Source organism: Tenrec ecaudatus, chromosome 12, assembly GCF_050624435.1.
Source record: "Tenrec ecaudatus isolate mTenEca1 chromosome 12, mTenEca1.hap1, whole genome shotgun sequence".
Lineage (NCBI taxonomy): Eukaryota > Metazoa > Chordata > Mammalia > Afrosoricida > Tenrecidae > Tenrec > Tenrec ecaudatus.
In genome coordinates, this window is record NC_134541.1 from 81,140,606 (window position 1) to 81,428,963 (window position 288,358).

The window sequence follows — 288,358 nt, forward strand, 5'->3', positions numbered from 1 at the left end:
GTACACTCAGCACAGCAGGAATAGAAGAACATACACTTATCTCACAGTAGACGGGTGGAAACATAAGTAGTTGGGAGGAAGTCAGACCAAACCCAGAGAGGTACATATGAGTCCATCATAAAGAAAGGGAAGGGGAATGAGAATGGAGAATGAGGGAGGCCAGAGTAACTGAGATGATGATATTGGGGGAACAGGGCACAAACCCAACCAGGGGGAGAATGTTGGTTGCGTCTCCATAGAAGTGGAATGAGCATACATACCCCACCACGACACGCCAAACCAGGAGGGCAACGTAATACATGGGGGAGTCCATAAAATGAATGGACTATAGGGCTGGCCCCAACCAGAACCAGCCTGAGACCCACCTTGGAAGTGTGTGTCACAGAGAACAACACTAGACCTTCTGGTGGGGGAAAGGAACTGACCTACCATACCCAGATGGAAGCGGAACCAAATGAAGTGGGAGGAAGGGAGTGGAGGACACCCTGGCCCACCAATCCCTGAGCACAATAGCTCAGCTCAGAACAGCCAGTGCATGAGAGGACCATATGGCACTATGAGATGCAACATCCCACACTGACTCATAGCCCTACAGGGTACAACACTGCAGACACAGTGTGGGATTTGTGCCCACCACACCAAGGCTGAACACTAAAGGCGTGCAACAGAACAGCAAGGGGAGCAGAGCAAGGAAGTCTTGAGGGAGTATTAAAAATAGACTTTGGGGCCAGGGTGTCGCACTCCTTCACACTGGACTGGAAAACACTCCTAAAGGTCAACAAACAGACCTTGAACTATTTCCAGATTTTACTTTTTGTTGTTGTTGCTGTAGTTGTTTTCTTTTCCTGTGTCACTTTGGTGCTGTCTTGTTTTTATGTGCATATTATTTTCTTGGCAGGACTATCTAGATAAGATAGGCTGGATAAACAATGGGGAGAAGAAAACAATGGGATCAATGGTTCCAGGGGGACTTGGGACATGGAGAGGTTGGGGAAAGAAAGTGGTGTAAACCCACCCAGACATAATGGAACAACAAGTGATTCAAAACCAGTGGCAAAGCGAGTGTATGTGGCCTGATAGGTAGTGGTCAAGGGCAATGTAACTGAGAGGAATTTCTGAAACCCAAATGAAGGCTAAGCATGATAGTGGGACAAGAGGAAAGTAAAAGGAAATAGAGGAAAGAACTAGAGGCAAAGGACATTTATAGAGGCCTAAATACAGGCATGTACATATGTAAATATATTTATATGTGATGATGGGGAAATAGATCTATGTGCATATATTTATAGGTTTAGTATTATGGTAGGAGATGGACATTGGGCCTCCATTCAAGTACTCCCCCAATGAAAGAACACTTTGTTCTATTAAACTGGCATTCCATGATGCTCACCTTCCCTACACGGTAACTGAAGACAAATGTGTGCATAAGCAAGTGTGGCAATGAAAGTTGATGGTGCTTCACTATCAAAGAAAGAGTATCTGGGGTCTGAAAGACTTGAAGGCAAACAAGTGGCCATCTAGCTCAGAAACAAAAAAACCCACAAGGAAGAAGCACACCAGTCAATGTCCTCACGAGGTTTTTAAGTGATCAGGTATCAGACATCAAAGAATAAAAAATCATATCATTGTGTTCTCACCTTCCCCCTTATGAATGTTGAGGACATCGTGTGCATAAGCAAGTGTTGTGAAGAAGGCTGATGGTGCCTGACTATTGAGAGATAGAACGTCTGGGGTCTTAAAGGCTAGAAGGTAAACAAGCAGCCATCTAGCTCAGAAGCAACAAAGCTCACATGGAAGAAGTACACCTGCCTGTGTGATCACGAGGTGCTGCAGGGATCAGGTATCAGGCATCAAAGAACAAAAAAATCATATTATTGTGAATGAGCATGAGTGCAGATTGGGGACCCAAGGCTCATCTCCAGGCAAGTGGGTGTCCCTTTGCAGAGGGGTCACAGGGAGGAGATGAGCCAATAAGGGTGCAGTGTAACATTGGTAAACACACAACTTTCCTCTAGTTCTTAAATGCTTTCTCCCCATGCCCCCATGCCCACTATCATGATCCCAATTCTACCTTAAAAATCTGGCCAGATCAGAGGATGTGCACTGATACAGATAGGAATTGGAGACACAGGAAATCCAGGACAGATGATCCCTTCAGGACAAGTGGTGAGAATGGTGATACCGGGAAGATGGAAGGAAGGTGGAGTAGAAAGGGGAAACTCATTACAAGGACCTACACACAACCTCCTCCCTGAGGGATGGGCAACAGAAAAGTGAGTGAAGGGAGATGTTGGGCAGTGTAAGATATGATATAATAATAATAATTTATAAATTATCAAGGGTTCATGAGGGTGGGGATTATGGGGACGGAGGGGAAAATGAGGAGCTCAAGGGCTCAAGTAGAAAGAAAATGTTTCTAAAATGTTTTGAGAATGATGAGAGCAACAAATGTACAAATGTGCTTGACACAGTGGATGTACATATGGATTGTGATAAGAGTTGTGTGAACCCCCAATAAAATGATTTTTTAAAAACACTAAACCAGAGAACATCACATGGCATGAATGGACCTGGAAACCATTCTGCTGAGTGAAGTTAGTCAATCACAAAAGAACAAAGTATGCAATCACTGTAATAAAGAAAACAAAACCAAACAAATAAAACATGAAACAAAGACTTCAATAACAAAGGGAATAGATTTTGGCAGTTTACCAAGGGGAAAGGGCAAGTGAGGGAATATAAAGCAACTGACTCCAGAGTTGACAGGGTTTAACTTGGATGACAAGAAAGATAGTAATCCACACGAGGGAGATGAGAAATCAGAGGGTTGGGGTCAGGAAGCTCTTGGGAGGCTGAAGAGGCAATTTAAATTGTTAAATATAAAATAGATTACATGAAATGCAAATCCCCACCTAATTCACAGTAAAAAAATGTTGAATTTCTTAAATATATGTTTTTAAGGAAATGGTTCAGCAAATTCTGTTAAGAATGAATGGACTGTGGCAACTGGAAGGGAGTCTGTGAAGTAGTAGTGGAGGCATCTCTTCTAGGACAGCTGATATACCTCATGCCTGTCCAAGATCTTTAATTTACAGAGAACTTCATATGTGACATCTTTGTCCTTTGTATTCATATTCATCCCAGGAGACTAATCAGATTCATCCCAGGATCTCCTGCTTCTACTACATGGTCTATGTCCCAGATCCATCAAATTGCTAATTGTTGTGTCCCTGTCATATGAGTGATGAATGAGCACACACACACACACACACACACACAGGTGGGGGTGGGAGAGAGAGTGATTTTCGTCCCTATGCCTACCTTGGTATATTGAAGTTGCTGGGATACAACCGGTTAACTCCCTCAGATGATCACAAGTGCTTTGGGAGGAAGGTCTGGTGACCTAGCCTCTGAAAATCATGCTTTAAAAATCCTATGGAGCATGGTTCACTCTGGTGCACAGACTGTCCTGAGTCAGGACTGACTCAATGGCCACTTTCCCACATTCCCACATGGTTTCCAACGACCCTTCCTTGCTCTCTCTCTTACCCATCCTCTACAATGTCCTCACTTCTAGTGTCACCTCCTCCAGAAACTGCTACCGATTCCTCCCAAACTGGCCATCCCTCTCCCATGTATTCCTCTGTCCTGTGACTTCCAGTTTATGCAATTGCTCATGAGCATTGGGTTATGAACTCTGTTATGTGGATAAAAACTCTAAGGGTCGCAGAAGCCAAAGAAGAGGAATCTGAGATGAAACTGGATGAAACCCTAGTTTGTGGAACTCCTAGCGACTGAGTGTGTGCAGCCATGCAGCTGGGTAATTGTTCAGGATTTTATCTTAGAAGCAGAATTGTCTGAGTTCAGAAATAATGTTATTTCAGCCATGTGATGTAGTGCCATCCTGGTCAGCCGGCCGTGGCGTGTGGGCATGTTTGGAAGAGAGGGGTTAAGAGGGCAAAGGGATCTTGGTCTAGGAGCCTCCACTTTATCTGACCCCACTTGATTTTAGAGTGAAGTTATTAATCAGGCTCAGGAGGAAACCCCTAACTGAAGGAATAAAGTTAGTTCGCCTTCTCTAATTGTGTATGTTTATAGAGTTCATTTTCCGTGTCTTATTATTAAAACAAGATTGAGAGGAGAGTCAGACTTCTGAAAGAGATAGAATCAAAAGAAGATATTGAAAAAGGAATTGAATAATGTAGTAAGAACTGTCTGGGGGTAATGAAAGGAAATCCAGGAGAATGAGAAAACAATTCACCTGAGTATTTGACTCCTAACTGCCGGAGGTTTTAACAAGTGGTGGTCAGCTGCGCAACTGTCCCCTTCCTGCTCGGTATCTTACATAGACCAAGGGACTCATTCCTGAAACGCCCTGTGCCTGAATACCCATTTTGTGCATGTCCTTCAGGACAAAAATCCTCATATAGCTGCAAGAAAACGACCGTCAACGTAGTCTCTACACAGTGGGAGCGCAGAAGGAGTCGAAGAGTACTGAGACAGGATGAATGTGGAGGGTAGAAGGAGGGTAGAAATTGCTTACAGGCAAAGCGATTGCAGAAAGAGGGAGTATATCCCAGACTGGCATGAGTGAGTGGAAAAAGTGCCCATCTGCAGGTAGTTTGTTATTACTGGACAGTGGATCTGGAGAAGTGGTGATGGTATTCATTTCTGTTTATTGAATGTCAATATGTACATGGTACTAGGCTAATTGCACCCACATATTAACTGATGTAATGTGCTTTGTGGTAGGCATGTAATCACCCCGTGTTAGGGATGAGGAAATTGAGTCACAGAGGTTGCGTAATTTGCCCAAAGATCACAAGGTTGGTATGATTCAGACCCAAGTCTGACCAGCTGTTAGCCAATTCACTCCACCTCATGTCAAGCCCGTTATTGGCAGTAGGGACTCTGCACCATAGAGTTGTAAGTGACGGCTTTTTCAGAAGCAGTTGGATGGACTCGAGCTTTTGATCTTTTGGTTAGCAGCTGAATCTGTAAATCATTTGCACCACCCAGAGACCCCTGACTCAGGTCTAGCTGTAAACTCCTGTTCGTATTGGTCACATGTCTTCATTGGTGTATTAGTTAATGATTGCTGTGTAGCTATCTCCAGTTAGACAAAAAATGACAATCACTGCTTATCATCTCATCGTTTCTAAGGGCCAGAAAGCCTGGGAATAGCTTAACATGGGTGATACTGGATCAACGTTTTCTCATTAAGTTTTAGTCAAGATGTTGGCCAGGACTTGGGGTAAAAGGGAGCTATCAAGGAGTCCATGTAGAGAAAGAATTCCTGGAAATTGATTGTGGTAGCAATTGTACAGTTCTATTTGCCATGACTAAACTGTGGAATGAAGTCATATGTGTATTAAATTCCAATGAATAATTTTTAAAAAGTACGACTGGAATGGAGGATCTACCTTCAGGCTAACTCAGGAGGGTGTTGGCAGCAGGCTTGTGTTCATTATTTGGGTCTGTCCATTGCACTACTCATGGCATGATAGGCACTTTCCCCAGAGGAAATGGAGAAAGAGAGAGAGAGAGAGAGAGAGAGAGAAGGAAAAGAGGAGGGGAGGGGAGGGAAGAGGAAGGGAAAAAGGAGAGAGTATATGACCAAGGCATAATTACCAAAAGATTCAAACCAAGTTAAATGCCATCGCGTTTATTACAATTATGGTGACCCCTTATATTCAAAGTAAAATTTCTCCACCGGGTTTTCTTGGCTGTATTTTTTTTATTGAAGCAAATTAACAGACTTTTTTTTCTCACATTTCTGCTGGGTGGATTTGAACTAGTACTTTTTAAGCTAATACTTGAACATCAATCCTTTAAGTTAGTAGTTAAACCAGCTAAGGGTGTTAAGACATGAATTGCAATGGCTTTTATGATCTAACATTGAAGATGATACAACACTTTGGCTGAATTTCATTGATCACACAGACCAATCCTAGTATGCGATAGGAGGGGCCTAGACATAGATGTGAAGGCCAGGTGGTGGGAATCCTAGGGGACCATCTTAGAGACTGCCTACGACATATGATAACCTGAATCATTTGGACATGTTATTATTTTCCAGCAATAAATGGGTAAAAGGCATAGAGATGAGGGTTTCAGGGACATAATTTATTATAAAATCCAGTATGACCTTCAGTGATTCATCCAGTCCTCCTTTCCAACCACCATGAGCTGCACAGTGGCCCCCCTCTCTCTGAAACACTGGCACCTAAAATCACCCAGAAACACAATGGGAGAAAGGTCTACCCAAAAGTGCCCTCGAAGGTACTATCTCAATTCCAATCTTTGGTCCTTGCCTGATCAATATTTTTAAGTACTTTGTGAAACTACATCCTGACTCCTACTCTTTCCCCTTTGGAATCAACCCATCTACTCTCCTAAGGAAGGCTATGAAGACCCACAAGACGATGTTGTTGTTATCAGATATCATCATGTATGACTCATCGTGACCCTATGTAAAACAGAACGAACCACTTCTGAACCTCCATCCTCACGATTCTTCTCATGTGTGAGCCCATGGTTGCAACCACTGAGTCAATCCATCTTGTCATGGTTCTTCCTATTTTTTGCTGCCCCTGTACTGTACCAAACACCATATCCTTTTCCAGGGACTAGTCTCTCTTGATAACATGGCCAAAGGACTAAAGATGATGTCTCACCATCCTTGCTTCTTAGGAGAATTCTGGCTGTACTTTCTCTAAGACAGATACCTTTGTTCTTTCATCAGCCCATGGTACTTGCAATAGTCAGCACCAGAATTCAAATGTATCAAATATACTTTGGTTTTCCTACTCAGTATTCCAACATGCACATGATGCAATATGAAAATACTTTGATTTGGCACACCTTAGCCCTCACAGTAACATCTTTAAAGAAGTCTTGTACAGCATATTTAACACACATTTTGGTGCCTCAAACGTGAGACTTGTTTCTGGGTATACTTGATCTGTTGACTCAAAAAATGACACCAGTTTTCCTCTATTAGCTCTGACTTTTGAGATACAGAACATATGTCATATACCCTTCTTGTCCATAAAAAAGTCAGGATTTCTTGTTTGTTTGTTTGTTGAAATAAACAACTTGTATGTTGTTAAAGAATCTAAGTCTGCTTCAGTTTTACTTCTTCTCCTTTTATATCCACTCAGACCAATGTTTAGATCAAAATCAGGATATTCTAATGTTATTTTAGCTAGTCTGAGATAGAAGAAGTACACACAGTCTTTATTTGAAGATGTTTGTGTTGTAATGAGCATTTAAGTCAACTTATACTCACATGCATATGAGGCGATTGAAAATACCATGTTCAGGCGCACCAGAATCCTCAAATTAACACTCTTGCTTTTCAACACGTTAAATAGATCTTGTGGAGCAATTTACCTAATATAATAGATTGTTTTGTCTCTTGAGCACTGCTTCAATGAGCATTGATTGTGAATCTAAACAAGATAAAATCGGTGACAAGTTCAATATTTTCTCTGTTTATCATAGTGCTACCTATTGATGATATAGCTGTGAGGATTTTGGTTTTCTGTACATTGAGTTGTAAACCATATTGAAGGCTGAAATCCTTCATTAGCAAGTGCTTCAAGACCTCTTCACTTTTAACAAGCAAGGCTGTGCCACCTGCATATCCCAGGTAGTTAATAAGTCTTCTTCCAAACCTGATTCCACATTCCTATTCATATGCTCCAGCTTCTCTGGTTATTTGCTCCACATAGAGATTGAATTAGTATGATGAGAGGATATTTCCCTCACACACACATTTCCTGATTTTATATTTACTATTATATTACAATATAAAGTGTGTATATTTCCTCATTCTGTTCACTCAATGGCATCTTGATTCATGTACAACTTCTGCATGAATGTAATGATCTATTCTGGAATTCCCAATCTTCTCAAGACTATCCATAGTTTGCTATGATCCAATCAGTTCAATGCTTTGGTATAGGCAAGAAAAGACAATAAACTCTTTCTGTTATTCTCCTCTTTGAGTCAAGATCCATCTGACATCATCAGTTGATAACCCTTGGTCCATGTCAGGCCTTTTCTGAAAATGGCCTGACTATGGCAGCTCCCTTTCAATATACTGCACAACCATTGTTGAATGATCATCAGTAAATTTTTACTTGCATGTTATAGTAATTCTATTGGTCTTTATTTGTGCATTCTGTTGGATCACTATTCTTTGGATGGGGTAACATATGAATCTTTTTCTCTCATTTGGTCATATACCTGTCTTCCAAATTTTATAACATAGATGAGTGAGTCCTTCCAGTGCTTCGCCAGCTTGTTGAAACATTTCCACTGGTATCCCATATATTTCTAGAGCCTTGTTCATGGCCAATGCCTTCAGTGCAATTTGAACCTCTTCTTGGTTGAATGTCGACTAGTTATTTTAGGTACGGTGACTCTGTATTCTTTCTATTTTCTTTGGATGCATAATTCTATGTTTCCCCATAGTATCTGCCAATCTTTCAACTTGAGGCTTGAACTTTCTCTGGAGTTCTTTCGGTTTAAGATATTCTGAGCATGTCCTTCCTTTTTAGTTTTTGAACTCTAGGTCTTCAGATATTTCATTATAATATCTTACTCTGTCTTCCTCACTTTCCCTTTGAAATTTTCTATTCAGCTCTTTAACGTCACCATTTTTTATTTGCCTTAGGCATTCTATGATTCTCTTCTCGCATCCACTTTGATCCTTTCTTTCTTTTCTGTCTTTTTAATGAACTTTTATTTTCTTCGTGTGTGATGTTATTGATATCATTCCACAGCTCATTAGATCTTCCGTCAATAGTGTTTACCATGTTAAATCTGTTCTGAGATGTTCTTGAAGTTTGGATGGGATATGTTCAAGGTCTATTTGATTTTCTCGTGGATTTATTTTCATCCTTCTCTGCTTTAATCTGAATTTACATATGAGCAATTGATGGCCTATTCCACAGTTGGCCCATGGCCTGGTTTTATCTGCTGATATTGAGCTCTACCATTGACTCTTCCCACAGTATTCTGGGTGGGAATAAATAGGCCCTCCTGAAGGCTTAGCTTTCCTTCCTTAGAGTTTTATTATCCTACAAAAATAAACAAGGTTACTAGGCCTTTGACATCTGAAAGTTGTCTTTTAATTACCAATCCTTTCTGAGAAAATAGGCTAACCCTGTTCCTGGTAAGCACCACACTCACATCCACACCAGCAGAGCTGCACTTGGGGTTGGGGGACAGAGCTTCTGAGATGGGACTTGTGGTGAACATTCCATTAGAGAGACACCTTTTCTGCCCAGAATCAAAGCCCCAAGGAAACTAAGGGAAGCAGGAGAGAAGTGACCATTAGTGCTATCTATAGCTCAACTCTATCCCGAAACAATAAACAAACAAACAAAAAATAAACTCACTGACATTGAGTTGATTCTAAATCATAATGTCCCTACATGACAGAGTAGAACTGCACTGTGGATTTTTGAGACTGTAAATCTGTATGGGAACAGAAAGCCTTATCTTTCTTCCTGAGGGACTGGTGGATTTAAACCACAGGCGTTGCAGTTAGCAGTCCAACACATGATCCATTACACAAGCAGAGTCTTCAGAGGTAAGACAGAGACATGCGACCATGATGCAAAGAAGCAATTAACCATTCCTGAGGAGAAGTCTGGCCAATGGCTTGGGGAGTTTTCTCTGAGAACAGTGATTAGAAAAGCTTCATGTCTGCAGAGAAACATAATTGGGGTCTTGAAGGTGTGGTGCTGATGTGGAGTAGCACGAACTCAGCACAACACTTTACCACAATGGTGTGAGTCCCTGTGCTCTGGTCATGGAGCTCAGCTGCTCGGCTGAGGCAGTGGCAGGGGTGGGAGGGCAGGAACAGTCAGCTACTCGTGGGTGGCAATGACATGCTCTACATTTTTACTTTTTTTTTGGCAAGGATCTGAGGAGGCCTGTTTATAACAACCCCTCCCCCCCCACTGTGGTGGTCTCTGCTGGTTAATATGTCTTGTGAAAATGATGCTCAGTGGGATGTATGCACATGTGTAATCAAAGGCAGCACTGTTGTTTTTCTTGGTTGTGTGTGGGGGTGGGGAGTGGTAATATGTTCCTGCTAATTTCTCAGTCATGGGAAGGGCAATAGCAGGAAAGTCCAAAACATTCCTGGAATGAGTTCCCTAACAGCACATAGGTCGTGCTGTCTACTTACAACATATGTGGATTCTTTCCCATTACGATGAGAGGGAAAACAGAGGCCCAGAGAAGATAAGCAAGAGAGGCAAGCTGGGCTATCCTCCATTTCTCCTGATTGCATGTGGAAGCTTTTTATCGACCTCTAACAATAGAAAGAAGTGATAAATCTAGAAATTCCCAGACCTCAGCTGGTTTTCCCTAAGAGGTGGGCAGTTAGCCACAAGAAATAGCTCATAGGGAGCCACTGGGTAAAACTCACAGAGAAATCCTTCCCAGTAACTGAGCTCCAGTCTGAGGCTTCCAGGAGCACAGCCTCAGATGGAATGAAGGCAGGCTACAATGTGAGCCAAGTCTTTGAAACTGAACCTGTGGTTGAAGTCAGGTCAACACATTCACAGGCATCCTGGACCCTATTGACGTCTGTGGTGGGAAAGCCACTTGAAAGCTGTTGAAATGCAGGCCCAGCACTGGTGTGGCAGAACAGTGGCTCTTTGAGAGGAAGGTGTTCGAGAATTAAGTTACCCCAGTGTTCCCAGGACTCCAACTTAAAGCCAAGACGGCCTGGGCTCCCAGTGCCTGATGCAGTTGCTGATAGGTCTCTGTTGGCTACAGGTGATGACATTGGCAAGAAACTGATCTTTCTGGGTAGCAGAAACTGCAGAGCACTCATGTGCCGAAAACAAGGCAAGTTGTGTTACGTGTCACAAAGCCCCAGCATTCATGCCTAGGAGAGCAGGGGAGGAGAGAGGCCACTGGAGATCAGGTATCAGGAGTCCAGACCAGACTCCAAAGAAGAAACTGATGGAGTGAGACTGTTCCATCCCCTTCCTCTCTCTGTTTCATAGCAGGCAGCTATGAGAGATGCAGCAGCAGCATTGGAAAAGTCAGCGAAGAGATTCAGAACCAAGTATCCAGGTGGCAGGACCAGGGCTCCGTGGACGGGGAAAGATAATACACAGCAGAGTCGCCAACCCTTTGTTGCCACGCACAGGCCGCACTCAAAGAATGCCTGTATTTGACCTTCTTCACACTCTGTTGTGAGACTGCTGAAAGTCCTTAGCGATTGTAAACTGATGCTTGCGCATGTGTGGCCAAAGCAGATTTCAGTCATTGGGTGATATTTGCTTAATGCCAAATTTGGGTTGTAAGAAGAAGATCCTGCTTAGCTGGCTCCCTGTGCAGACCAGCCACCCCCTGTGCCTGCTAATCAAAGCTTAGTTGAATTGGTGAACCCAGCGAAATCTAATGTGAGTGGCACATGTGAGAATTCTGGTGGGGCAGCTGCTGATCAACTCCAGCATTTGGGTCTTAAAGCCAGGCTAGTTCTAGCAGATTTGGTATAGTTATAGAACATAAAGTGGCATTCCTGAAGTGTAATCCTCTGTGAGTAGGCTCTTATGTTGGCAGAAGTTGCTGAAATTTCAGGGAACATTGTATGCATAATATTTGTGTCTCAAAATAGGGTGTTTTGATTACTCACTAGTTTACGAGGTCATAATGCAGTTGTCTCAGGGATTGGTCACATTGCACGCCCATCTCACCCCCTACCCCTGTCTCCATCTGCACATTCTCTGAGCGGTTCCTGGGCCCAGAAAGCCCACTCGAAACTAGAACCTACTTTTCTTTCTTGGACACATGCTCGCAGTCTCGGTCATGGCCAGGCGATTCTTCCTATTGAAAATGCTGTCATTCTTGATGTCTCTTCTTGTGATGTCTGTGTTCTTTCTATAGGACGTGGCATTCCTTTGTGCCGTGGCAATAGGGATAAGGGACTGCAGTTGAAATATGTATGGGGTGGAGTGTATTTCAGAGAGGAAATTTAAACTTTCATTGGTACAAAGAAGTCTTTGTTATTGAAGCTCAATTTGCAAAGATATTCCCTCATTGGGGGACTATCAGAATACTTCCTATGTAATATACATAAACATTCCCTGGAAACTATGGCTTATCGGTACCCCAAAATGACCCAAATCACAGGTGTGCCTGAGCTTACACAGAAAGCGGTGGGAGTAGTAACATCTTAACTTCTTTCTAAGACTGTCAATTAATAAAGAACTACACATTTTAGATTAAAATTATAATAAACTTGGAATCATTGAACACCATATCTCAAAAGAACTTAGCTCTCTCAACTAGAACATAAATCATTGATGAGATGATCCATCCATGACTTGAAAGGTGACAGGACTTACAGAAGTGTAGTAGGAACACACTACCTTTGATCCCCAGTTCAGTATTCCTTCGATAAGCCTTAGAGCTTCTCCTTGAGAATTGCATTTCGTCTTGTTGGGATGTCACACTTGGGGATAGTAAAGCATGGAATCAAACACATAATTAAAATAGGAAAGTCTTTCATTTTCTTGGATTTGTTTTGCTGTTGTTTCATCAATTTCTTAGAACATCTCCAAATGCAACTCCCCTGAATAAATGTCAATGACCAGAATAAAGCTTTTTTTCTTTTTTCTTTTTGTAAAGAACCTTTGGAGTCCTAAAGGATCGTCCCATGGAATTATCTTAAGGTTCACCCAGTCAAAACTCCCCATTTTGTAGCCAGGTTTCTGAGATCCAGAGAAGAGAAGACATTCAGGCAGATGAGCTGTGCCCATTAGATTCTCTCTCAGAAACCAACATGCGGGGCATGTTTATACCCATCAGGGGCTTAAAAACTGTATAGTTTGGGGGTCTTGAGAGATACAATTTTTGTTTGGTTTGAGTGGGATGAGTAAACTGATGAAAAAATCAGGCTTCAGGAGTTTAGCTGCAAAGAAAGTTGGAAGAGCTGTGGTTTCCTGCCTTGGCTTCCCTGATATCCTGCCATTTTGAAGTCCATGGTGCAGTGAATTAAGCATTGGGCTGCCAAACACAAGGTTTGTAGTTCAAAGCCACCAGCCACTCTCAGGAGAATGTCTCAGAAACCCTAAATAGAAGTCTACTCAGTCTTATAAGGTCAGTATGAATATTAATCAACTCAATGGTGGTAGGGTATTTTGGTTTGGAAATTGGAAGGTTACTGACCAGATCAAAAGGGATTTGAGACACCTTTACCTGAAAAAATCAGTTGCCAATGAATTCATTCCCACTCATGGTGACTCAAGTGTATCATAGGGTTTTAATAACATATTACTTACAAATAACCAGGCCTTTCTTCCAAAGAATGTCACATTTTCAACCTTTCAGTTATCACTTATGTGAGTTCACCATTTGCACTATCCAGGTCCTCCAAATCAATGGCTGTCATGACCCCAGGTGTGTCCGAGTAGAGCTAAAGTTCCAGTAGCTGATTGTTCAACAGTAGATTGCCAACCCTTTTTTCTCAGGTGTCTCTCGGTGGATTCAAACCTTTTGGTTAGCAATTGAACACATTAACCATTAGGAACTCCCTTTACCCAGAGCTCCTTTGCTTTAATAATTTAAAGGTTCCTTGCACTTTCTGAGTTAATGAAACATAGATAAGAAATATTCTGCCAACCAGGTCCTCCAATAGTGAAGGAAATTTCTATCACAAGCTCCTTGAACTACTCACTGCTCAAAATGTGGTCCTGGATCAATTGACTTGGCATTACCTAGGAGTCATTAGGGATACAGATTCTCAGATTCTATCCCAGACTGCCTGAATCAGATTCTGCATTTTCACAAACTCTGCAATGATTCTTTGGGTTTGAGAAGTATCAAGGTAAGGAACAGGGATTTGTCTTGGTCTTATTTTTTAGGGAAAAATAATATAGTGGAGAAAACACCGAGAGAGCGTTGAGGATCTACTGTGAATACTTCATTCAGAACAAACTCACTGAATGCTCTTGGGAAAACCATGGCCCTTTTCAGAATGGCTGTTCTCTCATCTGCAAACACGGAGGTCAAACTGGATGAACTTTATTCTTATGATGAGGCCCTCTTAGGAGCTGAGGGCTTCTTGCTGTGTAAAACACACCCGAATCAGCCTTATGTTAAGTCCCCAAGCCCCACTGACACAATGACAAGTGCCAGGAGTGGACCTTGTCAGGTTGTGAATAAAGTTCAGGCAGCTTGGTTAATTACCCCGACACTGACTAGAGTTAACTACCTAACAGCTCAGGAACTCGCCTCATGATGAAGAACATGCATGCCGCTTCGGGCACAGCTACCACCTTTGCATTATGCCTGCATTCACAGCATCAAGTTCAAGCAGAAGGTTCCCAGGGACATCACAGAGCCACAGAGGAATCTGGAGGCTACCTGACTCATTTCAACATGAGTTAAGTTTGTTTTATGATTATGCCATTAGAATTCTTAGTATCCATAAGAGACCATTCCTTTTGTTTCTCTCATGCTTCTGCTTGGAATCTGCCCAGGATGCATGATGGCTATGGAGAAAAAAAAAAGGCCAGATGGATATACCCCTCCTAGTCCTCCAGTCATCTCTCCATTAATCTTTTTCTAGAACCCTCTAGTCTGACTCCAAGGGACTGTGCCTGGCTACCTGCATGAATCATGCATGCTTTTTCTTTTATTCCGTCTATTCATTCTTTCTTCCATTCTGCCTGGAACACTCTCCTCTTCTCTTGACTGCAATCTTTGTTCTTCATTCTGATCTTGGTGTTTCTACTTTTCCCCTAGAAAAGTCTCATTGCCCCCTTGTCCAAGCTTGGTGGCTTTGCTTCTTTCAAGCCCTATCATACGTACCTCAAGCATATTAAATACCACGCTTGATTTTAGAACAACACAGTGAGCTTAGGGTTCTTAGGGACAATGTCTGATTTACTTAACATATAAGCTCAATGTAGCACAAATTATTAACACACTCATCTGCTAAGCAAAAGACTGGAGTTTTGCATCCACCGAGAGTTTCCTGGAAAGAAATGGCTGGCCATCTACTTCTGACATGTCACCATTGAGAACGTGATGCAACACAGTTCTATTCTGGCACATGTGGGGTTGTAGTCATCTCAATAGCAATGAGTTTAATTTATCATCTCAAGGAATACAGGGATTGTTAACTATGCTATTAATAGTTGTCTCTATAGTGCTAGTACATCCCCTGCCACGAAGAATTTTCATTGCTTAACACAGCGATTGGTGAAGTTAGGCAATTCATTGTTACTTTGGCTGAATGAGTGGTCTTGATGTTTCATCATAAAGTCTGCACAGGGAAAGCGCATTAGCAGGGATAGCTGGGCAGGTGCAAGCACAAAGTCTTGTGGGTTCTGCAGACATCTGGTACCACCTGAGGAAGTAAGGCTTTTCTTGCGACTATGAGGCCTAGGATGAGAAGTGCCGAGAAGACACATGGTTAAAGGATTCTTTTGACTGGATGACCCATGGGGACATTTGAGGTGCCAATCTCACAGCCCAGAGAACACACCCAGCCCCTCTCTCTGATGGAGCACCCGAAGGGCTAGATGGTGTGTCCAGGTCAAGCCTCTCAGTTGGACAGATAGGGAAGAGGGTTTTTGGGGTGTTTGTTCTTTTAACTAGGCAGGGCCTTGAGAGAGGGAGAATGTTCTCTGTCCCTAAACATCGTAGCTGGAAGTCATTTTTGCGTGGACCTTGATCCCATACCTCTTTCCATGCATCATACTTGGCTGGGGGAGGGGAAGCTTGGAATTTTTATTTTGTTTAAATAAAACTAATTTTGAATTATCTTTTCTTCTTTTTTTTAACATATGGTGGCAACAGTGGGATAAAAGTTTAGTATCCACAGCAAAAAATCCAGGTAATAGTCTCCTCTTGTCTAAGCCATTTTAGTTCAGGTTGTTTAGCTTCTTCTCTGGACTCAGGATTTTCAAGTCAATTCCCTCTCCTTTCTCTTTCCAAACTCCCATAAGCATTACCAAGCAACTTCTAAGGGAGTTCTGTGAGATTGTCTCATCTCAAGTGACCAGTAGCATAGAGGACAAGAGGCAAGAAAGGATAAGGACTAAGCACTCAGTTCTGGAAGTCCAACACACCTGATATTAAATCAGCATTGCCATTTGTGGACTCAGTCTTTGCTGACTGACTTCATTTCTGAGTCTCCCTTTCCTTATCTGTAAAGTGAGGATATATATAGTAACAATAACTCAGGAATTCTGACCTACTGAGATAAATAGAAGCAAGGTATTTAACACAAATCCTATGTTCAAATACAACAAATAGAAAGTTCTTAAAATTGAAATATTTTAAATATAAATTAATCAATATCTTTTTTTTAACCCCTACATCCTCCTCTTTTCATGTGGCTCTACCTCTCTGCAGATCCAAACAACTCTCAGGTAAACAAAAAACACCCACCCAAATTAGTTTCTTTTCTTCTAAGTTCAAGATCAGCAGCACAGCCTGACTCCACCACTGACCAGCAACCTGAGCTGCTCATAGCACACTCCTACCCTGAAGAGCAGAGCCATACAAAACCCTGTCCCAAGCTAAGCCAAGCCCCTCACCTCACTGGCCTCTGGGAGTCCTGGGTGGAGGGCAGATGATGTGTATAGGAATCATGGTGCAGGTTTTCTCACAATCCAAGCAACATGCAATGTCATTTTGTTCATTTCTCTTAGTTTCCTTCAATGTTGTCTTCTTCAGTGCCCGCCCCCGCCCCCTACACATCTTTCCCTATCCCACCTGCTGGATGAGTCAATATGCCATCACAGTCAAAGAAGTAGCAATTCCCACCCTAGTCATGGGCTTATTTTTACTTTCAGAATTTAAATTCTCCTTTTACTTCAATTCAGTTTACATTCCCTTTTTAACGATCACATCTTCTTTCTCAGGGTTAGTTCCCTCCCAACACCCCTCACTCCTCCAAAAGCAAAAACACTTCTCAGGGTGACGCAAGCAAAACCTAGCTCCTGAGAGCACAGACCCTCCCATGTTCTCTCTGTCACAGAGCTCCTTAATCACACCCAAATGAGCCACTGTTTTATTTTTTCTTTTTATAATTTTCTCCTCCTACTTTGGTCACCCTTCATACTTCTTTGTCCCCTCACTCTTTATTTCTTTTTCTCTTCCCTGCTTCAAGTATACTTCTTCATATATATCTATTTAGAAGAATATATCTCTTCTTCTTCTCTTGGATATATTATCTGCTCACACTTACAGAAATATGCTTCCACATGAACTGTTAGGTCATATTATGCCTCTTTAAACATGTTTTCTTTCACTTTACAATCTATTTTTACTCTACAAAAATTGTACTTTAATGGACAATCTATCCAGAAGACCCTTATTATTTCTACAATAATTTACAGCTTATACCCCCTCTTCTGATCCTCCCACAAACCTCAGTTATCCATATCTCCCCTTTTCTTATTTGCCAACTGTATGATTTCCAGCTGCAATAAGCCCCTCTTCCATAATGCAAAAGAGCCAACTACTCCCACACAACTCAAAAGTCCTCACACCACTAACAACTGCAAAATGATGTTGTGGACACAATAATTGAATACAGTAAAAGCCAAACTAAAAAAAAAAAGCAAACAACTGAAAATCACCCAAACTCAATAGATTACTCTGAAAAAGGACTACCAGAAATAGAGTAACAAATCATGGGTTTTGATTCCTTCAAGAGCTATGGGTAACATCATGAAAACAATGAAAGAAATTGAAAAAAATAAAAATCTCACACAAAAAGGAATCACAAAAGATAATGAGATAACAGAGTTGGACAACACAGTAAAAGACCTGAGGAATAGAATATGAGGTAAAAAGGAAGAGTGAAAGAATATTTAATCAGTAAATTTAAAGACACTCCCTCCAGCTACAGCTAACAAGAGAAACAACCAACAGAAAAGTAAAGAAGATCAAAGAATCAATCTAGAAAACTGTTAAGAGAAACAACTTATATCTCACTGGACCCTGAAGCTAAGAAAAATCTAAATAGAAAACAGTATGAGAATTCATGGAGGAACATTTCCCCAACATCACAAAGGAGGATAAAATTCAAGAAACCGAGAAAACCTCAAACAGAGGTTCTACAGAATAAAAATATCAAGACATATATAATAGTCAAACTGTCTTACTAAAAGGAAAAGGAGAGGATCTTGAAGGAAGCAAGGGAAAAAAAAGAACAGTCATCTACAAAGGAAACTCAATCAGGATAAGTTCGGAAGACTCACTATACAGGGAGTAAGACAATGGAGCAAAATATACCAAACTTTAAAGGCTAAAAACAGCCAAACAAAATTCTATATCTGGGAAAATTATCCCTTAACTATTAAGGCAAAATAAAAATATTTCCCAAAAGGGTGAACTAAAGGAACTGGTAAAAACATGACCAGGATTACAAATAAATATTGACTGGATCACTGTGGTGAGATAATCAACAACTGTGGACAAACCTGAGAGCTTCATATAATATAATACAACACAACCTAGAAACCAACTCAATGGAAGCAGAACCACACACAACAGAGAGCTGGAGGTAAACCAAAGACATCAGTAAATTTTACAAAGGAGAGGGCAAAGAGAAACCAAACACAAAAACTGCAACAAATCTGCATATGTCTCTCATAGAAGTGAATGTCAACAGACTAAATGCACCAATCAAAAGGTAGAGAGTAAGAGACTATATTAGAAAACAAGACCAATCTATATGCTACCAGCAAGAGACAACAAGAAATCAAAGATAAACATAGATAAAAAGTCAAAGGATAGTCAAAATTCTACCAAGCCAATAGAAACTATAAACAGGCAGGGATGGTATTATTGTTTTATAACAAAAGAGATGTCAAGGAAAATAGCATAATGAGACCAGAATGGCCACTACATAATGACTACTGGGACAAGAGACAAGGAGTTTGTAGCCACAATGAACAGATTTCCTCCCAATGAAAGACCCTCGAGATACATCAAATAGATTTCAGAGGATTGAAGAGAGAAATCAAAAGCTTTAGAGCAGTGGTTCTCAATCTTCCTAATGCTGCAACACTTTAATATTGTGGTGACCCCCAACCATAAAATTATTGTAATTGCTATTACCTAACTGTAATTTTGCTACTGTTATGAATTGGGCCACCCTGTGAAGGGGTCTTTCGGCCCCCAAAGGGGCCATGGCCTACAGGTTGAGAACCGCTGCTTTAGACTAACAGTGGGAGGTGTCAATACACCATTCTCAAGGCACAAGAGATCAGCAGCAAAGAAGCTCAATAAAGAAACAGAAAAGCTAAGCAATGAAGTAACCAGCTTTCCCTTCTAGATATTCACAGAGCACTCTAACAACTATACAGTGTATTTTCTTCTCCAGTGCACATGCTACATACTCTACAGTACATCACACGCTAGATCACAAATCATGCTTTAATAAATTCAAAACCAAAGTGATCCTATAATCCATTTTCTCAGATCACAATATTACCAAAGTGGAATCCAACACCTCCAGGGACATGAAGATAAATACATGTAGGCTGAACAACACACTACTGAGTAATAAATCAAGTACGAGGAAAAAAATTAATTCCTTGAAATAAATGAGAACAATAATACAACAGTGGTAGTTACATAACCTGGTGTCAGTCTGAGGATTGAGAGGGTAGTGGTGGAATCTGGTCTGTCAATCGGGATATAGCCAACAAGCCTCTGTGTAGGAATGGCCTTTTCCTGAGGATTCTGGGAACTCTGGTATTTCCTCCTTGAAGGTGGGAGACATTCTTTCTCTGCTAACTCCCTGTGAGACATTTCTGACAAGAAGCCACATGAAGCTATCCTGAGGCAGTCAGAGTTTCAAAGATGAAGGAACCACGTGGAAACCCCTGCCAGTGCTGAGATGTTTACAATGCCACTGTATCCACAAGACCCCCTGGCCTGTGATCCTCCTGCATTTGGCATTACTGCATGTGTTTTGTGAGTCTGAAGAGGACTTTATAGACTGGTATCAGACATATGGGTTAATATCAGACTTATGGACTTGATCTGGACTGGACTGGGATATGTTCTTAATATTCAATGGCTCTTGTATATAAACCGCTTTATTACACACATATGAGTGCCTATGGATTTGTTTCTCTAGTCTACTCAGATTAACTCGACAACATAGTAAAAACATAGAGCAAAAGCAGTTATCCGAGAATAATTTACAGCAGTCAATGTACACATGAAAAAAGAGGAGAGATTCAAAATCAATACATTAACGCAACAACTCTGTCAACTAGAACAAAGGCAACACCATAAAACCTATAGTTACAGAAGAAAATAAAGATTTAAGAATAAATAAATTAACTAGGGGGTTAGAGGAAATAAAAATATAAGTAAGACAAAGAAGTTGGTTTTGAAAGAATCAAAAATTTGACAAACCAATGACAAAGCTAACAAAGGAAATAAAAGAGATATAAATATCTAGAATTCAAGATTGAGAAGGTAACTTCATGACAGATTCAAACAAAATTTAATAAAATAATAGCACAATACTACTAAAGGCTGTATTACAACAAGTTTGAGAACTTAGAAAAATTCAACAATTACCTATAAATACACTATCTCCCCAAATTAAAGGAGATGGAAGAAGAAAACCTCAACAGATGCACAACAAAAGAAGATTAGATGGCCAAATGATTAAACCAAGATTGAGACCCTCTCCAAGAACCAGGTGAGCACCCCCCCCCCCCCAGCATGTGAAATCCACACACTTTGCCTCCAGGTTGCCCACACACCCAACTTATCCTTCAGCAGGTGGGTGCCACTGGGTAGGTGAAATCACATGCATGTGTGCACCTCTGATCTAAACCCCCTTGGCTAACAAGAGTCCTGGCTGTTTAGCTCCCTGCGGCATAGCACCCCACTGGCAGTGAATGTGTGCGCGCAAGCTAGAGCAAAAGTCATAAGTGACAGGGACAGGACAAGGGGTTCTGCCCTGCCTGCTAAGGGAATGAACAAAGGGCTCTGGGAAACAAGCTGTGAACAAAAGACTCAGTGAGAACTGGCTTGGTAAACACCTTAACCTTGAAGCCAGGCCTTAGTGAAAATCCTGACACAAGACTATACTAGGGGATAATCCTGAAACATTCTGAGACCTGTTGGCCCAGAGCCACAACTCAAATAAGTTTGAAAGAAATGATGTATGAGACCTAGGGATGAATGGGGCTAACTAATTGTAAAGTAGCTTAACTATCTGCAGAGCGGCAACCCTCCCCTTTGAAAATGCCATTTAAAAAACTGGAAAACTTTCCTTCCCAACTCTGGAGGGGACCCGCGTCACTCCCACAGTGAAGTGTATCTTATCTATACATAAGGTGTCCTTCTCACCACACAAAGAGGAACTCATTTCATTTCTTTTGAAGTGACTCTATGTTTTCATAAAAATGTAGCTTAACTTTCTGCTGCTGCTGGTGTGTGTGTGTGTGTGTGTGTGTGTGTGTGTGCCATGTGTGTGTGTATGTGTGTGTGCTTTCTCTAAATCCTAACAAATCACACAGGGATAGTTCCCCAGTGGTCCTGACAGCCCAGGAACCAAATTTCATACTAAGCTTGAAAAGATCAAGCAACTGCTGCATACTCCATCTGTAATATTAGTTAAATTGAGTACCCGCCTGGATTGAGGCCACCCAAGCTGATGAGGGGTGTGGCTGGTGAAACCTGCCCCCACCACCATCCGAGTCTTCTGCCTCTCTGGCAATGAGTATGTATATCCTTGTGAGTCAAAGGCCCTAAACTAAAAACGTTCAAACAAGAGCTGCACATCCTGTTGAAATACTAAATTGAGCACCCACCACCACTCAGCCATATGTGTGCCCCTGGACTGAGACCATTAGCTGAAGAGGGATCTGGTTGGTGAACCTCATGCAGCATAGCATCCCTCTGCCCCTCTGGCAGCAAATATGTTCACATCCAAGATCCAAAAGCCCTAAGTTCACAAGGCACAAGCAACTGCTGCGATTGTGGCTGAAGTACCAACTAAACTGAGCACTCTGCTGCCAGCTCCCTGACTAGCCCTCTCCCTGTCTGCACACTAATTTGTCCATTCCATGCTGTCCAGAGAAACAGGCTACCCTCTGAAAAAGTTCTTGTTCCTCCTGCCCACCTAGGCCACCTAAGAAGGGGCCAGATATAGGCCTCTTTCCCCCATGCCCTCTTGAAGACCATCATCATCTGAAAAGTGTGAACTCAGCCCCCTGCACCTGATTCATCTAAGGTCTATTCCTTTAAGACAGACAGCTACAATTAGCTTCAATCTACTAGGACTGGGTCTCAGCTACCTCAGCTACCCATAGCCCCAAATCCCTAGGCTAGAGCACACATCTGCCCTGCTATTATAAATACCCCCAAAAGGCAGAATCACTCACTCTCAGGCACTGCCTCCAATTGCTCAAAAAATCTCTGCCCTGCGCAGTCTTCAACTGTCCCAGGACAGAATTTAGAGCCCAGCTGTTTATTTTTTCCTTGTTCGGGTTTCCCTTTCTTTTTCCTCCTATTCTTTGAAACAAAGTTTTGCGCTATTTTTGTAATACCTTATTAATCAGTACTCTCCCACATGTTGATCTTCATATACATATATATACACATATACATACATGGGAATACATATATTGCATTTATACATATTATATATAGTATCTATTACATATACACACCTATATATATTATTTTCCTCACCATGTCTACAATCCTTAAATTAGCAATATCCCACCTCTCAGCTGACACCTCATTTAACCCATTTAACCCACCTTAAGAGGTTCAGAGCTATAACCTGGTCCTGGGGCTGCTCATCTTCCACCTGACCCCTCACCCCTAGCCATACCAATAAAAGCCACACTGCTATTCCCTCCTCATTCCTTTTCAGAGAACCCCCTCCCCAACCCTTGGAAGGTGTGAGTCTCACCTCCCTTGCACTCATTCAGCCCAGGACCAACCTGAGAAACATCTCCATAGCCTGCTCTTCCACTCAACACTCTCTTTTACAGGCCACTTCAGAACATAAAACAAATTCTAGCTACCCCAAGTACCCAACAAGGGGAACCACTCACCCACAAACACTGATTATAACTATTCAAATGTTCCTTGCCTTTTTGTGCTTCTAGCATAGGTCCTGAATCCACGCGAGTCCCCACCTCCTCCTCGAAACACACCTCTTTAGTTCTCCCACACCAGCAATAAATACTCTAGTGAAAGCTTAGGTCCTAAACAAACAAGCATACACTGTAAGTTCTTCCTTTTCCTTCTTTTGTGTGTGTGTGTGTTTCTTCCTTCAATTTTAAGTTTTTAAAAATTTCTATTAAAACTTTTTAAAAAGTCAGATAATCAGGCAAGGCACACCATAAAGACACAAAACAGCTCTACAACACAATCAACAAACTCGACCTCCTATACCTGTGCATAATACTCCATCCAACAATAAAACAATATACATTCTCCAAAACATATAGATAATTCTCATGAATAGACCACATACTAGGCCACCGAGCATGCCTTAACAAATTCAAATAAGTTGTTTTTCCATGACATCTTTTCACAGGTTGCAATGCTATAAAACTAGAAATGCACTATAGAAGGAACAGAAACATAAATACAAACACATAGAGATTGAGCAAGAAACTAAAATGACTAGGAAATAAATCTAAAACGACTAGGAAATAAATAAAATAAAAGATGAAATTAAAATTTATTTGAATAAAATAAGAATGAGAACACAACATAACAAAACTGTTGGTACAAAGCAAAAGCTTAATTTATACCAATTCAGGCTCAATTTATAGCCATCAGCACACACGTGAAAAAAGAGGAGAAATCCCAAAGCAACACCTTAATGTAGCACACAACAACAGAAACAAGGGCAATGACATAAACCCTCCAACAACAGAAGAAAAGAAATTCTAAGGCTCCAAGCATAAATAAATGAACTGGGGGAAAGTGGGGGAAATTAACAAGACAAGAAATTTGTTCTTGGAAATGATTAACAAAATCAAAAGACCTCTGGAAAACTTAACAAAGAATTAAAGAAAGGTGAAAATACCTAGAAGAAGAGATGAAAAGAGGTGGCATCACAAAGAATCAAAATAACAAATAAATGAGCAATTCAAAAGAATGATACCACACTACTGTGAAACACTATACTTCAACAAATTCAATAATCTAGAGTAGACAAATACTTAGAAGTACATCATTCACTCCACTAATGCATGCACGTTGAAAATCTCAATCGACCAATAAGAAAAGAAGAAATAGAGGTTTTTAAGAAATGTCCAACTAAAAAACATGCAGGATCAGATGATTTCACCAGAGAATTATATTGTGTTCAGACAAGAGCTGTCACCAATTCTATACAGACTATTCCAGAATATAGAAAAAGACAACAAATTTCAAAACACATTCTATGAAGCAGGCATAACCTTGATACCAAAACTACACAAAGGCCACACAGAGATAGGAACACAGATGTGAAAATTCTCATTTTCTGGCCAAGAAAATCCAATATTATATCAAAAATAATTCACCATGACCAAGTGAGATTCAGACCAGTGATGCAGGTATGGTTCAACATTTGAAAAACAATCAGTGAAATCCACCACATAAACAAAACAGAGCAACAGCCACATGCTTATATCAGTAGATTCAGAAAAGGCATTTTATAATATCCAACACACATTTCTGATGAAAGCACTTAACAAAATAGGAATAGAAGTGAAATTCTTCAATGTAATAAAGGCCATATATGAAAAAAAAAAACAGTCAATTTCATGCTCAATTGAGATAACCTAGAAACATTTTCCCTGAAAATAGTGAGCAGACACTGCACTGTCTTAGCCAGTGCCATCAGACAACAAAAATAAATCAAGAGAATATAAGTAGGCAGAGAAGTGAAATTCTTGCTATTTGTAGAAGGTATGATTCTATAGAGAGATAACCCAAAAGAATCCACAAAAGACCGTTGGAAACAATCGAGGAATTAGAAAAGTAGCAAGATACAAAATTAAAAAGCAGAAATAAATTGTATTCCTGTATACCAATAAAGAGAACTCTAAAAAATATATTAAGAAATAATACCATCCACAATAACCAACAAAAATAAAATACTTAGGGTAAAACCAAACCAAAGAAACAAAAGCTTTCTACAGAGAAAACTGCAGAATTCTATTACAAGAAACCAAGAAATACCTATATAAATGGAAGAATATCCTGTGTTCATGGATAGGCAGACTTCATATTGTAAATATGTCAATACTACCTACCTAAAGCAATCCACAGATACAATGGAATTCCAATTCAAATCCCTAATACATTCTTTAAAGAAATGGAAAAGCTAATCACCAGCTTCATGTAGAGAGGGAAGAGACCCAGGATAAGCAAAGAATGTCTTTAAAAGAAGAACCAGGAAGGAGGCTTTGTATTACTTGACCTAAAAACCTACTACATGGTCACAGTAGTCAAAACAGCATGGTACTAGTATAACTAGTACAACATAGACCCATGAAACAGAACAGAAAACCCAGAAGTTTATGCATCCACCTGCAACCAATTGATCTTCAACAAAGGACCAAAAAGTATCAAATGGGATAAAGACAGCCTCTTCAACAAATAGTGCTAGATTAATTAGATCTTCATATGCTGAAGAATGAAACAGGGTCCATATCTCTCCTGAAGCACAAATAGAAACTCAAGATGGATTACAGACCAAAATATAAACTGCTGAGCTACAGGATCATCAATGATAAAATTGGATAAAACTTAAGAGCCCTATTGCAGGTCATACATAGGCTACTACATATAAAAAAGTAAGCACTAGAGGAAAGTTATATTTTTCATCGTTGCTACATCTCACCTTGACTGGCTCGTCTCCTCGCCTAGACATCTATGCAAGGGGATCTCCAGTGGCCGACAAATGGGCTTTAGGTCTCCACTCTGCACCTTCATTCACTATGGTAATATTTTTTTGTTCTGATGATGCCTTATACCTGATCCCTTCGACACCTCGTGATTGCGCAGGGTGCTGTGCTTCTTCCATGTGGGCTTTGTTGCTTCTTAGCTAGATGGCTGCTTGTTTACCTTCAAGCCTTTAAGACCCCAGTCGCTATACCTTTTGATAGCCGGGCATCATCAGCTTTCTTTGCCACATTTGCTTACGCACCCATTTGTCTTCAGTGATCATATCATGGAAGTGTGCACCCAATGATAATAATCTTTTGTTCTTTGATGCCTGATAACTGATCCCTCAGGCACATCATGATCACACAGGCTGGTGTATTCTTCCATGTAGGCTCCCCCCTCCACCCCCCCCCTCCACTATCATGAACCAAATTCTAGCTTGCAAGTCTGGCAGATAGGAACTGGAAGCACAGGGAATCCAGGGTGGATTATCCCTTTAGGACCAGTGGTGCGAGTGGCGATACAGGGAGGATAGAGGGAGAGTGGGTTGGAAAGAGGGAACCAATGACAAGGATCTACATGTGACCTCCTCTCTAGGGGATGGACAACAGAAAAGTGGGTGAAGGGAGACGTTGGACAGGGAAAAATATGAAAAAGTGATCATTTTTAAATTATCAAGGGCTCATGAGGTAGGGGGCAACAGGGAGGGAGGAGAAGAAATGAGGACCTGATGCCAGGGGCTTAAGTGGAGAGCAAATGTTTTGAGAATTATGAGGGCAATGAATGTACTGATGTGCTTTACACAAGTGATGTATGGATTGTGATAAGAGTTGTATGAGCCCCTAATAAAATGATTAATAAACAAACAAACAAACAAATAAATAAAGATTTTAACCACAAGGTAAAAAAAATCAATTGATGTATGGATCGTGTAAGAGCTGTAAGAGCCCTAATAAAAATGATTTCTATTAAAAAAAAGTAAGCACACACAGTGGAAGACAAAATATATGACTGGAACCTACTAAAATTAATCACTTATGCACATCAAAAAACTTCATCAAGAGTGAAACAAGAGCCTACAGATTGGTGACTTTTTTTAACTAATGACACAACAGACAAGGAACTAATTACCAAAATCTATACAACTCTACCATACTTCAGTAAGATAAATTAGACAATTAAAAAGTGGGCAAAACCATCTGTAGACAACGGAACATCCCACCACATAGAGTTTCAGGGAAGGGAGGAGAGAATCAGGGTGCAGTCGAGTACTGAAGGATCATGCAGTGCACCTCTGTCTCCTTGAGGCTTCCTCATCCCCCACTGCCATTACCCCAGCACTGCTCCCCACTCTGGACTGGACCAGAGCATGTACATAGACAAGAGATAAAGCTCACAAAACATGTAATCCAGGAACAGGAATGGGAAGAGCAATACCAAAATTGTAGAGAGAAGGGGGGATGAGGAAAGGAAGGGAGAACTGATCACAATGAATGGCACATAACCACACACACCCCTCCAGGGGGAAGAAGAACAGAAACCAGAGGGAAAGGAGACAACAGTAGGTGTGAAATATGAAAATAATAACAATTTATAATGTATCAAGGACCAGGAGGGTGAGGGGAGGGGGAAGAAAAGAGAAGCTGATCCCAAGGGCTCAAAGGAAAGTAAATGTCGAAAAAAGAACGATGGTCCTATATGTACTAATATGCTTAATACAATTGATGTAAGGATGCAAGAGCCCACAATAAAATGATCTTAAAAAAAAAAAGCGGGCAAGACATGAACACACAGTTGAACCAAAAATCACACTCAAGTGGCTACCAAACACATGAAAACATGCTCACAATTACTAGACATCTGGGAGCTAAAAATTAAAACTATAATACAACACCCTTAGAACCAGAATGATACACCAATTTAAAGTAAAAAACAAACAGAAAAAAAACAAGTGCTGGAGAGAATGTAGAGAAACTGACAATTGTATAAACTCCTGGTGAACTTGTAAACATACATAGCCAGTATGGAAATCCATTTGATGCTACTGAAAACAAATGGGAATAGAAATCTCATATGATCCAGCAATACCACTGCTGGGCATATACCCTAAAGAAATGAGACAGAACACAAACATAAGTGTGCTCGCCTGTGTTTGTTGCAGCACAGTTCACAAAAGCAAGAATCTGGAAACAGCCCAAGTGCCCAACAGTAGAAGAATGGCTAAAGAAACTGTGGTACATACACACAATGGAATAATACACGTCCCTCAAAAATAGTAATGCAAGAATGAAACACTTCATGACATGGAAGGATGTAGAAACCATTATTCTGAGTGAAGTCAATCAATCTATCACAAACGGACAAATATTGTGTGAGTCACTATTATAAAGATAAACACCAAGACATAGGTAGGTTTCTGCCCTCAAGTCATGCCAACATCTAATTCAGTCCCCCAAACAAAGACGTAGAAACTTGCCTAGTATCCGTAAATCATACATTACCCCCTTGTATGTACCTATTAAAAACCACTTCAACAGCGAAGACCTCTTCTTAGCTGGGGCCATTCCTTCAGGAACGGGAGAAAAGGAGAAGACCATTCATTAAACGGTCATGCAACCCATACAATGTCACGATGAGGCCATGCCAACTCAATAGACAAGAGTGGTAAGGGAGCCTTATTGGAAAGTCAAATCAAGATGGGTGAGAGGAGCACCTGTGTTTCAGAAGAGGCATCTCCATTTTTGTTGGTGGGTAAATGGGAGGAGCAACTTCCCATAGGGAAAAAAGCTTAACAGCACTTAGACACTTTTGGCCTAGCTTCTATCCAGCTCTTGCTGACCCAGTTGTGTGTTATAAACTAATGTGATTTTTAGACTCTATTCTTTCAATGAGCACAACATCCTTCGTAGACAACATCAGAAGGACTCATTGTGGAAACCCCACTAAATGAAGTGGGCTTTACCTCAAATTCAGATGTAGCCCTGAGACTTCAGACTGAAACTCAGCGGTGTGAGAGAAATAGACCAGTGCCGCCCCAAGGCTGAAGCCATGGTTGTTAGACTTTTGGGCTCAGATTCCTGACTTTGGCACAGATGCCAATGAAAGGAGTTCCAGCACTATCCTATAGGTACTATTTTAATGCTCTCATTGCCTTACCATTGCATGTACTGATCCGATAGACATGGCTCGACCCTTGTGAATAAAAATTCATGGAAATTTGGCCCTCTCACCAACCCCCACTGTCAATGTAAATGGTGCTCAATCATTTAAGAATTATCTGTACAAATCAACAATTCATGGAGCCAGTCTATATTTGTATAACTTCCTTTTCAAACCAGTGAGTTAAACACTATCCCATTAGATAATTCCATGACACTATCAATAAGATTGACTTAGACCCCAGGGGGATGATTGAGAATAGTCTCTGGTGTAAAATGGGAGTGAGGCCTCCAAAGTGAAGCAGAACCATTAATAAATAATAGGTATCTGAATGGATTTGGGGCTCATACTTGATTCTAACCCCAATCTAGTAATGGCTGGTTCTTGTGACAGGACCCTCACGATGCTTGATGCTTACCCTCATGAAGAGACCACTAAAGACAAGTGTGATATAGCAAAGTGTAGTGAAGAAACCAGATGATGCCCAGCTGTCAGAAGAAATAGCATCTGGGGTCTTAAAAACTTGTTTCCAAACAAGCAGTCATTTAAGTGAGGCATCAACTAAATCTGCCTGAAAGAAGCACTCCCGCCTGTGTGATCCAAGGATGATAAATAATAAAATCCAAAGGGGTAAAGGAATCAGAACTTAAATTGTGAGCACCCTATTTGAAGAAGGCAATAGATGACAATGGGAACCTAAAATTAATTTGCAGTGTCCATATGTGGATTAAGCCCCTAATGAATCCCCTTGACCATCATTGAGGGATGCAAATAGCCTTGCTGTCAGGCAGAGAATATTGTAGACACAATTATGACAGAAGCAATTATGTTAAAATGTATGATCTTATCATCTGATCTCCCTTTTAACCTTTTAATACTCCCTGCTCTTTTCTCAATTCCCCTGTCCTCCACACCCTGGTCTATGGTCTATTTTGTTATTATTATTAGTCTCTCTCTGCCCCCCCGCTGGTATGTTTTCCAGCATATGAAGACCTGGATGGGTGAAACTGTAGATATAGTAACTGGATTAGGTACTCATTGCAGGGATGGGGGATGGGAGGTTGTTTGGAGGAAAAGGGGAGCTAATAATGAATGCAAAGGGGAAGAACATTTTCAGTACCTGATACTAGAGATGATTGCACAACTCTTTTTAATATGAATGAGCTATAAAAGTGTATAATATGTGAACCATTTGACAATAAAACTGTATTAACTAAGAAGAAGAAATAAAGATCATCAAGAAACTCCCAACCAAGAAAATCCCAGGACCGGATGACTTCACAAGGGAATGCTAACAACCTTTCAGTGAGGAACTTTCACCAATTCTGAACAAACTCTTTCAGAATATGGAGATAACACACTCATAAACTCATTCTACAGTGTGAGCATAGCTATATACATAAACCAAAGAGCCCACGAAGACCAAAAAAACCCCACCAAAAATCTAGACCAATAGCCCTCATGAATGTATATGCAAAAATTCCCAGCAAAATTCTGGAAAATAGAATCCAAAAACAGTTTTAAAAAAATTCACCATGACCATATAGATTTCTCACCAGGGATGCAAGGAAGGCTCACATCAAAAAATAATAAATTTGATACACACATAAAGAAGAGATAGAATAAGAACTATGTGATTGTATCAGGAGATGTAGAAAAGACATTCAGCAATATCTAACACCCATTTCTGATTAAAACACTAAGTAGGAATAGAAGGGCAATTTCACAACCTAAAAAAGCCATATGAAAAATCCAATGGTCACTATCATGTTCAATCAGGAAAACCTGAAAACATTTCATCTGAGAATGGGTACTAGATTATGATGTTCCCTATCACCACTCTTACTCAACAATATGGTGAAATTCTTAATCAAACCATTCGACAACAGAAAGCAATGAAGGGAATACAACTGGTCAAAGAAAAAGTGAAACTGATTATTTGAAGGCAACATAATTTTATATAGAGAGAGCCACCAAAGCATTTACCTACAGGCAACTGATTTTTGACAAATGAAAAAAATATTACATAGGAAAGAGACATCATCTTCAACAATTAGTGCTGGAAAAAATATCACATCTCTATCTGTGGTAGAATGAAACCGAACCCATACTTTGCTCTATTCACCAAAACAAACTCAAGGAGGATTCTAGACCTAAATGTAAATGTAAGGATTATTAAGGAGGAAATTGAGACAATTTTTAGGGCCCGACTGCAGGGCATACACAGAGTACCAAATACAACACAGGAAACACAATAGATGACATGGGAAAAAGCCTTTAACCATGACATAACAGAAAAGTCACTAAAATCTATATCATTCTGCAACACCTCAATAAGACAAAAAACAACAGCAACCCAATTAAAAGGTGAACAAAGCACACGAACAGAGAATTAACCAGAGAAGGTACTCGAAGAGCTAACAATCATTTGAGGAAATGTTAGCAATCACTAGTCATCTGGGAGATGGAAATCAAAACAACAATGAGATATCACCTTACACCCAAAGTGACAGCCCAATTTAAAAAAACAAACAAACAGAGAACAACAAATTCTGGAAAGACTGTGAAGAGATTAGAATCCTCATGCACTGCTCAGGGGCTTGTAAGCATGTGTAACCATTGCAGCAAGCAATGTGGCACTTCCTGAAACAACTGGAAATATTAAGACTATACAATCCAGCGATACCTCTGCTGGGCAAAGAAGCAAGAGATGGAACACAGACATATGCTGTCCCATATTCATTGTAACATAGTTCACTAAAAATAGCCCAAATGCACATCAAATGAAGTGATGAAGAGTGATCTGCATAGGGCATCCCACCAGTGAGAAAATCATTTAACATTATTTACATAAACCCCACAGGGGAAATACTGTTATGCCCACTATTATGATTCTAATTGGGAGCTTTTGATTTAGTTTCTATCCAGCCTTTGGTGACCCAGGCAACTTACTACAGAAAATTGGGGCATTAGACTCTTATCTCTTTTCATAGATCACTCCAGAGCTGACATTGGAAACCTCAGTAAGTGAACTGGCCTTTACTTCAAACTCACTTGTAGCAGATCTAAGGAACTGAAATACTCCCTTGAATGTAAAACTGAGATGCCCCAGTGGGAGAAGATATGAACATTGTCCTAAGGTTAAGGAGTTGATGGACTTCAGATTTTTCCTAGGTTTGGACCTACTGCTTTGAGTTCCTAATGAAAGGTGACCTGGGTTCAGCATATGCTTGTTGTTTTCATGATCTCTCTAATATTTTGTATTATGTGTCAGCCTACCAGGCGTGGTTCTGTAAACAGGTGTTACAGAACGTATTACTTTATCTCCAACCCTCATAGTTTGTGTAAATAGTGTCCAGATACCTAAAATTTGAAGCTATACAAATTAAGAATGCATATTCTGTAGTCTAAGAAGACATCCTATACATGTATACATTCATTTCTCAACAGTGATTTAAAATTCTGTAACATTAATTAAAATAATGATACTACTAATAGAATTATAATATGCTTTATATGGTAATTACCAATAATTTATGGTTTAATCCAATAAAATAACAATTATGTCTATAAAGTGAAGCAGAAACATACATAAACTCTATATATGAGTGTATTTTGAACTCTCTTTTGATCATAGCTCATATAAGAGCAATTAGCTCTTGTGACCTAGTCCTGCTCATTGCTCACCTTCATAAGATCATTGAAGAGATGGTGCTTGAGCAAAATGTGGTGAAAAAATCAGATGGTGCTCAGCTATAAGAAAGTTAGTATCCTGTGTCTTGGTGGTTTGTCTCAAAACAAGCAGCCATCTAACAGAGCCTAAATTCTAAACATTTGGTTTTCAGAACATTATGGATTTTGAAGCCCAAAAATCTATTTGCTGAGTCCCTATATCGATTAAGTCTCCAGTGAATCCCCACTGGCCATAGTCTAGGAATGTGAATAGACATAATATTAGAGAAAGAGTATTGTCAATGAGATTTTAGGGTAACTATAGTTAGGCTGGATTGTAGCACCTTGTTATTAGATCGCCCTTTTGATCCATTTCAAGTTTATTCTGGTTGTTAATATTTTCTGCTTTCTCAGATTTATTTGGTCAACATTGCTGCTATTTTTTGCTGTTCTGTATGAAAACAGCAACTATGCACAGAAATGGAGATTGGGAGGAAATGGGGAGTTAAGAACAATGTACAAGAAGGAAGAAAAAGTTGACTGTGATGATACTTGTACAATTCTTTTTTAATATCATTGAACTATTGAATTGTTCTATTTGTTGTTAGACGCTATCGAGTCCATTTAACCCACAGTGATTCCATGCACAACAGAAGAAAACTTTGCGACACCCGTAGCCCGCCTCACAATGGTTCCTGTGCTCCAGCCCACTGCTGCAGACACTGTGCCAGTCCAGCTCCTTGAGGGCTTCTCTCTCTCACTGCCCTTCTATTTTACCACACATGATGTGCTTCTCCAGGGACTATTCTCTCCTAGCAATATATCCAAAGTACATCAGACTAATTCTCATCATTCTTGCCTCTAAGGAGCACTCTGGACATATTTTTTCCAAGACAGATGTGTTTATTCTTTTGGTAATACATGGTGCTTTCAATATTGTTTCTATACCATAATTCAAATGTATCTATTCTTCTTCAGTCTTCCTTATTCAATACCCAATTTTCACATACATATGAGCAAATGAAAATACCTGACTAGGGTAAGGTAGACCTTAGTCCTCAAAGTAACATCCTTGCTTTTCAATAGTCTGTGATCTTGTATCAGATTTACCTAATGCAACATGTCATTTGATCTCTTGACTGCTGCTTCCATGAGAATTGATTGTGAATCCAAGCAAGAAAAAATCTGTGACAATTCATCCTTTCTCCATTTAACATGGTCTTATCAGCATCCCAGCAACACACAGGCTACTTCCCTATAAGCATGGAATTAGCTTGGGCAACCTTCAAGGTTTTCAGCACAAATTTACCTCAAGTCCTAGATGATTCCCTTTGGCAGCCTAGATGCCTTAATTTGGCCATTTGTTCTTCTAGCAATTGTTTCATTCATACAACAAATAGCTACTCTGGGTCGACTAGTTCTGCTTGATTCTGAAAGTTAATGTTTAAAGTACCCAATTAATAACTTACAACTCGATTGTACCAATTCTACTCATGATAAGACATCTTTAACAATGGAGATGCTATTGTGGAGCTGTATGCATGCATGCACATATACCCCAAGCTCTCCTCCTATAGTTTGAAAGTATAGAATCTTTATGGGAAGGAGCCTTGGCAGTACAGTGGTTAAACACTAAGAGAGTAGTGGTTTGAACCTACACGATGCTCCTAAGACAGAAAGCTGTGGCAGGCTAATTCTGTACGGATCACAGCCTCAGAAAGCATACTGGCAGTTCTCTGCCATCCTGTAAATTTGAGTGTTCGGACAGGTTCTCTAGTGAGGCAAAATCAGGGATTCTTATATGTATACATACAGGAAATACTTTATATCAATAAAGTGGCTCACACAGATGTGAAAGTAATGAAGTCCAGACTGAGGCCAGCCTTGAAGCATTTTCTGACTCAAGTTAACAAACCAGGAAGCCAAAAGACAGATCTGAAAGCAGGGAGGCTACAGAGTGGAGGAGTCAATGGCAGATGAATCTAAGGTCAGCAGGTTGGACTGTGGCTACAAAGTCAAATCAATACAAGGTCAGCTGGCAATACAAGGCAGGCTGCTGATAGCTCCTAGTGTTGGCAGGCAATATGGTGGGCTGTTAGCCCAAATCCAAAGAAACAGAAGTCAATGACACACACGCAGGATCCAGGCCAGCAAGAAAGGACCCATCTTTCCACAGAATTGGCTTAAATAGGAGTAAGTCATCCCCTCAATGAAAGTTCCTTACAATTGTATTAGGGCTATCACCTGATTAAGTTGGTAATACCTCCACCCTGATTTTTCTACAACTGCTTGGCTGGTCACAGCAGATCGCATCACGGAGTTTATTACATTGTTAGATCACATCATAGAAGAGGCCTCAGCTGGAAAGCTGACAAAAAACCTAACTACCACAAGTCACTATGGACCAGAATGGATTCAATAACAAAAACAGGTTTAATCTTTATGGATACAAATTTCCAGGCCTTTCTTCCAGGCACTGCTGAGTGATTTTGAATAGTCAACCTTTAGGTTAGTAATAGAGTACAAGGTATGGATGTAGATGGGTCAGAGAGGAGTCAACCTAGGAAAACAAAATTAAACCTCGCAGAACAAAATGCAGTGCTGCTTTCAACATGGAATCAGACCTTTGAAGAGCTCCTTGTATCTCAGAGGCCTGCGATAGCCTGGCCTGACTGGCTTTCCCCAAAGGAGAATTCTGCCCTGATGAGGTCCTTGTCCACTGGGCCTTGCTGTTTCCTTTCTCATCCTTCCCCTACTCACTTTCCCACACCCCAGCAATTCCCCTCTTTTTTTGAATTTCCAAATCAATCATCCCCAGCATCATATTTGTCCTCTGACAGACTGGGAGCCAGGGCTAAGGAAATGTTCACAGCAGTACCTAAAGGGATGTCTTGAGTCCCGAGAAAACAGCGGTCCCTCCCCCACCCCAGGCATGGGTCAGGCCATCTGGAAATGCTGCATGTGTGTCCCAACTTTCAGCCCAAGACCTGCTTTCTGGGCTCTCAGAGGTATTTCTAGCTCAGAATGTTCAATGCATACCTTACCACTGGGGTGGGCAGTGGGCTGGGGAAGAGGGACTGGTAAAGGAGACAGAAAGTACAGATGCCTGATCTCATAATTATTCAGAGTATTACTCCTCTACTCTTTCTTCTCAGGAGACTACATGTTCTCAGGATAGGCAAGCTCCTGTCTTGCCATTTGCACTTGTAGAGTGCTGCGTACAAGGACTATGTGTGGATTTTGTTGAGATTAAGCAGAAGGGAGCAAAGACATTCTCTTCTGACTCATGACATGTGAGAACATTCTCTTGACAGCAGCAGCTCCCAGTAATAGTAAGAGCTCCCAGGTCTTTGACAAGTTGAGCCCATCACATCCAGCATCCTGCCACGTGAAATAGCATCCCTACTGCAAAAAGGGGAGAGGGCCAGGGGCTGAGCTGCCTGAGGAGGGAAGTGAAAGACACATGGAGGGAGATCAGACAGATGCCTAGAGCAGCAGAGCCAGGTAGCTGCCTAGAGAATAAAGACAAAGGCAGAAAGTGAGAGAGACATAAAAACGAAGTCAGAAGATACAAGGACAAGGCACAGAAACTCAGAAAATTGGAAAGCACATGTCAGAAGTAGCACTGAAGACAGAGACTGGAGAAGGTGGACACTCAGGCTGATTGCACATGGAAATACAATTTTGCCCTGCCTGTCCCTTCCCTCCACCTGCACACCCTGCACCCTCCATGTCCTCTTTAAATTAACTCAGCTGGTAAGGATGGAGAGAAGGGTTCTATTACAGATTGAGCTGTATCCCCGGATTGTGTGTTGGAATCCTAATCCAGGAAGCATGAATGTAGCCTTATTTGGAAATAGGGTTTTCTGTGACATACTATTGAGAACATTTTAGTATATGAGGTTTCCTAACCCTATCACCTCTGAGTTATAAAAGGAAAGCTTAGACACAGAAACAGTCAAAATCAGGGAAAGGTGGAGGCCATGTGAGGATCTGAGAGGAACTGAGGCACAGTTGAATGAAGGAAACTGAGACAAGGCTCATCCCCCAGCCTCCAGAGAGAGAACCTTCAGCTCAATCAGAGTTCCTAAATTTGCCCTTTCAGCTCCTTGAATGTAAGAAAATAAAGATATGTTCTTTAAGGCCACTCATTTGTGTGTTTATTACAGTAATAATAAGAAATTAAGACAGCATCACATATCAGGCCCCCTGTAACCAAATATTTCAAAATCTCTGGAAAAAACTGGTAGGGCACATGGCTTGTGCTTGACTACTGTCTAAATAGTGGCTGTTTGAACTACAAAAGCAATGCCTGGTTGTCCACTGCTGCAAGGGAAGAGCCTTGAAAACTTTATGGAGCACATTAATTCATTGTACAGGCAGTCCTGGATAACAAAGGAGTTCTTTTCCTGAATATATCTTTAAGCTGAATGTGTCTATAAATCACAACACTTAAGCATGGTTCATAACTAAAATCGTTGAGATAAATGCTTGTCTTAAAAATATAGAAACCCAGGGTTAGGGTTAGGGCTAGGGTTAGGGAAGAAAAACAAAAACAAAAAAACAAACAAACAAACTAACTAAAAAATATATATAGAAGCTCTAGTAGTTACGTGTTGGGCTGTGATTATCATGGTCAGCAGTTCAAAACCACCAGCAGCTCTGTTGGAGAAAGATTGGGCTTTCTACTCCTGTCAACAGTTATAGCCTTGGAAACCCACAGAGGGTTGCTATGAGCCAGAGTTGACTTGATGGCCATGTTTTTGGTTTGGTTATTATATGCATAAAGAACACTGAAGAGGCACTTTCAGATACACTAAAATATCATTAAAATATCACAATCATGTTAATAATAGTAATAATAATGTTTTGATGCACATCACAAAGTAGCTTCCATCTGTTCTGAATTATGGTATATACCTTAGAATTTTAATATAATAGAATTTATAGAGGGTTGGCTTGTAAATATAAGTTGTGTGTAAATCAAACAATCCTAACCCAGGGACTGCCTGTACATGGAGTCACAGTGAATTATAATTGACTCCATGGAAACTTGATTTGGGGAGCTTACAGTAGGGTCAGGACTTGAGACTCCTTAGTTCACAGATCTGTGAAGATAGCTCTTACCTGCTGTCAAGATTTTGGGACTCATGGTGGTGCCAATTATTTCAAAATCCAAAACCAAATCAGACTCACCGCTACTAAGTCAACACTGACACTATGGTGGTTCCTGAGACTTCAACTGTTTATGGAAATAGAAAGCCCAGTCTTTCTTCTGTGGTTTCTAACTGCTGACCAGATGGCTCACAGCCCAACATATAACCACTACATAATCAGAAATCCTATTTCAAAAATTGTACCTTTAAAAACTGTTGGGTTTTCTTTAAGAAATAACCTTTTCTCACTCCAACTACTTCATTATGAAAACAAAACAAGCTTGTTATAGGGAACTTATGACATGAAAATGATACAAATGAGACAAAACATGATTTGTAAATTACATCCTCTAATGATAACAACTATTAGCAATTTGATGAGTATTAACTATGCACAGAGGTATCTATTTAGTAAAAATTATCACCAAAATTTTATCAAAACTTATATGACATCATCATTCTAGTCATAGCTATGTTCTAATATATGGTTAAGGCATTCTTTATTGAGCTAATCTATAGTTGGTGAAGTTACTGGGCTGTTGCTGAAGTAACATGAGGTTAACACATTAGAATCAACTAAATAGTTATTGGATATAGTTGAATATTTAAGTTGCATTTAACTTTGCTACTGTGAATAGTACTTTAATGAATATTTTTCTGCATACATCTTTGCCTGCATTTCCATTTCTTCAGACTCATTGTTTCAAAGGACATACACATTTTAAGGATTGAGATAGATACAGAGATACATAGATAGATAGATGCTAGATAGATAGATAGAGAGATAGATAGATAGAGTAGCTGGTAGATAAAATCTACTGCTATAGAGTTTGTTCTGATTCATAGCTATCCTATAAGGTTTGTGAGGCTGTAAATATAGTAGCAGATAGCCTTATTAGACAGATACTGATAGGTAAATGATATAGAGAGAGATAGAGCTATGTAGATATGGCTAACTTATCCCCAAGAACAAGCTTTACAATTGTATTTCTAGTCTACTTTAGACCCAGCTGTCCACAGATCATAATTTGATACTGAACGGCAGTCTTTTGTAGTCTGTTAAGTTAGTTCACTTAGGTGGAAGGTAAATGTAATCATTTCCAGTTTTCAAAGGAAGAAACTAGGGCTCAAAAAGTTAAGTGACGTACCCCCCAGATTGTGTGTGTGTGTGTGATAGCTATCATAGTGGGCAGCAGAGGTATACAACATAAAAGAGAAAGACAATTTTGTGTGCATGTGAATTAAGTGAAGTTTTACAGAGAAAATTAGTTTTCAATAAAACGAATCCATGCACATTTTATTTTGTACCTTTGACTGCAAGCCCCACAATATAATATAACTTATTCCACTTCCTCCAAGTGCTTCCAACCTCCATTCCTCTTTACCTCCTACCCCTTCTTGCCTCCTGAACTCTGTCCTTGGACAAATGCTCCCTTCTTGATCTCGAAAGGTTGATTATTCTGAGAAACGTGTGGCTCCCTTGTGCTACTGCTCGCCATATAGACTTCTCTATTGCTGGCTGAAAATGGAGATACAGGCGAGAGTTCATGTGAAACATTTTCACCATTGCAGAAAGTTCTCCTGGGCAGCAGTTCAAGCAGGTTTATCACTGATGTTCCCACATGTCATCTGTATCCTCCCGACCACTAACTCTTACTCATCCTATGCACTAAGATTGAATCAAACATCCTGAAAACATAGACTTTTATTTTTGCCTTGATCTCACTCCCTTACTTCCTTCCTGCTTTATTTTTCTTCATAACAGTTGTCATTGTCAGTATTTCATAATAACGTTACACTTTTTATTTAACTGCTGTTGGCTCCACTATATTTAAGCTTCAAGAACACCAACTTCCTCTCTTTTGTCTGTAACACAGATCCTGGTACAGTTTCTGACACTAAATAGGTTATAGGTAGATTATGATAGATAGATAGATAGATAGATAGATAGACAGATAGACAGATAGATAATAGATAGATAGAGATCCAAATAGAGAGGGAGAGGAAGGGAGAGAAAGAGCATGCACACGCCAGGATATTAAACTTCTCATTCTTTCTGATGGGCATGAAAAAATTCATTGAAAAAATACTCAACCTCAGAAGTTTGTATCTCAAGGCAATAAGGCTTAAAATCTAACCTTGTGATACCCAAATCCCAACTTTACACATTCATGCTAATATCCATAGTATGTCCCTATGCTAATGGGATATAGAAAAATATAAGATTAACTTTATGGTAACTATTTGGTGACCAAAAATAATTTACAATGGAAACTACTACTTATTGGGCACTGACTTCCAGTGGCCCTATCTAGGGTTTCTGAAGCCATAAATCTTTACAGCAGCAGATAACCTTGATAGATGATAGATCAGATAGCTAGACTGATGATAGATTGATAGATACATAGATAGATAGGCAGATAGATAGATTAGATAGAGCTATATAGATATGGCCAACTTGTCTCTAAGGAGGAAAATTCAAAGAGAAGATTCATCAAACATCAGGGAAAACAGACATGAAATCAATAACTTTCTGTCCTATTCTGCACATTTACTTATGGGATACTTTGGACCAACAGTGAGCATTGTTTGCTTAGGTAGATTTCAGTCCTGGTCTGTTCACTTAGGGCAGTAATGAAGCAGAGGGTGAAATGATCACTTAAAAGGAGGGAAAATGGTTTATCAGACATGTGGGGCATGGTGGAGGGTGGGGAAGATGAGGGAAGTTGAGGAGCAAACAATGAATGTGGGAAGGGCGAGTTATCCTTAGTACTGATTGTGATAATGTATATACAACTCTTTTAAAAAGTGATTTAGCTATGGAAGTATATGATATGTGGATATTATATCAAGAAAAGTATCACAAAAAAACCCACACAAACAAAAAGAAACCAAACTTGATCCATGATTACAATGGCTGAAGGAGGAAGAGTATTTGCTTAGGGGACATTGAGTTCATGTTAACAGTGGTGGAATGATTTGGAAAAGAATATCAATAATGGTTATACAACCTCAAGAGTATAATCAATGTCATTGAATTAGACATGTAGAAATTGGAGACTGTTTTGCCGTGCGTACTTTTGTCACAATTGAAAAAATAATTACATGAGTACAAGGAAGAAAAGATGTCCTAAATTTTATTTTGGTGATGATTGTACAACTCTTCTTGATATTGTTGAATTATTGAGTTGTAAAAATTAAGGACAAAGATAGAAAGTTATTAATGGCCGTGCCATTATAATAAAATTTCATGTAATGAAATAGGCCTGCACTTTAGAAGGAATCAAACAACCTGGTATATTTATTCCTGATAAATGTGATTAGTGCCCACTGTTAATTTTTAACAATCTCAAAAATTGTTTACTTACACTATTTCACTTAAATACAGTTTATATCCTCACAGCTGGTTTTGTTGGTTTGTTTGTTTGAGATCATTTTATATCTTACATTTCTTAAAACAATCCATACATTAATTTTATCAAGCATATTTGTGCATATGTTGCCATCATTATTTTCTAAACATTTATATTCTATTTGAGCCATTGATTTCAGCTTCTCTTTTTACCCTCTTTCCCTGTCTCCCAACCTTGTGACCCCTTGATAAATAATACATAATTATTGTTATACCTTACACCAACCTTTGTCTTCCTTACCCCACAGTTGCCGTTTCTTCCCCTCTCCTTCCCCCACCTTTCCCCTATCCTCCTGGTATCACTACTCCCATTTCTGTTCCTGAGTGGTTTATCTGACCTGGATTCCATGTGTCCTGCGCTCTTAACTGTACCTATGTACACACTATGGCCTAACTCACAGTGAAAGGCAGGATTGAAGTCATGATTGTGGGGGGTGAGGAAGCCTCAAGGAACCAGAGGAATAGTGTGTGTTTCATCAGTGCTATACTTCACCCTGTTGACCCATCCCTTCCTAGAGACCATTCTGTGAAGCAATGTCATTGTCTACAGATGGGTATTAGGTCTCTGCTCTGACACCCCCCGCCCCTGTTCTCAAAAATATGCTTGTTTGTTTGTTTGCGGTCTTCTGATTCCTATTATCTGATCCCATTGATATCTCATGATCACACAGGTTGGTGTGCTTCTTCCATGTGGGCTTTTTGCTTCTCTGCTAGATAGTCGTTTGTTTAACTTCAATCCTTTAAGGCCCCAGATATCTGTGTCTTTTGATTGCTGGGCACTATCAGCTTTCTTCACCACATTTACTTGAGCAAACATCTTGTCTTCAGCAATTGTGCTGGAAGGGTGAACATCACAGAATGACAGTTTGTTAGAACAAAGTGTTCTTGCATTGAGGGAGGGCTTGAGCAGAAGAAGTCTATCCACTTCCTCAATTTATCATTATATAAATACATATACACATTTCAATACTTCTATTTTTATGAATTACTATATTTACTTAAGTGCACACCTATGTTTATATCTCTATTGATAGGTTTGCTTTGTTTACAGATTCTTTTTAAGTAGCTCTTTGGATTTTTGAACTTTGAACGAGTGGTTTTTGTCAGAACCTGAAAAAGATCTGGAACCATGAAGGAAACTCCTCTCTGCATTGAACACAAAGGGAGCCTGTGAACAGGCTGAAATTCTTGCTAGGCGACCACCTGGGTCCACTTGTTGAGTGGAAGTGAAAGAAAGAAGTGCAGCAATAAAGAGACTAGACAAGAAGACAAGAGCAGGTTGACTGGTCTGAAGTTCATGACCTAGCCCAACCTAGCTAGAGTTGTTGAAATTTATGATGGGGTCCATGGTCTAAAGGCAGGGAGCCAATTGGCACCCTGGTGAGGCTAAGTGAGTCAGCCAACATTTAGTTGACCGGAACCCACCAAGATGAAGAGAAGATATTTGAACCTGTGAGCTGGCTGGCTTTATGGGTGGTGTGTCCTGATTTGACTCTGTTTATGGATGCGGACATCACAAGGTTCCAATTGGGATAAAAATTCTTCACTTCAAAGAATGTGATTGTCTCCTCAGAGCACTGGGTTGACGTAAGAGGGCAGTATAGAAATTGGATAACAAAAATGGGGTGAGAAAGGCATGATGTAGCTGGCTTACAAACTTCCATAGGTGGGAAAATACATTCATGGGTTTATAGACTTGAAGTGTAGGTGTCTCTTAACTGCAATTGTTCGGCATGGAATATTTTTGTTCTGTTCACTTGCATAATGTTATGTTTAAATGAGCTTGATATATTTTTAATTGTATGCTTTTTAGTTTCATCCTATTAGGCACATATATGGTTTTATTACTGTTCGGTTAAAAATTATGTATGGCTAAAAAGTTGTATAAAATTGTCAAGTTCTTCAACCCAGTGCTCCAAGATGTGAATGCAACATACCGGCATGAAGCAGGGAACCAGTAGAGAGGTCTGAAGGGTCAGCACCAATCCCAACTACATGGAAATCAGCCCCACCCCCCAGAAGAATTTACTTCAGAGGACAGCACTGAAGCTACAGGTCAGGGAGAGGGACATGGGAGCAAATGAAAGGGGAGGAAGAGAGAGTGGAGCACATATTGGCCCACAAAGCCTTGAAGACGATAACCCTGCTCAGAGCAGCTAGTGCACAGAGAGGACCAGAGGGCCAGCCCCACTACGAGCCACGACATCACTCACTGACCCATAGCCCGACAGGAGACAACACTAGTGACACTGTGGGAATTGCACCCAATCAGACCCCACCACACCAAGGCAAAACACTAAGGAAGTGCAACAGAAGAGCAAAGGGAGCACCTCAAAGAAGTCCCGAGGGAGTACCAAAAATGACTTTGGGGCCAGGGAATGGTACCCCATCAGACTCAGCCAGGAAACACTCCAAAAGGTCAACAAACAGACCTTGAAATATTTGCAGGCTTTTCTTTTTTTGTCATTGGTTTGTTGTGTTGTTTTGTTTTGCTCTGTCTTGTTTCTGTGTATATTATTATCTCTGCAGGTCTATCTAGATAAGATAAGCTCGACAAACTATTTTGAGGAGAAAACAACAGGACTGATGGTTCCAGAGGGACATGGGAGTGGGAGAGGTAGGGGGAAAGAAGTGGGGAGACAGGAACACTCAACCACTGCTGGTGGACCTGTAAGTATGTACAGACACTATGGAAATCTATCTGGCGATATCTAAAACAGATGGAAATCGAGTTACCATACGATCCAGCAATCCCCCTACTGGGCGTAGACCCAGAAGAGGCAAGAAACAAACCAAGGCCAGACATCTGTGCTCCAATGTTCATTGAGGCACAGTTCACAATTGCAAGGAGTTAGAAACAACCCAAATTTCCATCAACTGACAATTGGATTAAAAGGCTGTTGTATATACATACAATGGAGTACTATGCATCACTAAAAAGCATTGAAGAACATATGAAGCAGATCGCTTCATGGAAAGAACTGGTGGAAATTATGTAAGTAAGTCAAAGCACAAAAGGACAAGTACAACATGAGACTGCTGAGGTAAGCTTTAAAAAAAATGCAAGAGGGGCATAGAGAAAAAGCTACTGTATACAAATATTCCTGGGGTAAGGACCAGGTAATATGACAGGGACCAGACCAAACACAGAGATACATGTGGTAGAAAACTAAAAAGGAGTCGGGAAAGAAAAAATAAATAATAAAAGAGAAATGGGTAGTGGGGGCAAAGGGAACTTACCCACCCACTTCGAGGGTATTGTTTATATCTTCACAGGGTAAGAGGAACCGGACTTCAGCCCAGTGCTCCAAAGTGTGAATGCAACATGCCGGCGTGGAGTAGGCAACCAGTGGAGAGGTCTGGGGGGTCGGCCCCAATCCCAACTACTTTGTGGACACCTGCCTCTCCCCCAGAAGAATTTATTTCAAAGGACGACATTGAATCTGCAGCTCTGGGAGAGGGACATATCTGATCAGAGCACATGGGAGCAGATGAAGGGGGATGAGGAGTGAATTGAGCACATCCTGGCCCAACAGGCCATGAATACGATGTTCTTAATTAGAGCAGCCAGTCCACAGAGAGAACCACATGGCTGGCCCCACTATGAGACATGATGCTGCTCACTGACCCATAGCCTTACAGGGAACAACACCAGAGACACAGTGTGGGAATTGCGCCTGATCTGATCCCGCCACACCAAGGCAAACACTAAGGGGGTGCAACAGTTCAGCAAGGGAATGGAGCGGTGAGGTCTCCAGGGAATGTTGAAGGTGGATTTGGGGCCAGGGCATGGTGCCCCAACAGAATGGACTGGAGAACACTCCTAAAGGCCAACAAACAATCCTTGAACTAACTGCAAGCTTTCCTTTCTTGATGTGTTTTGTTTTGGGATATTTTTTGTCATTGGATTGTTGTTGTTGTTTTGTTGTATAATGTTGCTTGATTTTACTCTGTCTTGCTTTTGTGCATGTTATTATCTACACAGGTCTGTCTAGATAAGATAGGCTGCATGAAAAATCTAGAGGAGAAAACAATGGGACTGACAGTTCCAGGGGGACATGGGAGAGGGGGAGGTGGGGGAAAGTAGTGGTGTTAACAAACCCAGGGACAAGGGAATAACAAGTGATCCAAATCGATGGTTAGGAGGGTGTGTGAGGCCTGGTAGGGCATTATGAAGGGTAATGTAACCAAGAAGAATTGCTGAAACCCAGGTGTGGACAGACCATGATAGTGGGACAGGAGGAAAGTCAAGGAAAATAGAGGAAAGAGCTAGGAGGGAAAGGGCATTTATAGAGGTCTCGATAAAGACATGTACATATGCAAATATATTTATATATGTGGATGTGGAAATAGATCTATGTGCATATATTTATAGATTTAGTATTAAGGTAGCAGAAGGACATTGAGCCTCCACTCAAGTACTCCCTCAATGCAAGAATATTTTCTTCTATTAAATTGGCATTCTATGATGCTCATCTTCCCGACACAACCGCTGAAGACAAATGGGTGCATAAGCAAATGTTGTGAAGAAAGCTGATGATGCCCAGCTTTCAAAAGATATAGTGTCTGGGGTCTTAAAGACTTGGAGGTATATAAGAGGCCATCTAGCTCAGAAGCAACAAACCCACATGGAAGAAGCACACCAGCCTGTGCAACCATGAGGTGTCGAAGAGATCAGGTATCAAACATCATCAGAACAAAAAATTTTATCATAGTGAATGAGTGGGCGAGTGCAGGATGGAGACCCAAAGCCCATTTGTAGGCCACTGGGCATCCCCTTACAGAAGGGTATCAGGGAGGAGATGAGCCAGTCAGAGTGTGCTGTAGCAATGATGAAAAATACAACTTATCTCTATCTCCTAAATGCTCCCCCCTCCCCCCACTATCATGATCCCAATTCTACCTTGCAAATCTGGCTAGTACACCAGAGGATGTACACTGGTAAGATAGGAACTGGAAATACGGGGAATCCAGGGTGGATGATCCCTTCAGGACCATTAGTGTGAGTGGCGATACTCGGAGAGTAGAGGGAGTGTGGGTTGGAAAGGGGAAACTGATTACAAGGATCTACATGTGATCTCCTCCCTGGGAGATGGACAACATAAAAGTGGGTGAAGGGAGATGTCAGACCGGGCAAGATATGAAAAAATAATAACATAAATTATCAAGGGTTCATGAGGGAGAAGGGATTGGGGTGGGAGGGAAAAATGAGGAGCTGATGCCAGGGGAGAGCAAATATTTTCTGAATGATGAGGGCAATGAAAGTACAAATGTGCCTTACACAATTGATGTATGTATGGATTGTAATAAGAGTTGTATGAGCCCCTAATAAAATGATTTAAAAAAAGAAATAGGGAACAGATTACAAGGATCTACACAAACCCCCTCCCTAGAGGATGGATAACAAAAGACTTTGCACCCACTGGCCTGTGATCATCATGCATCCGGCATCGTCGCATGAATTTTGAGTCTGAAGAGACCTTTATAGATTGATATTGAACATATTGACTAATATTGAATTTATGGACTTGATGTGAACTGGGCTCTGATGCTTTCTCAATATTCAACTGCTATGGTATATAAACCTTTTTCATATATATATGAATTTGTTTCTCTAGTCTACCCAGACTAACACAGGAGGTATCTCTGATTGTTTTAATCTGCATTTATCTGATGGCTAATGAATGGGAGCATTTTCTCATGTTTATTGGCTATTCGGGTCTCCTCTTAGTGAAACTCATGTTCAGATCTTTTGCCCAATTCCTCATGGGGTTAACTGTTTCCTTCTTTTTTCAGGTAGGAGGGTATTGTGCATTTTAGTAATAAGCCCTTTTCTGTTGTGTTATTGCTAAAAATCCTGTCCCAGTCTGTGAGTTCTTTTGTTACCCTTTTGGTTAGGTGTTTAGACACACACAGGTGCTTTATCCTTAGTATATCCCACTTGTTGATTTCAGGTTCACCTGTGTGCATAACCTTCCCTATTACAGTTAGCCTGTGTATTCCCTGAACCAAGGTTCTTAGGTTTGTCTGTTTCCTTTGTTGATGGTCCTGATAGTTTTGGGTTTTACTTATAGGTCTGTGGTCCACCTTTAGTTTTATTTTTTTCTTGTGCATAGGGTGAGGTAAGCATCTTGTTTCATTTTTCTACAGGTGGATATCCATTGTTTCCAGCACCACTTGTTAAGGATAAACACCCCAACTTGATGATTTGGGAGCCCTTGTCAAAAATCAGTTGTCTATTTAGGGATGGTTTTATTTCTGATTTTTCTGTTCTTTTCCATTGCTCTGAGTACCAGTAATTATACCAGTACCATGTTTTTTTGACCACTGTGGCTGTGTAGTAGGTTTTAAAGTCAGATAAAATGAGCCCTCTTTCTTCTTGAGGAGTTCTCTGCTAATTCTAGGCTTTTTCCCTCTCCATTTAAAATTGGTGGTCAATTTTTCCAATTCTTTGAAGAAGGTTGTTAGTATTTGAATCTGGATAGTGTTAAAATTATATAGTTCTTTGGGTAAAATTGACATCTTTACTATATTGAGTCTTCTAATCCACAAGCATGGGATATTCTTCCATTTGTAGAGGTCGAATTTGATTTCCTTTAGTAGGGTCCTATAATTTTGCTTGTGTAAGTCTTTTGTTTTGGGGTTTAAATATATGCCTAGATATTTCCATTTGTTCTTGCCTACGATGAAGGGTACTGCCTTCTTGATATCCTCTTCCATGGTCTTTTCTGATGTATATAGCAAACCAATAGACTTCCTCTTGTTGATTTTGTATCCTGCCACTCTTTCATATTCCTCTATTGCCATCAGTGCTCCTGTTATGGGGATTTGGGGGGTTTTCAATGTATAGAATTGTGTTGTCTGCAAGTAGCAATCATTCCACCAACTACTCTTCCTGCTGGATACTTTTAAAGTCCTCCCTCTGTTTTATGTTGTTGGATAGGTCCTCCAGTACAATGTTGAATAGAAGTGGGGACAAGGGGCATCCTTGTCTGGTCCCCTTTTCAGTGAGATGGTTTTCGTCTTTTCTCTATTGACTATGATGTTGGCTTTTTTGTAGATCGCTTGTATTAACTTGAGGAATTTCCCTCCCACTTACATCTTCTTGAATGTCTTAAACAGAAATGGGTGTTGGATGTTGTTGAATGCTTTTTCTGTGTCTATCGATATTATCTTGTGATTCTTATCCTTTTTCTTATCAATATGGTGAACAATATTGATGGATTTTCAGATGTTAAACCATCCCTTCTTCCCTGGAATGAATCTCACCTGATCATGGTGGATGATGTTTTATATACTTTTGTATTCTATTGGGCAGTATTTTGTTAAGGATTTTTTCATCTATGTTCATTAGAGATATTGGGCTGTAGTTCTCTATCCATCTGGGATCCTTGCCCTGTTTGAGTGTCAATGTTATACTGGCTTTGTAGAATGTGTTTGGGACTTTTCCAGCCTTTGCTATGCTCTGGGATAATTTGTAGAAGATCTGTATCAGATCTTCCCTAAATGCCTGGTATAACTCTCCTGTGAAGCTGCCTTGTCTGGGAGCTTTTTTGTTGGTAATTTCTTTATAGCTGTATCGATTTCTTATTTTGCTATGGGTCCGTTGATGTTCTTGATCTCTATCTGGGATAATGTAGGAAGGGATTGCTTTTCTAAGTATTTGTCCATATCTTGCACATTGTTGAATTCATTAGAATATGGACTTTCATAGTACTTTGACATTCAGAGTTATTATCACCATCTGTGGTTTCATCACTGTCACCTTGTACCTTTTTGTTGGGTGTTTTCTGGGTGGAGTTTCACTATATGGCTGTCTTTTGCTTTTGCTGGGTGGATGTTGGTCTTCTGGCGATATTGAGTTGGCAAGGTTTTTCTGAAGTTTAGGTGTCTTATAGTGTATTCTTTGAGTTTTTCCTTGTCCTAGAAGACCCTTACCTCACTGTCTATCTGAATAGATAATTTGGCAGGGTAGAGGATTCTGATTAGCGGGGCTTCTCTTCAGCTTTCAGAAGATGTCACTCCACTCTCTCCTTCACATGGTATCTGCTGATATGTCTGCGCATATTCTTACCTGATCACCATTGTATGTGACAGCCTTTTTTTCCCACCCTTGCTGGTCTTCAAATTTTCTTTCTTCCAAGTTGGATAATTTAACCATTTTGTGCCTTGGTGAGTTCTTCTGGGAGTTTTGTCTTCCAGCAGTGTCTGATTCTCATGCATTAATGTGGGGAAGTTTGCTTCCAGAAATTCCCTCACTAATTTTGCTGTTGACCTATTGTGTCTTGTTCTGGTAGACCAATTATTTGAATATTATTTCTTTTCATAGCTTTGACCTCAGGTTTTCTTCTGCCTGTTTAATTATTTTGTTTGACTGTGTTTCCCATTTGTTGGAGTCTATCTGACTGTTCCTGAGGTCGCCATGATTTTCCTCCTCTTCTTGCCTGTTGGTGAGGTCTGTGATCTTGTGTTTTGGTCTGTTACCTCATCCATTAGTTCTTGTATTTCCCTTTGGTGCATGGGTTCATCTCTTCTATCATGGACTTTATCGCCTCTATCATGGACTTTATTTCTTCTACCGTTGCATCCTTATTCTGTGTTGCTTACTGCATACCCTGTATTACTCTAAACAGCATTCTGGAGATTTTATTGTGTGGTAGATCAGCATCTGATTCTTTTATAAGCATCGTTAGGTTTACAATGTCCTCCCCTGTTGCATTTTGGTTTTCTTATTTTCTTGTTGATGGTGTTGAATGTGTTGCTGTTGGCATGTCATTTTGGAACTGGATGACATATTTCTGGAGACAAAGGGGCCCTGAGCTTTTTCTCTGTGTGACTGGTAAGAGTGTTTTTGAGAACTAACTGAGGCCTGCTATGGTGGTGGGTTCAGACTGATATGTAGGCAAGGTGCCGGGGCCACTCAGTGGAGTGGGGATGGGCTCAGAGCCTGGGCTGAGGTTGGTTTGCCACTGGCCTGGTTAGGACAGAACTACAGCATAGGCATGGGCCTTGTCTGGTCTGTCTGTTCACAAATTGCAGCCTTTGAAAAATTCTCTGTGGATCCCAGAACTGGTAGAATTAGTTTTTGGTTTGGGTCGTATCTATCAGAATCTGTTTGTGTTCCCATTTTCTTATGTTAAATTCCTAGGTTGTGCTCTGAAGATTAGAGTTATTTTAAAATTATGCTAAGGGACAAAGTTCTGTCAGCTTACATTCAAAGTTACCCAAAGCACTACAGCTTGGATTTTTTTGTTTAAAGAGAACATTTTTCCCCCTTTTAATAATGAACTTGTTCGGTGCCTTGGTATCAGAGCTGTGCCATGCTATCCCCCAGAGAAGGGGACCGAATGAGTAGAGTCAGTTTGGGGCTGATTTGAATGGAATTCTCCCCTGCTGCATTCCATTACTAGCCTGCACCGCCTGCAAGTTGTGGTCTGGGGAACTGCATTCTGTCCAAGGTAAATATCCCAGTGGCTCTTCAATTGCTGGAAATTATTATCTAATTATCTATTGTTACCCATGCTGGCAGGCATGAAGCTTAGGAGAGGGAGAAAGAGGTGGCCAATGTAGTCACTCTGTTTCTGGACTGCAGGAGTCGGGAGGACAGCAGAGAGTGGAACTCTGGTGTGAAGTCTTGTGGCTAGATCTCAGAGGCTCTCCACGGACCTAGGATTATGACCACTTTTAGACAGCAGCCTGGAGAAATTACAGCTTGTTGCAGGTCTCATATAATTGGTGCAGGAAGGGATGGGGGAGACCATCCTGGTGGACCTGGCAAGGGTTCAGTAGAGCCTGCAGACAGACACAGTGAGTTTAGAGTGTTTCACCAATTTCTCGAGTTGTTTTATGGTGAAAATCTCAGGGGGAGATCTGAATCAGACCCTAGTACCCTGAATCTATTGTTCGTACCAAACTTCCCAGTATTACCTTCCCTTGTCTCTTAATTTTCTGGTCTAACAACAGGAGCATCAGGGAGTTAATTCAACCTGCATGCCATCTTGACTCCTCCTCACAGTTGGGTTTTTAAATTGTGGTTTCCAAGATTATTCCAACCAGATCATGATTCTATGTTTCATCAGTTTTCAAAGTTTGAGAGTACAATGAAGTTACTAACTGATATATATATATATATATATATAATTTATCAATATTATCAAGACTGTATTAAAAGTTATATCAGTAAAAAAAATGACAAAAACAGTGACAGAATTGCAGAGCCTCAAATGTGGCTTCCACAACCTTTGTTCTATTTTCCTTCTAACGGTATAAAAAAATTCATTTCATTTTCTTAAACAAAATTGAAGAGTAGCTAATTTTTACTAGACAAGTTTAGTAATCTTTTGTATTGTTGTTAGGTGGCATTGAGTTGGTTCCAATCCATAGCAACCCTAAGCACAACACAAGGAAACGTTGTCCCATCCTGCTCCAATTATTCTTCTATTCAAGTCTGAGGTAGTTTATTGTGCCACCTGGTCAATAACATATGCGGGGTAAATTGAAGGACGGAGGGATAAATGGCTCAGTGAGCCTCGCCTTTTTAGTTCTTCAGTCTCTTTCTTTGTGATGGTCTCACTAAGGTGCAGCGGTCTTAGCAGTTCCCTGCTTCAGCTTGCAAGGATCACTTCCTGCAAGGCATCACCAAGGAGAAGCCACATGGACCTACCCCAATGCAGCCCTGGGTGCTGGAGCAGCTGTGTAGAGACCCCTGCCAGCGCTGAGATGCTTACACATTCACTGATTCAGCTTTCCTCCTGCAGTTAGCATCGTCTGTCTGTTTTGTGAGATGGAGGACTTTGTGGATTGGTGTTAGACATATGGGTTAATGTTGGACTCACGGGCTTGGGCAACACTGGGTTGGGATGTTTTCTTGACGTGCACTTAACCTTTATACACGAGTTTCTGTAGATTTGTTTCTCTAAAGTACCCAGGCTAATACATTATGGTCCAAGAGTGGGGTACTACAAAAACAAATCATAAAATGGAGAATAGGTATTTGTTTGACCACTTCCTTATGATAGTTTTGTTTTTCTTTGTCAAGCCAGAGATCAAATAATACCACACATTACTGGGTTGTTTTCTGGGGAAAATGGGGGAAGTAGGAAAATAGAAAGTTTGCAAGCCCACTTGCTTTCAGCCATTAAAATTTGATCTTCAGATGGGTATAGGTCATGACTACAAAGAAAGCATTGAATATATATGCCCCACCCAGTGTTTGGAGTACTCAGGAACCAGTAGTCTTTGTCAAAAGCTGGAAAAAAATCTGGAACCATGAAAGAAATTCCTGTCTAGGACTGAATGTTAAAGGGAGCCTGTAAGCAGGCTGAAATGCTTGCTAGGTGACCACCTGGATCTACTTGTTGAGTGGAAGTGGGAGAAATGCAGTCATAAAGAGAGAGGTTAAGTTTGGCCATTGACACCTGTGGACTTGGTTTACAGGAAAAATAGGAGAATAAGAGAGCAGGTTGACTTGTTTAAGGTCCATGACCTATCCCAAGAGGGCTAGGCTTGGTGAGTACTGGTGAGAGCCCATGGTCTAAAGGCAAGGCAACCAATGGGCACCCTGTGGAGGCTGAGTAAAGCAGCCCACATTGAGTGGACCAGAACCCGACGAGATGGAGATTTTTGAACCTGTGAACTGGTGCATATTGTTGTTGACTTCATGGATGGCCTGTCAGGATTTGACTTTGCTTATTGATGCAGACTTCACAAGGTTCCAACTGGAATGAAGTCTCTTCATATAGAAAAATATGATTGTTTTCTCAGAGAACTGGGTTGATGTAAGTAGGCAGTATATAAATTGGATACTCAAAATTGGGGGGATAAAGGCATGAAGTAGTTGGTGTTCAAGCTTTCATAGGTTGGGGAACATATTTACAGGATTAAGGTGTAGGTGTTACTTAATTGCAATCGTGAAGCTAAAGAATTATGTACAGATGCCCGGTTGGCAAGGGATGGACTGAGGTAGTTTATTGTGTCAACCTGGACAATAAACACATGCGGGTTTAATTGAAGGACGGAGGGATAAATGGCTCAGTGAGCCTCACCTTTTTAGTTCTTGGGTCTCTTGCTTTGTGATGGTCGCACCAGGGTGCAGCTGCCTTAGCAATTCCCTGTTTCAGCTTGCACAGTTGACTTCCTGCAAGGCATCGCCAAGGAGAAGACACACGGACCTACCCCGGTGCAGCCCTATATGCGGAGCAGCCATGTAGAGACCCCTGACAGTGCTGAGATGTTTACAAATTCACTGACTCGGCTTTCCTCCTGCAGTCAGCATCATTGCGTCTGTTTTGTGAGATGGAGGAGGACTTTGTGGACTGGCATTGGACATATGGGTTAATGGGTTAATGTTGGACTTGTGGGCTTGGGTAACACTGAGTTGGGATGTTTTCTTGATGCACACTTAACCTTTGTATCACACTCTCTCTTATACACGAGTTTCTGCGGATTTGTTTCTCTAAAGTACTCAGTTTAATACCAAGCCCATTGTAGCATTGTGTTAGTTCTTCTCCTTGTGGGTCTTTCTCATTTTTGCTGCCCCTCTACTTTATGAAGCTTGATGTGCTTCTCCAGGAATCCCTCTCTCCTGAGAGCATGTCCAAAATATGTGAACTCTTACTTTCTAGTTTCTAAGGCAATGGTCCTTAATCTTCCTAATGCCTCGACCCCCAAACATAAAGTTATTTTCTTTGCTACTTCATAACTATCATTTTGCTATTGTTTTGAATCATGATGTAAATATCTGATATGCAGGATCTATTTTCATTGTTACAAATTTAACATAAAGCACAGTGATTAATCACCAAACAATATGTAATTTTATATTGTGAAATATTTATTTCTAATGACAAATAAATGAAATTTTGTCTTGAAGCATGGTATAACATGGGTAACAGTCTTCATGCTCGTGTGCGGGCCTAACTGTATGTGGGCGGATCCACCTGGAGATGGATAGAGGAGTGGTGTCTTGGTTCCTAAGAGCATCTGAAATATGTTTTCTGATGGTCTTAGGCGACCCCTGTGAAAGGATTGTTCGATCCCCAAAGGGATCGTGACCCACAGGTTGAGAGCTGCTGCTCTATGGAGCACTCTGGCTGTACTTCTTTCAAGACAGACTTGTTTGTACTTTCAATAATTTTCTCCTGCACCAAAGTTCAAATGTATTGATATTATTTATTCAATGTCTAACTTTCACATGCATATGAGGCAAATGAAAATACTGTGGGCAGAGTGATGTGCACCTTAGTCCTCAAAGTAACGTCTTTGTTTTTCAATACTCTAAAGAGGTCTTGTGCAGCAGATTTACCAAATGCAACACATCATTGAATCGCTTGAATATTTATTATAGGGACATATTTTATAGAATGTAATTCCTTCTGGTCAACTTTGTACAATTTATTTTATTTTGTTCCTTTATGCCCTTAATTTTGACTATTTTTGTTAGTTTTCAGTTTTTGTTTCCCTTTGTATTTGTAATTGTTACTGTTTTCTACTTCATGAATGATCATCTTCTAGTTCCTTATTCTCATAATTAAACACATTCTTCCTTATTATATGAAAACAACATGCTCCTGTTTCTTCCCTCTCACTTCAATAGTGTATTTTAAATTTTCATTTCAATTTAAGAAAAGCTTTTAAGAAATATTTCACTTGTATTCTCTCTCTCATTGCTCTCTAAAATCCTGTTTCCCCCCCTAAATTCATTTTATCATTTTCTTTCATATTTCACACACGCCTCATTTAGTGGCTATGTCATATCTGGTATTTCATATTTGCTACAACTTGGGAAAGACAGATTTGTTAGTCCTTTTAGCAATCCGTGGTACTCTTGATATTCCGTTCCAGCACTAAAATTCAAATGCAAAAGAATCTCAGGCCGTGCTCGCAATGGTCTAGATCCCACAAGAGGCCACGGCCAGGTCCAGGGAGCCTTGTGCATGTCACCATGAAAGATAAACCAGAAGACTCAGTAATGACTGTGTTATGTGGGCTATGATGCCCAAACAGATGCAGGACACCTTCTCTTGCTTGGCTGTGACATCTTGGTCCAGTCATGGAAGGTGTAGGATGATGACAAGAAAATGTGAGGCTGCAGGCAGGAAGATGCAGGATGATAACAAGTGTGTATGCTGTCAATTTGTGTATTTAGAATGAAGGAATGGAGTTCAGCTTGTCAATCAGGTCACAGTTTTATGACTTCATTTGGAGGCACTAAGGAGATAAATAGCTCACTGGAGGCAGGACACAAACCGACTCCATGGAAGATGTTCCAGCTGAGAAGACACAGAGCTATGCTACTGCCCTGAGCTGGAGGAGCCACATAGAACCCCCTGCCAGTACTGAGATACTTACACTGCCACTGGATCCACAATACTTTCCATCCACTGGCTTTTGATCATTGTACATTTGGTGTATTTAATGTGTTTTATGCATAGTCTGAAGAGGACTTTATATATTGATATTAGACATATGGGCTAATAATGGACTTATGGACTTGATTTGGATGGGGCTGGGATGTTTTCTCAATATTAAATTTCTCTTGTATATAAAGTTCTTTCTTAAACATACACATCCAGACTAACACAAAAAGAAAATATAAGGCTCCAGGCAGGCAGGATGTGGTGTGTGTGTGTGTGTGTGTGTGTGTGTGTGTGTCTGGTAAGGTCCCTAAGATGCTGAAGATGCTGAAGATGCTGGTAGGGGGAGATGGGGAGGAGGAAAGAAGGCTATTATCTGTCAACTCAGTTGTGAGAATTTCAATCTTATCTATATTGAGTTGCAATCCATACTGAACACTGCAATCCTTGATTTTCATCAGAAAGTTTTTCAAGTCCTCACTTTCAGCAATCAAGGTGTGTCATCTGCATAACACAGCTTGTCAGTCATCTTTCTTCCAATCTTGATGCCACATTCCTCTGGATGTCATAGTACTTCACACTGACAGACAAGTCATACAGTTGGAGATAGATGCAATCATTACAATGGTGGAGGTTCACAGCAAATGAAACCCTAAAAGGAATTGGATAGGGTTGGTGTAGTTAATTTTGTCCCCGGGATCCTGCTCAATGGCTTCTTTCTTATGTTCGAGTCCTAGGAAATGTATTCAGATATTGAGATCTTGATTCTGTTGTTAGGTGCTGTGATAGTTACAAAATTTGGTGTCAGTTTGAGAAGGTTATGAGTGAAGGAGTGGAGTCTGGTCTGCCAATCAAGATATAATCAATGAGGCCTCTGTGGTCATGGGCTTCCCATGAGGATTCTGGGAAAACTCTAGGATTTCCTCCTTGGAGGCAGAAGACACTCTCTCTACTCACTCCCTTGGAGATGCTCTATTGACAAGACATGTGGTGCTTCACCCTGGGAGCTGGAGAAGCCAGATGGGCCCACCCTCATGCAGCCCCAGGTGCTGGAGAAGCCACATGGAGACCCCTGCCAGCACTGAGATGCTTACACCACCACTATATCCAAAAACTTTCTACCCACTAGCCTGTGAGCATCCTGTATTTGGTCACTGCATGTGTTCTGTGAGCCAGAACAGGATTTTGTAGATTGGTAACAGACACATGGGCTACTATTGGACTTACTATGGACTTGATCTGGACTGGACTGGGATGCTTTCTTAATGTACAATTTTCCTTTATATAAAACTCTCTCTTATACACATAGAGTTTCTATGGATTTGTTTCTCTAGTCTACCTGGACTAACACAGGTGCCATCAAGTTCGATCCTGCCCATCACAACCCTATGCACAACAGATGGAAACACTGCCCAGACCTGTGCCATCCTCAGAATTGTTTCTATGCTTGAGCCCATCGTTGCAGACACTGTGTCGCTCCATCTCCTTGAGGGCCTTACTCTTTTTTGCCTCCCCTCTACATTGCCAAGAATGATTAGCTTCTCCAGGAACTTGTCTCTCTTGAAAACATGACCTAAATACGTAAGACAAAGTCTTACCATCTTGTCTCTAAAAAACACTCTAGCTGTACTTCTTCCAAGACAGATGAATGTGTCCTGAAAGCAGCCCACAGACTGCACTCTGCTCCAGTACCACAATTCAAATGCATCAATCCTTCTCAGAGCGTCTTTATTTACTATCCAACTTTCACGTGCATTTGAGGCAACTGAAAATATGGATTGGGTCAGGCACACGTTAGTCCTCAAAGTAACATCTTTCTTTTTTATTACTCAAAAGAGGTGTGCTATAGCCGATTTCCCTAACGCAACTCATCTTTTGATCTCTTGACTGCTGCTTCCACAAGCATTGATTGATTGATTTCAAGTTTTACCCTAAAGCTCTTCAGACCTTAATTCTAGAGGTGAAGAAAATGAGGTTCAGAGAAGGAAAGTGACTTGCTTGAAGGGTGATGACCTCTGCTCAATGGTCTGTATGAATGGCATGAATCAAAACCTAAGCCTCATGAATTTGTAAGTGGGAAACACTCTCCAGAAAATTAAAATGCGTGTAGACAAGAGTATGTTACCCTTTATACTACATGGCTCTCTTCAGTTTGATCCAGAGAGTCATATTACAATTTCCACAGAGTTTAATTAAATATCTGTGTTAGGTAGGTTTATTGTGACAACTTGGCCAATAAGAACATGTGAGATTAATAAGGTCACAGTTGGATTGGAGGGCAAAAAGATAAATGGATAAACACAGCGCTGCCTCTCTCTCTCTTGCTCTCTGGTGACAGAGCCAGCGTGTGGCTACTTTAGCTAGTTCTCTGCCTCAACTTGTGAGCGACACAACCTGTGGATTGTGTTGCTAGAGCTTGAGGTTCCTCCAAGACCTGCTTCAACACACTGCTGTTGTATACATCGCTTGTGTTTGGGACTGTTGGATCCTGTCATCTGGCTGACTGTGGGTGAACTGCCCTGTTGTTTGCCGCCTGTGGGTGTACTGCCTGCATTGCTCTACCGAAGATTCAACTGTCTTCTTCCTTGACCTTTGACCCCGCAGCCCTCATGAGGTGAAGGACTTCCAGTAGATTAACTCTTCCACGGAAGTTATTTGAACTGAGCCCTCTGTACTGCTGTGTGGACTAATTAGCTGTTATATGCCTTTGGGCTTTATATATCTATCCTCTTATACATATATAAAATCATAGGTGCCCTAGTTTTCTTTCTCTGGAGAACCGTGTCTAACACATTATCTTTCAGTATTTAGTACTCCCTGCGATGTGCAGAGAAGACCTAAGTTGTACAAAGAGCTAATGCAGTTACCTATTAACTAAAACGTTGGCAGCTTGAGTCTACCTTAAAGTGCCTGACAAGAAAGGCCTGACAATCCACTTGTGGAAAATCAACTATTAAAACCCCTATGGAATGCAGTTCTCCTCTGACACACATGGAGTCGCCATCAGTCAGAATTCACTTGACAGCAACTAGTAAGATGATGTTCAGGTGTTAAGTCCTAATATCCATCTTATACTTCATAATATGATAATATCCTCGGGAAGGGGACACTCAGAACCTGCTCACGCACCTCTTGTGATGAGAAATCATCATCTCCGTTGTCCATCCATGCCACCTCCCTGTGACTCTGGCCTTGTTAGAAGGTTGTTCCCTGTGTGAAGCTGAAATCTCTGCCTCCCTGGAGAAACAACTCCCTTCTCGCCAGCACCAGCCTTTTAAGATCCTGGAGATGCAGGTCCCCCACTCTGTGAGTACTTGTGTTAGTGTGGGTAGACTAGAGAAACACATTCATTGACATTCAAATGTGTGTAAGAAAGAACTTTATAAACAAGAGAAATTAACTACTGAGAAATCATCCCGGTCCAGATCAAGTCCATAAGTCCAATATCAGCCCATATGTCCAATACCAGTCTATAAAGTCCTCTTCAAACTCACCCAACACATGCAATGATGCTGAATGCAGGAAGATCACAGCCCAGTGGGTAGAAAGTCTTGTGGATCCAGTGCAGTCTCAGCGCTGGCAGGGGTCTCCGTGTAGCTCCTCCAGCTCCCAGAGCTCTGGCTGCATCAGCGTAGCTCAATCAGGCTTGTCATCAGTAATGTCTCGCAGGGAGCTCTTTATCTCCTTAGTGCCTCCAAATCATCAAGCTACACAATGCTTGACAGGTCAAATTCACCGCTTCACCTGTAAGTCTCAAATTGACAACAGATTATGTAACTACCACGATACTTGAGAGGCATGAGGTGACATGAAAACATGGGATGACACCATCCTTATTACATTTCTAGGGAAATTCATGGAATGACTTCTTATTCTGTCTAAAGGCATTCCCATCTTTTAGAAAATTAAGATAGGTCTAATGCTAGCACACCCATTTTATTGATAAAAACATGAATCACTCAGAAGCTAGACAACTGAAAAATTATAGTAGCTGATAGAAGATTCAGGCAATTATCTTCAAATCTGAAGCTCTGTGGTACCTTGTCATGATCTGAATTTCAGGAGTTTTCTAGGAAACTGGGCCCATCTCATCTTTTCTGGCGAACATTTTGCCTCCTGCCTGGGTGACCTTTGTAAGAGGAGAGTGTTCACTCTTTAGAATGAGGCTAGACAGCCCAGGCTTCTGGCTTTCCTCCAGAAATTCTTGGGGCTGTTTCAAGAAGAATTGTCTGGAAACGTGTGGAGACCATGAGCAAATAGCTTCGTGGAAGTGCCTATTAAAATTTCCTCTGCCTGAGACTGAAATAGAGCCAAAGGCAGTGACCCCCACCTCTGCTCTAGTCCTCCTGGGTCTCATTCTCCCTCCACTCTAGCCAGCACTGGAAAGCCCACAGCCTTGTCTAAACACCAGCACCAAGCAGGCCCAAACACCGACCATATGTGTTTGATTATATATTATTTAAAATATGTGCTGGTCTTTTCCAAGGAAGCTTATTCCTCCCTACTCCATTAGGCTTGGCTATCTGAGTTGTATTAAATATGAACAAAATTAAGGTGTGCCATGGATGAACAAAGGCTTTGACAGTTATTAAGTTCTATCCTGTTTTCCCTTAGACATTGACTATCAATGTTCGATATCAAGCAACTCACTCAATCTGATTCTGGATTAAAGATGGTCTAGAGTACAGCTACAGCTGACCTGAGGGGATATACAACATACGTGAGAAATAAGCCTTTGTTTCTGAGAGCCTGGGGTTATTTGCTTCTGTTACGTAATTAAACTACGGTGACTGGTGCCTTGGCCATGGCAGGAGATATACGGTCCCAAAGGCCCCTCCTGATCCAATGTTCTATGACATATGGGAGGAAAGAGGAAATATCAACAGGTCAATTTCTCCATAATTCTATCAGCCATAAAGACGGTTTGGGACTTCTGATAGGGATTTTTGTGAGGCCCAGTTTTTACTCACGGATTGATTTTTATCCCCAAGAGAAAAGAGTTGCACTTTTTAAATAACAAATGAATACAACTGTAGAATTGATTCCTCTGTAATTTAATCACCCTTTGTCCAGACCTTTCAAAACTGGCTGAAATGACATCTACATATAGACTCACATACTGAATGTTCAGCAACATCCCAAAAGAAGAGGAACACGGAAAGCTTCAATGCTACCATTTCCAAGGCCCCATCTGTGTTAGGCTGGGTTTTCTAGAGAAACAAAACTTATAACCCAATGCACACAGACATACACAGATACACACACACACATACACACACATGAAATAACTATATCAATAAGTAATTTTACATAAAGAAGATATCCCAGCACAGTCTTAAGTCCATGAGTCTGATGCTAGCTGGAGCCTTTTTCAGACTGCCGTAGCAGTAGGTCGATGACTTAAAATGGTGATGAGGGGAGCGGGGAGATCACAGAACATGCGTACAAAGTTACATGGATCCAAAGATGGTGGGAGTATAACAGGGCACAGGTAGCTTGGAGTTTGGCTCTCATGGTCAGTGGTCCACAGGGGGCCACTCCTGGTGACAGACACAGAGTCCCAGGAAGGGCCAGAAAGAGAGAACAGTTCTCTCTCTCTCTTATAAAAAGGCTACACGGAGGCATCACCGGCTACTACCTGATTAACAGGTTGGACTCATGCCCTACACTTTCACACAGGTTAAAATTGACATAACCTCTAACTTCCACACCATCTCTCCTGGGAAAAGCATTGGGACATTGGGCACTGGGAGAACGACTGAGACAAGGTACCCATCTCAATAGATGAGGAACGCCAATGCTCAAAACAACAGACACCCATTATTTCCTGGAAGTGTTTGTATTCTTAAGTTTAATAAAATTCCTTTGTATTTCTTCTTTTGATTGATTACCTTACGTTTGCAAGGGGGAAAAATCACCTGACTGGAAATAAGAAGGGTCAGAGTCGTGCATCTACCCCTGGAAGTGAGACCTCAGGAAAGTTGTAAGAAACCTTGGAGTCTCGTATTTATTGATAAAAGCCTTGTTATCTCCTTCAGGCACTCATTGAGTTAGTAAGTAGATACACATCCTTGAATGCTCACCTTTTTGCAAACCCTTCCATCCAAAGCGGAGTGAGTGCAGTTAGGCATGGCCATGTGACCTTCTTTTTCTTTTTTAAGACAATAAGATACTAGGGAAGGAGATAGAAGCAGAACCTTCCAAAGCGTTCTTCATGATTACGTTCATTATCCAGCTATGTCTGGAACCATGACAACATCATGGAAAGAGCCATGGTGGCACGGTGGTTGAATGATCAGCCACACATGGAAATGTCAGTAGTTTGAGCCTATGCGACTCTCACAGGGACAGAAATGCGGTTCTCTGTTTCTGTAAAGATTGCACGCATGTAACTCCTGTGGGGTGCTTCTACTCTGCCCTGTAGGCAAAGGATTTGCTGGGTTGTTTTTTTTTTTTTTTTGAGGTGTTGTAGGATGAGATTACCATGGCCCGATTATATCGATCTCCCTTGCTGATGGTCTGCCGACCCCAAGTGTGATGCATCCCTAGACCATCCATCCACCAGGCATCCCCCCAGCTGACTTCAGATGCACGAGAGAGTCCAGCAAAGTAAGATAAACCAGCCCAGATCAGGAAAAGTAAACACCAGTTCACTCCCCAAATAATAAGCTAAATAAAAATTACTGCTGTTTTAAGTTAATGATTTTTTAGGTGATTTGTTACACAGAAAAAACTAACCAGTACTGAGCATCTTTTTTTATGACAGGTGATATATCAAGATACTTTACCTAGACAATTGTCTTACTACGTTCTGAGATTGTCAACAAAAGACACAACTCACAAATAGGCACCGAATGGAGCAATGCTTTGCTCACGTAGACATAGCGGAAGGTCAGCTTTAATAGTGGCTGCTGGTCTCCATGCCCAGATAGTCATGGAGTTTACACAGTTGATGCAAGATCATGGTTCTGCAAATATTCCTTTCATGTTACACATGAGGAATGCTGTTCTTTCCTTGACAGGGACAGGGACAGGAGTGGGGCCGGCCAAGTGTCATGTGACACTAATGCACAAACAGAACCAAGGGTTACTTCCTTGGCCATGGTGGGCATCTTTTAATATGGAAGAACCAAAAATGCAACAGAGGCAGGCTCTGTTCTATGCTTTCACTGTGAACATATGAGCCAGGCCTGAGGTATCTGATGAGAGAATCAGAAAATCTGTGGAAAACTGTCTTCCTAAGAATAATATTTGGCAAATGAGCCTCGGAGAAACTGTAGAGCTGGGATTACAATCTGAAGCTAAATGGCATCCACCCTATCCAGGGGGTTCTTGCCGAGAGAAGGGTGTTCGTAGCAGGATCTGAGTGTGATGTGCCCTTTGCGGCCTCAGGATCCTTGTCCCAGCACTTGCCCGGCTCACCTTGGTGCTTTCCTGCTGGAGCCCTCGAGCACGGTGTGCTCTTAGGCAGGGGAGGACGCTGAGGCCAGAAATTCGTTCAGAATCGAGGCTCATGGTAAAAGATATTGGGAGAAGAGTTCAAGGCAATGAAACTGAAATGCCTCATAAGACCAACTTATGGGATCCTGCTTCTAAATGATCAATTCCAATCTCATTATGACTGCAGCTGCCATTAACTCAGGAGTTAATTGCTATTAGCTTACAGAAACCCAAGGGGGTTTAGCTGCAAAAATACCATGACATGGGGCCATCACCCAGCTTAAATGGCCACATTTCTGTCATTAATTCCATTTGACTATTAGCTTATTACTGTTAAGTTATTATAACTTTGTATAAAGTCCTTGAACAGGATGCATATCCCCCATGTACATTTCATTACGGGGAGTAGTATGTACCCAGAAGTTCAATATTTTTATTTTCATTTTCCTTTAAGGTATAGGCTTATTAAAAACCATCCAAAAAGTTTTTTTAATTTGGAAGACAGCCCTGTAAGCAAAAGCCTTAACAAAAGCCAGACTTTGCTCAACATTTTGATGCAATTAAAATCTTGGCAAGTGGAGAGTGAGCCGAAACAGCAACAAAGTTGGGGACTGAAAGGACCCTTGGAGATTTTAGTCCACGTTTGTGTTGCTTTGGGGAGACTGATGGCTACAGAAGAGACAAGACTCAGATGAGACAAAATGCCATTTTAGTATTGGGCAAATGGCATTATATAAAACTGCCTGATTTCTGCTTTAAATAAATTAAAATATGCTGAAAATGCCAACACTAGACAATTTAAGCAGGGAGACCCCACTCTTCCCTGCAAAACAAAACAAAACAAATCCCTACCTGCTAAGAAATAGGTCAAGATGCAATCATTTTCTGCTTTTCAGTGGAAAGTCAGCTAGATGCAGTGATACATGACAGTGTGTGAAATCAGACATATTTAACGGGTGACGACAAGATACTCTGTCTACGTTCACAACCTTCTCTTAATGAGATCCAGTTGGTTTGTTAAGAAAATAGGATTGTGTGCAATTACCAAGTTCACCATTTGTTTTGCTTAAGTTTGCAGCTTCTTCCCAGGATGCCTTGGGCACGTCTGGGAAAATGTCAACATGTTTGCACAATCTGGTCCCTTAATGGTATCTTAGGGCCCTCTAGGCTCAAGTCCAATGGGCAGCTGAAGTGAAGGGATTTGGGAGGTAGATCAAGTTCTGACTCTAGTTTCGCCTCTAACTGGCTTGTATGACCAAGAGACTCACAGTTCTTTGTGGAATCTGAGTTTTCTGGCTTATACTGCTGAGAAAGATGGATTCGAATGTCTTTAGCCTTTTCTGCTTCTATGTGTGTCTTCCAAATATCTTTTATTGGATTTTTGTTCTTAAAGACGTAAGGAAGGAGGTAATAAGACAGGGCAAAAGACATGGGCAACTGAAGCACAGGGCTTTCTCTTGGGCCAGAGTTCAGAAAGGACCTAATTTAAGGCAAATAAGCCTGTAGTGAAGATATTTGCTGAGTTACTTGCTGACCTTGGTGGGGAGAAAGAAGGGACAGGACAGGAGCAAGGATAAAATGCGAGCGCCTATCGCTTAAGTTCTGTTGCCATCAACTGCTTTTGAGTCAGATTCCTGGTCACATTGTGTATCACAGCACAGTGTTTCCTAGTCCTGAACTGTTTATTGCAGCCATTGTGTGCAACTAGCTCGCTGAAGGTTTCTTTTGAGTTCACCAATCCTTGATTTTATTAAACATGCTGCCAGGTTTTCGAAATCTGTTTTTCCTGATGTCAAATGGGAAGTAAACTAGGAAGAAGAATTCTCACCATCCCATCAGCTAAGGAATATTCTAGTTGTATTTCTTCTAAGACTAACTTGTTTGTTTTTCTGCCAGTTCATGGTATATGAGGGGGTACCCCACCCCCAAAACATAGAATTATTTTTAAAAGCTATGTACTTAATTTTTTCCTCAAAACAACCGTATTACCTTCAATATTCTATCCATTACACTTAATGCTTTTGTCAAATCTGCAATTGCGTTCTTGGGAACGTTTTTCAAACTCATCTGTTTGGATGACTAACAGCACTTCCCCCGTGTTTTCCTTCACCTTTTCTAAATCATCAAATCTCTATACTTTCATGTCCCTCTTTTTTCTGAGAAACAAAAAGAATTTGCATGGAATGAGGTCAGGTGAGTAAGGTGCATGGGGCAAGAGAGGAATGCTGTTTTTTGCTAAAAGCTGGTGCACTGAGATAGCTGCATGAGCAGGTGCATTGACATGATGGCAAAACCAGTCCACCATCTGCCACAAATCAGGCCAATTTGTCACACACTGTTACACAACCTTTCAGAACCTCTAAATAGAAAGCTTGATTATAACAGTCTGATCTGGTGGAATGGACTCCAAGTTCCCCTTACATCAAAAAGAAGAAAAAAGAAAGAAGGAAAGAAAGCGAGCCTATTCTTGTTGTCTGATTTCACCTGTGAGCTTTGCTTTGACACAGCGATGACGGTGTTTTCCACTGGCTTGATTTATGTTTGCTTTGAAGGTCATAAGAAAAACACAATGTCTCCTCACCAGTAATGACCTTGGAAAAAAAGTCTGGGTCACTTCAGAGCTGTTCTTTCAATGTACAGCATGTTTCCATTTGACACACTTTTTCCCAGTCAGAAGCCAAGGCAGACATTTCACAGTGACCTTTCCCCCCCAAATCTTCTATTAAAATTCACTGAACCAAGATCCATGATAGTCCAGCTAACTTTCCCATCTTTTCAATGGTTCATTGTCAGTCTTTGAGCACAAGTGCATGAATTTTGCCAACATTTTTGGCAGTTCAGGAAGTTGACCAATATCCAGAATAATGTTTACCACCAATCAATATGTCATCTTTTTGAAATGAGAAAAACACTCCTACACTTGAGTTTTTCCCATAATGCTGTCCTTGTAAGCTGTGTTCAACATTACAATTTCTGTGGCATTTTTCCTGAGCAGGAAACAAAATTTGACAGCCAAAAGCTGTTCTTTTACATTTGCCATCACAAAAAACAAACAAACAAGAAAACACCCCACCAGTTTGAAGTGTAATTGCTTTTACAAAACAATTCATTATGACCAGAGAGAACCTTCCCAAGAGACGCCACTGTGTGCACCAACACAGAGTGAGTTGCTCTATGCTAGCCTAATGGGAAAAATGTCTACTATGAAATCTCTGCCCAGTGGAACTTTTTTCTTTCCTTTTCTTTTTCTTTTTTTTTGGTATCACATAGTATTTGTTGTTCTTTGCAAGTACTGAAGTTCACAATTGAGAGACAAGGTAAAATGGGAGTGTACATGGAAACATGAGGTTCTTTTTGTAATGCAGAGAAGACATTTGAGCAAGGTTTTGACCATTGATTGCTTGTATGTGATCATGTGTGAATATTTATATGCATGTATGCAGCAGGCAGTGTTTTCCATGCTTTGTGAGGTAAGCCTCAGAACATACTGGCCATGGTTAACATCCCCCCAAATTGTGATATGGTGTTAATGTTAACTACCATGTCTGTTTCCGTTCTTATTGTTGCCAGTTGCTATCATATCAGTTCTGACTCATAGTGACCATAACAGAATAAAACACTACCCGGTCTGATGCCACCCTCACAATTATTCCAATGTCTAAACTCATTGTTGCAGCCACTGTGTCACCATCTTGTTTAGAGGTTTTCTCTTTTTCACTTCCCCTCCCCCCACTTTACTGAGAATGATGCCCTTCCCTAGGGATTCATCTCTACTGACATTACGTCCAAATTTTGTGAGACAAAGCCTTGCCATCCTTGCTTCTAAAGATCATTCTGGCTCTACTTCTTCCAAGAGAAATCCTTTTGTCCTTTTTGCAATCCATGGTACTTTCAATATTCTTCTCTAGCAAGACAATCCAAACCCATTAATACTTCTTACATCTTCCTAATTCATTGTCCAACTTTCACATACATATGAGGCAATTAAAAATACCATGACCAGGATGAAGTGCAGCTTAATGTTCCAAACAAAATCCTTGCTTTTCAATACTCCTACAGTTGATTTGACCTCGTGGCTGCTGCTTCCATGAACATTGATTGTGGAGCCAATGAAGTCAGAACCATCGACAATTTCAACTTTTTCCCCATTTATCATAATGTTATGTATCAGTCAAGTTGTGAAGATTTTGGTTTTCTTGACATTGAGTCATAATCCATACTAAAGGCTGCAATCTTTGATTTTTGTCAATAAATGCTTCAGGTCCTTTTCATTTTCAGCAAGCAAGATTGTGTTTTCTTTGTATTTCAGGTTGTTAGTAAACCTTTCTCCAATCCTGATACTACATTCTTCTTCATATAATCCAGCTTCTCTAATGATTTGCTCAACATACATATTAGATGAGAATGGTGAGTAGATACAAACCTGTTACACATCTTTCCTGATTTTAAACCAGGCAGCACTCACCTGTTCTGTTTGAACAACTGCATCTTGATCCATGTACAAGTTGTCCGTGAGCACAATCTAGTGTGCTGGAATACCCATTCTTCTGAGGATGACCCATGGTTTGTTATATTCCACACACTCAAATGCCTTGGCATAGTCAATACAACACAAAAACACCTTTCTAGTATTTTCTGCATTGAGCCAAGACTCAGCTGGTATCAGCAATGATATGCCTGATTCCATGTCCTCTTCTGAATCTGTCTGAACCTCTGGCAACTCCCCATCAATCTGCTGCTGCTGCTGGTGGTGCTGCTGCAGCTGTTGTTGGATGATCTATAGCAAAATTCATGATATCATTTTATAGTTTGTGTATTATGATGAGTCACCTTTTTTGGGAATGGATATTTGACTGTAAGTTTGCCAAGTAGTTGTCTTCTAATTTCCTCATATACTACTTCCTGAAATGGTGGAATGTGAACTATTTATTTTTGATACAGTGACTCTATGTATTCTTCCCATTTTCTTTCAATATTGCAACCCAAGGCTTGACTTTTTTCCTTGAGTTTTTAAGTTTAAGATATGTAAGCATAGTCTTCCTTTTTGGTTTTCTAACTACCACACTGCATAATTCATTATAATAGTTGACATTGTCTTCTCAAGCTGCCCTTTGAAACTTTCTATTCAGCTCTTTCTTTGATTTCATCATTTCTTCAATTTGTCTTAGCTACTCTTTTAAAAAAAAAACAACAATTTATTAGGGGCTCATACAACTCTTATCACAGTCCATACATATACATACATCAATTGTATAAAGCACATCTGTACATTCTTTGCCCTAGTCATTTTCTTTTTTTTTCTCCTCTTCTTTTTTTACATTTTATTAGGGACTCATACAACTCTTATCACAATCTATACATATACATACATCAATTGTATAAAGCACATCCGCACATTCCCTGCCCCAATCATTCTCAAAGCATTTGCTCTCCACTTAAGCCCTTTGCATCAGGTCCTCTTTTAAGAGGAAGTTTCAGAGTCTCTTCTCACATCCACTTCTATCTTTTCTTTATTTCCTGCTTTTAAAATGACTTTTTGCTTTCTTCATGAATGATGTTCTTGAGGTTCTACCATAACATCAGTTTTTCTGTCAATAGTGTCCAATGCATCAACTCTGTTCTTCATATATTCTCAAAATTCATTGGGGATAAGACTCAAGCTTGTATTTTGGCTCTAGTGGATTTGTTTTAGCTTTCTTCAGCTGTAACCTGAATTTACATATGATCAATTTATGATCTATTTCAGTCAATACCTGGTCTAGTTTTAGCTCCTGATAATTTAGTTTCTCCATTGTATCTTCCCACTGATGCAGTCAATTGTATTTCTGTGTAAGCCATCTGGCAAATTCAACATGTATAATTGCCTTTTGTGTTGCTACAAAAAAGTATTTGCTATGAACAAGTGGATGGTCTTGCAAAATTCTGTCATGCAATCTCCAGCTTTGTTTCTATCACTAAATCCAGATTTTACAACTACTGCTCCCTCCTCTTTGTTTCCAACTTTTGAATTCTAATGCATCTTGATTGCATATTTGATAAATTTCAGACTAAAGTCATTGATATAATTATTCTATTTCCTCATCACTAGCTTTAGTGGTTGGTGCATATATTCAAATAATATTTATATTGATTGAATTTTCTTTGAAGTAGATAGATATAATTCTTTCACAGACAGCACTGTACTTCAATATTAATTTTGAAATGCCCTTTTTGACATTGAATGTAAAGCCATTACTCTTGATTGTGTCATTGCTAGGATAATAAATCATGATTTTCTGATTCAAAATGGCCCATACCAGTCCATTGTAGCTCACTAATGCTTAGAATATCAATCTTGATGCATTCTATTTCATTTTTGAAAACTTCCAATTTTCCTAGCCACACTTCACACATTCCAAATTCTGAATATTGGTAGATGTTTTGCAGCTGTTTCTCCTTACTCTGAATCGTGCCTTAGCTTAGGATCCTGTACACTCCACTCCCACAGGCTTACCCCACTTGTCACGTTATCTGATTCAACTCTGAGAATGCAGCTCCTCCTGAGCCATACTTAAAGTGCCCGCACACTTAAAGAGTCTGAGGCAACTCGTCTGGCATGCTCGCCAATAGCATTCTGCTTCCAGTCCTTAGACCTTAGTATCTGACAATATATAGTTTTCTTTTTCAATAAAGTCCTCTTCAGCTTTTTAAAAATAAAGTCCTCTCCAGCCTGACAGTGTTTTGAAGCATAATTTTTTTAGTTTTGACTTCCTACAAAGTGGGTAGGATTGTGGTAGTTACATAATCTGATGTCAATATGAGGATTCAGAGTGAAGGGATGGAGTGTAGGCTGTCAATCAGGTCATAGCCCATGAGGCTTCTGTGTGGAAATCGCCTTCTCCTGAGGATTCTGAGAATTTCTGTACTCCTTCTTGGAGGTGGGAGACACTCTCTGCTCACTCCCTGTGAGACATCATTGTGGAGAAAACACATGAAACTATGCGAGTGTGCTGAGCCAAGGGAGCCATATAGAGACCCCTGCCAGTGTTGAGGTGGTTACAATGCCAATGGACCCACAGGACTTCCCACCCACTGACCTGTGATATTCTTGAATTTGGCATCATTGCATGTGTTTTGTGAGTCTGAAGAGGACTTTGTAGATCGGTACTGGACATATGGGCTAATATTGGACTTATGGACTTGATCTGGATGGGGCTGGGATGTTTTCCTCAATATTCAATTGCTATTATATATAAAGCTCTTTCTTATACCTATAGGAGTGTCAATGAATTTGTTTCTCTAGTCTACTCAGACTCACACAAGGAGATTCCTTCTCCACAGTCTATTCTTAGTCTGAATGCTCTACCAAAATGTGTTCACTTTGGGTGAGCCTGCAAGCATTTGAAATAGCAGTGACATACTTACCACCATCACAGCAACACACAAGCCTTAACAGTAAGACAAACTGACAGAGTAGTGATGAATTTCCACTCTGGGTAGCAACTAATATCATAAAGTAATGGCTTTACGAAATTTCTGTAAATTCCTTCTTTTTCCTACCACTCTGGAGAGGCAGAGTTGTGCTTCACCTATAAAAATAGCTATACCCGAGGATAGACATATAAAGAGAGTGCCTTGAGATAATCTCATGCTGACTCCAGTTTCCTAGTGACTCGCCTTACAGTTGGGTGGTTTGTGGCTTGATGTTTTCTTACCTCAGGTGGCATGAATACAGGAACACTGAGAATTTGAATGAAGAAACCTGGCTCAATGGCTTTATTCTTTCTGGTTCACCTGCTTCTGGGTGTTAAGGACTTGGCCTCAAGAACTAAAAAAACCAAACAATTTTTTTTATGTTCTTTTGATGCTCAGTGGATGTTTCTCCTATGTTGCAAGCATTTCTGTGTAATAGGAAAATCTAAGCACATCTCAGGGCTGTTAAGTCCTTGTCATTCCTTAAATGGGCCTTGATTTTATTAATCCTACCCAGAGGACAGGGCCATACATTAAGAGCAAAGTGAAGAAGAAAATGTGTAGCCTGTTGCTAAAGAAAAAAAAATAAGCTGAGATGAAAATAGGGGTAATTGGGGACTTCAGGCAAGATGGCGACCAGGTAACACATACCAGAAGGACTTGACATAAATCAGCACAGGAGACCAACTGAGAGTGAAACTGATGCTGCTGGGTCACAGAGAGACACCATAAAGATAAGAAACACAGATCCCCCCTAGGTTTTGAGGAACTCTGGTCTTTTGGCTTACCACTGTGGAGGCCAGCTAAGGCTTACCCTTAACCCCACCACAGCCTTAGCCAGTGCTGAGCTTCTTTTGACTGGATCACAGTCTTTACTTCAACACAGACACCTCTTGGCAGGGTTTAAAGGCCTCCAGCCCCACAATCCAGCTCAGCTGTATCTTTCCTTTTGTTTTTCTATCTTCTCCCTTTCCCCCTCACAGCCTAGGGGGATCAGTTTTTGTGGGCTTTTCCTCTTCTCTCTCCTCTCACATGATACCTCCAGGCCACTCCCCTTCACCTAGGGCAGTTATAACCACTCTCCACCCAACCAGTGGGGCCCCGCTCTCTGAAGTATAACACACAGCTGGAAAAGCTCACACACTTTCCTCCACAGGGGAACTCACACCTAGACCCTCTAAGGCCCTTAAAGCAGTTTGGGAGAAATTCTGTCCAGCCACTCTCTCCAGATTAACACATGGCTGGAGAAATCTTGCCTACCCTGCAAGGCTGCTGGGGGATCTCCTGCCTGCCATTTGGGGTGCTTCACTTGGCTAGGTGAACCTCTGCCCATCTTCCACAGCACTCCATGTGGCTTGGGGTGTCCCTGCCTGTCCTCCACAGTCCCACGTGGAGGAGGAATCTTCCTCCCACCTACTGTAGTGCTTCACATGGCATTGGTAGCTCCACCAACACTCTCCAGTGCTCCATGCTGCTGCAGGAACCTCCTCCCAACCTACGCGAAGATCTAGCTGGCCAGCACAATTACATGCACCATGCCCAATGCTCTACACCAAAACAGGCATACTCACCTGCCTTCTGTGGCAATCTCATTGTAGCAGGCATCCTGCATGCCCTCTGCAGTGCCCCAAGACACCATGGGCCCACCACCATGATTCCTGTGAGATTATCCAGTGAAGCACCATTCCCATGGGTCCACAACCACCCTACCAGCATCCCCTGAGAGGACCATTCAACTTGCTCTCAATCCACAGGAGGATAAAGCAGTAGCCAAATGCCATAGTGAAATTAGCTGAAGGCAGTTCAAAGAAGCATTTCTACGAGTATCCCAGAGAGAACCCAGTGCTCTTTGACTCTCTGGACTATGGTGCAGGGCTCTGCTAAAATGACACAATGCAAACAACAATCACCCCCAACAACCTCAATAACAAAACAAGAGAAACAAAAGGCAATGTTGAAAGAAGTCCTGAACCTAATGACATGCATAGTAGAAGCAGACATAGATCTGCAACAGAAAGAAATCTTCAGAATGCTGATTGGAGTTATACAAGATACGAGGAAAGCAATACAGAAAAAGGATGAAATGATAGAGGAGATAAAGCTCATATACCAAAGGGAAATACAAAAGCTAAGAGATTAGATAACAAAAACCAGTAGCAAATTCACAGACTTCATAAACCGACTAGATGAGGCAGCGTACTGCACCAGTTACCTAGAGGATGGCCAAGCAAATGTAAACAAATGTGAGGGGGAAAGTCAAATAAGATCATCAGAGAAGCTGAACAAAACCCAAGAGTTATATCTGATGTTATGAAAAGGAATAACATCAGAATAATTGGATTGCTAGAGGAAGAGACACCAAAGAAGTTACCAGCAAAAATATCGAGGGAATTCTTAGAGGAAAACTTCCACAGCTTAATGAATGAAAACCAGGCAACCATTCAGGAGCCTGAAAGGACAACCAGCTGGACTGAAACCCAAGAGGAAGTCAGCAAGGCATATAATAATTAAAATATCCAAATTTGAGGAAAAGGAAAAAGTCATGAGAGCAACTAGGGAAAAACAAGCAGTCACATATGAGGTACCCAAATAAAAAATATGTCCAGACCTATCATGGACACTATGATGAAGAAGAGAGAATAACATATTCCAGAATTTCAAGAAAAATAAGGCAAATTCAAGAATATTCTATCCAGCCAATTTATCTATCAAGATAGATGGAGAACTAACAGTTCTTTCCAGACAAGGAAAAACTCAAAGAATACATTAAGAGGAATACAGCCCTATAAAAGATCTTTGCCCACCTAGTATAGGCAGAAGAGCAACACTCATCAAGCACAAATAAGAGACTGCCACATAGAACAACCCCACCCAGAGGGAAACAAAGAGAAAACAGCCACCTAGATAATGTTGGTTTAAGCGTGGAAAAAAGCCAAGAATGAAACACACACACATATACACACACACATGCACAACATACTGACAAGAAAGGGAAGCAGGAAAACACCCAACATAGAAGGTACAAGGTGACATGATGGAGTCCATAGATAGATGTAATAACCCTGAATGCAATGGACTGAACTCAGGCATTAAAAGGCAGAGGCTGGCAGACTGGCTTAGGAAACACAACCTGTCAATCTGCTGCCTTTAGGAGACACATCTCAAGACTACAGACAAGAATAGGCTGAGAATCAAAGACTGGAGAAAAATATACCAAACAACTGCAATTAAAAAAAAAGCCAGGGTTGCAGTCTTAATCTAGGAAGTTGCTCTCATGGTGCAAGTCATTCCAATACATAAGGAGGGGCGTTATTTAATGCTATTTAATTTAATATTTAATTCATGGGAAGAGTAGACCAAAAACCAGTGAGTATTATATATATATCAATGAGAGACCTGTGAAATTCATCAAACTAACACTCCAAAAGATGGGGAAAAAATTACAGGTGTCAATAATTATAGCAGGTAACTTTAATACAGCACTCTCTGAGAAAGATCACAGGGAAAGAAGTTAACAAGGAGGCTACAGATCTAAACATTACAATTAGATGATTTAATCTGATATTTTGAGGGCTCTTCACCAAAATCCAAAAAAAATAACATTCGTTTCAAACCCACATTGCGCATACTCGACGATAGACCACATGCTGGGACATAGGTTGAACCTGTGTAAATTCAAGCACATAGAAATGATACAGCCAGTTCTCCACAACCATTATGCCATAAGGCTGTAAATCATAAAAAGGATGATTAAGAAAACAAAGGCAAGCAATTGGGTTGATGAATCACTCTCTGTTGCAAAAGGAATGAGTACTGGCCCTGATCAGAGATGAAATCAGGAAGTTTCAAGAACCAATAAGAATGAGAATACAAAGTACCAAAACCTTTGCGACATAGCAAATTCAATTATCAGAAGAAGTTTGATGGCAATACCTGCACACATGGAAAAGGAAGAGAGACTTATGATGGATATGCTGAAACAAAACTTACAGTAATTAGAGCAAAGTCAACAGATCAATCCGACTAGCAAAAGAAAAGAAATAATAAAAATTAGGGCTGAAATTCACGAGAAGGAAAACAAGAAAACTATGCAAAAATTAGTGCAGTTAAAAGTTGGTTCTTTGAAAGGATTAGCAGAATCACCAATCCATTGGCAAAGCTAACCAAACAAAGGAAGGACCAAATTTCAATAGCAAGGATGAGGGATGAAACAGGGGACATTACAATGAACTCTAATGAAATCAAAAGGATAATTACACAATACTATGAAGGATTGTACTCCAAATGAATTCAACAACTTGGAAGATATGGACAAATTCTTGGAAAAGCAGGCCATCCCTAGACTATACCAGATGGACGTCAAGAATCTCAACAGACCCATAGCAATAGAAGAAATACAAAAGTTTATCAAGGGATTATCAACTAAAAATCCCATGGACCAGATGATTTCACAGGAGGATTCTACCAGGCATTCAGGGAAGAACTGACACCAATCCTACACAAACTCTTCCAAATCATAGAAAATTACGGCAAACTCCTGAAGTCTTTCTATGAAGCTACTATACTATAGACCAATATCCCTAATGAACGGTGAGATAAAAATCCTTAACAAAATACTGGTCAACAGACTACAAATATATATATAAAGCAAATATTTCTCCATGACAAAACGAATACCAGGGATGCAGGGATGGTTCAACATATGAAAGACCATTGGCGTTTTGTGGCACATGACAAGAAATGTTTTTCTGACATGAAATATTGTAAGAACCACACAATAATATTGATAGATGCAGAAAAAGCATTTGACAACATCCAACATCAATTCCTATTTAAGACACACAAGAAAATAGGAATGGAAGGAAATTTCCTCAATATAATAAAAGCTATATATGAAAAGCCAACTGTCAATGTGGTAGTCAATGGGGAAAAGACAAAAACAATCCCACTGAAAAAGGGGACCAGACAAGGAAGTTCCTTATGCCCCACTCTTATTTAACATCTCACTGGAAGTCCTAGATAACAGCATAAGGCAAAGAAAAGACATCAAAAATATTATCTTGGGGAAGGAAGAGGTGAAACTATCGTTATTCTCAGATGATATGATTTTATATATGGAAAATCCCAACTGCTCCACAAGGGAAGTGTTAGAAGCAATAGAGGAATATAGCAGAGTGGCATGATACAAGATCAACAAACAGAAGTCTATCGGACTGCTATACACATCAGATAAGATCATAGAAGAGGGCATCAGAAAGGCAGTACCCTTCACAATAGCCAAGCACAAATTGAAATATCCAGGGACATACCTGACTAAAACAACAAAAGATTTGTATGAGAGAAACTAAGAACACTATGATAAGAAACCAAGAGTTATCTCAACAAATAGAAGATTACCCCATGCTCATGCAACAGAAGACTCAGTATAATAAAGATGTCAGTTCAACCCAAGGCACTATATACATTTATTGCTATCCTGATGCAAATGCCATCATCTTTCTTCAAAGACCTGGAAAAACTGATTACCAACTTCATATGGTGAGGGGAGAAGCCCAGAATTAGCAGAGAACTCCTCAAGAAGAAGGACAGAGTGAGAGGGCTTGTTTTACCTGACTTTAGCACATATTATATAGCCACAGTGGTCAAAGCCGCATGCTATTGATATAATGACAGATACTCAGACCAAAGGAAAAGAACTGAAAACTCAGAAATAAAATTGTCAGCATACAGACAACTGATCTTTGATAAGGGCCCCAATATATCAAATGGTAAGCTGATGCCCTCTTCAATAAGTGGTACTGAAAAAATGGATATCTACCTGCAGAAAAATGAAGCAAGACCCTTACCTCACTCTGCACAAGAATAAAGTCAATGTGAATCATAGACCTTGAAGCAAAACCCCAAAGTATTAGGGCCACCAATGACAACCCTGAACTTTGGCACAGGGAATAAATAAAGAAGGACACAAATACAGATGAGTAAAAATTTGACAAGTGGGATATACTGAAGATAAAATACCTATGTACATCAAAAGAATTCACCAAGAGAGTAATAAACAAGACCACGGATTGGAAAAATATGTTTAGCAATGACACAACACACAAAGGCCTTATTACTAAAATTTCTGCTAGTCTCCAAAAATTACAAAACTAATTGGCCCCTGAGGAGGTGGGCGAAGGACCTGAACAGAAGTTTCACAAGGGCAGAAATTGGAATGAGCAATAAACATATGAAAAAATGCTTCGGTCATTAGCTATAAATGAAATGTGAATTAAAACATCTATGAGATACCACCAACAGCCTCAGAGACAGCCTAATTTAAAAAAATCAGAAAGTAACAAATGTTAGAGGGGTTGTGGTGAGATAAGAACTCTCGTCCACTGCTGGTGGACCTGTAGGTATGTACAGCCACTATGGAAATCAATTTGACAATATTTAAAACAGATAGAAATTGAGTTACCAAATGACCCAGTAATCCCCTACTGGCCATATACCCAGAAGAGGCAAGAAACAAACCACAGCCAGACATCTGTGCGCCAATGCACACCATGGCACTGTTCACAATTGCAAGGAGTTGGAAACAACCCAAATTTTCATCAATGGATGAATGGATTAAAAAACTGGTACATACATACAGTGGAGTCCTACGCATCCCTAAAAAGCAGTGATGAATGTATGAAGCACATTGCCACATGGGAAGAACTGGGGGAAATTATGCTAAGCAAAGGAAGCCAAGCATAAAAGGACAAGTACAACATGAGTCCACTGAGGTAAGCTTAAAAATGCAAAAGGAGCATAGGGGAAAAGCTACTGTATACAAACATTCCTGGGGTGAAGTCCAGGTAGCATGGCAGGGACCAGACCCAATCCGGAGATACATAGGGTAGCCAACTAAAAAGGAGGCAGGGGTTGGGGGGAGACATGGGTAGGTCACTAACCCACTTTAGGGGACAGTGGTGCTTATATCTCCACAGGAGAGGGAGAGAGTGACCAAATTTCAAACCAGTGTGCCAACACATGAATGCTACATACTTGCATGGAGCAGGGAACCAATAGAGAGGTCTGAGGGGCGGGCCCCAATCCCAACTATGTGAACAGCTCCCCTCCCCCCAGAAAAATTCACTTCAGACTAAACACTGAAGTTACAGCTCAGGAAAAGGGACACGACTGATTAGAGTACACAGCAGTGAATGAAGAGGGAAGGAGAGAGAGTGATTCCTCCTTAGGGCAGCCAATTCACAGAGTGGGCCATAGGACTGGCCTCATCAGGATATACGACATCCCTCACTGACCCACAGAGCTTCAAGGGACTACTTTGGAGGCACCTTGGGAAAATAGTGTCCCAATCTGACCCCACAACACTTGGTGAAATGGTAAAGGAGTGCCACAGAGCAGCAAGGGGAGCAAAGCAACGAAGTCCCCAAGGAACTAAAAAAAACACTTTGGGGCCAGGGCCTGGCACCCCATCAGACTTGACCAGAAAATACTCCTAAATGTTAACAAACTGACCTTGACCTATTGATAGGCTTTTCTTTTTCATTTTTTGGTCGTTTTTTTGTTTTCCTTTGTTGTTTTGTTTTGCTCTGCCTTGTTTTTGTAAATGTAACTCTCTCCATGTCTATCTAGATAAAGCAGGTGGGATAAACAATCCAGAGGGGAAAACAACCGGACCAGTGATTCCTGGGGGACATGGGAGAGGGGGAGGCTGGGGAAAGGAAGTTGGTGTTACACCAGCAACAAAAGAAAAAATTATCTGAAATCGATGGTGTGGAGGGTATAGGGTGTCTGGTAGGACTTGATCAACAGCAATGTAACAGATGAATTACTAAACTCAAATGAAGTCTGAACATGATAGTGGGACAAGAGGAAAGTAAAAGGAAATAGAGGAAAAACTAGGAGGCAAAGGGAATTTATAGAGGTCAAAATACAGGCATGTGTATATGTAAATATAGTTATAAATAAAGTTATATATATAGTTTTAGTATTAAGGTAGAAGATGAATATTGGGCCTCTATTCAAGTACTCCCACAACACAAGAACACTTTGTTCTAATAACCTGGCATTCCATGTTGCTCAGCTTCCTGACACAATCGCTGAAGACAAACAAAATGGTTGCATAAGCAAATGCAGTGAAGAAAGCTGATGGTGCCCAGCTATCAAAACATATACTGTCTGGGGTCTTAAAGGCTTGAAGATAAACCAGCAACCATCTAGCTCAGAAGCAACAAAGCCCACATGGAAGAAGCACATGAGCCTGTGGGTTCATGAAATGTCTCTAGGATCAGATATCAACCATCAAAGACCCAGAACAACAAATATATATATATATATATATATATATATATATATATATATATATATATATATATATATATATATCATTGTGAATGAAGGGGAATATGGAGTGGAGACCCAAAGCCCATCCCTGGAAAATTTGGACATCCCTTTACAGAAGGGTCACTAGAAAGAGACAAGCCAGTCAGGGTGCAGTGTAGCACAGTTGAAAATACAACTTTCCTGCAGTTATTTAATGCTTCCTCCCCACCACTATCATGACTCCAGTTCTACCTCACAAATCCAGCTAGAACAAAGCATGTATATGGGTACAGATAAGAGCTGAAAACACAGGAAACCCAGGACAGATAAACCCCTCAGGACCAATAATGAGAGTAGCGATACCAGGGAGATAAGGGGAAGGTGGGGGGAACAAGGAGGGAACGGATCACAATGATTGACATATAACCCCCTCTCAGGGGGACAGACAACAGAAAAATGGGTGAACGAAGACATAAGTCAGTATAAAACATGAAAAAATAATTATGATTTATGAATGACCAAAGGTTCATGAGAGAAGGATGATGTGGGAGGGAGAGGAAAAATGAGGAGCTAATACCAAGGGCTCAAGCAGAAAGAAATGTTGAAAATGATGATGGCAACAAGTACAAATGTGCTTGACACAATAGATGGATGGATGGATGGATGGATGGATGGATGGATGGATGGATGGATGGATGATGGATTGTGATGAGTTATATAAACCCCCAATAAATGATTTTTTAAGAAAGATTATTGGAATTGATTAAGTCATATGGGGTTTGGAAAGAGACCCACAGCTTGCCTGTGATTTCCTGTGTTATGTTGAATTTACTTTTCATTTTTAGTGCCTAAACTCTGCAGTGGTAAATGGATAAACTGGAATTCCAAGAAAAAAGTTCTGATTTGTAGCATTTGCTAATTTTTATTGTGTATGTATTCCCTTATAACCAATTCAAACTTGTTATTAGTGATGCCACTGGAGGTGGTGTTGAGAAAGAGATGAGAATTTTCACCTCTTACGTTTCCAAAAGGAACTAGTTCCAACACACTGATTGTAAACATTTCCTAACAGGCTTGCCCTTACCCTGGACCCAACCTACATCCAGAGCATTCTTCTAAAACATAGGCGGTGATAATTATGATATCTCCCTGGTTATAAACCACCAAGGACGCCCCATCATTGATAAAATGAAATTCAAAGTCCTTAACCTTGCATTCAAGCCTTTGCAATGTGACCCCACCCCTTTTTCAGCCAGCTACATGACCCAAATAATATCCAGACATCTGGATTTATATAACCCCTTTCTTTCAGTTTTTCTCCATGGATAATAAGTTCCTTATGAACAGTCTGTGTTGTTTACTTTGTATCCATAGTACATTACACATCATATAAGCTCCATGAATGTGGAGAGAAGGAATCAAGAAGGGAGGGAACTGATTACCAATGGACTGCTTGCCTTTTCCAAATAGGTCTTGCACACACATTTCTCTGTGACTTACTCTTGTCAACTCTCTCTGCCCATTTTGCACCTCCTCACGCTTTCTCCACCTGTAAAAATCAGGATTTATCTTTGATCAAGAGTCAACTGTATATGGGAATATGTTTTTCCCAGCCTTAATCCATCCATTCAACACTAGACATTATTTGAGCTTCTACTATTTTCCAGGGATTTTTTTTTTCATGTGCTGAAGATACAGCTAAAAACAAGATACATATTTCTGTCCTCTTAGGACTGGCGTGCCAGTAGGAGTCAACAATCACATGAACATATAAAAGAATTCCAGAGAGCATATAGGAAATTAAAGCAGGTAGGGAGTGACAGGGATGTCAGTGTGATGACAGCAAAGGAGCTCCGTGAAGTGAGAGACCGTCGCTTTGTCTTCCATATTAAATGTATATCCAATGTCTCTTCTGATCTTGTCACCATAGATTATTTCTTATCTGTCTTACATAGAGAATACATTTCTTATGCAGGCTTTCCCTGCCTTAACAACAACAAAAAAACTTATCCACATGTCCATCTGGTCTAAGCAAACAACCACTCCTTAAGTATTTCTCTTCAAGGCCTCTCTTTTTCTCTCTCTTTCTTCCATCATTAGTGAACACGGGTTGGCATTATGGGTCTCTATTTCCATCTCTGATGTCTCTTTGTTGATATTCACCCCCACTTCCATAGAATCCATTTTAAACCATAGTCTAGTTACTCCGCAAGGTTCAATCCAGTGTATATGATTAGTACTCACTTTTCTAGATACCTGCAGAATTTTACCTACCTAAAACTCCCTACAAATTTCCTAAAACACCATCTCCATCCTAACATTTGTCCTTCTCATTTTTCCTGACTAATCTAGCCACTTCCCGGGTTACTCTTCCATGCCTTTACCCTTAAAGTCTATTGCTTTTCTGAGGTCTTCCTTTGGTTTTCTCTTGTAACTTTGCCATGCTCCTGTGTTCAATCCCTCCACATACAAGCTCACAAACCTCCGTTCATACCTATAGCGAACTCCTTTCTCCTGAGCAACCCCTCTTAGACTTCCTCAACCAGACAGCCCATAGGGCTTCAATACTGATGGGTCCAGGAATCATCCTCTGACTGCTGACACCAGCAATTCTTCTTGAGCACCTAGCTCAGTGAATGGTTTCATTCTTCTTCCTCAACCCCCAGAAATGAATCCAGGCATCATCTTAGCAGGTGGTACTCCCCAAACAGAAATTCACTGGACGGAGAGGAGCTTTCATAGTAGGCAATTGTTTCCACTAGGCAAGCATTAAGTAACTCACTCTGAGTTAGCACACCTAGTAGCATGGCCTGGGAAGGTTCTCTCTGGTCACAGTGAATTTTTTCATGAAAGCAGTTTTGCCTGAATCTGTTTATTGTGATGGCCTATTAAAAGAACTGCATGTGGCTGTGAAATTTTGTTTCCTGCTTGAGAAAAATGCCACAGAAACTGTTGTGATATTGAACACAGATTACAAGGACAGCCTATGGGGAAAAAAATCAAGTGTAGGAGTGTTTTCCTCATTTCCATAAAGGTGAAATGTTAATTAATGACAAATCTCATTCTGGACATTCATCAACTTCCTGAGTGGAAGAGCAAGGTGGTACGCCAGCCATCCAAACAGATGAGTTTGAAAAATGTCTCCAAAGAATGGAATCACAGATGTGACACACATATTAAATATAATGAAGAGTACTTTGAAGATAAGGTTGTTTTGTTAAAAAATTTAAATACATGCCTTTGAAAAAATGTGCTTTTTTAATACCCTCTCATATGCTCTTCACTCTGGCACAGTTTGCTGGTTTAATCCAGCAATTCCTGCCATTTTTACCCTCTCTAATGTCGGTGATTTTTCTTATACTTCCCTCTTATACCCTTATTACCTTTCACCTTCCAACATGGCTGTGGCACAGGCTGGCCCCAGGTGCCTATAACACCACCAGAATAATATTCAGAAACACAAATTTGACCACACCTCTCTAATTTTGTTCTCTATCACCGTATATGGCCTAGCAGTACCTCTGTGGTCGGCACCTACTGTCTCTCTATCCCATTATCTGTACACTGCTTGGCCCCTGATATTCCTGCCTTATTTCACATCTTGTGATTCTACAAACTCAGCAGTTTTTCAGCTGCTCAGTTCCATTGCTTAATCGGGGCTTCTGCTTGGAAAATCCTAACTTTCCTTCTTGACCCGCTCACTTGACTTCATTTTGGGTTTTTCTTCTCCCAAATCAGGCATTACTTTGAAAAGAAAACCTCTTTCTGTGTGACCTGTGCATCCAAAAAAAAAAAAAAAGAAATCAACTGCCATCGAGGCAATGCCATCACTTAGTGATCTTATAGGACAGGGAAGAACTGCCCTCTGCGTTTCGCAGACTGTAACTGTTAACAGGAGTAGAAAACTCCACCTTTATCCCACAGAGCAGCTGAAGGTTTTGAATTGGTGAATTTGCAGTTACCAACTCATACCCACCCTGCAGACCGCTAAATTAAGACAGCTGTTATATACATACCTGTTTCCTTCACACACACACACACACACACACACACACACACACACACACACACACACACTGTATTGTAATAACCACTTGTGTTCAACCCTCCCTGGCTGTTCGGTCCTTGAGAGTAGTATCTAAGCCATTCATCTTTCATTCTTCACACTTTGCCTATACTATGCACTTGAGAAATCATTTGTATATCAGCTGTACCCATCTGTCAGCTTTTCATACTGTTAGGGTACATTGACCCTTTTCCAAGTGGATCCAGTGCCGCCAGCTTCTCTAAAGGAACTGTGCAGGGCAGCAACACTGAGACCAAATAGGTAAGAGGAGGCAGCACAGTAGGTTTATTGAACAGTAAAATCAGGATACACTGGGAAAAAGACCCCCAGCAGATCTACACTGGAGTTGGCAAGCACTCTGGCCCTTGAGCTCAGGGCTGAGATTTTTTTTTTTTTTTCAAAAAAGGCATTGGACCCTGTTGGCTGAGCCTCAATCATGTCCTTATATGGCAAGGTCTTGGGTGGTCAGACTCAGAGTCTCCAACTTTCTCATTTCTAATATGTGGTGACTCATGAGTTAGACCAGTCAGGTGCGTTTCCCTGTCCTTGTCATTCCCCACTCCTAGAATCACAGCGCTAATTCATTAAGGGTATTGGACACGGTTGCTTTGAGCTGGATGGGAGCATGGACCCTCTGTCGCACCATAACATTTTTCCTGTCTCTGCTGAAGTCATGTGCTGACTGGCCTACATCCTCCTGCTGGAGGGGCTGACAGGCTGGTGGATCTTGGAGGTTCGTCTGAGTTTGGGCCGTCTGCTCATTGATGATGAGAAGCCTGGAGCATATACGATCAAACAGCGTCCTCCTAACAAGGACTCCTGCAACTACAACAAGAGAAGCTAATAAGGATCCAGCAAGGCTTTTCCATCTTCCAAACCATTGCTGTAGCCAACCCGTGAGGTGATTCTCTACACCTGAGTGCTCGGCCAAATGGTGGGAGAGGGCAGTTAACACTTGCAGCACCTTCATGATGGTTCCAACCGGGGACAGCGTTGTTTGGAAGTAAGGCATAGCATTGTCCCCAGCTACCATGACACACAATCCTCCTTCTTTGGCTAAAACCATATCTAAGGCTAGCCTGTTTTCCCAAGTCATCCAGCTGGTGGTTCCCAATTCCTGAGTTACTCCTGATGCCACTTTTAGTATAATGAACAAATCACTATTTGCTATAATACATATAGTTGATCAAATCTGTGTTTTTATGAATGGTGAACCACCAGAAGATGGATTCAAACTTGACCACCATTTGGCCTCCTGCTTTGAATTCAATGAGTGTTCTCCTCGGAAATCGGATTTTTAACGTGATCTCTACTCGTAACACATTGAGTGCTTTTGCTGACACACCATCACCTAGACCTTTGGGTCAGTTTGCCTTAACTCAGGTGGGAGGGTCCCTTCTGTGCACACAGACCACACAAGCATCAGGAGCACGTAGGAGCAGGCTGGGAAAGGACCTCTGCCTCCCCTCGAGCCAGCAAATCTCAACCTAACAAGGGAGGAGCCTTCAGAATCACTAAGAATCGGTGTGAGAAGAGGACCCCTCTCCACATGCAAGGCAGGACTGGGGTGAGATACCTCTTCATGGGATGGCCATCTATCCCAACAAACATGTGATGTTTGGCAGTAAGGCAGCCTGCATAGGATCTTCATGCCGTTCAAGTAGCTCCACTGTCAGGAAGAAAAGCAATGGTCTTACCGGTAATTTCTAAAGACCCATGGCTCTTCAGCCGGGATGTCCATTTACTGTTGGTTGGTTGCCTGAGGGGAGCTGGCCCGTCACTCTCATGATTCAGGAAGACCACGGAGGGGCATTCTTTCACCATGTGTCCAAGAGTCCTGAACTTAGAGCAAGTGAGAGGGCCTTGACTCCCCTCGCTATGCCTGCTAGATCGCTACAGGGCCGGTGGCACTCCAGGCTTCAATTCCCTGCCTTCCCACATTGGAGGCAGGGTTTTCAGAGTCCACTAAGGGCAATCACTTCTGGAAACTGGGCTGATGCAGCAATGGCTGCTCCGATTATTTTAACCTTGTGATGCTGCTTCCCATCTGCCTCAACATCATGATTGTTAAAGGCTGAGGTGGCCAGGGTAAGCACTGCGTATTGATCTGACTGGGTTCCAGAGCTTTTATGGAGTTTTCGCCTGAGACCTTTTGATAACTGATGAAATGGTTGTTTAAAACTTTCCTCCCTCAGGCAGTTGGGATCTACATTTGTGAACTTGGTCATAGTCTCAACCAAGCAGTTTCAGAAAGCAGCTGGGTTTTCTTAGTGGGTCTGGGTTAACTTAGTCAGCTTTGTATAGTTCACTGGATTTATCTGAATTTCCCTCATTCAGGCAAGTCTGCATATAATCCTGAGTTGCTCGACAGGCAATGGTGGTCTAGTCGGTAATTCCATCGTGGATCATCATCGGGCCCTGCTTGGGCCCCGTGAGCCAGGGTTAACGATCTTCAGATTGTCAGCCAATGAGAAGCTGCTTCAAGTATCCTGCGTCTTTCATCCGGAGAGCAGGCATATGCCAGGAGAGCCATGAAATCACATCAAAGATGGTCCTCAAGGCCTGGAACTCCGCAAAATAGAGATCAGGATCTCCTGTGAAGGTGCCTAGCTTATCTTTGCACACTTTTAGTTCTCCCATGCTAAAGGGGGCATGAACCCAGGCCACTGGGCCATTACCCCATTTTTCTAATGGGATGAGGAAGCCCAGGAGGGTGAAAGGAGGGAGGGAGAGAGAGAAAAGGGCCGAAGTGGGGTTGGGGGCCAGGATGTCTCTATGTTACCTGGAGGATCCTGTTGTTGATTTAGTCAATCCCAAGACCTTTCCTGGATGAGCCCCCATTTATTAGGGTATGGTGACCCCTTTTCCGGGTGGATCTGGGTATTGCCGGCTTCTAGAAAGGAGCAGTGACATGACGGCAACACGGAGACTGAAAAAGCAGGTAGGAGGAGGCAGCGCGGTAGGTGTATTAAGCCAGAAAGTCAAGATATACTGGGACAGGCTCCTAGCATGTCTACGATACTGAACGAGTGAAAGTAGTGAGAAGCTGCCCAGAGCTGGCAGGTCCTTCTTGTATGTCTGGCAGGGGGAGCTGAGCTCCAGTCTGGGATTTTCAAAAAAGGGGTGTTCCCTGGTTGGCTAGGGCCCAACTATGTCCTTATTTGGCAAGGTCCTGGATGGACAGACTTGTGGCCTGCCCTTCCGGTTTCTAATATGTGGTGACTCATCTGCTAGATGGATCAGGCTGCTTTCCCTCGCCTTGTCAATAGTGAGGTGGCTTGGGTGGGGCTATACTGTAGGCATTTCAAGTACAGTCTTTCAAATACTGTAGGACAGGCAACACCGGACCTTGCAGATTAACACACACTACGAAGAAAGATCTGAAGGCATACTTCTAAAATTAGTCCCATACACTGTTAGAAAATGAGCTCCCACAAAATATATAGTGGTTGAAACAATGGACATAAGAAAACTTACACAGGACTGAGTAATCTTTGTTGCATTGTACCCAGGATCACCATGAAGTGGAGCTGACAACAGCAGGTTAAAAGAGGGGAGAGAAATGTGAATGAGGGTTCACACATGAATCAGGGTTCCTGCCTTTCCACTCTGAAGCTATGCTCCTTTGGATGAGCCTTAACCTCTGCAGCCCTGCTCCAACCCGTGATAGCAAGGCACTTGTCAGAGGAGTGTTAGCAGATTTGCTGACACACATTTGAGCAGCCAGCCAATACACAGCGGGACTGGACGTTTATATATAACTTTTCACAAACATGTCATAATTTGACGAAGGGTTTTTATCCTATTTTGCCTGTTGAAAAGACTGCTCAAAGAGGTACAGGGCTCTTCCTGGGTATCTGATCAGTCAGGGATGGCTGATCTCAGCTCCATCTTAATCTGTTAAAAGTTCAGAACTCCTGTGGTTTTCAGTGAGCTCAGTGAGGTGAGGGTGGCAATAGGCAGTTCTCACTGAGCCCAAAAGAAAAATTCCAAAAACTCAGCCAAAACTCAGCAATGGGGGAGACTGAAGAGGAACAAGCATTCACTGACCTGTGGGTAACATGCAGTATGCACACAGAAAGCATATGACCTTAATGGTCACTGAGGAGAGCTAGAGTGTTTGGGAGGATCTTTTCCTATGGGGGCATGTCTAACCACGTGTATCAAGAACTGGTCCCCTTTTCCTCACCAGCAAAACTTCTTGGGATCAGAGTGATCTGACAAGACTTCACTGTAACGTTCCTAGAATTGGGCTCCTTGGGCTGTCACCCATCTCAGTGTCATGCTCACTGTTTATTGTTGGGTAAGTTGCTTGTGTTTCCACACCTCAGCTATTTATCTATAAAATGTAGCTCATTTTCCATGGCACAGAGTTCATGTGCAGTAGAAAATGCCCACCATTTGTGGTACATATGTTCCCAAGGGAGAGCCTACTTTGTAGGTTCCTGTCCACTTAGGAATTGTCCTTGAGTAAGGCTGCCTACACAGTTCACTGCCAAGGTCAAATGAAGTGTGCATTTCTGATTTGGGAAATGTGAGCACAAGGCCTAAGGCAGGTGAGGATCAAAGGAGAAGGTGGTTGAATGGAAGGCTGCTGACATTTTATTTTCAGTTCCCAGCTTGTACACTAAGGGCCATACTCTTAGCTTTTGATCAGTCTCCATCAGGTCAGTCAGTCTCTAGTCTCATTCCACATCGTTTTCTCCTATTATCAGGATCCTTTGTTATGATGCCTTTCAAAGTGATCAGCAGTGGTAGCTGGGCCCCATCCAGTTCTTCTAATCTCAGGGTCATGGAGGTTGAGGCTCACATAATCTGTTAGTCCTTTGGACTATTTTTTCCCAAACATCTTTGATTTCTTCATTCTTCTTCACTCCAGAGGGGGAGAGACCAATAGTTGCACAGTAGATAACAGTGTTTAAGCTTTTAAAATCTCAGTAATAGTAGGTGCAGTGAATAAAATGAGGTAGACACAAACCGAGGAATGTCAGGGATGTCTAGTAGTTACTACAAGCTAGGAGAGAGGTTTGACATAATCTGTCCCTCAAAGCTTCCAGAAATAACTAGGCCTGCTCACACTTTGATTTCTGACTTCTGACCTCCAGAACTCAGAGGATAACTTTGTTTTGTTTTGCTTTAAGCTAATGTGTTAGGTTTGGTTGACTAAAGAAACAAATCTAGTGACATTCATATATGTATAAGAGAGAGCTTTATATCAAGAACTAATTATATATTGAGAAAACACTCCAGCCCAGTCCAACTCAAGTCCCTAAGTTTGATAATAGACCACAAGTCCCCCTTCAGACTCATACGATCACAAGCAATGATGCAGAATGCAAGGATATCACAGGTTGGTGGGTGCAAAATTGTGTGGATACAGTGGTGGTGGAAGCATCAGGTTGCAGAGTTGCCAGCCAGCAGGAAGGCGAGGGAAAAGAGATAATGAGTCATTCCCAGGGCCTTCTTTATGAGAAGGCCACGCCCACAAGGCGGCATCACCAGTCTATGAACAGATTAACAGGTGAAATACCACCTCTACAATTTTATATATCTTCAAGTTGACATGCAATTATGCAAGTACCATAGCAAGTACATTTGTAGAAATCAGTTGTGATAGTGCTATGAAATGGATATAGGTATCTAATTCACTTCGTAAGAGAGGTGTCTGGTCAGGTTTCTGAAAGTAGTAACATTAGAAGTGAGTCTCAGCATCTTAGTAAAAGGCAGTTTCTTCTTTCTGATAAAAATCTGCACGTGCACAGGCAGGGTAGTAGAGATCTACAATGACCCAATGGCTGGCAAGGATAAGTCAACTCATCATAGTTCAAATTTAACCATGAAGTTTAGATGATGCCAGGACTCACTAAAGGATTTCAGCAGAGATTTGATTGCTGGGGATTTGATTTGTGCTGGGGATGACCGTTAGAGACCCACGGGAAAGAAAAAAATTCGAAGCTGAGCAATAAGGTCAGGATATCGGTGTGGTAGTAGTACCAGTCTATAAGGCTAGAACATGGACCAAGCTAGAAGTGGTGCAGGAAGAGAGCACACCAGAAGGTTCTTTCATCAGTTCCTGGGGCTGCTTCCTAGGAAAGAATCTCCGAGAATGCTCCGTTAGGAATTTAGGTGATGATGTCGTTCTATTAATTGAGTGACGAGCACGAAGGTATTACAGGGGCCTATGACTAGTTTGATTTCAAGACGCCTGGCGTCTTCATAGAACTGATAAAAGAATGGGTAGATTATAACATAGGCAAAGTCACCAAGGCAGTGGCTGACTAGGAGGAACTCAAGATTTCTTAGGAGGTGGGAGAAGGAGGCCTGAGGGAGGGATATAGAACAATACTTTTTCCCACACCACGGACACTATCTGTAATACTTGGCAACAAAGAAGCATAATAAATGTCCATAGAATCAAAATGTGGGCAGGACCTGGAGCATCATGTGTAAGGTCGAAGGCACTCTGAAGTGAGGAATTAACTGGTTGATCCTTCAGCAGCCCTACAGTCACAGGGATAGAGATCAGTCCAGCTCCAGCTGTTCAAACTAGAAACCAAGGTGAACTGCGGACAAATAGTCATCAACTCAGCACTTTCTTCAGCTGGGAAGGAAGCCAGTTTGTGAGGAGGGGGTCCTAGGTCATCAGAAGATTGAGGCCCTAAATAAGAGATCTCTGATAAATAAGGCGGGCTCTCGGACCTGCTTGCTACTCTTTTTTATCACTCGCCTAGAAAATAACACCACCACCATTCCTGCATCTTTTCTGCAGGTCAATAAATATCCTTCAAGGAGCCTATATTTACATAGAGACTAAGAGGGGAGATGCCATTGTTCCCTTGGCCACCTGTCAAATAAGAACAATGTGTGTCTTTAAAGAATACTATGCAGAGAATCAATGCAAATGCAGCTACTTTTCCCAGGATGATGCTCCTGCACAGGGTTCAACCCAAGTTCAAGGATTGTACTCAGGCCTGAGTACAGTATCCTGAGGGTGAAAAAAGATTTCTGTTAACTAGGCTGCATTCTTCCTCCAAGTCTTTGCAGAAAGCTCTTGTAAGATATACCAATACGTGTAAGTCAACCACTTCAAGATATCAGAGTGCTTCACATGGATTCAAACCCGAGTAAAGTCATCACTTGTTGGTCAGTCTGTCATACTGCGGTGACTTGTATGTTACTGTGATGCTGGAAGCTTTATCACTGCTATTTCAAATACCGGCAGGGTCACCCAAAGGGAACAGGTTTCAACAGAGCTTCCAGACTAGGAACAGACTACTAAGAAGGGATAGGTTGTCCGCTTGTGAGAAATTAGCCCCTGAAATCCTATGAAGATCAAAGAAACATTGTCAAATACCGAAAACCTGATGAATAGAAGCAGAACATTGTCAGAGAATGTGCCAGAAGATGAACCCCTCAGGTTAGAAGACACTGAAAATATGACTGTGAAGAGATACCTTCTCAAAGCAGAGTCTTCCATATTGATTTGGATGGAATACAATCCACAGCTATAAAGTCTTCATTTGCTGATGCGCATGACACAAAATAGAAGAAACAATTGCAAGCATCAGTTAATAATTGGAACTTGGAATGTATGAAGAATGAATCTGGGAAAATTAGAAGTCATCAAAATCAAATGGAACACTTAATGATCAATATCATAACCATTAGTAAGTGGAAATTGGCTGTTATTGGACATTTTGAATAAAAATATCATATGGTTTACTATGCTGATGATGATGCAATCAATAGGAATGGTGGAGCATCAATTATCAAAAAGGAAATTTCAAGATCTATCTTGAAATACAAGGCCTTCTGTGATAATGTCTAACAGAACTCAAAGATTTCCAATAAATATGACAATTATAGAAATTTTTGCACCAACTACTAAAGCTAGTGCTGAAGATATTGAAGAATTCTACCAATATCTTCTATCTGAAATTAGTAGAATGCAATAAAGTTGCATTGATAATTTTTAGCAAATAGAATGTCCAAGTTAGAAACAAAGAGGAAGAGAAAGTACTTGGAAAATATGGTCTTGGTGATTGAATTGTTCATAGCAAATACCTTTATGCAACAAAACAAGTGATAACTATATACATGGACTTCTTCAGATAGAATACACTCAATTCAAATAGACTACATCTGTGGGAAAAGGCAATGGAGAAGCACAATATCAGTAGCTAAAACCTGGCCATGGGGTGATTGTGTAACTGATCATCAATTTCTAATATGTACATTCATATATAAGTTCAAAAGCTGGAGAAAATTAAAGCAAGTCCCCAAGAGCCAAAATACCACCTTGAGTCCATCCCACCTGAATTTTGAGACCATCTTGAGAACAGATTTGCTGCATTGAACCATAGCGACAGAAGACCCGTTGCACTGTGGGAGGACATCAAGATCATCATTCGATCACGAGGAAAGCAAAATGTCACTTAAAGGGCAGGAAAGAAATAAATGATCAAAGTGGATTTCAGAAGAGACTCTGAAATTTGTTCTTCCTTGTAGAGTTGCTAAGATAGATGGAAAAATGAATGAAGAAAAGCTGAATAGAAAATTTCAAAGGGAAGCTTCAGAAGACAAAGTCAAATATTACAATGAAGTGTTCAAAAACCTAGCAAACTAAAAAGGAAGAACATCCTCAGCATATTTTAATCTGAAACAACTCAAGAAAAAAAATTAAAGTTTGAATCACAATACTGATAGATATTCTGGGCAAAATATTGAATGATGTAGGAAGCGTGCAAAGAAGATGGAAAAATACATAGAGTCTTGGTTTTGATAAGAACTATTAGACATTCCACCATTTTGGAAGATAGCATATAAGCAAGAATTAATTATACTGAAAGAAGAAGTCAAGCTGGACTCAGTGCATTAGCCAAAAACAAGGCTCTAGGAATTGATGGAATAGCAATTGAAATATTTCAACAAGCTGATGAAGCACTAGAAGTACTCACTTATTTATACAAAAAACTGAGGGAGACACCTACTTGTGAAGAGATCCATATTTGTAACTATTCCAAATCGATCAGAATGCTCAAGCTATACAACAACATGAGTGTGTAGGTCTGGGTTGACTAGAGAAACAAATCCAGAGACACTCAAATATGTGTATAAAAAGAGCTTTATATACAAGAGCAGTTGAATATTCAGAAAATATCCCAACCCAGTCCATATCAAGTCCATGAATCCGATATTGTCCAGTCTATCTTATCTAGATAGAACTGCAGAGATAATAATGCACACACAAAAAAAGACAGAGCAAAATAAAGCGACAAAAGAAAACAAAATAACAACAAACCAATGACAAAAAAAGAAAAGCCTATAAATATTTCAAGATCTGTTTGTAGACCTTTCGGAGTATTTTCCAGTTCATCTGATGGGTTGCCACACCCTGGCCTCATAGTCTATTTTTGGTTCTCCCTCGGGACTTCCTTGCTCTGCTCCCCTTGCTGTTCTGTTGCATGTCCTTAGTGTTTTGCCTCTGTGTGATTGGGTCAGATTGGGTGCAATTCCCAAATGGTGTCTCCAGTGTTGTCCCTTGTAGGACTATGCACCCCTATACCCTTAATCCTCAACTTGACATCAGATTATGTAACTACCCCAATGGTTGGTATCACATGCAAATAAAATGTTGCTGAAGATCGTCCAACAATACAGTACATTCACTTGTTGCTGCAGGAGGTTCCGGCTGGATTCAGGAGAGGACATGGAACAGGAGATATCATTGCTGGTCTAGATGGGCTCTAACTGAAAACAAAGAATACTAGAATATCAGAAAGATATTTGTTTGATCCAAGGTATTTGACTGTGTGGATCACAGAAAACTATGGATACTCTTTAGAAGAGTGAGAATTCCAGAACACTTTATTGTGCTCATGTGGAATGTGTACATGGATCACAAGCCAGTTGTGTGACCAAAGCAAGTGAAAACTGCAGTGTTTAAAATCAGGAAAGGTGTGCATTTGGGTTGTATCCTCTCGCTATACTTATTCAGTCTGTATGCTAAGAAAATTATCAGAGAAATTAGGTCCTCATAAGAAGAAAGTGGCATCAGGATTAGAGGAAGGTTTATTAACAACATGTGATATGCAGATGAAAAACCCTGCTTACTAAAAGTTTGGAGTACTTACTTCACTCCAGTATGGATTACAACTCAAGGTAAAGAAACCCCAAATCCTTGAAATTGGACCAGTGGGTAATGGCATGATAAGTGGAGAAAAGATTGAGGTTCTCAAGGATTTCATCTTGCTTGGGTCAACAGTTAATGCTAATGAGGCAGACATCAAGAAATGCATTTTATTTCTTAAATCTGCTGCACAAACCTCTTTAACGAATTGGAAATCAAGCATGTTACTTTGAGTACCCGAACCATGCTATTTTCAATTGCTTCATATTCATGTGAAAGTTGGACACTGAATAAGGCAGACCAAAGGAGAACAAGTGCATTTGAATGATGGTGCTGGCAAAGATATTGATAATACCATAGACTTTCAAAAGACAAACAGATCTGTCTTGGAAGGAACATAACCAGAATGCTCCTGAGAAACTCGGATAGCATGATGTGATGAGGAGAGACCAGGCCAGGAAAAAGGACACCATGCTTGCTAAAGTAGAGGGGTGATGAAGAAGAGGAAGGTCCTCTACATGATGACAGGCACAGTGACTGCAACAATGGACTCAAACGAAAGAACTATTGTGTGTTTGGCACAGGACCAGGCAGTGTTTAAATGTGAAGTATATAAGACCCCTGCGAGTCAGTACTGACTCAATGGCATCTAAGAACAACAACAACAAAGCTTAGGAATCCACTTCTGCAAAGACTGTTCTTTTTAGTGTCATTGAATTGATTCCAACTCCGTGTGTGCAGAGAAGTACTCCACAAGATTTCCAAAGCTGTGAAAACCCGTCTTCTATGGTACATCACCAAACCTGTCTTCCAAGGCACATCACCAAATCTGTCTTCTAAGGTCTCTCTGGTTGGGTTCAAACCACCAAATTTTTAGCTGGTTGTTGAGCACTTAACCCTTTAATCACCAAGGGACTCCTCCCTTAATGTTACGGCCAGGAAAACCCCAGGAGCAGTTTTCTCGGTAAGACGTGTAGTCAAGGAGTTGGAATTGAATTGAGCGAAATGAATTCAGTTTGATCTTAAGTCAACCAAGAGGGTGGTATTGCATGACATAATTTCCCAAGGACTCACAGTGTGCCAAGCACTGTAGATAAATAGCAGTGAACAGCAGTGCTTTCCTGGAGGTCAATGAAACAAGTAATGACAATCAAGGGTCCTACACCAAAAGTAATGGAAAGAGGTCTGGGGAACTGAAATTTCCTGACACTTGAACATGAGCAGGCACCAGATGAAGGAAGAAGGTCTGGAGTAGAGGGAAAGATGTGCTTAAAGGTGAAGGCATGAGAAAGACTGTGCCTACAGAAGCTGGAGAGAGGTCATATAACTGGAGCAGATTTGGTAAGAACAACTGTGGAGCAAAGTAGGCTTGGAAGAGAAAGCAGGCTACTTAATAGGATGTAAACACCTTGGCAGTGCAAACAGTTAACGCATTCACCTGTTAACCACAGCCAATTTCATCTCGTGGGAAAGGCCCATCAATCTAGTTCTGAAAAATCAGCCATAGATAACACTATGGATCAGTTATACTCTAACACACATGCATCATCAGGAATTGGAATCATGTTGATGACACTAGTGGTGGTATTGTTAGTCAGGGATGTAGCTATTAGGTATTCCTCCAGTCGCCAAGGAATTCTACCCTATAACAATAAAGAGCCATTAGGGTTATGCACAGAATAATGTTCCCAGAGAGCTCGATAATTATGGGGAAATCACATCACAATCTATGTCATGACCATGGTAACCTGGATGATGTCCCTTTCAACTTAGAATATTTCCAAAAACAAAATTAGTACCCTATATACTCGTGTATAAGCCAAGATTGTTAATGCAGTTTTTAGGGTAAAATTAGGTGCCTCAGTTGATATTCGGGTATATACGGTATATGTTCGCTGAAGTACTGAATTAAGGTCTAAAACACTCTACCAACAACTTTGACTTTTTGGGTATATTCCCATTTAAACAACTCTGAAAACAAGTCTTATGAGAAGAATTCTTCTTTTCATTTCAGAAATGAGGGGGGGAAAGGAAAGTCTAATAGAGGTCAAATGACTTGCCCAAGATCAATCAGCTAGTTGATGGCTGAACTGAGACTGAACTTGAACTGAAGTAGTCTCTGTTGAAAATATTCTGATATAATGCAGCAAAGAAATATAGCCAGAGATAATATGGGACTAAGACAGAAAAGCAGAAGGGAAGAGGAGAAATAAACAAGAAGGAAAAAAATAAATACCACACTATATGATGAGCAAAGATTTCATTTCATCTCTTATCACTTTATGTTTTATTTATGGTCCTTAGTAGTAATCACACAGGATGTAAAATATTTTCAGCGTTCACGTAACCAAGACACACACATGCACACATTTGACTACAGCACATTGTTTCACTTAATAAGGAATGAAGAAACCTGCTTTCCAAACATCTGGCTGCTATTTTCCAAACTAAATGTGGTAAACAAAAAATAGATGTAAAAGGAATGTACCTGCCGGAAGCAATTCCCAGCATGTCTTAAAGCAAGCATGCCTTTTACACTTCACTGAGGATACTTACCCGAAAGCCTTGGGAAATCTTAGAGTTTCTGGAAGGCTGATCCATAACATCAATGCTTACTTGTACTCTGAGGTCTCAGCTGTTCAAGGGAGAACTCTTGCACCCACTTTCTCTTAAGAGATCCTCAGGGACGGAGAGGTGGATGGGGCAGGAGGAAAGGGGAAAAGCAGTGGGAAGTGATACTTTTTTGATTGATTACTGCCCATAGTAACCATGGGGCTGCACTGCCTAGGGGGCATGGTCACTGTGTTAGTCTGGCTTGACTAGAGAAACAAATTCATAGATATTCATATGTTTATAAGAAATAACTTTATATATAAGAGCGGTTGAATATTGAGAAAACATCCCAGTTCAGTCCAGATCAAATCCATATGTCCTATATTAACCCCTATGTCTGATACCAAGCTATAAAATCCTCTTCAGACTCACAAAACACAGGCAGTGATGCTGATCATAGGCTGGTGGGTGGAAGGTCTTGTGAATCCAGTTGTGGTATAAGCATCTCAGCGCTGTCAGGCATCTCCAACACTCCTCCAGCTCCAAAGCTCTAGCATAGCTCCGTGTGTCTTGTCAACGGAGATGTCTCACAGGGAGTGAGCATGTGTCCTGCCTCCAGTGAAATATTAATCTCCTTAGTGCCTCCAATTGAGGGCATCAAGCTGTGAACTGATTGACAGGCTAAACTCCATGCCTCACTCGCTAGGTCTCAAATTGACAACAGATTATTTAACTACCATAGTCACTATGTATTAATAGTTGAGACCTGGCATGGTATGTGTCCTTTTACTCTTTCAGTCCATAAAGGGCTAGAGTTAGAGCTAGAGTTTGAGTTAAGATTGTGGTTAATCATGAATCACTTTAACTGTGCCTACATTCCAGGATATGACAATGCAGAGAACTCAGATAAAATGACACCCTGTTGACATACCCATCTTGGACTCAAAGAGAAGAAAGTGGTTACCTATTTGGCATGGTTCAGCTAGGTTATTAAAGGAGAGGAATATGCGTGTGCACTATTAGGTGGGAGTGTATGACTGTCTAATTGCCAGTAAGGTAGATATTCCTACAAAGCTGTTCTGCTCCCAGTGTGTGTAACCTATATGAGCCCCTGGAGAGGAAAATCCTACCCAGAAGTAGGATTCACTTAGGCAAAGGCACGTTGTATCTCACTGTCAGACTAGGTTCTCTAGAGAAGGAAAACCAGTGACACTTGTATGTGTATGTATATAGAAAGAGATTTGTATCAAGAAATAGCTCACAGTTGCAGAAACAGGCTAGTCCAGCCCACTTCGAGTAAGAGGCAAGCTGAAGGTTTCTCTCGAGTCCCGTAGCTATAAGAGTCAATGAACAAGAAGTAGGAAGACTACAGAATGAATCCAAGGTCAGCGATCTGATGATGGCTCCTGGGGTTGGCAGGCTATAGAATAGGAGGTGAATGAGTAAGATGCAGGACCCAAATCTAACCAAAGAAGTGAGCTAGCTTTCACACATGGTCAATTTATACTAAGAGTAGGCTACACACTAATGGAAACTCCTCCCAGCATATCAAGGCTGTGACCAAATTAAGGAGTTCTATTCTTCCCAGAACTATTTGACTACTTCACAGAAGATCGCATCATGGAGTTGTCCATATTACATTAGACCATACCATGTGAGAAACCTGGCATACTCAAGTTGACATAAAACCTAAATATCACACTCACCAAGCAGAAAAACTCATTGCTTATGTGTTCTTTCCTGATGACCCAAAGTGGTTATTTATGTTCATAAACCCATATTCATAAATAGCAGGGCAGTAGAGAGACAAGTGAACAAATGCAAAAGTGACTGGCAGTAGACATTGGCTAATACATGGTCATTGTAGCTCTGATCATGGTTGTCATATAGATTCTGAAGGCCACTCACCCCAGAAGGATCAGAACCTGGGCTCTGTAGCCTTCCCAAGGCAAGTAAGAGGCTCCAGAAAGAGGATACATGTGACCATTTGAAAAACTATTAACCAGATTAGATATACGTCAAAGATAATTGGTGCAACACTAAACTATCTCTAAACTCTGACCTCCACAAAAGAAACGCAAGCATTTTCTTTCTCAGGAGGACTCTCAAAGGAAGAGAAATAACCAGTCCATATTCCTAGCCTACTCTAGACCAACTGTAGGATTTTGGCATGGAAACAGAGAATCCTACAATTTCTGATTCATGGTGTTAAGAGATTGAAGTGAGTTCATTTAGCTCAGACTACATAGAATCCAGCTTCAATGATGCTAGAATTCTGAAGACAGAACAGGGGCTGGCAATAAGTCCTTCATGTCCTCCACAAACCCTGATAATGTGCTTCTGCTTCTGCTTATTTTGATGTCATTTCTTAAGTCTGGCAAAGTCAGTCATGGGTGTGGGGGTCCTGCTTGGTTCTTCCAGAGACCATATCCATGACCTTCAGCAAGATGTTTTCTCGCCATTCAATGTAAAATGCATGCCCTGAATAATATGTGGAATGACCTTAAGAATCAAGAGAGAATGGATATACAAATGGGTTGTAGATTCAAAACGCCTTTACCTTTGTGCCTTAGTTACCTAGTGTTGCCATAATAAACAAAAAAAATAATACTATGAGTGGGTAGCTTTAAAGAGCAGAAAATGTAATTCCTTACACTTCAGGAGTCTAAACAACTGAATTTAAGGCATGGCTTTATTGGGAGGCCCTTTCTGGCCTATTTCAACTTCTAGTAATGGAGGTCCTTGGCTTATAATACATCTGGTTTCTGTCTTTGTATATTTTCTCCTATGTATCTGTGTCTATTCTCTTAATTCAAAAGAGATTAGGTTTATGACCCACATTATAGAACCATGGGCTCATTGACAAAACAAAATAAAATCTCTATTTATAAATCAGGTCATATTTACAAGTTAGAATTTTAACACTTATTTTGGTGAACATATACTTGCAAAAATATACTTAGGATTGGAACTTGGAATGTGCAGAGTATAAATCTAGGACAATTGGAAGTCATCTATCAGAAATGAAATGGAACATGTAAAGAAAGATATCTTAAGCATTAATAAGTTGATATGGACTGGTAGTGACCATTTTAAATCACAAAATCATATAGCATACTATGCCAGGAATGACACAATTAAGAGGAATGGTAGTGCATTCGTTGTCTAAAAGGACATTACAAAATCCATCTTGAAAACATTGTGATAGGATTATATTTATCAACCTTCAAGCAAATCCAATCAACACAACTATTATTCACATTTATGCACCACCAACAAAAACTAGTGGTTAGAAGATTGGAGAATTCTACCAACCATTTCAGTTGACAGAACTTAATCAAACACACACCAGGATGTATTGATAATTATTGCGATTGGAATGAAAAATTTGGACCAAAGAAGAAGGAATAATATTTAGAAAATATGGATTTGGTGATAGAAACGAAGCTGAAATCATATGATACACTTTTGCAAAACCAACAACTTATTCATAGCAAATGTCTTTTTTTTTAACAGCACAAAAATTGACTATACACATGAACTTCTCCAGATGGATTACACAAATATCACATTGGTGGGAAGAGGCAATGGAGAAGCTCAATATCATCAGTAGCTGAAACCAGGAATGGGCTTAATTGGGATAGACCACCAATTTCTCATATTTAAGTTCAGGTTAAAGATGAAGAAAATTAAAACAAGTACACAAGAGCCAAAATATGACCGTGAGCCTATCCCACCTGAATTTTGAGAACATCCCAAGAACAGAATTGCTACATTGAACACTAATAACAGAAGACCCAATATACTATGGGAGGACATCAAGATCATCATTCATTTATGAGGAAAGCAAAAGGTCATTAAAAATGCAGGAAAGAAACAAAAGATCAAAGTCAATGTCAGAAGAGCCTGTGAAACTTGCTCTCAATTGTAGAACAGTTAAGACAAATGCATGAATGAATGAAGTACAAAAAGCTGAGTAGAAAATTTCAAAGGGCAGCTCAAGAAGACAAGTCAACTATTACAATGAAATGTGCAGAGATCTAGAATTAGAAAACCAAAGGGGAAGAACAGCCTCAGCATATCTTACACTGAAAGAACTCAAGAAAAAATATTAAGCCTTGAGTTGTAATATTGAAAGATTACATGGGAAAAATATTAAATGATGTAGGATGCATCCAAAGAAGATGAGTCACTGAATCAGAAAGAACTAGTGAACATTCTACCATTTTGTTAGGTGGCAGAGGAGCCATAACCAATGGTACTAAAGGAAGAAGTTTAAGCTCCACTGAAAGCATCGACCGAAAGCAAGGTCCAGGAATAGATGAAACACCAATTAAAATATTTCCACAGCTGATGAAGCATTTGAAGTACTCACTCATCTATGCCAGGAAATTTGGAAGGGAGCTACTTAGCCAACTGACTGGAAAATATCCACATTTGTACCCATTCCAAAGAAAAGTGACCCAACATAATTGATATCACATGCAAGTAAAATTTTGCTGAAAATCATCCAAAATGGTTGCAGCAGTATAATGATAGGGAGCTGCCAGAGGTTCAGGCAGGATTCAGAAGATAACATGAAACAAGAAATATTATTGCTGATGCCAGATCGGTCTTGCATGAGAGCAGAGACTATCAGAAATATGTTGGTGTTTGTTGACTATTACAAGGCATTCAACTGTGTGGAATATAACAGACTCTGGAACCATTCTATTCTGTCCAATAGGGTCACTTTGAGTTGGCATTGCTCAATGTCAATGAGGTTTAAATTTTAAAAAAAATTATGGATAGCCTTGAGAAGAATGGGAATTCCCGAACACTTGATTGTGCTTATGTGGAACTTATACATTAATCAAGAGGCAGCTGTGTGAAAAGAACAAGGGAACGATGCATGGTCTAAAAATCAAGAAAAGTGTGTCACAGTTGTTTCTTCCCACATTTATTCAATCTGTATGCTGATCAGATTTGCATAAGGGCTGGATTATATGAAGAAGAATGTAGCATCAGGATAGGGGGCAAGCTTCCTAACCACCTGAGATAAGCAGATAATACAACTTTGCTTGTTGAAAGTGAGAAAGAAGGACCTGACGAATGCGCTGATGAGGATCAAGGGTGACCGCCTTCAGAATGGATTAAAACTCAGTGTAAAGAAGACCAGAACCTTCACAGCTGGACCAACAGCTGCTGAAAAGGTTGAAGGTGTCAAGGACTTTGTCTTGCTTGGATCCACAATCTATGCTCATGGAAGCAGCGGTCATAAGATTGAAAGACCCTTTGCATCAGGCAAATGTGCTAAACAAGACCACTTCTGATCTTGAGAAAGCAAGGATGTTACTTTGAGTACTAATCTGCACCTCACATTGGCTCTGGTATTTTCAATTGCCACACATGCATACAAAAGTTAGACATTGAATAAAGAAGATCTTAGAACCACATACATGCGCGAGTGCACACACACACACACACACACATTGATAGGTAAACATTAGGCACCAAACCCAAATTTGAGTCCTGGCATATCCCAAGCCGGCTGTGAAAATCAATTTCACAGGGTTTGTTACAAATGTAGCAGCTTTTCAGCCAAGCTACAAGCACTGTTGCAGGTCATAAGGGGGCTCTGGTGTTTAGATAGAAGACCAGGGGTCCATTTTGAACTTAAGATATTAGAGCAGTTGTCATGTTAGGTTTCTTGGGTGGGAAATACCTCCATTCTTGGCTTCACATGAGAAAGAATTCACACTGAAGCCTGGTTTGTGATCCAAGTGGATTTATATAAAGGTTGAGAGAGTTTCAGGTTTTACGGTCTCAAAGGAGTACATGCTATTGCAGGGAAGCATTCCAGACCGTGCATAAGCCTCACTGGGGCTCACCACTGAACACGGGCAACCTCGTGGGGCTACTCACCCACATGTGATGCCCTGAGTCCAGAGAGACCACAGCACGGCCAAGCGGGTGCAGCAGCAGGGCCAAGGGGAGAAGGCAGAGGGGTATTTAAGAGGCCAGCTATCCCACCGCCAAGGTATTTAAAACCTCTGGCTTGGGGAGGCATGGTTGATGGTATTGGTCAACACCATTGGCTGAATTAAGCTCACCTGGGTGGGGTCATGAGCCTGGGCCTAGTTTGGGCCGCCCAGGTGTACCACCCACCGGCTTAAAGGGCTTGAATGGGAGCATGCCGAGTTAAAGTCTTTATGGGTGGCCAAGGCTCACCTGATTCTCTTCCAAACCTCCTGTAGGGGTCTTTAGGCATGGGGAGGGAAAACCCCTCTCCCCATCCTGCTACCTAACAGTCCCTTTCCCCCCCCCCCCCCCAGGGCAGCCGTAACCTTGGAGTGCAGTTTACGGTGTTCCTTTCTAAAGGACACATCTAGAGCCCTTCGATTGGCCCTGCTATATTTTCAGTCCCTCAAGTTTAATGAGTATATCTCTTCTTAAGGGAGGAATCTAACACTGTCACTCACTGGTGGGCCCAGTCCTACCTTAGTGCTGGTAGCTGATCATTATGTACTCATTTGGCATTCACTGTGGTGACACTGTTTGTAATGTCTTGGGGGAGAAAGGGTGTTTGTTAAATGGGCTGTCAAAGAATCCCTTTCTAGTAAAATGCTGGCGGTTTGAAAATGCAAACCTTCTCACTTGAGAAACTGTTCTCTACCATGCGCTCATTCTTAAATGTCCTTAGTGTGGCCCTGGGCAAAGTTCTGAGAAGGTAACAGAAAAAACGGCAAAATAGCTGGATTTGGAGGCTTGTTCCTGCTGCCTCTTCTCTCTATGACCTTGGACAAGTCAGTCACCTGAAGGTGATTTAGTCTCAATGTCATACAAATACCATTCTCACAGAAACAAAATGTCGAGTAAAGACTGTTAGCGTGCTGGGGAGTCTACGTCTACTGCAGCCACAATGGGCCTTTGGGCCAGTGGCTATGGATAGGCTTCGCATGAGCACACGTCATACACTCAGGACAGCTGCGTTGTCTAGGCTAACAATATTCCTCAAGTCACAGATGAGGAACCAAGTCTAAAAGCAGGATGCTCTTTGGTGAGCAGAAGTGCTTTGGGAATCTAAGGCAGGAATATCCCAGGTTGGCTTCCCAGTGCAGGTCACATTGGATAGGCATCATGAATTTGGATGAAAACGGACACCCGTTTGTGAAGGTAGAAGCTATACACTGCAACACGTGTTAGGAGGAAGGATGAAGTCAGAAAGGTATTCTGTGCCTTTATTTGGGCCCTTCTTTACTTGTTTGGATGACAACATCTCTATGTGTGCTGGGAAGAACAAAAAAACAGCATTTTCTTTTTCACTATCTAGTTTTGATCAGAGAGAGTAGCAGAGAATTTGTACTACATCGAAACTCCTGTTCATTTTTATCAGAATTAGGCCTAAGTCCATAAGGAGTATTAATAATTCTCCCATCACTACAATCTACCCAGGGATCTGGGGGAAGCTTTAACTTCTTCTCTTACAGGGACACCAGAAAGGCCATGATGATAAAGCACTTCCCTGAAGTGGCGTTGATTCATTTCTTGATGCTGTAAGCATTTGAGGCCAGCAAGAACAGATTTTTGAGGACTTTGATGATATTACAGATGGTTTGACTTCATAAGCAGTGGATAGGGGGGGTCATCAAAACTGTATTTCCCTTTAGATTCAAACTGTCTGGATTGTTTTTCAATTAGCAACAGAGGCTATCTACACTCTAATTTCTTACTATCCTGGAACCGACTGCTGGCTCTAAACTCACCTGGACAATGGCACCCGTTTCTGTACCATTCCACACATGGAAACCTATTTTCACTTAGGTCAATCTTCCCACCATGCAGCAAGGGAAAAATTACTAGTCTGAAGTTCATTGAAGCCTAGAAGGAGAATAGATAAATGATTTTTTAGGGCAGTCATGCAACCCATAAACACTTCCTGCAAAATCAGTTTTTCACTCACGGCATATCCATGTGCGTGGCAGACTAGATCTATACTCTCCAGGCATTTTAATGTCTGATTTCTCAGAAGCAGATCCACAAGTCTGACTTGTGAAGTGCTTCATGGTGCATGCTAGCCACCATCCTTTCACAAATACCAGTCAAGTGTTTAATGGCTTACAAAACTCACACACTCTATGGATCCCTATTCACTATGGACTTGAGGGCAGAGAGGGCAATATTTTATTCTGCTAAGTGTAAGTTCACTATAAATGGAGCTGACATGATGGCTACCAACAACAACAAAAGACACACTGACCCGAGGAGGTTGGTGCTATTGTAGTGATGTTGTATATGTGAAGAAGTTGAGGAAAACGAAAGCTGAATAATTTTATAAGACTAGCCAATGGCGAGTTAGCATTTAAATTATGGTCCTCTGACTCAAGACTTTTGGCCCTGCCACGTTTCCCTCTCCATTCTGTTTATTAAAACAAATAATTATTATTGAAATTCTCATAGAAACAAATGTCATATATTTATCTAGTGCACTCTTTTGAGTCTTTCACACCATCATTGACTTTATTGCCACTAGAGCCGTGGGTAGTAGGCATTGCTATTCTCATTGTAAAGGTGATGGGTTGATGCTCACAAAAGTGCTTTAGTGAACATGTTAGGACCAAAAATCAAAGGGACCTTTCCCTATGGTGCAGTACTTCTTCCTTCATTCTTGGTTTGTTTGTCTTTTATTATAAATGTTCCTCCAACCTGTAGAAAGCATGAGGAAGATGCAGTACTTATAACATTTCATTTAAATGTAAACTGGCCAAATTTTCAATTGCCCTATGTTAGTTATGTGACCTTGACTGTCCTCTATTATTAGTTAGACATGAAAAACTAGATGGACAAACAAATAGCTAATTGTTGCATTGAGTTCAACTCATGGAGGCCTTACAGATAACAGAATGAAACATGGCTGGGTCCTGACTCATCTGTAGGAGTGCTAATAGGTTTGATTTCATTGCTGTGCCTATTGTACCAGTTCATTTGACCAAGGATCTCCCATATCCTCTATTTCACAAAACATGCCGTCCTCCAATGACTGATTCACTTCATATTATGTGCTCAAACCAAAAGACTTTGGAAATATTCTGTCTAATATTACCTTTCTAATTAACACTAGAGCAGCCATTCTCAACCTGTGGGTTGTAACCCCTTTGGGGGTCGAATGACCCTTTCACAGGGGTCGCCTGATTCATAACAGTAGCAAGATTACAGTTATGAAGTAGCAACAAAAATAGTTTTATGTTTGGGGAACTGTGTTAAAGGGTCACAGCATTAGGAAGGTTGAGAACCACTGCTCTAGAGGAAATTCATTTTTTCCTTCCTAGTCTGTCTTAGTCTGGAAGCTATGCTGAAACATATCCATAATGGGTGACCCTGCTAGTATTTGAAATACTGGTGGCACAGCTTCCAGCGTCTCAGCTGCCATTTTGCAAGCCATTAAAGTACAGCATCTTGGCAGCCGTGTAGTAGATATGGTGGGAGATACTTATGATTAAAGCTCAGCGGGACCTTGATGGTCATTGATTCAGGAAATTCTTTGCTTTGTTTCTGGGTTGAGCTTCCGAAAAATCTGACACAAGTTAGAGACATAGGTAACCCTGACCTATGTCCTCGTTCTCATCTCAACATTATGCCATTTTAGTGCTCATGTTCATTGTTTTCAGGATTGGCTTTCAAAAAGGAAGGAAGGAAGGAAGGAAGGAAGGAAGGAAGGAAGGAAGGAAGGAAGGAAGGAAGGAAGGAAGGAGAATGAAATAAAGAATGAAGGGAAAAGACTTAAAGCCTGTCTTCTGTGGATATAGGTAGCTTCCTCCCACCACTGACTGGAGAAACACCTTTGTTTATTCCCGCAAGGGGTAAGGGAAGTATAATTTTCAGTTCTCAGACTAATACATGTTTGATTAATAAATATTGTAATCATCACAGAATACATAGCTGCTTATTAAGGATGAAACCAAATGAATTGAATAGATTGTAAAAAAGCAGCAATGCCAATTCCACTCTGCGGTGTTTGCTTGCCTTTAGAACATTAATCTCATTACAGTTTGGGGTTGGATTCCAGTTTCCCTGACAGTCAGGAAGAAAGCGAGGGAGGTTGATCAAATGCACCAGTAGGGGCTCAGACTCAGATCTTGATGGTGCTGGAGAAAGAGAACAGCACGATTCATTAACATGGTTATTACAAAAGGATGTGCAAGGCGGAAAAGAGTTGCAAGGCTCTTTGAGGACAGGGGATAGGAGCCTGGGATAAGCAGACAGGGCTAAGGGAAAGTAGCTTTCAGGATGCGGTGGCAGGATGCTTTGTGGGTGCTGCTAATGAGGAGGCACCAAGCAGGTCAAGGCTGAGAGGAAATGTGACAAAGTAACATGAGCCATACCTTCTTGGCTTATTCAATGTTGCAGCTGACAGGAGCTCTGTATTTCAGTTCCCAGCTGCTCAACCCCATCCATGTCTTGGAAAGACGCCCAGGCACTGCCACCATGCTGGCCTGGGCTTCTAGAATTAGGGGCTGAGGCAAAGATTTTAACTACATTGCCTGTGTTATTCTGAGAGACTACAGTATCCTGTTCTTATTTTCCTATGATATACTAACAAAGAACAGAGTATATTGTGCCACAATTCTGGAGGGCTGAGTACCAAACAAAAGTGTGACCATGCTGACTCCTCCTGGGAGTTCTGAGAAAGAGTCTGATCCATGTTTCTCTCACAAATTCTGGTGATCTGCAACATTCCCTTTTATTATATAGACGCATCTTCCCAAGGCCTTCCTCCAACTGTCTGTCACTATCTCCTTTCCTCCTTTATAAGGATAGCACTCATATTGGATTAGGATAAATCTTACTTCCTATTGATCTCATATTAACTTAATAATGCATAGGGGCTTCAAAGATTTATGGAAATTTTCATTATCTTTCAATTCCACCTTTCCGTGAACTTTTTTTGAAGCCTTCTTATAGTCTGTGACACTGCCAGGTAAGAATTGGACAATGGAAGTTCAGAGAAGGCAGAAGGCAGAAAGAAGGAGAAAAGCCAGGCAGAACTGACTCCCTTTTGGGGGAATTTCAAGGACTTCTGCTGTTAATGGAGGTCAGTACATAGACAACTAGAGTTGTCACTAATGGAATTCAATGACTGAAAGTGGGGACAAATCAGAGTAGGCATTGTGATGGACTTTCATGGTATCGTATATACCAAGGAGCAAAGGTGTTCCGGAATGAGAAGTAGGAAAAAGAATAGGTTAGAAGCCGTTTTCAGGGCCTGCTTTAGGAGCTCTGTTAAATTAGATAGTAATGAAAACAGCTGGGAGTAAATTGGCACCTGGGTGCTGCCAGGCCAGGCATTTGGCTTTGCATTAATAGGCAGCAAAGTCAGATCACAGGAGCCAAGGGCTTACATTTTCCAGACAGTGCTGGCAAATCAGGTGCAAAAACACTGCCATCCTCACGAGCTGTCCCTGTAACGATGGGCAGCTCCAGCCTTTTAGCGCCTGAGAGGGTCACCTCTCTGGTTATCCCTAGATTGTTGGACATACCCGGAAGCCCCAGTGCTCACTAGGCACCCTGTTCTGCGGGGAGTGCACAGACCATCAGCCCTTTCAGCAGGGCAGAAACAGTCTTCAGAATACGGCGCCTGGGAAAACCATCAAACTGAGGTGGGGGCAGAATTGACTGCTATTTCCCCCTTTCAGTTCCTCCGCTCCATCCTCTGCTGTGACCCATAAATTTACTGAGATGAAGTCATTCTCCAGTTGCGGTTGTAAAAATTCTGCTATGCAGCTAGGGAGTTTGCAGCCAAGTTACAGTATAAAATAAAACCAGCATTCTGGAGGAGGGGTGTCAAATCTGCTTTGTCTGGGGGAGGGGAAACACATAATTCTGTTCTGTTTAACAAGGACCAGCAAGTTTCCGACCCTCTTGCCTCACTCCTCCGTGTTCCTCCATGGAAGAGGTAATTTCAGCAACTAACTTGGTATTGCTTCTTTGTTGTGTTAGTCTGGGTAGACTGGAGAAAGAAATCCATGGACACACATATATGTAAAAGAACAAGAGGAATTGAACATTGAGAAAACATCCCAACTCAGTCCAGTCCAAGGCCATAAGTCTGATATTAGCCCATATGTCTGATACCAATCCATAAAGTCCTCCTCAGACTCATGAAAACAAATGCAGGGTGATCACAAGCCAGTGGGTAGGATCACAAGTCAGTGGGTAGAAAGTCTTTGGGTTCAGTGTAAGCATCTCAGTGCTGGCAGGGGTCTCTCTGTTGCTTCTCCACCTTCCAGGGTCTGGTTGCATCCAGGTGGCTTGTCTTCTACAATGTCTCCCAGGGAGTAGCAGAGAGAGAGAGAGGTGTCTTCCGCCTCCTAGGAGAAAGTACCAGATTTCCCAGAATTCTCAGGAGAAGGCCATGCCCACACAGAAGTAGTCTCATTGGCTATCTCCAGATTGACAGCCTAGATTCCAATCCTACACTTTTCATTCTTAAATTGACACCAGATTTGGTGACTACCAAATGTGTTAAAAACGAAAACTAAAATTAAAAATACTAAATCCCACCTGGAAGTTCTGTCCTTCATGCAGTTTGAAGCATGCTTTAGTAACCTGAAGTCTTCTGAAAGTTAACCAGAATTTGTAGCCAAGAGAAGCTCTGGCACAGCACCTTGGCCATGGAGTGGGATGTGGTGCTAGAGCCATTCCCTTGGCCTGTGAATCTGACCAATCTGATCCAATGAATGGTCGCGCATCTGAGCTTTCTCATTATTGAACAGGCTTAGCGTTAGTTTTTGGAGCAGCAGATTGGTTAAGGTCTCTTTCCGTTCAATCAGTGTTCAGCTCATTTGTCATCAATTTGATATAATCAAATTGTGATATTGGAAAAAAAGCATCGAATGTACCATAAACTGTCAGAAGAATGAACAAATCTGCCTTAGAAAAAAATGCAATAATAGTGTTTCTTAGATGCGGGGATGACAAGATTTTGGATGTCATTCTTTGGACAGGACACTGGAAAAGACCAATTGTACAATTTATAGCAATCAACACACACGTGAAAAAAGAGGAAAGATCCAAAATGAACACCCTAACAACACCTTCAAGAACTGGAACAAGTACAATAATATAACCCCACCAATAAAAGAAAGACATCCTAAGAATCAAAGAAGACATAAATCAAAGTAAAAGAAATCAACAAGACAAGAAGCTGGTTCTTTGAAAGAATTAACAAAGCAGGCAATTAGCAAACTTAACCAAGGGGGAAAGGAGGGAAATACCCAGATAAGTGATGAAAATGGTGAAATTACAACAGATTAAAATGAATTAAAAAATAATAATACACTGCTTCAAAAACTGTATTCAAACAAATTTGAAAATCTATGAGAAATGGGCAGATGGATCACCGAACCAAATCAAAGCAGACAGATATTGAAAAATTCAGCATACCTTTCACAAAAGAAGAAATAGAGAAGGTCATTAAGAAACTATCAACCAAGAAAAGCCAAGGACCAGATGGTTTCACAGGAGAATTCTACCAATTCAGAAAATATACACCAATTCTATACAAACTGTTCCAGAACTTAGACAAAGAAAACAATTGGAATTCCCAAATTCCCAAATTCATTCCATGAAGCCAGCATAACACTGATATCCAAACCAGGCAACGCCCCCACAAACAAAAAAATATATATAGACCAATATTCCTCATGAACATAGATGCTAAAATCCTACAAAAATTTCTGGCCAATAAAAGCTAACATCCTATGAAAAAATAATTCACCATAGCCAAGTAGGACTCATTCCAGGGATGCTGGGATGCTTCAATATTTTAAAAACAATGTAATTCACCACATAATCAAGACAAAGAATAAATGCCACATGTGCCTATCAATAGACAAAGAAAAGGCATTTGATAATATCCAACACCTATTTTTGATCAAATCACTAAAAAAATAGGACCAGAAGGGAAATTTTTCAACATAATAAAAGTCATATATGAAAACGTAACAACCAACATCACACTTAATAGTAAAAAACTAGAAACATTCCCACTGAAAACAGGTACCAGACAAGGAAATCCCCTATCACCACTCTTACTCAACAATGTGCTGAAGTCTTAGCTAGAGCTACCAGACAACAAAAAGAAATCAAGGGACTGCAAATAGGCAAAGAAGTGAAACTCTTGCTATTTGCAGAAAATATGACCCGATCACGGGGAGGAGATGAGCCATTCAGGGTGCAGTATAGCACCAATGAAACATACAACTTTCCTCTAATTCTTTAATGCTTCCTCCCCACCCCCCACCCCCCACTATCATGATCCCAATTCTACCTTACAAATCCAGCTAGACCAGATGATGTGCACTGGTACAGATAAGAGCTGAAAACCCAGGGAATCCAGGACAGATAAACCACTCAGGACCAATAATGAGAATAGCGATACCAAGAGGGTAAAAAGGAAGGTGGGGGAGGAAGGGGGAATCAATCACAATGTTCTATATATAACCCCCTCCCTGGGGAAGGGACAACAGAAAAGTGGGTGAAAGGAGACATTGGACAGTGTAAGACATGAAAAATTAATAATTTATAAAATTTCAAAGGTTCATGAGGAAGGGAGGGTGAGGGAAGGAGGAGGAAAAAATGAGGACCTGATACCAAGACCTCAAGTAAAAAGAAAATGTTTTGAGAATGATGATGGCAACAAATGTACAAATGTGCTTGACACAATGGATGTTTGTATGGATTGTAATAAGAGTTGTATGAGCCCCCAATAAAATGATTTTAAAGGGAATAAATAATTAATGAAAAGAAAATATGACCCTATGTGTAGAAAACCTAAAAATATTCATAAAGAGCCTACTGGAAACATGTGAGGGGTTTGGCAAGGTAGCAGGATATAAAGCTAACCACCAGAAATCAACTAGATTCCTGTATACCAGTGAAGAGAGCGCCACACACACACACAAAGAAAACAATACCATTTACAATACCACACAAAAGATGAAATATTTTGGAATAGCCCTAACTAAAGAAACTAAAGCAAACTACCCAACATTACTACAAGACACCCAAATTAATCCTACATAAATAGAAGAATATCCTGTGCTCATGGGTAGGCAGGCTTAATATTGTGAAAAGGTTAATACTACCTAAAACAATATATAAATACAATGCAATACAAATCCCAAATACATTCTTTAAAGAAATGGAAAAACTAATTACCAATTTTATATGGGTGGGCAAAAAACCCAGAGTAAACCCAAGGACTTCTTTAAAAGAAGAACCAGGTTGGACGCCTGGCACTACCTAACCTAAAAAATCACTGCATAGCCACAGTAGTCAAAACAGCCTGATACTGGTACAAGAAGAGTTATATAGACCAATGGATCAGAACAGAAAACCTAGGCATAAATGCATCCGCTTACAGGCAATTAGTCTTTGAAAAAGCGTCTGGAAACCTCCAAGGAGACAAAGGAAGCCTCTTCAGCAAACGGCATTGGACAAACCAGATTTTCATATGCTGAAAAATGACCCAAGGCCCATAAATCTCCCCATCCACAAAAATGAACCCAAGATGGATTTAAGACCTAAATGTAAACCCCAGAGCTATCAGGATCATCAGTGAGAAAACTGGAACAAACTTAAGGGTCTTATTGTAGGGCATACATAGTCTACTAAATGTAATAAAGGAGACACACGTGGAGGAGGACAAGATAGATACCTGGGATATGCTAAGGTTACATCATTTATCCACATCAAAAGACTTCATCAAAAAAAGTAAATGAGAGCCCACACATTTTGCCAAGGACTTATCTGAAAAGTGTTTAATTACAAAAATCTATATAACTGTACAACAGCTCAATAAGAAAATTAATGACTTAATTAAGAAGTGGGAAAAAGAAATGAACAGTTCACCAAAAATGAAGTACAAATGTCTAACAAACACATGAAAAAATGCTCACCATCCATAGCCATCTGGGAGATGCAAATTAAAATCACAATGAGATACCACCTTATACAATGTTAGCCCAATTAAAAAAGAAAAGAAAACAGTGGATGGTGGCGAGGCTGTGGCGAGAATGGAACACACACACATTGTGTGTGGACTTGTAAATACATACAGCCACTATGGAAAATTTTATGGGCGATACTGAAAGCACCTAGGAATTGAAATCCCACGTGATCCAGCAATACCACTATTAGACATAAACCCCAAAGAAATAAGAGACACCACACAAGTGTCTCTCCCATGCTTGCAGCAGCTCAGTTTGCAATATCAAGAAACTGGAAGCAGCCCAGTTGTCCAACAGTGGAAGAATGGATAAAGAAATCGCGATAGTGGAATCCCTAAAAAAAATAACAATGATGAAAGCGTGAACACCACGTGGTATGGAAGGACCTGGAAACTATGATATTGAGTGAAGTTAGTCAATCACAAAGGACAAATATTGTATGAGTCCACTAGTATATGGAGAAACACCAGTTGAGCCAATAATCTTAGAGACCAATTCCCCAAACAAAAGGGTAGAATGTTTGCTTACCAGCTATGAATCATACATCACCCCCAACCCCCGCTATGTACAATTCATAAGAACCACTTTGAAAGAGGAGACTTTACATTGGCTTCGCTCACTCCTTCAAGAAGGGGAAAGGGGAGCATACGATCCACTTGAGGCCACATGCATCGAGACCAGGCTGCAACAATTGGACAGACCCTCCACAGGAATAAGAGAACAACCTTATGGAAAATCCAGTGGAGACCAGGGGAGGAAGTCATCAACATTTCAGAGGAGGCGCTCATATTTCTGTTGGTAGATAAGAGGGGGAGCAACCTTACAGGGGCTTTATTCTATGGAAGTTTGACTATCTAAGTGTATAATATGTGAATATTATATCAAGAAAACTACTTTAAAAAAAAGAGAAACCAAACTTCATTTATGGTTTCCATGGGTGAAGGAGGAAGAGCTTTTGGGTATGGGACATTGAGTTTATGTTAAAGGTGGTGGAACCATTTGGAGATGGGTATCAATAATGGTTGTACAACATGAAGAGTATAATTCAGTGGCACTGAATTATACATGGAGAAGTTGTTGAATTGGAGAATGTTTTGTTGTGTATATTTTTGCCACAATTAAAAATATTTACATGAGTATAAGAGAAAGTATTCTAAAACTGATTTTTATAATTATTGTACAACTCTTCTTGATATGGTTGAACTATTAAATTTTATATGTTGATAAATTGACAATAAAATTGCTAATAAAAAGAAAAGACTTAATTTCTAGAAGAAGACATGATGGCTGGTTAAGAAGAGAGTCAGTGAAAATGAGAAAAGCCATCAATGAAATAGATAAAAAACCACAAAAATGGATTTAAACATACTAATGACCATGAAGATCAATAGGATTGTGCAATGTTTTCTTCTGTTATACAAAAAAGTAAACTATTTTCATACTTGCATGGATTTATTCTGACCAAAATAAATTTTAATTTATCTTTGTGATTAATGGATTGGTGCAGCAGACAGATTTCCACAATAAAATATATCTCGTAATCTCAATAGAGGCCCTTCAAAAAAAACCAAACAAAACAATTATATTCAGAAGAGTGACTTTTGAGGGAACCTGTTGGGCCAGTTAAATTCGAAAAGGAAGAGAGGTCAGCTCAGAAAATGGTGGTGGGGTTCCTAGTAGGTAATCTTGATTGACTCTCTTTGAAGGACACAGTAATATCACAGAGGTTTATTATGAAGAAGTTTAGGAAATGGAGGACTGCATGAGTAAGGGAAAGGCTAGGAAGTTGCACCATGGAATTTTTTGTCCTCATAATTCACCTGCTCATTCTCTGAGGAAACAAGGATTGTCGTGTGAGTATTTCATTAGAAATTCTGTACATTCCACCCTATAGCTCTGATCTTACTCCTGTGGGGTTCTTGTTCTCACACTCAACAAACATTTCAAAGGAACATGATTTGAGTCCCTTGAGGATGCCCAAATGGCTATTTTGATGTGGTGAAAATCAAACAGCTCAGAATTCTTCATGAAAAGGTTAGTAAGATAGACACACTCCTTTCATAAGTGTATCAGTCTAGAAGGAAGATACACTGAGAGACAATAGCTTCACATTTTGGTTTACTTAATGAAAGTTTCTATGATGTTGTAGCAATACTTTTTCATATTCCCTTGTCCATACGGTTGCCATCAGTAGGAGCTGACTTGAAAGTAACAACGACTGTGTTGGGCATATTTGGATAACTCTGGAGATCCATCTCTGGAGAGTCCACTTTCCCTGGCAAGGAATGCGCGTCTGGTGAACTCTGGTCCTTGCCATCCTTGGTAATAATGAAGGTGATTATGGGGATGATTCACATGTGTACCAGCCTCACTTCACCAAACATTTCTGCAATCTCATTTTTTCTCTGACTTCCTACTGTAGAGGAAATGAGCTGAGAGAGGATAACGCACGACACAACTAATTATCTTGACATTTACTGGCTTGAACTAGCCACGGCTCCCTTCTCTCCCTTCCCCGCCTCCAAGCCCAGGGTTCTATTCTACTGGGTGGAGATGGGAACAAACCATGAGAGCATGTTATAAGTCTTGGAGCCAAGCATAGCACTAAGTCCTTGCACATACATTTTGATATTTATAATAACTCAGGGAAATGGTTAACAAACTCACTTTGCAAATGAGGAATTTAGTAGAAGTTAGTTTATCCAGGAGCAATCAGATAGTGAGGATCAGACCCAGAATTTGCACCCAGGCTATTTAATTCCAAAGACAGAGTTCATCTTTGCATTTTAATTCAGAAATTTTTATAGTCCTATAGATGATCAACTAAACAGCATTTTGAGTGCCCTCATTACCTGAAGCCCATTCCAAGTCTTCCATTTTACCCAGATGGTAATAACATTTTTCTTCTGAGATTCCCCAGAACTCTTAGAATAAATGATGTGTTAGGGTCAACTTCTCTGGTTTGATAGGGTGAAGAAATGTGTTTCTTACCTGGCAGCACCACCAGGACTCCGGGGATGGTTATAGGCTATGTAAAGATGCTACTATGGCTTACTATGCAAATGAGTGCCTGTGACCTACAGAGTGGGAATTGGTCAGTTCATAGTGTTGGGAGGGCCATGCTTCAAAATTGGTTAGAAGTTTGTATATCTGTGTTAGTCTGGGTACTTTAGAGAAACAAATCCATAGAAACTCATATATGTAAGAGAGGGTTTTATATAAAGGTTAAGTATGCATCAAGAAAACATCCCAACTCAGTGCTGCCCAAGCCCACTAGTCCAACATGAGCCCATATATCCGACACCAATCCACAAAGTCCTCCTCCATCTCACAAAACATACGCAATGATGCCAACTTCAGGAGGAAAGCCAAGTCACTGAATGTGTAAACATCTCAGCACTGGCAGGGGTCTCCACACGGGTGCTCCACCACCCAGGGCTGCATTGGGGTAGGTCCAGGTGGCTTCTCCCTGGGGATGCCTTGCAGGAAGTCATCCTAGCCAGCTGAAGCAGGGAACTGCTAAGGCAGCTGTGCCCTGGTCCGACCATCAGAAAGCAAGAGACCTCAAAACTCGAAAGGCGAGGCTCACCAAGCCATTTATCTCTCTGCCCTTGAATTAACCCCACGTGTTTATCGGCCAGGTTGGCACAATAAACTTTAACTATATCAATATCTATGCAGCCAACCCCACTGAAGTTTTGAGACAGGAAAATTTTAGGCCTCTTAAATATAAGTATGTTCTGCGAGTTTGCTGTCGCCACTGCAATAGATTATCAAACCTAGCTCAGAAGATGCAAGGGGAGGGAGAGATGAGGCCAGGAACCTCCTGAAAGAGCTGTAATGTGAGTCAAGGGCTGGCTGTAAAAGCCACAGGCCTGAAAAGCCTTGTACAGTGACAAGAATTGATTGTGACAGAGAGCAGGACTAAGTAGAGCTTCAGGTACAAAGAGTAACTAGTCCCAGGAAGTCTGAGAAAGAGCCTGTCCTGTGGCGCTGATAGGAAGTCTATACTGCTGACAGAAGCCTGCGTGACTGAACAGAGTCTCTTTAATTTGCATTGCCAAGAAGAGCTGAGAGAGCTGTCCTGCACTGAAGAAGAAAGTCTATGCCTATATGCTTCCTGTTCCTGATCCTGAAGTACAGCTTCCTAATCTCAAGTTATACCCTGTTATTTGCTGAATAAACCTCTAAATTCTAAGTAGGTCAATGAGTGCGGTGTGGTCAGTGCAATAGGTAATCAAATCCAGCAGAGAAGTAGAGTGTGCCATAGTCAGGCAACTGGTATAAGAATCGATATAAAGGTTGGGGAATGAAAGTGTGAAAATACATCTGTGATAGTTGCATAATCTCATGTTAACTTGGGGGGTTAATAAGTATGAAAGGATGGTGTTTAGCCTGTCAAACAGCTCACAGCTTCATTGGAGGGCTACTGAGATAAATGGCTCTCTGAAGGCTGACCTCCCCTCTCTCTGCTTTCACCCTTCCTGTTGAAAACCATATGGAGACATGCTGAGACCTGCAAGAGCCTTGGAGATGCTTCCACCACCACTGGATCCACAAGACTCTGCACCCACTGATCTGTGATCTTCCTGCATTTGGTATCATTGCATGAGCTGCATGAGTCTGCGGAAGGATGTATGGACTAGTATCAGACTTCTGGGCTAATATCAGATTTATGGACTTGATCTGGACTGGGGAGGCTGGGACATTTTCTTAATGTATAATTATTCTGCATTATAGAACCCTTTCCTATACATATATGAGTGGTTCTGGATATGTTTCTCTAGTCAACCCAGTCTAACAGAGTTTGACCTCATAGTAATCAATTTTGGCTGATTTTGATCCTAATTATTATCCTTGAAGTTAAACAAGTTCTGACACTACTATTACTATTTTTACTTTGATTATTGCTACTACTCATATTTTATGAATTGTACATGTTTATCACTGGTATCCAATGCGGGGGGGAGGGGGGAGGGAGCATGGACAACCACGACAACCATGATTTGAGTTTTTTAAACATTTCAAATTGTCTTTATTAAAAACATTCCTCTTTATTTTATAAGTCATCTTTCTTTTGAAAACTACATACCCTGTTTCCCTGAAATTAAGACATCCCCTGAAAATATGACCTACTTACAGTTTTGCCTCTCACTGAAATATAAGGCATCCCCCGAAAATAAGACCTCCCCAAACATAAGGGTTTGAATTGTTACGATGATGTTCCAGAAGATGATGACATGACTGTCATTGAATAAATTAGTAAATGTACCATAGATTGTTGTACATGGAAGTAATGGTAGTAACAAGAAATTCTTGATACTGTCGGATTCAGTTTGTCTGGTTATGCTGGTTTGTGATGACAACTACTACCATATTGTATACAGGTAATAATTTTCCTTTTTTGTTATTCAACAATAAATGTGTACCGTATTCTTCTTCATGGCAAAATAAGGCATTCTCTGAAAATAAGACCTAGCACATCTTTGGGAGCAAAAGTTAATATAAGACACTGTCTTATTTTAGGGGAAACGGGGTAACCTTTATGGATATTTAAAATGTCATTTGCTTGATTTTTTTTTCTGATTTCTGTGACGTCATTATTCTACCCATAGCTGATTTTAAGCTACCGGTATGGTCATTAAATGCAGAATTAAATAGTACTTCTACCATAGAGACACAATAAATACAGTTCTAAGAGCAAATTGTAGTAAAATCATTTAAATGTGATGAATTTTAATATTTGTTTTCTTTGATATTAATATAATTTGTTTAACTATAACTTGATTTTTAATTGTTTCTGTGTCTTACAACTGACTTACCAAAGTCCTGAAATCATAACAGCAGGCAGGAGCCATGGTCAACATCCCGTGTATGAGTATCATCCTTACTGCAACTCTTCCAAGGGTGACGTCTTCTTGTCTTCTGGCTGTGCCTTCTATGACTCTCACCTGGAGAAATTGGCAGTACTGTACAAGTGGTTATTCTTGTCATTGTTAGCTGCAAGTTCTGATTCATGGGGACTTTCTGCCCAACAGAATGAAACACTCCTTATTTCTGAGCCATCTCCATGATCGGTTGCAAATAATTGAGTGCTCTGTTGTGATTAGTAGAATTTTCAGTGGCTGATTTCAGAAGTATATCATTAGGACTTTCACCTTGGTCTAGAACCTCTTCTGAAAGCTGTTTAGCATTATAACACAATGCAAGCTTACATTGATGGATGAATTATGGCTGCTCTTGAGGTGATTTGGCCATGAACCAGGACCTATGAAAAAATTTTAATTGATATTCCATAGTTCTCACTAGGTACATTCAGGCATCTTAGAAAAAGGCTGAGCTTTGGGATCCTCACTGTAATAGAATCATTGAATATTGGAGTCAGAAAAAAACAACAACAGCACATGTATGGTTATGTAACAGATTATGCCAAATTTAGTGACTTGAAATAACAAATATTTTTTATCGCTTAATTTTTGCATTGCATCTCAGGAATCTGAATGTGACTTAGGTGGGCTTATGGTCTCTCATTTGTTGCTATCAGGTTGAGATTGGACGGCATTATTTCAAGTGCATTCAATTGGTGAGTTTTTGGAAGAATCCATAGCTTTGTGGATTTTATACACAGGGTCTTTCTTCCTTCCGAGCTGTTAGCTGGAGGTCTCCCTCCATCCCTCCCCGCAGAGCAGCTTGCAACATGCCATCTGATTTCCCTCACAATCAACAAATGAGAATGCAGGAGAGGATATGTACATTTGTATACACAGTCTTTTATTTTTATTTTTTTGTGTTTTGTGAGTCTGAAGAGGCCTTTGTAAATTGGTGTTGGATGTGTGGGCTAATATCGGACTTATGAACTTGATCTAGACTGGGTTGGGATGTTTCCTTAATATACAACCACTCTTTATATAAAGATATTTCTTATTCACATATGTGTGTTTATGAATTTGTTTCTCGAGTATACCCAGACCTACACACAAGCCTTGGACAATTTTTCTGGACAATCAACCCTAGGAGGTTTCTCAATAAATGCAATAAAACGTTGGTGCAAAATAGGTTAACAACTGTAGGGAGCTGCGTGTCTCCCCACCCTGGATTTTAGCCATGCATCTACCCTCTCCTTTTATTTTTCTTAAATACTATTTTATGGTATTTTTTGGTGAAAGTTTACACAACAAATTAGGTTTCTATGTGGCAATGTATTTGCAAATTGTGAGACGACTTGACACTTTCCCCACAGTGTGCCAATGTTCTCTTTAACTTCATTCTGGTTCTTCCTTTTCCTAGAGCTTCCTGTCCCCTTCCTTTCCTTCTTTGCTTTATTCATATGGTTGACATTTTGGCCTCATAACGATGTCTTGTTTTTTCCCTAGGGAAAATATGAATACATATTTTAATATTGAACTGGGATAGCCCTTTTTAAAACTATTTTGATTTGAATGTAAGTTTACAGCGCAAATTGGTTCTCCATTCAATGATTGGTACGTATTCTGTTTCATGACATTGCAGACCCACAATGTCATATCGCTCCTGTAATTTCCTTCCTGTGCTTCCTGTTTCCAATTTTCCATCTTTCCCATCCCTTCATGCATTCAAGAGGCAATGCTGTCTTTTAAATCTCATATGGTTGGCTGTTGTAAGGAATGTGTACCTCTTTGGTGTTATCATTTACCTTATAAGCCTGTTTATTTCATTGAAAATCCGGTTGAAAATTGTGCTGTGGGGTGAGTTCATGTTCAGGCTTGAAGAATGACCAAGTCCATAATCTCCAAAGTTCCACCAGTCTATAAGAGCAATGAGCTTGGTCTTTTTTAATTATTATTATTTTTAGATTTGTTCCACATTTTTCTCCCACTCAAGTCGGTATCCTCTATCAGTAAATCCCTGTGGGAGCGGTCAGCAGTCTTAACTAGGTCCCATCTACTTCTGGCTGCAGAGCCATGGAGGCTGTTTCATGTGTTTTCATTAACTAATTATTTGCATGTGTCTTTAATTTTTGCACTCTTCTCTGCTCTGGACCTAATCTAGTCTAAAAGCGATAGTTCTTTATACCTACCATATTCTATTTATTAGTAGAATTAAGTCCATAGGTACAAATCACCCTCAAGGGAAGGGGGGTTATAAAAGAGTGTAAGCATAGAGAAGGGAGGGTCTTCGAGGACCATTTTTAAGCCTACCTACCACAGAATCATTGTGGTGGATTACGATGTTCCACCTAAATATAAATTGTTTGTTGTGTTATGGTACTGTGGTGGTTCCATAATTTCATGTCAACTTGATAATTAAGTGTAGGGGTGGAGTTTAGCCTGTCAATCAGGTCACGGCCTGATGATGCCTCCTTGTTAGTGTGAAATCCATGAAGCTTCTGGGAACTTCCTCTCTCTCTGTCATCATCTTCCTGCTGACAAATCACTTGGAGATTTACTGAGACCTGCTGAGACCTCTGAGGAGCTTCTCTTTGCCTCAATTTCTTCTTGAAGATCCACACTTGGAGAGCTGGAGGAGCCACCGAGAGACCCGTGCTAGTGCTGAGGTGCTTCCCTTGACATTGGATCCACAGACTTTACATCCATTGGCCTATGATCGTCCTGCAATTTGCATCATTGCATGTGACCTCATGAGTCTGAAGAGGGATTTATGGACTAGTATCAGACTTAGGGGTATATATACACACACACACACACACACACACACACACACACACATCTCTGGATTTGTTTCTCTTGTCAACCTGGCCTACCACAGTTACTAATACCATGCCTAAATACAGTGAGCCTTGGCCTAATTAATTCTGAGTTACATAAAGAGTAGACTAGATCTGGAGCCCCTCACAGGGAGAATATACTGTAGGAAGCCAGGCATTTATAAGTATCAATAAGGCTAAGAATACCAAGAATTGCTGGCATGTACTAGAAGCTGACATAGACAAAACAGGACCTCCCCTAGAGCCATGGCCTGAATTTGGGCTTATGGCTTCCTGAATGTGAGAAATTACACTTCTGTTATCTAAAGCCATTCATGGTGTTCTGTTTTGTTAGCACATCCATAGGAACTATGCCACTCTTGGTGATAATAAAATAGTTACCACTATTTATATAGCATTTATTATGTTTTGAGAACTGCTCTGAGTAGTTTTCATGTGAAACAAAAAACCACTATCATAGAGTTGATCCCGACTTTAATTTTTACTATAAGTTGAGACATTGGTTCAGAAAAGCACACTTTATAGATAAGGAAATTAAGATTTCAAGAAGCTAAGTAGTTGGCCCCAACCACTCAGCTAGTAAGTTGAAAGCGCCATCAACCTGCTAGCTGACCTTCTCTGGAGTCTACATCTTTAATTTGACCTTTGTGTGTTCATTTAGAAAATTATTTTGAGACTCTGATGGTGGCGTTAGCTGCTATCAAGTTGGTCCATGAATTACGGTAATGTCATGCACACTGAAAAAAAGTTGCCCGGTTCAGCACCATTTCCACAATAGGTTGTAGCCTGGACTGGTGTGACTCATTGGACTGTCACTGGTTGGTTTCAGAAGGAGATCACCAGATCTTTCTTCTTAGGCTCTCCTAATACAGAAATCCCATTCACTTTATTCAGCATCACAACATGCAAGCCTCCACTGACAAATGTTTTGGCTGCACAGGAGGTGGATTGGCTTTAAATCAAACCAGGCTATTTTGCATAGAATGCCAGAATTCTATTAAATTGGCTACTATCAATGACTCCATGTGTTGCCGAGCAGAACTGCTCCATAGGGTTTTCCTGATGAGAATCTTCATGGAAGTAGGTCACCAGGCCTTTCTTCTCTGCACCCACTGGATGGATATGAATCATGAACCTTTAGATTAATTAGCAGCTGATTGAAAATCACTTGTGCCACCCACTCCTCTTTTTTTGGCTGATACATTAGACTGGATTCTCTAGAAAGGTAAAACCAAGTACACACATAAAGAAATTTATATCAAGAAAGTGACTCATCCAGTTGTCTGTACGGGTAAGTAAGAGGATCACTCCAGTCTGATTCAAGTCCATGGGTCAGATGTTAAGTAGAAAACTTCTCCTTGCTCACACATCTTCTCAGGTTGGTGAACCACCGAGAAGGAAGATGAACTGGGAAATAGGAATATCATAGGCTGTTGGAGGCATAGGATGATGTGTCCAAGGTCAGCAGGGTAGATTCATGGCTGCAGAGTCTAATGAATCCAAGTTCAGCAGGCATTATGACAAGTTACTGATAGCTTTTAGCTTGGTAGGCAATATGGCAGGCGTTGGCTCAAGTCCAAAGAACCAGAGACCAATACAATAGATGTAGAATCCACAGCAGCAAAAAGAGACAAGGCTTTCCACAGTCTGCTTATATAGGAGTAAGAAACTTTCCTTCAATAGCATCAGGACTGTGACCTGAGTAAGGAAGTTTCATTCCTCCTTAATCCTCTTACAACTGCCTAGCTGGCCACAGCAGATCCCATCATGGAGTTGATTACACTGTTAGGACACAGCATAGGGGAGGCAGCAGCTGCCATATTACTGAGAAACCCAGTCCAGCCAAAATGACACAAAACACAGCGCGTGCGTGCGCGCGTGCACGCGCGCGCTCGCGCACACGCGCGAGCACACACACACACACACCAGATAAGAAATCCCAAGTCCTGGGAGTTTAAAATCTGCCTACAGTCACACACAGCAAGTTAGAAAGAGTAGAAAAATTCTCCTGGATTCCCTGCTTTTGGGGGGAAGGAAAAGGAGATGGAAAATAAGTAATGAAGTTGTATTTACTGCTCTCCTCACCCGTCACCACTCTCCCAAAGCTGGAAGGTGACTGGAACTTGGCCCAACTCTGAGCATCAGTTCAAAGTCAAGCTTCCCACCAGGTTCTGACATGAAGACGATGGCTCTCAGTCTTTCATACAGTTCATCCATGTCCTTTTCTGCGACACTTAGATTTGTCTCAGCTGAGGAAAAGAAAAACATCCCATCACAGTCATCAGAGTAATGGACTTATTTTAACTCCTCCTGGGGGCTTAATAAAAGGTGGTAATTTGGATAACATTCCTGCGATAGCCCCTTCTGTTAATACTTATCTAGCTAATGTATCTTCCAAATGGCCTAAGCACAGCACTCAGGATATTAAGGAGATTTCGTGATGTTGTTCTACATATGGTATTTCTGCAGTGGTTTTTCACTCTCTCTCTTTTTTTCCCCTTCCACTTATATAAATTATTTTATGATGAAGGTGGTGATGCTGGGGGACTCGGGGCAGGAGGAAGGGTTAGGATTTCACAAGATTCAGCCAGAGGTATTTAGAGCCCAAAGCGAGTAAGACCAAACATTCTTGAACATGAGGGGAGGCAGAAGGAATGGAAATGGAGGGGCCTGTGGCTGACACACACCAGCTGTGCAGAGTACATAATGCATCGCGATCTGCAGAGTCTGCTCCTTTAAGACACAGGTCATTAGTACACTCACCTAGAAAGGATTCACCAGGAGGAGATGCAAGAAATCCCTGCTGATACACAGGAATCCTAAGATTGTAGCCATCTCCCCCTGCCCTTATCAGACTTACAGAGATAACCAGAGTAACGGCATCATCTGAACATGAAGAAGAAATTCTTCCTGACAAATACCAGGCACCAGGTCGAGGCCCTGTATTTTACAAATCCACTTACTGCATAAACATTGCTGAGTGCCTGCTCCATGTCCGGTACCAGGTTAGGAACTGTAGACCAGACGAAAAAACATAGTCCTGTAAGGAAGCAAACAGCCCAGTGGGAGGTGAAGATGGCACCTAAACTATGTACTAAAATGTGGTATATGATATGTATTAAAAGAGGATGGGATGAAGTAGGATGAAAACCAAAGATGAACCAAAACAGAACTGGGTGCAGAGAAGACTGTGAAGGACAGAGATTGGCCTGTCTCCCATAGGATACGCGAAGGTGGGGTCAATTGATAGCATATGTTTCTGGGTGGACATGTAGGGGGTTGATCAGACATAGATACCAAGGAAATGGATATAAATATCTAATCTCTTTAAATAACTCTATATGGTTATCTGAAATGACTGCCACAAAATTCCTCCCGTTGTACATGAAGGCTCTTATTTCAACTTCCTGTCATCTTCCCATAGGAGAAGGCTTAAAGTCATCCCAATTTGCATTTCTATGATTTTTTTTTTAATTTGACCATCTTGTGAAACATTCATTAGCCATTTGGTTGCTCCTGTGAAATGTCCATTTTGATCCTTTTCTCATCTCTACTTGCTTCCCTTTCCTTGATAATTTTATGAAATCACTTGCATAGTCAAGTTATCAATCATTTGTTGGTTTCAGATTCACCTAAGCCTTCAACCAGAGTGTGGTGCATTTGTTACAAATGTATTTGTGCACTTGTTGAACATAATTCTATTTTTAATTTCAATGCAAATCAATTAGTTTTTCTCCTTATAATTTGTGCTTTGGGAGTCTTATTTTAAAAAATAATTTATGACTCCAAGATCACAAAGATAAGCTATATGTTGTTGTTTTAGAATAACCTATTGTCCTAATTTTCACATCTAGGTCTTTAAACCATGTAGAATTTATTTTTATGGAGAGAAAGAAGGGCCCACGTTTATTTTTATCTGGATAGGAAATCACAATTCATAACATTTACTAAACAATTCATTATTTCCCTACTGATTCATGAGGTCAGCTCTACCGTATGGGGGACAACTCTCCACGTGTCCCTTGCATTTCCATAAATTCTTTTGATCAGACTTTGTTCACAGCTATCCGGTTAAGTATGTATAGTAAAAACCGTGCATATAGACAGTGTCTCCATCCAGCACACAGAGAAGATTTAACTCCTCTTCCGTGTAATAAGGCTAATGTCTCTTTCTGGGACAAAGGTTAGGCAAGACACCTTACACTAGCTGTTCCTCTGCTCTAGCTCAACCTACCTCATGTGCAGGCATCGCTGAGACCTCTCTGTGTAGTCCTTTAATGACTGGGACTCAGAAAACTAGCACCCAGACTAATACGCTAACTTCTGCTGTTGGCGTGAGTAATAGTGTACTTTGTCTCTGATCCAGGGTCTCACTTTTTCTGCCAACCACCATGGGGCTGTGCCAGACTAACTTATATTGTAAGTGACTACCATTTCATACTCTTCAGAGTTCCAAGTGATACAGAATTCTCATATACTGTAGGACTCTATATTTTATTATAACAAAAATTTTTGTGGAAAAGTCTCATTATCATTTAATTCCATTTTACACTATTTTCCGAAACCGCCTCATATTTGCCCCTTTTTTTCACCAGTAGCTACTGTTTTTCATTATTGTGACTTTGCGCTGAGTCCTGCTGTCTGGGAGAGCAAGCTCCGACCTTGGGTGCTGCGTACATACTGACTTAGTTTTTGGTTAAGGTTCCTTCTCATAGATACAATTTCAAATCAGTCAACATCTCTCTAAAATCTGACTGAGATTTGACTGGAATTATCCTGGATATTCATATTAATTTGGGGAGAATTGGCATCTTTATAATGTTAAGTTGCCTCATTCAGGAGCACAGTTTTATGCCATTTCTTCAGCTTTAAATGATGCTTTCTGAGATTCAGTGTTACTTTGCATATATCACCCCCCCGATGCTGGTGGACATTTGAGTTATTTCAAGTTTAGAATTATTATGAATAAAACTGGTTTGACAAACAGCCATCTAGCTGAGAAGCAAAGGTCCACATGGAAAAACCATACCAGTCAGTATGATCATGAGGTGTTGATGGGATCAGGTATCAGGCATCTAAGATCCAGAATAAAACCATACCCAATGTGAATGGCTGGGGAGGAGGGGCATGAAGTGGAGACCCACTGCCCATCTGTAGATAATTGGAAATCCCTCACAGAGGGGTCACAGGGAAGAGAGGAGTCAGTTAGGGTGCAGTATAGCACCGATGAAACACACAGCTTTCATCTAGCTCTTTGGTGCTTCCTCCCTCACCCCACTCGCATGAGCTCAACACTACCTGACAAATCGGATTAGACCAGAGCATGCACACTGCTACAGATAAGACCCCATACAGCTCTTATCACAATCCATACATACATCAATTGTGGAAAGCACACTTGTACATTCATTGCCCTCATCAGTCTCAAAGCATTTGCTCTCCACTTAAGCCCCTGGCATCAGCTCCTCATTTTTCTCCTCCCTCCCCCCTCCCCTTTACCTTGATAATTTATAAGTTATTGAACTTGAACCCTTGATAATTTATGTTATTATTTTTGTCATATCTTGCACTGTCCAATATCTCCCTTACCCACTTTTCTGTTGTCTGTCTCGCAGGGAGGAGGTTATATGTAGATCCTTGTAATCGGTTGCCCCTTTCCACCCCAACCTCCCTCCACCCTCCCGGTATCGCCACTCTCACCACTGGTCCTGAAGGGATCATCTGCCCTGGATTCCCCGTGTTTCCAGTTCCCAGTTATACCAGTGTACATCCTCCAGTCTAGCCAGATTTGTAAGGTAGACTTGGGATCATGATAGTGGGATGGAGGAAGCATTTAGGAACTAGAGAAAAGTTGTATGTTTCATCATTGCTACATCGCACTCTGGCTCTTCTCCTCCCGAGACCCTCAGAGAAGCATTTCTACCTGAGCTGCGCTGTCCCCTCCACCTCCGACGCCCCTGCCCTCTCACTTGCCATATTTACTTCTTAATCACACCGTCACTTTCTATGAGAGCCCTAGTTAAAACTGCAGCCCCTCCTACTTCCACCTCCAGCACTCTCTGGCTCCCTCTCCTGCTACACCTTCCCCCGTATTATTATTATCTAATTTCCCCCTCCCCCAAAGCCCAACTAAAATTTAAGCTCTGTGAAGCCAGGACATTTTGTCTCATTCGCTCACTGCCATAGCTCATGTACTGAGTCAGCAGTCAGTGGAAATGGATGGAACGAATGGATAAGAGAAGGAATGGCAAGAAGAAGCAGTTGTTCTGAGAGGGGATAGCTAAGCCAAGTGAGCTGCGGGCCTGGGGACGCAAAGTCGTGGTCCCTGTCCCATCTGAGCTGATAAGCAGTGCCTAAATTGGCAGCAGTGGTCAGTTGTGATGAAGTCTAAAGATCTTGACCCCATTCCCTGTCTGAGCTGTGCTACACCAAGCCCTGGGTGATTATTTCAGTATTCCCAGGCAAGCTTGACTACCAAAGCACAGTTTAAAAGACAGCCACATAGTAATTATGCTTAACCTTTGAGGAACTTCTGTGTTAGGATTGGCTAGAGAAATAAATCCAGTGACACTCATGTATGTGTCAGAAAGAGCTTTATATCAAGAAGTAATTATATATTCAGAAAACATCCCAGCCCAGTCCAAGTCAAGTCCATAAGTCAAATACTGATGCGTAAGTTCCTCCTCAGACTCACACAGCCACATGCAATGATGCAGCATGCAAGAAGATCACAGGCTGGTGGGTGCAAAGTGGTGTAGATCCAATGGTGGTGGTTCTGGCAGCTGTCTAAGTGGCTCAGCAGCAGGAAGGTGAAGGCGAGAGATATGGGGAGGTTCCCAAGAGCCTCCTTATGAAAATGCCATTCCCACAAGAAGGCACCATCAGGCAATGATCCAATTGACGGGCTAGACTCCACCCCTACTCTTTTATATCTTCAAGGTGACAGGAAATTATGTAACTACCACAGCTGCCTAAAGTTCCATTACTCGAGACAGCCCCAAAACACATCAAAGAAGGGATGCAGATGGATGCTGTACACTATTGTGTTCACTACGTACAGCTCAAGGGACCAACAACAGGTGAATGGATAAACAAAATATCCTATCATCATACAGCAGGATATTGCTAAACCATATAGAAAAATTAAGTTATGATACATGCTAAGATATAGCTGAATCTTCATACACTGAACTGAGCAAAAAACATCAGACACAAAAGGACAAATAATTTATGATTGTATCTATATGATATAATATATATATAAAAAATATATAATATATTATATATATATAAAACTGTCAGAGGCATGGAGGCAAAATTTACTAGTGGTTAAGAGGGGTACGCAGGAGGTGAAACCAAGGACCTTTGGAAGCGGTTCTGAGTGTCTGTTTGGGGCTATGATGAGGATGTGGAGGGGCAGTGGTGATAGCTGCAGAGCACGGTGAATGGAAGTAATGTCGCTGAACTGCACACCTAAAAGTGGTTAAAATCGCAAATGTTTTGCTACGTAAAAAGATCACAGTATGCCAACAGTTTTACTGAAAATCTTTAGCTGACTTGGGGTGCTCCTGAAAGGCCACACTAATCTGCTCCGTGTCCTACCATGTCCTGCATCCCTGAGTAGGTTGTTGTTATGTCTGCGGTCTCATCAGGAGACACTTCCCTGAGTTGTGCTGCAGGGAGAAGGACAAACCAAGATAAAGGAGCATCTTTCAGCTCCTGTCAAGCCATCCTGTGATCGTAATTCTTTTCCTCCACCTCCTCCCCTTGGGGGTCTCTGAGCTTTCCCCAGATCTTGAAGCTGCTGCGCCACGATTTGTCTTCTCCCTGAACAGGGGTGGGAATGTTGTCCCACTCTAAGATTGCCTTCCACCATCCTCTGAATGTGGTGCCATGGCCATGGTCTGTACACATGGTGTCTATATATTTGTTTGTTCTCTTTCTACCTTACTTGAATGCAAGGACTTGTTCTCTGCTATGCGCCTAAGGTCTGCTACACACCATAGGTCCTCAGAGAATATATAATGTATGTACAAGGGGGTACCAAAAGACCCCGGAATTGTGCTGGGTAGAGCAGAGCTTTCGTAATCTGTTTTTTATACCCCGCTAGGTGAGCATTGAGAAACTGGCTCTGAGTGAGTGCACCCAGTGGAGTCACCTGGGAATGTTCTCTCCTGTCACAGTGAATTTTTTTCGTAAAAGCAGTTTCGCTCAACTCTAGTTTTTTTGTTGTTGTTGTTGTTGGGTTTGTGTGTGTGTGTGTGTGTGTGTGTGTGTGTGTGTGATGGCCAACTTAAGAAAACAGTGTGTGGCTGTGAAATGTTGTTTTGTGCTTGAGAAAAATACCACGAAACTGTTCTGATGTTGAACACAGCTGAAAAGGACAGCACTCTGGGAAAAACTAAGGGATATAAGTGGTTTTCCTGTTTTTAAAAAGGTGAAATATTGACTAATGACGAACATTGTTCTGGATGTCTGTCAACTTCTCAAAAGGTCGAAAATGTTGGCTCGTGATGCATTTGGAGTTTGTCCCACCAGGTCAGACTGTTAATAAAGCTTTCTATTGAAAGGTTCTGAAAGGTTCTGTGCAACAACAAAGCAACAGGCCTGGTTTGTGGCAGGTGGGGGACTGGTTGCCATCACGACAATGCACCTGCCCACTCAGCCTTCTCAGTTTATTGCAAAAGACTGCATGCCGCTCTTGACCCACATACCTTACTTACCTGACCTCGCACTGTGTGACTTCTTTCTGTTTCTGTGAATGAAGAGACACATGAAGAGATTTGACAATTTAGAAGTGGAGGAAAAAAGTAGGGAGGTGCTGTCAACCATCCAAACAGTTGAGTTGAAAAATGTTTCCAAGGATGGAATCACAGATTTGATCAATGTACTAAATGTAATGGAGAGTACCTTAAAGACGCTAAGCTTGTTTTGTAAAAAAAATTTAAATATCTAGCTTGAAAAAAGAAATCCACTGTCTGTGTGTGTGTGTGTGTGTGTGTACACTTACTCAGTGACATCCACATCATATATTCTTAGACTAGAAAGTTCTTCTAACAGTTGTTCTTCGCATCCTCAAAATAACCTAATTACGTATATTAATATGTTTAAAGAGAAGTCCTGTTTGTGTAGTGGTTTTGCTTTGGGCTGTGATCCACATGGTCGGCAGTTTGAAACCACTAGCAGCCCCGTGGGAGAAAGACAGAGATTTCTACTCTCAGAAGCAGTTACAGTCTCAGAAACCCACAAGGGGTTGTTATGAGTCAGCATTGACTCAATGGCAATGAGTGTCTTGGGAATATGTTTAAACTATTTTTTGTTAGTTTAATAAGGGGCAAGGAAACAATCCATATTTCTAGAAACTAACACAGTCCAATATGCAGTAGCAACTTAATAGATGTGTTGAGTCAATGACCTAATGGAAAATAAGTAATTGTTGGCTCACCCTCTGATGTGCTGCTTCACATTCCTCAGCACTGCCACCACTACGAGCGTGCCACTAGCACCCCACAAGGCCAGCCCTGTCCATGCCTCATTCCCCACTCCCAGGCCTTTTCTGCCTCCATGGGGTAGAAATTCCCTCTGCACTCTTTCATACTCCCAGACAGGGGACAGGAAGTGATGATGTCACAGACTAGTGAAGAGTTGAAGGAACAGGTCCTGGCCTTTCTAGTGCTCACATCTGATCAGAAGGGAGACCATCCTATTGCCTTAATTTTCTCTCCTTTAATTCCCTCTTTGCTTCTTGCTCCGGTTCTCAGAGATCATTTCATTGATTAACTTCTGGCACACAAACCTTTGTGTTCAGTTCAGCTCTTGGAGGACCCTGTGCAGTACTGGTGGGTTAGCCACTTCTCCCATTTTCAGCTTTCCCACAGTCTTCCTTTTCTGAACAGCAGGAAGCAGAGGCTTTCTACAATGGGCAATTATGTCACTGCTTTTCCCCAGAAAGAGTCCACATTCTAGGCCTGGAGGTAATCATCAAGAAATACCATGCCCAGCAATTCCTCTTGATTACATTACCCTTGATCATGCCCTACCAGGCCTCCCAAACCCTCCTCACCACTTATTAGGGTTACTTGTTGTTCCCTTGTCCCTGGGTTTGTTAACACCACTACCTTTACCCCCACCTCCCCTTCTCCGATGTCCCCGCGGAACTGTTGGTCCCGTTGTTTTCTCCTCCAGATTGTTCATCCAGCCTATCTTATTTACACAGACCTGCAGAGATAATAACATGCACAGAAACAAGACAGAGCAAAACCAAGCAACAATATACAGCAAAACAATAACAACAACAAAACAATGACAAAAAAAACAAAACACAACAAGAAAGAAAAGCTTGTAGGTAGTTCAAGGATTGGTTGTTGGCTTTTAGGAGTGTTTTCCAGTCCATTCTGTTGGGGCACCACACCTTGTCCCCAAAGTCAGCCTTCAGCATTCCCTGGGGACCTCGCCGCTCCATTCCCTTGCTGTTCTGTTGCATCCCCTTAGTGATTTGCCTCAATGCGGCAGGATCAGGTCGGGTGCAATTCCCACACTGTGTCTCTAGTGTAGTCCCCTGTAGGCAGTGGGACAGGAGGAAAGTCAAAGGAAATAGAGGAAACAGGAAAGGGCATTATAGAGGTCTAGATAAAGACACGTACATCTGTAAATATATTTATATATGAGGATGGGGAAACAGATCTATGTGCATATATTTATGTGTTTGGTATTAAGGTAGCAGAAGGACATTTGGCTTCCACTCAAGTACTCCCTCAATGCAAGAATACTTTCTTCTATTAAATTGACAGTCTATGATGCTCACCTTACCGACACAACTGCTGGAGACAAAGCGGGTGAAAAGCAAATGTGGTGAAGAAAGCTGTTGGCGCCTGGCTATCAAAAGAGATAGCATCTGGGGTCTTAAAAGCTTGAAGGTAAATAAGTGGTCATCTAGCTCATAATCAATAAAGCCCACATGGAAAAAGCACAACAGCCGGTGTGATCACGAGGTGTCGAAGGGATCAGGCATCATCAGAACAAAAAATCTTAACATAGTGAATGGGGGGGGAGTGCAGAGTGGAGACCTAAAGCCCATTTGTAGGCCACTGGACATCCCATTACAGAAGGATCTTGGGGAGGATACAAGCCAGTCAGGGTACGATGTAGCAATGATGAAAAATACAACATTTCTCTAGTCTCTAAATGCTTCCTTCCCGTCCCACTATCATGATCCCAATTCTACCTTGCAAGTCTGGCTAGACCAGAGGATGTACAGTGGACAGATAGGAACTGGAAACACAGGGGACCCAAGGTGAGTGATCCCTTCAGGACCAGTGGAGTGAGTGGCAATACTGGGAGGGTAGAAGGAGGGTGGGTTGGAAAGGGGGGACTGATTACAAGGATCTACATGTGACCTCCTCCCTGGGGGATGGACAACAGAAAAGTGGGTGAAGGTAGGAGATGTCAGACAGGGCAAGATATGACAAAATAATTTTATAAATTATCAAGGGTTCATGAGGGAGGGAAGCAGGAAGGGAGGGGAAAATGAGGAGCTGATGTCAGGTGCTTAAGTGGAGAGCAAATGTTTTGGGAATGATGAGGGCAATGAATGTACAAATGTGCTTTACACAATTGATGTATGTATGGATTGTGATGAGAGTTGTATGAGCCCCTAATAAAATGATTAAAAAGCAAAACAAAACAGAAAGATGACATCCCATCCCCCCAAAAAAGAAATGCCATGTCCAAACCTGGTCTTCCAATAGAGCTTTGAGGCTCAAACATAGTTTCCATATAAGTACCATGTCTATGTCTGTAGTGATTACAACAGGGATAAAAGATTATTATAATAAATTAGTGTCCTCAAACCCTAAGAGAGCTATAAAAATGTATTATCAACTATTAGAGTGACAAAGCAAGAATGATATGGCAATGTAGAGAGTATGGCGATGTCAAGGAAATTCACAGGGAGGAGGTGATGTCTAAGGTGAGTTTGAGAAGAATGCTTAGCAGCAGAAGTCAGAGCAGGCATTCCAAGCAAAGGCACTTCTGAGAGCCCTATGGGGTCGTGTAAGCACCAGTGTCATGCACTAGTTAAGAGATGATGCCAGAATGTAGGCTCAGGTCTTCTGCGCCACGTCCTGAGCTCATTCCTCTCCATTCTCATTCACCTGGTTTCTCTAGATATGAAGCACATGGAGGCATAGAAAAGGAGCAAATCCAAGGTGTTTATTTGGGGAAAGGGTGAGTAGCTGGGAAGATCATCTGCCTGGGCAGTGACTATGAATTTCAACCTGGGTCGTATGTAAGAAGCAGAAGCACTTACAGGAACTTTGTATACTCATCAGTTTCTATTGAAGGGATGTTGGGCTGGGGAGAGGGGGAGTCTCAGGCTCCATCCTTCTTAGTACATGAGGGGCACACTCCTATTGGCTTCGGTCTGACCCACAGGCTTCTCCCTGGGGCTCTGCAGGTTCAAACCCCCTCCCCCACTCTTACTATATTGGCAAATGGCCAGAGAGAGGGGGCAAAGCAAGAAGAAGGGGGTCCCAGGGCCCTGAGATCATCTAGCGAATCAGGCTAGCTCTCTGGGATGGGGACCAGTCTGTCTGATAGGAACATGTGCTCTGTTCCTTGTTGGTACGCAGGAAGCGAGCAGCCAGGGCCATCTGGGATGTGTTTTTAAGGAAATCTTGAAAACTGCAGCCCTAGCCAAGGGTAAACGGGATTTCATTAAATCACAGTTGGCCCAAGGGACAGAGAGCAGGTCTGATTTCATAAAGCCATCTATGCTCCCTGTGTAATGTTCTTGGTAGCCATTTTGCTGAGAAAGACATTGCCTCGATGAAAACACAGAGAGGTTTGTGGTATATCAGGCTTTATTCCTGTGTGTGTTTATACGTATCTATTTGTATATCTATGTAGCTCTCCCTCAAATACTTTTATTGTCACAAAGATGCTGTTTTCTCTGTTTTACAGAGATGGAAATTAAGATGAAGAGGACATTAAGATAACATGCTTACTCAAAATCACATGATTTAGAAGGGACGCTGCTGGACTTTGAACTTTACTTTGACACAGCTGGACTTTGGAGTGTGACCTCAGGGCCCTGGCACAATTACTTGTGTGTGGGACTAGTGGGGACAAAATTATTTGACTTTCTCTATTAGCGAGAGTGAGAGAGAGAGAGAGAGAGAGAGAGAGAGAGAGAGAGAGAGAGAGAGAGATTTCAAGATATGCTTAAGAGGAATTTTGTTTAAGTGATTTGTAAGGAGACCTGGTGGCCTAGAGGTTATGCATTGGGCTGTCAACCACAAGTTCAGTAGTTTGAAAGCACCAGCCACTCCACTAGCAAAAGACAAGACTCCCATAAAGAGTTTCTGGGAAACCCACATGGGCAATTCTATGCTGTCCTCATCGCTATGAGTCAGAGGTGACTCACTGGCAGAGTTTGTTTGCTTGGTTTTATTTTCAAGTCTACCTTAGTTGGTGATAGATTGAATTTGAAGGGGGTAAAAAGAAATATCACTCCCTTCAAATATATATATATGGAAATATTCTGGATATAAATAATAAATCGTGGAGAAGGGTCAAATATAGATGTGTTCCACTTGGTCTCTCCTTCTGAGGTGGTATAATCTACCTTCTGTAGATGATAGGAGGACAAAACACAATCTGGAGGAGGAAGGAAGCTGCTGAGACCGAGTTGACTCCAACTCATGGCAAGGTCGTATGTGTCAGAACAGACCTCTGCCCCACTGGGTTCTCATGCTGATTTTGAAAACAAAGCAAAACTTTTTATATGAATTGGGTGAAGGTTTTCAGTGCAGGTCATAGGTTTTACATGAAAAAATCCATACATATTTGGTTTCACCTAGTTCATTACAATCCCTTCAAAGTAACATCACTTATTCCCCACCTTCCTATGTTTCTGTTTTCAATCCTTCATAGTTCATAGGTTCCATCAGTACCTATACAATCACCAATCCTGATTATCTCTTTAATGACTTTTCTTTATTCCACATTTTTTCTTCCACTCTATTCAAATCCCTCTACTGTATCCCCTTTCAGAGAACTCATTAGTGGCAGTGGTGGGGACCTAGCTAGTTCATCTAGGTGGTGAATTTTATTACCATCTTTTCTTTGATCCATTGGTCTAATTGTTCTATCGATCTCAGATTTCAATCACTCTTCTTGCCTCTCGACAGGAAGAGACCATTAGTTGCACCTAGATGGTTGTTCACAAAGTTTTTTTTAATTATAATATCATTTTAGTGGGGGCTCTTACAGCTCTTGTAACAATATGTATATCAATTGTACCCACCATGTTGTACATATGTTGCCATCATAATTTTCTAAACATTTACTTTCTATTTGTGCCCTTGGTATCAACTCCTCTTTTTCCCTCCCCCACCTTGTCATCCTCTCGTGACCTTTTGATAAATTATAAATATTATTATTTTCATATCTTACACTGACCACTGACTCCCTCCTCCCACAGTTTCTGTTATTCGTCCCCCTGGGAAGAGGGGGTGTGGTTATGTGTTGATCGTTGTGATTGGTTCCCCTTCCACCCCTCCTTTCTCCACCTTCCCTCTACCTTCCTGGTATCACTACTCCCATTCTTGTTCCTGGAGTCATGTGTGTCATGAGCTGTTACTTCTTATCCTGTACCAGGAGCTAAGGAAGCTCAAGGAACCAGTGCTATACTGATTGAAAAGCTTTTAAGTTGAAAAGCTTTTAAGACCCCAATGCTACTTATCAAAGAAGGATGTGTAACATTGTAGATGTCAGTTGACCTTGGTGTCCCTGAGACTATGATGTTTATCCACTATACATTGTTCAGTTATAGCTATGAAGTTTTCATAACTTTGTTCCCTGTATACTCTACCGCATCATGGATATATTTGCAACAAAGTTAAATAAATAACCAAGTACTATCACTCTCTGTTAAAACTGTATATATTTGTGGGCGTACTCCTGCACTCCCTCTCACACTCATTCAGCTTGTTTGTCTATCCACGCACGACTCTTAGGTGGCCATTATTGCATGATTGTGTATGTGTGTGTATTTACAACTACTGCATGAATAATTTTTTTAAGAAGATTTACAAGTCTCCTCTGAAGCTAAAGGACCAGGATTTAGCCATGAATACACCAGAAGACTCCTTCTTGGTCCAAGAACAAGTTAGTTTCAAGACAAGCAAGGCTGTAGCCATCCTTCTTTCTCCCTGGCCCAAGTTCAGATTCCTCCTGGCCGAGTGATGCCTATTGATCTAATGAGGGAAGAGAGAGAAGGAAAGGGGTGACTGCACATGCTCTGATCTGAGGTTTTCTATTGATGTTATAAAAAAAATCACCACTAGCTTAGAAACTTAAAATACCACAAATATTTTGGCTAAGAATTCTGAAGGTCATAATTCTGCGTGAGATCTCACAGGTAGAAATAAAGATGTCAGGCAGCTTGGGCTCTTATCCGGAGGTTCTGGGAGGGAACCCACTTCCAAGTTCACTAAAGTTGTTGGCAGAACATAGTCATTTGAGCTTGCTGGACTGAGTTCCCTGTTTTCTTGCTAGCCATTAGCTGGACATGTCTTTCTACTAACTACCCCTCGTATAGCTCTGACCGTGTTGCCCCTTCCATTTGTCAAGTCAGTTGAGCCCTTGTCTCTTGTTTCAAATGTGTCTTATTTTTCCTTCTGCATCAGTGCTTCTGCCTCCAACCAGAGAAAGTGTTCTGCATTGTAAGATTAATATCACCCAGATGATTCGGAATAACCCCTTATTTTATGTTCACAACCTCGCGTACACCAGCAAAGTCCTCTTTCCATGCCAGGTGACATCGAGAGATTCCAGGAACCACTATGTCAATAGCTTGAAGAGTCCTGCCTGCCGCAGTGGCTCTGTGTGCTGCGGGAAAGGGACTTCTGTGGTTGGTTGGAAGATTCATTTTGAATTCAGCATGTGGTCCCCTGTTCTGGTTTGTTTGCCAGTTTAGTTTCCAAGCCTCAGGATAAAGGGTGAGGGACAAAAATCAGAGTCTCGGTTGCAAATAAAAAAAAAACTGCATGCGCTGTTTTTATGAGAAAGTCCATCAGCCAGGATGTGTTAGTGTGGGTAGACTAGAGAAACAAATCCACGGAGACTCATAAGGGTATAAGAAAGAGCTTTATATAAAAGATCAATTTGATATTGAGAAAACTTCCCAGAAAATTCCAGATCAAGTCCATAAATCTGATATTAGTCCATATGTCTGATACCAGTCTATAAGTTCTCTTCAGACTCACATGTACAATGATGCCAAATGCAGGAAAGTCACAGGCCAGTGGGTGGAAAGTGTTGTGGATCCAGTGGCAGTGGAAGCATCTTAGCACCAACAAAGGTCCTCACATTGCTCCTCCAGCAACAGGGCTCTGGCTCCATCAGTGTAGTTCCATTTGGCTTGTCTGCAGAAATGTCTCACAGAGAGAGTGTGTCCCACCTCCTAGGAGGAAGACAAGAGTTCCCAGAATCCTCAGGAGAAGGCCATGCCCACAAAGATGCCTCATTGGCTGTGATCTGATTGACAAGCAAGACTCCACCCCTTTGCAAGTTGACAGATTATGTAACTGCCACACGAGACAAAAGTCAGGAGTATATTGCAGCATCTTTATGCGGGTTTGATGCAGAGTAGAGGACAGATAACGTTATCCTTTTAATGCAAATAGCTTCTTAACACAGGGGCCCTGGAGGAGCACAATGGGACCTTAGGACTTGTGTTAGCAAGGCAGCATCATAGCCAAGCTGCAATGGAATTAGTGCCAAGGTGGAGGCAGAGTCTGAGGGTACACAGGAAGACAGTCTCTTTTACAGATTTGATGGGTGGGCACTGTGAACAAAAGTGGTGGGAGAGTGCATAATGAAGCTTCACAAACAAGACAGAGATGGAAGGCATGTGATCATCACAGACCTTTGGAGAGATCTATTGGTTGTATTTGTGTATAAACATATATGAGTTTTAGCACATATGTGCATAAATATAATCACCACTAAAAGCCAAATACAAAACAGTCCCATCACCTCCACAGAAAATCTCTCTGGGGACTTCCAGGACGATGGCGACAGAGTAACACATACCAGAGGGACTCTGCAGAATCCAGCCCAGGAGAGTTACTTAGGAGGAAATTCAACACTGCTGGAATGCAGGAGGGGCATCATAAAGATAAGTAGGCACAGACCCATGGGGTTTTGAGGGGCTGGGGTTTTTTGGCTTATCTCAGTGGAGGCCGGCTGGAACTTGACCTTGGCCCCACCACTGTCTCTGCCAGAGTCCAGACCATTTGGAGCCTGTAGGGCGTTTTGGTCTCAACACAGCCACAGTTTGCCACCACCCACCCCAGGGCAGGGACTGGATCCTTGCAGCTCCATGGGAAGGGATCAGGGTTCAGCTACATTGTTGCTCTTGTTTCCATATCCTCTCTATCCCCCTCTAGGTCTTGGAGGGCTGCGCAGGGGCCTTTTCTCAACACAGCCACAGCTTGCCACTACTGCCTCAGAGCAGGGACTAAACCCTTGCAGCTCCGCTGGCGGGCATCTAGACTCAGCTATAGTTTTGCGTTTGTTTCCATCTCTTCACTATAGCCCCCCTCCCATCCCCCTCCCCCCAGGCTCAGCGGGCTTGCTTTTTAACATTTTTTCTCCCTCTTTGTCTCTTTCTTGGTCTCTCACACACTACTGCTACTGTCCAGACCACTCCCCCTAACCTCCAGACCACTCCCCTTAGCCTGGGGCATGTATGCCTGCACCACACCCAGCTAGGTGAGCTCCATCCTGTGTAGTTAGCCAGAAGCTGGGAAGGCCCCGCTGACCTCCACCAGGGGACACTGCTCAACATCTTACTGGGGAAGTCCTGCCTGTGTGCCTGGGGTCCTAAGGTAGCTCGGCCAACACTCCTCAACGTTCCAAGCTTCTGCAGGAATCTCTGCCCAACCTCCACAACACGAAAGCAATCAACCCACCAGCCTCCTGGGTCACTCCCCTGAGAGGGAAGCTACAGGACAATAAAGTGGTAGGTTAATTCCATAGTGAAATAAGCTGTAGGCAGTTTGAAGAAGCATTCCTACAAGTCTTCCAGAGAGAGGCAGTGCTGTTCGACTCAATGCAAGAATACTTTCTTCTATTAAATTGACACTCTATGATGCTCACCTTTCCAACACAACTGCTGAAGACAAAGAAGGTGAACAACCAAATGTGGCGAAGAAAGCTGATGGTGCCCGGTTATCAAAAGATATAGCATCTGGGGTCTTAAAAGCTTGAAGGTAAACAAGCGGCCATCTGACTCAGAAGCAATAAAGCCCACATGGAAGAAGCACACCAGCCTGTTGCCCACGAGGTGCCGATGGGATCAAGTATCAGGCATCAAAGAACAAAAAAACATACCACAGTGAATGAGGAGGGGAATGTGGAGTGGAGACCCAAAGCCCATTTGTTGGCCTCTGGACATCCCCTTACAGAAGGGTCTTGGGAGGAGATGAGCCATTCAGGGTGCAATGTAGCAACGATGAAAAAATACAACTTTCCTCTAGTTTCCAAATGCTTCCTGCCTTTCACCACCTGCCCCACTGTCATGATCTGAATCCTACCTTGCAAGTCTGGCTAGACCAGAGGATGTACACTGGTACAGATAGGAACTGGAAAAATCCAGGGCGGATGATTCTCTCAGGACCAGTGGTGTGAGTGGTGATATTGGGAGGGCAAAGGGAGGGTGGGTTGGAAAGGGTGAACCGATTTCAAGGATCTACAGGCAATAGAAAAGTTGGTGAAGGGAGATGTGGGGCAGAGCAAGATATAACAAAATAATAATTTATAAATTACCAAGTTCATGCAGGAGCGATGAGTGGGGATGGAAGGGAAAAAAATGAGGACCTGATGCCAGGGGCTTGGGTGGAGAGCAAATGTTTTGAGAATGATGAGGGCAATGAATGTACAAATGTGCTTTACATAGTGGATGGATGGATGGATTGTAATAAGAGTTGTATGAACCCCTAATAAAACGATTTTTTTAAATCTCTCTGGCTACAGACTTATAGCAGAATCTCTCTGCGCTCTTCATGTCTGCTACCCAATCATTTATTTTCCATATTCACACTTTCCTTTTCTAGAATGCCCCATAAAAAGAATAAAACAACATGTAACCTTATGAAGTGTACTTTCTCCCAGATTCACTCATGTTATAGGGAATATCAATAGTTTGTTACTTTTCATGACCAACTAACTCACTGCAGTTGAGCCAACTCCAATTCCTAGTGACCCTTAGACAGAGTAGAACTCTCCATAAGTTGTCCAAGACTGTAAATATCTCTTGGAGCAGACAACAGCTGATGGGCTTGAATTCTGACCTTGTTGTTAGCAGCCTCACTTGTAGCCCACTACTCTATCATAGCTCCTTTTAATGGATTAGTGTTCTACCATTTTTAGCAGACAGATCCTGAGTATGTCTTCTTAGATTTGTGACTAAATATTAATCTCTTAGAATTATTGAAAATGGCATTTAAATCCCAAACTCAAATTGTTTGTTGTTAGTGCATAAAAATATGAGTTTAAAAAATATTGACCTTATATAGTGGCACCTTATTAAGCTCACTTATATGGTCTCAAACTGGTTCATTCCAGTATAACCCCCAGCTGAGAATTTGTCTCTGCATATCAAATCTACTGAATCAGAAGTTACATTTTAACAAGATCTCCTCCATGATTTTTATCTTGTCACCAGCAGAAAATCTAAGAATCACCTGGAGATTTGGTTAAAATGTAGATTCTGATTCAACATCATGTGGTACAAAATGCAAATTCTCACCAGGACTTCAAACTGGAATAAATTGGTACAAAGCCCTTCTCAATGATTAGTTCTAGGAGCTTTTAGAAAGATTATTCTTGGCTTTTTTAAATATAGATGATCAAGTTATCTGTGAACATTTTCATTAAGTCAATTTCTACTCAATAGTGAAGCGACCTGATAAGAATCATCTCGACTGGGTTTCCAAGAAGCAGGTTGCCACATGTTTCATTCTCAGAGTAGCTGGTGGGTTTCAACGGCTCCCCTATTGGTTAGCAGCAGAGAGCTTAACTGCTGCAACACCAAGGATTTTCATATGCCTTAACTTTCATTCTCTTGCTCGGTGAGTGTTGACAATCTTGCCTTATTCTCAATCTTACAGGAAAAGATTTCATCTCTCAATATTAAGTTTGATTTATCCTATAGGATTGTTGTAGACATCCTTTTTTATATGAAGTTTGATGCATTTTTATCCTGCATAATTCATATGTCATGTGATTTTTGTTCTTTAATGTGTTAATATTATGGTTTGTGTTTGTTCATTTAAAATCTTTAACAACTTTATATTTGTGAGATATGCTTCATTTAGTTGTGTTAAGTATTTTTAAATGTGTGATCACTAGAGATAGTGGTTTATAGTTTTGTTTGCTTGTTTTTACCTCTTGCTTTTTATGGCTTTGGTATCAGGGTCACATGCACCTTATAAAATGGGTTATGCCACCTTTCCTTTGCTTTAATTTGCTTGATATATTGTTCTATCTTTGATAAATAAAATTGGTAGCATTTGGTAGTGAAATAATCTCATCCCAAAGTTTTCTTCATAAGAAGTTTTTCAGTACAAAATGTAAATATCTTTGATGTACAGTTTGTTTTTAAAATATAGGGCCATTTAACGTATCTACTTCTTTCAGAGAAAACTTTAGTAATTTGTTGCTTTCAAAGAATTGGGCCATATCATTCAAATTGTTTAATTTTGTGCATCTTATTGTTTGAGGTATTTTATTATAATCCAGTTCATGCCGCTAGGACCTGTGACTGTCAGGCTGTGAGGGGCTTAAGGAAACTACCTTAAGTTTTTTCCCTGCCCAGGATAAACCAGACAGTAGGTGTTTATGATAATCAAGTCATCTTGAAAGATTGATTAGATCTGGAGAGGAGGCTTGCTAAGATACCTGTACTGTACTCATCTGTGTAAGCATGGTCCTGAAGGCCAACCTCTATAAGACGTATGACTAGAGGGGAAACGATGCCCTCTGAGGGTGGCAAAGCTCAAAGCACAAGAATAAACGTACAGGGATTAGTCCCTGACTCTCCATTTCTTCTTTACACTCTCAACATAAAGTGAATATAAAGAAGATAAGAAGACCGTGCTAGCAGGGTTCTCCCACTATACCTTTAGGGACCTACGCAGCAATCAACCCGGTACTCGGGGGATTGGTAAGTGATGTGTACTGACATAGACAACAATATTCAATGATGCACTGAGATTTGGAAGTATTATTTTAATCAAAGAAGTTTGTTTTCATTGAGAAACAATACTGGGTCTGGCACACAGATTTCATAAAGTTTCAAATATTTCCTTACCAGTTAGCAGAAATCCCCTGGCTCATGGCCTCTGAGTCACCCCTGGAACTCCTGGACATCTCCACAGTCCATCAAATAAAGGTTAATGCCTGGTCCAGCAGGTACCTGCTTTAACATTTAACTGTTATCTCTCCTGCTGTCCTCACCAGGTGACACCTGTGCAACATCGTTGTTAATGGTTTTGTCTCTTTCTCCAAAGCTGCAGTCAAGAAAGCCCCTTAGGTAGCCCTCTCAGTAAAAGGAAAATCTCTGGTTGAAAGGGGCCTTACATGACAGCATCTTTGTGAAAGTTTAGTTGGAATTAGTAATAATGTCAAAACATGTCTAACTTCAGGTGGGGTGTTGTGACTCATGATTCCTATGAGGTGGCAGTCCGATTCACCTGCATTCTCCCACCTCCTTAGTCAATTCTGACAGCAGCCATCCTTCCCATTGGTACTCTCTCTATTGCAATAGGCACACGGAACTCACAGACCATACTGAAATAGAAATGGGTTATTCGGAAATGAGAGGTACAACTAGGGGGCACGATTAATCAGTTATCACTGAGGGTTAGACCCAGAAAGCACGTCGGCAGAGCTTCCCTTCTTCGCGTGTATAACAGCTCTCTAGTTTTCTCTTCACCACACAGGCCTCTCATTAGGCCCCTAAGAGCAGGCTCACTTGGCCCTGTAATCTGTTACCTCTGCCTCGGCCGCTAGGCCGGCCCTTCTGCATTTGTTGCAGCCAGTTCGGCCATTAGGCCCTTGTCAGGCCTCGTATGACCTTTAGTGTGAAGTCTTTCAGGCAGTTCCTTGGCTCCCTTTACTCTCCGCCTATTCTGTTTGTTTTCTTCCTTCAATTTCGTCTTACTGCTTCTCTTCTTGCTTCTTACTGTCTTATAAATATTTCTTGACTCTATGAGGGTAAACCAAAACGTATTGCAAGTATGGGTCTCATTCACACATGGACAGACTTATTCCGAACAATACACTTTTAAACATCTCTCTGAGGACAGTCAGAATGATAGAAAAGTTTTCTCAGTAACACACTTGTCTCCATTACCTCTGCCTCTTCCACTTGGCCCTTTTGTGTTTGTTGTTGCCAGCTCTGTTTCTTTAGGTTGCCTTAAAAACAAACAAACAAACAAACAAACAAACAAAAAACCAGCCAAATAAAAACAGCAGCTTCTGCAGGGGTCAACTGGGCTAGGGAAATTCAGAGTAAATACCAGCTCAGAAGTTATGGAGACTGCTTTCTGGGATCCCAAATGATTACTTTTGACATATTGTTCTGGAAAGATCTCGGGCCATCGTAGGTGCTTCTTATGAAGAGATCTTAAGAAACGTGCAGCCTGCACGGATGAGTCTAAGGCAGAACTTTGCACAGAAACAATGTTTCCCATCATCACAATGCACCTGCTTATTTCTCCCGGTCCTAAGAGCTACCTTACAAAATTTCCCTGGGAAACCTGAACGCATCCACCCAACAGCCTGATCTTACTCCTACAAGCTTCTTTTTGTTTCCAAAACTCAACAAACACGGAAAAGAAACATATTTTTCCCTTGATCATGCCCAAACTGCTTTTTTGATGTAATGTAAATTACAGAAGTCTTCAGGGCAGGGTTAGAGAGAAACACTGTCTTTAGAAGAAAATCAGTCTAAGTGGAAGCTACTGTGAGAAATAATAGCTTCACTTGTGTAATAAGGGTTTATATGAATTCATAGCTATATATATCTATATATCTGTATCTATAGCTTACCCTCATATACAAATTCCATACCAAATCAGAGGTATGATCTTTCCCATTCTCTCTTGGTAAACCACGGACCTTTCATTTGCATACTAGCCTATAGTCAGCCATCTCATTTATGCAATTTATTAACTGACCTCTCCAAGGTGCATATCAATCACAGGGCAGATTGTAGCCTCCAAGACGAGACAAAAATGATCAAATCAAGTTGTTCACAGCTTATCTAAGAAATAATAGTCAACCTGAATAAAACTAACAAACCCTCTTGGGTAGAAAACCAGGGCAAAAGCAACTACTCAGAGACTAAGGGAAACCTCTTGCCCTGTTTTACAAAAACACCCACGGCAAAGACCACATAGAGGAACATGTTTCCATGCTTTCATCTGAAAGATGGCAGCACTTTACACTTTGGGAAGCTTTCTTTGTTCAGTTTTGAATATAAAGCCATGGGATTTTTGTTTTATTGAGTTTTTCCTAGATAAAACGAAAGTTCTAGGAAAGAGGATGAGCTTCTTGGGACCCAGGACCTCTTTAAGTCCAAGAAATAGCTGTCAGGGAGGAGCAAGGGACAATTCCTTATAATCACATACTCCAGATTTTACAACAATGTATCAAAGCTCCTCTCATCACTAAGAGAAATGGTTGAGAAATCATCGCAGCTTCTGCGAGTTTCTCACACATAATTCAAAGTGATGGCTCTGGATGGTGTGAGGGGCCTGCAGGAGCCAGGGTTTGCCATTGAACTTCTGCCGGCCTATTGTCCCTTTCATCGCAATCCCAGGGACAGACTCTGGGCCCCTCAAAAATTGCATTTGTGTTTGGATGTAAGCGATGCAGAAACCTTGAGTCTGATGTGTAGAAATTTCCTCTTCCTCTGGGCCCTCTGTGTGGAGCATTTCTCAGTCCTTGGAAAGGGAGGCAGCAGGAAGTGACCCCTTTCTGTTTGTACGGTATTCTTTTGAACCTGAGCACTCTAGTACCGAGCAGGTCAAAGAGGGCTATGAATAAACAACAACAAGAGATTACATGATAAAGTTTTAAAAAATCACCCCAGCTTCTTTACTTCCTTTGCCATGCATTTCAAATAAAAACTGTTATACTTCTTTTACAGATGAAGAAAAAGAAAGAAGAGCTAGAATGACTTGATCAGGGGCACACAGTTAGTTAGTCAAAAAGCCACTGCCATTGAATTGATTCTGACTCTTAGGGATCTTATTTAGGGTTTCCAAGGCTCTTCTCAATGTTACAGGGGCAGATAGCCAAAGAGCAGCTGGTGGTGTTGAACCCCTGACTTTGTAATTGGCAGTCCACTGCTTACTCGACAGTGCCAGTAGGTCTCATTAACTACTTAGGAGTGACTAGTTGCTTATGTCTTGAACACCTGTCATTATCTCCTGAGGTTGAAACCTAAGTTTTAATTCTGACTCTGAACTTTGAAAGCTGATTAGCAGTAGCAAGTAATTATTTGTGGTTTTTTTCTTCCCCCCCCACTGAAATTTCAGAGTGATATAAAACCACTTGCCATCGATTGACTTTGACTCATGGTAACCTATGAGTGTCAGAGTAGAACTGTGATCCACAGAATGGTGTTTCAATGAACAAGTTTCAGGAAGTAGACCCCCAGATAATTCTCTGTGGTTCCTCTGGATTGACATTAACCTTTAACCTTTAGGCTAGCAGCCAAACACATGGACTTATTTACACGACCCATCAACTCTTGAAGTCGTTTTAAGAAAATATCAAATACCCATCTTTAAATGCAATTAAATATTATTTAAATATTAATTAAAAATTAAATATTATTTATATTATTTAAACTGCCTAATGTCAGTACAGGAAACCTGCTGGCATAGTGGCTAGTAGTTAGGCTGCTAACTACAAGGTGGTTAGTTTGAAACCACCAACTGCTCTGCAGAAGAAAGATGGGACTTTCTACTCAGTAACGAGTTACAGTCTTAGAAGACTTCTGAGAAGATGGCACTGACATAGAATCACCCACGTAGAGCTGCCATTATGTGACCAGGAGATTAACAGGTGAGCAGGACAATTCTGGGAAATTGGATGTGAGACCGACTCTCAGTATCCCAGGCTTTTTTTTTTTTTTCAGAACTCCTCTCTGATTTTTGCCCATGAAGAGCTCAGCAGAGCTCACTGCAGTGTGCCCTTCTCACCACACTCACTTGAAGTTTCTCCTCCCCCCTCCTGTAGCAGGGACAGTGGTGCAGAGACTGCCAGTCACCTTCCCTTCCACCTAGTTCTGTAACCCATCAATTCAGTGAAATACCCCAAGACAGACTGCCTCCCAAATGCAGCCCCCCAGCCCCACATCCTCTTGGATCTCTGGAAGCCCTGCATGCTAAAGACTGTGGCTGCTCACTGAACCGACTTTCCATAGCTGCGATGCCTTACTGAAGTCCCACCCCTCCCCTCCTTGTAAAGGTGTAATTCTCCAGAGAGATATCCCTGCCTAACTCAAAATGGATCTGACCCCAGTAAGACAGGAACACAACTTGGAACCTACAGCATCCTCCAAGAGTTTATTAGATTTGTTCCTATTTTCTTTTGAGACAGAAAAAACCCAAAACTCCTTTCCCCACCAAAGGAACCGGAACCCAGCACTCCTGGGTTTCTTGATGGATTCCCTCCCATATCTAGGCAACTGGTGGACACTGGGACTCACTGTCCTTAGCAAGACTAGCCCTGATTGGAAGTCCCGCTTCCCCTTCCACCTTGGGCCCCCACTCCAATAGCTTATTTGCATACCAGGACCACATACAAGGAGCAGATGGTACTGAGTTTTGCAGACAATAAAGGGGTCTTCTGTTATAAACACAATAACAGAAGGGATACCCTCTCCCTATGTCAGATTCAGGGTCAATGAGCGACTCTGATAGGTCTTATATACCCCAACCACCATTACCTCAAGACTCACCTTCCTCTACTTCAGTAACACACACTCTCTTATAACCTACCAAGTAACATCACATCTTTTATAATGCTCATCTCCAACTCATCAAAAAATATGTACTATCCTTAACAGGAAGGCTTCCTATGATTAATATCACAACTTAAAACCTACTCCTGAGTACCTATATCCTGTTCCTTTTACTCGCCCCAATATCATTCACTCTTCATCTACACACAGTATGATTTCCAGCATCTATCTGATCCTTTTCTAACATAAAGAGGCCATAATCACCCCCTTACACAATCCAGAAGCTTACAAATCACCTACAGTTCAGCCACTGTGTGGCAGAAACAACAGCCATCATTGGCAACCACACACACACACACACACACACAATCAACAGAAACAAATGAAGCAACTGAAGATTACCAAAACCTAAAGGAATACACAGAAGAAGCCATGAATTTCCGGATAGAGTTTGGAAAGAAAATATGTTCAAGACCTTCCTTACAAGACATTAGGAAATCAATCCTGAAAACAGATGAAAAATGGAACTACTAGAAACATCACACCCAAAGAAAATTCAGGAGCTAAGGAATAACGTAGCAGAAATAAAAACAAAGCATAAGATCTGACCAATAGGACGAAAGAAATGGAAAATTGAATCAGCGAACTTGAGGAGAACCAAGCATAATTCTACAAATGAGAGAGACAATCAAACAAAAGGGCAAGACTGTCTGAAGAAATCCTGAGGATGGCGTGGGAAACCATAAAGCAAAATAATATTCAAATTATCGGCATGCCTAAGCAGAAAGAAACAATTAAGTCTATAGTTAAAATAATAAGGGAATATTGGGAATAGAATTTCCCCAATATCACAAAGGAAGAGATGATAACCATCCAGGAAGCAGAGAGAATACCAAATAGATTAATCCACCCCCCCAAAAAAAAACACATTAAGACATATATTAATCAAATTTTTCATCTTCAAGGACAAGGACAAAATCATGAGAGCAGCTATAGAGAAAAAAAGCAGTCACATAAAGTTAAACAGAAATAATTAGCTCAGATCTCTCCATAGAGAGACTGTGTGGGAAAGAAGAAATTGGAGCAATATATTCTGGAAGTTGAAAGAAAATAGCTGCAGTCCAAGAGTCCTTTATCCAGCAAAGATTTTGATCAAATTTGAAATAGAAATAAAAGCTTTTACAAATAAAAAAATACTTAGAGAATTTGTGAAAACAAAACCCACTTTACAATAAATACTTTCTAGTATTTTTGGGGGGAGAAAACCAACAACTGCAGCATTCAACTATAAGACCACCATAGGGTTCAACGCCACCCAGAAACCAACACACTGAAAACAGTATCCCCAAATTATAGATCTAGTGGAGAAATGAACACAGAATAAACTCCTCACACACCCCAGCCAAAAAGAAAGGAAAATATCAAGCACAAATAATACAAAATGATAGTGATTAATCTATATTTCATTTAATTACACTGAAATTCAATGGACTAAATACAAATACTAAAGACAAAGAGTAGCAGACCGGATTAGACAACGAGATCAATATGCTGTCTTCAAGAGACACTTCTCAAACTCACAGACAAAAACAGATTGAGAGTCAAAACTTGGCAAAAATTTTACCAAGCTAAAGTCAATTAAAAAAAGAAAGTAGGGGGAGCAATATTAATCTCTGACAAAATAGACCTCAAGATACATGATTGTACAAGAGACAAGTTTAGGCATTACGTAATGCTCAAGGAATAAATTGATCAAGAACTCATAACTTCAATAAACAGATATGCACCCATTGAAAGACCCTTGAAATTCATTAACCAAATCCTCAAAGAAAGGAAATGAGAGATCACCAGATTAACAATTTTAGTAGATGATTTCAATACACCACTTTCAAAGAAAAATAGATCAATGATTAAGAAACTCAATAAAGAAATGGAAGACCTGGACAACACAATTGAACAATTCCACCTCCTAGATATTTACAGAGCTGCCGAACCAACAGCTAATATGTAGACATTCTTTTCCAATATGTATGACTCATATTCTCAAATAGACCATATGCTGGGTCATAAAGCAAGCTTGAGAAAATTCAAACACATAAACATCATTCAAATCATCTTCTCTGACCACAGTGTCATAAAACTGAAAATAAACAACAGCAATAAGAAAACAAAGACAAACACTTGGAGACTCAACAACACACTACTCGAAAAAGACTGGGTAAAAGACCAAATAAGAGAGGAAATTAGGAAGTTTCTAGAAACAAATGAGAATGATAATACAATATACCCAAACCTATGGGACACAGCAAAAGTAGGCATCAGAGGTCACTTTATTGCAATAATGCACATTTTGTAAAAAGGAGAGAATCATGTTCAGCATCCTAACACAGCACCTCCAACCATTAGAACAGAGTCAACAGCATAAACCTTCCAACAGCAAAAGAAAAGAAATCATAAAATTTAGAGCAGAAATAAATGAACTGAAACACAATACAATACAAAAACCAACAAAGCAAAAATTTGGTTCTTTAAAAGGATCAACAAAATCGACCAACCGCTAGCAAACTTAACAAAGGAAAAGAAGGAGCTTATAACAATATCTATAATTAGAATGAAACAGGGGAAGTCACCACAGACCCTTATAAAATAAAAAAGATTAATAATAAAGCACTCAGAAAGACTGTATTCCAACAAATTTAATAATTATGGTAACATGGACAAATACTTAGAAAATCACTCTCTCCCCAAATTAATGCACATGAGCATTAAGAACTGGAACAGACCCACAGCAAAAGAAGAAATAGATCATCAAGATATTCCCAACTAATAAAAGTCCCTGTCCAAATGGCTTCACAGGATAATTCTACTCAAAGTATTCAAAGAAGAGTGGCACAAATCCTACACAAACTCTTCCAGAGCATAGAAAGGAACAGCGAGTTCCCAGACTCGTTCTATGAAACCAGCATAACCCTGATATGGGCAAAGACCCCGCAAACTTGACAAAGACCCCACAAGGCTGGAGAGCAACAGTCCAGTATCTCTCATGAACATAGATCAACAAAATCTGAGCCAATAGAATCCAACAACAGATCAAAAATATCACGACCAAGCAGGAATCATACCAGGGTTCAACATTCTAAAGACAATTAACATAATCTGATACATTGAGAAAAAGGACAAGAACCATATGATCAATTGATGCAGAAATGGCATTTGACAATATCCAGCACCCATTCCTAATAAAAGGTATCAAGAAGATTGGATCAGAAGGGGAATATTCTCAAAATAATAAAAGTCAATAGCCAATATTACACTTAATGAAGAAAAGCTGAAAATATTTCTACTGAATAAGGAAACCTTATCTGCAATTTTATTCAACATTGTGCTGGAATTCCTAGCTAGCACCATAAAACATCTGCAACAATTCAAGGGAGTACAATTAGGTAAAGAAGTGAAACTGTAGCTATTTGCATTTGATATGAGTTTATATATTGAGAATCCTAAAGTGTCCGCAATAGAATTCCTGGAAACAATAGAAGAGTTTAGTGGACTAACAGGACACAAGATTAACAAGCAGAAATCAATTGGATTTCTATATACCAGTAAAAGGAATACGGAAAAAGATATCAAGCAGGCAATACCATTCACAATAGCCAAGCAAAGCTGAAATACCTAGGGATAAACAACAAAAAAACAGAAGACCGGCATGAACAAGACTACAAAACATTACTACAAGAGACCAAAGGGAATCTAGACAATGGAAAAATATTGCTTTCCTGGATTGGAAGACTCAATGTTGTGAAAATGTCAAGACTAACTAAAGCAATCTACAAACTTAATGCACTCCCTATCCAAATCGCAGCATTGTTTAAAGAAATGGGGAAAATGAAAAGCAGCATCACATGGAGAGGGAAGAAGATGAGGATAGGCAAAGGGTTCCTCAGAAAGAAGAGCAAAGTGGGTAGTCTTTCACTGCCGTACAGCCACAGTCATCAAAACACCCTGGTATGGGTATCATGATGGGTACTCCGACCAATGGATCAAAAAAGAAAACCTAGAAGTAAAATCATCTGCATACAGACAATGGATCTTTGAGAAAAAGAACCTCAAAAAAGCACTAAATCGGAACAGCTGTCCTCTTCCATAAATGGTGCTAGAGAAACTGGATACCTACCTGCAGAAGAATGGAAGAAGACCCACATTCACCCCATGAAGAAAAACAAACTGAAGGTGGATCAAAGACCTAAATGTAAATCCTAAAGCTACCAGGATCATCAATGAGAACATTGGGAAAATCTCGGAGCCCTAGTGCAGGGAATCACGGGCTATCAGAGATCACAAAGGAAACACTTTGTAGAAGATAAAATGTATAAGTGGGTCCCATTAAAAGTAAAATGCTTGTGTACATTGAAAGGCTTTATTCGAAGAGTGAAAAGAGAGCCCACAGACTAGGAAAGGATATTTAGTAATGACATAACCATGGACTAATTACTAAAATCTACAGTGTTTTACAATCCTACAACAAGAAAAAAGCTAATAACCCTCTGAGAAGGTGGGCAAAGGACCCGAAGAGACAATTCACAAAGGATGACACTCAAAAGGCTAATAAACACATGAGGAAATGCTCTTGTTTACTAAGCGTACAGGAAATGCAAACGAACACAACCATGAGCTACCATTTAGTACCCATAACTGTAGCCGGATTTTTAAAAACTGAGAATAACAAATGCCAGAGAGGGTGTGTTGAGATTGGGACTCTTATCCCCTACTGGTGGGCTTGTAAATACGTACAGCCACTGTGAATGGCAAAATGATGATACCTAAAACAGATGGCAATTGAAATACCATATGATCAAGCAATACCATAACTAGGCATATACCCAAAAGAAATAAGAAACAGATCACAAACAGACGTTTGCTACCCCATGTTCATTGCAGCACAGTTCACAATAGTAAGAAGCTGGGACCAGCCAAAATTCCCATCAGTAGAAAATTGGATTAAAAAATCTCTGGTATATTCACACAATGGAATACTACACATGCCTAAGACATAGTGATGAAACCATGAAGCACCTCAAGGCATGGAGGGATCTGGAAGACATTACGCTGAGTGAAATTATTTAGTCACAAAAGGGCAAATGCTGTCTGAGTCCACTGCTGCAGGATCAAGCAGCAGAACGGCACAGGCTCAGGCTTGTAGGGCTTTCAGTCGGCTGGCTGGGTGGTCAGACAGCCTGGTAGAGAGCCTAACTCATGCCACTTATCTAGAGCTGATGGTGTATGGTTCTTTGGCACCAGTCAGGCTAAGTATTTTGAAAGTCACTTGGCTGGAGGGTACCTCACAACAGTTGGGATCAAATGGCCAAGGGAAAGGAAGGGGAGGGGATCTTAACTACGGAGTGAGTGCCATGTAAATCTATGATGAGGTCACCCCAGTCAGGTAGACAGCTCTATTAGAGGAATGAGGGACATTGATGGAAAAACAATGCAGGAGAGGGCAAAGGGAGTAAACATATCTGGGGGAACCTAAATGCATGTCTGTTGATAAGAAGAGAGGACCAACCTCCAATTGTGGGAAGAATGACTGAAAATGCGTTGGGGGACATTAGGCAGGGAGGGATATTAGGCGGGGAGTGTATTTGGCAACAAGCACCGAATGGGCCATATTGAACCAGGCTTCTGGGTGCATTCCTGGGGAGCCAAGCCAGGTGCATGAAATGCTGGCCCACTGAATCCTGGAACTTGGAGGCGTACAGCATGCTCCAGGGGCTGTTTCAGTTTGATCCCCAGCAGAAACCCCACTGGGTGAACTGCAATCTTCTTCAGATACCCTTGTAAACGAGAATGTCCGTCAGAAAACACATGGTGTCTGAGGAAGCGGAAGACAGTGGTGCCATAATTGCTGCACTGTCAGTCGGAGTACAAACATGGTCTTGCTACATCAATGTATTGAGATGTTTAAAGATCTGCTGTAGTAAGATGTATTATTCCGGCAAATCTGTGACTGACGTTTTGTTTATATTAGGGTGTACCTCAGAGGTGTTATGTCATTGGGGATCCCCCTCCTGAAGTTGTATTAAATGGTTTTCTATTTTTTGGTAAATGAAACCCAGGATGGATGACCCTATAGAGACAGCAAGTAGAATAAGGGAGTGGTGGTCCAGGGGTGGTGGTGGGATAAAAGAGAGACGATGCCTAGTAGTCTAGGAAGAAAAATTGGGTTTAGAAACTGATTATGGAAGCAATTGTATAATTCTGCTTGATGCGATTGAACTATGTAATGATATGATGCATGTATTAACTACAAATTAATATTTTTTTTAAAAGAGTTACTGTCTCAGAAAACTGATAAGAGAAGTTCTACCCTATCCAGTCTGACAGAGTCTGCATTGACTTGATAGCAGCGAGTTTTGGTTTGGATGCCAGTATGTGATTTAGTTAATAGGTTCAATTTATTTTACGTCAGCATTACAATAATGGCACAAAAAGCCAATAGGATATAACCACAGCATTGTCTTCTCGGGGAACTTTGGCAATGGTGTGATCCAGTAAGAGGTACAGAAGACAAATCTCTGCACTCAGGGGGATCTCGTCTGCCGGAGTCAACCCAGCTACGACTTGATCTTTATATGTTGGTAGGACATAGAGGTGTCTCTGAAATGGACAGCGTAAACCCTATAGGTCTCCGTGCACGGTGAACCATTAGGAACAGGCCCCCTCAGATGTGTCCAGATGCAAGATTTGTTCAGAGGAAGCGAAGTCAAAGAATGTAGTTGGTGAACACTGTCTCTTCACTCTCAATATTGAACAGCTCTAAGAACAGAAACTGAGTAAGAAAGATCTTGCAGGAAGATGGAAATCAACAACCAAACAAGTGCAGACCAGCCCAGCCTAGACCAGAGCAGAATTGGTACACAAGCTAAGGAGCACAGAAAGGAAGTCCCCACAGGCCACATCATGCTAACAATACACTAATGGGGACTAGAAAAGATTCCCCCAGGCAGGAAGTTCCATTCAAAGAGGGATTTGACCTATCTCCCTCCCCATGACATACCCAGACCCCAGTTCTGAACCCAAACTAAACCCTGCTGACATTGAGTTGATTCAGATTCATTGTGATCCTCTATAGCCTTTGTTGGACTGTAAACTCGTATGTGAACAATCAAAATGTCTTTCTCCCTTGAGACAAATGGTTGATTGAACTACCCACCTTTTGGTTAGCAGTCCAACACCTAACCCATAGCAATACCAGAATCCGACCATGTGCTCTAGTCTGAGTGAGATCTCCATTCTGAGCTTCCATAATGCTCTGAGTCTGTTCATCACGAGGCCACTGCTATGTTGCATAATAATGACCTGGTTTCTTTTCTAGGACCTCCTTGTGCATTTCTAGTAGAATTTCTAGAACCCAAGGGGTTTCAGCCTGGGAGAGAAAGAAGGAAGGAAGGAAGGAAGGAAGGAAGGAAGGAAGGAAGGAAGGAAGGAAGGAAGGAAGGAAGGAAGAAAGGAGATAATGGATGTCAATAATAACCAAGAGAATTAAGAAACAATAGTTTCATAGCAGATCCTGCTATGTATCATCTCTAGGTTATGAAATATAATCTTGCTGCTAGAAACTTTACAAGGAGGTACACATATTGTTCAGGCTATAGCAGAGACTCAGCATCTCTCCCCTCTCTAGATAGCTCTACATCACTTCCTTCATTTGAGTTACACTTCCTTTCTCCTTAACAGCATCCATCTAGCTGTGGGTAGAGAAGAAAGTGGAATGAAGTACCAATTTGTATGTCAACTGCTACAGTATCCAGGTCCCATCATAGTCCTGTAAGACAAATAAATAATATTTCCATTTTATGGGCAAGTAATTAAGTTAAGGGACAGGGCAGGGATGGCAGTTAAATGACTTGCTTTATGGCCACACAACTAAGAAATAGAAAGTCAGCCTGAATGCAAACCTGTGTTGGATTCCACATCTCTGCTTAGCCTCCTGGCCCTGAACTCTTCCTGTAGTGTATGCTCTGTGTTGTTTTTGGCTTCTCAACTACTCTTGCAACTCCCTGGGAACCAGAGCTCTCTCATTCCCTCCACTTCCCTCCTGGAGCCATCTAAGGGAAACTGCCCAAGGCAGTGTTTTAAAGATTGAATTAAATATCTCCACATAGTGGTTGGCATTTTCCCTAGCACCTAGCGTTGCAGTAATGAAATTCTCACCATCTGCTATAAAGGATTGAAATGTCGAAGTTGCCCCAACCTGGAGGAAAGCAGAGTTCTTAAATTCTACAGAGAAAACAAGGACTTCCGTCTGTGGGGTGTCTGCTATTTGTGAAGTGTTTGTCACGTGACCTGATGCACATGCTTCTCTGATGCAGACAACCAAGCCAGAAGCAGGCAGACTCATCGATTCCAGAACTGGTGGCTCTCTCTGCATCTCCTTTATTATTTTAGTAAGGAATATGCTGATACAAGATGACCCATGTTATAGATGAGGAACCTGGGAATTAGAAGGGTAAAACCAATTACACAACGAAGCATTGGTCAAGGTAGAGGTTAAAATCTGGAGTTGGTCCTAAAGGCCAACAAACGATCCTTGAACTAACTACAAGCTTTTCTTTCTTGATGTGTTTTGTTTTGTTCTTTGTCATTGGGTTGTTGCTGCTGCTTTGTTGTCTGGTTGTATACCGTTGCTTTGTTTTCCTCTGTCTTGTTTTTGTGCAAGTTATTATCTTCATGGGTCTGTCTAAATAAGACAGGCTGGATGAACTAACTGGAGGAAAAACAACGGGACCAACAGTTACAAGGGGACTTGAGATAGGGGGAGGTGTGGGGTAAGGAAGTGGTGTTAACAAACCCAGGGACAAGAGAACAACATGGGATATAAATTGGTGGTGAGGGGGAAGTGGCAGGCCTGGTAGGGAATTTTCAAGGGTAAGGTTACATAAAGAAGAGGTATAGCTGTAACCCAGGTGGGGATGGAGCATGATAGTGGGGCAGGAGGAAAATCAAGGGAAATAGAGGAAAGAGCTAGGAGGCAAAGGGCATTTATTCATAGAGGTCTAGACAAAGACATGTACATGCAAATATATATATATGAGGATGGGGAAATAGATCTGTGTGTCTATATTTATAGGTTAAGTATTAAGGTGGCAGAAGGACCTTGGGCCTCTATTCAAGCACTCCCTCAATGCATGAATACTTTCTTCTATTAAATTGGCATTCTATGATGCTCACCCTCCCGACACAACTGCTGAAGCCAAAGTGGGTGAACAAGTAAATGTGGTGAAGAAAGCTGATGGTGCCCGGCTATCAAAAGAGATAGTGTCTGGGGTCTTAAAGGCTTGAAGATAAACAAGCGGCCATCTAGCTCGGAAGCAACAAAGCCCACATGGAAGAAGACACCAGCCTGTGTGATCACGTGGTCCCGAAGGGATCAGTTATCCGGCATCAAAGAACAAAAAAATCATATAATTGACTGCACACCTCCATGATACGATTGCCGAGGATAAACGGGTGCATAAGCAAATGTGGCGAAGAAAGCTGATGGTTCCCGGCTATCAAAAGAGATAGTGTCTGGGGTCTTAAAGGCTTGAAGGTGAACAAGTGGCCATCTTGCTCAGAAGCAGCAAAGCCCACATGGAAGAAGCACACCAGCCTGTGCGATCACAAGGTGCCAAAGGGATCGGGGATAAGTCATCATCAAAAAAAAATCTTACCATAGTGAATGAAGGGGAAGAGCGGCGTGGAGACCCAAATCCCATTTGTCGGCCACTGGAGACCCCCCTCACAGGGGGGTATAGGGGAGGAGATAAGTCAGTCAGGGTGCGATGTAGCACCAATGAAGAATACAGCTTTCCCCAAGATCCTGGATTCTTCCTCCCCAGCAACTACCATGATCCGAATTCTACCTTGCAAGTCTGGATAGAGCAGAGGATGTACACTGGTGCAGATAGGAGCTGGAGGGAATCCAGGGTGGATGATACCTTCAGGACCAGGGGGTGAAGGGCGATACTGGGAGAGTAGAGGGTGAGTGGTTTGGAAAGGGGGAACTGATTACAAGGATCTACAAGTAACCTCCACCCTGGGAGAGAGACAACAGAGAAGGGGATGAATGGAGATGCCAGATAGGGCAAGATATGACAAAATAATAATCTATAAATTATCAAGGGCTCATGAGGGAGGGGGAGTGGGAAGGGAGGGGGAAAAAAGAGGACCTCATGCAAAGGGCTTAAGTGGAGAGCAAATGCTTTGAAAATGATTAGGGCAAAGAATGTACAGATGTGCTTTATACAATTGATGTATGTATATGTATGGATTGTGATAAGAGTTGTATGAGCCCCTAATAAAATGTTTTTTTTTTTAAAAAAGAAATACCATGGCTTAGGTCAAACATAAAAAAAATCTGGAGTTGGTGCCCATGTTTTATCCAGTTGAACATTCATCCTCAAATCCAGGCACCCACCCTTCCCTTTCCAAGGTTATGCCGGGCCTTCTCCACTCTAAGCGTGACTTGTGCTCAGTATTCGCACAGGTGTGGCATAAGTAGCTCACAGTGCAACCCATGTGTTCATAAGAAAAACCCACAGCTTTTCTCTAGGGGGCCAAGGGCCACATCAATGCTGAGCAGGAAGGGAACAGGGGCCTCTCCAAATACCAGCATTGGAAGGAATTGAGGAGGGGTGAACACAGAGAATGAGGCCACTTGGAGAAACTAAGTATGAATATTGCCTTAGGACAATGGTATTTTGGTAACTTCTCAGAAGGTAAGCCATGAAATTTAGGTGAGTCCTGGCTTTCCACCCTGTGTGATGTTGGGCAGTATCCTACTTCTGGCAGGGTTTCCCTTGCATACCTATAATGTCACCAGGACGTCCAACACCCCTTCCATGAAGGCGCCCGAGGAAGACAGTCTGGCTAAATAGAGGCTCGATTGGTCTGATGAGCTGAGGGACATGCCAGACCCCAGGAACCCTGAAGGGAGGAAGTCAGAGAACTTATTTCTCGCTTTTTCCTGCCAGTGAGCTCCTGTCTGAACAGCCCATTAGCTGGATTTAATTAGAAGACAGAGAAATCACAGACAGACCACTGGGCATTGAGTGGGTGAAGAAAGCAGGCCCAAGAGGAGATAACAGGTTCAAAGGCCTTCTCTGAGGAATGCCCTTGAGTTTGTATCCACACTCAGAGAACTGACAAGAGAGTAATGGAATCCATGGTGGAGATAGCATATTACACATGTCAGGGAATTATTTTATTTTGAAAAGATATTTAGTTAATTTTTTCTAGTAATGAAACCTCCATAATTGTTCTAGGAGAAATAAGCATGCCAAAATATTTACATAATAATAAAGTATAAAAATTATCTTAGCATATTTAAATAGTGATGTATTTTTTTTACAACAGGCAATTAAGGAAATTGTCAGCAAAATGTACTTCATTTAGGTCATTTAATTCCAAGCCACCTAACTTCCTCCTTTGAGGCGTGGGTAGGAGGGAGGGCACAGAGCACAGGGTAGAGCCTTTGAGTGACGGGGAGAAGCTCCTGACTACACAGGAAACCAGGTTCTCTCAGTATTCCAGGCAGAGATCACATCTGTGAGTTGCCTGATCCACCCTCATTTTCACCACAACAAGAGAAGGTAACATCATCACCTCCACTAGCACAATGAGGTGAAATAACTAGCCTGAAATTACACAGCTGGTGAACCTTGAAGCTAGCATGAGGTCAGCCAGACTCAGGGATCCACCCTCTGAAACGTCCTCCATTACTGTCAGGCTCTGCTCTGATAACTGGGTTACATGTTTATAGCATAGCAAGTTTACAGTCCTCTCAAATCTTGCCAAGATTGTTTCGGCCACCTAAGAACAAGTGTCCCAGATTCCACACCCACCTGACCTGCCATTGCCCTGACACGTTCTCGATACTGCAGCTAGAGTATGTGCAAAACCTGACCTTGACATCTTCCAGCTTAGAACCTATCCATAGATCCCTAGTGCTCACATCAATCAGTTCTAATCCCTTATGTAGCTAAGCCTTCATCTTCTGCTTTTTCACCTTTGAGCTCTTTATCTAGATGAACCAGACATCCAAATGCAACTGTGCCTCTGTGTGATTACTTATGCAGTCAGTTGGCTCTGCCTACAATGGCTCCCTACCCTTCCTCACCAATTGTTATATCCTTCAACATCCAACTCATAGGCAATCCTTTCTAGAACTTTCTGGCTCCCACCAGGAACTTCAAAAGTGAGCAAGAACCCCATGCTCTGAGTTCCCAGAATGCCAACGAGCTCAGCACTTATGACATAACCACCATCACCAGTCTTTGACTCATGATGATGCGTGTCAGAGTAGAACTTTGTTCCACAGGGTTCTTCAGAAGCATATCACCAGGCCTTGCTTCTGAGGCATTTCAGGGTAGACTTGAACTTCCAAACTTTTAGTAAACAGTCAAGTGTATCAACTACTTGCACCACCAAAATATTCGAGTACTCATACTGAAGATTGAAACTGTAGGTCTCTACAACCATCCCTCCACTTAGTTTCTCAAATGTGGGCTCTGTCAGCTACAGCATCTGCTGTGGACTCAACTGATGGCAGTCTCAAGTAAGGAAACCTGGTACAGTTACTGTGAAGAAGATAGAGCTGGTTTGTCATCTTGGCTCTATTGTTCTGGACTGTGGTACATAAGCCCATTTCTCAGTCTCTCCAGGGCTTATCTGCAATAGGGAAAAATGATTTACACCTCACACCACTGTGTGCTACAGAATCTAACACTATTTGGCCAAAGTCTGTGCCAGAACTGATGTTCCAAAAATGCTGGTTAAGCATAAATCTCTAGTTACGCTTCCACCCTTAGAGATCTCTCATCCTGTGGTGAGTAGATACATCACCTCCACACATGTGAAAACATGCCTCGTGCATCTATTCTCAGCTGACAAGGCCAAAGTCCTGAAAGGTTCTGAGTGCTGGAGCTGTATTAACATGTTATAAAGAGAAACTCAGAAAGATTAGTACCTTACTCCAGGTCTACTAGGAATTGAAGGTAAAACTAAGACCGATGGTGTTTCCCAGACCACTGTTATTTCCTGGGGTCCCCAGTTCATTCAGTCAGGAATAATCTTCTGTAATGAACGGGCTACTCCATAGGAGAAACCTCAGCTTTCCTTGCTTGTAACCCTGCCCCCTTCTATGTCCCTTCTCTGCCTGTATCTGGTAGACGACACAGCTTACCAACTTCAGCTTCTTTCACACAGAGCTCTCAATACTTTCTGGGGATTATCTGACCAATTAGGCCTCAGTTAGAGATCCCATATAACTCATCCCTCCAGGATAGCCCTTGAGTGGGCAAGACTCTTCCCAATTCAATCTTTTCCATCAAAATACACAGTGATTATTTCACACTTCTCAAAGTGAGATTATGGTATTGCCTCTGTGGGTTTGAAGGTCTTATGTTGGAGTAAGTCGTTCTTGAGCTTTGTTTTCTACACCTGTGAAACAACAATAGTGTTTCTATTATGAGGAAGAAATGCTGTTACATATAATGTTTCAAGTAAACCTTAAAAGAAAACAACTGATATGATTAAGATCATACCATTGATTATCTTCATTGTTATCATTATCATGAATAAAAAAATTCAGGCAGTGTTGGAGTCCCCTTGGAAATCAGAACCCCTGAAAAATTTGATTTGTCTGTTGTCAATAGCATTTAACATCAAATGAACTGCTCAGGCAGAAATGTATGTGGGGGTATTTCATTGGGTTGGTAATAAGCAATTGGAAATCACTTCTAGTTTAATCCTCACAACAATTGTTAAGTCATGTAATCCTGAGTTAAGTAGAGGCTGAAATTGAGCAAGATTTAGAACTTGCCTAGGAGTGTGCAGGTGGACGCAGGTGCCCCTTGCCTGATTTTGAACTTCCTTTTGGTGAGAAGAGCTATTTTGAGACCTAACTGAGCATGTAGTCTATCTTTTAAAAAGTACTTTGCATATTTTTCTTTAGTCTATCTTTAGAGCAATGCTGTTCATCTCTCTTGCTGCCTTTCCTTAGAAACCAAGGAACAGGAAGATGGCCACAGTGAAGCCCCATGCGTTATTGTTATCTGCACCAAAAAGAACCGCCAGGTGAATGATGAACAGAAGGCTCAGAGCAAGGTACACCATTAATCTAGTGGTTGCAAACAATATAGGAAGAATATGCTGGCCTCCAACCCAGTTAAGTGGACATTTGGACTTTTTCCAAAACAAATGTGACCACTGTAAGTACAGGTCAGCTGGTGTGCAGGAAGTCAGCATCAACTGATTTGCACCTCACAGGATTTTCCTAAAGTTCTACTGTAAAGAACCTGGGGAGGAGAGCCCACTGGGAGCCTACCTCCAGCTTTGCATCCACTCAAGACATGCACCCTTACCTGGTTTTAGTTCATATGTCAAATGCGGGGAGTACAGAAGGACAGTGAATTGTGTGTCTCGAACCATCCATCCCTGATTCTTCAGATCATCTCATAATCTGACCTTAAATTGAAACACAGAGAAAAGTCAGATTACTTTCCAGTGGGCATGTAAAAACTATGTAAATTGAAAAGTTAGAAGGAGCCCTAAGCATACATTAAGTCACTAGACTTCTCTAAATATCAATTCTGTTAGTGTCCAAACTACTGAATTTTCTAGATTACTTATATTCTTAGAACGGGCATAAAAGTTCTGTACCATAACATTGGTCCTAATATTGGTTTCAAAACAATAAAGTTAATGTATCTATGACATGATTTCTTACCCCCGAAAACATGTAGTTAGAAAAATTTATAGAGAACAACACAAAAACCAAACAGAAGTGAGTGCTCGTGGCAGTGTTTAATGAAATGGTCCATGGCCAGAACAACAGTGAGTCCTTTTAATCTATTTCCAATTCAGGGTGTCATAGTCAGGGTTCCTCTCCATCGTTAACACCAACCCAGAGGGCTGGACATTCATTCCAGGGGTTTACAGGGCCTGAGACAAGTGGTCCTTGTGGGCTTTCCCGACTTCCACTTTTCCCAGGGGTTGGGTTGGAGTGGAAAGAATGCTGTCACCCATAGGCTGGTGAGGAGTGCTGCTGGCCAGGGGTGGGATTCACACCTCTTTGTTGATGCTTTGTCTGACCACGAGGGTGGACCACAGAGGGACCATCATGGAAAGTACAAGAAGCATTATCTCAGCACTGGAGCTGTTTACTTCCATTTCTAGCTTTCTCCACAATCTTGCCCAACATCATGCCCAACATCTTGCCCAGATTGGATTTTGAGCTGCCTTTGGTGGCAGGGGCCATCTACCACCCTCTACAAATGCTAAATCTTTCAACCTTTCAGCACAAGAACCAGACTTTTACTAAATCCTTATCAAGCATAACTTTTGGGGAAGTCTTTGTGAAAGGAAAAGAAGGAAGTAACCTATCTACCTACTGCCATTTCAACCAAACAACCAGGCTTTGCCGAAGAGAAATGCATCTCCCACCATTCTAGAACCCAAACGACCCAATCCGCGCCTCCGGGAGGTCAGTGCCAGCCATGTCAATGCCTCTCTGGCTGAGGTAGTCACAGGCACTCCTTCATTCCCTGCCTGGTCCACAGTGTTCACGTTGCACCTGCCTCTCCCCCAATCCCTTCTTCCCCTGTGTGTGCCCATCTCTATATTTTATCTGCTCTTTTAATAACATATCGCCTCCCTATGTGAACTGGCCTTTACCTCAAATTCTCCCGTTGCCCTTGGATTGACGGCTGAAACTCATCAGTGTGAGAAGAAACAGATGGCTGCCAACCCAAGATCATGGAATTAGCAGTCGTTGGACTTTGGTTCAGTTCTTTTGCTTTGAGGATACCAAGTGAAAGGTGGCCCAATGCTATCATATAGCACTATTTTAATATCCTCCTTGCTTTGCTATGACATGTATTAATCTAATAGGCATTGTTCTGCCTTTGTGAATGAATGCTATTAGAAAATTTGCCCCATCACCAACCACATTGTTAGTGTCAATAGTGTCCAACACCTAAAATTTTAATTTGTACAAATGAAAATAAACAAAAATTTTTAAATAATTAGGTTTAGAACCCACTCTATTTGGGTATGACCTAATTAAGATAACAAAATGCTTTGTAAGCAGAATAGGTATGAATATAAGGGGGCTAGACTTCCAACCATATTTTCGGGTTGGGGCATAAATCAATCCATAACTAGAAGTAAGGAAGGAAGGAAGGGAAGGAGGGAGGAAGGAAGGAAGGGAAGGAGGGAGGAAGGAAGGAAGAAAAGAAAATTTGTCTTTGAGGAAACTATTCATTGCATCTGTTCAAACTGCATTCCTTCATTGGGAGTGGCAGATGTTTTGTCAGAAAGCCAGGCGTTTATCTAATAGATGCTAAATTAATGTTTACTGAATGGATTAATTAACTGATTAATTAATATAATAGAGACTTTTTTTTATTCAGTTACTTAAGGGAAAATGCCCTCGTGGATTATATTGGGCACTACTAGCAAAATCAAGAGGTATACGCAGATCATGACTGTAGTTTTAAATAAGAAGGAAAATCCACAAGCACATGATGGAATTATCACACCAGGAGACTAATTTTCAGTGACGCTATTCTCAGTAGCAGTGAAGTTATCCTCAGTACCCAAGACCATCTCTTAAAACTATCAGCAAAAGTGGTCTTGCCTGAACCCCACTAGTTATGCACCTCTTAACTTTCAAGGCAGGAACCTGCAGAGTCTTGAATGACCTAGAGTCAGGTAGACAGGAACCAAGAGGAAGGTCTTGCCTAGTCAATGAAGGAAACGGACACAAGAAAGGCATTTTAAAATAGCATTTATAAATTCAAAACTGTTCTCTCTTGATTAAAATATTATGAACACCTCTCCAAGCAGTAGAACCGCCACCGCCTGAACAATGTACCCTCTAGGAAGCCAAGATTTTCCTCCAACTGCGCTACACCGCCCAGGGCATGATTCAGAAAATGAAGCTTAAGGTATCTAAAAATAGAAAAGGACTATGCACTGTGCTGGGTGAGGTCCAACATCTCGCCACATTAACCCTGAGAACCCAGACCAAATAAATGAAGCTGGCAGCCATTAATGCCTAATGATGTTGCATTGTCTTCCAATAACAAACCATCTCCTGAGTTGGTTTTATAGGGGACCAGCTGTTGCTAATTGGGGAAGATGAGCATGAAATGGCAGCTTTCACACCTGACCAAGAGAGAGGTGCTGCATCATGAGGCAAGACAGGATTGTCTGCCACAGCAGGGGGCTCTTCAGCCCTGCCTGGGAGAGACACCAACAGCGGGGATTTCCGTTCAGCCCACGTGCTTAGCAGATGGAGAAAATCTAAAAGCAGGAGAAAATATGAGTGCTGAGTTTGCTTGCCAGGCCAGTTTATCCTCTTCCAAACTCAGTAACACCCACTCACCAACCCTGGTCACCTCGCGTTGCTGTCAGATGTGCCAAATGTGTTTCCCTAGTAAGACAACCGGTAACTCAAAGCCAGATGACCAACATTGCATACCCAGGGCCTAGCCCAGCACTTGGCATATTTCAAGTTCTTATCCTGGTCCTTGCTCAGTCATTGGTGACTAAGTCAACTGCCCTTGCATCAATTCTGACTCATAGTAACTACAAAAGACAAAGTAGAACTGCTTCCTAGGGTTTCTGAAGCTGTAAATCTTTCTTGGAAGAGATAGCCTCATTTTTCTCCCACAGGATAAGTGGTGGCTTCAAACTACTGATGTTTCAGTTTGCAGTCCAAAGCATTGCTCCACCAGGGCTTGTTTCATACATAACAGAAACAGAAATAATCACCTAATCCACAGGCAGCTGGACTATAGGCTGCAGGCAACTAGTAACATGGAATTGGCTTTCTGATACAACTCATCTTCAGTGCATTTTTCTCCCTTGGCATTTCATAAAAGAGAAACCGAGATGATCCACTAGCGATGAGAGCTAAAGACAATAGGGCTGGGATGGCTGTTTGGACCTGGGGCAAGCCAAGGAGCTGATCCACAAGGAAAGAACAGAAGTGTAGATATTGGCAAGTAACAGAGATTGCAGAAGGCAGCTGTGAGGTTGATGACCAAGACATGGCTGAAAGCATATCAGGTCCATATGGGAGCCAAAGATGGCCTGACTCTCTCTTGTCTTGTCCTAAATCCACCATTCTTAAAATAGATGGTGTGAGCCTCTGTCCTTGGCAGCCCAGAATTCTTAGGAAAGTAGCCCCAAAGAGACCAGAAACATTATTGGATAAGAGAAATGCGTAGTCTTTGAAAAGATGCCCTTGAGGCTTTGCTACTGACAACACCGAAGGAGCTGAGGAGTCCTATGTTTGGAATTCCTACCATAAGCACTTTAACTTGGAAATGCCTATGTCCTCCCAATATATCTAGAAGTACATTGCATTTGCATCACCTTATAGATGAGAAAGTTGAGGTTTCCTTAAGTCACATGAGTGAAAGCAGAGCAAGACTTTCCTGTTGATGTTCTTCTGCCCACATTCACTATTGTCACGTACACACACTGACTGGGAAAGTAGAAATGTCTACTTCATGGCACTCAGTCAGGCTGCTTCAATTTCTGCAGACTGAGAAAGGCACAGGAGTCTCTTGTTGCCTGTATTTGCCTTTATTTTCAGCATTGATGCACAAAATGGGAATCCAGAGCATTAAAATTTGCACTGTAAATAAACCAAATTAAAGTAAAATTGACTCATTTAGCAGTCAGCCTCTGATTTTTCATTAGAGGCAATTGAAGAGATTTCACAGATTTTAGTAACCAGATAAGATTATTATATAAACAGGCTTCTGCATTGAATGATGAGCCATATCTTGAGGAGAGTATTTGAAATCAATAGCAATATGGGTTGAGAATTAAGTAAAATAGTTAAGCACCTTTGAATGATGCCATTTTAAAGAAACGATTAGAAATAAATATGCCAATTGCAGTAGAGCTGATAGCTGGAATAAAGTGATGATTGATCAATTTGGATGTGAGAACCAGGGAGGACATCTGGAAGAGAATGACGCCAGCCCTAGGCTTTTAAGTTGAGTTGAGGAAGCTATGGGTGTCAGTGGAGTAGCTCCAGGCGGCATAAAGGCTAATGGTAACCAGTGAACGGCAAAAGGAAGCTATGCGTGTCTTTGTGCAGAACCACACCCCAACCCACCAAAGAGTTGACCACTGCAGTGTGATGAGGAGGACCTGAGCATTAGCTGTAAGCTGCTTAAGCTGTTGATGCAGGGTAAGCTGGCGTACAGGAAGAAAACTAGAGCTGGGGATGCTGAGAGGCTGGGACTATGCTTAGAATACACAGCTTTCATTCTGCTAGGAGATGCTTGGTCTACAAGCCAAGGAACCAAGAAACATCTGAATTTGCCTAGAAGTAAGGAAATGACAAGGCAAGATCCTGATTTGGACCTTTTCTCTTGAGAACATCAGAGAATGATATCCCCGTTATCCTTCTATAACTTCGTGGTGTTTGTGTTATGGTAGCATTAGGAAACTAAGATATAGCCTACACCCCGCTAGTTGTACTAAACGTAAGGTTTTAGTGGTACCCAGTTATGGATTAAATTGTGTCCATCCAAATATATGTTGGAATCCTAACATGCTTGCTGTACCCTCAATGCCTCCCCTATCTGCTGAACCCCAACTTTCTCCCTCCTAAAAGGCTATCTCCTCAGTGAAACCCACTTTGATTGCAACTTTCCTCGACCCAGGTAGAACTACTTGCTCTGTCTCTGTCACTAAAGAGTCTGAACAAACCTTTTTCTGTTTCACATCATAATCCTGAAAGAACTCAATACCTTACAGTATTGAGCACTGCAGTTCATATTCAGGATCCAGGAATGGAACACAGATAAGATCCCTGGCTTCCTGGGATTACATTTTTTCACTCCACACATCGAATATGTGTTGAAGTTGTCCCTGCTCTGAGAAGCACCTATTTAATTCACTTCATCCTCCTTAGTGGAGCCCACTAACACAGTGGTCACTATGTTGGACTACTAATTACAAGGTCAGCAGTTCAAAATCACCAGTCACTTCTTGGGAGAAAGACTAGCTTTCTATTCCCATAAAGAGTTACAGTCTCATAAACTAGATGGCAGTGAGTTTTTGTTTTTTCCCCTGTCTAGTACCTGGCCAATATCTAGACGAAACAGCTGCTCCATAAGTGATTTAACAAATGAATGAGTGAGTAAATGAATGAGACAGCAAACAAATGAATTAGTGGTAGATCAGTAGGAAGAGGTTGCAGCAAGGCACATTTTTGCTGGCTAGAAAAAAATAGCGCTCTGCTAGCTACCCAGCTCTAACATAAACTGCCTTTTGGGGGGGGGGGGGCTGAACTCCTAGGAACTTAAGACATTCATGCAGAAGGGGACCATCTGTCAAGAAGATCTAAGAAAAGACTTGGAATTGACACAGGCTCTAGACTCAGCCCCCTCACTGACTCACACTTTGTGACATCAGCTAGAACTCAGCCTCTCTTTGAGCTTCAATTTTTTCATCTGCAAAATGAAAACATTGGAATGTAATTGGTCATGGTCCAATTCACAGTGCATGATAAAGGGATCTGATCACGGCTGTTTTGCTATGTGAAGAATGTCCAAGAAGCTTCTGCTGAATGCCAGAGATCGCCAACCAACCCCTTTTAAAGTGGAGCAACAAATGGCGTTGAGGAGTGGCTATAGATAGCCCTTGCTAGGAGAAAATTAAGTGCAAGATTTTGTAACAATAGGAGTGTGATACAGGAGAGTTATCTTCATGAACCAATGTAGTTTAGGAAAGCTTCCTAGAGGATTCCTAATGCATGGGTTGGACTTGAATGTTTGGCAAGAGGATAAATCAGTTTCAGGAAAATGTGAGAGCAGGTTTGAATTATCAGGGCAATATCTCAAAGGCCCCTATGGGTACATTCAAATTGTCTCTAAACTGATATGCCTGAGAAGGAGAACCTATTTAAAAGGCTGAGCTTCTTGTTCAGAAAAGACTGGCGTGAGCTCTTCTTGGCCATGTTTTGTCCCTGCTTCCTGCCTTTGTCAGATATATGTTCTGAATGAGGCTCTGGATGGTCCTCTTTGCAAGCTTGAGAAGGGTCAGCACCCTACTCTGGTTCCTGTGTAACTGCAGGCTATGAGGGTTTTTCTGCTTAGAGACCTAGCCCTGAACTCCCAACAGCCCTAGAATGGACTGCTGAACCCCCCATGTTTTTCTAGGTCCCTGGTACCACAGGGCCATGGAAGGTCGGGTTAGTGGGTGATAATGGCCATCTCTGCTTGAGCTGCTTTTCTGCACAAGCCTGGCCTGTCCGAACTGTTCTCTAGCCCTTCATCTCCAGCATTCATGGCTCTACCAGTTCAGTATTCTAGTAGGCACGGGGCGGAGGAGTCCACACAGGGCCCTCCTGGGCTGCTGTCCAACTCTCCAAGGAAGGCTAAGGACAGAGAACATGGCTTTCTAAGGTGGTGTAGTGGTTCCAGACTACTGCCCCCATACATGCTTCCTTTTCAGTCCTGCAACCTGAGGGACAAGAAAGACTCCTAAAAATCATTAAGAGCGCCTGACACTTGGAGTCACCATGAGTCAGAATGAACTCATGGCAACTGTTATTGATGAGGGAAACCGAGATTGAGAGAGATGTATCCAAGGTCTCGGGATGAATTAGGCAAAAAGCAAAGACCAGATACCCTCAGCACCCATCCACAGGGTGACTCAATGGCCTCACTGCTTGTCCAGAGGTCCCTTCTCCCCATTTAATGGTGACGCTCCAGGAAAGGGCATCAGCTTATGCCTCTGGACTGCCCATGAAGCCATTGGGAAATCACCCCTTTTTCCTTCCTTCCACTTGATCTGCATTTTCCCTGCCACCATGTGCTCATGGCCTTCTAGGGTCAGCAAGCTCTCTGGCTCTGCTCCCAAGTCTGGTTGTAGCCCTCCCCACCTCTCCGTCAGCCCCTGAACTTGTACCAGTTTTCCACTGCAACAGATGTTGTTCAATTTGTGAACCTGCTCTCTAATTCTCTTTCGACTGAGAAACCGGGGCAGATTGATTAAGCACGGGTTTCTTTTGCTTATTCACTAATCTATAGTTAACTATTTCATGAGTTTCACATCTGTGTTTAAAAAAAACCAACAACAACCCAACAATAACGAATATATGAAACTGTACACTTTTGTAGATTTTGGAGTACAGATACTGTCCACTACAGTATTTACAATAATTACAAGTACGCCCATGGCTGTCTTGCTTAGTGCTTATTCTCTGCCTGTCATGGATTGCATGTCAAAAGGGGTTTTGATTCTTTAGGAAGGTGCTGCGGGGTTGGGACATATTCCAGCCATACTAGAAACAGAATCTCATCTCTGGTGTGATGAGAAAAATGTGACGCTGTTCTCTGCAAATTATTAATTAAGCATAGATCCAACTAAAACCAAGCCCGGTGCCATTGAGTCAGTTATGACTGATATGTAGATAAGTCTGTGATTGCTAATCTGACACTGGCCCAACAAGACATACAGCCACACCTGAGTTCAAGTTAAACATGTGTGCTTGCCTGCGTGCCTCTTCAGTCTCACTTTGCCTGAAGGAACCTGTAGGAGCCCATGGACAGATGAGAGAGATTTATGCAAATAGAATTTCGGTCATCTGCTTTGTGTCTGGAAAGAACCGCCCACCGACCACAGGGCCTAGCAGCTGCCCAGCTGGAAGACTTTCTCATTTTATGATCCAGCCAGTCTGAGTTTAGCCATGTTCAGTCATCACCAAACGTGGTTCACGAGTTCTGTCTTCTGCTCTTCCCAACCCACTCTCACTTACTCTTTCTAGTTAAAGTGGAAAAATCTGCTAGCATAACAAAAGCGTGTTTTGAACTAGTGTTGTCACTAGCTGCCATTGAGTCAGCCCCTGACTCTTGGAGACCTGATGCATAACGGAAGGACACGCTGCCCAACCCTGTTCCATACCCGTGATCAGTTGCTGATCAGATTCTTGTGATCCATGGGGTTTTCACCTTCTCATTTTCATGAGATCTCTCGTCTTTCTTCCTAGTTTAATTTAGCTTGGACGCTTCACTGGAACCTGTTAAGCTTCACAGCAACACACAAGCCTCCACTAGCAGAGGGGTAGTCACACACGTGAGGTGCTTTGGCTGAGACTCTTACATGACGAATTCTATGACTGAACCACCAATGACAGAGATTTACACCATCATGGGTGCCCATCTGAAGGAGTTATTGCTAAATGAGACACTTTGTTTGAAATTCCTCTCCCAATAAGAAAAGGCCTTGGCTCCCCCTCTTCCCCAGGCCCATGTTCACAGCCTCAGACTCTATATTTTCTTCTTGTCCAAAATCCAATTTCTATAGCTTGGTTTGTCTCTGATGTACTATAGTATGTAGAGAATAGACTAAAAATCAATTACAGAGCAAATTACTGGAAAATAGCATTGTCATAGTATTAAACTGAGTTTTCTAAGAGAACCAAAACCATATATTTGAATATATATAAATATAACTTTATATGAAGAAAACATCCTAACCCAGACCAACTCAAGCCCATTGGGTCTGCTGGCTAGGGAGGGACAGGCTCATGCAGCTGCCAGTGGATGACAGAGGAAGGTGAAGCAAGGAGCCGGGAGATCACAGGCCAGTGAGTTCAGAGCTGAGAAGGTCTACAGTCTTCAGGAACATAGCAGGCACCCCAGCTCCTAGGGTTGGTAGGACACAGATTCCAAGCAAGCAGAAAGGCAAACATGAGCAGCAGAGAGATAAGTTTGCAATGTCTCTCTCACCCCCAGGAGGCATCATCAGGCTGTGACCTGATAGATAGGTTGGACTCCACCCCTACCTCCACACAGGTACCATCAAGTTAAAATAAAATCAATCACCCCAGGTGTCTTCTTTTGTGTTTTGTTGTGTGTTGTGTTGTGTTATAGACTTGCCATGGAAGAGGGGAAGATTTTGTTGCCCTTTTTATTTCCTCACCAAGGAGAACACAACACCATGGAACCTTTTGTCTAGAGCAGGGGTCCTCAAACTTTTTAAACAGGAGGCCAGTTCACTGTCCCCCAGACCCATTGGAGGGCCGGAGTATAGTTTAAAAAAAAAAACATGAACAAATTCCTATGCACACTGCACACATCTTTTCTTGAAGTAAAAAAAAAAAAAAAAAAAACTAACGGGGCAAAAACACCTGCCGGGCGGGATAAATGTCCTCAGCGGGCCGCATGTGACCCGCGGGCCGGTCGTGGTTTGAGGATGCCTGGTCTAGAGGAATTTTTAGGTTTTTTTTCTTTAATTCTGATGTTTTGGAGGGGGCCTTTGAAAATGATGGAAAAGTATCCAGACCCCTGATTCTAGTTAGAGACTAGGTGGATCAGAGCAGCTGAAAGGGGACAAAGCAGCAGAGGAGGGGCTACCAGCAAATTCAGCTTTTTGTTCTCTGACTACAGAAATCAAACGACCTGCTCTTTCCAACTGATTCTGACTTCTTGTATTTCAGAGTAGAACTGCTCTGGGGTGTTCGTGGTGCTAATCTTTATGGATTTATCTTGCCGGACCTTTCTTCTATAACGTCCCGATTCTAAAACTCCCAATATTTCAGTTCATAGTCAAACACAAACTATTTACAATACTAAGGAAACTTCTGTAACTACATAATCCAAAACTCACTGCCATCAAGTCGATTCTGATTCACAGGAACAGTATGGAATGGAGTAGAACTGCCCCTTGGCCCTTCTGAGACTGTAATCTCTAGGTGAGCGGAAGGTTTCATTTTTCTACCTTGGAGCTTGGAGTAGCCGGTGCTTTCAAACTGCTGGCCTTGCAGGTAGCAGCCCATGTTTACCACATTACACTGTCAGCATCCTTCACAGCTACACGGGCCTGGAGGAAAGTAACGACAAAAATAAGAAACTGAAAAAGATAGAGAAATAGAGCCTTTCTGATTCAGAATAACATTTTAAAAATTAAAACATCATTTTATTGGGGCTCTTACAACTCATATACATCAATTGTATCAAGCATATCTGTACATATGTTGCCTTCATTTTTTTCTGGACATTTACTTTCTATTGAGCCCTTGGTATCAGCTCCTGCTTTTTCCTCCCCCCAACCCTTCATTGCCCCTTGATAAATTATAAATTATTATTATTTTCATATCATAATCCAACTGCTGTCTCCCTTCCCCCCATGGTTTCTGTTGTTCATCCCCCTAGAGGGATGGTGGTGGTGGTTATGTGTTGATCATTGCGATCCATTCCCCCTTCCTCCCCTCCTGTCCTCACCTTCCCCCATCCTTCTGTTATCTCTATTCCCACTCATGTTCCTGAATTCCATGTGTCATGACCTCTTATCTCTTATCTGTACCTATGTACATGCTCCGGTCTAGTCCTAATTGAGAGACAGCTTTGGGGTCATACTAGTGAGGGGTGAGGAAGCCTTGAGGAGAATAACATTTTTTTAATGTCATTTTGACCTTTTGGTTCTAATTCCTGAACTTTTCCTGGCCTTCATCCAGATTGACTGGAAAGTCATGCCTAGTAACTGTCCTTTATCTTTACTAAACTGGCTAGGGAACTGTAATTACTAATACTAACTGCTTAGCAATTGATCTTTACTGGATTGCTTTTGGAGCTCCCTGGTGACTAATAAAAATCCCAGAACACAGAGGTTCTGATGGAGACTCTTGATTGACATGAGCGAAGAGTAGAGCTCATTCTTTGGAGACAGAAGCTTTATGCCGCGTACTTCATATGGCAGTTAGATGATTTTTATGTCAGTGTGAAGATGAATTAAAGTGGAATCCAATCTGATGATGCTTCCTTAGGATTATGGCCTTTATATAACTAGGGAAAACTGGGACTCTCCCTCTTTTTGTCCCCTCACCTTTCTGCTTCCTGGCATTCTGTCACTGACCTGAGAGCTACTAGTCACTAGTGCCATGCCGTATTTCCATCAATTTGGATCTACATGACATTGCACCCACCAGCCTGTGATCTTCCTGAATTCTGCACCATTGCATGTGGCTATGTGAGTCTGAAGAGGGACTTAGGGACTAGTTTCAGGCTTATGGACTTGAGTTGTATTGGGCTGAGTTGGTTTCTTGATATATAATCACTTCTTAATATAAAGCTCTTTCTTACACATATATGAGAAGGTACCCCCACAAAACGGATTTTTTCAAGGTTATGTATTTAATTTTTTTAAATTTTTTACAAAACAACCTTATCACCTTCAAAGGACTCTCTCTCCATGGCACTTAATGCATTTGTCAAATCTGCAATTCCATTCTTTGAAACGTTTTTCAAACTCATCTGACTGGATGGCTGACAGCCCCTTCCTCATATTTTTCTTCACACCTTCTATGTAGCAAAATTGATGTCCTTGCATGTCTTCATTTGCAGAAGCAAAAAGAAGTCACACAGAATGAGGTCAGGCGAGTAAGGTGTGTAAGAGAGGCATGCGGTTTCTGGCCCAGCCAGTGCCCCACTGCCACAATCAGGCCTTTTTTGTGGCACACTGTCACATATCTTTTCAGAATCTCTGAGTTGAAAGGGTTGAATAGTCTCACCTGGTGGAATGAACTCCAAATGCACTATCCGCCTCACATTAAAAAACAAACAAAAGAAAAAAGAACATCGTCTTGATCTTTGTTTTCACTTGACAAGCTTCATTTGGGTGAAGTGATTTGATTGTCGTTTGTTTAGGGGTCATAAAAATAGCAGCACGTCTCATCACCACTAAGGACATTGTAAAAAAATGCCTGGGTTGTTTTGGGGCTATTTTCTCAAAGCCTGGCATGTTTCCATTCACATTCTTTTTCCTGGTCAGTCAAAACCTGAGGCACAAATTTGGCAGCGACCCTTCTTATTCCCAAATCTGTTAAAATTTGCTAAACCAAACTCCAAGATAGTCCAGATAACTTACCCACCTCTGCAATGGTCCCTCTTTGGTCTTTGAGCACAAGTGAACACATTTTGTGTATATTTTCATCCGTTTGGAAAGTTGAGGCGTCCAGAACAAGATTTGTCAACAATCAGCATTTCACCTTTTAAAACAATTTTAATTAATCATTTTATTGGGAACTTTTACAGATATTATAACAATCCACAATTCAATTAGATCAAGTGTAATTATACAACTGCTGCCACTATCAGTTTCAAAACATTTTCTTTCTTTAAAAAATCATTTTATTGGGGGTTCATACAACTCTTATCACAATCCATACATACCTCAATTGCATAAAACACATTTGTACATTCGTTACCCTCATCATTCTCAAAACATTTGCTCTCCACTTAAGCCCCTAGCATCAGCTCATTTTCCCCCCTTCCCACTCCCTCTCCCTCATGAACCCTTGATAGTTTATAAATTATTACTTTGTCATATATTACACTGTCCGATGTCTCCATTCACCCACTTTTCTGTTGTCCCAGGGAGGAGGTTATATGTAGATCCCTGTAATCAGTTCCCCCTTTCTACCCCATCCTCCCTCCACCCTCCCAGTATCACCACTCTCATCACTGGTCCTGAAGGGATTATCTGTCCTGGATTCTCTGTGTTTCCAGATACTATCTGTACCAGTTTATATCCTCTAGTCTAGCCAGATTTGTAAGGTAGAATTGGGATCATGATAGTGGCGGGGATGAGGAGGATGGAAGCATTAGGAACTAGAGGAAAGTTGTATGCTTAATCATTGCTACACTGCATCCTGACTGGCTAGTCTCCTACCTGAGACCCTTTTGTAAGGGGATGTTCAGTTGCCTACAGATGGGCTTTGGGTCCCCACTCGACACTCCCCGCTCATTCACAATGATATGATTTTTTGTTCTTTGATGCTTGATACCTCATCCCTTCGACAGCTCGAGATCACACAGGCTGGTTTGTTTCTTCCATGTGGGCTTTGTTGCTTCTGAGCTAGATGGCTACTTGTTTACCTTCAAGTCTTTAAGACCATAGAGGCTATATCTTTTGATAGCTGAGCACCATCAGCTTTTTTCACCACATTTGCTTATGCACACATTTGTCTTCAGCAATTGTGTCGGGAAGATGAGCATCATGGAATGATAGTTTAATAGAACAAAGTATTATTGCATTGAGGGAATATTCTTCCATTGAGTGGATGCCCAATATCCATATAATACCTTAATACTAAACCTATTAATATATGCACATAAATCTATTTCCCCATCCTCATATATAAATATATTTATATATGTACATGCCTTTATTTAGACCTCTATAAATGCCCTTTTCCTCCCAGTTCTTTCCTCTATTTCCTTTGACTTTCCTCTTGTCCCACTGTCATGCTCAGGCTTCATTTGGGTTTCAGTAATTCTTCTTGGTTACATTACCCTTGATTATGCCCTACCAGGCCTCCTGCACCTTCCTCACCACCGATTTGGATCACTTGTTGTTCCCTTGTCCCTGGGTTTCCTTTCCCCTACCTCCCCCTCTCCCATGTCCCCCAAGAACTGTCAGTTCCGTTGTTTTCTCCTCCAAATTGTTCATATCTTATTTAGACAGACCTGTGGAGATAATAACATGCACAAAAACAAGAAAATGACTCATGCACTTAAGTTTTTCCCGTAGTACTGTCCTTGTAAATTGTGTTCAACATCACACAATTTCTGCGGCATTTTCCCCAAGCAAGAAGCAAAATTTCACAGCTGTACTTTTTCCTCTTAAAGCAGCCATCACGCAAAAAAAAAAAAAAAATCAAGGATGGAGGGAAACTGTTTTCACAAAAATTAAAAAAATAATAAATAATCCACTGTGACCAAAGAGAACCTTCCCAGGTGATGCCACTGAGTGCACTAACTCAGAGTGAGTTGCTTGATGCCCACCTAGCCGGGGCTGGGGTGGAGGATATACTATGAAAGCTCTGCCAAGCGGAGCTTCTTTCCTTTTTGGGGGGTTGGAAGGGTAGGACACCTCCTTGAATGAGTGTAACCAGATTTGTTTCTCTAGACAACCTGGTCTAACACACCTCCCAAACCAAGTTAATCTGCAGAATAGTTCCAGGTTGAAAGATTTTGTTATTGTTAAGAGTGAATACCTATTCTGTAAATGGTAAGAAGGTTAGTCCCCTCGGGTTCTAAGACTCCGAACTCCTCCCAGAACTTGCCCTATGTATTTCTATGCTTATAGCCTCCATTTAAGTTATTTTTTTACAGAAATGATGTTTCTGTGAGTCCTCACTGACCAGTCCAATGAGTTAGCAAACCCAATTAAAAGAAATTTTTAAGTGCCATAGGGGAAATAATTGGTGTCAGAAATGGAAGAGAAATTGAAGAATGAGATTATATTTGGCCACTTCCTCATAGGAATAAGCTATGTACTGATTCTTAGCCTCAGCCTTAACTTTCAGAACTCAACCTATTTGTTGTTGCTAATTGTGTAATCAAAGGGATGTTGATTAAGAATAAGAGGGCTGGGACAGGGACACAAAAGAGACAAATGTTGGACTCTCCATGTGGCCTGGTGAATGGGGACTCCAACTGAGTCAATCTAATGAAGAAAAAGAATTGCATATTCTTTGTCTATGTTCTTATGTTATGGTATTAGCTATAATCTCTCTTCATGTTTCTGTAAAAAGATATTGGAACAGCGGCAGAAAAATAAAGATAGAGTCAGTGAAAAGGAAACAAGGTGGTAGTGGCTTAACTCTGCTGCACATGACACAGAGAGGGCCGAGGGCCCCAACTTCAAACAGCATCCATTGTACCCTAGGGTCTGCTTGTACTGCCCTAGTCACACAGACCAAATCCATTCAGAGCTTTCAGTAAGTGTGGACAAAGGAAGAGGATCTGAGCAAAAGCCAAAACATAGCCACGCTCAATTTCAACTGTAATTCCTCATAGCTGAGGGGCATTAAGGGACTAGATTCTCTCTGAGTCTCAAGTTTCTCTATGTCAATAAGCATAATTATTATCCATCGCATGCTCAGTGCCACAACCCATCTGTCAATGTAATCAGTTCTATAATGCAAACTGGTATGAACTGGCAATCAATTGAAAGAAGGTTTCCTCTGAAACATGGCTAACTTCCAATATAAGCAGATCCTGTGGAAAAGCTTGCTTGCTGTTTTGGAGGGTCTGGCTCCTGCTACTGGATTTCCCTCCAACCTTTAGTTCTTCAGACTTGAGCCAGTGGTCATCAGCAGCCTCAGAGTCATCAGCAGCCTCCTATCCCACATGCAAACACTGGAAGAACTTTCCTCTGAAACCAGAAGCCTGTTGTCTGATTTGCGAATCTCAACATATGCAAGACCAGCTTTTGAAAAGCTGCATTTAGGATTTTTTTTCCTTTTCTTTGGTTTTGAAAATTTGATTATGACATGTCTAAATGATTTTCCCTTTGGGTATATCATACTGTGGGTACATCCGATTCAGCTTTTATAATGCCTATTTTCTTGTCTTTCATATGAAGGAAGTTTTCTTCCAAGAACTCTTCAACTGTTTTCTTTTCCTATTTTGAAATTCCAAGGAAATGACAATTTTTCCTTTTGATGATGTCCCACACCATTCATAGAATTTCTTCATGTTTGTTTGTGGCTTCTCCTTTCTTCCTTTATATATTTAGATTGTTCCTCAGCAGATTCCCCCATTTGTTAAATTGACATACTATGGACTGTATATTATTGAAATGCTGGATGTGATATCAATGGTATTTCAATAGCAGCAGTCACTCAAGATAAACAGGTTTCAGTGGAGCTTCTAGACTAAGAATAGACTGAGAAGGAACAGGGTGTTCGCTTATTAAAGATCAGCCACTGAAAGCATTTTGAATAGAAGCATAATACTGTTAGATAAAGAGCAAGAAGATGAGTATCTCAGATCGAAAGGCATGCAAAGAACAACTGAAAAAGAGCTGTGTCTTTAAAGTAAGTACTGACCATGAAGATATGGATGCAGAAATGCTTTCGGAACCTTCGTTTACTGGTGAGGCACAACTAAGAAACACCTGTGTATAGCCATCAGTAATTTGAATGTAGCATGTATCAAATATGAATTAGAAGGTGCTCAAAAATAAAGTGGAATGCACAAAGATCAATATCTCAGTAATTGAAACTAACGTGTTGGCCAGTTTGAATCAAACAATCATATGCTTTACTGTGGGGAACATAAAATACAAAAGTAATGATACATTCATCAAAAGGGTATTTCAATAGCTGGTATGATGGGATTTTTAATTTGTCATAATATGACCTGGCAGTTACATAATCTCCTGTCAACTTGAAGGGGTGGAGTCTAGCCTGTCAATCAGGTAGCAGCTTGATGATCTCATTTGGAGGCACAACGGAGATTAATAGCCCCTATAATTATATGTCAAGAGAAGCCTCTAGCTTCTACCCACAGACTTGCCTGTCCGAGTAGTTAGTTTATTGTGCCAACCTGGCTGATAAACACATGTGTGATTAATTGAAGGGCGGAGGGATAAATGGCTCAGTGAGCCTTGCCTTTCTAGTTCTCCGGTCTCTTGCTTTCTGATGATTGGACCAAGGGGAAGCTGCCTTGGTCAGTTCCCTGCCTTGGCCAGTTCCCTGCAGGCGGGGCTCATTTCCAGCAGGACATCCCTGAGGAGAAGCCACATGGACCTGCCCCGATGCAGCCCTGGGTGCTGGAGCACCCGTGTGGAGACCCCTTCCAGCGCTGAGATGCTTACATGTTCACTGACTCAGCTTTCCTCCTGCAGTCGGTATCATTGCATCCGTTTTTGTGAGATGAAGGAGGACTTTGTGGATTGGTGTTGGACATATGGGTTAATGTTGGACTGTAGGTTTGGGCAGCACTGGGTTGGGATGTTTTCTTGATGTGCACTTAACCTTTATATAAAACTCTCTCTTATACATGAGTTTCTGTGGATTTGTTTCTCTAAAGTACCCAGATTCACACTCTGTCTCTAGAATTATGTCATTTCTTTGATAGAAACATTTATATATATATGAGCCATATATATATATATATGAGCTTCACTGGTTATACTTCCCTTAAAAACCCAATCTATGCCTTGATCTTTTAAATTCCTTACTGCCATTGACAATGGACAATAGGCCATCAACAGGCCAATGCCTAGAATCTTAAGTGGAAAAACAGATGAATGGTACTTGAAGCAGACCCCAGGGAGCTCCTACTCCCACTGTCCCACTGGACTGTGCCCTCCCCTTGTCCCTTTTACCATCTGCCCTGAGTCTAGGCATGCTATTGGAGCACTAACAGGAAAGGACAGAAGCTTTTTTCAAAAGGAGAAACCCCGTTGTCCTCTAAGGTCCTTTCCTTCCCACCCCCAGCTACTTAGGCAGTCTGTAGTCTATTGAGGCCTGGACATGGTTATTTATTGAGCAATTGTATGGAAAGCAAGTGCCTAGAGGGATCAGTTAGGGTGATTTTGCTTGTTTGTGTGGCTGATACTGTTACTGAGCAATGGGTCCTGAAGGAGCTAGAGAGCTTTCAGGAGCTGTTCACTTAGGTTAGGAATTCTCACATGAGGTAATATGCACCATTCCAATGTATATAAATGCCTTTCTGTGGGCCTGCACTGTTTTTATAATAATTATTTAAACCAGTTACTTCACTCAAGTGTTTATACAGCTGGGGGAGATAAGAGTATTGGAGAATAAAATCAGTAACTGCAGTTATTTAGTGGATCATTTGAGAAAATGCGTGGAAAGGTCATTTTGAGAAACTGAGTGCCATGACTATGGAAAGGGTTTAAGTTACTTAGCCCACCTGATGGCATGGCCCTTCCCCTCAACCTTTTTCCAACCCTAGGCAACCCAGGTGTGACTTTGGGGGGACCTCAAATACTGGTCCTCCTCACTCCAATCATTGTCTTTATTGCTATCTTGTGTTTTTGCATTAACACCCTTTTTGGAATTGGAGACAATCATGACAATCAGTAAAAGATAGTAGGACCATGGAGGATCCTTGGTGGCAGAGAGATTAAGTATTCAGGTGCTAACGAAAAGGTAGAACCCCCGTCAGCAGTTCCTCATGGACAAGAGCGGAGGATCTATTCCTGTAAAAATTGCAACCTAGAAAATCCTATGAGGCAGATATACTCTGACATTTCATCTCACTGAGCCAATTCCAACTCCCAGTGATATTATAAGACAGAGTAGCACTTCCCTGTGAGTTTCAGAGAGTATAACCTTTTACAGGAGTAGGAAGCTTCATCTGTCTCCCCTTGGACTGACTGGTAGTTTCAAACTGTTGACAATGCAGTTCGCAGCCAAAGACACAAACCGCTATGACACTAGTGCTCTTATCTACTCTGACAGAGGAGGTTACTGTGGGGTTACATCGACTCAATAGCACTGAATGATACCATCAGGCCTGTGTTTGGTTCTGGTTCTTATTCTTTGCCGTGTTTATGTGGTTCACTGCATTGATTTTTCTTCAAATGTTGAATCATCCTTGTATCCCTGCCATGAATCCTGCTTTGTCGTGATTAATTAATATTATTTTTTTATATGTTGTTGGATTCTACTGGCCAGAATTTTGTCGAGAGTCTTTGCATCTATGTTCATGAGGGATATTTGTCTATACTTTTCTGTCATTGTTGGGAATTTGCCTGGTGTATGTGTCAGGATTACACTTAATTCACAGAATGAATTGAGAGCTATGGTCCCTTTCTATATTCTGGAACAGTCTGTGTAGAGTTGGTGACAGCTCTACCCTAAAACACTTGTTATAATTGTCCCTGTGAAACCATCTAGTGCTGGGATTTCCTTGGATAGAAGATTCTTGATGCCCCCTTCTATATCTTCTTTTGTTATGTGTATGTTCAGGTTTTCTACATCCATATACATTAATTTGGGGAGATGATGTATTGCTAGGTATTTGTCTATTTCTTCTAGATTATCAAACTTGTGGGATCACAGTCATTCTAAATACTGTGCTATTATTCTATTTATTTAATTTAGTCTGTTGTGATGTCACCTTTTTCATCTCAAATTCTAATTCATTGTACCTTCTCTTTCTTTTCCTTTGTTATATTTGCTAGCAGTTTGTCAAAATCTCAATTCTGTATAATTTCTTGTCTTTTGTTTCTGGAAAGTTTATGCTTTTGACTTTATTCTATTTATTGGAGGTGTGTGTTAAGGTGTTGATTTTGATTTTCTCCTCTTTTTCCATTTGTGTTTTGATTGCTTTAAATTGACCTAGGATGATACCTTTTTCTGTGTTCTCAAAATTTTGATATAATTGTTATTCTTGTTTATTTCAAGGAATTTCTTCATTTTATCCCTTATTTCATCTATTATTTGGTCATTTTCAGCGATACATTGTTCTGTTTCCATGTGCTTGTCTTTATGTTCCTGTTCTTTCTATTATTGATTTCCAGGTTTATAGTTTTGTGATCTTAGTAAATAGATTGTTGGATCTCTATGTTTTTTAATTTGTTGAGGCTTGCTTTGTGGTCTAACAGGTCATCTATTCTAGAGCATGCACTGTGTACTCTGAAAGGAATATACACTCTGTTATTGTGGAGTGAATAGCTCTATATATATCTAGGAGGTCAAGCTGGTTAATCGTGTTGTTTAGCTCTTCTCTTTCTTTACTGAGTTTACTTCCTGGTGAACTGTCTTTCCTTGAATGTGGTGTGCTGAAGTTTTCCACAATTCTTGTTGAACTGTTTGTTTCTGTTTACAACTCTGTGTGAACATGATTGATGTATTTTGAGGGTTTTTTATTGGGTGTATATATATTTATTAAATTTATATGTTCTTTAATCACTATGGAGTGTTCATGCCTCTCATTATATCACTTGCCTTGGAATCTATTTTATTAGAGATTAATATTTCCATTTCTGCCTTTTAATAAAAATAATTTTATTGGTGGCCCTTACAGCTTTTATAATAATCCATACATCAATTGTATCAAGCATATTTGTACATATGTTGCCATTATCTTTCCAAAACATTTTCTTTCTACTTGAATTTTGGCATAAGCTCTTCTTTTTCCCCTGAACCAACCCCCCACATTCCCACCCCCATGAATTCTTGATCGATTATATATTGTTATTATTATTTCATATCTTGCAGTGTCCATTGTCTCCTCTCACCCACATTTCTGTTATTCATCCCCTTCAGGGAATTCTTACCTTTTTATGTTTGTTAAAACTTGATAGATTTATTACATCCTTTGATATTTAGCTTATTTTTTTCATTTGAGTTTAAAGTGTGTTTTTAGTTGGCAGCATATAGATGAGTCTTTTTTAAAAATCCATTCTGCAACTCTTTATCTTTTGATTGGTGCATATAATCCATTGATATTCTGTGTAATTCATATATTTGAGTTTGTAATTATTACACACAAATTATAATTAATATATGTGGACTGTCATTTTGCTGTATTTGTTTCTTTCATCTCCATTCTGGGTTATTTTATTAGTATACTTGTTCTACCTCTTTTTCTGCATTGTTTTGAATTCTTATTTTATTGTATTCCTATATGGGTGATGTTGTGCTGTGTGATCCTCTCTGGTTTATTTATTGTTGTTGTTGATTCTCTGTCTATTGTGATCAGTTAATTTTGTTTTTTGTTTGTTTGTGTGAACACCTTTAGTGTTTCATTCTCTAGAACTATTTTTATTTGAGGGATAGTTTTTCTGGACATAGAATTCTTTGCTGGCAGTTTTTATTCCCTTCAAAGTCATGTATATTACTTCACTGTTTTTTTTGCCTGCAGTTTCTGCCAGGAAGTTTCAGCTTTTTATTTTTAATTGTAGGTGATTGTGCTTTTTCTATAGTTTCCCATAGGCTTCCCTATTTTCCATGAAATTGGAGAGTTTCATAATGATATGTTATTCTGTTTTACTTTTGAATATATTCCATTTGTGATTCTTTCCTTTTGTGATGTTGGGCAAAATGTCTTCCATTATTTATGACTCTATTTTCTCGTGTTTCTTTGTTTCATCTTGTTCCAGGAGATATTTTTGTTGTTGTTTATCTTGTACTAAGTTATCTCCCTTGAGAATGTCAAACATCATTTACAGGGTTTTATTGTTGTTCTTTGCTTCTGTTGATTGTTTCTCTAGTGAATTGTAGTCATAGTGATTACCTTTGTGTCCACTGATTCAATATTCCTGTTCTTCCATTCTCTTCCTCAGTTCTTTTAGTCTGTTGTCTAATTCTGTTATCTAATTGTATATCTTTTAGGATTATATTTGTTTTAAAGATTTTTTAAAATTCATCCATTGTTCTCATGCTAATTCCCTACCTCTCTTGAAAAGACCTAACTATCATTCTTCTGAATTCTGTCTCTAGTAGTTCTAAGGCCCCTTCTTCAGAGTACTGTATCGGGTTTGGGTCATTTTTGGTTGTTTGTGTTTGTTTTCTTTATTTGGGGGCTACTGTGGTTGACTGCTGTTTCTTTGGCATCGTAGTACATCGATTAGTGAGTGGTATGTGGGCTGCTGGGTCATATATAAGTAGTTGGCTCTATCTAGTGATGTGGGAGAGCTCTAGTAGGAGATGGAAAACATAGAGCGATCACATGGAGAAAAGAGAGAGAGATAAGTTGGGGAAGTTGGGAGCAAGAAGGAGCAAAGAAAATAAAGCAATGATACTAATAATAAGTGGCTGTCTGGATAGGCCAATATATTTGTAAAAATAATTGGAAAATGTATTTTAAGTGGAGTAATCAGGATTAATAAGTTTCATGGAATTATAGTTCATAAGAAAAAAAGTAGGACAAGATAGTGGGTGGATGTGCAGGGAAAAAGAAAAGACTCAGGTATGGTTTGTGTGTGGGTGCTGAGGTTCTGTTGCTATGGCAGCATGAATGTGGATGGGTCTGTGTACTTAGAGGAAAACAAAAATGAAAGCCAAATCCTTGTTTCGGTGCATGATCTGGAATCTGCAGGTCTGTGTGTTTTTACCTGGAGGTGAATGTGCATTCTCAGATATGTGTGTGAATTGGGGTTGGGCAGTGGAGTGGCTGTTGCTCCAGAAGAGGACCCGAGAAGAGGGAGAAGGAGAGAACTGGAAAAATGTGTATATAGATAGATAGATAGATAGATAGATAGATAGATAGATAGATAGAACAAAAGTACACAAGCAAAATAAAAGAAAGTAAATAAAACTACTTTGTGGTTGAGAATTCCTGCTGCTTTGGTGGTGTTGTGTGTATCCATATGCTGTGTGAGGGAGTTGGGGCAAGTGGAAAGGGAAGGTACTGGAGAGTAAGACAGGAAAAAGGAGGATAGAGAGAAATCATGAAAATTTAACTTGGTTACATCCTTATGTCTGTACCAAGTTGTCCACACAATCTGCTACCTACCAGGGCCTCCAGAGGCCATTAAGGCAAGAGGTTTGGCTGGCTGGTTTTCCTCAGAGGCCAGGAAAAAGCAGGAGTGCCAGGGAGGAACAGGACTCAGAAGGATTTGTGCCACCAGTCAGTAGCAAAGGAGTCTATCAGCAGATGTGGCTGCTATCCCACTTTAAGAAACATTGGACTACTTAGCTTTTCACTTCTTGCAGATCTTCCTAAAAGAACTTCTCCAGTAGTTGCTGAGGAGAGCTTTTTGTGTTTGTTATTTGGTGGCCATATTGCCTTTCCTTCTTGCAGAGTTAAATATTTTGACATCCAATTTGAACTTCTTTTTCTTTCCAATTACCTTCTTCCTTCATGTATTATGTCCTTGATGTCATTCATGTTTAATGCATTAAATTTGTTCTTGAAATATTCTCAAAGTCCAGGTGATATATGTGTAGGTCATATTTTGGCTTTCATGGACTTGTTTGAATTTTCTTCAATTTCAACCTGAACTTACATATGAGCAATTAATTGTCTCTACCACAGTCAGCCCCTGGCCTTGTTTTGTCTATTGATATTGAGGTTCATCATCATCTGTGCCTACAAATGTAGTCAATTTGATTGCTGTGTTTTTCATCTACAGAAGTTCACTTACATAGTCACTGTTTTTGTTGTTGATAAAAGGTATTTTCAATGAAGAAATTTTTGGTATTGCAATATTCTATCATGAGATTTCCAGTTACATTTCTATCATTGAGGCCATCTTCTCAAACTACTGTTTCTTTTTCTTTGTTTCAAACTTTTGCATTCTAATTGTCAATAATTATCAATGCACCCTGACTGAATGTTTGATCAATTCTGACTGACGGTTTAGTAAAATTCTTCAATTTCTTCATCCCTAGATTTAGTGTTAGCACGTAAGTGTTAATAATGGTTGCACTGAGTGGATTTCCTTGTATGTAGATAGATATTAACCTATCATAAAGAGACCTAGAGATGTTCTTTTGATGATGAATTTGTCATTCCCATTCCCAGCATATTAACTCATTTAATTTTCTGATTGAAAATGCCAAATAAGTTCATTTCAGCTCACTCATTCCTATAATGTAGATCTTTATGCATATCATTTCATTTTTGATGACTTCCAATTTTCCTAGATTCACACTTTCTACATTCAAAATTCTAATTATTAATAGATGTTTGTAGCTGTTTTTAATAAATTTGAGTTGTGTCCCATATTGAGTTCTGCCCAAAGGTTTTGCATTCACATCATCATGAGTGACTCTTCTTATGGAAGGCAGCTCTTCCTCAGTCATATTTTCAGTACCTTCCCACCAGAGTTGCTCATCTTCTGGCACTGTCTCTGACAATGAGGTTTTCAGTTTTTAAAAACATTCCACTATAGTCCATAAGGTTTGTATTGGCTCATTCCTCCACAGTGGACATCCTATTCCTTCTTTGTATTCTGTTATTAGTCTGGAAGCTCTGCTGAAATCTGTTCACTTTGAATGCTGCTGCTGGTATTTTTAAATGCCACCCACATAGTTTCCAGCATCACAGTTATACACAAGCCACAGTAGTATGACAAATTGACAGACAAGCATTAGAGAATGGTCTTTAGGCATACAAGTTTTGATTCAATATTGAATAAATAAAATAATGCAATATTTAGAAAAGCTAGCCTCTAAGGCAGAGGAAATAATATACCACAGTTCTTTTCTAATAAATGAGACAAATGGTAAAGTTTATTTGTTCAAGATCACCAGTGATACTGATACAACAACATAAAATCCAAATAACTCCAACAACTCCCCGATGATACTTCAAAACCAACAAATCAAACTTGACTTCCAGATCTATGTGCATATATTTATAGGTTTAGTACTAAGGTAGCAGATGGGTACTGGGCCTCTACTCAAGAACTACCTCAATACAAGGACAATTTGTTTTATTAAACTGGAATTCCATAATGCTCACCTTCCCAACATAATTGCTGAAGACAAAGTGGGTGCATAAGCAAATGTGGTGAAGAAAGCTAGTGGTGCCTAGCTATCAAAAGTTATAGCACCTGGGTTCATAAAGGCTTAAAGATAAACAAGCAGCCATCTAGCAGGGAAGCAAGAAAGTCAACATGGAAGAAGTACACCAGCCTGTATGATCACAAGGTGTTGATAGGATCAGGTATCAGGCATCAAAAACAAAAAATCATATCATTGTGAATAATAGGGAGTACAGAGTGGAGACATATAGCCCATCTGAAGGCAACTGAACATCCCCTAACACAGGAAGGACATGAGCCAGTGAAGGTGCAGTATAGCAGTCATGAAACATACAACTTTCCTCTAGTTCTTTAATGCTTCCTCCTCACCACTATCATGATCCCAATTATACCTTACAAATCCAGCTAGACTAGAGCATGTAAACTGGTACAGATAAGAGCTGAAAACACAGGGAATCCAGGACTGATAGATCCCTTGGGACCAATAATGAGAGTAATGATACCAAGGGGGCAAAGGTAAGGTCGGGGAAGAAAGGGTGAACTGATCACAACGATCTACATATAACCTCCTCCCTGGGGGATGGAAAACAGAAAAGTGGGTGAAGGGAGACATCAGACAGTGTAAGACATGAAAAAAAATTATAAATTTATTAAGGATTCCTGAGGTAGGGAGGGTTTGGGAGGATAATGAGAAACTGATACCAAGGGTTCAAATAGAAAGAAAATGCTTTGAGAATGATGATGGCAAGAAATGTACAAATGTGTTTGACACTGTGAATGTATGTATGGATTATGATAAGAGTGTGAGAGCAGCCAATAAAATGATTTTTAAAGAGGCATTAAAAAAGAATGGATTTATTATTTATGCTAATAAATTCATAATCCAAAATTATATATAAACACATATAAAAAGCAATGTAAAATTATTGAGCTTCATCCTCTGTACACAAATACTATATTAGTCTCTCTTCATAAAACACATTTAAAATTTGAAGTCATTTCAGGTTTCCCTAATTTACCAGCACTGAATCTGAATCTTCAGGTTTCCTTATTTTACCATCCTCTTTTGAATCTTCTTATTTCATGAGAAACATGAATTCTTTTCTGTTTTTTGTGTGTTTTTTCGGTTTTATTTTTGTTTTGTTTCTTTAGAAACCTGAATTCTTCACTGCTGCCTTTGTACTGATTGTGTATCCGGGATCAGTAGATTTGGCAGAGCCCCTGGGTTTCCAGTAGAATCTCTCTTTGTTTGCTTTGCTCTCACCAGAATTGCTCTCAGATAAAGACTTTCTCTTTGTACAAACTTTTTTTTATTTATTTAGCATTTTGAGAATTAAGACATTCTTCATTGATTTCTGGACAATCTCAACTTTCTTCAAGTTCACAATATTGTCCGTATCTATACACTTTTTCCACTTTAGAAAATACCCCACTTTCCATTCCCAATACATCGGTTCAGGACCTTGTCTACCAAAAATTATTCAGGGTCTGCCTCTGAAACTTTAACAATCATTCAGATCTGTTTTGTTCCCCTTTTATTTATTCATTTGTTTTCTCAATGTAGTTTTATGGGAGGCCTTTTCTACTGCAGACTTAGAGCTATTTTTCCCTGCCCCTGAGTTGCTCAGGGTGGAGGGTCTGTGGTGTTTCCAGACTTGACTGCCTCTAGCTTGAGCCACAGCACGCCATGAATAATGCCCTAGGGACTCTACATCTGGGTAAGCTATTGGCTAAAAACACTGAAACCTCATCCCATGCTGTGGGTAGTTTTCACCTTTCCATCATCTAATTGATTTTCTTTTTAGGAGTATGCTCCTGTTACCTTTTCATGTGTTTATCTGTTCATTACTGGACTCTCAGGCCTGGGAGGAAGCTTCTATTTGTAGGTAGAATTTCTTTTTCAGCAAAGACTCAATTCTGATCTTAAAGCTTTTCCACAGATTGAATCAGACCCAGGCTGATTATATAGGATAATCTTTCCTATTTAAAGTCAACTGATTATGGACTTTAATCACATCACCACAAAAAATTCTCAAGAATATCTAAATTAGTGTTTGAATGAATAACTGGGGACTGGGCATAGACAAATGGATACATCAAATTCAGCACCCCAATCCATTTCTTGCCAATCTGATATCCATACACATTTCCTGAGCTAAATTTAATATTCAATTAGAGACAATAGTAATATTCATAATAAATATTCTCACCTAATATAACTATTCTATGTAACACTGAAAACACATAAATCTTTTCTCCAAAAGTAGATGTAGAGTCCCTGGGGCATTATTCATTCTTATCTTTGAATTACCTGTAAATAAAATACTGTGACATAAAAAGCATAATGCATCTTATGCTATGCAATAAGCAAATAAAAGGGGAGAAAACAAAAGAAATTCATATATATACATATATACTCATAATAACAAAATAAGGAAAATACTTAAAACTATTACAGTACGTGATTCTTCAACAAGTTACATGGTTGAAGCTCACAATTAGAATGGTCCTACCCATTCCAAATTACCTTTGCCCACAGCAAACAACCTACAGGTGGGATGGCCCATATCTTTATTATTGAAGATAATAAAGAGTTTGTTTGGTGAGATAGCCCATACACTTATAATTGAAGAGACCGGGACACTAGCAGTCTTGTATGTACTTTGCTATAGTTTTCCTTTGACTTTAATCACAGGTCATGGTACTGTGCCTTACTTACATCGTTTGTGTAGTAGCAATTCAATTTATTCTTGATAATCAGGTTTAGGTACCCAAAACTTTACTCTCTTCTTTGCTTGTTAATTGAAAGACATGAAGAGTTCAACAAGGCTAGATGCCACTATAAACTTCCAGTTCAATGGCATCTTTGTTGTGTTCTCTGACTAAAGCATTTTCCCTTTGGAACTAAAATCTATGGACCAGCAGGTTTATGAGTAATGTTTATGGGAGAAACAGCACTATATGCTGATTTATAGCACATAGCATCTCCTGGAGAACATGGCACCTGCCTGCAAGTATCATCTTGCTGGCACTTTTAAAAAGCCATTCCATTGTCTTATCATGCCAGTGGTTTCAGAATGATGGGGAGATTGTAAGAGCCATGAATTCTATGAGCATGGCCCATTGCTGCATTCCATTTGCCATAAAATGGGTACTGGATCAGAAACAGGACTGTGTGGAATGCTATGAAAGTAAACAAGGCATTCGGTTAGTCCATGCTTGACATTTTGGCAAAAGCATTTCATGTCAAGAAGTCTATTCTGTTTCCTGAGTAAATCAGTATCAAACACTGCAATGCCACACACCCGCCAGAGTCCAGTTTGAAGTTCCTATCCTCCAGTAAGACTTTGGTGCTATTTTAGCCAAATCTAGCATGTCTTCATCTTACAGATATTTATTAATCACCTTCTATGTTCCAGACATTCTGCGAGGTGCTTATAAAGACATAGTCCTGCTTTTACGGAATTTAGGAAATAATAAAATGGAATCAATTTCACTGGAGACAAAATTGGTGCATAAGTAAATCTGGTGAATAAAGCTGATGCTGCCTAGCTATCAAAAGATATAGCATCTGGGGCCTTAAAGGCTTGAAGGTAAACAAGCGGTCATTTAGTGAGAATCAACAAAACCCACATGGAAGAAACACACAAGCCTGTGGGATCATGAAGTGTCGATGGGACTAAGTATCAGGCATCAAAGACCCAGAACAAAAAATCATATTGATGTTAATGTGGTGGAAAGCAAAGTGGAGACCCAAAGCCCATCTTTAGACAATTGGACAACATCACAGAAAAGTCACAAGGAAGAGATGAGGCAGTTAGAGTGCAGTATAACACCATTGAAACATACAACTTCCTCTGGTTCTTCATTGATTCCTCACCACCAATAGCATGACCCCATATCATGACCCCAATTCTACCTTACAAATCTGACTACACCATAGCATGTACATGGGTACAGATAAGAGCTGGAAACACCAGAAATCAAGGACAGATAAACTCCTTAGGACCAATATTAAGAATAGTGATACCAGGTGGGGGGAGAAAGGGGGAACTGATCACAATGATCAACATATTAACACCCTTCCCCCCCCCACCCCAGGAGGACAAACAACAAAAAAGAGGGTAAAGGGAGAGAGTAGTCTGTGTAAGACATGAAAAAAATAATTTATATATTATCAAGGGTTCATGAAAGAGGGAGTGTGGGGCAGGGAAGGGTAAAAATGAGCTGATACAAAGGGCTCAAGTAGAGAGAAAATGTTTTAAAAAATTATGATGGCAGCATATGTACAAATGTGCTTGACATAATGGGTGTATGTATGGATTGTAAGGAGCTGTAAGAGTCCCAATAAAATGATTTTTATTAATGGAATACATTTATCTGTTACCTTCATCCGCACAGCCTCATGGCCATTGCTTTGACATTATCACTGACTAATTTCTCTGCCCTGTGAGACTACATGTGTCTTGGGAACATAGTCCAAGTATCCTATCTCCACAGATATTGTATATGATCAAGAACTTAATGCAAGATTATGAAGCTAAAAGTTTTTCAGAAATACTTCTCTGAATGATCCTTGAAGAACTGCCTTCACACACTTAACAAATGCCATTCATTAAGTGCTGTATACCCACTATTTATCGGGAGCTAAAATTGTTACTTTCTTTCTTTTTTAAAATCCTTGCAGAAAATACAGGTGATGGCTTTCAGCTACACTTTACATTTATTCTTGGCCCTTGCAGCTCCACCACAAAAGTATAAAAGTCGTCCTCAGTCCATAGCAGTACAGGGTGTGAGAAAAGGCCATTAGAGCGTAGAGATCAGATTCGAGCTGTAGGAACATACATGAGCTTCCTCTTTTCCTGGACTTTGTATTTTAATCTGTGACATGAAATGGTTCTGCTGGATGGTTCATGAGTTCCTTCCTATGGTGGCTTATAGAATTCTGAGTATAGTATAAAAACCAGCAGGTTCCATCCAAGGTTCCCCAAGCAGCATGAAGCCTACTTAGATATCGACCAGGGAAGTGACTTCCCTGTGGGCCCACAACAACCCGACCAGCATCACATGAGAGGAATATCCAACTCACATTCCAAATAATGGAATACTGGATGGCTAGGCTAAGAATGAAACCACAGGAAGATACAGTAATAGCCTGACCCCTCAGTATAGCTACCACCAGATAGTACGTAGAAGCATTCATCCGAAACCCCCAAGACAGAGCCCGGGGGTCTTCGATTCAGGAAAATGGCTCCAGGCTCCTCTAAAAAAAACACGTAAACAGCAACCAGTTCTAATAGTTTCAACGAAAAAGCCAGAGAAACGGAAGACAATGCCGGAAGAAATCATGAATCTAACAATGGGCATAGAAGAAGCAGATATTGACCTGCCACAAAAAGAAATTTTCACAATGCTGCTTGGAATCATAAAGGATATGAGGGAAGGAATGCAGAAAAAAGATGACATGATAGAGGAAATAAAGGCAACACACCAGAGGGAGATATAAGAGTTAAGGGATGAAATAACAAAATCCAGTGACAAATCGACAGAGCTTGCCAACAGACTTGGGGAGGCAAAGAATCGCTCCAATTACCTAGAGGATAACCAAGCAGACCTCAGCAAATGGGAAAAGCAGTCAACTAGGTCAATCCAAGAGGATGAAAAAATTTTGAGAGCCATGTCTGATGCTATGAAAAGAAACAATATTAGAATTATTTGGACAAGCAGAACAAGACAACAGCGAAAATAACGAGGGGATTCTTAGAAGAAAACTTCCCCAGCATAATAAATGAAAATCAGGCAACCAATCACGAGGCTGAAAGAATACCAGTGAGACTAAATCCCCAGAAGAAGTCACCAAGACAGATAATTGTCAATTTTTCCAACTATGAGGAAAAGGAGGTCATAAAAGCAGCTAGGGAAAAGCAAACAGTTACGTATAAAAGTACCCCAATAAGAGTATTTCAGACCTATCAGCGGAAACACTGAAGAAGAGGATGGAATGGAGTAACATATTCCAAAAATTGAAGGAAAACAACGCAAACAAAAAAATACTTTGCCGAGACAAATTATCCATTAAGATAGATGGAGAAGTAAGAGTCTTCCCAGACAAGGAAACCCTAAAAGAATACATAAAAAGAAACCCAGCCCTACAAAAGATCCTTGCCGATCCAGTATGGGCAGAAGATCAACACTCAATGAGGGCAACAAGAGACCATCACATAGAACAACTCCTTCCATAGGGCTACAAAGAGGAAGCAGCCCCCAGGATAGCATCAGCTCAATAGTGGAAAGAAGGCAAACATAGACCACACACACAACACAAGCAGATGAGATAGATAGATAGGAAAATATCCAACACAAAAGGTACAAATGACATCACAAAGTCCACAGATGGATATAATAACACTGAACATCAATGGCCTGAACTCAGGCATTAAAAGGCATAGGGTTATAGACTGGCTTAGAAAACATAACCCATCGATTTGCTGCCTCTAGGAGACTCATCTCAAGCTGGCAGACAAAAACAGGTTGAGAATTAAAGGCTAGAGAAAAATATACCAAGCAAATGGCAATGCAAAAAAGGCAGGGGTAGCAATCTTAATATCTGAACAAATTGACCTTAAGATACAGGCCACAACAATAGACAAGGAGGGGCACTATATAATGCTCAAGGTAACAGTAGACCAAGAACCAGTGAGCATAATAAACATATATGCACCTAACGAGAGACCTTCAAAATTTGTAAATCAAACACTCCATGATGAAAAAAGAGATTACAAGCTCAGCAATTATAGTTGGTGACTTTAATACACCACTCTCTGAAAAAGACAGATCATTGAGCAAGAAACCCAACAAGGAGGCTACAGATCTAAATACTACAATTGGACTACTTGACTTGATATTTTCAGAGCTTTCCACCCACATGAAAAAAATTAACTTTCTTTTCCAGATCACACGGCACATATTCAAAAGGAGATCACATACTGGGAGTCAAATCAAACGAGTAAATTCAAGCACATAGAGGTTATACAGACATCTCTCTCTGATCATTGTATCATAATGCTGGAAATTCACAGAAAGACTGTGAAGGAAACAAGGTCAAACAATTGGAAGATGAACAATATTCTATTGCAAAAGGGGTGGGTATTAACCCAGATCAGAGATGAAATCAGGAAATTCCTAGAAACCAATGAGAACGAAAATACGGCATACCTTAAGGCATTTATCAGAGAAAGGCTGATAGCAATAAATACACACATTAAAAAAGAAGAGATACTCGTGGATGATAAGCTGACACAAAACTTACACCAATTAAAGCAGAGTCAACAGAACAATCATAATAGCAAGGGGATAGGTATAATAAAAATCAGAGCTGAGATACAGGAGAGGGAAAACAAAAAAACTATGGAAGAAATTAATGCCGCTAAAAGTTGGTTCTTTGAAAGAATTAGCAGAATTGATAGACCGCTGGCAAACCTAACCAAAGAAAGGAAAGAAAAATCAACATTTGCAAGGATGAGGGATGAAACAGGGGACATTACACTGGATACTAATGAATTCAAAAGGATAATTACACAGAACTATGAAGGTCTATATGCTAATAAATTCAACAATTTGGAAGACATGGAGAAATATTTGGAAACACAATCCCTCCCTAGACTATTCCAGATGGAGATCAAAAACCTCAACAGACCCATAGCAATGGAAGAAATAGACAAGCTAATCAAGGGATTACCAAAAATAAATAAATAAATAAACAAAACCCAGGCTAGATGGCTTCACAGGAGAATTCTACCAAGCATTCAGGGAAGAACTGACACTAATCCTATACAAACCCTTCCAGAACATAGAAAAAGACAGAAAACTCCCAAAGTCCTTTTATGAAGATAATATCACTCTGATACCCCCACATAGGCAAAGATGCCACAAGAATTGAGAACTATAGACAAATATCCCTAATGAACATTGATGCCAAAATCCTTAACAAAATACTGGCCAATAGAATACAAAAGCATATTAAAAAATAATTCATTGTGACCAAGTGGGATTCATACCAGGGATGCAGGGATAGTTCAACATACGGAATAACATCAGTGTTATTTGCCACATTGGCAGGAAAAATTATGAGAACCACATGATAATATCAATAGATGTGGAAAAAGCATTTGGCAACATCCAACACGAATTCCTGTTTAAGATACCCACAAAGATAGGAATAGAAGGGAAATTCCTCAATATTATACAAGCCATATATGAAAAACCAAGAGCCAATGTGGTAGTTAATGGAGAAAAGACTAAAAAAATCCACGAAAAAGGGGAGCAGACAAGGATGGCCCTTGTCCCCACTCCTATTTAACATAGTATTGGAGGTCCTAGCTAACAACATAAGACAAAGAAAATATATTAAAAGTATTCATCTGGGGAAGGAAGAGGCAAAATTATCATTATTCGCAGACGATATGATTCTATATATTGAAGATCCTGAGTGGCAGGATACAAAGTCAACAAACAGAAATCTATTGGACTGCTCTACACATCAGACAAGATCACAGAAGAGACAATTAAAAAGGTATTACCCTTTACAATAGTGAAGCACAAATTGAAATACCTAGGGATATACCTGACTAAAAAACCGAAAGATTTGTATGAGGAAAATTATAAAACACTACTATAAGAAATTACGAGTGACCTCAACAAATGGAAGAATATCCCATGCTCGTGGATTGGAAGTCAATATAATAAAGATGTCAGTTCTGCCCAAGGTAATATATAAGTTCAATGCTATCCTGATACGAATACCACCATCCTTCTTCAAAGAATTGGAAAAACAGAGGACCAACTTCATATGGAGGGGGAAGAAGTCCAGAATTAGCAAAGAACTCCTTAAGAAGGAAAAAGTGGGAGGGCTTGATTTACCTGACTTTGGCACATACTATATGGCCACAGTAGTCAAAACAGTGTGGTACTAGTATAACGACAGATATTCAGACCAATGGAAAAGAGCAGAAGACCCAGAAATAAAAACATCAGCATACAGGCAACTGATCTTTGATTAGGGCCCCAAAAAGTATCAAATGGGAAGCAGATGCCCTCTTCAATAAATGGTGCTGGACAAAATGGATATATTCTAGGCTCTTGATCTTTAAAAAACGTGTTTTACGATATGCCACTGAGATTTTCTAATTGCTTGTTGGTTAGCATGTTTTTTGAAATAACCAACTGATGATACGCTTAGAAAGATATTTATAGCTCACATCCTCATTTCCGGGAGGAAGTTTGTGGTAATCTTGGCAATACCTCCTACATCACCATTCTAACACATCTCATATTCTAGCCTTGCCTTATAGGTTTCCTAGATGGGAAACTTACCATTTCCCAAGTCATCGTGTGCCTCATTTTGAACTATGTATCAGAACATGATCAACACTACTGATGAACATGATTAACATGGAATTGTACATGTGAAGTATGTTAAACTTGAAAATTTTGTGTTATATATGGAGTCACCACAATTTGAAAAAAAAATCAAGGAAATATTGTCATCAAATCCTCTAAAATTTGAATAAACTTCTTTATAATGAGTAAAATCCTCTCTTTTAACTTCCTCTGGTTGATCCCAGAAGCCACACAAGTTCAATACTTCATCTTGCAGTCCAGACAGTTGGCCAGAGGTATGAGATGGGCTCTCAATTTCTGTCTCATTTTCTCTCCAGTCTTTGCTTCTTTGGATTTAGCACCCTGTCCTTAAGAAGAACCCCTTCCTCTGCCATCCACCCTAAGTGGCCAGCTCTGTCTTTCCTCTGTTCCACATTTCCAGAGGGAAACAATGGCTCAGAGCAGAGCAGAGCATTGCTGGCTGTCACCACCCTCACTCCTCATACTGCTGATGCTTCCCCATCCACAGGCCATCAACACATCTTAAGACAGTCCTGGAAAGCAACTCCAAGCCTTTCTAATCATGTCATGATCCTGCCCACAATCCCAAGTGCCCCATGGCATTTAAAGACAGAAATCAGGGCCTGTTCTATCCACACTGGCCTGTCATTTGCATATGAACTTTCGAGCAGGCAGCAGCAAGGGAGAATCCTACTTAGGTTCTAAGAAGCAGGAGCCAGACATGTTTTCCTCAGATCACTTTTGCACTATTCGTCTCCCAAATGGATGTATAAGAAGCCTGTTAGACCTATATAAATACCCTTTGTCACCTAGTACTTTCCTCTATTTCCTTTTACTTTCCTCTTGTCTCACTATCATGCTCAGCCTTAATTTGGGTGTCAGTAATTTCTCTCGGTTACATTGCCCTTGTTGTATCCCTACCAGGCCGCTCACACCCTCCTTGCCACGGTTTTTGGATCACTTGTTGCTCCCCTGTCCCTGGGTTGGTCAACACCACCTCCTTATCCCCGCCTCCACCTCTCCCATGTCCCCCTGGAACCGTTAGTCCCATTGTTTTCTCCTCCAGACTGTTCATCCAGCCTGTCTTATTTAGATATATCTGTAGAGATAATATTATGGATCAAAAACAAATACAGGCATCTACATATGTAAATATATTTATATAGGATGGTGGGGAAATAGATCTACGTGCAAATATTTATAGGTTTAGTATTAAGGCAGAAGATGGGCATTGGACCTCCACTCAAGTACTTACTTAATGCAAGACCACGTTGTTGTATTAAACTGGCATTCCATGATGCACACCTTCCTGACATGATCACTGAAGAAAAAATGTGTGCATAAGCAAATGTGGTGAAGAAAGCTGATGGTGTCCGGCTATCAAAAGATATAGCATCTGGGTTCTTAAAAGTTTGCAGATAAACAAGCGGCCATCTAGCTCACTAGCATCAAAAGCCATATGGAAGAAGCACACCAGTTTCTGTGACCATGAGGTATAGAAGGGACCAGGTATCAGACATCAAAGAACAAAAAATCATATCAGTTGGTGGCCACCTTGCCGATATGATCACTGAATACAAATGTGTGCATAAGCAAATGTGGTGAGGAAAGCTGATGGTGACCGGCTATCAAAAGATATAGTGTCTGGTGTCTTAAAGGCTTGAAGATAAACAAGCAGCCATCTAGCTCAGAAGCAACAAAGCCCACAAAGAAGAAGCTCACCAGCCTGTGTGACCAGGAAGTGTCAAAAGGATCAGGTATCAGGCATCAAAGAACAAAAAGTCATATCATTGTGATTGGGGGGGGAAGTGCAGAGTGGAGATCCAAAGCCCATCTCTAGGCAACTTACAGAAGGGTTGCGGGGAGGAGATGAGTCGATCAGGATGCAGTGAAGCAACGATGAAACATACAACTTTCCTCTACTTCTTAAATGCTTCTTCCACCCACCCTAGCCCCACTATCATGATCCCAATTCTTTCTTACAAATATGGTTAGACCAGAGTATGTGCATTGGTACAGATAGGAACTGGAAACAGAGGGAATCCATGACAGATGATCCCTTCAGGACCAGTGGTGAGAGTGGCAATACCTGGAGGGTGGAGGGAAGGTGGAGTAGAAAGGGGAAAACGATTACAAGGATCTACATATAATCTCCTCCCTTGGAGATAGACAACAGAAAAGTGGGTAAAAGGAGATGTTGGGCATTGTAAGATATGACAAAATAATAATAATTTATGAATTATTAAGTGTTCATGAGGGAGGGGGTATGGGGAGGGAGAGGGAAAAAATGAGGAGGTGATATTAAGGTCTCAAGTAGAAAGCAAATGTTTTGAGAATGATGATGGCAGCAAATTTACAAATGTGCTTGACACAATGGATGGATGTATGGATTGTGACAAGAATTGTACGAGTCTCCAATAAAGTGATTTTTTTTAAAGAGAAGAATAACAATGTATATTTTATCAAGGATCCCAAGGGTGGGAGGGAGCGAGGAAGGGAAAAAAAGAGGAGCTGATACCAAGGGCTCAAATAGAAAGTAAATGTTTAGACAATAATGATGGCAACATATGTGCAGATATAGTTGATCCAATTGATGTAAAAGTGTAAGATGCTCCAGTAAAATGATCTTTTACTTTAAAAAAAGAAGCCTTTTAGAATCAAACGGAAGTTTGGCTGCAAAAAGCCAGAACCAGTTTAAGAAGCAGTTTTCTCCCGTCAATTCCTGACATTCATCGCCTTATAATCAATCATTTGGCCCCTTGGCCTGAGCTTGGCAGCACTGTAAAATGTGCACAAACGGGTGCACAGAGGCACCAGGCATAGACCATTTGGCCCACAATCGAAGTGAACCCTTGTTTACAAAAGTCCTTGCCGGGGAGGGGACAATGGTCAGCTGGACACCTGTCTCAGTCAGCTGGTAGGACCAGAAACCTGGGCGATTTCCCTAGCTGTATTTAGCTGCCTTCCTTAGGAACAGGCTTATGTGATTCCGTGTCTCGTTTGCATTAGTCGCACGTTTGCCAATTATCCAGTTTAGCTTCTTCTGCACTCAGGCTGCATCTTGTGCAGTTACAGGTTCAGGCGTCCTCAAACTAAGGCCTGGGGGGCCAGTTGCGACCTGCAGAGGACATTTATCTATTTGTTTTTTTTTTACTTCAAAATAAGATATGTGCAGTGTGCCTAGGAATTTTTTCATAGGTTTTTTTGTTTAACTATAGTCCAGCCCTCCAATGGGTCTGAGGGACAGTGAACTGGCCCCCTGTTTAAAAAGTTTGAGGACCCCTGGTTAGATAGTACAGGATAAATATATGGACATAATGTTAAAGATTATCCTGTCCAATGCCACCTGGATTTTTTCAGCAGCCTATTTCTCTTGCATTCTTCTAGTGCATTAAGCTCACCACTTTTCCCATACAGCATACACTACTCTGAAATATGCTGCTGGGTGTTTCTCCCCAATGATTCTACCTCTGCCCCTTGTGACACTCTAGAACATATCCCTGGTCCATAATTCATCCATGTAGACAACAGCTATGGTTCTCTTTTGCTTCTTTTCTTCAAATAAAATGTCCTCTCTCCTTAAACTACTCACATTGTTTTCATGTGGCAGATTTCCTGTTCCTCAATGTGCTGCACTGTCCTCTGGGGATGTGTCAGATGAGGAAATGGCCTCACATGCACCACCATGCCTGGTACAGCAGGTAGAACATTAGACAAGCCGTTGTACATGCTGGCATTAACATCGGTGATCTCTCATGTAACTTGTGTTCTCTTGATGTGTCTGAAATCAAGATTTTCCAGAAGCCTTTTCAAACATCTGGAAAATGGGATCATCACTTGTTCACACTGATGTAAACATGCACTGGAAATGAGATCTCAGGCATGTGGGGACATCTAAGCACACACTAGTGATTGTGCATTGATGCCAGCATTCGGGTATTCAAGGTGAACAAATCAGGACTGTCTTTTGGTGCCAGAACAACAGGGCTGTGGTTAGTATGGATCACCTCCTTCTGAGAGTCAGCTGACATTCATCCTGCAGAGACATATAAGAATGGGGCCACGGTCAACAAAAGGGGCCTTTACCAATTCTCCTAGCTGGGGACAGGGCACATAGAATGCAGGACGAAAGGCACTTTAAGACATACTTGGGGTGTTTTTTTTCCAAAGGACATAAGCACAGAGAATCTTCCTCAACTTCCAGGGAGGTTATGACAAATAGATAGCTGCTGTCATGACAACTTGAGCTCAAGGGAACCATATATAAACAGAATAAAACATTACCTCATTTTCACAAATGGAAGTCCATTCTTGGTGTTATTATGCCAATCTATCTCACAGAGTGTCCTTGCTCTAGATGTCCCTCTATTTCCCCAATCATGATGTCTTCCCCCAAGATGGATGGAACCTGTCAGGTGGCAGGTCCTAGGAAGAGAGGTGGATCATGTTCTATTGTAATCCATTAAGTTTTCATTGCCAATTTTTAGAAGTGGATAAACAGGTCTTTCTTTCTAGTCTGTCTGAGCCTAAAAGGCTTGTTTTTGAGCTAGCAGTGGTATATCTTCCTAGCATCACAAGCACTGCATTGTCCACACCAGCAGGTAGTGGTTCCTATACTATGCAATAACAATTTCTGATGTTTACCACAACATTAATTATAATCAAAGTGGTTACAAAGGTTAGTACATCTATCCTGTCTGAAAATAGGTATTGCATACGTGAATATTTTGTAATGTGGGAAGCTGATTATAAATATAAATTTAAATAAAATTAGTTACATGGAGTATGTATAATGAGATAACCAACCATTTATAATAAAAAGCTAATAGTGTATAATAAAATGCTAGACAGTGAGGCTATAGGTCTTTAGCTCCTATAGGAACTACCTGGAGTCAATTGTGGCCAAGAGTGACCCCATTGAACAGGAGAGCATTGCGCCATGGTTTCAGAGACTGTAATCCTTTATGTTATAACTCTATATGGATATAAAGTCGTGTCTTTCTCCTGTGGCTTCAAACTGCTGACCTGTGGTTAGCAGCCTGACTCATACCCACTAAGCAACCAGGGCTCCTATAGCACTTGCTAAAGAAAGCAATACATTAATCAATGATTTCCAGGCAAACAGAGTTGTTTTTTTTGTTGTTGTTGTTTTGTTTTGTTTTTGTTTTTTAAACAATTTATTGGGGCTCATACAATTCTTATCACAGTTCATACATATACATACATCAATTGTATAAAGCACATCTGTACAGTCTTTGCCCTAATCATTTTTTTCTCCTCTTTTCTTTTTTTACATTTTATTAGGGACTAATACAACTCTTATCACCATCCATACATATACATACATCAATTGTATAAAGCACATCCATACATTCCCTGCCCCAATCGTTCTCAAGGCATTTGCTCTCCACTTAAGCCCCTTGCATCAGGTCCTCTTTTTTTTTCCCCTCCCTCCCCTTTCCCCCCTCCCTCATGTGCCCTTGGTAATTTATACATCGTTATTTTGTCATATCTTGCCCTATCCGGAGTCTCCCTTCCCCCCTTCTCTGCTGTCCCTCTCCCAGGGAAGAGGTCACACGTGGATCCTTGTAATCAGTTCCCCCTTTCCAACCCACTCACCCTCCACTCTCCCAGCACCGTCCCTCACACCCTTGGTCCTGAAGGTATCATCCACCCTGGATTCCCTGTACCTCCAGCCCTCATATGTACCAGTGTACAGCCTCTGTCCTATCCAGCCCTGCTAGGTAGAATTCGGATCATGGTAGTTGGGGGGAGGAAGCATCCAGGATCTGGGGGAAAGCTGTGTTCTTCATCGGTACTACCTCACACCCTAATTAACCCATCTCCTCTCCTAAACCCCTCTATGAGGGGATCTCCATTGGCTGACACTTGGGCCTTGGGTCTCCACTCTGCACTTCCCCCTTCATTTAATATGGTATATATACACATATATACACATACATACACACACATATCTTTTTTTTGCATGATGCCTTATACCTGGTCCCTTGGCACCTCGTGATCGCACTGGCTGGTGTGCTTCTTCCATGTGGGCTTTTTTGCTTCTGAGCTAGATGGCCGCTTGTTCACCTTCAAGCCTTTAAGACCCCAGACACTATCTCTTTTGATAGCCGGGCACCATCAGCTTTCTTCACCACATTTGCTTATGCACCCATTTGTCTTCAGCGATCCTATCATGGAGGTGTGCAGTCAATGATATGATTTTTTGTTCTTTGATGCCTGGTAACTGATCCCTTTGGGACCACTCGATCACACAGGCTGGTGTGTTCTTCCATGTGGACTTTGTTGCTTCTGAGCTGGATGGTCGCTTGTTTATCTTCAAGCCTTTAAGACCCCAGTCACTATCTCTTTTGATAGCCGGACACCATCAGCTTTCTTCACCACATTTACTTGTTCACCCACTTTGGCTCCAGCCGTTGTGTCGGGAGAGTGAGCATCATAGAGTTCCAATGTAATAAAAGAAGGTATTCATGCATTGAGGGAGTGTTTGAGTACAGGCCCAAGGTCTTTCCGCCACCTTAATACTTGACCTATAAATATAGACACATAGATCTATTTCCCCATCCTCCTATATATATTTGCATGTACATGTCTTTGTCTATACCTCCATGAATGCCCTTTGACTCCTAACTCTTTCCTCCATCTCCCTTGACTTTCCTCTTGCCCTACTACCATGCTTCGTCGCCACCTGGGCTAGAGTATACCTCTTCTCTAAGCAACATTACCTTTGATCATTTCCCACCAGGCCTGCCACTCCCCCTTCTCTACCATTTGGGGTCCCATGTTTTTCCCTTGTCCCTGGGTTTGTTAACACCACTTCCTTACCCCCCCTACCCCCTCACCCCAAGTCCCCCCGGAACTGTCGGTCCCGTTGTTTTTCCTCCAGATAGTTCATCCAGCCTGTCCTATTCAGACAGACCTGTGGAGACACTAACATGCACGAAAACAAGATGGAGGAAAACAAAGCAACAGTATACAACCAGGCAACAAAGCAACAAAAACAAACCACTGACAAAGAACAGAACAAAACAGTTCACAAGAGAAAAGCTTGTAGTTAGTTCAGGGATCGTTTGCTGGCCCTTAGGAGCATTTTCCAGTCCAGTCTGTTGGGGCACCACGCCCTGGCCCCAAAGTCCACTTTCAGCATTCCCTGGGGACCTTGCCACTCCATTCCCTTGCTGTTCCGCTGCACTCCCCCAGTGATTTGCCTCGGTGTGGTGGGATCAGGTCAGGTGCAATTCCCACACTGTGTCTCCGGTGCTGTCCCCTGTATCGCCCTTAGTCACTGATTAGCATCGTTTCTCATAGTGGGGCCAGCCATGTTGTTCTCTCTGTGGACTGGCTGCTCTACTCAGGAACATCATCATCACGGCCTGGTGGGCCAGGCTGTAGTCCACTCTCTCCTCCTGCCCCTTCATCTGCTCCCGTGTGCTCTGATCAGATATGTTCATCTCCCGGGGCTGCAGAGTCAATGTCGTCCTTTGGAACAAATTCTTTTCGGGGGAGGGGCAGGAATCCACTTAATTTATGGTGCTGGGGCCAGCCTCCCAGACCTCTCCACTGGTTCCCTACTCCACGCCGAGATATTGCATTCACACCTTGCGACACTGGGTTGAAGTCTGGTCCCACTTTCCCTGTGGAGATATAAACAATACCCCCCCCTTGGGTGGATTAATGCCCCATGACCCCACTACCGTGTTTTTTTACATAATCATTTCTGTCATCTGAAAATGTAAAAAGAAACACAATGCACCAAAATATATACAGCAGCAAGTCATTTGTCTGTTATGTCGCAAATAATTTTGACTAAACACTTATGTGCCTGTTGGTTTTGTTGTTGATCTTGCTATTTTTAGTTGTTATTTTTAAATGTTCAACATTTCTGATTAGATTTAAGAAAGTACTTAATCAAGCTATTAAGCACTGTGCACTTAGCAATTATTCCTAGAAGTCATTCCATTCTTAGACACTGACCACAATGAATTCCTTCTCAGTCATGTTTACAAGTAATCACTGCTTTTCAGTGCTCGTGGATACCACTTCCATCGTATCCTCAAGGCTATTGTCTCTTGCTGCTTCACCAGGACGTGGCAGGAGTCCTGAGAGAAGGCACATCTCATCTCATACTTGGTGCCACGTACCTGCGTCCGAGACTGGCTATGGCTCACCTTCTGGTTAAGGGGCATTTTCTCTGGAGCAGGGTTTCCATAGCTCAGCACTGCCAATATTTTGGACTGAATATTTTTTTTATTGTGGGAATGTTTTGTGTCCCGCAGGATGATTAACAGAATTTCTGGCCACTATCCACAAGATGCCAGTATCAACTCCCAAGTTATATCAATCAGAAAATGTCTCCAGAGATTTCCAAATATCCCCTTGGAAGGAAAATCACTTCTTGTTGAGAAATAGTACTCTATTACTAAATACCACGTAGTTTAAAACAATGAGTAAAGTATAAACAGCACTATATCTGGAGGAAAGAGAAAATAATCTACTAGTGTAGGACATCTCCGAAATCCCCCACTCACCCCATCCCCTGCCCGTCTAGTAGAATCAGTGATTGCTCTCTGGACTGCAGCTCCGAGCTCTCTTGTGTAGTTCCAGACTGCAGTGAACAGGGCTAGTCACCCCAAGGAGCATCAGCACAGAAGGTCCAGCAACCTCTGCACAGAAGCCAGTAAAGAGGAGTTGCTAGAAAGAGGATGCCAGGTAAGTGAGAAAAAGTGGCAAAAGGTTTGCAAGACATTAAAAACACAAAAAAAGAAAAGGAAGGCATGTAGCAAAGTGACAGGCATGGGGTACATTTCGCTGGGGGGCCATGCTTAGCTGTGTGTGGTCCCCTTGCACTCAGCTGCTCGTAGCATTTTCTCCACACTGACTCCTTGGAAGCTGGGCCTGGGGCCAAGGACGTCGTTTTAGCCACAGAAGGAGTGGAGGAAAGCAAAAGAAAATGCTTGCAGATATGCTTTGTATCAGTCTCTGGTATTTTAAATTACTTTTAACTTTGCCATGAAAAGACCACCGCAGACCCCAATCTGGAGCCATAGAGAAGAGGAAGGGTTATGCCTGAAATATCCCCAGAGTGGCCTCAGCCGATGAGGGATCTAAGAGTTCTTCCTGCATAGGTAAGGTTCTGAGAGTAGCTGTTTCACACCGACACCTAGAATGTTCTTGTGTGTGTGGAGTGCAAGCACCTTCAGTGACTCACTGCTTTCTGCATGGTAAGGTCTTTGTTTCTGAGGGCTGAGTAGCCAAGTACCACAAACGGGGTGATTTACAACACTAATTTATTCTGTCATCGTTCTGAAGGTTAGAAATCCAAAATCAAGATGTCCGAAGGCCCACGTTCTCTGAGAAATGTCTAGGGGAAGAGCCTTCCATATCAATATCTCTTCCTGGTGGTTTGCTGGTAATTCAACATGTGCCTTGGTTTGTCTAAGCGTCAGGCTCAACCTCAATTGTCAAACTCTGCCCCTGTGTTTATATGATTGCTGTGAAAATGTCCTCTCCCTTTCTCTTCTCTTCTAAGGACATTTGGGCATTGAATTGGGTCACCTGAATGATCCAGGATGATCTCCCCTCAAGATCTTTAAGTGTATCAAAAAGTACCTTCTCCAAAATCAGGTCACATTTACAGGTGTATGATTTAGGAGGTCACTAGTCATACACCAAAGTCTCCCAGAGCCCGGTAGCTGAGTTTTACCTTCATTCTTTCATTTGCCTTGTTTATTTATTCACTCAATGTGTGCCTTTAACAGATATTTATTTTCTAACAATTTAGGGGATCACAAATTTGAGTTCAGGGCCCCCAGGAAAGGTGTGTGTCAATGGCATATTCTCACCATACTTATTCAATCTGTATGCTGAGCAAATAATCAGCGAAGTTGGATTACATGAAGAAGAATCCAGCATTGAGATAGGAGGAATGCTTATTAACAACCTGTGACTTGCAGAGGACACAGCGTTGCTTCCGGAAAGTGAGGAGGACTTGAAGCACTTGTAAATGAAGATTAAGGATTTGTAGTATGAATATGGATTACAACTCAATGTGAATGAAACCAAAACTCTCACAACGTGGTCAGTAGGTAGCATCATGATCCATGGAAAAAACTTTGAAGGTGTCAAGGATTTCATCTTGCTTGGGTTCGCAATCAATGCTCGTGGAAGCAGGAGTCAGGAGATCATATCTGATCTGATGCAGGAGATCATATCTAAATCTGATGCATGAGAATTAGGTAAATTTTCTGCACAAGATCTCTTGAACATGTTGAAAATCAAGTATGTTCTTTTCAGGAATGAGGTGCACTGGACCCAAGCCATGGTATTTTGCCTCATATGTTTGTGAAAATTGACACTGAATAAAAGACTGAAGAAAAATCAATGCATTTGATATGGTGCTTTCTAAGAATATTGAAAGAGCACCGTGGACTGCCAAAACAGCAAGCAAATCTGTCTAGAATAAGTGCAGCCAGAATGCACCTTAAAGACAAGAATGGTGAGCCTTCGTCTCATCTACTTTGGACCTACTGTCAGGAGAGACTAGACCCTGGAGAAGGATAGCCTGCTTGTGAAGTAGAGGGGTAGCAAATTAGAGGAAGACCTTTGAGAAGAGGAATTGACATAGGGGCTGTACTGATGGGCTCAAGTATAAGAACAAGTGTGAAGATGGCCCAGAATTGGGCAATTTTTCATGGTACCTACAGGTGCTATGGGTTGGAACCAACTCGATGGCACCTAACAACAACAGCCTCTAGGAGAATGCTCTTCTATCTTCTCTTAAGCAAGATCCTGTCTCAGCTTCTCTTCCCATTTGTATGTCATTCTCTGTACCTAATCTTCTCTTTGTAAATTTCAAAATTCCTTAGGTTTAACACATACTCTATGTTAAAATGACTTCATTGATAGACCAAGATAAGTGCTTAAACTCTATTCTCAAATAGAATTACAGTCACAGGTGTTAGTGTATTTTGAGGGTAAGGCAGCAAATCCATAACATATTCCCACTTTTGCACTCCCATTGTCTTTCAAGTCACCCCCACACTGCTGCCAGGAGTGAACACTGTGGCGGCCCTGCTCTTTGCTCTACCTACAATTGGGACGAAGATGCACCTGACCCAAGTCATGAGAGTTCCAATTGCTTCATTTGCATGTGAAAGTTGGACATAGGTTAAGGCAGCCAAAGAAATGTTTCAATTGTGGTACTGGTGAAAAACATTGGGACAGTACCATGGGCTTCCAACAAAGACAAACAAATCTGCTTTTGGAAGAGGTACGACTAGAGTGCTCCTTGGAGATGAACATGCTAAGGCTTTATCTCATATACTTTGGACATGTTGTCAGGAAAGACCAGACCCTGGAGAAGAAGGTCATCCTTGGTATCATAGAAGACCAACCAGATGGATTGACACAGTGGCTGCAATGGTTTCAAGAACAGAAACAATTGTGAGGATGGTGCCAGACAGGGCAGTGTTCTGATGCACATGGATGTCCCTTTAGGCTGGCACTGACTCACTGGTATCTAACAATCAAAAATCAACAACAAACAATGCACCCCCGCTCAATTCTACTCATCCTTCACAATTCACTGCAGATGTTTTGTACACTGGCTTTTAAGGCTGAAATCATGCTTCTCGTCCTTCATCATTGCCTCTCCCTCTCATGCAGCACCCAGCCCATAGCCTTAGGGCTGGCCAGGTGATGGGGTGAACCCCCACATGCACATCCAGCATTCAAAGGGTCAGAACAGTGTCAGATTCATTTCTTGTGTTCTGGCTCCAAGAAAATGCTTAACAATCCATAAGGGGAATGCCCTTTACTTTTTGGCAGTTTATACTGTTGCAGGTTATTACATCATAGCCAGCTATGTTCACTAGGATAATTTAAGTATTTGCTCCTAAATGTTTAGAATCTCAACATGAGATCAAGCTTCAGCATCCTCTGACTTTACTCTAATTGTGGCCAAATATGAGGCAGCTGAGGAAAACATGAGAAAAAATGTCAATTAAAATATTTATTTCCAAGAAATTAAATGGTGCTCAGCGATGAGCTAAAATAACCTCTGGGGTCTTAAAGACTTGTTTTCTTTCCTTTAAAAAATATTTTTATTGGGGTTGGTACAATTCTTATCGCAATCCATATATACATCCATTGTGTCAAGCACATTTGTACATTTGTTGCCCTCATTCTCAAAACAATTGCTTCCTGCTTGAGCCCTTGATGTCAGCTCATTTCCCCTCCCTCCCCGCCTGCCCCCTCCTTCATGAACCCTTGATAATTTATAAATTATTATTATTTTGTCATGTCTTACACTGTCCGACATCTCCCTCCACCCACTTTTCTGTTGTCCGTCCCTCAGGGAGGAGGTGTTATGTAGATCCATATCATTGATTCCCCCTTTCAACCCCACCTTCCCTCCACCCTCCTGGTATGGCCACTCTCAGGACTGATCCTGAAGGGTTCATCTGTCCTGGGTTCCTTCTGTTTCCAGTTCCTATCTATACCAGTGTACATCCTCTGGTCTAGCTGAATTTGTAAAGTAGAATTGGGAACATGATAGTGGGGGGTGGGAAGCATTTAGGAACTAGAGGAAAGTTGTATCTTTCATTGTGGCTACACTGCACCTTGACTATCTCATCTCCTCCCTGCAACCATTCTGTAAGGGGATGTCCAGTTTGTCTACCCAAAGCCCTTTGGGTCCCCACTCCGCACTCTTCCTCATTCACAATGATTTGAATTTTTGTTCTTTGATGTCCGATACCTGATCCCTTAGACACCTCGAGATCACACTGGCTGGTGTGCTTCTTCCATGTGGGTTTTTTTTTTGCTGCTCAATTAGATGGCTGCTTGCTTACCTTCAAGCCATTAAGAACCCAGATTATACATCTTTTGATAGCTGGACATCATCAGCTTTCTTTACCATATTTTCTTATGTACCCATTTGTCTTCAGCGATTGATTGTGTCGGGAAGGGGAGCATCATGGAATGACAGTTTAATAGAACAAAGTGGTCTTGCCTTGAGGGTGTACTTGAGTGGAGGCCCAGTGTCCATCTGCTACCTTAGTACTAAACCTATAAATATATGCACATAGATCTATTCCATCCTCATCATATAAAAATATGTTTACATATGTACATGGCTGTATTTAGACCTCTGTAAATGCCCTTCACCTCCTAGTTCTTTCCTCTATTTCCTTTTACTTTTCTCTTGCCCCACTATTATGCTCAGCCTTCATTTGGGTTTCAGTAATTCTCTCACTTACATTGCTCTTGATCAATCTCTACCAGGCCTCTTACACCCTCCTTGCCACTGATTTTGGATCACTTGTTATTTCCTTGTTCCTGGGTTGGTTAACACCACTTCCTTTCCCCCACCTCCCCCTCTCCCATGTCCCCCGGAACCATCAGTCCCGTTGTTTTCTCCTCCAGATTGTTTATCCAGCCTACCTTATCTAGATAGACCTGCAGAAATAATAATATGCACAAAAAACCAAGACAGATCAAAACAAAGCAACAAAAGAAATCAGAGCAATGACAACACCAACGAAAAACCAATGACAAAGAAAAAGAGAAAACCCTGTAAATAGTTCAAGGTCTGTTTGTTGACCTTTAGGAGTGTTCTCCAGTGGAGTGTGATGGGGTTCCACACCCTGGCCACAAAGTCTATTTTTGCTACTCCCTCGGGAGTTCCTTGCTATGGTCCCCCTGCTGTTGTGTTACATGTCCTTATGTTTTGCCTTGGTGTGGTGGGGTCAGATCCAGCCCAATTCTCATGCTGTGTCTCCAGTGTTGTCCCCTGTTGGGCCAGTGAGATATATTTTGCCTCATAGTGGGGCTGACCATATGATCTTCTTTGTGTATTGGCTTGTCTGAACGGGGATATCATCCTCAAGGCTTGGTTGGCCAGGATGTGCTTCACTCTCTCTTCCTCCCCTTCATTTGCTCCCATGTGCTCTGATCATACATATCCCTCTCCCTGAACTATAGCATCAGTGCTGTCCTCTGAAGTAAATTCTTCTGCAGAGAGGGGCAGCTGTCCATGTAGTTAGGATTGGGACCGAGCTCCCAGACCTCTCTATTGGTCCCCTGCTTCATGCTGGTATGTTGCATTCACATCTTGGAGCACCTGGTTAAGTAATGACTTGTTTTCAAACAAGCATCCATCTAAGTGAGATGTCAACTAATCCCACATAGAAGAAGCACACCAACATCTGCGATGCAAGGATTGTACTTTATAAAACCCAAATCTGAAGGAGGAAATAGTATCAGAGCATAAATTGTGACATTCTGATCGGCAGAGGCTATGGATGACAGTGGACACCCAAATCCATTTGCAGGACCTACATAGGGATTAAGCTCCTAATGACTTCCCTCCAGCCACAAGTGATGGATGGGAATAACCTGGTGATCACACAGATTATTGTATCAGAGACTAAAAGATTCAAACGATAACTCTGACTTGAATGGTCCAAACCTTGTCATCTGAGCTTCCTTTTGAAGCACTTTGTGCATGACTTGGTTTTTAATATTTCCTGGAGTTTGTGTCATATAGAGATTTATCTCTGTTGTATTTTGCCATTGTTGATAGCGTTCTTGACTTCCCTGTTATCTATATTTCTATGTTGTCTGATATATGAAATCCAGATGGATGAATCTATACTAGAGGCAATAATTGGAAGAAGGAAGAAATGTTTGGAAACTGATTGTGGTAGGGATTATACAACACTGCTTGATATGACTGAACTGTGTAATGGCATGATGTCTGGAGTAGGTCCAAATAAAATGTATTTAAAGAAAAAAAGTATATACGATTTTACTAGATTATATGTGTGTGTGTAATATATTTTTCCAGACACTTTTTCTTAATGGAAAAGTCATGAAATCCTTCAACTAGCTTTACGCGCGTGCATGCACACACACACACACTGACCCTTGACCCCAGCTCTTTCACTTAGCTCAGAAAGATTCACAGTATTGTTATGTTGGGGTGGGGGTGGGGTGGGGAGGTAAATATACTAAAGAAGGTTCTGAGTAAACAAAAGCAATAGAAAGAATATGATGCTAATAAAAGAAGGTTTTTCATTTTACATATGAATGAATGCATATGCATGCTCGTGTATTTTAATATCTTTTAGAGATGTTATTGATATACAATAAACTGCATGTATTAAACTATAGAATCTGATCCACACCCAAAACTGAATTCACACCCCAAACTGCCTCAGCTCTGTGAAGCCAGTGAATGTATCTATCACTCACACAAACTCTCCTGCTAGCGCTCGGCATCCCCCTCACCCTCACTCCAAGAAACTACTGATATCCTTTCTGTAATGAGATGATTCCATATCTTGTAGAAGTTTATATCATGCTTCCATTTTTATCTAACCCTGTCTGTCAGCTTAATTATTTGAGATCAGTTTATGTCACAGTATATATAAAAAAATCCGTGTCCCTTTAAAAGAGCTCAGGCCTACAGGTTGGACAGAGGCAAATGGGACCTCCAGGAGTGTGCTATTAGTCACCCTTCAGGTCTTCCATGGAACTCAATTCCTGCCGCCCCCAACCTATTTCCTGTGAGAGTAACCGGCCATTTAAGGTCAAAGGGGCAGTATTTACCCAAGGACAAAGTTCAAAAAGTTAGGAAAGAAGGAAAAATTGAAACAGGAAACACAGCAAAGAAGTGGGACAAGTGATAGTCCATTGGGGGAATTACAATAGATACGTTCAAAGAAAATGCGAACGGATTGTCAAGTGGAAAATTAATGATCTTCTCTGCAAGCCCTCACCAGATTCACACCAAAACTTCTAAAAAAAACTACTAATGCTTTTTATTGCTGAATAGTAGTGTTTTACTAAGATGTACTCCATTTCTTGTACTCACTTACTGATGGACATTTAGGCTGTTTTCAGTTTGGAGCTAATACAAATAAAACTGCTATGAACATTTCTGTATAATTCTTTGTATGAACACCTAATTCTGTTTCTCTTGGATTGAATGGATGAGTCTCAGCTTGAATCGAGGATTTAGATCATATGGCAGATGTTTAATTTTTTAAGAAACTGTCATATTGTTTTCTAAAACTGGCATATTGTTTTAAGAAACTGGCATATTGTTTCCATATTCTACTCAGGATATGAGCATTCTAGTTCCTTCTCATCCAGTGGACACTTCATGCAGTCGCTTCTGTTTCAGTGACCCATATCAGGCACTGTGTCCAAGACTCAAGCATATTCTACTATACATCAAGTCACCAAGCATCAGAGCCAACTTCTCAGCTAACCAAAATGGGTGCTTAATGATATTTTCTTGTGCTTTTGATCTTCATTTCTCAGATAACTAATTACCAGAAGTATCTTTCCATAGGATCTCATTTCATCTACTTATCATAAAGTCTCTGTCTAAAACCCTTTGCCCACTTTATTTTTTATTGTTTAATTTTTTTAAGTCCTTGAATTATTTAAGTACAAGATTTGTATTATCACCCAGTCTCTGGCATGGCTTTTAAATCTCTTAATCATGTCTCTAAAACAGAGGGAATTTCTAATTCTGATGAAATCTAGTTTTTCAATTTGTGATTTCATAATCTTAATACAATTAATTTCAAACCAAAAATGGAAATGATTTATAATAGTCAATCACTCAGCATTTGTGCTAGAGCAGAGAAAAGCAAATTCCTGGGCCCAAGCTCATAACATAGTTGGGTGGATGAAGAAAACTTTATAATACTAAATACATGCTAACAGTGCTAGAAGAGAGGAATAAAAAGGATAACAAAATTCATAGGAAAAAATGTTTTCAATCCATATAAACAGTCTAGTCAACTCCAACTTCTGTTTGTTAAAGGAGAGCTGTGCTCCTTGGGATTTTCAATGGCTGTGATCTTTCCAAAGCAAACTGTCACACCTTTCTTTGAAGAGGCCTCTGGGTGGATTCAAAATGCCAACACCCAATAGTATAGCATACTAACCATCTGTGTCACAGAACATACATTAGAAGTGAGTATAAACTAATGTACATAAATAAAAGCAGGCATTTTGAGCTAGGTGTCACTCTGAAGTACACAGAAAGATACTTTGTTTTTGTTTCAAAGAAGGCCATCTAGCAAATTTACTTTTTATTTCAGAGAGAGGAGTTAATATTGGCAATAGGCCTTATTTCAAAGACATTTGCTACCAAGAAGGGAAGAGCTTGACAGGGAGGGGAAGTCAAGTAAAGGGGAAGAAAACCGAGAGAGAAGAAAAAAGACTAGCAGTAAAGAAATATCAAATGAAGCCACTATTCATAAAATAGAAATTAATGGATCACAGAGCAAGAACATTAAGAAAGATCTTTAAGAGGTTGCAGGAAATGGGAGAATTAGGGCAAAGCCGAGCTGTCATGCAGAACATTTATATAACAAACTACTGGTTAAAGCTAATATACACTTTACATTACAAAGGGTAAAAGATAGCAGGTGTGAAAGAGATATAAACCAGGAGAGGATATAATAATTAGGACCTGAGCCACGCCTCCGATTCAACCGACTTTGTCGAGTGTGTATTTTACTCCATGATTTGGAGTGTCTGAAATTCACATAGACTTGGATAATTACGGGAAGGTGAAAGAGGATATTTTTTTAATGTACTTCCTTGAGGAGCCCTTTCCATGTTCTACTTACAGTTCCACTTGCTTCTTCCCCAAAGAAAAAACATTTTTCAAATCAGTAGATATAAATGTGTTTCTGTTTTGTTCAGAAATGTAACAGCGCCAGACATACTAACTGGAGAGGCGCTCAGAGGGAGATGTCAGTTCTTAGGACGTATTGCAGAAAGCAACTCTGTTACATTGTATCTTCATGTCCTTAGTAACCAGGTCTTACTCTGAAGAATACAGAGAGGGGTGTTTTGTTTTGTTTTTTTTGCTTTGTTTCTGGGACAGCCATGCTAACAATGTGTTTGTCTTTTGCTAGTGGTGTTAGTTACATGGGTAAAATGCTTTCTGCTATTCTCGGCTTTCAGCCAAGATACAGCAGATATCAGCAATGATGTCCCTCATTCTGCATTCACTTCTGAATCCAGTTTGAGTTTCTGACAGCTCCCGGTTTATATACTGCTGAAACCATCTTAAAATTATATTCTGTATGTTTAATTTAAAGTTTTATTCTGTTTAATCCATAAGCTTTATATAGCTTTAGTTTAAAAAACAAAGAGCTTGAAAAACAAACAAACAGAAAAAAACCCAGAAACCGTGGAAACAAGACACTATTTTAAAGTCTGGGCCTTTCCAGCCTTCCAAATACAAAAACTCTGAAAACCGTATGTGCCAATTGGATGAACAAGAAAAAGTTATGAATGAGTCATCATTTCGTAAACATTCCCGAAACAAAATTTTACATAGCATGAAGGATCCTTTATAAAAGAGGTGGAGGGAAAAACAAACAAACAAAAAGCCAGAATGGAATCAAATTCCAGTGTTCCAAATGAACTTGTTACACATCAATATAAACCCAGTGTCCTGGCAAGTAATACGCTTGTATTTTCTGTCTAATCTTAGAGCTCAAATCCTGATTCATTTCAGCAGAGACTCCACAGGCAGCAGGGAAGAGTGTGGAGTGTTCCTTTCTACTTCTGTGGTCGTTCAACAGTGGTCTTATTTCTGGGCAAGGTTACAAACCATATGGTCAGAACTTAAATGGGCACTAGGGTGCAAGTGACAAAAGGTTTTAGTACAGGTTCAGTACTTTTCTGGAGCAGGGGAAGGCTCCACTCTTGGTTCTGTGTCCGGCAGATGCAGAGCGCCTGCGTTTTCTCCCTCTTGGGAAAGGACAAGATCATCTTCTAGGGGAAGGAGATCTGGATTTGTGGCTTCTTGGACTTTGAGAGCTCTCCCTTTTGTCTCTGCAGCTTTCCTCCTTCTTCTTATCCTTTTTATCTTTGTCTTCCTCTTGCTATTTCATAGAAGCCAATTTTTCTCATTCACTCTGCCCCTGTTGTATTTCTTCTTTCTTCAGGTCTAAGAAACCTGAAGGAATTCTAGTGATGTTTTCTTGTGCACTCAACAGTAGAGGCCACAGTACTCCCCTAAATTCTCTAGTGTTTTTTTTTAATTAAAAAACCCAGTCAGGCACTGGTCCTCAACTCAAATACTCCCTCAATGCAAAAGCACTTTGTTCTAATAATCCGGCATTCTGTGATGCTCACCTTCCTGCCAATCGCTGAAGACAAAGTGGGAGCATAAGCAAATGTGGCGAAGAGAGAAGATGGTTCCTGGCTATCAAAACATATAACATTTAGGGTCTTAATGGCTTGAAGATAAACAAACGACCATCTAGCTGAGAAGCAAAAAAGACCACATGGAAGAAGCGCACTAGCCTGTGTGATCATGAGGTGTCAATGGGATAAGGTATCAGACACCGAAGACCCAGAACAAAATCATACGCAATGTGAATGAGGGTAGGGGTGTGGAGTGGAAACCCAAAGCCCATCTGTAGACAATTGGACATCCCCTCACAGAGGGGTCACAAAGAAGAGATGAGCTAGTCAGGGTGCAGCATAGCACCAATGAAGCACACAGCTTTCTTCTAGTTCTTTAATACTGCCTTCTGCCCATTATTATGACCTCAATTCTACCTTACAAATCAGATTAGACCAGAACATGCACACTGCTACAGATAAGAGCCCACAACACAGGGAATCCAGGATAGATAAACCCCTCAGTGCCAAAAATGACAGTAGAGATACGAGGAGGATTAGGAGAAAGTTGAAGAAGAAAGGGGGAATTGATCACAAGGATCGACATATAACCCCCTCCCAGGGGGACAAACAATGGAAGAGTGGGTGAAAGGTAACAGAGGATGATGTAAGATATGAAAAGAATAATAATCTACAACATATCAAGGGCTCATGAGGAAGGGTGAAAAGTGAAGGCTGATATTAAGGGCTCAAGTAGAAAGAAAATGTTTTGAAAATGATTATGGCAGCATATGTACAAATGTGCTTGACACAATGGGTGAATTTTGATAAGAGATTAAGAGTTCCCATTAAAAGTATTTAATAATAATAATAACAATAATAATAAAACTCCAGTCAGGTTAATTTGAATCCTTTGGAATCTGGATTCTTCCTCCAGCTTGTTGAATATAAATCCAATAACATCATCTTCAGATCCAAGGATTTCTGTTACTCATCTTGTTCCCCAAAGCTTTATTACCTCCAAATTTATTTTGCTCATGTCCACCCTTTTTCCTAGGCATTCTGCAAATTTCAGCTGTTTCAGTAGCTTCTTCTGTTTGCTGCTGCTTTCCTGTTATCCTGTTCAGCACATATTTCTTGAAAGAATCCTGAGTCCATCTTGCTGCATTGCTCCAGATTGCTCTCTATCCCTTATATTCAGCAAAATTTTATTTGTGTGTGATGATGTAATGATTACACATTGGGTTGGTAAATGCAAGGTCAGCAGTTTGAAACCATCAGCCACTCTATAGGAGAAAGATGGGTCTTTTTACTCCCATAAAGAGTCACAGTATCAGAAACCCATAGGCACAGTTCTACCCTGTCCTAGAAGGTCACTGAGTCAGCATCAACTCAATGGTGAGAATTTGGTTTGGGATAGATATTAATAATATTTGATAGCTGTTAGATCACTTTTCTTTTGGAATAGACACAAAAACGAGTCTCTTCCAGGCATTGGCCAGGTAGCTGTCTTCCCAATGTCTTGGCATAGAAAAATTAGCACTACATCCATTAGCTGAAACATTTCAATTGACATTCTGTCAATTCCTAAGGCTTTGGTGGAGTTTGGAATGCATCTTTGAATCCCATCAGCTCTTGATCATGTTTTCTTATGAAATAGTTGAATATAGACTAATTATATTTGATACAGTGACCATTTTTGTTATTTGGTTTTACTCTTATTGCTTTGCTCAATCCTTTGCACATGTTGCTGTAGCTAGGTGTCACCAACTCAACTCTGACCCTATGTACAACAGAGCGAAACGATGCAGTCTTGCTACATTGTCACTATTGTGCTTATATTTGAGTCCATTTTTACAACCACCATGTGAATCCACATTATGGAAGGTGTTGCTCTTTTTCTCTGACCTTCTACTTCACCAAAAACGATATTCTTTTTTGGGCACTGGCCCTACTGATATCATATACAAAGTGCTTGAGAGGAGACGTCTCACCATCCTCCCTTCTCAGGAGCATCTGGCTGCCATTCTTCCAAAATACACTTGTTTATTCTTCTGGAAGTCTATACTTCAAACTCACTACCATAAAGTTGATGCCACTTATAGTGGCCATATAGGACAGGGTGGAGCTGCCCCCTGTGAGTTTCTGAGACTAACTGGTTACGGAAGTAGAAAGCCCTGTCTTGCAGCTGTGGAGATTCTGGTCGTTTCTAACTGCTGACCAACATGTAACCACTATGCCATCAGAGCTCACGATCCATAATGCTTTCAATGTTCTTCCCCAGAATCATAATTCAAATGCAACAGTTCTTCTCCAGGCTCCCTAATTTGTTGTTTAGCTTTCAAATACATATATGCTGAGTGACAATATGAGGTAGTTACTTTATTGTGCCAACCTGGCCAATAAACACATGTGGGGTAAATTGAAGGGCAGAGAGATAAATAGCTTGGTGAGGCTTGCCTTTTGAGTTTGGGGGTCTCTTGCTTTGTGCTGGTCGCGCAAGAGTGCAGCTGCCTTAGCACTTCCCTGCTTCAGGTTGCAAGGCTGACTTCCTGCAAGACATCCCCAAGGAGAAGCCACATGGACCTACCCTGATGCAGCCCTGGGTGCTGGAGCACCCTTGTGGCAAGCCCTGTCAGCGTTGAGATGCTTACATCTTCACTGACTCGTCTTTCCTCCTGCACTTGGCATCATTGCGTGTGTGTGTTTTGTGAGATGTAGGAGGACTTTGTGAATTGGTGCTGGACATATGGGTTAATGTTGGACTTGTGGGCTTGGGAAGCACTGGGTTGGGATGTTCTCTTGATGCACACTTAACCTTTATATAAAACTCTCTCTCATACATGAGTTTCTGTGGATTTATTACTCTAAAGGATCCAGACTAACACATTGTAGTACTTTGGGAGTGGGGTAATGAAGAAACAAATCATAAGATGGAGAGGAGATGCTTGTTTGACCTCTCTCTCATGGTACTTTTTCTTCTTTGGCTAGCCAGAGGTCAGATAACGCCACACTGTTTACTCAGTAGTTTTCTAGGGAAATAAAGGAAATGTGGAAATAGAAAGCTAGTAAGCCCACTTGCTTTCAGCCAGTATTATTTGGTCTTTAGATTGGTTTAGGCCATGCCTGAAAATAAAGCTTTGAAAAGATATTCCCCACCCAGTGCTTTGGAGTACTCAGGAACCAGTGGCTTTGGCAAAAGCTTGGAAAAAATCTGGAACCATGAAGAAAACTCCTGTCTGGGACTGAATGTTAAAAAGAGCCTGAGAGAAGGCTGAAATGCTTGCTAGGTGACCACCTGGATCTACTTGTTGAGTGGAAGTGGGAGAAATGCAGCAATAAAGACACAAGTTGAGTTTGGCCACCAACACCTATAGACTTGGTTTACAGGAAAAAGAGAAGTCAAGAGCAGGTTAACTGGTCTAAAGTTCATGACTTAGCATGAGTGGGCTAGGCTTGTTGAGTATTGGTGAGAGCCCATGGTCTAAAGGCAAGGTGATCAATGGGCACCCTGTGGAGTCTGAGTGAGGCAGCCCACATTGATTTGACCAGAACCAACCAGATGGAGATTTTTGAGCCTGTGAACTGGTGCATATTGTTGCTGACTTTATGGATGGCCTGTCTGGGTTTGACTTTGCTTATGGATGCAGACTTCACAAGGTTCCAACTGGAATGAAAACTTTTCATGTCGAAAAATATGATTGTCTTCTAAGAGAACTGGGTTGATGTAAGTGGGCAGTATAGAAATTGGATACCCCAAAGTGGCAGGATAATGGCATGAAATAGTTGGCTTACAAACTTTCATAGATGGGGGAACATATTCACAGGATTTTAAGATTAAGGTGTGGGTGTTACTTAATTTCAATCATGAACTAAAGAATTATGTACAGGTACCAGGTTGGGAAGGGGTGGATTGAGGTAGTTAGTTTATTGTGCCAACCTGGCCAATAAACACATGTGGGGTTAATTGAAGGGCAGAGAGATAAATGGCTCAGTGAGCCTCGCCTTTCAAGTTCTTGGATCTCTTGTTTTGTGATGGTAGTGCCAGGGTGCAGCTGCCTTAGCACTTCCCTGCTTCAGCTTGCAAGGCTGACTTCCTGAAAGACAGCCCCAAGGAGAAACCACATGGACCTACCCCAATGCAGCCCTTGGTGCTGAAGCAGCCATGTGGAGACCCTTGCCGGCACTGAGATGCTTACATGTTCACAGATTTGGCTTTCCTCCTGAAGTCGGCTTCATTGCGTGTGTTTGTGAGGTGGAGGAGGACTTTGTGGATTGGTGTCGGACATATAAGCTAATGTTGGACTTGTGGGTTTGGGCAGCACTGGGTTGGGATGTTTTCTTGATGTTGCCTTAACCTTTGTGTAACACTCTCTTATACATGAATTTCTGTGGAGTTGTTTCTCTTAAAGTATCCAGACTAATACACAATACCATGACTTAGCTCAGCTGCACCCTAATCCTCAAAGTGACATCTTTTCTCTTCAAATTTGTAAAGAGGCCTTGTGTAGCCAAATTGCTCAGTGCAACATACTGTTTGAGTTCTTGACAGCTGATTCCATGAGCCTTGATTTTGGATCCAATTCAAATGAAATCCTTGACATTTTCATTTTTTTCCTCATTTGTCATGATATTGTCTATTAATCCAATTATGAGTGTTCTTTTTGTTGTTTTTACATTGAGTTATAATCCATTGATTATTACTTTTTAAAGAGTTTGTAGTCTTTCCTCTTTATTTTTATTTTGCTTATAAAATCTTTTAAAATTGCAACTGGAAGCTTGATTCCCCCCCCGTCAATTCTTTTATCTTGAGAAATGCTGAACATGTTTTCCCTTTAGATTTTCTAACCCATGATCTTGCATAGTTCATTATAATACTTTACTTTTTCTTGCCTTTGAAATATTTTGTCCAACTCTTTTGTTACATCTTTTTTTTAATTCACTTTAGCAAACCTATGTTTAAAAACAAATTTCAGATCCTATTCTGACATCCACGTTGGTTTTTTCTTTCTTTCCTATCTTTTTAATGACTTTTCTTTCTTCATATAAAATGTTATTCATTTCAGTCCACAGCTGGTTTGATATTCTGTCATTCATTTTCAATGCATCAAATTCATTCTTGAGATGATCTCTAAGTTCAGGTGGAATATATTTAAGGTCATATTTTGGCTCTTGCAGATTTGTTTTCAATTTCCCACAGTCCAGCTGAAACTTTCATATGATGAACTGTTCTGTAGGCATTCTCATCATTGTACTGATGATGTTGACCTTCACCATCACTCTTTCCATAGTTGTAGTTTATTTGATTCCTGTGTATACAGTCCAGTGAGGTCTACATGTACAGTTACCATTAACAAGTATCTGCAATGAATCAACTTTTGATATTGCAAAGTATATTATGCTATCTCTGGAGTCATTTCTGTCACCAAGGGCACATTTCCCAATTACCAATTTTTCTTTTTTGTTTCCAACTTTCACAGTAATTATTGTAATTAGTCCACCATGATAATATGTTCGATCATTTTGGATTGCAGAAGTTAGTACAAATATTTAATTTCTTCATCTTTGGAATTAGTGTTTGGTGTGTAAATTTGAAAAATAGTCATACCAACTGGTCTTCCTTATAGGTATGTAGATATTATCACTGATTGTTCAGGAAAGATCTAGATATGCCCTTTTTTTAACAATGAATGTGACACCGTTCCTTTTCAGTTTGTCACTCCCAACACAGTAATATTGAGGCTCTGATTTTAAATGGCCAACAATGGTCCATTTCAGCTCATTGATGCCAAGGATATTCTTTATACATTCCATTTAATTTTTTATGACTTCCAATTTTCCTTTGTACAGTCTACATTATGATTACAAATGTATATTTACAGTGTTTCTTCTAATTGTGAGCCATATCACGTCAGAAAATGGATCCAGAAAGTTTTAGTCTGACTATGTCATTAAGGAAACTCTACTTTTAGGCAGCACACCTTCTTTTCCAGGAGTGTTTTTGAGTGCCACCCAGCCTAAGGGTCTCAGCTGGCATTGCCAGACAACGTCCCACTGTTATTCATAAGGTTTTCAGTGGTTAACTTTTTCAGAATTGACTGTTCCTTCCTTCTTTCTATTTATCTTAATCTTTCTAATTTATGTTAGTCTAGAAGCTCCATTGAAGCCTGTCTTTGACAGGGGACTCTTCTAATATTTGAAAATCTAGTGTCACTGAAACATGCATACCACCACAGTAAGACAAATTGACAGGTGAGTATTTTTTGTTTCTTGTTTTTTTGTGGTTTAATTTGAAGGGATGATTATTACATATTAAGCAACAGATATAATTTAAAACAAAAGTATTTGAATCAGTAGAGAAAGACCAACAGAGTTAAACAATAGAACTGCTGTAGAAGTTTTACCTAAAGTGTAAAAGTAAGAAAAGGCAAGAAAAAGTAAAGTATTAAAATGAACTATGCAAGATCATGAGTTAGAAAATGTAAAGGGAAAACATGTTCAGCATTTTTCAAGATGAAAGAATTGTAAAAAAATTTCAAGCTTCCAGTTACAATAGAAAAAGATTTTATTAGCAAAAATAAATAAATAAAGACACAACTTACAGTTGGAGCCAAAATCCAAGCATACCTATTCCAACACAGAGCATCATGGTTCAGTGTTTGGTCGCAGCAGACCAAGACCAGGAAGCAGTGGTCCTAGGGCCCTTCTCAGGTCTCTTGCTACTTATCTCTCTAGTGTTAACACCAGAAGCAGAAACTGAAGTTGCCAATGATTTTATTTAGCTTGGTCAGAAATAAATATTTATGGAAACAACATTCAAGAAATTGAATGACACATTGTGGAAAATCTGTTACAAAAGATCTCTTAAAAATTCTAAAATAGAAAACTTTTTTTTAATTATTTAAGGCCAAGATGCACCTGACCCAAGCTAGGATTCAATTCGTTTCTGGTCAATGGAACCAGGCCACTAAATGAAATCATGCACCAGAGACAGAATGAGACTTGGTAGAAAGGTAATGTCTTCTTCTAGCCTATTTGAACTCAGGGTGGCCTCAAGCAGCTAGAAAAGTTGAGGCTAACACTGTGAGAATGGGTGTGCAAGTCTTACAGCGGGTGATTGAAACCCTGTAGAAGAGAGAATGTAGACAACATAAAGAAGAATCCTGGCACAATTCACACTTAGTAGGCTAGAGAAGCACAGATAAGCACAAGAGAAGACAGAGCAGCTCTAGCAAAATCTGATTACAGATCAGGATAGTGAATCATATCAGGAATCTCTTGGAGAAGGAACTTTCAGGAAACAATGGTCAGCTCTGTCCAGGAGTGTAGATTCTAAGAAAATTAGATCTGAGAAAGTATGAATTAGTTATGAGCCTAAAGAGTCTCATTTTCTAGAGAAGAGAGAATCAGTGGCCCTTTGCCCATCTTTGAGTTTGCCGTGCTCTGGGAGCGTTCGGGTTGCTATGAAGTCAGTAGCTCTGCTACTGGTTTTTCAAAGAGCAGCAGGCCCATCCATTATGCACAGATTTCAGTGCAGCTTCCAGACTAAGATAGACTAGCAAGAAAGGCCTGATGATTTACTTCCTGAAACTAGTCAGTAAAAGCCCTGTGCACCCCAGCAGAATAGCATTTGGTACAGCAATGGAAGAAGAGCAATGAGATTGGAAGGCACTCAAAATATGCCCTGGCTGCAACAATGGCCTCAAACTTACCAGTGTTTCTAAGATTGCAAAGAATCAGATAACATCGTGCACATGCATCCCCATGACTGAAAGCCAACTCAATGGCAATGAGAACTAAAGCAATGATCTGGAATGGCATGCCTCTTCTGTTTGAGGGAGAGGTTTGTGCTTGGTGAGTCCCAAGGCCCAAAGGATGTCTATGCTCTTTGGTCTCTTGTACTTGTTTTTTAAACTTTTAGTTTGGGTGAAACTTTACAGAACAAACTTTCCTTTTAATAATGTGTGCCATCTGGTTTCGTGACAGTACTTTCCATTCCCTTAACGTAGCAGTACGCTTCCACTCCTTCTCTGGCTTCAGCATTTCCGTGCCTCCTCTCCTTCCTGACCTGTGAGCTTCGTTTTATGGCAAGGTCCGTCATTTGGATCTCATACAGGTGATTATACTAAGGAGGACATCCCTCCCTTGTGCTATTATTCACTTTGTAGATCTGTCTATGATTTGACGGCAAGATGACCCCCACAGGTGGGATCAGCTCCACGCTTGAAGGCTGTCCAGGGGAAAGTGTCTTGGGAGTCCCACCAGTCCCTATCAGACCTCTACTGATCTCCTGTAGTCTTGACGGACCATTCTTTTAACTTAATATGTAGTCAAAGGTATGCACAAGATATCAGAAGAAATGCCTTAGTTAGCACGTGTGGAAAGCAGATTCTGATGGCTGTAGTGCTTCTGAGATTTTACCATCAGTACTAATTGCTTAGATTGAGCCGAGATTCTTCCTTCTCAAGTTTGTAGGGTGGGATGACACAGCTGATCATCTGACCACATTTTGAGTAGCAGAGTCTTGAGCAGTGGTTCTCAACCTTCCTACGGCCGCAACCCTTTAATACAGTTCCTCATATGGTGGTGACCCACAACCATAACATTATTTTTGTTGCTACTTCATAACTGTAATTTTGCTACTGTTGTGAATCATAATGTAAATATCTGATATGTAGGATGTATTTTCATTGTTATCAATTGAACATAATTAAAGCATAGTGATTAATCACAAAAACAATATGTAATTATATATTGTGAAATATTGTGAAAATATATATTGTGAAATATTTATTTCTAATGACAAATAAATGAAATTTTGTCTTGAAGCATGGTGTAGCATGGGTAAGAGTCTATGTGGGGCACTCGTATGATATGTGGGCGTATCCGCATATGGGTGGACCCACCTGGAGATGGATAGAGGAGCGGTGTCTCAGTTCCTAAGACTATCAGAAATATGTGTTTTCCGGTGGTCTTAGGTGACCCCTATGAAAGGGTCGTTCAACCCCCAAAGAGCTCATGACCCACAGGTTGAGAACCACTGGTCTAGGGCAAAAAGTTGCAAACAGGAAGCACTGGGACCACATGCTTCATGCAATTGCATTTATAATATTCAAACAATGTACTGCAGTAGGTAAATCTGCTGTATAACACCTATTTCAAGTGTTGAAAAGCAAGGATGTTCCTTTGGGACTAAGGTGCATCTGACCCAAGCCATGGCACACATGTATGCAAAAATTGGACATTGAATAAGGGAGACCAACGAAGAATCAGTGCATTTGGATTATGGTGTTAGTCAAAGTACATTATAAGAACCATGTACTTCCAAAAGAGAAACCAAATCTATTCTGGACAAAGTACAGTCAGAATGCTCCTTCGAAGCAAAGATGGCAAGACACTGTCCCATGTATTTTGCATAAGATGTCAAGAAAGATCAGTCCCTGGAGAAGGACATCATGTTTGGTCAAGTGGAGGGGCAGCAAAAAAGAGGAAGATCTTCAACCAGATGGATTGACGCAGTGGCTGCAATGATGGGCGTGGGCACAACACCACCTGTGAACGTGACTCCAGATGGGGCAGTGTTTGATCTATGGACACAGGGTCGCTGTGACTTGGAATTGACCTCGTGGCATCTAACAACAACTACATTGAGAATTACTTCACAACATTTTAAGTTCTGCAAAGTTCGCATTAACAAAAATTCTGAGTTCTGTTTTCTCTTAAAGCTGCAGAGAACTCCAGATATGGGCAGTCCTGTGTCCTCTTTTCAGCGTGGCATTGCTTGGTGGAGCTCATCAGCTACCGTGCACTTCGATGGGCTATATGCCTTCCCTTGTGTCAAAGACCCACCACCCCACTGACCTTACACCCTCATCGACTCTGCTTGCTGGTCCCCGAGATGCCGGAGTTTCCTGTTTCTGATGAGGACCAGTCTCTTATTGGCGGGGGAAAGACTGCAGTCAGAGAGGGCAGACACGAGATGGGCAGCACTGCTCAAAGCAGCGGCATGTATGGCTGACGAGGTGTGTGAATTCAGACAGGTGCTGAGAGTTACTGTTTGTTGAGTGGCCAAATAATCTTGCCCAAGATTACAGCAAAGAAGAAACCTGCCTGGGCTCTTACCCAGGGTTTTCCACCACAGCTGAGGCCCATCGTCCATGTCCGTGATTAACAGGTCAAATATGGCAGCAGAAAGCCTAAATCACACAACGGTGTGTACCCTTCTCCAGATTTCTCCTTTCTTTCTGGGGGATAGGCCGGGACTTGCTAACTCACAAAAATGTGTTTCCATGGAATGGGATCTCACAATTTATCTAACAGGCAGGTTGGGAGAAATGAAAACGCTAATTACTTGAGGGAGAGTTTGCCAAATGAGTCAGCTGATTGGGCCACCAGGTGGCTAGTAGGAGCAGGGGTTTTGTTTGTTTGTTTGTGTGTTTTTAAGAGGATAATGACTTGTTCTAGGAGGTTTCAGTCATGCACAGACAACAAAAATAATTCCTAGTGTCTTCAAGCAAAACCCATGCTGACGGAGATTACATGTGAAAATTGGTGAGACACACTGGAGGTTCACTTCCCTCATGATTGAAAGGCAGTGAAATATTTCTCCCAACAAAGTTTCTCAAGGTGCAACAACAGCAACAACAAACCTAACCAGGAAAATCCACAGACAGGAATCTGCTGGGAAGCCACAGCACCCTGCTTTGGCTGGTTGATCTCACCCGACACTGGAAGTCGCTGACGGTTCTGAGACTCCTGCTGGGCTGTACATTAATCACCGAGTTCATCACATTACAATGATAGGTGTTGCCATCGGGAGTGGCACTGGCTGGCTAGAAAGAAAGACCTCTCTCCCCGCTGAACCGGCTCGTTGCTTTTTCTTAAGAGCTGTACACTGACTGGAGACTCAACAGAGAGCCGTGGGACTCCAGGTGGGAAGGGGCTGGGTCCTTTGCTCCCTCTCCCAGTGGTGATGGGATTAATGAAGCCCTGGCCGCCTTGTGGGCAAACACACCCTGGTCCTTTATGGTTCTTTGTCTGCAGCCAGCCTCTTGTCTTTCAGAGCTGGCTGCAGCCCCCATCTCTGGGGCTGATGCTGCAGGCAGATAACCAGCAGTGTCTCAGTACGGGCTGCATGTGGAGGGGGGCCAGGGGAGAGGGCTGATAGTCCTGAAGAGCCAGCCTCACTTATTATTCCTTCACTCTCAAACAAAACAAAATCATTGGCCTGCCAGGGTCATTAAGGACCCCAGGGTTGTCATAGAAACGACCTTTGGGACCGGTGGTTGTTAATGCATGAGTGGCTGCTGGCATTGTGTGTGCGGGGAGAGGTCAGCGTTTTGTTGGTGGCTTAAGAAAGAAAGAGCAGAAGGCAGAAAGAAAGTGAACACAAAGCTCAGGATTGGGCGGCTGACATTCAGAGAGGGCTGTGTGATGGGCGCTGATTAGACGCCTGGGACTTGAGCATCCCCTGCCAGGCACATAGTCGGTACTCAATGTCTGCAAAGGTGCACAGACACATTCTCTAGGTAACAACTTCCCTTCTCCATCACTAATTCTGCCCCTCCTCTCCAGGAGCCTTTTTGCCAATGTCCCCCCTGGCAATTCAGACAGGTCACTTGCCTATTGCTTGTGTCCAGAGGGGAAAACTCATGTAGTAAGTTTCAGAGGAAACGCCTGCCTTCAGGAGTCCCTGTGTGGTGCAAGCTACTTCATGAAAGGTCAGCTACTTCATGAAAGGTCAGCTACAGGTTCTAGTCTACCCAACTTGCCTGGAAAGCAGATTTGACAATGTGCTCCCCAAAACTCGCCATTAAAAAACCCATAAGCACAGTTCTACTCATATATGTATGAAGCCATCATCAGCCAGGTCAATTTGCCAGTAACTGGTTTTCATGAGTTTTCTTCTAGGATGACATGATCTCCATAGTGCCCAGAGATCTGCGGGCAGTGTCTGGGTGTTGCTGCGTAGGAGACATTGCAGTGGAAGAACACAGGAGACTGAGACCCTGCTGCAAACCGTGTGCTTCCCACGGGGGAGGGGGGGGACAGCCACCTCCTGGTGTTCCTCGCTGATTTCAGCTCATGGCAGCCCCACTTGTATGAGAACCACACTACAAGGCTTTCAAGGAAGGCCTTTTCGATCTGCCTCATTTCTGACCTTTTGGAAGTAGATCGCAAAATCAGTATTCTGGGGTGCCTGTGAATGGTTTTAACCACCACTCTTTTGACTGAACTAAGAAGCCCTCATGTGATAGTGGCTAAAGTGCTCCGGTGCTAACTGGAAGGTCCACTGTTCAAACCCACCAGCTTCTGTGAGGGAAAGATGTGGCAGTTTTTCCATTAAGATTACAGCCGTGAGGCCCTATGGGGTGAGTTTTGTTCCATGCTGTACAGTCACCTTGAGTTGGAATTAACATGTTGGTCACGTTTTTGTTGTTGTTTGTTAGTTTGTGTGGTCAGGGAGTGCTCTGAATACCACCCAGGAGGCTTGATTCCAGGTTCATGTTCCAAAAGTTCAGCCCTGGGGCACCCCCAGGTTCTCTGGAGAGTCAGGAGCTCAGGTGTAAGGTCCCTGTGGATGTATGCTCCCTGACTCAGTCTCAGCGTGTCTGACATTGGATCTGGTTTGATGACATTCACAACTAGGAGCGGTCTTCCTTGGAAATAGGAGTATATGTTCCAAATGGGAACGAAATATTCTAGGAACAGCATTTGAGTAATTATTTAGCCATTTTAAGAAGCCTCGGTGTCTCAATGGTTAAGGTTGGACTATTGTCATTCCAACCATTCAGTGGTCACAGAGGACAAAGCCCTGGTCATCTGTTTCTGGGAAGATTAGAGTCTAGAAAATCCTATGGGGGCAGTTTGACTCTGTCATGCAGAGTTGGAATCAACGGAGTGGCATGCCACAAAGTTATCTTACTTTCTGAGAAGAAAATAAGTGATTACCTTCTATGATGCCTCTGGGGTCCCTGAGTAGTACAAGTGGTTTGCTTTGGAATGCACCCTGCAGCGCTTCAGCAGAAAGGCCTGGCCATCTGCTTTCTGAAGAACACACCATGAAAACCAGTGGAGCCTAGTTTTACTCCAGCACACATGAGGTCGAGAACATAGTATGGAACCTTCTAGTTGTCTTTCCATGGGGCAAGTCAGGCCGGGCCTTCGCATGCGCTTGTTGTCTTGGGAGAGTTTGTCCTCTGCCTCAGGAACTTTCCGTCCTGCTCAGCACTGTTTGGAGTTCACGACAACTCAGTGCCCTGACAGCTGCCAGAAACCCAAAGAACTGTGGAGGGTGAGCCCGGGACCTGGCAGGGGGGAGACCCACTCAGCTTAGCTGCCACGTAGGCTTCATTGTAAAAATTGTTCCAGGGATCTGTTTATTGTGCTCTCTGCTTTCCCGGCAGACTTTTAACTCTTTGCTTGAGCAGCTCAGAGCATTACACATAGGTCTCTTTATAAGCTAATCTGCTCAAGCACAATCACTACGAAATCCAGGTCTCTGATCTGGGCCAAGAGTAAGAAACCATCTCACACGGGGCAGATCGCAAAGGCCTGCCTGGGAACTTCTTTGCTGTTTGTGGAGCACTTTGGAGGGATTCTTTATAAAAGCACTCATCAGAGAGACTGAACTAACAGATCCCCTAGAGAGTGGATCATGAGGACAAGCTAAAATAACCAACCTGTTGCTGGTGAGACTGTTCTGACTCATGACAGTGCCATGTGCCATGGAATAGAACTATGTTAGAGGGTTTTTCTGAGCTGCAATCTTTACAGAAGCAGATCACCAGGCCTGTCTTGTGCTGTGCTGCAGAGTAGATACAAACTACCAAACTTTAGGTTAGTTGTTCAATGCAAACAGTTTGCGCCGCCATGGGACAGTCCACAAGGGCAAAAGGAAGTCTTAGTCCCTTTACATCATAGAGCTAGCATGGACCAGCACTAGCATGGCAGTAAGATATTGGAGTGAATGTTGTATTTCAGTCTTGCATTTAAATTTTATACAAAGGCAAGCATCCTTGGGACATGTAGAGGGTCAGACAGGCAGGGGCATGAACAGTCTAAGGACAGGCAGCCAAGGAATGGAAGAGACAATTCCGGAATCTGACCGACATGCTCCCAGTTGGTCATGGTTCTGTTTGCACCACTGCCAAGGCCATCCCCTGGAGGGAACATCAGAGAGAAATCATCAAATGAGTCTTGTCACTTACACTCATATTGCATAAAATATGTGCTCAGAGAAGTATGGTTGATTAGCTGTTTGTCTTTAATCTGAACAGAATTTGCATAATGGTTGAGGCAGTGGCCAGCCCCTGCTCCACTGCACGCTGGTCAGAAAGGAGACTTTCTCATGAAGTCAAGCATCTTCTTTTTCTTCCCAAGTAGCTCCAGACAGGTCTATGTCTACCTTGGGTCTTAGCACAAGCCTATCAAATTGTCCATTTGTCACAAAACACCAACCTCTATGGGGTGAAATCTCTTCTATTTTCAATAACCTCCTTTCTTCCACCTTAGTGAGGAAATAAAAGTCCCTGGGGATTTTCTGGGTTGAAAGAAGCAACAAGAATCTCTGAGCAAGCATGTTAGCATGCCAAGGCTTACATTGCCAAGAACATGAAGGAATATCTGCGGATTCAGAGAAAAGGCCCCGGCTGGACATTGCTGTCTTAATCCCCACTATGATCAGGACATGATCTTGGACAAGTCATTTCCTCTTATGGCGTCTGTTTCTGCTTCTCTAAAAAGATGACTTTGTGATGGTCTAATTCTGAAGAAGGAAAAACGGAAGAATTTGAATGATGGTATTGGGGAAGAGAGTTGAAACCACCATGAACTTCCAAAAGAAAGCACATCTGTCTTGGAAGAAGTACGGCCAGAATATTCCTGAGAGGCAAGGTTGGTGAAACTTTGTCTCATGTACTTGGGACATGCTGTCAGGGGAGACGAGTCTCTAGAGAAAGAATCATGCTGGGTAGAGGGGCAGTGAACAAGAGGAAGGCCCTCAACAAGATGGATTGACACAATAGGCTCAAACATGGGAACCGTTTTGAGGCAGGACCAGGACCAGGCAGTGTTTCATTCACTCTGCCCAACACAAGGTCTCTATGAATTGGAATCAACTCAGTGGGCACCTAACAATAGCAATAATAATTTTGAAGTAGAGAATTCTATAAAGGATGATAAACTGTAGAGTGTTTATATTTAATGAACTTTAACCTGAGGTTATAAAGGAGAAGAGCCACATGGGAAAGCCAGCCAACAACATTGAGCAGGGCATTTTATTTTGCATTAACATGTTCTCTTGGGGACCAGGAACTCAGCATTAAAAATAAACGAACAAAAAAATCCTTACACAACATCTTGACTATTTGTATGCCACATATAGAATATTTGCATTAGTGTTTGTATAAAGCATGGTTTCTCCGAGTGGGAAGAGGAGAGAGCTAGTAGCTTTCTGGGTGCTCCCTCGATACCAGGTATAAGACGGAATCATCAAAACTCAAGAACGTGTCATGTTCGTTTAGTGTCTAAAGGAATTGAGGTCCCAAAGAGTGACTTGTCCAAAGTTACATGGTAACCTTTCGAGGTCGCCTTAGCCCCTTTTCCACCTTCAACTTAAAGAGTTGTCCATGTAATAATGTCAAGGAAGCAATGTTTATCAGTGAGTTTTACTCAGATTCTTCCATAAAGTGAGATACTTGGACAAGATAGTCTCTAAGAACCTTTCCATTTTAACTTGATATTTCAGTTACTTATATTGAAATAGCATTGATGGAAATAAATTCTGCAGCACATCACATCCAAGAAATCTTTCAAGGGAGAAAAAATCTTCCATGATTAACTATGTTTGGAAATTAGTACTAATGGAATCCCCAATGAGAAACTTACATTGTCCATGGTAGTAACAAAGGCTCTGGTAAATCCTACAATAAAAGTCCTACCTAAGTTTTGAATTCACTGCTAAGAATTATTGAACTCTGAACCCTTTTTTCTCCCAGCATAACTTATTAAATTTGGAAAAACTACTTTGCTATATAGAACACTTTGGAATAAACAAGAGCAAGTATAGCATGTGTGAAGCCTCACTTCCTCCATGCTTCTCTCTCTCAGCAGAAAGCCGTGTACCAGCAAAGGGATATCTTAGGAGTCATTGACTGAACTTGGCAAGAATCCCTTAAAAGTTAGCCTGAACTCATTTTCAGCACCCATTTGAAAGAACAATTCACTCACAGCTCTGAAATCATGTGTTAGGCAGGGTTCTCTAGAGAAATGAACCCAGGACACTTAAGATTTTATCTCTCTCTCTCATATATATATATATATATATATGATATAAAATCTTATATATATATATAGATAATTATATATATATATATATATATATATATATAGAGAGAGAGAGAGAGAGAGAGAGAGAGAGAGAGAGATATGGAAGATAGGCTATACAACAAGAAGGAATATAGCAGCTAATTAGTCCACACAGCAGTACAGAGGGTTCAGTTCAACTCACTTCTGTGGAACAGTTAATAAAGTCCTTCAACTCACATGGACTGCCAGATCCAAGATCAGGGAAGCAGACAGCAGTGTTCTCCCTGGGGCAAGGCAGACAGAGTCTGCCCACAGGCAGCAAGCAGCAGGGTGGGTCACCACCAGTCAGTAGCTTGGGAGCTTAGTGAAGCAGGCCTGGATGGGATATTGAACACAAACAATGCAAGGCAACAGGATCCACCAACTTTAAACACAAGCCATGTACGCACCAGCAGCATGGTGAAGCAGGTCTCAAAGGAGCCTCAAGCTCTAGTGACATTATCCATGGGTTGGCCTCGCCCACAGGTAATGTAGCTCACACGTTGAGGTAGAGAACTAGCTAAAGCAGCAGCACACAAGCTCCAGCACAATCTGATCACCAGAGAGCAAGAGAGAGGGGGTTGGGCCTTGCAGAGTCATTTTGTGTCCTTTTGTGCTTGACTACCTTCACTTGGCATAATGTCTTCCAGATATTTCCATGAGTTGAGGTGTTTCATGGTTTCATTACTGTTTTTTAAGGATGCATAATATCCCTTTGTGCCCTCCAGTCACACCGCTACATGATTAATCCCACATGTTCTTATTGGCCAGGTTGACACAATAAGCCTAACTATCACAAACCATCAGGAAAGTTCACTGTTGAAAAACAAGAACCTAGACTTGAATCACAGTTGTTCCACAAGAAATCTGCTTGCTCTAACAGTTTCTGAAGCTTTGACATGAAATATTTGGAAACCCTCTACATAAGAGGGCACTGGGACATCAGATTTTAATTCCTGGTCAATACATCTCATGCATTTATCAATAGAGACGTGACTGATGCTATGATGTTGAAGAAGTTTCCATAGAGCATTCAGACCCAGCTGGGCTAAGAAGAAAGGGCTGGTGATCTACTTGTTTATAAAAAAGTAGTCAATGAAAACCTTTTGGATCACAATCAGTCATGGGGATGATTCAGGAGTGGTCAATACTTTGTTCTGCCATGTATGGTTTGCCATGAGTTAAGAGCCAATTTAATGGTCATGGAAAACAATGGCATATACTCATATTTATGTTCAAGTACATTTATAGGTGAAGACAAATATGACAGACCTCCTGCTACCATCAACTCTTCAAGGAAACACCGTCTGTGGGAGTTACATGATCTGATGTCAATTTGAGATTTAAGAGTGAAGGGGTGAAGTCTAGCCTGTCAATCAGGTCACAGCTTTATGACCCTATTTAGAAGTGCCATGGAGATAAATAGCTTGTGCTAGAGGTGGGACACGGACACACTTCCTGGGAGACATTCCAGCTGACAAGACACATGGAGCTATGCTAATGTCCTCAGCTAGAGAAACCTCATAGAGACCGCTGCCAGAGCTGAGATGTTTCCACTGCCACTGGATCCACAAGACTTTCCACCCACTGGCCTGTGATCTTCCTGCATTTGGCATCATTTCATGTGTTTCGTGAGCCTGAAGAGAACTTTATAGATGAGTGTCAGACATATGGGCTAATATTGAACTTATGGACTTGATCTGGGCTGGACTGGGATGTTTTCTCAATATTCAATTGTTCTTATATATAAAGCTCTTTCTTACACACATGAGTCTCTATGAATTTGTTTCTCTAGTCTACTCAGACTAACACACCTTCCTTCCAACTTAGTTGATGTGTCTTGGTTCAAGTCCCTTGTCCTTCACTCTGTTAAACCCTACCTAAATACATGTACAATTCTTGTTGTAGCTTTCTCTGTCCTTATTAGACCATGAACTACTTAAAGCAGGGATTATGTCTTACTTACTGTTGGCAACATCAGCTCCTAGCTCAATCTATTAGTACATAGTTGGTCCTAAGAAAACATTTAAAGATTAAATAAATGAATAAGAAAATGAGTGAATAAATAAATAAAATTTAAAGCAGCAGCTAACTCAACATGTATTCCCATGAAATTTAGGTAAGATAATGAAGAGTAGCTTATACATTCATCTAAAAATTCTCAGAAGCCAAAGATAAGCAATTACACCCTTACCCTGAATTAACTTATAGACAACCATTTTCTTTTTCTTAAAAATGCTTTGGATATAAAAATCTGGATAATTTTTTTAAACAGCCTGGTTGTAGAATAGTTGCATTTATATGTTACTCCCAAATTAGAAGATGATGGTGGTCAATAGAAGAGTGGATAATAAAACGCTGGTACATACACTCAATGGAATACTATGCATCCCTAAAAACAGCAAGGAAACCATGAAACACCTCAACTTGTGGGAGGATCTAGAAGACATACTGAGTGAAGTTAGTGAAGCACCAAAGGACAAATACTGTGTGAGTCCACTGGGGTAGGAATAAGCAGCAGAACTCCATTGGATTGCAGGGCATCCAGTCTTCTGACTGGGAACCAGTGAGCCTGGTAAAGAGCTGGATCAGTGCCAATGAACCACCCATCATGTGCTCCAAGTAAGTATAGTGTAGGTCACTTGGCTGGAGGGCACCTCATGACAGCTGGGATCAAATGGTCAGGGGAGAAAGGGGGGATGCTGTCTGCTGAGTGGTAGCATGTGGATCTTGGGTGAGGTGCCCTGGAAAGGGAGGTGGCCCTGTCAGAGAGATGAGGATTACTGATGGGTGGGGCAGCATAGGAGAGGGAAGAGGGAATGGTCAAATTTGAGTGAACATAGGTGCATGTCTGTTGAGGGAAGGGGAGGGAGGGCTGACCGCCAGGTGTGGGGAGGAGAGACTGAGGATGCCCTTGGGATCATTAGGTAGGGATCATCTTTAGTGGCATGCAGCAGGAGGACAGAATTGACCAAGAGTGTATGGGGGCAGCCCAGTAACTCAGGCCAGGTGCGGACACTGAATCCTGGATCATCAGGGTGTACATCATGCTCTATAGGCCACATCAGTGAGACCCCAAATGGGAACTTTACTGGGTGAACTGGACTCTATCCTCAGACACACTTGTAACCTGGAAAACATTCAGTGTCTGAGGTAGAAGGAGACAGCTGTACCGAGAAAGGTGTCCTGTTGGTTGCTGACCAGACAAGGTCTTGGTACATCAATGCCCTGGACGCTGTATTATTGTCCCAGCAATCCTGGATGGCCATCCTGTTATATTCTGCTTATGCTCGTTTATGTTAGGGTGCATCTCAGGGGTGTGTTGACAGTGGGGATCACCCTCCTTGAAGCTGTTATTTATTTAGTTGTTTTTGGTAAATGAAACCTGGGATTTTGAGCCTACAGGGAAAGAAAATATAGCAAGGGTATGGAGGAAAGGGAGATATAGATGGTGGGGAGATCAGAGAGTGGTGATGTCAAGAAGTCCAGGAAGGAAAAGTACGTTTTGGAAAATGTATGATTATGGAAGAAATTGTATAATAATGTTTTGCATGATTGAACTATTGAATAATATGACATATGTATTGGCTCCCAAGCTACAGTAACAACAACAAAAAAGGCACAGATCCAGGAATGGGTTTTGGGCTTGCACTAAATCCTAGCCCAAACAATCAGTTCTTACAACCTGGCCCTGCTCAGTACTCACCTTCATGAAATGATCACTGCAGAGAAGGGTGCTAGAACAAAGTGTTGTGAACAAAGCAGATGGTGCCTGGCTATCAGGCAAAATAGTGTCTGAGGTCTTAAAGGTTTATATTCAAACAAGCAGTCATCTGAGTGAGGAATCAAATAAGTCCACATGGAAGGAGCACACCAGCTTGTGTGATCCAAAGGGGACAATTACAAAATTTAAATATGGTGGGGAGAGAAGCATCAGAGCAAAAATTATGAACACTCAGTTTGTGGAGGACCATGGCAGATGTGAGAGCCCACAACTCATCTGCAGAATATCTTGTCAAGATGAGCCGCTGGCAGATCCACTCTAGAGCCTTATTAATAGGCAGAGAACATTGTAATCTTAATTATGCTGGATCAAACTCCATACTTGACCAGTTGACCACCCTATACTTGTGACCGGAATTTATTCTGGGCACAAGTATCTCTTACTGAGTGCATGACAGACATTTCTTGCCGACCCTTTTGAATGTTGTTGGGTTTTTTTTTCCTTCTTGCAGATTACCTGTATTTTTGTCTGTATGTTATTATGGTTTTTATCTTTACCACTTTAGCAAGTTTTTGTTTTTTATTGTTTTCTGTTGTGTCTCCCAACTGTGAAGCACAGGAGGAGTTGATGAATAATGAGAATACCTGATCCAAGGAGCTATAGGGAATATAGGGGTGGGGGTAAATGATATGGAGGGTAAGGGGATTTGGGAAGTAAATCATGAAGATGGGAGGAGGGAGGTAGCACTAGAAGGGATTGTGATTGCATAAGTCATCTTAATGGTGATTTAACCATGGGGGTGGAATGCTCTAAGATTGATGTGGAGTTGATTGTATAATTCTTCTTGATGTGATTGAATGTTTGAACTATTAAATTATATGATATGTTAATTACCTACCAATAAAACTTTTGGAAATAAAAAAGGAAGACGATGGTGAAAGGAAGGTAGGAACAATGGAGGGACAAATGTTCACTTCTTACATTTAAGCTCAGTGTAACCTCTACAGGCAGGCAGGCAGACAGACAGACAGACAGACAGACAGACAGATAGATAGAGCAGCATAAAAGTAGACAGGTAAAAACACTGCTGTTATTAGGGTTCTTGTTCGTACATTCATACATGTACAGGTTTATTCCAAACAAAACATCTTTAAGTATGTCTCCCCCATCAGTTGATGACTGAAAACAAGTTATCTCACTAGTACATTTAGCTTAGTCGTATTAGGGTGCCTCTGAAAAAGGATACTAAGAAGAAAAGAAAAACAGTTGAACACCGGTATTTCCGTTAGTCTTTTAAGCAAGATAGAAACTAATGAAGATGATCTTATGAAATCATAGACAAAGCGAGAGATAGGTCTACATGATAGATAGGTCCAACCCAACACTGGCTTCTGACACCTGTTGGGCCAATAAAATTCAAGTTCAAGAAGTCAGCTCAGGAGGCTATAGAGATTATTTAGGGATTCCCGGAGGGATAACCTTGATTGATTTTCTCCAAGGACACACGACAATTCTAGGGGATTATTATGAAAAAAAAGCTGGAAGAAAATTGAAAACTGCCTTGGTGAGACAAAGAGCAGGAAAGTTGCACTAAGAAATCATTTTTAATCACAATAATGCACTCGTTCTTCAAAAAATTCATTGATAACCCTTATCCCTTATCCCATCCACCCTCTAGTCCTGATCTTATTTCTTGAAACTTCTTTTTTATTTCAGAACATTCAGGTAGAATGATTTGAGTGTCTTAAGGATGCCAAACTTGTCATTTTGGTATGAGTAAATAAAAGAGCACAGAATTCTTCGGGAAAGTGGGTGATACTGCCCCCTGGAGGGGGGGTTGGAATGATCCAGGGGGGCTACAAATGCAGATTCCTGTCATTAACCCTGGATCGTGGGCTGTAGTACAAAAGTCTTCAATTGCCAGCCAGGTGCTGATTAACTTGTTTTCTTCTGAAAAGAGGACATAGCCCAAATAAACTTGGGAACCTATGGGTTAGAGAGATCGAAATTACTGCCTTCACAAGTGTGCAGACTAGAAGAAGGATAGGTAAAAAACAAACCAACAATCATAGCTTAATATTAGTTATATTTTTGTTGAATAAAGGTTTCTATGCTTTTTTAGAATACTATTTTACTTGCATGCTTTTATATGTGTGTACAATTAGTCAACTGACTTGAGATGATTGCATGCTTTGTAGGAAAAGACAGATTGTTAAAGATATGCATGGGTGGATTTAAATATCTGCAAAGAGGTGCGATTTTAATGCTTGTGAATATATATGTTAACCTTCCCTTAGTGGTCTCTAGAAATGGTTTTAATGAATGTATTTTGCTTTGTAATTAACACATTGAGTGCTTCTTAGGTGACTCCTTTTAAAAATAGCTTAAAGCTATTCTTTGTCACAACATTGCTTACTTGTTTAAACAAACCCTCTTTTCATCGATGCCTCTAAGGCGAACCCACCCTGTGAACTGCAGAAAATCCAAAAAGAAATGCAATCACACGCTAAGTGTTCAGATGTGCAAGCTACTAATCCAAGCCTTACATGAGGGTAAGGAGTCAAAAGGTAAAGCCTGGTGACTGTGGGCACGGTGCTTGCCCCAGCACATATGCAAGATCCAGCAACTATTCATTACAGCCAAATTACGCGCTGGCAGGAAGGATGGCTGCAAGTGGAAAAGGCAGGGCGGAAGAAGGGCCTGTTGACCAGACCAGGCTCATTTTCTCCTGGTCTCCTGAGATTGTTTTAGTAATTATTTCAGTCTCATCAACAGCGTGTCATTTGTCCAGTGCCAGGGAACCTGAATTTGCATTACACAATGCATAATTCATATGGCATGCCCAGCAATTATGAGCTAATTGAGGGGTGTAATGTTTAAAGAAAGGATTCATTATGAGGAACATAAGGATTGTGAGCAGGGAAGAAGCTCTGGAGTCCATGGAGGCTCATTTCCTTTCATTCCCCTTTCCTTCAGATGGTTATCATTGACTCCTGGAGGGCTCGCAGGCTCTCATCCCGATATGGCGCCCTAGGGGCTGAAAGACAAGACCTGCTGCTTTCACTGGAAAAGGATTCCAAGTGAGCTGGGCTGGGCTCCTCTCACTCATGCTCTTGAATTGCTCGCCTTCCAGGAGCGCTTTTTCAGGGGACTGGGTGTTACCAAGTGGTCTCTGAGTGGCACAAATGATTTACGCACTTGACTACCAAACACAAAGTTGGAGGTTTGAGTCCATCCAGAGTCTTCTCCGAGGAAACCTGACAATCTACTTCTAAAGAGTCAGCCATGGAAAATTCCATGGAGCATAATTCTGTTTGAACACATGCAGGAGTCGCCATGAGGAGAAGCCAACTCTGCAACAATAGGTTGTTAATGTAGCATGACCATATTTTGTGACTGAGAAATGAGAATTGTTTCCTGGAGGTGATAGTAGTCTAAGATACGCGGTTTGATGCAGAAGGACTGCCATTTCCAAAATAAGAAATAATCATTAGGAAGAATTATAGGCTAGAATATGAAGATGGAAACTCCTCTGAAAAATTCTAGAAACTGATATATTAGAGTTTACTCATGAACACCTGGTTTGTAGAAGGTTGTGGATGACAGTGGATCCCCAAAATCCATTTGCAGGATCCACACATGGGTTAAGCCACCAGTGAATTCCCTCTGACCATCGCTGAGGGATGCTATCAGACAGAGAGGATTGTAGCTACAATTACAGTAGTCGTCATTGGGTTAAAATGCAACATCTTATAGGATCCCTTTTTGGACCTATTTAAAAGTTCTAGCAGTTAAAAAACATGGTGAAGGGGAGCTACACGAGGGTAAGCCTCCAGTGCCTCTCCCTCTGAACAAAGACCATGGGTGTGACTAGCCTTGCTGTCATGCAGAGTGTTTCAGAAAGTGGGTTTGGGCAGCAGTGGTTAGGTTAACATCTAGCAGTTTATCATGTGATCTTCCTTGTGACCCATTGCAAAGTTGTTCTCATTTTTAATATTTTCTGCTTTCTTTTAAGCTGGGCTTTTCCTCTACCTTATTTCGTTATTGAAGTTAGCTTTTTTGATTCTCTGTTTTCATATATTTTGGGTATATGAAATCCAAGATGGGTGAATCTTTAGAAAGAGTAATTGGATGAATGGTTTCTTGGGGGTACAGCAGGGGAGGTTGGGGGAAGATGGGGCACTGATAACAAGGAGGACAAGAAAGAAGAAACTGTTCTAAAATTGATTGTGGTGATGATTGTACAACTCTTCTTGATGTTCTTAAACTATTTAATTGTATGGTGTCAGGATTATATCCCAAGCAAGCTGTTAAAATGAAAAGAAGAGGAGGCGGGGTGGAGGAAGAAGAAAAAGAAGTCCTGGGCTGGTAGCAGTAAGTTTTGACTGTCTTTGTAACCAGGTCCATTTCCTGCCAAAAGTCCAGTGATACATCACCAATTCTCTTTGTGCCTTGGCTTTCCCATCTATACAATGGAGAATTGAGTGAGTTGGCCTCCAACAGCCCTTTCAAATCTGATACTGAAAATATGTGTTTTTGTATATTACACTCAATACTTTTGACTCAAGATTCTAAACTATCTCTGAACAGATCAACCCTTGTTCTCTGGAGACCAATGTGCCTGGAAACACAGAGGACGGCCATGGTGTGACTATCACAGGCAACAAAAACAAAAACAAAATTAAGTTGATTGTTAGGAGATAACAAAATCACTTTTGCAGTTGTTTCCGTTACAAAGTTGTATGTCCTAAAATACTGAAACAAACACTTTCTGAAGAAAAGGTGTGTACTATCTCTGTCATGCAAGTGATTAGTACTTGAGCCATGGCATGCTGTTCATGCATTGCCGCCTTCAGAACTGCACTGACCTTGCACATCTCCCACTGAGGACTGCTCCCTCATAACGGTCTGAACCTTTACTTTCCTCTTCATCGCCATTCAAGGATTTTTGCACAGGCATTTTGATATCATGGTTACAAAAACACCTGTTGCTATAAAGGAAATGCTGACTAACAGCAACCCCTATGTGTGTCAGACTGAATGGTGCCCCAGAGAGTTTTTCATGGCTGGCTTTGGGGGAGTCAATCTCCAGTCCTTTTTGTTTTCTTTTCTTTTCTGAGATGCCTCTGGGGAGACTTGAAGTCAAATGCATTGATAATGCACCATCCAGGGGCATCACATGCAGTCGTCCATAAGCAAACTGTCTCTAATTACCACACTGATTGGAGCTGGGCTGCAATATCAAACCTCACCATCAGAGGCTGCTTTCTGATACTTGGTGCATAGACATGCAAACTGAAGATTCAGATAATCACAGAATACTGGAAGTAAATGAGATCTTAGAGAACATTTTCTCCAAATAGGGCATTATGCATAATCTGCTCTTTATCATATCTAGAAATTAGACATTCTGTTTTAACAGACGACTATGTCATCGATCCTTGTGCAGCTAGCTTGAACAGTGTCTCTTCATTTAAACAGAGCACCTGGCCAGTTTATATGTCTTTTGAATAATGAGGACATTTAGAATATTCAAGGTGCAGATCAGATCATGTTAGTCTCAGCCTCGGGAGCTAATGCAGATATTTAAATTAGAAACCAGAGCAAATCTTTCACCTTAAAGTTGGGCTAACACCTCTGTTTAAGCATTCAACAGGTAACCAGTTTCACAGCATTTCTGAGAAGACTTTTGAATGTTTCTTTGTTTTAACTCAGGGTATTTTATCACCTATGAACTTAGGATGTCTTTTTATTCTTTTTGTCTTCAAAGAGCTTTTCCAACAATTTAAGAAATCAGTTCATAAACAAGAGAGAGACAGAGAACAAGAATCATTTTATTGGGGGCTTCTACAACTCGTATCACAATCCATATATCCATCCATTATGTGTCAAGCAAATTTGAACACTTGTTGCCATCAACATTCTCAAAACATTTGCTTTCTACTAAAGCCCTTGGTATCAGCTCCTCATTTGTCCTCTCCCTTCCCGCTCCTCCCTCCACCATTAACCATATTATTTTGTCATATCTTACACTGTCCAACATCTCCCTTCACCCACTTTTCTGTTGTATGTCCTTCAGGAAGGCAGTTATATGTAGATCCTTGTAATCATTCCCTCTTTCTACTTCCCCCTCCCAGTATCACCATTCTCACCACTGGTCCTGAAGGGATCATCTATCCTGCATTCCCAGTGTTTCCAGCTACTATCTGGACCAATGTTCATCCTCTGGTCTAGCTAGATTTGTAAGGTAGAATTGGGATCATGATAGTGTGTGTGTGTGTGTGTGTGTGTGTGTGTGTGGGAGGGGTGTGCATTTAAGAACTAGAGGAAAGGTGTATGCTTCATTGTTGCTACCCTGTACCCTGACTGGCTCATCTCCTCCTTGAGACCCTTCTGTAAGGGGATCTCCAGTTGCCTACAGATGGGCTTTAGGTTCCCAATCTGTACTCCCCTTCATTCATAATGATATGATGTTTTTGTTCTTTGATGCCTGATACCTGATCCCTTTGACATCTCACGATCACACAGGCTAGTGTACTTCTTCCATGTGGGTTTTGTTGCTTCTTAGTTAGATGGCCGCTTGTTTACTTTCAAGTCTTTAAGACCCCAGATGCTATATCTTTTGATAGCCAGCCACCATCAGCTTTCTTCACCACATTTGCTTATGTACCCATTTGTCTTCAGCAATCGTGTTGGGAAGGTGAGCATCATGGAATGACAGTTTAATAGAACAAAGTGTTCTTGCATTGAGGGAGTACTTGAGTGGAGGTCCAATGTCTATCTGCTACCTTAATAATAAACCTCTAAATATATCCACATAGATCTATTCCCCATCATCTTATATAAATATATTTACATCTGTACATACCTGTATTTAGGCCTCTATAAATGCCCTTTGCCTCCTAGTTCTTTCCTCTATTTCCTTTTACTTTTCTCTTGTCCCACTATCATGTTCAGCCTTCATTTGAATTTCAATAATTCTTCTAGGTTACATTACCCTTGATTAATCTCTACCAGGTCTCTTATACCCTCATTGCCACCGATTTTGGGTCACTGTTGTTCCCTTGTCCCTGGGTTTAACACCACTCTCTTTCCCCCAAATCCCCCTCTCCCATGTTCCCCCAGAACAATCAGTCCCATTGTTTTCTCCTCCAGATTGCTTATGCAGCCTATCTTATCTAGATAGACCTGCAGACATAATATGCACACACACAAAAAGCAAGACAGAGCAAAACAAAGTGACCAAAAAAATGACAATAACAAAAAAACCAATGACAAAGAAAAGAAAAGAAAAGCCTTGTAAATAGTTCAAGGTCTGTCTGTTGACCTTTAGGAATATTTTCCGGTTGCATCTGATGGGGTGCCATGCCCTGACCCCATAGTCTATTTTTGGTACTCCCTCATGCCTTCCTTGCTCTGCTCCCCTGTGCTGTTCTGTTGCACGCACTGTTTTGCCTCAGTGTGGTGGGGTCAGATCGGGCGCCATTCCCATACTATGTCTCCAGTGTTGTCCTCTACAGGGCTATGGGTCAGTGAGGGATGTCGTGTCTCATAGTGGGGCTAGACATATGGTCCTGAAAGAGAGAGAAAACTTTAAGAAAGTCAATGTCTCTTTCCAAGGTCTTGATTTAGAACAATCAAGGTCCAAACAGGACACATCAGACCAGGGAAATGCTACCTTACCTGTTGGGAGAAGAGGCAGTGTTCACATTGTACTTTTCATGTTCATTTTTCTAGTGATGAGGACAGGTAAAGATTCGGAGGGCAATTTTGTTCTTTTAAATGTATCTAATTGTACATATAGGATGGGGCAAAAGGAAAAATGTTCTGCTTGATCCAATTGACTTCCTGGGGCATGAGGGTAGATGACTTCTATGAAGTCCCTCCTGGTGAGAATCGCCACTCACGAATACCCCATATTTAATCTTTGCCTCAGAGGCTTCCGAAGCAAGAAGTCGCAGTGAAACGATGTTGCTGTGTTGCTCCCATGGTCAATTAGACATGGCCCAGGAGAAGCAATTTCCTTCTTTCTGTCTTAAGTTTGGAGTCTTTCCTTCTGAGTGACCGTTTGCTTCTGCCAAATTGAATGAGATAAATACTAGTTCCTAATTTGGACTCTCCCCATTCTGCTCCCAGTTACTGGTTTTTGTTGTTGTTTTTAAAAATAGTTTTCTCCAAACCTGCTTCTGTTCACACACCTAAAGCTATGGCTCTATCCCTCTGCTTTGAGCTTCAGGTCTCCTTGTTAGGAGACCATCAGACATACTGCTTCCTCTCCTGAAGCCCTTCTCTCAGAGGACTTTCTGGCAGACAGTAAAGCAATTTCCACCTCAGTTCTACTCTCCTCAATCAAACCAAACATCTTCAGTGTGAATTCTGCCACTGTGTTCTAACTTCTTCATTGAATTGTCCATATCGGCACCAACAACTTAAGGACACAGACATGTAATCCAAAAGAGGAAGTTTTTTATCACAAGGTCATAATGGCATTCAAGGACTCATAGTCAAAATGCTAATTAAATAAGCTATGGAATAAAGGAAACTATCACAAATTCATAATTTGTGGCAGATCAATCTATTACAGGTGTAGGTAGGACTACAGAAGTGGGACCTAGATCATAACTAGACACATATAAGGGAGTACTCCCCACAAAAGTATTTTATTTCAAAGCCATGTATTTACATTGTCTTACAAAACAAACTTACTACCTTCAAAGTACTCACCGTTTGTCAAATCTGTGATTCCATCCTTGGAAGCATTTTTCAAACGCATCTGTTTGGATGGCTGAAAGCTCATCCCTCATTTTTTTCTTCACCTTTTCTACATTGCCAAATCTCTATCCTTTTATGTCCCTATTCATTTACAGAAACAAAAAGAAATTTCACAGAGTGAGGTCAGGTGAGTAAGGCACGTGGGGCAAGAGAGGCATGGTGGTTTTTTCCCTAAACCTGGTGCACTGGGCTGTGTGAGCTGGTGTATTGATATGGTGGCAAAACTAGTGCCCCATCTGTCACAAATCAGGCCTTTCTTGACACACCCTGTTAGGCTATCTTTTCAGAACATCTGAATAGACTGACCTGGTGGAACTAATTCAAGATGTACTAACAGTGTACATTTTCATCTGTTCCAGAAGTTGATGGACATCCAGAATGAGTTTTGCCATCAATTTACATTTTACTTTTTTTGAAATGAGAAAACCACTCATACACTTGAGTTTATCTCAGTGTGCTCTCCTCATAAGCTGTGTTCAAATCACAACCATTTCTGTGGCCATTTTGCCAGAGCAGGAAAAAAAAAATTCACAGTGTATACTTCTCTTAAAGTTGCCATCACACACACACACACACACACACACACACACACACAGGTTTAAGTGAAAATGCTTTCACGAAAAAAATTCAATGACCAGAGAGAACCTTCCCAGGTGACATACCACTTGGTGTAGTAACTGAGAGTGAATTACTCTATGCTCAACTAGTGGAAAAAATGCGTACTACAAAAGCTCTGCTCCAGCCAGTGCAATTCCATTTGGGGAGTGAGATACTCTTTGTATATTATTAGATAAAAATAGCTTAAAAGATTGGTCCACGACCTTCCAAATTAGGTGGTTGTCCAACGAGATAGGACAAGACTCATGACTGTGGCCCCAGATACTGTCCCCAATATGGTGATCTCCATCAAGGCCACACACAGGAAAGCCCCTAAAAGAGTCTGCCCCTCCTTGGACTAGCTGGAGATGGGTAGTGGTAATCAATTTTCCAATGCACTCTGCTTGAGGGCAAGCTTATCCATAGTCTTGGTTAAGAATCAGAAGGAATTCAATGGACACTTAATCTATGTGGGGAATCTGCAGTGAATTTGGGGCTATCAAAGTCACCCATAGCCTTATGCAAACAGGAGTGCTCAGAGTTTAAACTCTAATACAACCCCCCTATAATGAGAGTATAATATTAATTCTTTGATAACACAGGCTGGTATTCTTCTGCGCAGATTAAGCTGGCACCTCATTTAGATGGCTGCTTGTTTTAAGATGTCTTTTTAAGCCCTCGGTGCTATTCTTTCTGGTAGCCATGCACTATCTGATTTTTTTTCACAACTCTTTACAGTGCACCTGTATTTTCAGTGATTAATTTTTGAAGGCTAGTGATGAAGCAGGGCCACATCATGAGAACTAATTGTTCTTAGATGAGGGCTCAGATTAAGCAAAAGCTCAAAATCCATTCATATATCCAAGGTGTGTGTGCGTGTGTGTGCGTGTGTTCGTGTGTGCACGCGCGCGCGTGTGCGTGTGTGTGTGTGTGTGTCTAGAAGCCCTGGTACAGAGTGAGTTTTCGTTGGGCTGCTAACCATGAAAGAAAGAGGAGCCAAATTAATGTGTTCAGTTCCTTTGTAAACCATTTCACAGGTGTCTCTACCTCCTCTGAAATTTAATTAACAAAAGAAATCATCTAGTGTTTAGTAGCTACATGCCTTCAAACCTTCTAACACTGCTGTCATCGCGCCCGTGTAGCGCGGTGGACTACGAGTTGTGCTGTTCAGCAGTCCAAAACCACTAGCTGTTCCCCTGGAGAAAGAGAGCATGTTCTGCGCCCATAAATAGTTACAGCCTGGAAAGCTCAAAGGGGTAGTTCAATTCTGTTCTGTAGGTCATTCTGAGTTTTTGAGTTTAACAGTGCTGCCAGCTAGAATTAATTTTTTGCTTCTCTATACAGTGCTAATAGGCACTTTGCCTAAGGTCACACTGCGAGCAAACAGAGGATCTACGCCTGAAACTAGAGTCGCTAATACCAAACTTTTACCCAAAAGGCACTGCACCGTACAAACTCCTCAGGGAGATGGGCATACCGAATCACTGACTGGAACTCAGACAGGTGAGTGATTTACCTGAGGCCATACAGTGGTCCATGTATAGAAGTAGGGTTCACATTTTGCTTTTTGGGCTCACAATATGGGTATTTCTCAAAAGAAGCTTCTTTTTATTTGGGATTCAAACTTCTAACTTAACAATTTTTACATGCACAATTCAATGACATTGATTATTATTTTTCAAGTTGTGCAATTATTCTTGCCATCTTTACCCAAATCATTCCACTGCCACCATTAACACAAATGCAATAAACATTGGTGTCAAAGGTTTTTGCTTTTTTTACATTCCTACCTTTAAGTGTATAGTTGGGATAGCTGGGTCATATGGCGGTATTATGTTCAACTTTTTCCAAGAAGGAATTCACAGATTCTTGATACTAATGCTTTCATTTTCTATTAATCTACGACAAATAAACATAAGTTTATCCAAATCATTTAAGTTGTGGATTTTCAGAGTGGTCTCCTGCATCAGTATCATCTGGAAACCTATTAAGAATGCATATTTCGGGGGGTCCACCTGAGAGCTACTGAATCAGAAACTCTAGAACAGTTTCCCAAAGCCTGCCTTTTAACAAGTTCTGTATATGGTTCTGATGGTCAAGTTTCAGAACCTGATCTATAACATCAGTTTTCAACTTGATGGCACATTGGAATTCTTCAGGAGCATTTTTTCACTGCGAGTAATGTGCAGCCAGATTGCGATCCCTGTTGGGTTAAGGTCATGATGGCACTACGTTAGTGGCTACAGAATAATGAGGAATGAACAAAGGCAAACCCGGGGCTGCCCTCTCTCCATGTGGAAGCTAACTGGTCTGTGGCATGCTGTGTGCATGAACACTCTGCAGAAACTTAGTAGAGAGATAAGGTAGACGCGTGACTGTTCGCGCTGCTCAAAGCAACGAGCTTGTCAGAGACTCAAAGGAAGGTCTGCAACTGCAGCAGGCCTCATCAGATCCAGGTGCTCATTTAACTGCAGCAAAGGTAACGTTCATTTTCTTATGAAGTTGATGTTAATTTACATTTGCTGGTTTTGTAATTTATTTTTTAATCTGTCAATGTTTTTAATTTCCCAATACATACACAACAAAAACAAAGGAATGCTACCTTTCATTTGTACATATTTCAGTAAGATTAACTACAATTTAAGTCAACATTAAGGGTCTGTGGGAATCTGTAGTTCTTCAAGGGTTCTAAGCAGGAGCTTAGGAGTCCTTGTGTGAAGCAAACAGTTCGATGCTTGGCAATAAATGGAAAGATTGGCAGTTCTAATCAAGCACAGACGTGTCAGGGGGAAAAAGTGTGGTGATCTACTTCTGAAAGATTACAACAGTTGAAAGCCCTACATTCCTACTCTTTTCATTCATCTGAACTCATTTGAATCAATACCAACTGCTCTGAGCAATGGTTTAATGGTAGAATTCCTGCCTTCCGTGATGAGAGAGGTTCTGCTTCAATCATCAGCTAATGCCACTCAAGCCCAATCACCACTCATCTCTCAGTGGAGCTTTATACGTTGCTATGATGCTAACTGGGTTTGCAAAGAGCATTTAAGCTAAGACACACTAGGCAAATCTACCTCCAGAAAATCAGTCAGTGAGAACTATGGATCACAAATTCTGATCGTATTGTACATATAGTATCCATGAGCCAAGGACCAACTTAAAAGTAGCTAATAACAGCAAGAAGTTTTCCTCAAGTTCAGTAATTATCTCTCCCTGCCATTGAGTCAACACTAACCCATAGGGACCCCCTGGTGGGTTTCTGAGACCAATTGCTTTGGGAGTAGAAAGCCCAGGCTTTCTCCCATGGAGCTGCTGGTAGTTTTGAACTGCTGACCATGTAGATCACAGCCCAATGCAGAACCACTACACCACGAGGGTTCCTTGCAGAAATTATAGTATCCTAATTTTCAAGAGAAGTTGGTTTTCTGTGTGGAGACTTAAGGGTTTCCCTTTCGGAGGACCTCGGCAGCCACTCCTGGGCTACCTGCCAGGCATTGGCCTGTCCTCCATTGGCCTGTCCTCTGCCTCTTGAGCTGAAGAAGTCACCATCCAAGACTTCCAGAAAATAATTAAGTGTAATTTTAGAAACAGTGTTTGCTCAGTTTCTTAGAGGTACAAATTAATGTCCCCTATCTTCCGTGGAGATTTGTGTGTGACTTGGTTGTCGGACACTTTCTTGGAAGCATTGTTTAGCATTTCTATATAATTGCTTCCAAATAATGTGAACAGATCAACTGCCCCTTGTCAGCTGTAATTTTCTGCCACTGAGGAAAAAAATTGCATGAGGAGGAAGCAACGGGTGGCTTATACGCTGAGATGGAGGGATGGGGACAGGGCTGCCTCTGAGCTTCAAAAACCATCTCACTGCCATCCAGTCAGTTCCAAGTTTTAGGGACCCCATAGGACTGAGCGGAGCTATCCCTGTAGGTTTCTAAGACGATAAGTTTTTACAGGAGTAGAAAATCTCTTCTTTCTCCAGTGGAGCAGCTGATGGTTTCAAACTGCTGATCTTGAGGTTCGCAGCCAATGCGTAACCCACTAGTCCTCCAGGGTTCCACACCAGAGAGTGAGGGTTTTCTGGGTCAAGGGGGCCTTGCTCACCCCTTCCGGAAACCTTTTGCTTCTGTGGTCCTCCCTGCCTTTAACTCTTGACCAACCCAGACCCCACTCATTCTCCTCGCACCCCCTCTAATCCCAACACTCAGAGAAGCTCTCCTGAGTACTGGAGCCTGGTGGAGATCTCTCCTTCCTCCCTGATCACCCCTTTATTTATCCCATCCGTAATGCAGTTTTTCATCAAATACAAATTGAGTTCCTAGTGTAAGAAGGTTTGGGACTTCAAGAAATCCAAATTACAGGAGTTCAAACAACTGGGTGGTCATTTTTCTCACAGAACAAGAAGCTGACTCCTGTATTGACTTAGAGGCAACAGCTTAGGATCACTCTTGGCCATGAGATGTCCAACCAAGCTTCAGACGACACATTTGAGTTCCAGGCAGGAAAAAGGAAAGTAGAGGTGCTTACCATGATTCTCCTTTGATTAGAAAAGTACATCTTTCCTAAAATCCCTGTCAGAGTTTTAAAAATAGTTTTATGAAACTATAATTATCATACAATGGCACATATTTAAACTGAATGATTTAGTGAGTTTTGACAAATATTTACATATGTGAAACCATCACCACAAAGCACCGAACATATTTTTACCTCCAAAATATTTTCCAGCAAACCCATACCATGCCCTCCAGGCTAAAAATATACGTATCTAATTGGCCAGATTAGGTCATGTGGCCATTCCCAACTGCAAGGGAGCCTGGGAATGTTAGTACTTGGATGTCCCAGTAGAGAAAGGGAGAAGACGTTGAAGCAATGGTGAAATTGATGCCTGCCACTCCCAAACAATGGGGAGCAGCCTCAGCCAGGCCTCCCACGCATCAACATAAGTGTCCGGATGCTACATGACAATGCACATGCTGCCTCTTTGCCAATCCAGAAACTCCCTCCCCTCACCAGTTGCCTGAAGACTGAGTTGAAGGAAGGGAATGGAGTCCTCAGTTCTGAGGACCCCTGGGTGCTGAGTGCAGTCCTGCAAAACATGGAAACTGGGAAACCTAAAAACAATTCCACAGAAAAGTCCTGCAGAAGCATGGAAATGGGGACTCAAAGAGGTGACGACACTTGCTTGCAATGACATAGTTAGCAAAGTAGAGTTCAAGGTCCTCCTGACACTGCCATCTGGAGTCTTTCTCTCAAAAGAAATCATGGTACCAACTTAGAATAATGATCTGGATTCATAAGGGAACTCTAGTTGACTGAGAGGTAAAGTGACATTCTCAAGACCCTATAGTTAGAGATGGCAAACTAGATCAGAATCCTTTCCTCCGGGTCTCTTAGTCATTTCACTAGGCCAGGTTAGTCCATGTGCTTTGAGGTAGGAAAGAGAGAGGTAAGAATGGAACTGAAGGGGCGAGAAGTAGTGGGTTACACATTGGACTGCCAACTACAAGGTCCAAAGGAGAAAGCTAAGGCTTTCTACTCCTGTGAAGAGTTCCAGTCTTGGAAAACCACAGGTAGAGGTCTACCCTCTCCTATAGGGTTGCTATGAGCTGAAGTCACTCAACGGCAGTGAGTTAAGGGAGGAGCTTTAAACTGGCTGCAGGGCCTTGGATGGGGGGGAGGGGGCTTTCTTGCTCTGACCTTCATGTCTAATGAATCTCGAGTGAGGTTCCTTAGGTTCGTTAGAGGATCCACTGGCCCTATTCGGCACAGATATGAGAGTGAAGTGGGATCCTGACTAGCTGTGTGGCCCTAGGGAAGGCATAAGACCTCTCTGAGCCTACTTTTTCCATCCTTGAAATGGGGCCATTACCCTGTAATCCTGATAGACTGTAATGTAATGATCTTTGGAGGGTTGCCCTCACAGTCTAGTTGCATTGTTGCAGTAACTAGGGAGCAATTCATTAACTTCTGGATCTCCACAGAGGTAGATAGCAGTCAGGCACCTTCATATGATCCTCTTGGGCCTCTACCTCATCCTGCTTTGCAAATAACTATTTTAGCACCTTCCCAAGGAATCTCAATCTATTTGGCTTTTCACTTATCAGTATCTCTGGCCCATTTGGTTTGTCCTGAGTATGAATACAGTAACCTTATTCCTGAAGCCATCAGATACAAAACTCATATGTATCGGGCATCACAGAAGCTTCCAGACTGGGATTTATTATTATGCAAAAGCATGCTTAATCAGATCCCTCACCCCTAGGATTCTAGGCTCCTCAATTAAGAGAAAACCCTGAAGAACAGGAAGTGGATATCAACTTTGACTCTTTGAGCTATATAAGGTGGTGCATGAAGGTGAAGACAGGCTGGGGGAAACGTCCTGATTGGTAACCTCTGCACTTTCACAAACTGATACATAGAAGAGCTGTACTGGTTCATTGAACAAGCAGTATTGTTGCACTGATTCCCTGTAGCAAGACTAGAGAGAAGATCCAAGGTCAAAATCAGGTTGAACAGGCTCCGTGTTTACTCAGAGACGTCACTGTGTTAATTGTATATTGTGAATTAACAAGAGATTTACATAAAATGCTGTAATCCCTTTCGGGGGTCTAGTTTTCTGGACTAGAGTTGGGGCACTCTCATCAGGCTCAGGCCACCAGCCATCTGGTTACGGGGTGAGAGTGACTAATGGAGGTGTGACAGTCCTCTGACTTTCTTTTCCCTTCTGGATAATGGGGATGGCCTCTGTGGCCAATTTGAGCCTGAGAGCCTGAAGTTGAGCCCTTAATGAGGGCTGCTTGGTGATAAAAGACGCAGTTAAGCTGCAGCCACCATCAGTGCAGGCTGGAATAAATGTGGCCAGCCGAGGAGAAGCGCACGAATAAATTTGAATAGCAAGACACAAATGCGGCCCTTAACTCCAACGAGCAAATAGAGTTTAATAAAGAGGTAAACTGAGACCGCTTTTATTTATTGCTGTGTAAATGTATTTAAAAAGGGATTGCCTTTCTGCAGCTGCAGAGGCCAGCTCCTTCGCAGTCTGGCTCTTTAATGGCTGCCTCTGTTATTAGAGCCGTAATGAATGAGCCGCTGTGAGGGCGCTCTTCAGAAGGACTGCAGAGGTACAAGATTAATGAGATGGGAGCCTTGAAAGGTACAGACGGCCCCTGTTTCCCAGCCAAGGGCAATGTCTGCAGCAGCACCTCTGGCTTTGTCTGTGCCACTGTGGCAGAGAGGCTGAGGCGTGAAACGGTCTCTTGGACTAGGCTGGTGGAGGGATCACCTCTCACAGCTTTTATCCTGGGGCCCCATACCTCCTCCCAGCTCGTGGGAGCCTTGTTTTTGTGCCCCCCACCCCCTCCAAATTGTTTTCCCTGCTACTGCCTGCCTGCCTGCCTGCCCTGGATTTGGTCCTAGAAACAGCTTCTGCTGGGTGGTTTCTGGGCAATCCCACTATGAGCTTGCACTTCACACCCTACAGGATCCTCTTGAGGGCAGTCACTTCAGCAGGAGGGGAGTTATGCTAAAGGGTACCTGCAAAGAATTCTGGCACATGTTAAAGTGGCCTCTAGCACTTATGATTCCGCAGGACAGAGTGGGTTCCAAAGAAAATGAGTGATCTTGGGCAATGATGAACATTGGGTTTGGTGCTGTAGACTGTCGTAAGTCAGGAATTTCTTAAGTTACTTCTAGAAAGAGAGTTTGGAGGTTAAAATTTAGTGAGGTGCTACTTTATAGCAACAAACAAACATACTTGCTGCCACCACGTCAATGGCGACCGACAGAGATCCTATAAGACAGGGTAGAACTGCCCCTGTGAGTTTCCAAGATTTTAACTCTTCCAGAGAGTAGAAAGCTCCATCTATCTCCCACAGGGTCACTGGTGGATTTGAACTACTGACCTTGCAGTTAGTAACCCAATGAATAACCATTACAACATGAGGGTTCTGATAGTACTAATACTAACAAGCTATTACATGACTGCCTTAGAAATGGGTATGAAACCCATAATATAGACCTGGGTGCAGAATCTCAGGGGCTTCTCAGAAATGTGCCCAAAGCACTAGAACCAGAAAGAGGGTGGATCAGAAACCCTCAAAGTGCAACTTTCTCTTCAGGGGGAACCCATTCTCTCCTTGGGTCTTTGGTGTGGCTACACTGCCTTGGTTGCCAAGCAGGGTCTTGCTTGTGCTTCAAATTTCAGGCACCATTTTGTTTCATGCTGAGAGGGGAGTGCTTGCTAAGGAACAGAGCCCACCATCCACCAGGGAGGTCTGGTCAACAGTGCCGGGTGGTGAGATCTTTCGAAAAGGAAGAACATAGGCACACTGGGGCTGTGTGACCTGGGGCCAGTCACTTCACTTCTCTGAGCCTCCGTTTTCTCATTTGTCATAGAGGAATGAAAATGGTGGGATTATGTGAATAGTAATATGTAAAATCCTTTAAAAGACATGAGAAATTCTCAGAGTACATTCGATCAGAAAAGATCCAGGTCTATAATATGAGTCGACACGCAGCAAGAATTGTCAACACATGCCTGCAGTACAGCATCAGGTGAGCATGAGAGCTGGCCATGAAGGAGATGGGCTTAGAAGGCTGATGAGCACAGGCGTGGGTGAACCTTTATCACTGGGTTTTCTTCGTAGGCAGCATGGAACAGCTTCTAAAGGCTTCACTCTGTGCTGAGTGTTGGACGTACAAATGGACGTCCATCAAGCTTCCTTCCGAGTAAAGCACACAGTGTGGCCGGGCGCGGTGAAAATTGCAGAGAAGCGGGGAATAGGGGTGGATGGAGGCCCAGGAATTGAGGAGAAGGTGCCACTTTAAACAGAGTGGCTGGGGGGAGCTCCTGAGTTGTCATATCAGAAACAACCCAGCAAGATGGGGAGCGTGTCTCCTGGACACCCTGGATGGATTTTCTAAACATAGAACGAGCAAGTGCAAAGGCCAGAACTTGGTATGCCTGGAACGTTTCAGGGTAGTTACTGTGCCCTGGGCAGGGCAGACAAAAAGGAACCAAATCGAGAGTTAGCTCAGAACAAAAGAAGGAAGCTCAGTCTTCTAGGCCTTGGGGAAGCCTCCCCTCACTCCAGCCCAGGGAACCACCCCTGGCAGCTAACAGAGAGTTTAAGGATTCTCCAACTACTTGGTAGGGTAGACCAAGGTGCAAATACAAGGTGATCTCATGGAACAGAGATTGTCAGAGAAAAGAATATGAACAGGAATAAAGTACTCATCTCTTGGAAGTGCAAATAATTAAGTGCTAAACTATTGGCCAAAAGGTTGGGGGTTTGAATCTACCCAGAAGCACCACAGAAGACAGGCCTGGCAAACTGCTAAGGTTGTGGCCTTGAAAGGCAGCGAACCAGTTCTACTCTATAAACGCGGGATTATCATGGGTCAAAATTGACTAATGCAACGAACAACAAGAAATAGATAATTGTGGAGACATTGGCAGTTTAGTGATGGAATTCTCTCGTTCCATTTAGAAGAACAGAGTTCAATTTCTAGTCAATGTACCTTATAAACAGCCAAGACCTTTCTGCCTTTTGAGACTTGCATTTTGTTAGGATGCTAAAGAGATTAGACTAAGGATACAGACTAGGACCTACTTAAGAAAATCAACCTATGGAAACCCTTTGGATCACAAAGGGTTTGGGAGACATTCTGGCTACATTCTGCACACTGTAGACTGCCTCAGGGGCATCTGCCCATGGAAGGACTGGGTGTTGGGCAGAAGCCAAGAGGACATTTGGAGTCATTGTGGCTTCTTAGGAGAGACAAGCAGATGTCGAACCAAGATGGTCTCCAGGCCAAGGAGGTGGGTTGAATTGTGTGGGTTTGGTTGCTGAAGTCACAGAGAGGAAGGAAGAGGAGGAAAGGGTCCGGAAGTCACAGCCACAGATGCTGAGCCCCAAGCTTAGCCCCAGTCCCCCTAGACTGGCATTAACGTTCACTAATACATCTAAAATTCCCAAAAAGTCAATTTTCTACAACATAACCAGGCATCTCCTAAGAGAGCCAGCAGCCCTCTTCATCACAGGCAGACTTCTGGCGACTGTGCTGCCCACTCTTTCTTTCATGTTGGCACACTGGCCACCCAAGAGAAGAGTGGCTCATCGGCACATTGGTTGGTTGAGTTATCCTTTTTTTCCATGGGATCTGCAGGCCTGGATAAACAGGCATCAAATCAGCCATCAGCCTGAGCCAAAGGAAAGTCTGCACACGTGCCATGTGGCTCGCATCAAATGAGGGGTGCCATCACTCAGCCATGTGAACTAAAAAATAAACATTCTGAATATCAGAGTTGTAGTGTTTGTCTGTGGTCTTTTAGGGAAGGCAGATGTCCAATTCTCTCCTTTAAAATAAAATTCCAAGTTAAAAATGTCACTGGAAACGTTTCAGATACTACTACACAATTATCCGACCCACAACTATAGTATGATATGTGTGATAACACAGGAGAGTGTGTGTGAGCATGTGAAAGCATGAGAAAATGTAAGTGCACAATGGTGTTTGATGGGCAGCAACATGTATTCCAGAGTTGGTATGTGCAGATGTTCACCATGTGGCTCTGTGTGTGACTGTGTGTATACAGATGGAATGCATGAGCATACATTTGTGCACAAATCACATGTGAATGTGTGCACATGTCTGTGGGAATTAGTGTGAAAGTGTGAGTGTGTGTGCACATGCACATGTATGTGTAGACAAATATGTATATAGATATAGATATATGAGTGTGGCAGGGAATAAAGTCATGAAAGTGTGGGTGTGCATACTGCATGTATTAGGTGTGACTGTGTACGTTTGTCTGCTTTCTGGGTGACATTGAATGTATATATGTCCATGTGTACTGGGTGAAAATGTGCGTAGTTATTAGTGTGCGTGTGTGTGTGTGTGTGTGTGTGTGTGTGTGTGACGGGAATGTGTATAAGAGATTCACCTATTATACATGTGAATGTGTATCAGGTCTTGCATTTGTGTGCGAACATTTGCATGAGCAGGCTTCAGTGTGTGTGTGTGTGGGGGGGAGATAATGTCAGTGCATGGGTGTGTGTGCGCACGCGAGCTCTCAAGCATGCTATGCAGACAGCCAGATCACCAGCTGCGTAGTCTCTAGCAGCGTGTCTGTCATGTCCTCCTGCATGCTTCCTGCAGTCCCAAGGATGCCTCCCTTATGGAGCCTGCCCTTGCTCCTCCTGGACTGTGGCAGTCTGCGCTCTGGGAAGGTGCCTAGCCCGCGCCTCTGACTCTCGGGCCACCCTAAAACAGAAGAGGCTGACCTGGCTCCCACTGCACTGCCAATTATGGGCACCTTGTGAGCTCAGATGGAAAAGGCCGCTTTGCCAGGAAGATATTCCACTGGGGCATTCCGTTCCCCACAAAAAGAACCATCCGCATATTACACACATTTTTCAAGGTAATTGTCCCCAGCCCACACACACAGCGTGGAGGATTAAAGCATAAAATACCGTCTGCGCTCCACACACAGGACCAGCACCGCAACTGACATCACAATAAATATCAGAAGTGGCCTCCGCCGCCGCCGCCTCTCTCCTCTGCTCGCCTTCTTCCCCTCCTTCCCCTTTACCTCCCTGCCAAGCCCGGGCTCCTGCCGCCCCTCGCTCCTCCCCCCTCCCTCAGCTCTCCCCCTCCGGCCCAGCCCGGCTCAGGGGTGGCTTTGCTTCTCAGCTTCTGGATCCCGCCCACCCTCCCCGCCCCCTCGCAGCACAGCCCCCCCACGGCATCCACGGGCGATGGCAGCCCGCCCCGCAGCCCCGCTGCTGTGGACCGAGACCATTGTTCCAGCAGCCCCCTTCGGAGCAAGGAGCTGTGCGGAGGGGGCGGGCCAGGCGCGGGAAGGGAGCGAAGCAAATGGCTCTGCGGGTCACTGAAGGGATTTTAGGAAGCGCCTGGGGCACCCCAAACCGCACACTTCGGTACAAAAGAAGGCAAGTGCGTCAGTTGCGAAGCGATGGCTGCTGCGAGAGCAGGTTGCTAGGGAACAGCCAGGAACGTTTTGTCTTCAGGTTGCCAGTCCTGGATCCACCTGGAATTTCTTGATCTCCAGCCCTGGCCCACCAGGTGCCAGCGCCAGGGGGAGAAGGGAGCAGCAAAGCTGCCCAGGCCCTGGCAGTGCGCCCATGCGTACTGGGCTCCATGCTGGCTCTCGGTGAGAGGCAGGCTGCACTTCCGTTAGATTTTGTGAGAAGCCCTGTGCATGGGCTGTCAGTTGGCAGGCACACCCCGGCACTGCTGTGGTTTTAACCTGCTAATAACGTTCCATTTTGGAATGCAGAGCTGGTTAGCTCAGAGTTCAGTGTTCCCAGTCCAGAGTTCAGTGTTCCCAGTCCATTCCCACATTGTGCTCTCCGGATGGTTTCTCTGGGCCCTGTCCTCCCTCACCCTCTACCTTGCAGTGTGCACTCTGGGGAGCAGGAGTGCTGGACCCCCACTCTGTTTCTCCTCGACACCTTGAATCGAATTTATGCCTCACTGAAATCTAAATAAAACAAAACGTTCAATGGAGCTTTTGTCTGGGCAGGCGAACTCGGTTTTAGGGGTGAGGGCTATATCTGTTCCAAACAATTCTTACTAGATAATGAATAGTTCTAGTGTGGGCGTGGGGAGGGTGGAGTAAGTTATAGTCCTTGCTAAGAAAAACTTAACAGACTTGAGTTCTCAACATCTGTCTACCCCTTAAGGTGACTTCACATAAGTTACTGAATCCAGCCAATCCTCATAACCATGAGATGGGCTTTGGGGTAGACATTGGTGGTGCTGGGGTAGAATTCTCCCGTGCTCTGTCACAGACGCGGGTCCATTCTCAACCCAGAAAGCTCATATGCAGCCACCACTCATCTATTGGAGGCCTAGATGTTACTGTGATGCTGAACAAATGTTAGTAAAGCTTCTAGACTAAGACAGACTAGGAAGAAAGCCCTGGCAATTATCTTCCAAATATCCATCAGTGAAAATCCCTCAAAGCCTGAAAATCCCTCAAAGCCCAGCGCTCTAGTTAGAAAGCTTCTAAGAGCAGCAGGCATTCCTTTGAAAGCCCTGTCCTCTGCCCAGCTATGTCCCTCCCTCACACTTTGGAACATAACCTGCTAGTAAGGCACTGGCTGAGGTTTTAGACTTTCAAGGAATTTGTGACTGGCTATCCCTGTTCTAGTAGCTTCCCAGTGGTGGCCTTCAGTGCAGAGGGGAGACCAGAGTATCAGGCCACCAAGGGACACTGTGTCTGGCTGCACGGACCAGTGACTCATGGGAACTTTGTCCTGCGCATTTGTTCCTGCAGCCAGGGCATGGATGCAGTGCTCGGCACCATTCCCACTCCAACACAGGCTCCAGAACAACCTAGAAGACAAGAGCGCATCATTGTTTTCCAGCTACAGCCTGTCTGGACGGAATGAAGATCAATTAAGCACTTACTAGGAGCCTGCTAGCCCAATGGTAAAGTGCTCAGCTGCTGACCTAAAGATCCATGGTTGAAACAGACCAGCTGCCCCAGGAGAGCAAAGACCTGGTGTGTGGGGCCAGGATGTCAACAGAAATAAATCCAGAGTCATTCTTCTTTGTACAAACAAGAACTTTATAGGGAGAGGCAACTTTACATCAGGGAGGCACCCTAGCCCGGTCCAAATCAAGCCCTGAAGTCTGATGCTAGTCCATAAGTCCCTCATCAGAGTCACATAGTCACGTGCTAGTGAACCAGAAAGATAAACTGGAAAGCAGGAATACAAGGTCAGTGGAAGCATGACAGGGTACCAGCCGCTCTCAAGGTCTGGTGACTCACATGGGGCTACCCCTCAAGGCAGGCAGAGTTCCAGCTGGCAGGAAGGCAGAGGGGCAAAGAGAGAAGTCGTTCCCAGGGTCCCTCACTCTCATACAGAAGGCTACACTGCCAAGGAAGTGTCATCAAGCTGCCACTTGATTGATGCCACCCCTAGCCATGAGTCTCTAGATGACATAAAATCATCTGAGTACCCCATATGGTGATCTGCTTTATCAAAGTCTGCAGCTGAAGAAACCGGAAAGGGCAATTCTGATGTGGCTAGTTAGCTTCCTATGAGTTGGAATCAACTCTTTGGCACAAAACAACAACAACACACACCGCCTCAATGGTCATACTGATGGGCTCAAGCAAACCAGCAAACATGAAGATGGCCCAAGACCAGGCAACAACGTGTTTCAATATACATAGGTCATCATGAATTGGAGTTGACTTCCTGCCACTTAGGAGCAACAGGACCTGGCACATGGAGTCACCCCAAGATATTTGTTGAATCAAACAGCACATCCTTTAGGTCATGACCTCACTGAAAACTATCAATAAGCCTAAAAGATGTATTATCAACCCTCCTTGGCAACTAAGAAAACTAAGTTTTGAGGAAGTTAAATTTCTTATCCATAGGTGTATAGTCAACTCGTGGGAATTAATCCAAAACATTGTGGCCTTGGATTTGAACCCCTCCATAGGTACTTTTCACCATCGAGGTCAGTTTCTTGTCATCAAGGTGACACAAGAGACAGGTAGCTTGAGACACCAAGTACATGGCCTGAAATGAGGATAGGATCAGGATCTATGTTGCCCAGCCTAGTTTGTTATTGTTAGAAAATCCAACAACGGTGTGCAGGGTAGAACTGGGTGGCAAAGGATGGAACAGGACGTGAGACCAATGGAGCAAATTAAAGACTGGGGCAGCTGTAAGGAGTAAGGAAACTACTCTGAATAAAGAACTCAGGGTCAAAGAAGGAGCAGTCAGACCCACCAACTTAAGTCTGTTGGGACTGTGTTAAGGCCAGACCAGCTAGACAAATGCATAGGGTGCCAAGTTGCAAGGACTCTAAATCATCCATGGAAATGCAACACGGTGGAGGCATTAGGTTCTCTAGGACTCTACCCTGGGAGAGCTTTCTGTGTAATGGGAAGAAGACTTTCAGCATCTGCGAGAAGTCAGGGGTAGAAATAACCTGCCCTTTCTGGTGCAGTTAGCACAAGTATTCATATATTTCCATATTCTCCCTTCTAAGGAGACCAAGCATCGGCTATAAAACTTCTGCCTACTAAGTGGGGTATGCAAGTTTGACCAGAGCTGAAGTGGACGGGCAACAAAATAGAAACATTTTGCTTCCATTAGCATTTAGCATTAGCTAAAGATAATGTTTACTTTCTCTCTTCTACATCCTTCCTCTGTAGTGTTCCTTTGCCTCTGAATTCCCATTAAGCTGTTGTTTGACGAATAAAGGCATGAACATGAACTACATTATAGGCTACCTGTTGTTCCCATTGGCTCAGGGGCATTTTGGAAGAAGGGATTCAGCAGGACAAAACTCTTCTCTTTCTGTATATCTAACCTCAGTCGATGAGGTACTTTTGGTTATAATAAGCAGGTATGTGCTTGCATAAAATGTCTGGAAAAGAAAAGGGGCTGAGAGACTGACCTCCCACCTGGGCCCAGCTGTCACCACAGGTAAGGCAGGTGAAAATCTACCTGCTTGTCCTAGTTATGTTGCGGGTGGGTTCTAGCTCTCTGTATGCCTGAATAGAGCTGTGCACAGAGGGTTTCAATGGCTACATCTTGGGAAGTAAATCACTAGAACCTAAACCACCAACTTCTTAGCAGAAAAAACCTTAATGGGGTTTTATTCGTTTGTTTGTTTGTTTGTTTTTTCACCCAAGGATTCCATTTATCCTAGTACAATGTTGATAAGTGTTTAATACCCGACTCAACAAGAAAAAGTCCTGATTTGACCCATTCGCCAGTTTCTGTGGTGTGAATATTCCCATCATGACTGATATGAAGTTTCCTTCTTGGTGTCACTGAATATAGAGTCGAAAAGTGATGCATTCTTGAAAGCCAAGGAGTGCTGTCTCCAGCGCCGCACTGTAACATCCATCTGCAGTCCCAAGTCCTGGTTCTTCTACCTGGAGAGAGAGAGAGAGAGAGAGAGAGAGAGAGAGAGAGAGAGAGAGAGAGAGAGAGAGAGAGAGAGAGAGAGAGAAAGAAGAAGAAGAAGAAGAAGAAGAAGAAGAAGAAGAAGAAGAAGAAGAAGAAGAAGAAGAAGAAGAAAGTGAGAGAGAGAAACTGGTGGGAGGATGTAGATCTGAAAATGAAGTGGTAAACTAGTAACAAAATGTTTTGTTTTGTAAGCCAGCATCAAGTAGGTAAAAGAGCACTCTCTTTAAAATTATCTCATATTTAATTCTGGTTAAATTTCTAGCTTTAGTTACTTAAGGAAACTGAAATGGGAAACTAGGGAAGAATGCATGCACATGTGTGTAAGACTGTGTTCTGCAGGAGGATTTGGGCATTTGACATCTCCAAGCAGGACTTAGTTGACTGACCTGCACGCAGCCTCTCTACTCACTGCCAAGAGGCATAGCAGACCATCTCTGTTAAGCAGCTTCCCACCGAGCAGTCAGAATTTTATGTAACCTTTTATCTAATACACATTCCTTCTAGATGGCCACATGAGGAGGGCTGCATGGTTCATGGGATCAAGGAAGGAGCCCAAGGCCTCTGCAAGGGATCAGAATAAATTCCTTCACCATGTCCATATTTCCACTCTTCGCCACTTGGCTCTTAATTGAGAGGGCGTTCCCTAGCCCTCACTGCTTTTTGCTGAGACAAGCTCAGAATGCCCAGTGACCTACCAGAACCCACTGATGTATCCCTCACAGCTGAGGGCATAATAGGGTCTCCAAAGCCTAGTTTGGTGCCACTTTCCCTATATCACCTTCCAGAACTTGACATTTCCAATTTTCAAAACAAACTGTGGTCCTCATTTTTGTCTTCAAAAACAGGGCCTGTATCTGAATCATCTCCATGTCCATCACTCCATTCACTAAAAAATAAAGACAGGGGTTCACAAGAACAGCAGCTCATGCAAATATCCCATTTGAAGATGAGATATGGTAGGCCCCCTTCCCCCTTTTCCCCCACCTATTGTGCACCCTTGTTTCACCAGAGCTTCTAGCTCTTCTAGTCCTCGGCCCCTGAAGACTCCTTTCATTCTTCAGGACATTTATCCTTTCCTTCTTGAATCTTTCGCAGATTTTACCTCTCACTTCTCAAGAGCAGCGTGACCTCTCATTCCCTGGACGCTACACTAAGTCTGACCCTGTGGCATGCTCTGTAAAATTGTTCCCATGTTTGCATTTCTGTCCACATTGAGGACTCTCTAAGGATGGGACTGCTCCTGGCACTGGAAATAAAAACCATGATGCCCAAAGGCTAGACATGGGAAGGATAAGGAGGTTGAATTTGTGAATCACGGATAACTGGTATTTGCTGTTTGGAAAAGAAATGGGTATACCTCTCCCCATCATTCTCCCTAAACACTTCATTCCCAGACCACTTGAATCTTTGGGAGGACTTTAGGTAGGTGAGAGGATGGCCTTAGTGGGGAGGAGAGCCATCAAGTTCAACCTTGGCTTGATTCGTGATTTCCAAGGCTGTAAATCTTAATGAGAGAAGATAGTGTCATCTTTCTCTTACAGAGTGGCTTGTGGGATTGAACCATCAACCAGTTATCCTTCTAATGCTTTCCCATAAGCATAAAAAAAAAACACTCTCATCGAGATGCCAACTCATAGTGACCCTATAGGATAAGGTATAACTGTCCCTCTGAGTTTCCAAGACTGCAACTGTTTAAACAGCCCATATTTATAGCAAGGAGCAACTAGTAGTTTCAAACTTTTGACCTTGTGGATCACAGCCCAACGTGTAACTACTACTCCACCAGGGTTCCTCTTTAAGTACCATCAAGGCTTAAAGGTTAAGAAAAGGGAGAGAGAGAAAAAAATAAATGCTGGAAAGAAACTGGATCTCACACATTGCTGACAGGACTGTAAAATGATGCAACCAGTGTGGAAAATGTAAATAGAAATTTGAAATACAAATACCATATGGCCTATCAATCCTGTTCCTTGTTATCCCAGGAATAATAAATAAGAGCCACAACATGGACAAATACTTTCACCCATGAGCAAAAATTTTCCCAGTGACAAATTATAGATACAACCTGCAAACCCATTATCAAATAAATGGATAAACAAGCACATAAACATACATAAACACCATGGAATATTATATAATGTTAAAAAAATAATGATGAATCTGGGAGATTACTCATAACATGGGTAGACCTGGGAGACATTATGCTGAGTGAAATTCATCAAAAGGATTATATATACACACACACACACACACACACACACATATATATATACATATATATGACCATTACTACAAAAAGTCAAGAAGAGGTTTATACATAGAAAGAGTAATTCTTTCAAGGCTACCAGAAATAAGAGGGGAAGGAAAGGCAATATACAAGAAGAGGGAAATCAATAAACAAAATGATAGAGGCAGGGGAGGACACTGGGAGGAGTGAGAGTTAAATGCAAATTAGGTAAATATTATAATATACACAGTCCTGCAATAAGGGAGATCTATGAGTAGATACATGGGTTGATATGCAGGCTTAATGGATGTAGGTGGAAGAGTGGGTGTACACCTATGCAAGTTTGACAGAAGTTCTTTGTACATGGGTACCTTTGCTGCCAAAATATTCATGAATGTGGTGGAGCATATGGGTGGGAAAGTAATAAAAACTTAGAAATAATTAAACACCTTGACAGAATAATTCACTGGGCCTAGAGGCTCAGAACAATGGGCTCAGAGGACACCAAAATCAACTGGCATAACATAGTCCAAAAAGAATGTTGAGTCCTACTTTGCTGAGCAACTAAAGCCTGAAAAATCTCATGAGTGGACATATAAGGTACAACCATTGGTCTTTCCCTGTGCAGAGGAAAGAGTAAAGAAAATTGAAGATATGTGGGGACAATTAGTGTAACGGATTAACAGAGTAGGCGCACATCAGTCTCCATAACCTGAGAACAGAAGAACTAAATAGTGCCCTGTAACTACTCTAAAGAATCACAACATTCTAAATAGAGTGGAGAAAAATGTGGAACAAAACTCAAATCATAAAAATGACCAGATTTACTGGTCTGACAGGCTGGTGTAACCCTGAGATTATGCCCCTTAATCACTCTTCAAGTCTGGAAATGAACTGACCCCATGGCTCAGTTTTCTGCTAAATTGTCAACAGAAGAACAATAACACAGGAAGTATGCACACTTTAGAATAATAAATCATTTGTTATCAAAAGAGTAGCATTTGTCCAAGGCAAAGTTCAGAAGTATTAGGGAAAAGAGAAAGAATATAAATAGAAAACACAAAGAGGAAGTGAGTGAGTGATGTTACATTGTGGGGATTGCAATACATCATATGAAACAAGATGCTTATGAATTGCTAAATGGAAAACTGATCTGCTCTATAAAAAATTTAAATATAGGGGCCTTCTGGGAAGATGGCGACTGAGTAACACATACCAGAGGCACTCCACAGAAATCAGTCCAGGAGAGTTACTAAAAGTTAAATTCAACACTGCTGGATTGCAAGAGGAGCATCATAAAGATAAGTAGGCACAGATCCAGGAGGTTTTGAAAGGATTGGAGCTTTTGTTCTACCACAGTGGAGGTCGGCTAGGTTTTGACCTTAGACCCGCCACTGTATTGGCCAGCACCGGCATCATTTGGAGCTGGAACAGGGGCTTTATCTCAACACAGCCACAGCTTGCTGCTGCCTCCGGGCAGGGATTAAACCCTTGCAATCCCAGGGGCAGTGATTGCGGCTCAGTTATATTGTTACTTTTGTTTCCCTCTCTTCTCTCTAACTGCCACTGCCCGCCCCCCGCCCCCCACACACACAGTCTCAGTGGGTTTAGGGGTTTTTCCCCTCTCTTTGTCTCTTCCCTGTTCTCTCACACGCCACTGCTCACCTCAATACCACGACTCTTAGCCTAGGACATTTACGACTGCCTTCCACCAAGTTAGGTGAGCTCCACCCTGTGCAGCATAGCCCAAGGCTGGGAAAAGCCCTCCTGCCCTCCACCAGGGGATATTCCTCCCAAATTCTTCCCCCAGGGAATCCCTGCCTGTGTGGCTGGGGGAGCTCCTATTTGTCCTCTGTTGATCCATGTGACTGAGGAAACTTCCTCCCACCTACTTTAGTGCCTCATGGCCCAAGGAAGCTCAGCCAACACTCAACAACATTCCATGCTGCTGCAGGAACCTCTTCCCAACCCCCACAGTGATCTAACTGACCAGGGAAATTCCTCCCACCATTCACAGGGTTCTACAGCAAAGAAGGCAAGCCAACAGCCTTTGGGGGCACTCCTCTTGAGAGAAATGCCACAGGAGGATAAAATGGTAGGCTAATTCCATAGTGAAAGTAGCTTCAGGAAGTTCAAAGAAGCACTCCTACAAATCTCCCAAAGAGAGCCAGTGCTCTTCAACTCCCTGGAAAATGGCACCTGGTTCCTCTAAAACAGTGCAAAGCAAACAGTAATCGACCCCAATAACCTCAATTAAAAAACAGAAGAAACAAAAGGCAATGGCAGAAAATGTTGTGAACCTAACAATGTGTGTAGAACAAGAAGACATTGATCTGTCACAGAAAGAAAATTTCAGAATGCTGCTTGGAGTCTTATAGGATATGAGAGGAAAACTACAGGAAAACGATGAAATGATAGATGAGATAAAGTCCATACACCAAGAGGAAATACAAGAGTTTAGGGAGGAGACAACAAAAACCAGTTGCAGACTCATGGACCATGAGAATGGACTGGAGTAAGCAGAGAACTGCATCAATGATTTGCAGGCCAGAAAAGCAGAGTATAAAAAACGTGAAAAAAATCTAAGATGATCAGAGGATTGAAGAAAACCTAAGAGCTATGTCTGATGCTATGATGAAGAAAAACAGAATAATTGGATTACCAGAGGAACACATGACAAAGAAGTTATCTGCAACAATAGTGAGAGAATTCTTGGAGGAAAACTTCCCCAGCTTAATGAATGAAAACCGGGCAACCATTTAGGAGGCGGAACGAACCCCAGCTAGACTAAATCCCAAAAAGAAGTCACAAAGGCACATCATTGTTAAAATACCCAACTTTGAGGAAAAGGAGAAAATCAAGAGAGCAGCTAGGGAAAAACAAGCAATCACATATAAAGGTTCTCAAATAAGAATATGCTCAGATATATTAGCAGAAACAATGAAGAACAGGAGAGAGGGGAGTAACATAGTCCAAAAATTGAAGGAAGATAACATAAACCTAAGACTACTCTACCCACCCAAATTATCGATCAAGATAGATGAAGAAGTAAGAGTCTTCCCAGACAAGGAAAAACTCAAAGAATACGTTAGAAGAAACCCAGGCTACAAAAGATCATTGCCGACCCAGTATGGGCAGAAGAACAACACTCACCAAACATAAAAAGAGACCGCTACATAGAACAACTTAACCCAGAGGGCAACAAAGAGAAAACAGCCTCCCAAATAGCATTGGCTTAAGGGTGGAAAGAAGACAAGACTGATACACACACGCACACACACACACTAATAAGAAAAGAAGGTAGGAAAACACCGAGCACAAAAGGTGTATGATAATATCACAGAGTCCACAGATGGAGATAATAGTCCTCATTATATGACTGAACTCAGGCATTAAAAGACTGAGGCTGGCAGAATGGCCTAGAATACATCAATCTGCTGCCTACAGAAGACACATCTCAAAGACAAAAATAGGCTGAGAATCAAAGGATGGTGAAAGTTATACCAAGCAAACAGCATTCAAAGAAAAGCAGGGGTAGAAATCCTAATCTTAGATAAAATTGACCTAAAAGTGAAAACTATAAAAATAGATAAGGTGGGACACTATATAATGCTCAAGGGAATGGTAGAAAAAGAACGACTAAGCATTGTAAACATATATTCCCTGAATGAAAGACCCGCTGAATACGTCAACCAAACACTGCAAAAGATGAAAAAAGAAATCACAGCCTCAACAATTACAGCAGATGACTTCAATGCACCACTCTCTGAAAAAGATAGATCACAAGGAAAGAAACTCAACAAGAAGGCTAGAGATATAAACACTACAATTAGACAATTTCACTTCATAGTTATTCACATAGCTTTTCATTCAAATACAAAAAAAAATCACATTCTTTTCAAGGCTGCATGGCACATATTCGAAGATAGGTCAGATGCAGGGCATATGGCTAATCTACATAAATTTAAGCATATTATTATCATACAGACCTATCTCTTGACCACTGTGCCAAAAGGCCGGGAATTAACTAAAGGAAGACAATGAAAACAAGAGCAAACAATTGGAGGATGCAAAAGGAGCGCATACTGGCACAGATTAAAGATGGAAGAAGGAAAGTTCTAGAAACCAATGAAAATGAGCACAGGACATACTAAAACTTATGGGACACAGCAAAGGCAGTCATCAGAGGAAGGTTCATAGCAACACATGCACAACTGAGAAAGGAAGAGAGACTCATGATTGATATGCTGGCACAAAATTCACAACAACTAGAGCAGAGTCATCAGGACAAGCCTACTAATAGCAAAAGAAAAGAAATAATAAAAACCAGGGCTGATATTCAGGAGAGGGAAAATAAGAAAATATGGAAAAAAATAATGCTGCTAAAAGCTGGTTCTTTGAAAAGATAAACAGAATCAACGGATGGCTGGAAAACCTAACCAAAGAAAGGAGGGAACAAATTCCAATAGCAAGAATGAGGGATAAAAGAGGGGACATTACAATAGACCCTAATGAAATCAAAAGGATAATTACACAATACTACTAAGGTTTGTACTCCAATGACTGCAACAACTTAGAAGACATGAATAAATTCTTGGAAAAACAATCGCTCCCTAGAGTCCTTTCAATAGACCAATAGCAATGGAAGAAATAGACAAGGTTATCAAGGGATTACCAACAACAAAATCCCCTGGACCAGGTAGCTTCACAGAAGAAGTCTACCAAGCATTCAGGGAAGAACTAACACCAGTCCTACATAAACTCTTCCAGACCATAGAAAAAGATGTCAAACTTCCAAAATATTTCTATGAAACTCGTATAACTCTGATAACAACACCGGGCAAGGATTCCGCAAGAATTGAGATAATATCCCTAATTAACATCGATGCAAAAATCCTTAGCAAAATACTGGCCAATAGAATACAAAAGTATATAAAACAAATAATTCACCATGACCAAGTGGGATTCATAGCAGAGATACAGGGATGGTTCAACATTAGGATCATTCACCAAATTGACATGAAAAAATAAGAAACACATGATAATATTGATAGATGTGGAAAAAGCATTTAACAACGTCCAACACCAATTCCTGTTTAAGACACTAGAGATATGATTGGAAGGAAAATTCCTCAAGACAATGCAAAGTATATATGAAATACGAACAGCAAATGTGGTAGACAGTGGAGGAAAATCAAACAGAATCCCACTGAAAAAAGGGTACCAGACATGGATGTCCCTTATCGCCACTCTTATTTAACATCAGCTAACAGCATAAGGCAAAGAAAAGACATCAAATGTATTAGCCTTGGGAAGGAAGAGGTGAAACTATTGTTATTTGCAGACTATATGATTTCATATATGGAAAATCCCAAAAGCACCTCAAGGGGAGTACTGGAAGCATTAGAGGAGTTTGTCAAAGTGGCAGGATGCAAGATCAACAAACAGAAGTCTATCGGACTATTATACACATCAGATAAGACCACAGAAGAGGAGATCAAAAAGGTGGTACCCTTCACAAAAGCCAAGCACAAATTGAAATATCTAGGGATATACCTGACTAAAAAGAACAAAAGATTTACATGAGGCAAACTACAGAACACAAAACCAAGAGTGACCTCAATAATTGGAAGAATATCCCATGCGTGTGGAATGGAAGACTCAATATAGTCAATTCTGCCTAAGGAATTTTATAAGTTTAATGCAATCCTGATACAATTACCCTCATCTTTCTTCAAAGAAATAGGAAAACTAATTAACAACTTCATATGGAGAGAGAAGAAGCCCAGAATTAGCAGAGAACTCTTAAAGAAGAATGACACAGTGGGAGGGTTTGCTCACCTGACTTTAGCACATATTATACAGCCACAGTGGTCAAAACCACATGGCAATGGTATAATGACAGATACTCAGACCAATGGAAACTAACTGAGCACCCAGAGATAAAATCATCAGCATACAGACAACTGATCTTTAATAAGGACCCAAAAATATCCAATGGGAAGAAGATGCCCTCTTCAACAATGGATATCTACCTGCAGAAAAATGAAGCAAGACCCTTATCTCACTCCATGCTCAAGAATGAACTCAAGGTGGATCACAGATATTGAAGTTAAACCATAAGCTATTAGGGCCATCAATTAGGGAATTGGGACCAACTTGAGAACTTTGGCACACGAAATATATAGGCTATCAAAAATAGGGAAGGACACAAACAAAGAGTAGGCATAAATTGACAAGTGGGATATACTGAAGATAAAATACCTGTGTACATCAAAAGAATTCACCAAGAGAGTAATAAGAGAGTCCATGGACTGGGAAAACATCTTTAGCTATGACACATCAGACATAGACCTTATTACTAAAATCTACAATACTTTGCAAGCTTACAATAAGAGAAAAACTAAATGCCCACTGAGGAGGAGGGCAAAGGACCTGAACAGAAGTTTCACAGGGGCAGAAATCCAAATGGCCAACAAAGAAATATATGAGAAAATGCTCCCAATCTTTAGCCATAAGAGAAATGCAAATTAAAACAACATTGAGATACCACCTAATAACCTCAAAGATACCCAATTCAAAAAAATCAGAATTCAACAAGTGTTGGAGGGGCTGTGGGGAGACAGGAACTCTTGTCCACTGCTGGTGGACCTGTAGGTATGTACAGCCACTATGGAAATCGATTAAAGATATCTAAAATAGGTGGAAATTGAGCTACCATACGACCCAGCAATCCCTCTACTGGGCATATACCCAGAAGCGGCAAGAAACAAACCAAGGTCATACATCTGTGCTCCACTGTTCATTGTGGCACAGTTCATAACTGGAAGAAGTTGGAAACAACCAAATGTCCATCAATTGATGATTGGATTAAAAACCGATGGGACATACATACGATGGAGTACTATGCATTCCTAAAAAACAGTGATGAATGTATGAAGCACATCACCACATGGGAAAAACTGAAGGAAATTATGCTAAGTGACGTTAGCCAAGCACAAAAGGACAAATGCAACAGGAGTCCGCTGAGGTAAGCTTAAAAAATGCAAAAGAGGTATAGGGAAAAAGCTACTGTATACAAACATTCCTGGGGTAAAAACCAGGTAATGTAGCAGGGGCCAGATCAAATCCACGGATAAATATGGTAGCCAACTAAAACGAGGGGGGGGAAGAAAAAAAATGGGTAGAGTGGGGAAAGGGTACTAACCCACCCACAGGGATGGTATTGTTTATATCTCCACAGGGAAAGAGGGACCAGACTTCAACCCAGTGCTCCAAGATGTGAATGTAACATGTCGGAATGAGTAGGGAACCAGTGAAGAGGTCTGAGAGGCTGGCCCCAATCTCAACTATATATGTGGACATCTGCCCCTCCCACATAGAACAATTTATTTCAGAGGACAGCACTGAAGCTGCAGCTCAGGGAGAGGGACATGTCTGATCAGAACACACGGGAGCAAATGAAGGAGGGGAAGAGAGAGTGGAGCACTCCTGTCCCACCAATCATTGAGGATGATATTCCTGCTCAGAGAAGCCAATCCACAGAGAAGACCACATGGCCATCCCCACTAAGACACGACATCCATATTGACCCAAATCCCTACAGTGGACAACACTGGAGACACAGTGTGGGAATTGTAACCGATCTGATCCCACCACACCGAGTCAAAACACGAAGGGCGTGCAAAAGAATAGCAAGGGGAACAAAGCAACGAAGTCCCCAGGGAATACCAAAAATAAGCTTTTGGGATAGGGCGTGGTACCCCATCAGACTCGCCTGGAAAACACTGCTAAAGGCCAACAAACTGTCCTTGAACTAACTACAGGATTTTCTTTCTTCCTAATTTTTGTCATTGGCTTTTGTTGTTGTTGTTGTTTTCTTTTGTTTCTTTGTCTTGCTCTGTCTTGTTTTTGTGCATGTTAATATTTCCATAGGTCTGTCTTAAAAAGATAGGTTGGATGGCGTATCTGGAGGAGAAAACAACAGGATTGATGGTTCTGGGGGGACATGGGAGAGGAGGAGGTGGGGGGAAAAGAAATGCTGTTAACAAACCCAGGGTCAAGAGAACAACAAGTGATCCAAATCGGTGGTGAGGGAGGTGTAGGAGGTCTATTAGGGCACGATCAATGGTAATGTAACTGAGAGGAATTACTGAAACCCAAATGAAGGCTGAGCATGATAGTGGGACAAGAGGAAAGTAAAAGGAAATAGAGGAAAGAAGTAGGCAGTAAAGGGCATTTACAGAGGTCTAAATAAAGGCATTTACATATGTAAATATATACATATGCGGATGGGGAAATAGATCTATGTGCATATATTTATTGGTTTAGTATTAAGGTAGGAGATGGACATTGGACCTCCACTCAAGTATGCCCTGAATGCAAGAATACTTTGTATTAAACTGGCATTCCATGATGCTCACCTTCCTGACTGGATCTCTGAAGACAAATGGGTGCATAAGCAAATGTGGTGAAGAAAGCTGATAGTGCCTGGCTGTCAAAAATATAGCGTCTGTGGTCATAAAGACTTGAAGCTAAGTAAGCAGCCATTTAGCTCAGAAGCAACTAAGCCCACATGGAAGAAGCACACCAGCCTGTGTGATTGTGAGGTGTCGAAAGGACCAGGTATCAGACATCAAAGAACAAAAAATTGTATCATTGTGTGTTCATCTTCCCAAATTGATCACTAAAGACAAAAATGGGTGCATAAGCAAAAGTGGTGAAGAAAACTGATTTTGCCCCTCTATCAAAAGATACAGCATGGGGTCTGAAAGGCTTGAAGGTAAACATGCGGCCATCTAGCTCAGAAGCAACAAAACCCACATGGAAGAAGCACACCAGCCTGTGTGATCATGAGGTGTCGAAGGGATCAGATAGTAGGCATCAAAGAACAAAAAATCAAATCATTGAGAATGAGGGAAATTGCGGATTGGAAACCCAAGACCCATATGTAGGCAACTGGACATCCCCTTACAGAAGGGTTGCGGGGAGGAGACAAGCCATTCAGGGTACAGTGTAGCAACAATGAAACATATAACTGTCCTCTAGTTTCCTAAATGCTGCCCTCCCCACTATTATGATTCCAATTCTATCTTACAAATATGGCTATACCAGAGGATGTACACTGATATAGATAAGAACTTGAAACACAGGGAATCCAGGACAGATGATCCCTTCAGGACCAGTGCTAGAGTGGCGATACCGGGAGGGTTAAATATCGGTACATGAGTAGGAAAAAGGGCAGTGAATATAAGGAAAGAACATCAACTTCAATTATATTATTTGAAGAACTGACTTGGCATCATGTATTTTTATAAATTAATTCAATGCTTAATCTCATGTAAACCTCACACAACACCATAAGGTAGATATCAATCCTAAACCATACAAAACTCGCTCCCATTGAGTCAAATGCCACACAAAATGACCACATAGGACAAAGTAGAATTGATCCTTTGGATTTCTGAGACTGAATCTTTATTTTGGTTATGTTCTTAATATTTTATTCAGGGGCTCTTATAAATTGTGTAACAATCCATAATCCAATTGTATTAAACGTATTTGTACAAAAGTTGCCATCAATATTTTCAAAACTTTTTTCTTCTTGACCTCTTGCTATCAGATCCTCTTCCCACCCGCCACCCTCCACCACCCACCCTCATAAATTATATGTCCCACCCTTGATCAATTATACGTTATTTTGTGTCTTACACTATTCGTTGTCTCCCTTTACCCACATTTCTGTTATTCATTCTTCTGGGGGGTGGGGTATATATCCAACCTTGTGATGAGTTCCCCTTCCCCCTCCCTCACCATCCCCTTAATTTCATGGTATCTCACTACTATTCCTGAGGATTTTATCTGTCCTGAATTCCATGTGTCAAGAGCTCTATGTGTCCCTATGTGTGTACTCCAGTAAGGTAGGACTGGGTCATGGTAGTGATGGGGAGGAAGCACTCAGGAAATAGAAGAATGATGCGTGTTCCATCAGTGTGCCATTCTCCTCCTTCCTTGTAACCTTTATGTTGGGCAATGTCCAATGGTCTACAGCTGGGCTTTGCGTCTTCACTTTTTGCATGGACAAAATTGTCTGTTTGGGACCTGATACCTGATCCTAAGGACACCTCATGATCACACAGGCTGGTGTGGAACAATGAACTAACAAGAAAGGATGGTGGGGCCAGGCCCAAGCCAAGATATATTGACCTCCTCCCCCAGAAGAATGTAATACAGAGGACAGCACTGAGGATAGAGCCCTGGGGGAGTAGCAGGTCTGTCCAGACCACATGTGTGCAAACTAAGAGGGAAAGAAAAAAAGAGAAGGAAAGTGGACCTCATCATGGCCCACCAAGCCCCAAGGATGACATCCCTTCTAGGAGCAGCCAAGGCACAGAGAGGGCAATACGGTCAGTCCACAAGGAGAAATGATGTTCCTTCATTGACCTATAGTGCTACAGAAACAGCACTGGAGACACTGTGTGGAAAGGTACCCCATCTGCCCCACACACGGCGGGGTGAAATATGAAGAGAAAACAACAGGGCAGCAAGGGGAGGAAAGTAACATAATCCCAGAGGAATCCTGAAAATAGACTTCTGACTGGCGGACAGGACTTGACACCCCATCAGATTCAATAGGAAAATACTCATAAGCGTTAGCAGACAGGCCTGGAACTATCTATCATTTAAAATGTTTGTTATTTTTTTCTCTTACTCTATGTCTATCTACATAAGATAGGCAGGACAAGCAATCCCCAAAAGAAAACAACAGGACCAGTGGTCCTGGGGGACGTGGAAGAGGAGGGGGTGGGGAAGAGGAGCGGGGAGCCAACAAACTCAGGGATAAGGGAACAATGAAAGATTTAACATTGTTGGCACGCCAAGGAGGGCATATAATGCCTGGTGGGATTTGATCAAGCACAATGCATCCAAGAGGAATTACTGAGAGATAATGGAGGGTGAAAATGATAGTGGACAGGAGGCAGGTGAAAGGAAATAGAGGAAAGAAGTAGGAGGCAAAAGCTGTTTATAGAGGCATAGCTACAGGCATGTGTATATGTAAATATATTAGTTTATAATTAAAGGGATAGAGGTCAATGTACATATACCTACCAGTATATGTTAAGTATTAAGATAGCAGATGGATTTTGGGCCTTTACTCAAGGCCTCCCTAAACACAAGAACACATTGTTCTAATAACCTGGCACTCTTTGATACTCACCTTCCTGACACAATTGCTGAAGACAAAATGGTCGCATAAACAAATGTGGCGAAGAGAGCAGATGGTACCCAGCTATCAAAAGATATAGCACGTAGGGTCTTAAAATCTTGAAGTTAAATAAGCAGCATCTAGCCAGGAAGCAATAAAGTCTGCATCAAAGAAACACACCAGCCTGAGACTGGATCTTTATAAGAGCAGAGCACCTCAGTTTTATTCTATGGAATGACTGGCTGGTTTGAACTTCCAACTTATGGCTAGCAGCGAATGTCCAACCCACAGTGCTAACATTGCTCCTTTATATTGGAGGGGAAAAGCCAAGTGGGTAGGTTATTATCCTAGAGTCAAACCTGTCAGAAATAGCAGTAAAAATAGTAGTTGGGACAAGTAACACAGCTCAATTATTTTCTATCATCAGGCCCTACTCTAAGGGCTTCATGTCAATCCTTATTTCAGAGAAACTTATTTTATTCCCATTCCATAGACAAGAAAACCAAGAATCAAAAGTAGTAATGTGCCCATGGTTACCCAGGTAATAATTAGGAATTGCATTTATATAGTCTGATTTCAATATCAAGTCCAAGCTAAGTGATAAGTGGTATATCACCTGAGTTAGTGCTTCAAGCCTTCAAGAAAACTTCCTTTGGAAATAGGAGAACTCGCTGTGACTGCTGAAGCAAAGGGTTTGGGTCTGGACCAGGTAAAAGACCTAGGGATGGTGTGTGAGGGACAGGTTGGAAGTAGCATAGACAACCCGTGAGGGTATTCTTGGTGGGGCAGGAAAGCTCATAGGCAGAGCAGGGCATGTCCCTACGTGATCAGAGCCACCCCACTACCCACTAGCCTTCTCCGTGCCCTACTCTCTCTCTGGACTCCAGAGCCTTGTTGTTGACCAGTGCAGAGAAATAGCCTGTGTTTCATAGGGATTCTTTGTCCATTAACATGGGACTCTTCTCATGAACTCTGATATATGGGCCAACTCTGATGGCCATAGTGCAATTCCACTGATACTCATCACTGGCCTATTTGCACGACCAAGGCCTGTGACCATTGACATCGCCACCCTAATTTTTCCTGGTCACTGGCCTTTTAGCATCATTAGGCTGACAGAGGGAAGTCTGTGTTTACAGCTTGGCTTAAAGGAAAAACACCCAGATCCCTGTTGCCAGGCTACAAATGACTCTCCCCAGAAGAGAGAAATATGATTAAAAAATACTCGGTTGTTGGCAGGCATCTGGGTGTTAGCTGTGAATATCCTGAGGCCAGTGAAGATCTTCCCTCTCATGGAGCTTGCTTCTTCTCTGGGTTTCCTTGCTTTGGGATCTGTGCCTCTTCCATTTTACTCAGAAAGAAAAGGTGCTGATCTGTCATCAATGCAAAAAGTAGCATCCTTCTTCCCCCAGACCTCTAGGGAAACTCAACTCCTTGCTCATTTGATTCCTCTCCATGAATAACAGTTCTGAAAAGGACCAAAGGGCAGATTGAGATCAAGTAGAAAAATGAAAGACAAATTCAAGAGAAGAATGAAGGATCACAAATGGAAGAAAGCAACAATTATTCTGAAAATAAACAATCAGGATGCAGTAGGGAAAAGACTTCAACCTAGAGGCTGGGAAAGAAAGCAAGGTTCCTAAATGTATTGTAATACTTTCCTCCTCCTTGAAGCCAGACAGGATTGTCTAGGATAAATACCAGGGCCTCACTACACAGCAGTTTGGCTCTGCTACAGACAAAAGCTAGCTCACTTACAGGATTTGTGGCCACAACACTAGGAGCCTCAGTTCACCTGGCAGGCAGCCCTACATGTCCTGGCTTGGCAAATTGTTGAGTATAGCTATTAGTTTTTATAAAGTTAGCATGTTAAGTACGAATTAATTTGTATGCCTCTGTAAGACTTCTCCTACAGATATATTATAAAGTAGTCCTCGTCAGACTATATATACTTTTTGCTAATATGTTTTTGATTTGCCCAAAGGTGGGGAGGCACCCTAACATTCATTAAAAGACTACTGTGAGCTATAGGCATCTTCAAGGAGTATGCTTTTCTACAAAAACCCTAGAGAAAACTAAAGCCAATGTATCACACCTCACCCAAAGTCACACAGCTAATATGTGACAAAAATGGGGCCAAACTCAAGACTCCAGTGACTTTTGTATTTACCAGTACCAATTGCTATTGAACTAACTCCTGCTCACGGCAGCCCCTGGTGTATCACAGAGGAGTGCTCCATCAGTTTCTCAATGGCTGCCTTTCCCGAAGTACTTCCCCAGGCCTTTCTTTGCAGGTATTTCTGGGTGACCTTGAAGATACAGTGTTCCATTTTACTCAGAAAATGTTGAGCATATAATTGTCTCAAAGAGACAAATAAACTGCCTGGTTTAAGGGTTTTGTCAAATTTGTCTGCAGCCATTTTCTCCTAATAAAGTTGTGTTCCAGCACAGAGGCACCTCTGCTTCCTGTAGCATTTACTTGCATTGCTGCTGGAGAGGAGGCTGGTAACATCAGTCAAAGAAGATTTTTCTCCCCAAGAAATCCTGATTCATAGATTAGAACAGCATGATTAATCAGGAAGGATTTTTGTGGCAAACACCATCAGATGCCCCTCCACTCCCTTTCAGCAGGCGAGGGAGGTCTTTCTCCAGCTGACATCGTCTTGCAATCAGGACTACCTGCGAAGGCACAAAACACAGGTGAATAATCAGCACCATGCAAAATCTTTCCCACCGTGGTTTGAGAGTTGCCAGTTATATAGAGCCATGCTCTGCAAGACATGAGGTCTTCGTAAGTAGGCACAAACATGGTCCACCGAGATGTATGTTTCACATAAGCCATGCTTTATCTCTTACACTAATTACCTATGAGGTGATTAAAGTGGTCATTGATTGGATAATTCCTTCTCAGCTTTTAAGTTTTTGTGCAAATTGGTGTGAACAGTTATTTTAAAATCGGTATTATTTCATTTCCGTAACAGAGTCATAACACAGAAAAGGTTATCCAGAGAGGTAGAATTATTGGACACTGATGATTCTTTGTCAGAAGGCATTTTAAAGAGATGAGCTGCATTTGATATTAAGGCTGGATTTCCCTGGATTTAAGGGGTTTATCCACTCATCCAAGACTTGTAACACTCCAGAGAAACCATTCCTTTCAACTTAAGCAACAATATATATTTTTTAATCAATCTGGGCCACATTAGATAGTGAAATGTGGTATACTAATAATCACACCTAAAAACAGGCAAAACAAACACTGTCCCAGCTAAAGGGGACTTATGGTCTCTTTCCTTTGCTATTGTCAACCAAGGAATTTGTTACATAACAGGAATCAAGGCAACGTTTTCAATCAATTGGCACAGACAGACACGACCTCCTGGTAACCCTGTGGAAGTGAGGATTATCCCACACTTGTCTGTCAGTTGGCCGTACTGTGGTGGCGAGTGTGTTGCTGTGATGCTGGAAGTTATAGCTTCCAAACTTAAAACAGACGATGAAGAAGGACTCGGGCCCCACTTAAAATGAAAGAGCCATGGAAAACCACATGTATAGCTTTGAAACATTGAATATTGAAGGCCGGAGAGGTAGGAGCAGAATATTGTTGTAGATTGTGCCAGAGGATTGTCCCCTCAGATCCCAGGGGACTGAAGCGGAGCTGATTTCTCGGGTTGGAGTCAGCCTTGATGACATGAGTCATCACGTAGAAGTAGACGTAGAGCCTTTAGGATCGTCATTTGCTAATGGAGCACAACTCCACTCAGGTATGTTCATCTGGGTTGACTAGAGAAACACATTCATAAATACTCATGTATGTGTAATAGAGAACTTTATATAAGAGAGGAATTGGATATTCAGGAAACATCCCAACCTGTTCAGATCAAGTCCATAAGTCCAATATTGGCCCATTTGTCCAATATCAGTCTATAAAGTCCTCTTCAGCCTCATACAATAAATGCAGTGATACCAAATAACGGAAGTTCACAGGCCAGTGGAAAGAAAGTCTTGTGGATCTAGTGGCGGTGGAAGCATCAGAGCTGGTGTGGGTCTCCACGTGGTTCCAACAGCTGCAGGGCTCTAGCTCAATTAGTGTAGCTCCATGTGGCTTGTCAGCAGGAATGCAAAGCGGGGAGGAAGGCAGGAGTTCCTCAGGAGAAGGAATCCTCAGGAGAAGGGCATGCCCACACAGAGGTCTCATTGTCTGAGAGTAGATTGACAGACTAAAGTCCCATCTCTTCACAAGTGGACAGATTATGTAATCGCCACATTAGGAGAAACAACTGCAAAAATATGCTAATAGCAGGTACTTGGAATGTGCAAAGCATGGATACAGGGAAATTGGAAGTTGTCAAAATAAAAAGGAGTGCATAAATATCGATATCCTATTGACTAATATTGGCCATTTTTAAACAGAAAATCATATGATTTACTGTGCCCAAATAACACAATCAAGAAGAATATCGTGACATTCATTGTCGAAAGGAAATTGCAAAATTCATAATAAAATACAATGCTATCTGTGATAAGAATATATCTATCTGGCTTCAAGGAAGTCCAAAGGATACAACTATTATTCAAATTTATGCACCAAGCACAAAAGCTAGTGATGGAGAAATAGAAGTATTTTACCAATGATTTCAGGAAGAAATTAATCAAACATGCAATCAAGATACATTGATAATTAATGGTGATTTCACGCGAAAGTTGGAAACAAAGAGAAAGGAAGAGTAGCTGAACAGTGCAGTTTGGGTGATAGAAATGAAGCTGGAGAGCTCATGATAGAGTTTTAAAGAACCAATGACTTGATCATACCAAATACATATATTTTAACAACACAAAAGATGGCTACACACATGGACTCACCCAGCTGGAATGCATCAAAATTAAATTGACTACATCTGTGGGAAGACACGACGGAGAAGCTCACTATCAGCTAAAACCAGACCAGGAGCTGACTGTGGAACAGGCCACAACTGCTTATATGTAACTTAAGGACAAACTGAAGGAAATTAAAATAAGGCCATGAGAACCAAAATAAGGCCGCGAGTGTATCGCATCTGACATTCGAGAACATCGCAATAACATATTTGACACACTGAACACTAGTGGCAGAAGATATGCTGAACTGTGGGGGACAACAAAAGCATCATTGATGAAGAAAGTAAAAGGTCATTTAAAATACAGGAAAGAAACAAAGCATTAAAGTGGATGTCAGGGGAGACTCTGAAATTTGCTCTTTATCATAGAGTAGCTACAGCAAATGGAGGAAAGGATGAAGTCAGAGAGCTGAAGAGAAAATTTCAAAGGGCAGCTTGAGAAGACAAAGCCAAATATGACACTGAAGTGTGAAAAGCCAAAGAATTGGAAAATCAAAAGGGAAGAGCACTTGCAACATATCTTCACTGAAAGAACTCAAGACAAAATTCAAGCTTTGAGCTGCAGTCTTGAAAGATTCTATGGGAGAATATTGAATAAAGCAGGAAGCATGAGGAGAAGATGGAAAGAAGACACAGAGACCCTGTAGCAAAAAGAACTAGTTCACATTCTACCATTTCAGGAGGTAGCACAGAAGCAAGAACCAATGATGCTGGAGGAAGAAGCTAAAGCTGCCCCGAAAGGATTGGCCAAGGACAAGGTTCCTCAAATTGATGAAATGTCAATTGAAATGTTTCAGCAAACTGAAGACTCCCTGGGACCGCTCATCTACACCAGGAAATTTAGAAGACAGCTAGTTGGTCAACAGACTGAGAGATCCATATTTGTACTCATTCCAAAGAAAGGTGATGCAACAGAATGCTCACACTATAGAATAATATCATTTCTTTGAACAAAATTTAGATTTTGCTGAGGATCATCCAACAATAATCGTACCTGTACTTGGAGCGGGAACTGACAGAAGTTCAGGCCAGATTCAGAAATGGAAATAAAACATGGGCTATCATTGCTAATGTCAGATAGACCTTGACTCAAAGCAGAGAATACAAGAAACATGTTTACCTTGACTATGCAAAGGCATTTAATTCCATGGACCATAATAAACTGTGGAGAACCTTGAGAAGAATCAGAATTACAGAACACTTCCTTGTGCTCATTCGGAACGTGTACATGGATCAAGAAGTAGTTATGCGAAGACAACAAGGGGACACTGCACAGTTTCCAATCAGGAAAGGTGTGCGTCAGGGTTGTGTCCTGTTGTCATACTTGTTTAATCTGTATGTTGAGTACATCATCAGAGAACTATATGAAGAAGAATGTGTCCTTAGGACTGGAGGCAGGCTTATTAACAATCTACTAAATGCAGATGACACCTTGCTTGCTGAAAGTGAGGAACACTTTAAGCACTTGCTGATGAAGATCAAAGATTATAGCCTTATGACTTAATGTAAAGAATTGGACCAACAGGGAACATCATGATAAATGAAGAAAAGGTTGAAGTTGTTAAGGATTTTTGTTTTGCTTGTCAAGCAATCAAAGACACATTGCATTGGGTAAATATGCTGCATAAGGCCTCTTTAGAGAATTGAAAAGCAAGGATGTTACTTTGCAGACTGAGCTGTGCTTGAACCAAGCCATGGTATTTTCCATGGCCCCATCTGCATATGAATGTTGAACATTGAATAAGAAAGACTAAGTAAGAATCCATGCCTTTGAATTGTGGTGCCAGAGAAGAACATTGAAAGTACTATGGACTGCTTAAAGGACAAGCCTATCGATCTTGGGAGAAGTAGAGGTAGACTGCTCCTTGGAGGCAAGGATGTCAAGACTTAGTCTTACACACTCTGGACATTGTCAGGAGAGACCTAGTCCTTGGAGAAGGACATCATCTTGGTAAAGTGGAGGGGCAGCAGAAGAGCGGAAGGCCCTCAATGAGATGACTTGACACTGTGTTTGAAACAATGGGATCAGTCAGGCATAGGGACAACTGTAAAGACATTGCAGGATGTTTTGTTCTGTTGTACATAGGGTTGCTGTGGGTTGTAGCACAATTGATGGGACCAAACAACAGCAGTTGTTGTTCAACACAGAGAATAATACGATGTGCCTGGAGATCCTTGGCCCCTGCTGCAAATATCCTGTATAAGCCTCTTCCCTGGAATAGCAGTGCAACAGTGAATATGATGAATATCACTCCTATGTTGAGGTTATGTTTGGTGAAAGTGGAGGGAGTTTTCTGATGGAGTCAAGTTTCCAAATTAGTTGAGTTTGAACTAATCAAAATCGAGATTATTCTGTGTGATTATCCTTCAACTTAATTAGTTGAAGGCATTTAGAGGCGCACAAAAGGATGGGACTTTTCTTGAGGAAGTAGAAAAGACTAAGGACAAATTAGGTTGCTATGCTGTGAAAGGACCATTTGACTAGTGCCTAAAGGCCCTCTCTATTGCTGAGAGCCCCTAGCTAATAGGCAGCAAGAAAATGGGCAGCCATCTCAGTTGCAGAGACACAAGGGGAATTCTTCCAACAATTCAAGGAAAAGTGGAAGCAAATTCATCCTTAGATCACTCTCCAGATGCAAACACTGCCCTGGTAACATCTTGATTTCAACTTCAGAAGACCCAGAGCAGAGAATCCAGTTAAACCATGTTCAGACTTCTGACCTACACACTGTGATTTTTTGTTTGTTTGTTTGTTTTCAAGCCGCTGGGTTTGTGGTCATTTGCTACACAGAGCACTAATATAAAGCTGATCTCACATTGCCACTTTAAACTTGTCATTTTGGTTTGCTCTCCAAGGGTACTTTCCTTGTGCTTTTACAATGTTTTCTATCCTTCACGCCTTATACAGGCCCATGTTCTCTACTGCATAAACCTCAAGCTTCACGGCCACTTCTACACACACCAGCTCTGTGGTCAGCGCCCATATGTGTGCTCATGTCCCACAATATAACCATTTTGTTTTGGTAGCCTTCTATGGACCACACACTCTTTAAATATTGTTTCTTATACCTTTCACAAAGTGTCCATAGCTGTCGTCTTCAGAGGGGGAGATGAATACTGGAGGGAGAGATGACTACCCGGGGTAAAGTGAGTCGCAATTCTATCAGACACCAAGCATCTGAGCAGCACAAGGACCATGATTCCAAAGTCTACTTGCCTTCTGTCTTGTAAGCTATCGCCTGCCCCTCTGAACTGTGAGGGTGCCCCAGACCCAATAAGTTGTTTCTCTGTGTTAACTTTTGACATTTCGTTTATATCAGCTCATTCTTTTTTTGTGATGTATTTTTATCTGAAATTTACAGATAAGCACAAATTAATTCATGAGTTTGTGTGTTCCATATGCAATTAATGAGTTTCTAAGACGTGCAGACCCTTGGCTCCAGAACCTTCACTGCCCCTGCCCTCAGGGTACACACAGCTAAAGTGGGAAGCAAAAAGGAAAACAGATTCTTGGTCAATTCCAGATGACATCTATAGTGCTGATAGAAACAGAAACTTAAGAAAGGAATTTGACCCTTGCTTCAAGTGGAAATCAGAGTAGAGTCAAAGGATGGAAGGAACTGTAAGCAGGTAAAAGTTGAACCTTGTGGTGTTGACCAACCCAGGTACAAGTGATCCAAAATCAGTGGCAAGGAGGGTGTAAGAGGCCTAGGAGGGATTGATCAAGGGCCATATAATCGAGAGAAATTACTGAAACCCAAATGAAGGCTGAGTATGATAGTGGGACAAAAGGAAAGTAAAAGGAAATAGAGGAAAGAACTAGGAGGCAAGGGCCATTTATAGAGGTCTAAATATAGGTATGTGCATATGTAAATATATTTATATAGGATGAATGGGAAATAGATCTGCATGCATATATTTATTGGTTTAGTATAAAGGTAGCAGATGGACATTGGGCCTCCACTCAATTACTCCCTTAAGGCAAGAACACTGTGTTCTATTAAATTGTCATTCCATGATGCTCACCTTCCCAACATGATCGCTGAAGACAAATGGGTGCATAAGCAAATGTGATGAAGAAAGGTGATGGAGCCCAGTTATCAAAAGATATAGTGTCTTGGCTCTTAAAGGCTTGAAGGTAAACAAGTGGTCATCTAGCTCAAAAGCAAGAAAGCTCACATGGAAGAAGCACACCAGCCAGTGTGATCATGAGGTGTCGAAATGATCAGGTATCAGGCATCAAAGAACAAAAAATCAAATCATTGTGAATGAGGGCAAGTGTGGAGTGGGGACCCACCAAAGCCCATCTGGATATCCCCTTACAGAAGGGTTGCGGGAAGGAAATGAACCAGTCAGGATGCAGTGTAGCAATGATGAAACATATAACTTTCCTCTCGTTCTTAAATGCCTCTTTTCCCCCCTCACACCCCCGCCGCCACTATCATGATCCCAATTCGACCTTCTAAATCTGGCTAGACTAGAGGGTATACACTGGTACAGATAGGAACAGGAAACACAGGGAATCCCGAACAGATGATCCCTTCAGGACTAGTGGTATGGCGATACCAGGAGGGTGGAGCGAAAGAGGGATACAAAGAGGGAACCGAATACAAGGATTTACATATAACTTGCTCCGTGGATGACAGACAACAGAAAAGTGGGTGAAGGGAGACATCAGACAGTGTAATATATGACAAAATAATGATAATTTATAAATCATCAAGGGTTCATGAGGGAGGGGGGAGCAGGGAAGGGGGGGAATGAGGAGCTGATATCAAGGGCTCAAGTAGAAAGCAAAAGTTTTGAGAATGATGATAGCAACAAATATACAAATGTGCTTGACACAATGGATGTATGTATGGATTGTGCTAAGAGTTGTATGAGCCCCCCAATAAAATGATTTTTTAAGTTGAACCTTAAAAAATAAATCATAGTTAATCTTGTGGAGATCATGGCAGAAGTATGTGATGTACAGCTTGGATGTGGCAGACACAAAGTCCGTTTTTATGGGGCTTGCAGCACACCTCTCTAGGAAGAGTGAGGCCACTGTTGGGTGAATCTTTATAGCACCCAATAGCAACAGGTACATGCACACACACACAAATATAAATACATTCACCCATTCACTCATACTGTTGCTTCCAACACACATATTCACAGCCACATTCACACACATACTTATCTACACTCTCATACACACACTCTGTCACATCAGCTCTGTCTCATGGTAACCCTATCTGCAACCGATGCAAACACTGCCTGCTTCTGCAGCATCCTCACCATTTAACCCATCATTGCAGTCACTGTGTCAAGCCATCTCATTGAGGGGCTTCCTCCTTTGCATTGACTTTTTACTTTATCAAGCATGATGTCTTTCTTGAGTAACTGGTCTCTCCTGATAACATGTCCAAAGTACATGAGAAAAAAATCTTTCTATACTTACTTCTAAGGAGCTTTCTGGATATAGTTTCTTCAAAATAGGTTTGTTTGTCCTTCTGATAGTCTATGGTATTTTCAATATTTTCATCAAGACCATACTTCAAATGCATTGATTCTTCTGTGGTTGTCCTTATTCAATGGTCAGCTTTCATACTGGAAATACCATGACTTGGCTCAGGCACAACATAGTCATCCAAGTGGCATTCTTGTTCTTAAGCATTTGAAAGAGGTCTTGTGCAGTAGATTTGCCCAATGCAATACAGCCTTTGATTTCCTGACTACTGGTTCTGTGAACATTGATTGTGGATCCAAGCAAGATTAAATCCTTGACAACTCCAATCTTCTCCCCATTCATCATGATGTTACCTATACACACGCACATAGACACATGTACTCTCACAACAATTGCATGTGTGTATCTGCACACTCATATAAGCACATACATACATATACACTCACACTTCACACTAATAAACACACATATACACATCCACTTAAATTGAAAAGTATTGCTACAAAAACATGGTGCTTTCCAATCTCTTCTAACCCATAGCAATTCTATGCACAATAGAACTAAACATTGCCTGGTTTACACCTTCCTCACACTTGTGCCAATGCCCAAGCCCATTGGTGCAGCTACTGTGTTAATCCGTTGCCTTGAGTGTCTTCCCCTTTTTCACAGCTTCTCCACTTTACCAAGCATGATGTCCTTCTCCAGGAACTAGGTCTCTTCTGACAAAATATCCAAAATACGTAAGACAAAGCTTTGCCATCCTTGCAACTAATGAGTAATCTGGCAATATTCTTCCAAGACAGATCTTCTTGTCTTGTCCACAGTACTTTCAATATTCTCCAGCACCACAATTAGAATACGTGGACTCTTTTTTGGCTTCCTTATTCAATCTCCAACTTTGACATGCAAATGAGGCTATAAAAATACCATGGTTTGTGTCAGGCACACTTTAGTCCTCTGGTAATTTAAACCTTTTCTCCATTTACTATGATGTTATCTACAGCTCCAGGTGTGAGGACTTTTATCTTCTTTACACTGAGTCATAATCGATACTGAAGGCTGTAATCCTCAGAGTTTACCAACAAGGGCTTGAGGTCCTCCTCATTTTCAGCAGGCAAGGGTGTGCCATCGGCATATTGCAGATTATTAAAAAGCCGTCCTTTAGTCCTGATGCCACATTCTTCTGCATATCGACCAGCTCCTCTGATGGTTTTCTCAGCATATGGATTGAATAAGCGTGCAGAGAGGATACAACCCCGGCACACATCTTTCTTTACTTGAAGCCATGCAGTATCCCCTTTGTTCTGTTTGCATAACTAGCTCTAAATCCATGTACAAGTTCTGAATGAGCCCACTGACGTGTTCTGGAATTCCCATTGTTCTCAAGGTAGTTCATACTTTACTATGGTCCAGGAAATCGAATGTCTTTGCCTAGCCAATAAAACACCAGTAAAGATCTTTCTGGTATTCTCTACTTTCAGCCAAGATTCCTGTGATGTCAGCAATGATCTCCCTCATTCCACTTTTTCTTCTGCTTCAGACTGACCCTCTGGCAGCTCCCCATTGACGATCTTCAGTAAAATTTTACTTGCGTGTGATATCAATGCAAACTATAGATATCAATATCTATAGTTTGAGTATTCTGATGGGTCACCTTGATTTGGAATGGGTACAGATATGGATCTCTTCCCATCAGCTGGCCAAGTAGCTGTCTTTCAAATTTTCTGCAATAGATGGATAAGTTCTTTCAGAGCTTCATCAGTTGTTGAAACGTTTCAATTGGTATTACATTAATTCCTGGAGCCTTGTTTTTGGCCAAGGCTTTCAGTGCAGCCTGAACTTCTTCTTTCAGAACCAATAGTTCTTGCTCACCTGGCACCTTCTGAAATGGTAGAATGTGAACTAGTTCTTTTTGGTACAGTGACGCTGTGTCTTCTTTCAATCTTCTCTTCATGCTTCCTGCATCATTCAATATTTTCCCATAGCATCTTTCAAGATTGCAACCTGAGGCTTGAATTTTGTCTTTAGTTCTCTGTTTAAGATATGCTGAGTGTGTTCTTCTTTTTGCCTCTCTAACTCTAGGTCTCTGCAAACTTTATTATAATATTTGCCTTTGTCTTCTCAAGCTGCCCTTTGAAAATTTCTCTTTAGCTCTTCGACTTCACCATTTCTTCCCTTGCTTTAGCTACTCAATGATTAAAGTAAATTTCAGAGTGTCTTCTTCTGACATGCACTTTGATCTTCTGTTTCTTTCTGATCTTTTTAATGACCCTTTGCTTTCTTCGTGGATGATGTCCTTGATGTCTGTCCTACTGAAGGTCCCCTGTCATTAGTGCCGAAGGTATCACACCTGCTATTGAGATGTTCTGGAAATCCAGGTGGTATGCACTTGGGTTGTGTTTTCATTCTCATGGATTTTTTCCTTAAGTTTCAAAATTTTAAGCTTTAATGTGAAACTATATATGAACAATTCAAGGTCTGTTCCAGTCAGCCTCTGGCCTGGTTTGGGATGCTGATATTGAACTTCTTCATAATCTCTTCCTATAGTTGTAGTCAATTTGATTTCTGTGTGTTCAATCTGTAGAAGTCCATGTGTATCAATCATGTGTACAGACAATTTTATTTTTAAAAAAAAACACTTTAAAATGTGAAGCTACTGTTTCTTGATATAGCTCCATTTTATGTCACCTGAAAGCAGTTAGTCTCTCTAGCACCCTTACCCTGGCCCACAAAAGTCCTGGTCACGCCGTGCGTTATGTTGTGGACTGCTAACTCACACTCCTCGCTCCGACCCACCAACTGCTGGAGCCAAATGAAAGCATCTGCTTCTGGAAATGTTTCCAGCCTCAGAAACACATATTGGGTCATTATGAGTCAAAATTAACTTGAGTTTTAATTTGTTTATTGCCCTTTTCCAAAAGAATTCTGTACTCTGATTTACACCACATGGAAATGGGAGCCTTTGCTATCTTGGAAAGACTCAAATAGTATTCCTTTGACATGTTCTTTATTTGTGGGACCAAGAACATCTGAAGGGTAAAATCTAGCTATAGAGTGGAAGGGGTAAGGTTTCTCAATGAAATTCCTGTAGGACAGTCCTTAGTACCCTTGAAGAATAAGAATACATTTTTTGTGAAAGAAAGAAAAAGAAATCCCACCGTGCAACTTTCCTGGCCTTTTTTCTCACCAAGGCAATTCTTTTCTGAAAATTCGTTCATGTTAAGTCCCAATGGCTGTTCCCTCTCCTCTGAGAAAAACCTATCAAGATTATCCCTTTAGGGTTGCAACAAGTAACCACCATCAAATGTGGAGCTGTCCTCTCTGCCGTGAACTGAACTGACCAGGCAGGTCTTCTCAGAAGCTACTGCTTTGTCTCTTCGTAAAAAGAGTTTTATTAGCAAATACTTCATATGCCACACAATTTAACCACTCAATAATATTAGAAAGAATTATGCAATCATCGCCATCAATTGCAGAACATTTTCTTCTCCTACACATTATTGTTAGCTCTCCATTGTCCTCCAACCCCTCCTGCTGTGCCCCTAGGTAATTATTAATCCAGTTACTCTCTCTGTTGATGTATTATCCTCGAGTTCACACGCAGAAAATCATACAAAACATAAATAGGAAGAAAACAAACAAACAAAAACAAGAGCAATGACTAGAAGACCCTAAGGAGACTAAACCAAGTCTATTACTGAGAGAACTTGTCCCCAGCCTTGCACAGATTGCAGAGACATGTGTAAACCCCATGTGCTTGGAGTAATCATGAGTGTGTATGTACTGCAACCCTAGTAATGACACTCTTTGACTTACCCTTATGCAAAGGACATCCATGCAAACATACTATGGACATTTTCACATACATATGACACACATGACATACCCACATACACTCACATGCATGTGACATTAGCATGCACACATAAGCATGTGCCAGACTCCCATACATACAAACACATACATGTACATATGTGATACACAAACACTCCTCTTCGGAAAACCCAGCAGCAGCCTTTAGATTCCTAGAGCCTATGAGTTGACTGAGAAGTGGTTTTTACTATGCAGAACAGAGGCAGCTGATAAACTTTCAAATGCAGGTTTGTCCCTAGTCACATATTTTGAGCCAAGCAGACAGCAGAATGGTTTCCAGATAAATTCCAGTTGCTTCTCTGATGCCTGAGGTACATAAGCCCATGAGCCAAACAACGATTTCCCCCTTCAAAACAATATTTTCCAGCCGTCTGTCCCTGGTCTCAAAGATCTCTGCAGTGTGAAGTACTGCACAGGTCAGCCAGGCCAGGCAGGCCAGGCAGGGATAAAGTGCCAGCCAAGGAGCCAGACAGTGACATCCGTTTCTCCTGAAATACTCAGAAGAAATTTCATCACAGGAAGTCCCTTCCCTCCCTGCTAATATAACTTGTCAGTGCAGGGCAGGGAGCTGGGAGAGAGACCGCAGACACTTGCCTTGCTAAATGGCCCCAAGAACTACCTGTGGATGGAAAACAGACGGGAGCAATATAACCTTCATGGCGCCTTATCTTTTCACTGGAATCTCCCACACATGCCTCATAGCAGCTCCCGGAGGGAGACACCCGGCCTGGCAAGGTAACCGAAAGAGCATGCATGAGTGTTGGAGGAAAACTAATGTGGATGTGGGCCCCACCCTGTTCCCTTTCTCACCACCTAGCTCTCTCCGTTTCACGGTGCCCCTTTAGTGGCCTGCAGGGAGACGGACTCGGGACCCAATGGAATAATGTGGACAAAGCACCTGGCACACATCCAGAAGAGATGAGGTGCTCGCAACAAACTAATTCCTGGTCCTTTTCCTTCCCACTCCCCTATTCTCCCCTGGAAACACTCCTGATAGTTGGTCAGCCTCCCTCCAGAGTGGCAAGTGAGCTTCCTTTGACCTGGAAGTGAACTTTCTTAGGAGGATCCTTTTTT